The sequence below is a fragment of the Manis javanica genome, chromosome X (assembly GCF_040802235.1).
Source record: "Manis javanica isolate MJ-LG chromosome X, MJ_LKY, whole genome shotgun sequence".
Taxonomy (NCBI): Eukaryota; Metazoa; Chordata; class Mammalia; order Pholidota; family Manidae; genus Manis; species Manis javanica.
The window spans coordinates 9,170,433-9,458,790 of record NC_133174.1 but is presented as its reverse complement, the minus strand read 5'-3'; the positions used below and the strand labels follow the sequence as shown (position 1 = coordinate 9,458,790).

Genomic DNA, 288,358 nt, shown 5'->3' with positions numbered 1-288,358 from the left:
TCGATAGGTTGTTAAAAGTTCTGTGTGAATTTGAGAAGCCAATGATCAAAGTACATCTACCTGTTTCTCTGACATGCCTGAAGGTTATCATCATGCAGTTAGTGGTTTCTAAGAATCTGCACCGTCCCAATCCCATTATGCTTATAAGTTCCCTGTCTTTTGATGTTCAGTAATCAAGAGAATTAGGGGAGAATGACTTTCCTGGTATTAGACACTTCACTTGGAAGCACATGACACACAACTTATTTACCTGTTTTGCTATGCTTCTTTATCAGATCTTTTTTGCAAAGAGTGTGAAACACCAAAAAGTATTATATGTCAACTATACATCAATTAAAAATTTTAAACAACTAAAAGGAATGAAAGAGCAGAAGTAAGATAGGAAGGAAATGTATTCTCTACAGAGAAGAGCAATAAAAAGGACTTGGAGATAAAAAAAATCATACAAGAAAGGCTGTAATCTGGGCCTCACAGTTTCAGAATGCTAATTCTACTCAAAGCTGCCAGATAACTAACCATATGTAAGAATGGTTAGGTTGTGTAAATACAACAAACACAGCGGGGAGATCCTGTTCGTTTCATCCCATAGGACTTCAGCCACCTTGCCAGTCCTATTTACTTTAATTCAATGTAATCTCGGAAACTGGCAGAAATTTAGGCTAGAAATGTGAGCTCAGTGAAGTCTGGGTGTGGCTTGCTGCCCAACAGCAATATGCTTAAAATGTTTAAAATAAGAAAGCTAGATGATTCCCAAGATCCTTTGGCTCCCAGCTCTCCAGGGTATGGCTAAGACCATCAACTCATCTACCGCACAGAAGGACCAATGGCCACAAATGTGGCCTCTGAGGTGCCCACACTAGGAATATCACTAAGCCTGGCTGGCGACTGCTTTAATGCTAAAAAAAATAATGGTTACTTTATACTGAGCAATCTGTCATTTTTCTCATGTAAACCTCATTGATACCTCTGAAGCAAGACATTCTTATCCCTTCATGGTTAAGGCCACTGAGACGTAATTTCTACCCAGTCACTCAACCATTGTGTGGCAGAATTGGTATGCAGACCCACGTGTTCTTACTGCAAAGCCTATACATGGCATCTAAGACTTTCATAGCTGGAGAGGGAAAGTATTGCACTTGGCTGTATTGTGCATCACAGATACTATGTTTTTTTTTTTGTTTTTTTTTTACAAACTGAAGGCTTGTCTCAACCCTGCATCAAGCAAGGCTATTGGTACCATTTATCCAACAGCATTTGCTCACTTTGTGCCTCTGTGGCATATTTTGGTAATTTTCACAATATTTCAAAGGTTTTCATTATGATTATCTTTGTTATCATGATCTGTGATCAGTGATCTTTGATGTGACTCTGGTAATTGTCTTGGGGCACTATGAGCCATGCCCATGTAAAGATGGCGAACTTAATCAATAAATGTGTGTGTTCTAACTGCTCAACCAACAGGCTGTTCCCCATCTTGCTCCCTCTCCTGAGGGCCTCCTTATTCCCTGAGACACAACAGTATTGAATTTCGGCCACTTGATAACTCTGCACTGGCCTCTGTGAAAGGAAAAGTTACGTGCGTATCTTGTGCTTTAAGTCAAAAGCTAGAAATGACTAAGCTTTGTGAGGGAGGCACGTTGAAAGCCAAGGTAGGCTGACAGGCCTTTTGTGCCAGTTGGCCAAGTTATGAATGCAAAGAAAAGTTCTTGAAGGAAATGAAAAGTGCTGCTCCTAAACACCCGAATGGTAAGAAAGCATACTGCTGATATGGAGAAAGTTTGAGTGGTCTGAATAGAAGATCAAACCAGCCACAACATTCCCTTAAGCCAAAGCCCAATCCAGAGCAGCGCCCTAACTCTCTTCAATTCTGTGAAGGCTGAGAGGGGTGAGGAAGCTGCAGAAGGAAGTTGGAAGCTGGCAGAGGTTGGTTCCTGAGATTTAAGAAAAGAAGCCATCTCTGTAACATCAAAGTGCAGGCGAAGCAGCAAGTGCTGATGGAGAAGCTGCAGCAAGTTACGCAGAAGATCTAGCTGAGATCATTAATGAAGGTGGTCACACTAAACGACGGATTTCCAATGTAGATGAAACAGCCTTCCATTGGAAGATGGCATCTAAGATTTTCATAGCTAGAGAGGAAAAGTCAGTGCCTGACTTCAAAGCTTCAAAGGACAGGCTAACTCTCTTGTTAGGGGCAAATGCAGCTGGTGACTGTAAGTAGAAGCCAGTGCTCACTGACCATTCTGAAAACCCTACGGCCCTTAAGAATGATGCTAAATCTACTCTGCCTGTGCTCTAGAAATGGAATAGCAGAGCCTGGATGACAGCACATCTGTTTATAATATGGTTTACTGACGATTTTAAGCCCACTGTTGAGACCTACTGTTCAGTAAAAAAGATTCCTTTCAAAATATGACTGTTCATTGACAATTTACCTTGTCCCCCAAGAGCTGTAATGGGGATGGACAAGGAGATTAATGTTGTTTCCATGCTTGCTACCACGACATCTATTCTGTAGCCCATGGGTCAAGGTGTCATTTCAGCTTTCAAGTCTTAATATTTAAGAAATACTTTTCATAAGGCTATAGCTGCCATAGATAGTGAGCCTTCTGATGTATCTGGAAAAGTCAAGTGAAAACCTTTTGGAAAAGATTCACCATTCTAGATGGCATTAAGAACATATATGATTCATGGGAAGAGGTCAAAATATTGACATTCACAGGCATTTGGAAGAAGTTGATTTCAACCCTCATGGATGATTTTGCGGGGCTCAAGTCTTCAGTGGAGGAGGGAGCTGCAGATGTGGTGGAAATAGCAGAGAGCTAGAATTAGAAGTGGAGCCTAAAGATGTGCCTGAACTGCTGAAGCGCATGATCACATTTAAATGAATGAGGAGTTGCTTCTCATGGATGAGCAAAGAAAGTGGTTTCTTGGGATGGAAACTACTCCTGGTGAAGATGCTTCAAAGATTGTTGAAATGGCTGCAAAGGATTTAGAATATTACACAAACAATTGATAGAGCAGTGACAGGGTTTGAGAGGATGGGCTCCAATTTTGGAAGACCTTCTACTGTGGGTGAAATGCTACCTAACAGCATCACTCCTTTGTGAAAGGAAGAGTCAGTCTAGGCGGCAAACTTCATTACTGTCTTATTTTAAGAAATCGCCACAGCCACCACAGCCAGCCCCAGCCTGATCAGTCAGCAGTCACCAACATCGAGGCAAGACCTTCCACCAGAGGAAAGGTTGAAACTCACCAAAAGCTCAGATGATGGTTAGCACTTTTTTACAATAAAGTATTTTTTAATGAAGCTATGTACATTGCTTTTAAGGCATAATGCTCTTTCATACTTCACAGACTCCAGTATGATGTAAATATACCTTTTGCATGTACTGGGAAACCAAGAAATGCATTTGACTTGCTTTAGTGCAATATTCGCCGTATTGCAGTGGCCTGGAAGCAAACCCACAGCATCCCCAAGGTGAGCCCCTCTTCTTTTCACTTCAAAAGCTCCCTCCCCACATAGTGCTCTGGTAGCAGTAATAGTATCATCATCACAAACAACAACAGCTATATTGACTGAGGGTTACAAGGTACCTGGCACTGTTCCAAGTTCTTTGTAGGTGTGAATTCGTTTATCCCTCCTGGCAGGCCTATGTTATCTTGCCATCCCCATGTTCTAGATTAGGAAACTGAGGTACAAATAATGACCCACATAACCACTATCAAGGCAATTCTTAGACTCAGAAAGCATCACACTCCAAGTGGAAAGAGCCTGGGCAGGACACACGTCCTTCATTTTCCAGTGTCAGAAGAGGAAGAAAAACCCCTGAGGTCTGGAGAAGCAAGTTAAGTCCCAGCCTGGCTTTATATTCCAACTGCATCCCTTCTCGTTCTACCCACCCTTTCGTGTCAGTTCATTTTGTGCTGATAAATTCCAGTCTCCCTGGAGTCTTTACTAAGCTGCCAGATGAATCCGGCATCAAAGCCACGTATTTTGGAGAAGCCTCCGCAGACAACAGCAGAGAAGAGAAAGAATCTGTCTCTGTCAAAACGTGAGATAAACCAATCACTGCCCTGTGTCTCTCGCTTCCCATCGCCCTGCTGAAAGCTGTGTGATGCTGACCCCAGAGAAGCTCACGCAGCACTCCTGAGCCCAGGTGTTTGGGCCATGCAAGCAGACAACACAAACAGAACTGTACAAACCACCAGCCGGGTCAAATAGCTTCAACTATGAGCATGAAGGTGTCTGTTAAAACTGTCTCCATGGCAGATAAAGGATTCTTCTTGGTTTTGCTGTTGTTTATGATAACGATGACAACATCAGATTCACATCTAATTCTTGCTCTGAAAGAAACTAGATTGCCTCATATCCTCTTTCAGTTGGGGGATTGTGAGGGGGCAGGAGTTACCTGGCATTTTTGTTTTCATCAGTTTTGTGCTGTCCGCCATATGCCTTCATGTACTCTGAAGATCTTGTCATGCCTAAGGACAGGAGTGGCAAAGTTTGGAAATACCAGATTAACTGAGGCCACTTGTGAACTAACCACTATATAGGTTAGGTAGCATTCCTACAACATCGCTATCAGAATGCAATGTCAGTGTCAGATAAAATGCCATTACACACAAAATAAGTATTTTAAATGTTTGTTTTTTAAACTTTTTACTTCTAAATAATTTTAGACATAGAGAAGAGTTCCTAACATTGCCAGTTCCTGGATAAGGCCTTTAACCAGCTTTCCCTAAATATTCCATTTTGCATAGCTACAGTACAGTGATGTGAACCAGAAAATTAACATCGACACAGCACTATTAACTAACAACTCTTTTGTGATTTTCTCCAGTTTCCCCACTACTGTTCTTTTCTTGGCCCTCGATCCCACATCACATTTAGTTGTGTCTCTTAGTCTCTGCCAGCCTGTGACACAGAATGGTTGAGTAAGTGCCAAAGGTTACAGTTTTAGGTGGTAGAGTTGAGGTTTCAAACCCAGTTGTCTCCCTATAAAAACCATTCTCAATCCTTATACATTGTCTTAGGCTTCCTTTTGGCATTGACTGGACATTACATGACTTAAAAATAAATGTCTAAAAAGATTATTCATCATAATCAAGTGGGATTCATCCCAGGGATGCAAGGATGGTACAACATTCGAAAATCCATCAACATCATCCACCACATCAACAAAAAGAAGGACAAAAACCACATGATCATCTTCATAGATGCTGAAAAAGCATTTGACAAAATTCAACATCCATTCATGATAAAAACTCTCAGCAAAATGGGTATAGAGGGCAAGTACCTCAACATAAGGCCATATATGACAAACCCACAGCCAACATCATACTTAACAGTGAGAAGCTGAAAGCTTTTCCTCTGAGATCGGGAACAAGACAGGGATTCCTACTCTCCCCACTGTTATTCAACATTGTTCTGGAGGTCCTAGCCATGGCAGTCAGACAAAACAAAGAAATACAAGGAATCCAGATTGGTAAAGAAGAAGTCAAACTGTCACTATTTGCAGATGACATGATATCATACATAAAGAAAACCCTAAAGACTCCACTCTAAAACTACTAGAACTAATATCAGAATTCAGCAAAGTTGCAGGATACAAAATTAATACACAGAAATCTGTGGCTTTCCTATACACTAACAATGAACTAAAAGAAAGAGAAATCAGGAAAAGAATTCCATTCACAATTGCATCAAAAAGAATAAAATACCTAGGAATAAACCTAACCAAGGAAGTGAAAGACCTATACTCTGAAAACTACAAGACACTCTTAAGAGAAATTAAGGAGGACCCTAATAAACGTAAATTCATCCCATATTCTTGGGTAGGAAGAATTAATATTGTCAAAATGGCCATCCTGCCTAAAGCAATCTACAGATTCAATGCAATCCCTGTCAAAATACCAACAGTATTCTTCAATGAACTATAGCAAATAGTTCTAAAATTAATATGGACCACAAAAGACCCCAAATAGCCAAAGCAATCCTGAGAAGGAAGAATAAAGCTGGGGGATCATGCTCCGTGACTTCAAGCTCTACTACAAAGCCACAGTAATCAAGATAATTTGGTGCTGGCACAAAAACAGACCCATAGACCAGTGGAACAGGATAGAGAGTCCAGATATTAACCCAAGCATGTATGGTCAATTAATACATGATAAAGGAGCCATGGGCATACAGTGGGGAAATGACAGCCTCTTTAACAGATGGTACTGGCAAAACTGGACAGCTACATGTGAGAGAATGAAACTGGATCATTGTCTAATCCCATACACAAAGGTAAACTCAAAATGGATCAAAGACCTGAATGTAAGTCATGAAACCATGAAACTCTTAGAAAAAAACCTAGGCAAAAATCTCTTGGACATAAACATGAGTGACTTCTTCATGAACATATCTCCCCGGGCAAGGGAAACAAAAGCAAAAATGAACAAGTGGGACTATATCAAACTAAAAAGCTTCTGTACAGCAAAGGACACCATCAGTAGAACAAAAAGACATCCTATGGTATGGGAGAATATATTCATAAATGACATATCTGATAAGGGGTTGACATCCAACATGTATAAGGAGCTCATGCACCTCAACAAACAAAAAGCAAATAATCCAATTAAAAAATGGGCAGAGGAGCTGAACAGACACTTATCCAAAGAAATTCAGATGGCCAATAGACACATGAAAAGATGCTCCACATTGCTAGTCATCAGAGAAATGCAAATTAAAACCACAGTGAGATATCACCTCACACCAGTTAGGATGGCCACCATCCAAAAGACAAACAACAACTGTTGGCAAGGTTGTGGAGAAAGGGGAACCCTCCTACACTGCTGGTGGGAATGTAAATTAGTTCAACCATTGTGGAAAGCAGTATGGAGGTTCCTCAAAATGCTCAAAATAGACATACCATTTTACCCAGTAATTCTACTCATAGGAATTTACCCTAAGAATGCAGGAGCCCAGTTTGAAAAAGACATATGCACCCCTATGTTTATCACAGCACAATTTACAATAGCCAAGAAATGGAAGCAACCTAAGTGTCCATCAGTAGATGAATGGATAAAGAAGATGTGGTACATATACACAATGGAATATTATTCAGCCATAAGAAGAAAACAAATCCTACCATTTGCAACCACATGGATGGAGCTAGAGGGTATTATGCTCAGTGAAATAAGCCAGGTGGAAAAAGACAAGTATCAAATGACTTCACTCATCTGTGGAGTATAAAAACAAAGAAAAACCTGAAGGAACAAAACAGCAGCAAAATCACAGAACCCAAGAATGGACTAACAGTTACCAAAGGGAAAGGGAATGGGGAGGATGGGTGGGAAGGGAGGGACAATGGGGAATAAGGGCCATTAGGATTAGCACACATAATGGTAAGGGGGGGCACAGGGAAGGCAGTATAACACAGAGAAGACAAGTAATGATTCTATAGCATCTTACTATGCTGATGGACAGTGACTGTAAAGCGGTATGTGGTGGGGACTTGATAATGGGGGGAATCTAGTAACCATAATGTTGTTCATGTAATTGTATATTAATTATACCAAAATAAAAAAATGATAAATGTCTAATTTCTGTGCCTTTGACAGCTTAAATGCTTATTTGTTTCCATTGCTGGCATTTTATTAACTAATATATGGACCCTCTATGGTCCATGTAGTACAGTATAGTAGTATAAAGTAGGTTAATAATATAGTATAGTACAAGGTTAGCCCTGTACTATGCTATAGTTGACAAAAGAAAGCAACGCAAGTGTGTCTGTCTTTTAATTTTGGCCTTTATTTTATATATACCTTCATTTACCCTTGATTATTTTATGGATTAATCAAAAGTTGTAACTAAAATAAATTTGTTTTCCAAAGACAGTACAGCATGGAGAAGATAAGTAGTGACTCTATAGCATCTTACCATGCTAATGGACAGTGACTGTAAAGGTGTGGGGGGACTTGATAATATGGGAGGATGTTGTAACCACAATGTTGCTCATGTGAAACCTTCATAAGACTGTATATCAGTGATGCCTTAATTAAGAAAAACTTACTTTCCAAAATAAATAAATGTCACAAAATACTTTTTAAAAATGGTAGACAGGGTGGAGTAGAGGTTGTACATAAGGAAATCCAATATACTATGTTAGAAACTATCTTATCATGTCGTAAAGGTTGAGAATCTCTGCTGTAGCATATGGTTGATGCCATGGATTTTTAGACTTGCTACTGTATGTGTTTTTTAAGTCTCATCTGAACAGATTTGATAATTAAATTGAAAGTTGGAATCATCAATCAACAAAATGAAGTTAGAGCTAGGAAATTTGTGTGGGAGCCAATTAGAGCATAGCCTATGGGATAAAATGTAATAAAAATTCAACTATGGGATGCAGCACCAGACAGAACATTTTCCCAGCGGAAACAGCTCATCAAGGTAACTTTAACTTTATCATTTCTAGCATAGTGTTTGGTCAAGGATTTGGAAAACAGACCAATATGCTATAAAGAGCATTTATTTAAAAAAAAAACTTTACCTGTACAAACATATGGGCCTTTCATTTCCAAATAATATTTGGTCATAGATCAAGTATATTGGATGAAATACAAGGAAGGGAAAAGCATTTAAAAAATCTCTCTGAGAGAAGTGTCAGTGAAATCGGATGTTCTTCTGTTTGGCCTCCCATCTCCCCACACTGGGCTAATGGCCTATGCCCTTGGGCTTCACTGCTGCTAGGCTGTGCCGAGTGCAGCTATCTTGCCATGCGCCGCTGACAGGTAGTTGGGCTCGTGTGTAGGAGTTGAAGCTGCTGATGTGGGCCGGTGCCAGCAAACCTCTTTACAACTGGATGAAAGGCAGGAATGGCCGCCCTTGTCCTGGGGGCCCCGAGCCTAACACGGAACCTGGCAGCTTTATCTGTTGTACCACCATAGCAACCATGAACTTACACCTCTTAGATCTCCAACTGCAGAGAGTGCTGGCCACAGCTTCTGCTCTCTGAAATCCATCCCTGCTTCATTGGCTACTGCTTCTGGTTCATGACCCTTTGAAAAATTCCATTCACCATTTATGCCAAAGTTTCTGTTGAAATGTGGTTAATATATTAATGGAAATTAATACACGATACAAATGTCATGATACAAATCGGTTGTTCTTGCCAATTAATGAAACTTCCACATTCAAATATATTTTAATGGGTTATAAAAACGAGTAGGCCTTTGCATTTTAAAGATATTTTTCTTTTTAGAACATTCAGTTTCAAGCCTTTACTGTATATATTAATGACAATTTCATAAGTGGTATGTAATTTTGGATAACAAAATCAGGTAATGCTGGAAAGATTTCTAAACATATTTTTTTGAGAGGGCATCTCACATATTTATTGATCAAATGGTTGTTAACAACAATAAAATTCAGTATAGGGGGGTCAATGCTCAATGTACAATCATTAATCCATCTCAAGCCTAATTCTCGTCAGTCTCCAATCTTCTGAAGCATAACGAACAAGTTCTTACATGGTGAACGAATTCTTACATAGTGAATAAATTCTTACATGGTGAACAGTACAAGGGCAGTCATCACAGAAACTTTCGGTTTTGATCACGCATTATGAACTATAAACAATCAGGTCAAATATGAATATTCGTTTGCTTTTTATACTTGATTTATATGTTGATCCCACATTTCTCCCTTTATTATTATTATTATTTTTATTTTTAATAAAATGCTGAAGTGGTAGGTAGATGCAAGATAAAGGTAGAAAACGTAGTTTAGTGTTGTAAGAGAGCAAATGTAGATGATCAGGTGTGTGCCTGTAGATTATGTGTTAATCCAAGCTAGACAAGGGCAACAAAACATCCACGGATGCAGCAGATTTCTCTCAGAATGGGTGGGGGTTGAGGTTCTAAGCCTTACCTATTTTGATCCCCAATTTCTCACCTGATGGCCCCCCTGAGACTGTGCCTGTCTTAGGTTGTTCCTCCCTTGAGGAATCTTACCCGTCTCTGGCTCACTAGTCATTGTCCGGGTACATACAGGGAAATGTAAAGTTGGTAAGTGAGAGAGAAGCCATATTGTTTGAAAAGGTTAGCTTTTTACCTCTTTGCAGATTTATGCCCTGTGGCTTCTATGCCCAGCACTTGTCTCGAGGTATCTTTACCACTTGGAGGAATTATGATACTCGGTAAATTCGATATGAGGCATGAATTCTATTTAAGGGTTGTAATTAGGAAGGAAGAAGAAAAGCTATAGAAGTAGCATATGAAGGAAACATGGGAGGATTGATTATTTCTTTGACATATCTTCTTGTAGAGTACCTTAAGCATGTATAGGTTTTAAACTACTAACTAATTTGCACGCACATATTAACATAATAGGAATACGGTGACATAAACAAAGCAAATCTATAATTACCAGCCATCTCCAGTGAAGCCAAGAAAACCATTTAGGCACCCTAGGCATTTGTGAGAATTTGTCTATGATATGATGGATATTGTCCTACTGTACTTGAACAGACTGAGAAAAATCAGACAAATTAAAGCAGCCCATTTCTGGGATCTGTTCACATCCCATATGTTCTTTTAACCGTAGATAGTCTACAGTTATGAGATTTTGGAGTGCTACAACTTGCACCCCTCCCAACTCCTGGTTGAGTTCCAACAGTACAGATCCGGTCAAATTCGTTGTCTCACTGTATGCACATGCCAGCCTAGACATCTCCCTCCTCATTCCTATGGCAAGTCCAGGAGACGGTGGGCTGGATGCAGCCACAACCGCAGCATCGTCCGGATCCTTGTGGAGGCTTTTTGATGATCATCCCCTGGCACGAGTCCTCCAGAGAGTGCTGATGCCGGAAGCTCCTCCTCATATCGTATCTTAGTTCATTTTCTGGGTATCCAAGCTAGGCCTTGATCTTCTGCATAGAAACAAACAGACCCTTTGCCCACACTTTGACATGCCCTCTATACCACTGTGCAGAACTCATTGGAGGTCAGCACACAGGGACTGCCTTTTTTTTTTTTTTATTAAGAGAAAGGAATATTATCAGAAAAGAGTACCTCCATAGCTGATCATCTGACACCCTTTAAGTGATCAACATTAAGGATATTTAAAGCATGCGTTGATCTTTAATTTACCAATAGTTTTTTCCTATCAAGGAGTAATCCCCCTTTTCTTTCTTTCTTTTTTTTTTTTTAATCTTTAATCTACACTTACATGAAGAGTACTATGTTTACTATGCTCTCCCCTATATCAGGTCCCCCCTAACAACCACATTATGGTTACTGTCCATCAGCTTAGCAAAATGTAGAATCCCTACTTGTCCTCTCTGTGTTGTGCAGCCCACCCTCCCCTTTCTCCCTCCCCCCATGCATGCTAATCTTAATACCCCCCTTCTTCTTCCCCCCCCCCTTATCCCTCCCTGCCCACCCATCCTCCCCAGTTCCTTTCCCTTTGGTACCTGTTAGTCCATTTTTGGGTTCTGTAATTCCGCTGCTGTTTTGTTCCTTCAGTTTTTCCTTTGTTCTTATACTCCTCAGATGAGTGAAATCATTTGGTATTTCTCTTTCTCTGCTTGGCTTATTTCACTGAGCATAATACTCTCCAGCTCCTTCCATGTTGCTGCAAATGGTTGGATTTTTCCACTTCTTATGGCTGAGTAGTATTCCATTGTGTATATGTACCACATCTTCTTTATCCATTCATCTACCGATGGACATTTAGGTTGCTTCCAATTCTTGGCTATTGTAAATAGTGCTGCGATAAACATAGGAGTGCATCTGTCTTTCTCAAACTTGATTGCTGCGTTCTTAGGGTAAATTCCTAGGAGTGGAATTCCTGGGTCAAATGGTAGGTCTGTTTTGAGCATTTTGATGCACCTCCATACTGCTTTCCACAATGGTTGAACTAGTTTACATTCCCACCAGCAGTGTAGGAGGGTTCCCCTTTCTCCACAGCCTCGCCAACATTTGTTGTTGTTTGTCTTTTGGATGGCAGCTATCCTTACTGGTGTGAGGTGATACCTCATTGTAGTTTTAATTTGCATTTCTCTGATAATTAGCGATGTGGAGCATCTTTTCATGTGTCTCTTGGCCATCTGTATTTCTTTTTTGGAGAACTGTCTGTTCAGTTCCTCTGCCCATTTTTTAATTGGGTTATTTGTTTTTTGTTTGTTGAGGCATGTGAGCTCTTTATATATTCTGGACGTCAAGCCTTTATCGGATGTGTCATTTTCAAATATAATCTCCCATACTGTAGGGTTCCTTTTTCTTCTATTGATGGTGTCTTTCGCTGTGCAGAAGCTTTTCAGCTTAATGTAGTCCCACTTGCTCATTTTTGCTGTTGTTTTCCTTGCCCGGGGAGATATGTTCAAGAAGAGGTCACTCATGTTTATGTCTAAGAGGTTTTTGCCTATGTTTTTTTCCAAGAGTTTAATGGTTTCATGACTTACATTCAGGTCTTTGATCCATTTTGAGTTTACTTTTGCTTATGGGGTTAGACAATGGTCCAGTTTCCTTCTCCTACATGTAGCTGTCCAGTTTTGCCAACACCATCTGTTGAAGAGACTGTCATTTCCCCATTGTATGTCCATGGCTCCTTTATCAAATATTAATTGACCATATTTGTTCGGGTTAATTTCTGGAGTTTCTAATCTGTTCCACTGGTCTGTGGCTCTGTTCTTGTGCCAGTACCAAATTGTCTTGATTACTATGACTTTGTAGTAGAGCTTGAAGTTGGGGAGTGAAATCCCCCCTACTTTATTCTTCTTTCTCAGGATTGCTTTGGCTATTCGGGGTCTTTGGTGTTTCCATATGAATTTTTGAATTATTTGTTCCAATTCATTGAAGAATGTTGCTGGTAATTTGAGAGGGATTGCATCAAATCTGTATATTGCTTTGGGCAGGATGGCCATTTTGACGATATTAATTCTTCCTAGCCATGAGCATGGGATGAATTTCCATTTATTAGTGTCCCCTTTAATTTCTCTTAAGAGTGACTTGTAGTTTTCAGAGTATAAGTCTTTCACTTCTTTGGTTAGGTTTATTCCTAGGTATTTTATTCTTTTTGATGCAATGGTGAATGGAATTGTTTTCCTGATTTCTCTTTCTATTGATTCGTTGTTAGTGTATAGGAAAGCTACATATTTCTGTGTGTTAATTTTGTATCCTGCAACTTTGCTGTATTCCGATATCAGTTCTAGTAGTTTTGGAGTGGAGTCTTTAGGGTTTTTTATGTACAATATCATATCATCTGCAAATAGTGACAGTTTAACTTCTTCTTTATCAATCTGGATTCCTTGTATTTCTTTGTTTTGTCTGATTGCCATGGCTAGGACCTCCAGTACTATGTTAAATAACAGTGGGGAGAGTGGGCATCCCTGTCTTGTTCCCGATCTCAGAGGAAATGCTTTGAGCTTCTCGCTGTTCAGTATAATGCTGGCTGTGGGTTTATCATATATGGCCTTTATTATGTTGAGGTACTTGCCCTCTATTCCCATTTTGCTGAGAGTTTTTATCATGAATGGATGTTGAATTTTGTCAAATGCTTTTTCAGCATCTATGGAGATGATCATGTGGTTTTAGTCTTTCTTTTTGTTGATGTGGTGGATGATGTTGATGGATTCTCGAATGTTGTACCATCCTTGCATCCCTGGGATGAACCCCACTTGGTCATGGTGTATGATCCTTTTGATATACTGTTGAATTCTGTTTGCTAATATTTTATTGAGTATTTTTGCATCTACATTCATCAGGGATATTGGCCTGTAATTTTCTTTTTTGGTGGGGTCTTTGCCTGGTTTTGGTATTAGGGTGATGTTGGCTTCATAGAATGAGTTTGGCAGTATTCCCTCTTCTATTTTTTGGAACACTTTAAGGAGAATGGGTATTATGTCTTCTCTGTGTGTCTGATAAAATTCCGAGGTAAATCCATCCGGCCCCGGGGTTTTGTTCTTGGGTAGTTTTTTGATTACCGTTTCAATTTCTTTGCTCGTAATTGGTTTGTTTAACTTTTGTGTTTCTTCCTTGGTCAGTCTTGGGAGGTTGTATTTTTCTAGGAAGTTGTCCATTTCTTCTAGGTTTTCCAGCTTGTTGGCATATAGGTTTTCATAGTAGTCTTTAATAATTCTTTGTATTTCTGTGGTGTCTGTTGTGATTTTTCCATTCTCATTTCTGATTAAGTTGATTTGTGTTGATTCTCTTTTTCTCTTAATAAGTTTGGCTAGAGGCTTATCTATTTTGTTTATTTTCTCAAAGAACCAGCTCTTGGTTTCATTGATTTTTGCTATTGTTTTATTCTTCTCAATTTTGTTTATTTCTTCTCTGATCTTTATTATGTCCCTCCTTCTGCTGACTTTAGGCCTCATTTGTTCTTCTTTTTCCAGTTTCGATAATTGTGATGTTAGACTATTCATTTGCGATTGTTCTTCCTTCTTCAAGTGTGCCTGGATTGCTATATACTTTCCTCTTAAGACTGCTTTCGCTGAGTCCCACATAAGTTGGGGCTTAGTGTTGTTGTCATTTGTTTCTATATATTCCTTGATCTCTATTTTGATTTGTTCATTGATCCATTGATTATTTAGGTGCATGTTGTTAAGCCTCCATGTGTTTGTGAGCCTTTTTGTTTTCTTTGTACAATTTATTTCTACTTTTATACCTTTGTGGTCTGAAAAATTGGTTGGTAGAATTTCAATATTTTGGAGTTTACTGAGGCTTTTTTTGTGAGCTAGTATGTGGTCTATTCTGGAGAATGTTCCATGTGCACTTGAGAAGAATGTATATCCTGTTGCTTTTGGATGTAGAGTTCTATAGATGTCTATTAGGTCCATCTGTTCTAGTGTGTTGTTCAGTGCCTGTGTGTCCTTACTTATTTTCTGCCTGGTGGATCTATCCTTTGGGGTGAGTGGTGTGTTGAAGTCTCCTACAATGAATGCATTGCAGTCTATTTCCCTCTTTATTTCTGTTAGTATTTGCTTCACATATGCTGGTGCTCCTGTATTGGGTGCATATATATTTAGAGTGGTTATATCCTCTTGTTGGACTGAGCCCTTTGTCATTATGTAGTATCCTTCTTTATCTCTTGTTACTTTCTTTGTTTCGAAGTCTATTTTGTCTGATATTAGTGCTGCAACCCCTGCTTTCTTCTTGCTGTTGTTTGCCTGAAATATGTTTTTCCATCCTTTGACTTTTAGTCTGTGCATGTCTTTGGGTTTGAGGTGAGTTTCTTGTAAGCAGCATATAGATGGGTCTTGCTTTTTTATCCATTCTATTACTCTGTGTCTTTTGATTGGTGCATTAAGTCCATTTACATTTAGGATGACTATTGAGAGATATGTACTTATTGCCATTGCAGGCTTTAGATTCATGGTTACCAAAGTTTCAAGGTTAGCTTCTTTAGTATCTTACTGCCTAACTTAGCTCACTTATTGAGCTGTTATATACACTGTCTGGAGATTCTTTTCTTCTCTCCCTTCTTATTCCTCCTCCTCCATTCTTCATATGTTGTGTGTTTTGTTCTGTGCTCTTTTTAGGAGTGCTCCCTTCTAGAGCAGTCCCTATAGGATGCCCTGTAGAGGTGGTTTGTGGTTAGGTCTGTCTCCTTCTCAGGTGTTGTCTCTGTGATCTTTGTCTGCCTGTAGTTTTGCCTTTTCATGGTGATAGAGATAGTTTGCAGAGCTGGTACAAGTGACCGCTGGAAGAGCTTCCCTTCTTGTTGGTTTGTGGCCTTCCTCTCCTGGGAGAATAGCAACCTCTAGTGGCTTATGCTTGTCAGCTGTACACAGACAGGGCTTCTGCTACCCGCCCATTTGCTATGGAGTTTATCTCTGCTGTTGCTGTGGGTGTGGCCTGGCTGGGGCTGCTCCTCCAAAGTGGTGGATCCCCGTTGGAGGGGGAGCAGCCGGGAGGCTATTTATCTCCATAAGGGGCCTCTGTGCTCCCTGTTGCCCAGGGGGTTAGAGTGCCCAGAGATCCCCAGATTCCCTGCCTCTGGTCTAAGTGTCCTGTCCTGTCCCTTTAAGACTTCCAAAAAGCACTCTCCAAACCAAAACAACAACAGCAACAATGAGAGAGGGAACAGAAAAAAAAAAAAGGAAAAAACACGCATTTTTTTTTTTTTCCTCAGGCGCCGGTCCCAGGCACCCGCTCACTGGTCCTGCTGCCCTGCCTCCCTAGCACTGGGATCCCTGTCCCTTCAAGGCTTCCAAAAAGCACCCGCCCACCGGTCCTGCAGGGAAAAATGCGCGATATTCTTTGTCTTCAGGTGCCGGTCCCAGGCTCACCGGTCACCGGTCCCGCTCACCGGTCCTGCTGCTCTGCCTCCCTAGCACCAGGGTCCCTGTCCGTTTAAGGCTTCCAAAAAGCACTCACCAACAAGAGAAAAAAAAAGCGGAAAAACGCGCGATTTCCTCCGTCCTCAGGCGCTAGTCTCAGGCACCCGCCCACAGGTCCCGCAGTGAAAAACTCGCGATATTCTTTGTCCTCAGGCACTGGTCCCAGGCACCTGCTCACCAGTCCCGCCGCCCTGCCTCCCTAGCACCGGGGTCCCTGTCCCTTTAAGGCTTCCAAAAAGCACTCGCCAAAAAGAGAAAGAAAAAAAAAAGGGGGAGGGGGGAAACACGTGATTTCCTCCATCCTCAGGCGCCGGTCCCAGGCACCCGGTCACTGGTCCTGCTGCTCTGCCTCCCTAGCACTGGGGTCCCTGTTCCTTTAAGGCTTCCAAAAAGCACTCGCCAAAAAGAGAAAAAAAAAAGGGGGGGAAACGCGCGATTTCCTCCATCCTCAGGCGCTGGCCTCAGGCACCCGCCCACAGGTCCCATAGTGAAAAACGCGTGATAATCTTTGTCCTCAGGCGCCGGTCCCAGACACCCGCTCACTGGTCCCGCCGCCCTGCCTCCCTAGCAATGGGGTCCCTGTCTCTTTAAGGCTTCCAAACAGCACTCGCCAAAAAAAAAAAACCGCTCCGGTTTCTTTCCACCTGCCGGGAGCTGGGGGGAGGGGTACTCGGGTCCCACTGGGCTGGGGCTTGTATCTTACCCCTTTCGCAAGGCGCTGGGTTCTTGCAGGTGTGGATGTGGTCTGGATGTTGTCCTGTGTCCTCTGGTGTCTATTTTAGGAAGAGTTTTCTTTGTTATATTTTCATAGCTCTATGTGTTTTGGGGAGGAGATTTCCACTGCTCTACTCACACCGCCATCCTGGCTCCGCCCCCCAGATTTCTAAACATTTTGAAAATGCTCTCTCTCCATAAAATATCTCTCTGAAGAATCAGCTATTTTTTTTGCACATTCTGCCAAAATGTTAATATATTACCTTGAAGAGACCTGTTAGTGCATTAATTTTAAGTCTGCTAAGTAGCCAACTACTGACAGCCACTCGTCATCATGCCAAACTTCTGTTCCTTGCCAAATAACCAGGACACTAGCCTCCTTATAAAAGAAAAATAAATAACTCATCATTAAGTTGATAACTATTTTAAGTATTTTGTCACAGGGTAACCAGAAAATTCTGTAGCAAACACAATAGAATGTTACAGCATCTTGTTATAAAGCCTTATAAAGATTCTACTTCTTTAAAGTCTTGATTTTATAAAAGAAACTTTGATGACATCTTGTCGTACATAAACTGAAATATCACCAAGTGCCAATACTGGATAAAAGAGTATTAATCCCTTGACATTTTGATATCCGCTTGTTCTTTCAGGACATCTTTGGACTGACTGTGACCATCTGACATATAATTGAATGAGCATGTCAGTGTCAATATTTACATAAAATGTTAGTGATGCTTAATTTCTTCTATAGATGACAATAGCATAAATTGTTCTCATATTTTCCCCTATTTTTATGATGAAATTATAGCCAGAGTAGTAAGCATCTGACTGGCTTGTGGGTAAGGAGGTTTTCAGTCTTGGTAAACCAGTGGTTTGGGATTTACCACCCATGCAGGGACTGGAGACAAGGTGTTCAATTTATGAAAGACAGATAGTAGGAACTAAGATCCCTCTGAAAAGCCAAGATTTTTAAAGGGTGGCAAAAACAGGGAAAAAATTGGAAACTTCCATACATTAGCATAGTAAGGCAGCAAAGAAAATTCTGCTCATGATTGAACTTTGGGTAGAAATAAAAATTATCTCCCTTTAGATTGTAAAAATTATGGGTCTGTGTCTCACATGAATTAGAGCTAGAATTTAAACAAATCTTCTGGATCACAAATTTAGTGGCACATTGGAGATAATCTAACTCTATCTCCTAATAGGATAATGGATAATTATAGCATTCAGAAAATGTATATCATAGTGAAGATGGATGGACTAGGTCTGCATATATTAGCATGGATAAAGATGGATATTGGTATGAACTGAAAATTAACACAGAACTTGAGTCTAGGCCAGTGATAACCTTAAGGTATACACAGGAAGCAAATATAAAGCTTCTGTAGATGGGTATGCCCTCCCCTCACACAACAGAACTTTCCAAAAAAAAATAATGGCTATTGAAATAAAAAAGTGATCGGACAAATTAAATGGTGAATTATATATAGCCAAAGAGAGTTTCAGTGGCCAAGAAGGTCAATCTGAGTATATTGAGCACAGTAAGGCATAAAAAGATAAAAGGATGGAAAGCATGAAAGAGGGGTTAAGAGACTGGCAGAGGCAATATTTACAGGATAATAACTGAGAACTTTTCAAAATGGATTAAAGACATGATTCCTAAAATTTTAAAAATACAACATGTCCTGAGTAGGACAAGCAAAAATATGCCAACATCTAGACATATGCAATGAGACTGCAGGCAAAGAAATAAAACATTCAAAATGAACCAAAAAGAAAAGCCAGATTATCCACAATACTATGGTAAGACAGACGGTGGGCTTTGCAACAACAATAATGTAGACCAATTGGAATGACATCTTCAAAATAATGAGAGATCTTAACTGTCATCTATAATTTTACACCCAACTGGAAGAGCATTCAAAATTAAGAGAAAAATGAAGACTTATAAAAAAATGATTCATTTCTTACTAAAACATTTAGGTTATAAAATTGACTTAAAAATAGAAAGCATAACCACTAAAGAAACAGAATCAATAATCTAAAAATCTATTTATAAAGTGAGCACTAGGCCCAGATGGTTTCACAGGCAAGTTTTACTAAAAAGGAAACAACCCAAAAGAGACATGGGCAACAGATAAACAGATAATTCAGAGAATAGAAATTCTCAATGGCTAATAAGCCATATGGAAAGTTCCTCAGACTCATAATCAGGGGAGTACAAATTCAAATAATAGTGAAATCTCATTCTACCACTCTCCGATTGGCAAATATTATTCAAGTCTGAAAACACCAAATGCTGGCATGCATTGAATGTAGAGAAACAGGAACTCAACAGCCTTGGTGGTAGACTATAAATTGGTTTACTTACTTTGGGAATTATTTTTGCAATATTTAATAAAGATGCAGATAAATGTATACTTCAACTGGGTAGTTCCATTTCTAGAAAATTTTACACTTGTGCACAAAAAGACAAGTATAAGATAATTTAGTGGAACATTGAAGATACTCTATCCTTCATACAGAAAGGATAACTAGTATTCAGAAAATGTGTATCATACAGTAGTGAAGATGCATGAACTAGGCCTGCATATAGTAGCATGGGTAAATCTGAAGAACAAAACGTTGAATGAAAGGAGAAAGGCACACTATGTGTATAACTATATCATTTATATAAAAATTAAAAACAAAACAATGTAATTTGCTTATGGGTATATACTTATATTGTTAAGTTAAAAACACGGGAGACTACGCATCAACTTCAGGCAGAGGAAGAAGGGATGAAGTGGCTATAGCTGTCTCTGTAACCTTTCATAAAGAAGGAGATGGAAAAAATGTAAAACATTTCTATTTAACCTTGGTGTAGAGACAAAGGTATATTAGATGATTTGCTGTACTTCAACCAGCTGTTTGAAAATGTTTTCTACTTCTAAACGAAATAAGACTAGTATTTATTGGAAACTACCAAAAAATTTTTCCTGGGGATTCCATTCTCATTTTTTTCTTTACACCTGTAGCAAAAGCATAGAAGGATAGCCAAATCTATTTCCGAACAGTTTTACTGTACATAAAATTTATATTGTATAGATTAGTATTCAGAGCTGTTTTAAACCTGCTTCCTGCCTACTGGGATATAAGTAGCAATGGAAATGGTTATCCTTGAACTTGAGGATGAGCATCTGACAATAAATGTTTCCTGTGAGACTGTGCCCCCTGCTTGCTGTATAGCCTGTTAACAAGCTTAAAGGAGGCCACGAATTATCACGTATCCACTTTCCCTCCTGAGACACTCCTTGCTGTTACTTATTCTGTCTGCTGGGTTTCCAGCCCTGTCCTCTCCTGTTATAAACTGGCAGATGATGCTAATTTGAGAGGTGAAATGTGGAAGGAAATCCACGTGCAACCAAAGGAAATATATGAGTTATTATGAATTTCCTTTGTGTACATAAAAGTTAGAAATGTTGTTTGAACTCAGGCCACTGAATTTCTATTTCAAACTTTTTCTACACTAAAGAGCTTGTTTTGCGCATACGCTGGCAGTTTCAAACTGCCTTGAAGACTTTGCTGTATCCCAGAAGGGAAAGTTGGCAGTTATTTCTGGGAACCTGTTGAAATTCAAAAATGAGTGTGGATAAAGACTTGGACTACTGGGTGAGAAAAAGCCTTGAACAGTATATTTCATTGTACAATGTAAGATCTTTGCTTTAGGGAAATGAAAGTATTCGTCTCTGGGTCTGATTGAAAAAAAGTTTACAACCACATTTTTTAAATGACAAATTGCAACCCAAAGATTTGCCTGGTTTCTAGAAAGCTGCTGTACAAGCACTGGCAAGAAATAGGGAAGAAAAATGTTGAATAAAGCAGTGACTAGATATGGGTTGTGCCATGAAGCAATTTCAAATCTACCTGGGGGAAGAAGACACAGGTATGTAAAACAAAAGTCAGGCAGAAAACTGATGACACTCTCACGTTTGCCTGTCTTAATCTCCAGCTTGCCAGTGAACTTGCTCAGAACAGCAAACATTTATTGTGCACCCATTATATGCCAGGTGTTGAGAGAAGCACAAGATAAATAAAATCAAGTCAGACAAAACTTTTGCCTTGGTCTGTAGGTGGAGACAACACTTAAATGGATTATTCCAATATAATGTGCAATGTGCTATAAGAGAAAGCTCTTGGGACACAGAAGAGGGACCCAGGATGGATGGGATCTTGAGACGTAAGTAATTATCAGCCAGGCAAAGAAGAGTGTTCTAAACACAAAAGCATGAGCTAAAGAATGTGAGGAGGGGACCTGCATGGAGTTTGAAAGAGAATCAAGTCCTTTATTTTTCCACCTGCGTTTTAAACAGTGGCTCTTAAATTGGGGACGAGAATCCTCTGAAACACTTTTTGCAAATTATTTGTGTTTCTCTACAGAGTTTACCCTACTTACCATCCCTGGCACCACAAGCAAAGTATAAGAAAGGGGACGAGAGGATAAAGGCAGACATTTTTTTTTTTTTGGCTCTTCAGTGCCTGACTCATTGGTATGGATGATGGGTGGGTGGATGGATGGATGGATGGATGGACAGAAAAACATACAAGACACAAGCTTTGTACAACCACACGTCTGTATCTATTTATCCAGAGGTTTGTTGAATTGAACTGAACCAAGAAAAAACTAAATTGTTATTCACTCTAGTGCATGGAGGTAGGATGGAAATTGCTCAACTTTCTAGGTCCTTCCATTGAAGTTAGATGCTTTCTGACATTAAGAATTACACAGTGGGTCTACAGGCTCAGATGAGATATCAGTGTACAGGGGAAGAGTACTTGCCCTCCCTCATCAGCTTACATGTGTGCTGGGTCTCCCTGCAGGAACCTAAACTTGTAAGTTTGACTGCGCTCAATGGCAAGTACTTCTGTTAAGTTTATTGCTTTCAAGCTTCATCCTGTGTCTTGGTGTCTGAGGCGAGTTGGGAACACCCACCAAGGTGCTGATGTTTTGCCCTCATTCAACTTAATTGAGCTGTTTTTCAGTGACTTCTCCATATTCCTGACCCCATGAGAGCTAACTAATTTCCTTTTCACAAAAAGGTGATTTTGCTGATCTATTAATTATAGACATGTTGACAATGATGTATATAACTATAAGATCTTTGACTTCCACAAGGTAAAAAAATTCTCTCACTTTCCACATTTTGCCTTCTTCGTCACTAATATAATGTGTTCTGTCCCGGATCCTCATTTTTCTTCCTCCTCAAATGACATTCTCTGCTGGGCAAAACTTAATTACTTTGGTGAAAGCAGTCTCTGAGTTTTCATACTCTGAAAACTTTGATATTTATTTGCTCTCAATCTGGTTATGCTTTCCATTTGCTGCTAAAAGGGACATATCATAAAATATCATTTGAGTTTCAGATCTCTAGAGGGCAGAAAAGTCTTTAAGGTAATGGGAAGAACTTGGTATAAGTGAAACTAATTAAAAAATAAGGATGTTTATCATAATCATGAGTAACTTGTGATCCTTAGCTAGAACCTTCTACTCTCAAAACATGAGAGGGCCTCAAAGGCTCCTCGAAGGAGGGCCAATGTCAGGAAAAGCATACTGGTATGACAGCTAACATGAAGCCACACAACCAGTAAGGAAATCTTTTTTCTTTGGGTAAGCATCAGTCAGGACCTGGCTAGCAGACAGAAACCACCTTAGGAATTTTATAGAGAAGTTACTATAAGGAATTGTTAATTAGGTAACTGTAAAAGGTATTGTAGAGATAACAACTGCAGGAAGTAGGTACTACCCTTTGGGGAATAAAGGGAAGAGGTTGGGATTGTAAAATTTTAGAAGCTTGGAGAAGGAGGGGACCATGGAGTTAAGACTCCCAGCCCTGAGAAAGGCCCGCTGTGGCAGGTGCTGGGGTCTCAGGGTGGTGGTGGGACGCAGTGGGGCTGGCTCTGCATGTGTTGAAGAAAAGTGAAACTTGAATTCAGCTGCTGCTACAGGAAGGACATTCCACTGCCAGGGTAAAGAAGTGAGACTGGGGTGATGATGGTAGAAATAAGAATTCAACAGGAAGCCCATAGGAAGCCCAGGAAAAATCAAGTGCCTCTCCCTTTTGGGACCTTACAGTCTATAACTGGCGCCCCCCTAGTGAGAGCCTAACAGAGCTTGGCTGGCAATGTAAAATGGGGTTTGCAGAGTCCCAGCTCCAGCATCGCAGAGCTGAGTACAGGACAGGTCTGGAGCTGGGTGACAGTGGCTTAATAACTGACATTAAGCTTGCAGAGGTAACCCCATCTACAGTATGAGTTGGTTGTGAAATTGAGGTACTGCCTGCACACCACTCTGATGCCCACGCTGACTCCACATCTTCCAGTGGTCCCTGATGATTTGAGCCTTTCAAAACCCATACCCCTTGTTAGTGATTGCTATAGAAATGAGTTTCTCATATTTTATGTGTAATCTAAGAGTTTTATATGCCCTTCAGCAAATTAATTAAATTGATCCAGTGCCAGTACTTTTAATAAACCACAGCCATTGTCATTAGGGCTTAGATCCAGAGAACTGACATGTAACAAATTTGGACCCAGGTTGTCTGCTTTTTATCAAAGACTCAGAAGACTTTTTGAAGACTACTAAAGTCACCTACAATGAAAAACAACAACAAAAAACTAAACAAAATGCTGAAGAAAGAGAGAGGTAAGTTTCACTTCCACTTGCTCAATCAACATTATTCTGGGGTTCCTAGCCAGTGCATTTAGCAAGAAAAATAAGTAAGATATATGAATATTAGAAATTGTCAGCATTGGGAGTTTTTATCATTATCCACCCAGAAAAGCCTATTCAATTAACTCAAACCCTAAGAAAATATGAGAGTTCAGTCAGTAAGCCAAATGTAAGACCAACATATACAAATCAGTAGCTTTCCTTGAAACCAGCTATAACCAATTAGATAATATAATAATAAAGGAAGAATTTAAAGAGTTTATTCACTGTACTATTAGAAACTGAAATACTGTTTAGGATGAAGTAAGCAGAATGAATTAAATTCTTTACGAGAGATGTATTCTCTGGGGTCCCTAAGAATCTTTGAATTTTGTATTTTAAATTCTGTGATCATCTGTAAAAATAATGTAAGTGCATTCTGGATCATCTCTATCAGGGATTGGAAATCTACAGGCCATATGCCAAATCCAGGATGTTGTTGGTTTTGTAAATAAAGTTTTATTAGAACACAGATACACATTTATTCATACATATATTACATATGGCTATTTCTATACTAGAATAATAGAGTTTGCTAGCTGCAACAGAGACTCTATGGCCCACAGAAGGGAAAACATTTATTATCTGGCCCTTTACAGAAAATATTTGCTGACCTCTGATCTGTAAGATCACATCATAAATGAGCCTAGTCTATATTTGCATTTTTGTTTCTAATCACAAATGCAAAAAACTGGTGTTTGAAGTGACTGTATTCAACTTTTAATTAATATGCTGGCTGACAAGCCGATCTGACTACCTCCAGCTGCAGTATTCTTAAGTCAAAATGGAAACAGCCATCTTCTGACCACCACTGTGGTCTTGTTTAATTCTTTTAATGGTGACAAGGACAAAACTTACCTGTTGCAGCTTTATTTTACATTTATAACACTTTCATGGAATAAGATTTGTTTTATAAGTTATTAAGTAAATTGAAAATGGTTTGGTATCAAATCAACATAGCAGAGATGAGTACTCTACTACTTTAATTGCCATAGGATAAAGAGAAATACCCAGAAGAGGACTTAAGGCCAAAATGCTGTTTTTGTCCAATAATGTCACAGTGTGTCTATGCACATGTCTTGCAGTAGGGCTGTCAAAGAATACTCAGGAGAGACTCAGTCATTTCATGGGTCTGCACAGGAAGAACAAACTCAAAAAATCATATCCTAAAATTAAATGAATGATAATATATATGGGTGACCGAAGTGTAGAAAATCCGATACTCTCATACCCTGTTGGGGGAGTATAGCTCTGCATCACTTGTACAGCTGAAACAAGCAAAGAGGAATAAAGAGAAGAGAGTAATAATGGCAACACCTTATATTTTATTATTTTTTTCTGATTATCACTTTGCCTTTGCTTACAAAAGTAAGAAATGCTTGGGGCGTAGGTTGCCAGATTTAGCAAATAAAAATACATAATGCCTACCTAGTAGAATTGAATTTCAGATAAATAAGTAACTATTTAGTGTAAGTATACCCATAAAATATTTGAGACCTACTTATAATGAAAATTTATTCATGGTTTACCCAGAATTCAATTTAACTGGGTGTCCTGTATTTATCTGACACCCTGGCTCAGGGAAAATACTCAATTACAGAGACGTCATAAAGGGAAGCAAAGGTACATGTGTGTCATTGACTAAAACCTGGCACTGTCACCTGTTTGCATGCCTGCCTTTTGAACATGGAGCACACGCTCTGTGCCAGGCAACACTCGAAAGAAGCTAACCATTCAGTGAGCAAAAATGTGAGGAACCAGGAGAACCCCTTCAAAGGATGGTGGCCGAATTGAGTTGACTTTGACTGAGGTTCCATACCCAGGAATGGATGAGTTAATGTCCAAATTTTCTGGTGGGACTTCACTGTTAAGGTCCATGAGTTCCAGGAAAGGGGTTTCAGACAAGGAGTCAGTAAACCATGACCCAAGTGCCCAATCTGGCCCACCATCTGTTTGTGTAAATAAAGTGTTGTTGGAACACGGTCACATCCATTTGTGTACATATTTGCATACATGGCTGTTTCAGCTCTGCAGTGCAGAGTTGAGTAGCTGCAACAGAGACCGTGTAGCCCGAAAAGTCTAAAAGATTTATTATCTGGCCTGTGGTGGGTTGAGTGGTGTCACCGCAAAGATATGTTCACATCCTAATGTCCAGAACCTATTAATGTGAACTTATTTGGAAGTAGTCTTTGCAGATGTAAATAAGTTAAGGATCTTGAGATGAGATCATCCTGGATTATCTGGATGGGTCCTAAATCCAATGACACTTTATAAGACACAGAAGAAAGGACAGACACAGAGAAGGCTCTGTAAAGACTGGGGACAAAGATTTGGGTGATGTGGCCATAAGCCAAAGAACTCCGGGAGCCTCAGGGAGCTGGAAGGAAAGATTCTCTCCTAGAGCCCTGGGAGGGAATGCAGCCCTGCCGACACCTTGATTTTGGACTTTCGGTTTGCAGAACCATGAGAGAATACATTTCTGTTGTTTTAAGCCACCAAGTTTAGGGTAATTTGTTAACATCAGCCCTAGGAAACAAACACATGGCCCTTTACAGAAAATGTTTGATGGCCCCTGGCTTAGAAATTTTTTGGTAGACCAGAGCTTCTAGAAAATGAATCCCAATTTGCCAATTGATCTTAAAGTCTTTTGTGGTTGACGTTTTTCATCTTCCCTCCACTCTCACCAACACACAAGCGTGCACAACACTGTGTACACACAGTTACACACACCACCTCCACGGTGTTCTGCGTGGGGAGGGAAGAACAGCCAGTAGCCTCCATTCATCCCTCCCCCTTGCTCCAGCTGAAATAGCTCACGTTACCAAGTTTGAACCCCACACTCATCCCAACACCCACCCTAGAGGATTTGAGGGGAAAACCAGCAGCTAGCTAGCCCCCCAGACCTCCAGAAGTATTTTTTGAAAATAGAGTCCAAAATACAGTACAAATATCACAATATCAGGTGATTTTTGTATGGTGTATAATCTAGGAAAAGTCTGCTTTGCAAAAAAAGAGAAAAGTAAGGTCCATTAAAACCAATCACCCACCAACAGCTAAAGCAATGGCTCTAAAATCTCTGAAAACCGACTGGGTTATTTTGCCCCTGTGATTTTTTTTTTTAAATGAATACTTAGCAGGTAAAGGAAGAACGGAGACACTGGTATTTCTAGAAAAATGTCTTAAGGGTTCCCTTAATAGCTGATTATTACACATAAAGCTGTAGGCAGCTTTAGCCAATACGAAATTATAATGTTAGTAGATAAAAATAGTCACCATAGTTACCTTTCTTCCAGTGCAAAAAATTCAACCGCCTACAGCTCTTCCTTGTAGGGGTTTTATAACAAAGCTCGTAGGCAGGGTTTTATCTGATAACTTCAGAATGCTGTGGCATCAGTAGAAATTAGTTTGGAGTTGTTCAAACACACTGTCAGTGATGTTACTACAGCAGTATGGCTATCCCCATTATGCTCTTAAAAGAACAAAAGTATCTCTCTAAGGTGGGTGAGTGTTCAGTAATGAATGGAAGGAACTGACAATACAGAATTCTAGCTCCTGATGCCAGGGAACCTTGTATTTTATGAAACTTGAGAGTAGGGAAATTTCTTTTTGGTTTAATTGACAACTTCTTTGAGGTAAAAGTAATAAAAGGAAAGACATGCTGGTTTAAAACTGAGTTGTGATCATTTCTCCATCAAAAAGTTCAGTAAGTCATGCCAACTGGAGGCTCGTGGACATCTTTCAAATAAGTGAATTCAGCGCAAGTTTCCTGTAACAAAGAATTACTGACACCAGGCTGTGTATGAATTATTGTCCCAAACTGGTGAAGGTGTTGTATTGCGAGGTCACTCCGGGTTTAGCCACTTGTTTCACAGTGGTGTGATGTGCCCATTTGGTATTTGGCTGATGGATTTACATCTTTCCACAAATGATGATACAATTTTGTCTTTGTCTAATAAACTTGTTTGCATTTTCATATTTCTAGAAACCTACAGACTTTATTTAACAGACACAAAGCCTATAGACTTTATTTTTAAAATTTTTCTGATGACATGAGTTATGTTCATTGTTGAAAATACGTGAAACATTCAAAAAAGCCTAAAGATGAAAATAAACTGTTACCCATAATACAACCCCTGCATTTAACATGTGGGTGAATCTACTCCCAGTGTTTTATATACAATATCAACATATATTTATAATATGTGTATGTGTACAATGTATGTATATGTACAAATTTTATAAATACAAATAGATTCATATTTTACATGCTGCTTTGTAACCTACCACTTTTCACTTAACACACACATTTTTCATGACACTGAATATTCTCTACAACCTCATTGTTTATTTCTACCTAGTACTTCATATGACTGTACCATAATTTCTTTCTTTCAATCATAATTTCTTTAATCAAGTCCCTCTTGTGGAAAATTCAGGTTGTTCCCAATTTTTTCCATTTATAAACAAGGCTTAGCAAGTATGTTGATGTTAAATCTTTGTACACGTTCATGGTTACTTCTGTAGGGGAAATTTCAAGAAATGGAACTGCTAGGTGAATGGATGTATATATTTGGAGCTTAACAGAACCCAAATACCCTTTAAATATTTCTTCTCTTTGGAGTATTTTTTTTAAAAAGATTTCTTTACCCTGAGGTCTCCAGATCAAGATGTAGAATGTTCCCAGTCCCTCAGAAGGCTCTTTTTGCCGCCTACCAGTGTGTACCCAGCCCCTATATGCCCCAGAGGTAACCATGATTCTGTTGGCACAGATCAGTTTGCCTGTTCTTAAACTTCATATAAACAAACTCATACAGTACCATGTGCATGGCTAGTTGTGCTCACCATTATGGCTGTGCAATTCATCCATGTTGTGTACAGCAGTACTTTATTCTTTGTAACTGCTGCATGGTACTCCCTCATATGACTTTTTATACCATCCAATAGCCGCTCTCCTGTTGGTGAACATTGGGTTGTTACCAGTTTGGGGCCATCGTGAACAAAGTTGCTGTGAACATTCTGATACATATCATTTCCTGGACATATACACTGATTTCTCTTGGAATTGCTGGATCACAGAGCAGGTTTATGTTTAGAAATATGTCCTCTTAAATGGGGGCAGAACATCATGTGAGGCAAGAGAACAATTGGTTAGGCCCCTGAGTATAGGAATGGATGCTGACAGATGCCAACAGAGAGGCAGAGCCGGCCCCGATCGCCTCTTGTTCCGGGCACTGAGGCAGCCAGGAAGCCGGGTCATAGGGACAGAGTATTCACAAGGTCCCAAAGAGCTTGGCCCATAACACCATTCCAGAAATTGTCCAAGCCCATTTTAAGACTGCCAATCACTCTAAAATGTCTGTTTCTTTGGGAGGCAGGAAGAAGAATTTTCAAAATGACCAGGAGGTTGAGAAATTTTGAAGCAGACTCCTTAAAGTAGTAGCTGGAGCCTCTGAGTTACTGCTGTCTTCAGACAAACTAAGTCCACTTTCATGGTCCTCCCCGACAGGCGCGGAAGGAAAAAGGCTCTACAGTCATCTAAGATACTGGCTTTCTAGGGGCCAATGTAGTTTCAGCGCAGTGCTGCACAAAGTGCCGATTCATGACAAGATAAGAAGCTTGCACCAGAATGCAAATCAATGCACTACTTACCTTATTGAGAAAGTTTTGATCCCCCCAAAATTAAATAAATGAAATACTGTCCTTACTGACATAGTTGATTTGTGTTGTTCTGGTATAAGCTCCTTACCTCATCATAGATCAGTCTCAGTTGCTAACAGGCAGTCAATTTGCAGACCACACAGACTTTGGAGGAACATGATCTGGGTTCAGATGTTCACTCTGCCACTTACTATGTGACCTTGCATATATTTTGAAACCACCTTAGACCTCAGTTTCCTCATCAGTGAAATAGGCATGAGAACAGAACCTACCATATGGGTGCCTGGGAGGACTTCTTTGAATACATACATGCAAAGTGCCTGCTATTGACACAACATATGTGCTTCTGTTTGTGCATGCAGTCCAGAGCCTATGAAATGTGATGGGCTCCCGACTGTACGGTAGCCGCTCAATACTTGCTTTTCACCATGCAGCACAGGCACCCCAAGCAATGGGTGAGAAAGCCATTTCTAAAATTGCTAAACATTCATATTACCTTCCTGCAGAATAAATTCCATATTCTATATAGGGCGTTATATTGCTTTGCTATCCCATTTGAGAAAATAAGCTTTCAAATTAGTATATGCCTTCTCTTTATCTCTATGTATTAAAACTATTTATTTACATGTCTTTCTCCCCTCATTGGATTATGAGTTCCTCAAGGTCAAAGGCTTGGATTAATTTTCTTAGTATTTCTTGCATGCGTGGCACATGGTAGACATTCAACAAATTTGTGTTGAATGCGTGGAATGGCAGTTTCCTGACATTAACTAGGAACACGGGACAGTTCAAGCCTTTGTCTACTATAATTGGGCTGACCTTTCCAAATGAATGAGTAATTTTGCTGCATTGTTTGACCTTCCATGAATTACCATTGTTTGTATTTGACAATTAATTAGGATATGCTAATGTTAAAATCTAAGTACCATTAGATGTGAGTCAAAGAAAAAAATAGATGGACAGGAGTGGTACATAATGTATCCAGTTTTCACAGGCTTGCTCGGGATGTGGAATCTCTGATTGCTGCTTTTTGTCTGTCTGAGCAGAATCTTGATAATCTATTTGGCAGTCTTTGAAGATAGCATGAGGTTTGGTAAAGAGTTATGATGCTAGATTTCAGGCATTTCTCAGTGAAAGTGGATGGCTCTGACGCATTTTATGCACCTTCCACATCCTCTTGACCCCTGCGCCTTGCGGTCCTGGGCTGCTTCCGGGACAGGCCCACTGCCATCCTAGTGGCCTCATCTCCCAACACCAGCTCAGTGCCACTCTGGGGAGGTCAGGGTACAGGGAGGCTCACCTTCCAAGGGTAGGTGGGATGGGGAAGCCAGTGTATTTTAGCTCTTTTGGTTCACAGTTCCTCATTGTCAGCTAGGATTTAACAACACAAAATAATTGTGTTGTTTGCCCTTTGACCCACAGGGGTGTTTCTCCATTCCTTTGGGTCACATTTTCCAACTTGAAGTATTCGGCAGTGAGAAGGGGAGTTAGGGTCTGTCATCTCGATGTAATGCAGAGGCAGTGATCACAGGCCACTCATTTTAGCTCCAGTTCTCCAGAGAACGGAGTCCATGAGCCCCTATGCCTTAGACCCTATACAGCCTGTACGGGGTACAATTCCAGAGAAGCGGAAGTGAAGGGGAAAAGTAAGTGGGAAATGAGAAAAGGCAAACAGAGTGTGTGTTCCCAGGGGGTGTGGCAGTTGGTGCGAGAGCCAGTTGTGCGCGTCTCTTTCCAACTCCACAATCCAGGTCCACGGCCCTGCCCAGGCCCAGGGCCTTATCCCCATGCACCCATCCATGGCAGCAGCTTGCTGCCTGGTCCTCGCTCCGGCCCAGCCCTCACACCATTGCCAAAGCAATCCTCCTGTAGCTGCATTCTGATCACACCCTCTGCACGCTCAGCAGCCCTCAGGAGCTCCCCGCTGCCCGCAAATGAACAACCAGCCTCCCTTCTCACTGGGAAGACCATCCACCAGCTGGGCCCAGTCCTTCTATGCCTCAGCTACCAGTTCCATCGCGCTAGTCAGTCTCAGGGCACCTCCCTGAGGTCTCATGTGGGGAACTTTAATGCCCACAAGCTGTTGCTTCCCCTGCTCAGTCTAAGTGGGGAGTCTTCCTGGCCTTTCCTCCCCACCTTTTATGACCACTGAAGTCCACTTCCCTTTAGAAAGAGCCCTGGGGCTACCCGGCCATATCCACGCAGTTCTGCATTTGTCTCTGCCTTATGGTATTTTATCCATTGGTTTCTGTGTTTGTGTAGCATTTTGTTTGTATACTGTGGCCTGTTGGGGTTTCTAATTTAATGAAGTGTGTTTTCAGGGATGTGTAAACATATGCTTCTCTCATGCAATCTGTAAATTCCTTGAAAGCACAGATGCGTTTCAGGGATCCATGTGTCACCTCAGCCTGGCACAGTCCCTGACACGGGCTAAGCAACTAAATTCAACTCTAAAAAATACCTTTGAAATGGCCTAACTTGATATAGATGTTTCCTGTGATATGTATTAAGAACCAAAATGATAACAAAAACCACCTCGTTGAAAGCGTCCCAATATTTGAGTTCCTGAGCCCTGGGGTAAGAGCAAAGCAAATTTTAATTCCTTTTAAATACAGTTTAAGTACAAAATGGAAGATATCCAACTGTCCATGATCGATTTCTTTTAATGAAAGAGGATACTTTCTATTTCAATAAAAGAGAACAAACTTTATAATGTTAAGTAAACCTTGCACTTATCTAGAATCCTCCAGTACCCAGAACAGTGTACTGTCTGTAGTCAGTTGTATTTTTTTTTTTGAGCCCTATTCAGTAGTTTTTGTAGCCGTGAGGGAGAAAAATGCTATGATTTTAAGCTATCACGTCAAAATCCATTAGCATTAAACTGTAAAAAATCCTTATTGAAGTCAGTCTCAGGGCACTGCCCATTTTCAGTTTGGAGTTTAGATTGTCTTTTAGAAAAGGAAGCCAGAGGTTGCATTGACATAAAGGAAATGTCATTTGCGAAATCCCTGCCATTAGCAGAGCTCTTCTGGGAAGTGACTTATGCTTCGATTTCATAAGTAAGTGTCTATCTCTGCAGGGAAATGCACAGTTCTGTCATGTCCTAAAGTCCCTTAACAGTAACTGACTGAGTACGCCTTCAAGTGATATTTTTTAAAGAATCTCAGCAGGAGGACACAGTCCACATAATAATGTCGTAGGGTCTGATGATGAAGACAAAGCTGGCACACGAAGCCAGCCTCATGTACTACACATTAAGAACCAGCTGATCGGGTTTACTCTGATATACTGACCAAGTTGTGTGCTTGAGATTTCTTACTCTGGGCAAAATAAAGTGCCATATTTTCCCACTGTGATATTCTAGTATTGAATACAAAGCAATTTTGGTGGGATGTTCTCACTGATTTTAAAAAGAATCCTTGTGGAAATTTTTGGGAAGTCATGAACAGCACAAATAGAAAATGACTTGTACTCCCATCTCTCAAAAAGAATTCGATTAACACTTAGGAGCATATCATTTGTCTTCTTTTCACTATGCCAATATATACTTTTGAAAAAAAAGCAATAATATTGGGCTCACCAGTTTGTTACCTGTGTTTTGTCTGTTTTTTTTTCCCACTTAAAAAGCATCGGGGGCGGGAGCCAAGATGGCGGCGTGAGTAGAGCAGTGGAAATCTCCTCCCAAAAACACATAGAGCTATGAAAATATAACAAAGAAAAATCTTCCTAAAATAGAGACCACAGGACACAGGACAACATCCAGACCACATCCACACCTGCAAGAACCCAGCGCCTTGTGAAGGGGGTAAGATACAAGCCCCAGCCCGGCGGGACCCGAGCGCCCCTCCCCCCGGCTCCCGGCAGGTGGAGAGAAACCGGAGCAGTTTTTTTTTTTTGGCGAGCGCTTTTTGGAAGCCTTAGAGGGACGGGCCCCCGTTGCTGGGGAGGCAGGGTGGCGGGACCGGTGAGGAGGTGCCTGGGAACAGCGCCGGAGGACAAAGAATATCCCGCGTTTCTCCCTGCGAGACCTGGGGGCGGGTGCCTGAGACCGGTGCCTGAGGACGGAGGAAATCGCGCGTTTTTCCCCTTTTTTTTTTCTCTTTTCTGCGAGTGCTTTTTGGAAGCCTAAAAGGGACAGGGACCCCGGTGCTAGGGAGGCAGGGCGGCGGGACTGGTGAGCGGGTGCCTGGGACCGGCACCTGAGGACAAAGAATATCCCGCATTTTTCCCTGTGGGACCGGTGGGTGGGTGCCTGAGACCAGCACCTGAGGACGGAAGAAATCGCGCGTTTTTCCCCTTTTTTTTCTCTCTTTTTGCCAAGTGCTTTTTGGAAGCCTTGAAGGGACAGGGACCCCGGTGCTAGGGAGGCAGGGCGGCAGGACTGGTGAGCGGGTGCGTGGGACCAGTGCCTGAGGACAAAGAATATTGAGCGTTCCTTCCCTGCGGGACCGGTGGGTGGGTGCTTTTTGGAAGCCTTGAAAGGACAGGGACCCTGGTGCTAGGGAGACAGGGCAGCAGGACCAGTGCGCGGGTGCCTGGGACCGGCACCTGAGGAAAAAAAAAAAAAAAAAATCGCGTGTTTTTTCTTTTTTTTTTCCTTTCTGTTCCCTCTCTCATTGTTGCTGTTGTTGTTTTGGTTTGGAGAGTGCTTTTTGGAAATCTTAAAGGGGCAGGACAGGTCACTTAGACCAGAAGCAGGGAATCTGGGGATCTCTGGGCACTCTAACCCCCTGGGCAGCAGGGAGCACAGAGGCCCCTTACGGAGATAAATAGTCTCCTGGCAGCTCCCCCTCTAACGGGGCTCCACCATTTTGGAGGAACAGCCCCAGCCAGGCCAAGCCCACAGCAACAGTGGAGATAAACCCCAAAGCAACTGGGCAGGAAGCAGAAGCCCTGTCTGCGCACAGCTGCCCAGCACAAGCCACTAGAGGTCGCTATTCTCCCAGGAAAAGGCTACAAACCAACAAGAAGGGAAGCTCTTCCAGCGGTCACTTGTACCAGCTCTGCAGACTATCTCTATCACCATGAAAAGGCAAAACTACAGGCAGACAAAGATCACAGAGACAACACCTGAGAAGGAGACAGACCTAACTAGTCCTCCTGAAAAAGAATTCAAAATAAAAATCATGAACATGCTGACAGAGATGCAGAAAAAAATGCAAGAGCAATGGGATGAGATGCAGAGAAAAATGCAAGAGCAGTGGGATGAGATGCAGAGAAAAATGCAAGAGCAGTGGGATGAAGTCCGGAAGGAGATCACAGATGTCAGGAAAGAGATCACAGAAGTGAAACAATCCCTGGAAGGATTTATAAGCAGAATGGATAAGATGCAAGAGGCCATTGAAGGAATAGAAGCCAGAGAACAGGAACGTATAGAAGCTGACATAGAGAGAGATAAAAGGATATCCAGGAATGAAACAACACTAAGAGAAATATGTGACCAATACAAAAGGAAAAACATTCGTATTATAGGGATACCAGAAGAGGAAGAAAGAGGAAAAGGGATAGAAAGGGTCTTTGAAGAAATAATTGCTGAAAACTTCCCCAAACTGGGGGAGGAAATAATCGAACAGACCATGGAATTATACAGAACCCCCAACAGAAAGGATCCAAGGAGGACAACACCAAGACACATAATAATTAAAATGGCAAGGATCAAGGACAAGGAAAGAGTTTTAAAGGCAGCTAGAGAGAAAAAGGTCACCTATAAAGGAAAACCAATCAGGCTAACATCAGACTTCTCAACAGAAACCCTACAGGCCAGAAGAGAATGGCATGATATACTTAATGCAATGAAACAGAAGGGCCTTGAACCAAGGATACTGTATCCAGCACGACTATCATTTAAATATGATGGTGGGATCAAACAATTCCCAGACAAGCAAAAGCTGAGGGAATTTGCTTCCCACAAACCACCTCTACAGGGCATCCTACAGGGACTGCTCTAGATGGGAGCACCCCTAAAAAGAGCACAGAACAAAACACACAACATATGAAGAAGGGAGGAGGAGGAATAAGAAGGGAGAGAAGAAAAGACTCTCCAGACAGTGTATATAACAGCTCAATAAGCGAGCTAAGTTAGGCAGTAAGATACTAAAGAAGCTAACCTTGAACCTTTGGTAACCACGAATCTAAAGCCTGCAATGGCAATAAGTACATATCTTTCAATAGTCACCCTAAATGTAAATGGACTTAATGCACCAATCAAAAGACATAGAGTAATAGAATGGATAAAAAAGCAAGACCCATCTATATGCTGCTTACAAGAAACTCACCTTAAACCCAAAGATAAGCATAGACTAAAAGTCAAGGGATGGAAAAACATATTTCAGGCAAACAACAGTGAGAAGAAAGCAGGGGTTGCAGTACTAATATCAGACAAAATAGACTTCAAAACAAAGAAAGTAACAAGAGATAAAGAAGGCCACTACATAATGATAAAGGGCTTAGTCCAACAAGAGGATATAACCATTCTAAATATATATGCACCCAATACAGGAGCACCAGCATATGTGAAGCAAATACTAACAGAACTAAAGAGGGAAATAGACTGCAATGCATTCATTGTAGGAGACTTCAACACACCACTCACCCCAAAGGATAGATCCACCGGGCAGAAAATAAGTAAAGACACACAGGCACTGAACAACACACTAGAACAGATGGACCTAATAGACATCTATAGAACTTTACATCCAAAAGCAACAGGATATACATTCTTCTCAAGTGCACATGGAACATTCTCCAGAATAGACCACATACTAGCTCACAAAAAGAGCCTCAGTAAATTCCACAATATTGAAATTCTACCAACCAATTTTTCAGACCACAAAGGTATGAAAGTAGAAATAAATTCTACAAAGAAAACAAAAAGGCTCACAAACACATGGAGGCTTAACAACATGCTACTAAATAATCAATGGATCAATGAACAAATCAAAATAGAGATCAAGGAATATATAGAAACAAATGACAACAACAACACTAAGCCCCAACTTCTGTGGGATGCAGCGAAAGCAGTCTTAAGAGGAAAGTATATAGCAATCCAGGCACACTTGAAGAAGGAAGAACAATCCCAAATGAATAGTCTAACATCACAATTATTAAAACTGGAAAAAGAAGAACAAATGAGGCCTAAAGTCAGCAGAAGGAGGGACATAATAAAGATCAGAGAAGAAATAAACAAAATTGAGAAGAATAAAACAATAGCAAAAATCAACGAAACCAAGAGCTGGTTCTTTGAGAAAATAAACAAAATAGATAAGCCTCTAGCCCAACTTATTAAGAGAAAAAGAGAGTCAACACAAATCAACATAATCAGAAATGAGAATGGAAAAATCACGACAGACTCCACAGAAATACAAAGAATTATTAAAGACTACTATGAAAACCTATATGCCAACAAGCTGGAAAACCTAGAAGAAATGGACAACTTCCTAGAAAAATACAACCTCCCAAGACTGACCAAGGAAGAAACACAAAAGTTAAACAAACCAATTACAAGCAAAGAAATTGAAACAGTAATCAAAAAACTACCCAAGAACAAAACCCCGGGGCCGGACGGATTTACCTCGGAATTTTATCAGACACACAGAGAAGACATAATACCCATTCTCCTTAAAGTGTTCCACAAAATAGAAGAAGAGGGAATACTCCCAAACTCATTCTATGAAGCCAACATCACCCTAATACCAAAACCAGGCAAAGACCCCACCAAAAAAGAAAATTACAGACCAATATCCCTGATGAACGTAGATGCAAAAATACTCAATAAAATATTAGCAAACAGAATTCAACAGTATATCAAAAGGATCATACACCATGACCAAGTGGGGTTCATCCCAGGGATGCAAGGATGGTACAACATTCGAAAATCCATCAACATCATCCACCACATCAACAAAAAGAAAGACAAAAACCACATGATCATCTCCATAGATGCTGAAAAAGCATTTGACAAAATTCAACATCCATTCATGATAAAAACTCTCAGCAAAATGGGAATAGAGGGCAAGTACCTCAACATAATAAAGGCCATATATGATAAACCCACAGCCAGCATTATACTGAACAGTGAGAAGCTGAAAGCATTTCCACTGAGATCGGGAACCAGACAGGGATGCCCACTCTCCCCACTGTTATTTAACATAGTACTGGAGGTCCTAGCCACGGCAATCAGACAAAACAAAGAAATACAAGGAATCCAGATTGGTAAAGAAGTTAAACTGTCACTATTTGCAGATGATATGATACTGTACATAAAAAACCCTAAAGACTCCACTCCAAAACTACTAGAACTGATATCGGAATACAGCAAAGTTGCAGGATACAAAATCAACACACAGAAATCTGTAGCTTTCCTATACACTAACAACGAATCAATAGAAAGAGAAATCAGGAAAACAATTCCATTCACCATTGCATCAAAAAGAATAAAATACCTAGGAATAAACCTAACCAAGGAAGTGAAAGACTTATACTCTGAAAACTACAAGTCACTCTTAAGAGAAATTAAAGGGGACACTAATAAATGGAAACTCATCCCATGCTCATGGCTAGGAAGAATTAATATCGTCAAAATGGCCATCCTGCCAAAAGCAATATACAAATTTGATGCAATCCCTCTCAAATTACCAGCAACATTCTTCAATGAATTGGAACAAATAATTCAAAAATTCATATGGAAACACCAAAGACCCCGAATAGCCAAAGCAATCCTGAAAAAGAAGAATAAAGTAGGGGGGATCTCACTCCCCAACTTCAAGCTCTACTACAAAGCCATAGTAATCAAGACAATTTGGTACTGGCACAAGAACAGAGCCACAGACCAGTGGAACAGATTAGAGACCCCAGAAATTAACCCAAACATATATGGTCAATTAATATTTGATAAAGGAGCCATGGACATACAATGGCAAAATGACAGTCTCTTCAACAGATGGTGCTGGCAAAACTGGACAGCTACATGTAGGAGAATGAAACTGGACCATTGTCTAACCCCATATACAAAGGTAAACTCAAAATGGATCAAAGACCTGAATGTAAGTCACGAAACCATTAAACTCTTGGAAAAAAACATAGGCAAAAACCTCTTAGACATAAACATGAGTGATCTCTTCTTGAACATATCTCCCCGGGCAAGGAAAACAACAGCAAAAATGAGCAAGTGGGACTACATTAAGCTGAAAAGCTTCTGTACAGCGAAAGACACCACCAATAGAACAAAAAGGAACCCTACAGTATGGGAGAATATATTTGAAAATGACAGATCTGATAAAGGCTTGACGTCCAGAATATATAAAGAGCTCACACGCCTCAACAAACAAAAAACAAATAACCCAATTAAAAAATGGGCAGAGGAACTGAACAGACAGTTCTCCAAAAAAGAAATACAGATGGCCAAGAGACACATGAAAAGATGCTCCACATCGCTAATTATCAGAGAAATGCAAATTAAAACTACAATGAGGTATCACCTCACACCAGTAAGGATAGCTGCCATCCAAAAGACAAACAACAACAAATGTTGGCGAGGCTGTGGAGAAAGGAGAACCCTCCTACACTGCTGGTGGGAATGTAAATTAGTTCAACCATTGTGGAAAGCAGTATGGAGGTGCATCAAAATGCTCAAAACAGACCTACCATTTGACCCAGGAATTCCACTCCTAGGAATTTACCCTAAGAACGCAGCAATCAAGTTTGAGAAAGACAGATGCACTCCTATGTTTATCGCAGCACTATTTACAATAGCCAAGAATTGGAAGCAACCTAAATGTCCATCTGTAGATGAATGGATAAAGAAGATGTGGTACATATACACAATGGAATACTACTCAGCCATAAGAAGTGGAAAAATCCAACCATTTGCAGCAACATGGATGGAGCTGGAGAGTATTATGCTCAGTGAAATAAGCCAAGCGGAGAAAGAGAAATACCAAATGATTTCACTCATCTGAGGAGTATAGGAACAAAGGAAAAACTGAAGGAACAAAACAGCAGCAGAATTACAGAACCCAAAAATGGACTAACAGGTACCAAAGGGAAAGGAACTGGGGAGGATGGGTGGGCAGGGAGGGATAAGGGGGGGGAAGAAGAAGGGGGGTATTAAGATTAGCATGCATGGGGGGGAGGGAGAAAGGGGAGGGTGGGCTGCACAACACAGAGAGGACAAGTAGTGACTCTACAACATTTTGCTAAGCTGATGGACAGTAACCGTAATGTGGTTGTTAGGGGGGACCTGATATAGGGGAGAGCATAGTAAACATAGTATTCTTCAGGTAAGTGTAGATTAAAAATTTAAAAAAAAAAAAAAAGAAAGAAAGAAAGAAAAGGGGGATTACTCCTTAACAGGATAAAACTATTGGTAAATCAAAGATCAACGCATGCTTTAAATATCCTTAATGTTGATCACTTAAAGGGTGTCAGATGATCAGCTATGGAGGTACTCTTTTCTGATAATATTCCTTTCTCTTAATTAAAAAAAAAAAAAAAAAAAGCAGTTACTGTGTGCTGACCTCCAATGAGTTCTGCACAGTGGTATAGAGGGCATGTCAAAGTGTGGGCAAAGGGTCTGTTTGTTTCTACGCAGAAGATCAAGGCCTAGCTTGGATACCCAGAAAATGAACTAAGATACGATATGAGGAGGAGCTTCCGGCATCAGCACTCTCTGGAGGACTCGTGCCGGGGGATGATCATCAAAAAGCCTCCACAGGGATCCGGACGATGCTGCGGTTGTGGCTGCATCCAGCCCACCATCTCCTGGACTTGCCATAAGAAGGAGGAGGGAGATGTCTAGGCTGGCATGTGCATACAGTGAGACAACGAATTTGACTGGATCTGTACTGTTGGAACTCAACCAGGAGTTGGGAGGGGTGCAAGTTGTAGCACCCCAAAATCTCATGACTATAGACTATCTATGGTTAAAAGAACATATGGGATGTGAACAGATCCCAGAAATGGGCTGCTTTAATTTGTCTGATGGTTCAAGTACAGTTGGAAAATATCCATCATATCATAGATAAATTTTCACAAATGCCTAGGGTGCCTAAATGGTTTTCTTGGCTTCACTGGAGATGGCTGGTAATTATAGATTTGCTTTGTTTATGTCACCGTATTCCTATTATGTCAATATGTGTGTGCAAATTAGTTAGTAGTTTAAAACCTATACATACTTAAGGTACTCTACAAGAAGATATGTCAAAGAAATAATCAATCCTCCCAAGTTTCCTTCATATGCTACATCTATAGCTTTTCTTCTTCCTTCCTAATTACAAACTTTAAATAGAATTCGTGCCTCATATCGAATTTACCGAGTATCATAATTCCTCCAGGTGGTAAAGATACCTCGAGACAAGTGCTGGGCATAGAAGCCACAGGGCATAAATCTGCAAAGAAGTAAAAAGCTAACCTTTGCAAACAATATGGCTTCTCTCTCACTTACCAACTTTACATTTCCCTGTATGGCCCCGGAAGATGACTGGTTAGCCAGAGACGGGTAAGATTCCTCAAGGGAGGAACAACCTAAGACAGGCACAGTCGCAGGGGGGCCATCAGGTGAGAATTTGGGGCTCAACAGAGGTGAGGCTCAGAACCTCACCCCCCCTGCTTTGAGAGAAATCTTCTGCATCCGTGGATGTCTTGCTGCCCTTGTCTAGCCTGGATTAATACTTAGTCCATAGGCACACACCTGATCATCTGATCATCTACATTTGCCTTCTTACAGTACTAAACTATGTTTTCTACCTTTATCTTGCATCTACCTACCACTTCAGCATTTTATTAAAAATAAAAATAATAATAATAATAGGAGAAATGTGGGATCAACATATAAATCAAGTACAAAAATCAAATGAATATTCATATTTGACCTGATGGTTTATAGGTCATATTGCATGATCAAAACCGAAAGTTTCTGTGATGACTGCCCTTGTACTGTTCACCATGTAAGAATTTATTCACTCTGTAAGAATTCGTTCACCATGTAAGAACTTGTTCGTTATGCTTCAGAAGATTGGAGACTGACGAGAATTAGGCTTGAGATGGATTAATGATTGTACATTGAGCATTGACCCCCCTATACTGAATTTTATTGTTGTTAACAACCATTTGATCAATAAATATGAGAGATGCCCTCTCAAAAAAAAAAAAAAAAAAAAAAAAAAAAGCATCGGTTGTCAGCCCTGCCTGTACCAGAGACCCCCGGGGGAGCTCTACAAACAGGGAGGGTAGGGTGGGGCTGATGCATCGCGAGGAGTCCTGGTATGGACCAACCTTTCTCAGTACACCAAAGTTGGGTGTATGGTGGAATCCCCTGGAAAAGTGTTACAAATGCCCATGCCCAGGCCACATCCAGGCCAGCTGTATCAGAAGCTCAGGAGTTGGCACCCCAGTATTTTTAAAGTTCCGAGGCAAATCCAGTGGGGGACCAAAGGTTAAGAACTTTGACTCTGGTTATGGCTGCCCATGAGGCTTTCTTAAAGTCTCCCAGGTAAGGCAGAGATGGAGTTGGGCTCAGACCCAGCTGTACCTCGGACGGGGTCAGCTGCTGTTACTGGCAGCCTCAGGCCCTTGGGCTCCCATTGCCAGGCAAAAGCGTGCTCTGCATTCTTTTGGGAACATGCCTGCCAAAGTCTGTGCACATTCCGAGAGAATGCTCACTGCCGGGTGGTGGTGTTAGGAGCCCAGCGTACATCCTGCTTCCCCACTGCAGTACGTGGAAAAAGCACATAGAAATGGTTGAGCAGCGCTATTTGGGGACAATGATTCCCCTGGTTAAAGGAGTCTTGGGAACGTGCTATTACATTTCTAGTTATACCTTTGCATTCAACTTGTGTAATTATAGCATTTTTCTTTTTATGTTTACCTGTCAGCACTACATGCATGGCATGGCATTTTGGTGAAGAACAGTATTTCTTAGATGTCTGGTGCAGAGACCAGTTCCGCAAACCAGCTGAACCTGAGAGGAGTGGGTGGGAGATTAAGAAAAACAAAAGATAGATACAAGAAAGGCACAGAAACCAAAGCTGAGAACAGGACGTTCACTGACCACTGTTGGCGGACCAGTGACGCAGTTTTATTTTTGAGCACAGCTTATATACAGGCTCACAATGATATCATTTCTGGGCTGATCTCATATCCGGTGATCTCAGTTCCGGTGATATCTCTTCTGGGGTGATATCACTTCCTGGATGATCTCACTTCTGGCCCTCTGCAGTCTGGGGTTCTAATGTTGGCCTCTCACAGGAGTTAAGTTCTTGATAATAACTTATTAAACCTTGGCCTTAGTTTTGGTGAAGATCTTAAAATTGATTCAGGCACAATATGGGCTACCAGGATGATCACCTCTAAGAAGTGTTCCATTTAGAGTTATCATTTTATTTTGTCAGGTGTCGAAATCCAGTGAGGCAAGTTTATTGTTCTCCCCATTTTGACCATGAGGTTTGCAGTGAGAGGTGAACTAACCTGCTTTGAGAGAGTGAAAGGAGGATGCACCATTGGCAACCTCATCTCAACAACGTTTTAGTGCCCACTTCAATTGTCCCAGACTAATGAGCCAAAACAAAAACTGAGTGTAAATCAATGATTCTTGGATAGAAGCTGATTACGCCCAGCGTGCAGTGCTGTACAGTGGAAATTTTAATGAATCCTAAGAGAAAAAGTTTATTTCCCAATTGAGAATTAAGCAAACTGAGTGCTCAATGTCATTGATTGCTGGAGATCTGCTTGGAGCTGCTTGGCAGAAAAGCAGGGCCTTTGTCTGCACTGGGTGACGTTTGCTTGGTACTGTTTGGTGCCATTGTACTAATTGCCTCTGTCAGGGGATACAACCTTGTTCCTTGGTACATCTAAGGGATAGCCACGGAGAGCTGGCTCATTGTTCATGTCTCATACACATTACCTCTTACTTCTGACTAATTGTACATGTCTAGCAATTATGGGAAGATGGCTCTGAAGACCTATGTCTCGGATATTAACCCATGCCTCTTGGTAAGGAAATGGCCAATTTTGGGCTATGAGAAGATGAGCACCCCTTAAAAGAAACTAGTCATAACTTAGCAACCGAGGTGTATGTGCAATTAGTCCCTCATTTAGACCATATGTCTATGTCCCCACCCCATTCCATTTTTTTCCTCAAACTGGCATTCTCCATCTGTCAGCTCCCTCACTAATGAGTAATAAGCTTTGACATCACAGATTAATTTAAAGAATTTTGCTTCAGCAGTCTTCAGAAATCACATGGAAGGAGAGGAGGGCCCATCTCCAAATAACTGGCACCCTGGGATTTCACTCCTCATTCATGTTTTGAATGGCTATTTTATTTTGGCAAAAAGGAAAAAAAATCCCATATATCTATTAAATTTTATTTTCATATATTTTATTTATATTTTTGTGTATATAAATTTGTCTTGGTTCTGTCATGCATTGATTGATTCATTAATTTAACAACCAGTTCTAGAAAGCCTACGTTGTGCCAGGCACTGTATGAAGAATTCAGAAAACATCAATGAACAAACTAGCCACAGTTTCTGTCCTCACGGAACTTACATTTTAGAGTGGGGAAACCAAGCAATAAATCAGAGCATGTCAGAGAAAGAAATGGGCTGGGTAGAAGAATGAAGCAGAGGCTGATTGGGAGATGGGCTCTGTTTCAGATCGGGTGGTGAGGAAGGCCTCTTGGGAGAGATGGCATTTGAGCGAACACTTGAATAAAGCGAAGCAGAGAGCCAAGAAAAGACATGGGACAGAATCATTTCAGATAGAGAAACAAGAGGAGGGGGAAATGGGTGTTTCACTGGAAAATTATACATCATTTAGAGCAGTGATTCTCAGCTGGAGGTGATTTGCACACCGACCCCCTCAACACCTGCCCCCTTGACATCTGGTAATAGCTGGAGACGTTTCTGGCTGTCACAACTTCAGGGGAGAGGTGCTATAAGCATCTGTGGGTAGAGGCCAGGGATGCTGTTAACATCCCACAGCGTGGAGAACAGCCCCTCCCACACACACCCAACTCCAACCAAGAATTACCTTGCCCATAATATCAATAGTGCTGAGGTTGAGAGATCCTGGTTGAAAGCACAGTCTTCTCCATTATTTAATTATGATGTTATGGGGGCTCTGTGCCTTTCATTACCTCGGAATTATTGCACAACCCAGTAAATTGCAGGTAACTGATAGGAATGCAAAATAGTACTTGGTCTGTAATAAATTCTTTCCCTTGGAGTTTCAAGTGACTGCCCTCTGCCTCTAGGGGAGAGGCTGACTTTGCCTCCATTTGCCCATTCATTTCAATATCCCTGATCTGTACATGTGCCTGTCCTTTGGATTCTCATTTGAATTGGCTGCATCTTACTGCTTCCTTCATCCATAATGAGTTACATAAAACCTTTAACACATGTTCATTTTATATCCATATGAGAGTCATGATTTTACCATTTTATGACAGTTGTTCTTTAACATAAGCAAGTATAAAAACCCGGAAGTGTAACCTTGGCTTTTTTGAGAAACAGGAGGGAGAGTGTGGAGCAGAGCAAATGAAAGAGAGGCTGGCAGGAAATTAAGTCAGAGAGGTGGTCAGGGGCCAGGCGATGAGGGCCTTGGACTCCAGGGTGGGGATGTCATGTTTTATGCTCCAGGTGATGAGTCTCAGCCACAGGCTGGTTGAAAAGCAAGAGAAATTCTTGAAATAATTTCCCCTTTTCTAGAGATCCTTCTGGATCTTAAGGCTTAGAACTTAGTGAGGTAAGATTAGAGTATATTGAGCTAAGAGCTCAATCAGAGAGAGCGTCTACGAGGCTTTCAAAGTGATCCAGGAAGAGAGAGTGACGGTCTGGACCCAGGAATTGTTGACTGGGGGTGGTGAGCTGTTCAGATTCAGGGTGATGAGCTTGATGTCCGTACCACAAAGACTTGCTAAAGCCATGCTTGCCAATTTTGTGGCCCCTGGTGACATATGGGTATCAAGCACTTGAAATGTGGCTAATTCGAAATGAGACGTGCCAGGAATGTAAACTGCACGCCGGGTTTCAAAGGCGGAAGAAAATGTAAAACATCTCCCTGATAATTGTTCAAATGTATGACATGTTGAAATGACAGTATTTTGGCCATTGTCATTAAAATTAATTTTACCCATTTCTTTTTACTCCTTTTTCACATGGCTACTAGAGAATTGTAAATTATGTATGTGCTCACATATTTCTGTTAGACAATGCTGTGCTGAGGAGTGCAAGTAGGATGTTAGATTCAAAAGGGTAAAAAGGGTATCCACAAGGCTTTTTAAACTGAAAACATTAAAGATAAGCAGTTGATCCTAGTTTTGATTTATGTATTATAAATCATAAACACATAACTCTATAAATATATCAACGTCTAATAAAACTAGGGCATCCTTCAGTAATTTTAAGGGAGGAAAAAGGAGGTTCATACTTTCTTTGTGTTTGAGAAGGAAAATATAATCAGCCTAGTAGTTAGGAGTTCTGCTCCCTCGTAACTATAATGCCCTGGTAAACGGTATGACCGTGGCAAAGTCGCCACCCTTTCTGAGTCAGTTCATGGTCTCTCTCCTACCTACCCCACCGTGTCACTGGAAGTCCTCAAGTGCAGGCATTGTGTCTTATTCAGCTTTGTATCTTCCATGGCAATGACTTGCATAATTAAAAAGATACATGGTGGTCCTTGAATTGAGGAAGGCTCATATGGTAGCCCTGTTCTGAGCAAGTAAATGAATCTCCCTAAGTCTCAGTTTCATCATCTTTAAAATAGGGATGATAACTGTAGGTGACTTACAGGGTGGTTGGAAGCCTTAAATAACTTGTGTTCTGAGCTGTATCAGCTTCCTAGAACTACTGTAACAAAGTACCACAAATCGGGTGGCTTTTAACAACAGAAATTGGTTCTTTCATAGCTCTGGAGGCTAGAAGTCTGAAGTGAAGGTATTGGCAGGACTGTGCTCCCTAGGGAAGGATCTTTCCTCACCTCTTCTAGTTTCTGGTTACCCAACCATTCCTTGGTTTGTGACAACAAAACTCCAATCTCTGCCTCGGTCTTTGCATGGCTGTTTTACAGCTGTCTCTGTTTGTGTCCAGATTTTCCTCTTCTTATAAGGAAACCTGATTCTCAACCTGATTACATCCACAAGATCCTATTTCTCATTAAGGTCGTATTGCACAGGTACTAGGACTATAAATTCAACATATATTTTAGGGGAGACGCAACTCAACCCATAGCAGGCATTTTGCAGAGAACCAGTCACACTATTACTACTAATTATTGTTGTAATTAATAGTCTAGAACATGGTTCAACAAACTATGGAGTGTGGGCAAATCAGGCTGCCACCCATTTGTTTACATATTTTCTGTGGCTGCAAAGCCTGAAGTATATACTGTCTGGTCCTTCACAGAATAAGCTTGCTGACCCTTGGTCTAGAACCTTGCTGCTTAAAGTGTGATCCATGGATCAGAGGCATCAGTGTCCCACGAAAGCTTTTTAGAAATGTAACATCTCAGGTCCCATCGCAGACCTACTGAATCAGAACCCGCGTGTTAGCAAGATTCCCAGGTAATTTATATGAGCATTTATATTTGAAAAGCAATAATCTAGAAATGATTTTTAAATGACTTGTAATTGGCACTTGTCAGTCTTTAGTTTAAAAAGGTTCATCTTATCTTTTTTAGTTTGCAGAATCAGTAATACTTGTATGTAGTAAAAATTTCAAATAGAACAAAAGAAAATGCAGCAAAAATACAATAGATCTCTTTTTTTATTCCTCATTTTTAACCAAAAGGGACTGTACTGTACACATTGTTGTGTACCTAGCTTTTACATGTAACAATATACTTTAGAGATGGCCTCATCAGTACACAAATCCATCCCCATGTTTTGCATGGCTGCATGGTATTCAGTTTTGCATCTATGCCATACTTGACTTAACCAGTCTCCTTTTATAAAGCATTTTCAGTGTTTTTATGACCACTGTTTCTCTTTGGACAGCTTCAAGTTCCTCATTGCTTTCTAGGGCATGGCTAGTTTAAAACATGATCCTTGAAGGCCCCCAAATTGGAAGTTTCAATGAACTCATCAGAAATCTTACTACAGAATCAAATATTGTAGAGCTTAAAATTCTTTGAGTTGTTGAGAGAGTCTGAATCAGCACAGCTTTGCCAGGATCCTTGGGCTGGAATCTTCCCACTGCCTCTCCAGATCCACTTTCCACCTTTCTCCACTCTGCTTTCTGCCATATTTCTTCCAATTTAGCCAAGGAGGAGTCCTGTCAAGAGGCTGGAGAAGAGAGGAAAGTGAACTCAAACTTTTTTTCTCTGGCTCCCTGCTAGACCTCCACCAAAAGTCAATGTTCTTTCATCAGTGGCTTGTTCTCTCTGCCTCTCAGCTTTCTGTATTCGTAACCTCACCTTATTCCTGTGGCCTCGGGGCAGCGGCTGCCCTCCCTACCTCCAGGCCTGCGCTCTGCTTATTCCTTGTGTTCCTGTGACTCCCTTTTCTCCGCCTCATAAATCATCTCTTGATAAACAGAGTTTCTCTAATTATCCTACCTTGGGAGCTGGAACTTCCCATTGGGTCTCTGATAGTCACCTTCTGTCCTGCACTCCCAAGCCACGGGAAGTGGGTGAGTGGACCAGGCTTTACATGCAGGCAGTCACCGTGGTGATGCAGTTTGAGGGATACTGGGAAATATTTTGCTGTGTGGCCCCAAAAACATTTCATCTTTGACCCTTGAATCAGTTAGGATCTTCTGATTGCAAGTGATAGAAAACCCAGTGCAGGCTGATGTAGAGAAGAACAGGGAGTAAAGTGACTTGTGCAAATGCCAAGTGCAAAGGTCAGTTTGGCTTCAGAGTCAGCTAACTGGTAAACTCAAGAACTGCAGCCCTGTCACCAGGAGTTGTTCTTTGGTACCTCTTTGATCTGTTCTTTTCTGTACTGTCTCATGCTCAGTTCTCATGGGGACCAACATGTAGGCTTCAGACTTACATCCTCCCGATTTAAGATTAGCAAGAGTCTTCTCCAAAAGCCTTAAAGGACGTCTTAGCCCTCATTCTCACTGGCTCCATTTGGTCATGGTCTCATCCTTGAAGCAAACACTGGGGAAAGGTTCATGGAGGAATAATGAAAATTCATATTAATGAGTACTCAGTGTGTGTTGGTCATGGGATAGGCATTATTGTTTTGTCTATTTTACCGAGGAAGAAAATGAGACATAGAAACAACACATCCCAGAGCTAATTGGTGGTAGAAAGGGAACTCACACCTGGTAGTGTTGCTCCAGCCCCAGATATAACCACTGTTTTTTGCTCTCTATCTGACCTAGACCTGCATCCCATGTCCATCTCTAGACTGGGATGGGGTCACCTTCACCTAATCGGTGGACTCGGAGTGGTGGAAGGGTACTCAGCACAGAAAATGTCAGAATTGTTTCCAAAAAGAATTGAAAATGGACGCCTGCCAGCTGTAATCAGTAAATATCCACTTTAGTAAGTCGTGATAGTCTGTTAAAGTACCAGTTCTCATTTCTTTCTAATCAGCACACCATAAAGCTACTGTATGTTACCATCAGTGAGAATGGCACTTACCTTTAGGAGTACTCCCCAAAAATGTACTCTGTGTTAAAGGACAATTTTCAGAAAAGATAAAATCATGACTCTCATGTAGACATAAAAATGAGCCTGTGCTAAAGATTTTATTTAACTCATAAGGAAACTGCAGATATTAAAACCAGTTCAAAGTAAAAGTTGGAAAAGCACTTACATGCAACAAAGGAACATTTAATTGAATGTGCAAAAAGACCCAAACCGGTTCTTCCACAGGGGATGAAGTAGTCAGACCTCTATCAGAGAGGACAGAATTGGTACATCTATAGAAATTATTTTATATTGGTATCACTTAGCTACATTTTATGGAATTGTGAACTAGCTCAGACAATAAAGGGCTAGAATCTGATAAGTGGGAAGGCTGAGCTCTAGACAATGTATAGCTGCTCATTAAACTACAATATTGTTCTATGGTTTTTTAAAATCGTATTTGATTATGGTAAGAACACTTAACATGAGATCTACCCTCTTAACATATTTGTAAGAGTACAATATAGTAGTGTTAACTGTAGGCACCATGTTGTATAGCAGATCTCTAGAGCTTATTCATCTTGCATAAAACCTAAACTTTGTGCCCATTGACTAGCAACTCTTCATTTCCCCTTAGCCCCTGGCAACCCACCATTCCATTCTCTGACTCTGTGAGTTTGATTATTTTATATACATCAGAAAAGTAGAACCAGGGAGTATTTGCCCTTCTGTGACTGGCTTACTTCACTCAGCATAATGTCCTGCAGGCTCATCCATGTTGTCACGTACTGCAGAATTTCCTTTTTTTTAAGGTTGAATAATATTCCATTGCATGTATATACCACATTTTTAAATGGATTCATCTATCAGTGAACATTTAAGTTATTTCTGCCTCTTGGCTATTGCGAATAGTGCTGCAATGAACACAAGAGTGTTAGTATATCCTTGAGATCCTGATTTCAATTCTTTCGTATAAATACCCAGAAGCAGGATTGCTGGATCATATGGTAAATTCTATTTACTTTTAATTTTTTGAGGTGCCTCCATACTGCTTTTCATAATGTTTACACCATTTTGCATTCCCACTGACAGTGTGCAAGCGTTGCAATTTCTCCACTTCCTTGCCAGCACTTGCTGTCTTTTGTTTTTTGACAATAGCCAGCCTAACAGGTGTGAGGTGATATTTCATTGTGGTTTTGACTTACATAGGGCAGAGAGCAGGAAAAGGACCAGATGTGGAGCTCCTGTCGTCCTCTCCCCATGGAGTCATGGACAGTGCTCCTTTCCCGGCATTACGGTGACAGTGTATGTGCAGTACTACCAACCAGGGAAGCTCACCCAAGCTTTGGTGCCCTGAGTTTTTATTGGGACTTGATCATATATGGCCCATGTGGCTGACATAATTTTTGAGCCCCTCCAGGGGCAGAACTGATACCTCATGGTCCAAGGCTCCCATCATAAATTATATTATTAGACTATCTGGTGGCCAAGGTTCCTGGGCAAACAAAGATGTTCCAGTCAGACCTGGAGATTGCATGGGACTGGAGATCACTACTTGGGAGCAAAGGGCAAAGGACAGGTCTCTTTTGGGTAAGGTTAATTCTTCACTACACAGGTGGGCATAACCAAATTCTTTAAACTATTTCATCTCTCAAGTCTGCAAATTACGAATATGAATAACAATATGAAGTGTTCTCACATATTGAATGATTACCAAGTCGATGCCTAGAGTTACAGCTTTCACGTAGATTCTATTACTCAGTCCTGGGTTTTATCATTCAGTCCTGTGAGGCCGGCTCTGTTAGCCCTGATGCATGTACGAGGCCATGACCCGCAGAGGGTTTGCATAATTTGGCAGGGTCTCATAGGCTTCAACAGAGTCAAATTCCAGCCTTTGCTGCACGGACTCCAAGCCCTTTGTTTTAACCACAAGGCTTCATGCCTTCCAGTTAGTGTGTTTTGAATGAAATAATTCAGGCCAAAATGTTGTCATAAAAATAGATGTAAAAAAAGACTAAAATTCACTAGTACAATGGATTCTTATATCCTGTCAACATTTAGATGGAAAGAAAATGGATGATCACCAACTACTTTTCTTGGGACAACACAAAAAGCTATTAGGCATTGAAACACCAGCTTTGTGAGGATAGGTGAGGAAAACATGAAGGTGAGGGAATTAATTTTTTTCTCTTAAGCTTTTGGCAGAGTCTCAATCATTACAAAGAAGTTGAAATCTAATCTGTCTTGTGTGGTAGACATAATGGGCGTTTGTCTGTCTCCATTTTGGAAATTTCAATATTGTAATTTTTAACTGCCATACTTCTACAGGGAGACTACAAAAATTAACAATGTGATTTGAAAGGGCTTATAGCTACTGCTCACAAAGGTGAGGAATAAGAACAAAGTGTTCTCAGAGAAGCTAGTAAATATGCATGTTGCTCAAAGGTGAATTTGCTGCACTAATTCATGGGCTGGTAGGATTATTTTGCTGTAGTGTCCCTTTGAATGTCATCTGAATAATACATGAATCTGGTACTTTTGTTGCCTGCACAGTTGTTGTGTGTCTGCGAGTTTTAAAGGAATGAGATGTTCTCCATCTCTAGAAAAGAAATAGTGTGAAGAGGCAGGCTAATGAGTTGTGCATCCACAAAAATAGATCAGAAATGAAGAAAGCTCATACTTAACGGAGATGATAGAAATGCTGTTAGAACCTAAGATCAATTCTTAGGGTACTCTTGCTTTTCCAGAAGGAACAAGTCAAACTAAACCCCCAATGACCTTGGAATATTTAAGACCCGTAGCCTAAGTGATAGGCCATTCTTGGAAATGACCAGCGCTGTCACTAATGAACATGACCATGTTTTAATACAGAACAATGTAAGCCAGGTTTAGCTGTGAATTGAAACTGATATTCAAATGCTGTCTATTCCGATACTGATTATTTGTCCATAAACAGCCTCCTTTAGTAAGAACTCAAAAGGGAATTCAGTCTGTATGTAAAAAATAAACAAAGTAGCCTTGATAAGAGTATTAATTTTATGTTGTTTGAGTAGACCTGTTTTCCTCAGTGACCCCACTTCTGAGAAGCTATCTCATCTATATGCTAGTGAAAATATAGAAAGGCTTGTGTACAAGACTATTCATTGCAGCTCTGTTTATAACAGCAAAAGACTAGAGACATCCAAATGCCTATCATGGGGAGATTGGGTGAATACATCAGGGTGCATCCACACCACAGAGAATGGTGTAGCTGCAAAAAGGATATATCTCTATGTGGAATATGTCTAAATATTACTTTGGATATTTAGGATATATTATCAAGTGAAAAAAAGCAAGGTGTAAAACATCTACTATTCTAGCTAAGCAACTACAGGATGAGAAAAATATCTATACTTATTTGTTTATAATAAGAAAAACGTTAAACAAAAACTTTTTAGAAAGGAGGTTACCCATAGGAAGAGAGAGGAAAGTGACAAAAGGGGCAGAAAGATCAGCTAGACTATAGGTGTGCCTTGCTTTGTAGATTGGGCAAAAATTGAATTTAAAATAATGAGGATGAGGTTTCTTTCGGGGGCGATGAAAATGTTCTTAAATAGGCTAGTGCCGGAATCAGCTCCGCGGGCCTGAAACCGATGCCAGCAGGGTGGAGATGCGTCTGGGAGCTCGAGGGGAAGATCTCTTTTCTTGCTTTTCCGGCTTCTAGAGCCATGTTCCGTAGCTCGTGGCCCCTTTCTCCATCTTCAAAGCCAGCCATATAGCATCATCTGAGCTCTCTCTGCTTCCATTGTCACACAGCCTCCTGCCTTCTGTGTCCAATCTCCTTCGCCTCTCTCTTATAAGGACACCTGTGATTGCATTTAGGGCCCGTCTGGATAACCCAGGATAAGCTCTCCCTCTCAAAATTCTTAATTTAATCACATCTGCAAAGACCTCTTTTTCCAAATAAGATAACATATACAAATTGTAGGGATGAGGACCTAATCTCTTTGGGGCCATTATTCAGCCTACTATGATGAAAGAAGAAATAACAGGATGATGACAATTTTTGAAGCTGAGTGAGGGGCACGGGGGCTTTTTTCCCCCTACTTTTGCATATGTTTGAGATTTTCCAATAAAAAGTATCCAAGTAAGTAAATAAGTAAGTAAATAAGTAAGTAAATAAACAAGCCTGGTTTCCAGTGGTGTGTGGGTTGTGGTTAGCTGTTCTGAGGTTGGCGATGCCTATACTCCGCCTGGCGAGTCCCGGTGCCCTGGCTGCCCTGAGGGCGGGGCCGAGCGCGGTGAGGAGAGTGCTGGACGCTGCGGGGATCCTGGCTCAGATCACCGAGGCCAGGGTGGCTTTTCCCTGCTGCGCGGACTGTGACTTGGGCCGAGTTAATTAGCATCTGTACGATTTGGTTCTCTCACCTGAAGAGGCGGGGAGAATATGAGCTACTCCATGGGGTTGTGTGGGAGAAATGAGGGGATCCCTGAAAGGCGCTTGGCATTTTGGTGGCACCAGGCCTCACCAACAGATCCTGGCAGCTGAGAAGCTTCCAGAACATCCTGCTCCTGGGCTTCCTCCTGACTGCCTGGCTGCTCCATTTCCTTTGCTGACCCTCCTTTGGGTGTTTGTGTTTGTCTTAACTGTGTTCCTCTCAAAATAGAGCTTGAAACAGGAACTTGAGAAAGAGATGGTTTATTTGGGAAGCATTGCCAGGTTAGGGTGGCCAGATTTAGCAAGTAAAAATACAGAATTCCCTGTTAAATCTGCATTCAGATAAACAATGAAAACTTTTTTGGTATTCTTAGGAAAACCATTTAATTGCATGTCCTGTATGTTATCTGGCAACCCTCTCCTGGAGGCATCGTGGAGGAAATAAGCAGTGAGACACAGGGAAGAAAATCTGCTAAAAGGGCATGCTAATGAATCATTCAAGACCACTGTTAAGCCCCTGAGACTCAGCCCACCACGGGCCCTCTGAGGGACCAGTCGGAATACGGCTCAGAATTGCCTTTTCTGTGGAATGAGGCTGGCACTTTCCTTCAGAAGGTTTCCCCCAGGGGCTGGAACTCTCCAGCACTCGCCTATTTGGGCTGGGCAACCTCTCTCAGCTCCAGAAAAGGCCCTGTTCTAGATTCCATGTAAGCCTGCATTTCTCCTTCGTAGCCCTGTGCACCGCTGCCGTCAATGATTTTTGTGATTATTTTTGAATGTCCTTGTTTCCCTTCATTAAACTAAGGTCTCGGAGAACAGAATCTCATCTTTTCACTGGTGTAGCCCCACAACTCAGCCAACAAGTGTTGACAGGAGGAATGCGTGTTAGCTGCCATTGCTGTGTAGTGGACGTTGTTGACATAAGAAGGAGTTTACTCCTGGGCCCTGGATGGTGAGCCCAGTGGGGAGTAGGGTGGGCAGACTCCCAAGTGCTCCACTGGGTGCAAGGAGGAACTCCTACTAAGCAGCTGGATGCATCTATTCTCTCCGTTTATCTGTCCCTCAATCTTAATGCCTGTAGTCCCAACTGGTGGACTGAAACAGACAAGAAACCTGCGGAATCCCACTCAGAGTGAAATCTGCCACTGAGAATGCCTTTTGAGCACCTACTGTGCATCAGGCACAGACCACAGTAGGTGTCATGGGGAGATGCATACGTGGTTTAAACAGCACGTTCCTCCTTCCCTCCATGAACTAATCATTGCAGATGAGACATTGGAGACACGCTGTAACATGGGATAGAATGAAGTGTGTTGGTGACCTACGTCTATCTTTCCCCACCCCTGGAAGATTCAGGCACTGGTCTGTGGACTAATCACCTCTGTCCCACCTGCCAGAGCAGTGCAGGCTTAGACAAGAAGTACAGAGGCACCTAATTCATGAGGCTGATCTGGAGCGTGGTCCCTGCACGTCCCACCATTGTCCTGCTGTTACGGGATGGGTGCAGGCCACAGGCCTCCCTTGTTCTCTGTGGCAAGTCACGCCTCCTCACCAGTGATGTCTGATCGCTGGCACCTGGGTGCTTCCATCTCCCCAGCCTCTGTGTTCCCCAGGCCACATGGAAGTCCTGTCCTTCTGCTTGGCTCTCCGTTTATACATTCCTCTTCCAGTAGATTGTCAGGTTCTCAGCTCTTCTTAAAACACCAGGGCCTGATTTTGTCCTCTCCTAACAATACCCACCAAACCAAGCATCCTGATGTTGGATAAGGTACGATTGCCTATGGACAGATGCTCAGGCACTTGCCCATGGGGTCTCCAAGGACACAGAGCCAGGGTCCCCCATGAAGGGCTCCATCCTCCAGGGAGAGCACAGATTATTGTAAATGTTCCCTGGGTGTGAGTGTTTGCTGGAATTGAGGTAGAGGTCATCCTGCCCTTGAATGCCACCTGTGCCTAGGGCCAGACATCTTCTGATAGCCCCGTTGACCGCTCCTATACCAGGTCAGGTCGAGTGCCAGGCCCCACCTTCTACCTACACCACAAATGTGCGTGGGGTTTTCTGTATAAAATCACAGACCTCATTAAGTCATCTTGAAAGCTGGCACCCTGGGGGTTGTGGGCAAAGAAAACAGTGCCTCTGAATATCATGGCCTGCGTTCACTGGGGAAAGGCCACATGGGTGGGTACTCAAGGGAGCAGGACTTCCGAAGTCCTACGGAATCACCAGTATTGGGTGCATTCTTTCTGCAGCTCTCGCCATCTATTAAAAATATCAGTCATCGCTTCTTTCTCTGTCTGCTCTCTACTCCCCAGTACCCCTGTTGAAAATATTTAGATGCTTCCAGAAGCCTTTTATGGTGAAGCCCTCAGAATTCCAGAAGGCCCCAGCAGTTTTGACATCACTTGGAAAAGAATTACTCTCTGTTCTGACTTAAAAATGTCATTCCATGATAATGTTTTCCATTACTCTGAATGTTTTTGGACATGGAAAACTGTGTGGCATTTCTTTTGCAAGCTAACTCTTTGGGATTTTACATTTATGTGCACATATTCAACTTTGGGATCTATCTTCAACTTCTCAATTAGATTTTTGTGCAGAGCCAGATGAGCTGATGAGCTGTGCAGACACACAGTATACTTGTAATTTGTGCTCATCTTAATTATGGTTTCAGTCAGCTCCCAACAAGAGTATTTGTTTTCCTACCTACAGATAGTTTGCAAAACAGGGAAAAACATTAGTTTTAACTTTGTCGATTGTATTTATATCTTTCCAGGAAAAATCATAGTAGTAGTATCTCATTTCATTTATATTGAATGTTTTCTTCTGATAATTTTATATAGGAAGATTTATACACCATGCTGTTTTAATGAAAATTTTCAGAAATATCCCCTCCAAATGATCCCATCTCCCTTCCAGAGGTAATAACTTAATTTAAAGGAATCAAATACAGATTTACTATTTTCCATCAAGGTTTTTCTTATTAGCTGAGCACATACAATGCTTAATTGAAAGGAGAGAAATATATTTGCTCTTAGCATTGCTACATCAATCTACTCTTTAAAGAGTGCCGCTTCCAAGTGCATTTTTGAGATTTAAATTTCTTGTATCCTTGTATGAATACTTATAGTTCTCTCTGACCTATACATTATATCCATTCAATATTTTACATTTCTTACCCAATCTGAAATGGTAAGGTAGGAAAATAGGCAAATTCAGGCTCTTATGGAATCTACGCTAACATCCATGGACTGACGATTTGGGATTAAAAACTAAAACAGAAAGAAGCACTATTTTGATTTCTTTGAAATGAAAACTACTATTGAAATTTATCCCTACTGGTATATTATGTCTGTGCCCAAAATTACTCTATAATATCCAGGAAAAATGACCTGGATTTTGATGGAAGATACCTGTACACTTGTACCATCTTGAGACTGGGGTATAATGACACAACCTCGTTGGGATCCTCCCAGCAGGACGGAGGAGTTCTGAGTTCATCCGGCAGCTTCTCTTGGACCCAGGAAATTCAGAGTCAGCCAGCCTGCCTCCCTCTTTCCTGATCCCCAACATACACGTCTGTAGATAGAACTCGGAAAGGAAAGGAAGGAAAAGGACACGGTTGCCTTCTGGGTTCCTGTCCTCCCTCCCCCACAACCAGCCCCTACTATACAGTTGGCTTACTTAGTCCAGAGAATAAACCAACACAACAGGAACCACAGAGCAGGCCGAGTTGGGACTTAGAATTCCCTCTCCTTTCCTGCGACATCTCCCATAGTGAGTCACAGCCCCATCCTCGGCACGCAGTGCTCGCCTGAGATCGTGGTATTCAGAGAAGAAGGAAGGTTTCATGAAGTGGGCCCCAGTGTGATGTTCAGACCGGGGGAGGGAATGCACACTGGGGAACATGCATTTCATTCCCAAATGCATCAATCAAAGCGAGTCTCGCTGTCTGAAGACTCCTTATATTTAGTAAAAATCAATAGCCTAATGTGTCCACACCACATTTCCTCCTGAACAAGCTTTCAGGTTGCCTGTGGGCCTTTCCCCAGGCCCTGCCAGAACTTGCATCTTTCTTCTGAATGCACCGTGTCCCTGGAAGCTCAGTCATGCAGGAGAGCGTCGCATGGCTCAGTCAGCCTCTGTACCATAGGCGGGGGCTTTTCCTCTGACTCTGCAATGGGCACCTCCTCTGCCCTTTCTGCTTAATCCCTCTCCTCTTCAAGGCTTAAGTAAAAGTGCTACTCTGGATTTTTTTTCTTTTCAGTGACAAAGAAATGATGTCAAGCTATTTTGTGGGAGGTGTGTAAAGATGGCATGGAGGTATCAAAGAATGATAGTAGAGAATGTACAGGAATCTGTAGATCTTTGCCTAGGATTTTCCAAAAGCAGAGCCGGAGAAAAAGGCTTGTGTGCAGAGAGGTTATTTGAGACCTGATCCGAGGATGTAGGAGAGAAAGACAGAGGGCGGCAGGGGGTGTTGGTAAATTAGGGAAGAAGGAAGAGCCAGAGGAAAGATGTGTTACTGAGTGGCTCCTGCTGTGGGCTGCTTGCACTCCGTCACCCGGGACCCTCCCGAGGGACGTATGAGATGCATCTCAGTACCGTGTGCCCAGGGCACAAAGGAGGGGGGAGCCTTTACCCTTCAGTTGCCAACACCACTGGCCAAGGGTGGATCTACACGGGTTCATTCCCACACACACTTCCTGGCTGCATTGGCATGAGGGCCAGGTGGGTACTTCTGAGTGGCTCATGCTGGGGTATTGCAGAAACCTTAGGGCTGGAAGCAAGAACCATGATGTGTGGGAAGGCACTGGCCACCGTGGCACGTACCACGTGACCAAAACACCGTGCTTCCTTGGGGTGCTTCATTTGTTATGAAAAGCAAGCTGTTTCCTAACCTAGATCTGTCCCCACTTTGCAAAACTATTTTTTGTAACTCATAAGGACTCCATTAGAAATTTACCTTTGCAGATTTCCAAAGTTATCAAAGAATCACCTAAAATACATATCTAATTTGTTCCTGTGCCAAACAATGTTCTACATAATCTCTGCAAAGCAGCATCTCATTATGCTGTTGAGGAACTCCCTATTACACTGTACTAGTTGGGGTCTTTCCGAGAGAAACATGATTCAAATGAGTGCAGGCAAAGAAAATAAAAGGAGCTTTCAGTGTCTGCGTCATAGTTGAGAAGCCTCTGGGTGCGATTAATTGCAGGCTCAGCTGTGTCCAGGGTCTCAGATGATGCTGCTGCGTCCCACTCCTCCTTGCCCCCGCCTCTTTCCCTCTTTCTTTCCATGTATTGACTGTCTTTCTGTGCTACTCCTTGCATGCTGACTCCATTCTCTGTTGCTATAAAGGAATGAGAGAAGTGGCCAAAGCAGCCCAGAACGTTCAGCCTCATAGTTTGTGATTCCAAGTCTCAGGCGACTACTTGGCCTAGAGCCCAGTGACTGTGGGGAGGAATATTGGCTACCATGATACGCAAGGCTTGGGGCACAAGCCCACTCATGATATTCTGGGCCTGTCTGTTCTAGGGTGTCCGTCCATTCAGAATCATGTGGGCTGGGAGGGTGGCAGGTCCCAACCGAAAGAGACATACCAGACATCTGAAAACAATGATATCCAATGCTTGCCCATGAGTAAAGCCTCCAGTGAAGCCTTCCCCTTCAAGCAATGAAACCTTCTGTGTTTTTTCTTTTTATCAAATTTTTTACATAAATACATACAAGCGTTTACCAGTCTCTTATTTTTGTGCTGTTTTGCTCCTCTTACTCCTTCCTGTCTCCTCTCAATCTTTCTAGTCATTTTACATGCTTGTAAAAAGAAAGCTTGTAACAGAAAACTCATGTCAACCACCTCAGATATGCTCCTTCTATGTTTTTTTATGCCCATGTCATCATAGCCAATATGCACACGCATATTTATACATACCCAGATATGTGATCTTAAATGAGGATGAACTGTGCACCCTACCCCTCCTGGGGACATTTGACAATGTCTGGAGACACACTGAAGTGTTACTGGCACGTTGTGGGTTGAGGTCAGGGATGCTGTTAAATACCCATGGGCACAGGACAGTCTCCACAACAAAGAATGGCCTGGCCCAAAGTGTCAGGAGTGCCGAGGTGAAGAAACCCTGAGACACACACACACACACACACATACATACACACACACACACACACACACGTTTTCATCTTTGTTTTTAAAATTGAGATCAGATTAAACGCGCTTTTCTACATCTTGTTTCTCTCATTAAATAATACCTTATTAAAATAACTCAAAGTCAACTGATATAGCATGACTTAGCTCTTTATGATGATTGCTTAATATTTCATTACGTGGATGTAATCTAATCCATTTAACCATTTACCCACTAACAGATGCTCACTTTGTTTTCTGGTTTGGGTTTTGGGTTTTTTGTTTTTTTTTTGCCACTACATCCTTGTCTTACTTTGAGAATCTCTAAAGCAACCCCCCCAGAGGAGAGTTTAAGTGTGACAGTTTATTTTGAAAGTGGAAGGAACACCAGTAGAGGAGCGGAAATGTGAGACAGGGGAGGGAAGGCAGCCGGTGGTGAAGGCTACGTTATCCAGAGGACTGTCCCTGAGGCCACCTGGTGCTTAATCCTGTGGGGGAGCTCTCAGGGCCAGTGAAGAAAACATGCCTCAGGGTTTTTCTCCTCAAGTGTGCGGGTCTGGGGTATTTATGCCAGTTCACAGCAGTGATTGCTTGGGGGTCCTCTGAAGGAGTGTGGCCTCCCCAGGACTTTTGTAACTGTGGTCAAGCAGGCTCCGGCTATACTTTCAGGCAAAGAAACATGCATGCTGTCTGCTGGAAGTCAGACTGGTGGCCAGTGAGGCCATGGCATGAGCACATGAGGGCTGGAGACAGCTGGCAATCTGCCATCATCCTTGACATTCATATTTACTTGCAATACTCTTATTTCTGTGGGGTAGTCTTTTAATAAAGGGATTATTGGGTTAAAGTATATATTTACATGAATTTCAGTAGATGCCACCTGATTGCTTTCTGAAATAAATGTCGTAATTCATATTTCCTCCAGCAAATTTTGAAAGTACCCTTTCTCCACATCCCTGCCAGGAAGAAATGTTATGACCCTTAAAAATTTTTGCCTGTCTGATAAGTATAGCATGATGTCTTGTTACTTTAAAAGGTATTATCCAGACTAGTATTTTTATTCATGGGCCAAATGGATTTTCCTTCCTGTAAAACCTTTCTTCAGATTCTTCATCCACATTTTTGTAGGTTGTTTTCCATTTTTGACAATTTTTAAGAATGCTCTGTGCATTGTTTATACTAATGCTCTGTTCATTCTCTGTGTTAGAAATATCTTTTCCAAGTCTATTGTTGTCTACCAAAACTTTGTTAAGATATTTTTGTAATATAGAGGTTTTTTATGGAACATTTTCTGGATGTACCATATTTTGATGAGTGAAAGATGTCAAGACTCACCATAATGTACCACTAAGAATGAAAAACACTCTGACAATTAAATTGCTGCAATGCTTCCTCACGAATTGAAGTTTGTACTTGTAGAAGAGGTCATGACCTTTAGTATTGATAGTATAGTTATGTCACACATTGAGGATCACTGGGTTTTGTTAGCACTGCCTACGTGACTCATTCTCTTATTTTCCACAGTTAAACTATATATAGCTGGAAGTTGAGCACTAGCTTCTGCTCAGTCAGCAGGAAGTTTCTGACATGTTGCTGTTCAGCTCTTTAACAATAGTGCTGCATGAATTGGTCACCGTGGCCTCTCATTCCTTTGAAACCTTTTCATCTTTTCTAAGAAATTTGGCAATTTCTGCAGTCTCTGCTGTAGGACTTTGTTGGTGTTGACAGGCAATACTTTTTCACATATCTCAACTGCAAGTGTGACGTGGTTTCGCCTGCCTGGACGTGTCTTCCTTTTTGGTCCTATGCAGCACGTGGTTGTCACTCTGCATGACGTGTGGGATTGGTGGCTGTCCCTCAGTGGCAATGAGCATTTGCTTCTATAATAAACTCATGTCCCTGTCCTGTTTGATGCCTCTCTACATACCCAGTATCTTTTCCTTTCAATCCCAAATCACAGTGTGAACTTCCAAAGTCACTTTGAAAGTGGCAACTAAACTCAACAAGTAAGTCACCAACGGTGCATGAGCACATGACTCTGTGGCAGTGGTAACAGTGCTGACAGTCAGGAGCAATCTGAGCATGCTCAGACATATGAAACCCTGCCCCAGATTGGCAGCTACATCTAGGTGCAGAGATGTGAAGTGGGGGGAAATACATGCATCTTGGAATCAATCAGATAAGATATATATTTTCTTATCTTATATGGACTGTAACAAGCATAGTTTAAGCTTCCATTAAGGACCAGGTTCAGTGTGAACATCTTTGTTCTGTGTAATAAGACAGGTAACTTCTGTGAGCATTGAGATGGATGATGGTGGCCCCAGGTCGTGCCACCTGGAATGCTTTGCCCCTTCATTTTCTACCTTCTTGCTCAGTAGCAGGCAATGAATCAACACTGCACGGGCTATGTATGTGGTCTTGGTTTTTACGTTCAGTCTACTGTGGGTTAAAAAACCCAAATATGGGAAAAGCTGCTTTTCCAGGCCAGCAACCTGAGGAAGGACAATCACAGAATGTGGGCAATATAATAAAATTACAAAAGCAGAGGTCTGGGGCTGAGCCTTGCCTTATTATAGCATCTCCCCCTCCTGGGTTTATCCACTAGCACCTCTCACACCTCTAGCTTTCTTTATCAGGGAGATGTTGCCCGTCAATCACTGCGTCGGGTTTGTGTCCATCCCTGAAGATGTGGCTTTCCCATTTTAGAGCTTATTTTAGCCCTTGAGCCGAGGCTGTTGCTCCTCTGCACACTGCAGAAATCTGGGGACTACAGATAGGACCACCAAAAGACAGGCTTGGGCTGCTGTCCTGGAATGGACAGGGCAGATTATTTCCAGGGCCCTACATTGAGGTCATCTCTCCTCCTGGTCTTGGGTACCCAGGAAGCTCACGGCACCCGAACCCAGGACAGAGGCAGTGGACTGAGTCCTCCCACCACATACAAGCCATAACTTAGCCCCCCAGTTCCCTCAGCCACCCTTCCCCAGTGCCTCCTGCCCATCCTTCTGGGTTCTGCCTTTTGTTACCCCAAAACTGTTAAAACTCTTTTTTTGTGAACTGTAACACACATACAGGAAAGTAGGCTAAAATATAAATATAGATGTTTTTAAAAAGTATTATGCAGTGAACAACCATATAATCAACACTTGTTTGGATCACTGTACAGCTGTTGAAAGAAAATAGGTTACAGTTACACATAAAGGTGTGGATGAACCTCAAAACAGGACAGTAAGTGAAAATGTTTGCTAAATGACTTAAAAGAAAGAATGATCTCTGTGCCTTATTTCACATGTTTAAGTTTCTCTCCCTGTAGACACTTTTGAAGTGATTAGTCTAGATTTCACCTCTTCTTCCCTTCCCCAAGACTAAAAAAATATATAACAGCTTTCTTGAAATATAATTCATATACCTCACAAAGCATACAATTCTATAGTTTTAGTTTTCTCAGAGTTGAGCAAACGTCACAGTCAACTCAAGAAGATAAGCCTTCAAAGATACCCCTGTACCCGTTGTTTCTATGTGTAATCACCCCCAGTTTCTCCTGCCCCCAGCCCTGGACAACAACTCATTTACACTCTCTCTCTATTTGCCTGTTCTGAACATTTCATAGAAATGGAATCCTACAATATGTGCCTTTTTGTTTCTGGTCTTCTTTCTCTTAACATAATGTTCTTAATGTCCATCCATGTTGTAGCATTTATCAGTATTTCATTCCTTTTTGTTGCCAAATAATATTCCATCCAATGAAGAAACCACATGTTATTCACCCTTTCATCAGTTAATAGCCATTGGGTGGTTGCCACTTTTTGGCTATTACGAGTAATGCTGCTGTGATCATGCCCGTACAAGTCTTTGTGTAGACATCTGTTTTCATTTATCTTGGATATATAGGTAGGAGTGGAATTGCTTGGGCCCTGTGGTAATTCTGTACTTCACTTTTAGAGGAACTCCACCCCACCAGGCATTTAAGGTAATACCTTTAGGGAAGGCGGCAGAAAGAAACAGGGCAAAAGGACAAAGTGAAGGTGATGAGGGTGATTGGGGTCAATGTGAAACAGACACCTGATGAGTTCGTCATTCCTTGGATAGTAATGGAGTGCCTGCCGCGTGCCAGGTGCTGATCTAGGTGCCAGCGCTGCTGCAAGAGAAGACAGACAACAAATAAATTAGGATGAAAATAAACGATGATTTCAACTAGTAAAAACTGCCAAGAAGAAAATAAAACAGGATGGTGTGATGGGGTGGGTGGTGCCCAAAGGAGGGTAAGATTGGACAGGCTGGTCAGGGAAGGTTGTTCTAAGGAGATGTCTTTTGAGGCTGAGACCAGAAAGGTAGGTGGTGCCCTCATTGCACCTTTGTAAGGCAACTGCATTAAATCATTGAATATCTTATCTTCATGTGAGAACTTAGGAAAGAATATTTAAGAATAAAAGACAAACAATAGTATATCATTGTCTGCTGCAATCTGAGTGGAAAATGTGATATCTTTTAAAACTTTCTGGGAAGTGGAACAAATTGTCTTTTATATGCAGTTTTTCTCTCCTCTTTATTTTCTAGAAACTGTAGTAACTACATTTGGTGAGTGTGAGCTGTCATGTTTCTTCCTTTATTGTAAAGTGGATTCCACGATCGAGGAATCCTCTCTGTTCTCCTTACTGTTTGTGTAGCCATGATCTGCGGCTGACATTCTTTGGTTTGTTATTTGTGAAGATTCCCAGTAAAAGAGACAAATAGATTTTCTACAGTAGTAGCAAATACTGGAAATGAAAATACGATGTATTATCAGCATCCATAATTGTCCAGAGATATGCACCAAGAGATCAAAGTACTCTGAGTGTTTGCTAGCAAAGAAAACATAAGCTTTGTCCTATGTAGCTGTTTTAAAAAAAGTAGCCAGGTCTCTACCAGATCACCTTGTACAGAGCTGATAGTGAAATCTCATGAAATGCCCAGGATGGTTGGTTAAAGCTGCAGCCTCCCTGAAGATGTAACCCTCTGCTTAAATGTGGAATTGTCTGAAAGTGAAAAGCAACTGTGATTGTATCTCGGTCTGTCTCACACCCTGCGTATTTCCATTCTGCCCTTCCTGCCACCACCCTTCTCTTTTTGGAATTTATCCCTACAAAGATCATTTTGGGAAGATTTTGGGAAGCTTTTGTGACAACACAGTTCATTCATTCATTCGTTCATTCATTCATTTATCATTCAGCAAATGTTTATTGAGCATCCTTAGACACACCATCTTCTCACATAGATCTTATATTGCTACAATGCTGAAGGAAAATAAACAAATGAACAAGTAATATAGTTTTTCAAAGATAGAAGAACTATAAAGGAAAACAAAAAAAGAGCAGGATAGTGAGGAAGAAATTGAGGAGTTAGAATAAATTGAGGTTGGTCATGGAAAGTGCATGTAGCAGTCTTAATTGCCCACCCAAGAGCCATACCACCCCTTCTTTCCAGAAAGAATTCTGGTTTTCCTCCAAATCAAATGGCCATGTGCTTTAGTGAAAGCCAGGCCCATCTTTATTCTAGGAGGCAAATCTTGATTAGTTTGAGCCAATTGTGGTGGTTCTATCCATCTTGCCAGTGAGTGGTTTAGGAGTGGGATAGTGAGGCACTCCTGGCCAATGAGATTTGAGGGGAAATTGGCTGGAGACTACTGGAGCCACTTTCCCCCATTTTACACAAGGCCGTAGGGAAAGAGCTTCTCTGCTTTAGATGTTGCTTCAGGAGTGATGCTTAGAGCTGCTGGAGGCTTCCTGCAACCAAGAGGGGGAAGCTTGAGGATAGCACAGCCAAACAATGGTAAGAACCTGGGTCCCAGAAGAAGTTGTATGGCCATTGAATCGGCCTACTCTAGAGCCATACCACCTCCACACTTATTATGTGAGATCATACATCCCCTTATTATTTAAGCCATTTGAGTTAGTCTGTTGCTTGTAGTCTAAGGCATCTCAGTAGAAAACCTCCCTGAGAAGTTGACATGGTAGAGATGTGAATGACAGGGGAACAATCCATTGCAAGCAGTGTGGCCTTGTTCTCCCAGTTCATCACCATGTCACCTTCTAGGAGAGTCCCATGACCAAAATAGAGGCAGAGTTTCTCCTGTAGGGTAGGTACTAGGCATCAAGGCAAGGGGATGCTTACATTTTTTGCAGAGAAGAATCCAAAGACCTGGAAGGCTTAGGAGCTGGAATGTTGAACACACTTTTGAGCCTAAGGTTCCGTGCCCTGGTGGTTAACCTCTCAGTGCTATTGGATTTCCAGCTGTGTGCAGGCTAACTAGAAGGATCCTGTGTCTGGTTCTGATCAAGCTCCATGAGTCCCCATAAAATCATGAGGGACTCTGAGAAATCAGTCATCCATTAGCTGTGGCATATGCTCTTCGCTGTTGCTGCTTCTGTCATTTGGACCATCGATGATGCCTTTTACTGGCAAATGACTTGAAACCCCATTACCCAGCTATCACTGATTTTTCACTGAAGTTAACGATTTTCTCAACTTTCGTTTGTCCCAACAAATATCTCCTTCAAACTCTGTGTCAGAGCAATTGGTGGCTGCCCAGGTTGCAAGTCACTACTTTGAATAAACTTGATCCTGGCACCTATCCTGCTCTGAGGGACAGGGGTTGACTGGTGCTCAGGAAGGTCTGAGAACTGAAACAAGAAAATCTGTATTATCATCTGTACTGAAATGAGGTTGGGGTGCATCAGACTGAGTACAAAGATGTTATAAAGACTGATGTGGTAATCAAAACAAGTATTGACCAAATTCGTAACCATGAAAATTGGAAGAGAGAAAATAATGGAAAAATATAAAACTTTTTGAAAGTACTTGACCCTACAACTAATAAAAGAAGCACCGCCACATCTCTTTTTGTACATGTTTTCATAACTCATGTCAAATTCAAAAGCTCAATGGCTTAGGTGACATATTTGCATCATTTTGAGGTCACAGCCACTCCAATGAGAATCTAACACTAGTCAGAAATTAGGGTCACCCTCTTAGGGCCAAAGAACCTAGCAAGTAATTTTTTATATTAGTTTTATCCTAATCATGTGTAATAAAAAATGTTTAAGAAGTTCTGGGTTAATAATAGTCTGGGGGTAAGAGGCCAAGAAGGAACGTCCTTTTGGAGTGAAAGCTCAGGACAGTTTAGATTCTATACTTGTATGTGTAAGAATACATTTGTTATTAAAATTTCTCTAATAGGTACAGCTTTGTCATTTCAAGTCTTAGGCCAATGGCAGTCAGTGTCCAGGTATCCATGCCTTGAATAAGAATAAAAGTAATACTGATGGCACAGAATATATGGGAAATACTGGATCCTGGGGGATAATCAGTTTGTTATCAATTGTAATCTACTCAAAGGAGTGCCATTTATTTATTTATTCATTTATTTAATTTTAAACCCAACTCTCAAGGTTTTAAAAACTTACTTAAAATTCATTCTTTATCTTTATTTTTTGCATAATACATGAATTCATCATATGTGAGCAAAATAAAACAATACTGTGAAAAGTAAAAGACCTTATTAATTCTCATACTACTTGTAGCTTTAGGCATAATAATAACAGGATGAACTGAGAACTTCATATGTGCCAGAGATTAAGCTAAGTGCTTTTGTATTATCATATTTAATTTTTACACTCATCCTGTGTGGTCAGTACTGCTATTATTCTTGTTTTTTTCAGATAAAGAAACTGAGTTCCAGAGAAGTTAAGACATTTTCCCAAGGTCATAGAACTCATCAGTGGTAGGGAAGGGATCAAAATCTGGGCGGTCTGTTGGCAGGGCGCGCGCTACTAAACTCAGCGCTCTTCTCCATTAATACGAGTCCTCCCCATTCTTATTACAAACATGGGCCACCTTGCATTAAATATATGTAGATGTTTGTACTTACTATTTTTTGACATGTTAGGAGTTGGCAAATAAAAAATGGCAAAAAATACAAGGCACAAAATGGAGCTCCGAGATGGTTGAGAAAAGATGAGAAAGAGGCAAGGATGAGCAAAGGGAGAAATGGCAGAGGACAATCTGAAATGAAGAAGGATGATTAGAGAATTAAATGTATCAGCACCGTGAGAATCATGGCAACAAGAGAGGATACAATGAGGTGGTAACTCCACCTGGTTTCTCAAAGAGTCGGAGACTGCAGAGGAAAGGGGATTTTGAGTCCTCACGTGAGATATCTTTCACTGCCTACCCAACACCATTCTCCCTTATTCATAGAGATCAAAACCCTAATTTTACTTGGGCAAAACTGGGTCCAGTGCTAGAGGATGAGCCATGCTGGATCTAAACCACAATGGCAATCCTCTTCTCCTTGGGTCAGTGATTTTTTGAGGGGTGAGTGTATGACTCAGTTCTGGCAGGGGGGAAGGAATGGGAAGGAGGTCTGTAGGGAGCGTCTGGGGAAGGAAAATTTAGAATCCACACCAACAGAGAGCCCTTTTGCCTCCCCTTCCACTTCCTGCTTTGGACACTGTTTTGGGAGGATGTTAGTTAGTGCTGAACCAATAAGAACAAGGAAGTTAAGAGGCATGGTCCTTGATGACATCATTGTACTACTGAGTTAATCCTGAACCACCTACCAACAGACTTCATATAATAAGCAGTAAATGTATTTATGTTGGTTTTTCTGTGACTTGCATCACATAAAACAGATATACCAAATGAGGTGAATGAATGAATGTTGACTTACTTTCACACCTGAATCATTTATTCTATTTTTGTTATTTGTTACTATATCCAAAGCACACATATTGATCAGCACTCAATAAATGCCTATTAATATTATTGAATAAATGATGAATGAGGTTATAAATACAAAAATCAAAATCAAAGATAAACCTTAGTGGACACACTTTGATGATTGTTCCATTAAACTATGCATCTTAATGATTTAAGATCTGGAAGTACGCAGACATGTTGCAAATTGCCAAATACAGATGTTTTGGTTTGATATATGCTAAATTTAAGAAATGGAATGCAAATAAGCAGAGACTAAAAACTGTTGCTGGCTCTGACAAAAGGTACTTTGGCAGGGGAAAAACTCAATAGTGGAACTAGGATAAAGAATTCAGTAAAAATTGAAAAGACTGATCTAAAAATTCAGCTTACATCCTCGTTTAATATGTCTCAATCACCCAGAAAAATACATGTAGCATTGTGAGGGATATATGTTGATCTATTACCCCCATTTGAAAATGAAATTCTCCTGCATCAATGCCACTTAAATACTCCCTAGAGCAGCCCAGCGTGCTTCCTTCTTTAGTCCTTCCCAGAGAGCTACTCAGCAGATTGCCTTACATCACAAATGGTACAGGAAGGCATTTAATGAATGTAATGGTTTTTATCTTGTTAATGGAAATTTCTGCCAGTGAGTACATATAGCTAGTAATCATGTTTGCAGATGATGTGGGAATGAAGAAAATATGGAGTACAGAAGTTGACATATCTATCAATAGTGGTCCGAAAGATAATGGTTAACTTGTCTGATTATCTTAAAAAGTTATGCTTGCCCTGTCCCTCGCATTCATTTCCTTCCCATGGACTTTTAAATCTCTCTTTAAAACAACAAAACAACCTCTTAACCTTATATCTCACTCTAGCCGAAATTCCCAATCTCCCTCTTATTCCTCATCTCCAGGGTTCTGTGCCCCACTTGACTCCCCTTGGCACTCAGCTTCCAGCACAGGCCAGTGGCATCCTAGTTTAAGCACCTGGCCACCCCACCTGGGGACTTCTGTGCAGTGTAGGGCAGGGAATGACAGAAGTATTGGGGAATTCGTGCCCTTGGGAACATCCATCAGCCAATGGCAGATGGGAATTGGAGAATAAATATGAACTTACTAGACCCTGGGCAAGATGAGCATAACTGTGAGGTAGCTTCCACACTGTCTCCCAGAGATGCCCACGAGGGCTGAACACAGCTGCACACAGCAATAATATGCTCAGTACCTCACCCTTTACTGGTTTCCTTCCCTTCCCTTCTCATTTCCCCTCTCCCTCACTGTTGCTTCCTGGGATTGTCTGCCACATAAACCACTTAAAGTCAAACCAGCTGAGGATCCGCTTCGGGGAGCCCGACCTAAGACATGCCCACTTCTGTCTCAACACTCTCCAACCGCGTGCCTGTGGGTTCTGCCTCATCTGTCATGTCACTGAAGACCTCCATGTCAGCGCACACAAAGGGCATTTTCAATCCTCACCTAGCCTCTCAGCGACATCACACAAATTGACTGCACACACCTCTTGAAAACACTCTCCTGACACCCTAACACTATGCTCTTCTTTTACTTTTCTGCTTATTCTGCCTGGTCTCCCTCACAAGCTCATCTGTCCCTCACTGACCTCAAGGCTCGATTCTGCTCCTCCTCTTCTTCTCGCTCTATACTCTCTGTCTCTTTCTCTCTCTGGATGATTTCATCCACATCTTCATCTTCAGTTACCATCCATAAGCAAATAGCTCACACATTTTTATCTTCAACCCAAACCTTTAGTCTGCACTCCAGGCCTACATATCTAATGATGTACTTTATAACTCTTTAATATCTTGAAGGCATCTCAAATTCATCAGGATCCAAAGGAAAGTATGACTCTTCCTCCAACCCCCTGTACTATCCTACTGATTTCTATCTCAGGGAATCTTGACATTCTTCATTCTTCATCCAGGTTTGAAAGGCCAGAACCTAGTAATCATTTTCAGTTCACCTCTCTTCTTCATCACCATTCCCCAGTATAAATATTTAATCCTTCAATGAAATCCTTTTGATTTTAACTCTTAAATATTTTGAACCTGTCAGCTTTCATCTGTCCAGCGTCTCCTGAACCTCTGCAAACAACCTCCCAACTTGTTGGCCCACTTCCTGTCTACCACCATCCATGAGTCATTCTCAACACCACAGTCAAGGTGATAGGATTGTTTCCATCCTCATTCCCCTCTCCAGATTTAAAACACTTTCATTTTAAGCCCTTCAAAATGATTATGGATGAAGGAGGCACAAGATCCTGCCCATATAGCCCCTCTCTGTTCTGCAGCTCATCTGCTCCCAGATTCCCCTCCATCTTCCTGACCTGGCTGTAGTGACCTTCGTGTGCCCTTTCACACAAGCTCCTTGACATGGGAGTCTTTCTGCACAGTTTTCTCTCTAAAATTATTCCTTCTCCCCTTCATTTGTTCCTTATCTACTGATTTTTCAGGTCTTGGTTGAACTGTTACTTCCTTAGGGATGTTTTCATTCACCACTCTGACCAGGCCAAATCCCCTAATATAAGCTTTCTTGCCCTACCTATTTCTTGAATTACAATGATTAGAGTTGAAATTCGGTCATTTTATTCATTAAATGAATAACTGCATTGAATGAGTGAATGAAGAGAAGCCCACACTCCCAAAGCTAGAAGAATTTCATCATCTCCTGTTATGGGCTGAATTATGCCTCCTCAAAATTCATATATTGAAGCCCTTAGCCCTAGAATTTCATAATGTGACTGTATTTGGAAATAAGGCCTTAATAAAGAGGTAATTAAGTTAAAATTGGGTCATTAGGGTGGCCCTAATCCAATGTGACTGATGTCTTTAGAAGAAGAGACAGACATAGACTAGAACACAGATTAGAACACAGACAACACAGACAGAAAGATGATCATGTGAGGACACAGCAAGGAGAGAGGACTTAGGAAAAAAACGAACCTGCTGACATCTTGGTCTTGGACCTCTGGCCTCCAGAACTGTGAGAGAATAACTTTGTTGTTTAAGTCCCCCCATCTATGGTATTCTGTTATGGCAGCCCTAGCAGACTAATACATCTTGGTTATCTCAATGGGTTGGCATCACTATCTTGGAATGCATCCAATACCGTCTCATTCCTCACGAGCTGTTCTCATATACTTTGCCACTTTGCCAAATACAGTTTTTGATTCTGCCAGGATATTCCCATCTGCTCTAAATGAAGTGGCATTCATCATTGCCCTGTGTGTTCAGCCTGAGAGCCAATCCTTGTAAATCTGGGGATGAAATGACCTTGGTGTTATATGTAGTACCCTCGCTACCTAGGTAGAAATCAATAGTAATATGAAAGACAAAGTCTTTTTGGAAGCAAAAGGCAGTACTTTTTAAGGAAGCTGCTTTTGCACTATCCATGACACCTTTGTTGTTGGGGAATTTGCAGTTTTCCTCTCTTTTTAAAGAACAAATAGCAGTATTTCCTACAAATCTTGTGATCAAGAATTCTAATATTTCTACTCTTTCTATTTGTTTTTCTTAGAGCAGGTGAGGCAACTGGTAAAGTCTCATGTTTGAAATGATAAGACACCTTAAGTGGGAAGATGGCATCATTCAGTAGAGAGAATACTGCATCTTGCTTTAGTAATTTTTATAAGATATTATTTTTACTAAGGCAATCATTCTCTTTAAATATGTTGTATCAATTCTATAAGTGGTGCAGTAAGTGGTTAACAGCCTAAACCCAAAGCTAGCCATGTTTTCAAATATGATTAAGATTTCTCTGCTTTTTTTCTTAATGCTTCAGTTAGTAGTGCAAAGTAAGTGGTTCTAGTGCCAAAAGCCTTTTCCATTAAATGGAAAATACATTTACTCACTTTGTGAATTAATTAAAGCCATATGGAATTTAGAGGAGAAGATTCTAACTTACACATTTTGTTTTAGAGAGTTAGAAAATAGAGCCATTTGTGCCCACCAGGATTCCCATATGCTTTCATACCTTAAAACAAAAATACAGAAACAAGTGTTTCAACTTTTTCCGACAATCACAATTTTCATGTGTCTGATGATTACAGCAAGATTCTAAGGCATAAGTGATTAATAGCAATGAGCTACACTGAACATCAAAACCTTTGGATGGAGGGAGCTTTTTCAGTGGCTTTTCTCCTGAATCTATAAATCTCTAATATTTTAGAAATTGGAGTATGGGGATGGGGACTGGCTACCTGGGTAGTTTGCTGATAGGTGGCTACATTCCTAGCCTGAGAGAAATCATGTGCCTCTTCAGTTCAATAGCTATGCCAAGCCAGGCTCACAGGTGTGCAGCAGGGAGGCCCACATGAGTGGTTACTTGTCCAGGATTTGTGGGAAGAGACTGTGGTGGGTTAAGTGATGGAACACACGGAGGGTGTTTGTCCTCTGCATGTCCTTCCTTGCTCCTTAGCTCTGTAACTGTTTATTGAACCCTGACTATGGGCCAAGCATGCCCCGAGTAGCTGAGCTGCATCTGTACTGACATGGCATGCAGAGAGGTGGCACTGGTCCTCTCTCACTGCTTCCCCCAGGGAAAGCCAAGTCCAAGGGTTGGTGTTCATTTATGGACATCCTTGAAGGCATTTGCTGGCAGTGACTTGTCTCCAGAGGCACTGCTCCCCATCTAATAAGAAAAGCTTAAGATCACTTTCATCTCTTTTCCAAAGCTTAGGATATCAGTTTTGAAACTTGAGCAGTATCAGCCCTGGGGGCTTTGGCTTCCATAGGTCTGGGGTGTGACCCAAGAGTCTGCATTTCTGACAAGTTACCAGTCGATGGTAGCATTGGTCTCAGACCCACACGTTTAGAACCACTGTGCCAGGATAGGCAGCCCCAGGCGGCCAGAGCCCCATTGCTACCCCCCCACCAGACTCTACCCCAGGCCTGTCAGCTCTTGGTCCCAAAGGCGCCTCCCAAGAAGAACATGCACCTCCTAGTTACCCCACCCAAAGTGCCCCGTTCAGAAAGGAAGAGAGAAGCATCACCTAGAGGAGGAGGCCTTCTCTCATTGTTTGGTTACTAATTGCAGGAATCATATCTCCATCTGTATCTAATGACAGACGCTTCGTTGGACACTTACTATATGCCAAATGGGGCATCTGTGCGGGGGACTCAGAATAACAGTGAGTTAACATGCACTGAGTGCTTAGCTGTGTGCTAAGCTCCAGTCTCAGGCATTTAAACAGATTGTTTCATTTGCTCCTCACTGCAGCTCATTTTACAGATGAGGAAACTGAGGCATACAAAAGCAAATAACTTGCCCACAGACATTTGACATGTAGCTAGTGAATAGTGGAGGCAAAAATATGAAGCCAAGAAAATATGAGTTCTTAGTCCCTAAGTATATAGTACTTTTCAACATATGTCTATATCCCTGCCTGCCTGCCTGCCTATCTATCTAAATTCCATTTAATTGTAGCAAAAGCCATAAAAAGTAAGCATTGTTAGCCACATCTACAGATGATGCAACTAACATTTAGAGATGTGAACAGCTTGTGCACACAGTCGGGGATGGATGGGAATGCAGGCTGCCTCACTCCTGAGCACATGCGCCCAGCGTGTGGAGGACTGTGCGTGCCTCAGCAGAGAGACAGCCATGGTCCTCCCAGTGCTCACTGTGACTGTTGACCTGGCCAGAGCTCCTTTCCAAAGTGGCTGAAATAAAAGGGGAAGACGGGTTGGGGCTGTCGGGATTCATACCGCCTGAATGATGATGTGCCCCCGTCGAAGGGCTGGAAATAGGCAAATCATTTGCCAGAATTTCCCCAAGTGCCAAGAATTTACCGTAGCATCTGGGGGGAGCCATTTAATTGGGTCTTTGGTTCTCCAGATTAAAATGACTGCTCTGGGAGGGACTAACTGGACCTCCTTTTGGATCTAGCAATATTCAGGGGCTTTCTGAGGGTCCAGAGTATAATTTTATTGTAAAATCAGGCACTTCCCAACACTTGCCCCTTTAGGACTAAAGCACTCATTCCTCCAGCTGCTGACAAAGTTGGTGACTGTGTCCCTTTCCAGCTGAGTCCCTCCCCAGAAATTGCCCTCAGCTGCAGAGAGCCATCTCCTCTAAGGCCTTCTTCCTTGGGGTTAGGCGCACATCCCTATCCAGTGAATGGTTCGTGCGGTGGTATAAAGGCCCAGTCCCCTGGCTGCGGTTCAGGATATCTTTGCAAGTCCTTCCCAGCTCCGGAGGTCCTACAGTGACCAGCCACTGCTAACCTGGGACTGAGGGGTTTCCCAGGCCTCGAAAACTTAAGTGCTCAAACTGGGACAGTCTAAGGCAAACGGGGACAAGTTGATCACCCTAAGGATCCCCCAGTGATCGTCTGAGGCCCATCATCTCCTTTTGCCCAGGCCTGCTCCCTCCCTTCCTTCACAGGTATTGATTCCAAGGCCGTTTCCCAGCAAATTTCCTGCATGTTTATCTTCGTCTCAGAGTCTGCTTTTCAGACCTTCCCTGAAACCAGACAGATTTCCCTGAGCACCCGGGACACAGCAGACTTGACAGGAAATGCAGGAGGACACTGTCATCTCCCCAAATTGCTCCTCTCCTTCCCTTCCCTCCGAAGGACTCATAGGAAAGGCCTGAAGAGATGGTGCCAAACACGATGGACAAAAATGAAGTTAACTGGGATCGTAGCCGGGATCACAGCCAGCTATTGAATTCACTACTGCAATCTCCAGTAGTTTCAATCTGTTTGTCAGAGGTGAAGCCTGGACGCTGAAACAGAGGGGCATGGAGCTGACTTGGGCTATGATGAAGGCTTCTTATTTTAATCTGCGGGAAAAATCAGTTCATATTGCAAGAAATCCTTAAAGACCCTCTCCCCAAAGTCTAGTCTGTTTGTCTCATCCTCCTACTCCCTTTTGCTTTTGTCAGAGCTTCTGCCTTGGCCAGAATTTTCAGCTAATAAGAATGTGTTTGCTGAGCCTGGCTCCCTAAAGCTGGATGCAACATTATCAAATTCTGAATTTTGTATAACATGGGCTGTAATCAAAGTGGAGAACCTCACTGAAAAATAATTAGCTTTGGGGATAGAAAGTTCAACAGAAGCATGATAATTAAATTGGCTCCTTATTTTTATTTTCTGGACAACACTAAGCTGTATTGATCTTCTTTCAAACCAGATGCTGATTCATGCAGCCCCTTGCAGATCTTTACCAAAGTGCTGTTAGAAAAAGGAATAAATTTGAGAACTCCACCCTAGTACTGCTAACAGATTTTGAAAATCCCAACAGAGCTTCAGAGTGCCAGGCTTGGGGGTCCAAACTCCTCCAAGTGCAAGGACTCAAGCAGATGCCGATTCCTTAAGTATCTGGTAGGTCTCCAGCATGGAGAGACAATCTGAGAAGAGAGTAAGATAAGTGTGAAGTTTTCATTTTGCAGGATGGAGAAGTTCTAGAGATCTGATACACAACAATGTGAATATGATTAATACTACTGAACTGTACATTGACAGTAGGCTTAAAAGGCTAACTTTTATGTGTTTTTTTACCACAACTTAAAAAAAAAGATGGTGGGGAGCTCTAGGCTAAGCATGACATAGCGTGTGACCTACTTACTGGTTCCACTTGCAGCTCAGCCCTGACCCCAGCCAGAGGCCTCTAGAGAAACCTCAGAGTCCAGAATGGCTCCCACCCTTTCTAGATGTTTCTCCCAGACCCACTCTTCTTCTTCATCTTCTGACCTTCTCACTTTGATTCCCAAGCCCGTACCTCAACGGTTCTCATTCAGTTTTCATCTCTCAGGACCACGCTGCTCCTCTGCACTTCATGGAATATGCCCCTCCCCATCGAATGGCCTCCTCCTGGTCTGGCATTTGCTCTGTGTTTGATGCCCTGATACAGGTGTCCATCTGTACGCCGAGCCAGAGGCCGCCAGCACCTCGTGCTTTGATGCTTCCTGCGTCCTGGCCTTTCAGAAGGGGTGGGACGGAGAGGTATCTGCTTGAAATGTTCCCTCCTCATCTCAGGAAATGAGATACACCCTCTATTTTGTTCCCACAGCCCCATTTGGACCCTAGTCATGTTGTCTTAAATGTTCTGTTCACATTTTATCTGCTCACATTTCTGTCCCCCTAGCCAACACCACACTGAGCAATTTGCGGGCTGCAACTGGTATATGGCTGACTAGAAAGGTATTTTGTTGTATTTCTATGGTAGCATAAATAGTTTATTTTTTAGTTCACAGCTTTTGATAATCCTGATAAAAGTGACTTGGTTCTGAGAAGGAATTTGGTTTGAGAGAGAGAGATTTTATTAATTAAAGTCATATCAATTTTAGAAGGCATTGTTCTGATTTTATATATCATAAAAGTATAGGAGTTACCAAATAATTGCTATAACATAATTTTATTGGTTGCCCTCAAGGGAAAAGTATAAGAGTCTTGAAGTATTTATCTAACTATGGAAAATAGCTCTTTTAGAAAATGAAAAGCTTGCTGTTAGTGTAAATAAGTGGGCTGTGGCATAAAATGATTTCTTTTACAGTGAACACATTTTATTCAGTATCCTTTTTATTTATGTCACTCTTACTAACTTTACATCTCAAAAGGAAAAAAAACCCCAAATCTATTTGCTGTCACCTTCTTTTAGCTAATTGTTGACACGAAAGCTGTCAATTCCAAGAAGATTTAGAGCTCAGGGTTCCTAAGAATAGGGTGAGCTAGGTGGAGCACAAGATTTGTTTTTAAGTTACACATTTATCAAAGCTATATTGCTCTGTGTAAAGTTATAATGTGCACAAAATGCACGTATAATCTATTTACAGACATGTAAAAACCAAATGTCTGCCCTGCCATTTGCCCCCTTCCAGAGAATATCACTTTCTCTTCTTCTGTTTATTTTTATTTGACTATTCCAGTTCTGTAAATAACACATTTCTCTTAGTAATTGCTCCTTCTTGATTTTTGAGCTCAGGCATAATTAACTGGCTTCCCACTGTGGAAAATGAGCATTTAACATCCTCCCCTTTTCTCAATGTTCTTATATCTTAAATTCCAGTTAGACCAACATTGTTGTTTACCTTATTATGGCTCTATGCATACTATACATGGGTGAGTTTTATATTAAAATATAATTACTCTTTCTTTCATACACTTTTGAATCTCCTGTGGTTGATAACTGCCTCATTTTTGCATAGGAATGCTAAGTTTTCTCTCTACTTAGCATTGTATGTTTAGTATTAAACATTAATTAAATTTCATACTTTCTGGCAACTGTCTGAATCTCCTTTCAAGAGGTCCAGTCACATCAACTGTTCTGCAAGGTTCATTGTGCTTTTAGAAATCTCCCCCAGTGTTTTCGTATCTGTGCCACGCTGGGTGTGTTACCTTCTGTGCTTTCTGCACTGCCACCATGCTGGACAATGTCTTTCCCTCTCTCCTGTGTTGGATCTCCTCAGTCCTGTATTCACAGATGCCTTCATTGGCCAAGCACACCTTGTATGTAGAGGCTTCCTAATAAAGTGTATAAAATAGTTAAGTAAGTTTTTGAGACCTTATATGTCTTCCCAATTGACTGACAATTTGGTTGAGTATAGCATTCTAGGTTGGAAATCATTTTTGAAGCATTGTTCCATTGTCTTCTACCTTCCACTGATGCTGCTGTTAAGTCTGAAATTATCCCAACTTCCAATGATAGTTATGTGACCTGCTTATTCTCTCTCTCTTTTTAGCTCCTAGCTCTAGCTCCATCTATCTCTTTATCTTTTTCAGCTTGTATATAGGATCCTGAATTTCTTGACGATGGGTTCCTAGTGTGTGTTTATTTTTATCTATTGCCCTATTTGCTTTGTGGCATTTTTCTATTTGGATTTTGGACATACTGGACTGGTCCTTTAATTTTTTTTCTGTTTTTTTAAAGTTACTTTCTGGGACAGTTCTACAAATATATCTCCTAACCCAATGATTGAGATTTTTCATCTGTGCTATCATTTCTTAAAAAAAAACCTTTAAGAGGCATAGTTCTCTTCTGAATATTCTTTTTGCAAATAATATCCTATTCTTGATTCATTCTTGCAATATCTTCTTGGTGATATTGATAACTGACTTTTAAGGTTTTTGTTTTTTTTTAACTGTCCTCTCCCTATATAGCCACTGTAACCTCTAACTTGATTTCTCTTTGGTAGGTTATTTTTGGTCTCACTATTGTATATTAGAGGCTTTCCTAAGATACTTGGTAATTCTCGGTTTCTGCTCATATTTTAGAGTAGGGCATTAAATATCCATTGGAAACTCTAGCCAATCAGAGTTTCTTATCTCTATGGCTGAGAGAATAATTGAGGGATGAGCATATTGTCCACGACGAGGTTAATAAGTGTCCTCCTTGGATGACTGGGAGGAACTACATCCCATTGCTGCTATTACTAAGCTAGCAGCATATGAATCTTGACTTACTGAGCCATCTTGACCTACACATGGGATGAGCTTTCAAGAGATGGAGAGACAGACAGAATGTCATCACATCACTTGAAGCCCTGGATCTCATCAATTACATCCCTTAACTCCACTCTAACTTCAGCTACTGTATCTCTCTGTTTGGTTGATTTCTTCTGCCTAAATTATTTTGAGTCGGGTGGGGGGGGTGGGGTCTGTGACTTTCAACTAGAAGTTTTTGACAGATACAGTGTCTTTCATGATGGTTCTCTGTCTGCCTGAAAATAATGTAATTGATGCCACCTACAAATGCAAAGGGTCATCAGCTATTCATCATTTCGCTTCAGCTTTCTCATATACTCTGTGAGTACCAGTGTGTCACCAACTCTGATATAGCAGCAGTGACAATGGCAGATATGGGAACAGACACAAAAATGTCATTGGCAAGTAACACTGATGATAAATTCCCATTCTCTCTGAGGGCCATCTCCTCTCCCTCGAAGATCTCATTCAGTTCCAGCCTGCTCAGATAGGGAGAAATTGTGCCAAACATTGTTCTGTAATTTCCTATTTTATACTCTTACCGAGTTCCTCTTGGTGTTATATGTATTAATGCCTCTTTCTTAGAGTTTTTCTGCACATTGTTTGTGGCAGCATTGTGAACATCCCTTATTCATAATGTCCCCATTCCCCAAATGCAACTATTCTTGATCTCAGACATTTTTGCATAACTACTTTAAAAGTCACATTTCTTATACAATCTCCAGTTACTTTTTTTTAGCAGATGGGAAATAATTTCTCAATTTGAGAGGTATGTCTATTATTTAACAAATTCTGGTTTAGATTCCTCTAAGATAAATGAGAATTTAGAATAGCATAATGATACTTTTTTTCCTCAAGCCATGTCTGAATGTAAAATACCCCTTAGCTTTTCAGTGCCTCTAAAGATAGCTCTCATAAACTTCACATTTCTGCAAAATCAGGTTGTTTTGGGAAATAGTTGAGAGTCTGCCTCACACTGCTGTTTCCACAGGGCCTGATGCATTTTCTGTTAAAAAAAAAAAAAAAAAAGAGGCCACAGAAAAATGTCTGACTTCACTTGGAAAGAGTTTTGCCTGTCAGAAATACTTTTAGGGATTTGTGTAATCAATGTGCCTGACTTTGAAAACCCTGGAAAATGGTTTATTGTATTTATTAGTCAGTTCCATTACACATGAGCCTCTGGGCAAGTTTACAAGGTCCTAGGGCTGAAGGAAAAAGAGACAATCATTCACGGAGGTTCATGCTCTACAGTGCCATAAAATCAAGAAATATGCTCTTAGCTCAGAGCCAGCAGTTGCTTATAGGGCCAGAATTTTCAAATAAGGAGCTGGACATCACCAAAAATAGGCAATGCATTTAAAGGCCCTGGAGAGAAGGACTAGGCATCCTTCAAACATCACCACCTGATGGTTAAGGTCCCAAGAGGACCCTTCAATCCCTGCCTGTCTCCCCTACAATTTCCCTTTTTTTTGAAAATGAGATCTATGACTTTATCCCATTTCTTTCCTTTTATCTTTTACCAACTTTTCCATTTTGAATATTTCTACTCACTCTGTCTCTTAAAATATAGCTCTACAGCTAAACACAGTCTGATTATTTTTTCTTTGAGCCTTGTCTGATTTTACAATACTTACTAGCTTTTCAGTCATTTGATCTGGAGGCAAGCATAGTGTTTATACTGAATTAAGGGCAACTTGCTAATGTCCTTACTGTGAGACAAACACTGATACATAAGTATATACACAGATTTAATAACTGAAGCAGAACCCAGTGTAAAAGTGTCCATGACCTTTTCTCAAGGATTCTGGAGAGTACCTCCCTCCACCCAGAAAAAAACCCAGAAGGTGGAACAATGAGACATTGCTTTAAAATCCCTACCTTCTTCTTCCTCCATGTGATGGAAGGATTGTTGTAGAGTGTGATCTAAAAGGCAGTGTGAAATTTCTCATCTTTAGAAAATGAAACGTCCATGGAATGTGGCTGTGCGAAAGAAGAAGATTCGTCTACCCCAGTGCTATTGTCCATGCGGTTCCTAGCGGCCCCAAGGCAGAGGGTTTCCGGTTACGTGACCGTGAGGCTACAGCTCTAAGAATATGTTCTCCCTGAAGTGACTGTGTGGTGGTTAATAGAAGTGATAGCTTCGGCATCAAGAAACTGTGCTTTAGATTTATAGAATTTAGATTAGGTCATTCAAAGGTCTTTTCCCGCTGTAACGTTTTATGTGTCTATCAAATATAGCTGTACCCTCTTAGAAAAATTTTCTCCACGCTCTTTTCATTTTTGAAGGAAAAAGCCCTGTTTTGTGAAAAGACCTTTGTGAAAACCCCACTTTATAGAGTATGATAAGTCCCTCCCCTTCAATCCCTCCATTATACCTCTCTCCTTCCAGGGATAATGGGAAAGCTAACTCAACCAAACCCTATAATTCTAAGCTTCCTTGGCTTAATATTCTTATATGGGGTTAAGAACTCTGAATAGCTATACATGCTCTGATCTTGTTTTTCCAAGAGGATTTTATTCTTGACCTTCAGGAGTTGAAATAACTCAACAATGAAATGTTGAGGGTTTTGTAGTAACTATTTCTCTATACCACAAATGGTTTTCCTCAGCACAGAAGTCTCATCAGAAGAACTTCCAATGTAACAGTGAACATCCTCACAGACAAACATTTTGACATTCACTCAGATGGTGCATGGGGAGACACCAATTAGATTTATGCTTCAAGACTATTAGATATTTTCTGCCAGACGTATTTTTTTCTTGGGGTAAAAACCATTGTAACACAGGCATTTAAGCTTTATGAATCTCTGAAATCATTCTTATAGCCAGTTTATCGAGAAGAGGGTATAAACATGACTAGATTTGCTTTTCCTCAAATCACTACTTTCAACCATGCATTGTGGTATCTCCCTTTCCTGGAAAATAGTGAATCACGTAATGGCATATGTTGGAAGATTCCATTATCTTCTGGTGGGTTTCAGTTACTTTAAAACCAGAGCAGGTTAAAACTTCAATCTCAGACTTGATCTATAGCTCATCTCCTCCATTGCCCCAATATACACTTAAGCTGAGGCGATGGTTACAACTAGTGGGGAGGAGCTTGATCAATTCTGAGGCATGGAGTTCCCACCCCACTTCCAGAGCTAACTATAAAGCGTGGCAGGGAAGAGAGGCAAGGAAAGAGACAAACACCTTTTGACTTAAAGTGGCTGTTGTCATCCTCTTTGGATATCATAGTGTCACTGGCTAACACTGATCATTGATACCCAGGTGGCAGATATCCAAAGAAGCCAAATACTGGCTCCCTGGTGGAGTGGGGGTTTGAGGGTAAGAGCTCTTAGAGATGTAGGACTTCAAGGGGTCTGTCTGCTGCCCAAGACCCTGAAGAGGCTGAGATGTTCAGCTTTGGTCCCTTCCACTTCCTTCCTTCAGGCTCCATTGTTCCTGAGGTTATCGCACTGAGTGGGCAGCCATCTTGGATGGTATATCAACAGGATGGATCAAATCTACTTGCTATCTTTGTATGGGTCCCCAGATGCATACTCTTAGATAAGAAATGCAAAAGAGAAGTAGGGAAGTGAGACAGAGAAGGGGAGACAGCCAGTAAAGAGTGTATTAGAAAGCAAGTTACCCCTTAGGGAAGCTGGAGCTCAGTTCCCTGGGATGCTCCAGGAGCCAGGATAGAATGTGGGTCTTCAAGTTATCCTGCCCAAGTGGGAAAGAAGATGAGGGTCAGACAGCAATCCCTGCTAGTTGTTGGTTGAGGGTTACTCTCAGGGATGTAAACTTCGCAGCTGTCTGGCCTGTGTGAGCATGGTCAGGGTGGACTCCAGCAGTCAGAAAAAGCTCTTGGGCGAAGAGACACAGAGGGTGGAAGTTGGCAGTCATGTTCATGGAGCCATCGCCCGTCTGACAGCCACAGGTCTGCAACTGGCCAGGGCCATACTGCTTTAGGCTGCAGATCTGTGGGGTGCCTGGGGCAGCCCTGTAACACGTGCCTCACTCCCTGACTCAGGAGAGAGGGGCCCGGCTGGGTGGGCACTTTCTCTGTATGGTGGAGTTGGAAACTCAGAGGGGTGGGAGAAGGCAGTCCAGGCCTCTTACGGCCTAGCCTTCGAACTTACTCCCTGCGACTTGTGCCCTACTCTCAAGTGGTCAAATCTGACATCCATAGGGGGAGGGGGAGAATACTCTTTTCCCCATGGGAATAAAGTGGGGGACAGGGGAGACGAATATTCAGTAAACAATAATGTCATCTGCTACACGTGGTGTCCAAGCATGGAAAAAATATGAGTCCCAAAATGGATAGTAACAAATGTCAGAGGAGAACAAAGAAATGACTATTGCATTTGGTGGTTAAAGATGCCATCGAACAGAGGAGACCAAAATAAGATTTTAGGTGGTTATCCAAAAAATTTTAATAATATTCATTTATTAATAACAATAAGCACATGATATTACACATATTATAATACTTAATTTATTAGCTGTAGTAAGATATTAAAAAGTACTAACAGTGACAGCTGGTGTATGCAACTCTTTCTAAGAGCTTGGCAGTGGAAATATGATAAGGCTGGACAAGAGCCAGAGGAGAGAGTCAGAGAATATCGCAGAAGACACGTGACTCTTTGATGGAGCAGAAGAAAAACCATTATAGAAACAAAAAGTGAGGGGTTAACTACAAAAGAAAATTTCCTTAGGAGGTCAGAGCTCATTCTGGCAAAGAAACCTCTAAGGCCAAAAAGACGAGAATGCCGGATGGGATGGGCCACCCCGCAAAAATATATCACCAAGACCTGTTTGGAAAGATTCCAAACTAATTAGGAGTTAACCTAACAATGATTAACTGTTGTTAATTTTGTCACGAAATGAATATCTGGCGTTTTCACTTCTTTTGTTTTCAGTGTTCTCCTCTCCTAGGTTCTGAATTTGGCAGAGAAGCCCTGCAGTAAGAATAAAGATAATGAGTGGGGTATGCGGAGTAATGGCCCCAAGCTGTCTACCTCCTGACCCCTGGAAGCTGTGAATGTAAAAAGGGAGTGTGCAGGTGTGATGAGGTTAAGGCTCAGGAGTGGGGAGGTTATGCTGGATTAGATAGGCAGACTGCAAGTAACCACAGGGTCCTTATCAGAGGGAGGCACAAGGGTCAGAGGGGGGGGTAGGAGGAAAGGCTACATGAGGGAGGGAGCGGACATGGCAGCGACGCGCATAGCACCCAGCGAGTGGGCAGCCTCCAGAAGCTGTAAGAGGCAAGGGACAGATTTTGCCCTGGAGCCTTCAGAAGGGTCTAGCCCCGCCATGCCTTAATTTTAGCCCCTTAGGGTCCATTTCAGACTTTTGACCTCTAACTACAAGATGATAGTGTTATTTTAAGCCACTGAGTTTATGGTAATTTGTTAAAGCAGCCATAGGAAACCAACACAATAAGTGACATTTATCAGGTGCTCCCTGTGTGCCAGGCACAGTGCTGACGTCTCGAGGTGCCCTGTCTCCTTATCCCATGTCACAGTGAGGGAACTTGCCTTCAGGCATGCAGCTGCTATGTGCCAGGTGAGTCAGGACTCAAATCCAGACCTCACACGCACCTTGTCCGTCTCATTGTAAGAGGCAAGGATCTCCCATTCTCCACTAAAAGGCACCAGAGCTTCTTAGAGAAATTGCTGATTCTAGAACTAGAGCGAGGACGACAAGATAGGACAAGATGAGCTGACAGCATCTTGTATTGCCAGAAAGCAGGGAAGCACGCAAAAAAACAAAAGGACAGGGGCATGTCAAAGCGACACAGAAGCCAACCTGAACACATGCCCAGTGGTCAAAGGTGGAACAATTTGAGTAAAATAATAAAGAAAATAGTATTGGATTATAACCCCAAATATAAAATAAATAGCCATGCATCCATACTGACATAAATACAAGAGTGAATAAATAAGTAAATGGGGCTGGAAGGACATACATTCCTCACAGAAGGGTTCCAAATAATACATTTAGATACCCACTCCTTCCAGGAGAGAGAATGAAATCCCCACCCCACCCCCTCTCCAGTGTGGGTTTGTTTGAGTGACCCATTCTAATAAATAGAGAATAGAAAGGGGAAACTAGTGACTTTATTTGTGGTGGAGAAACCTGGCACACAGCACCTTCTCCAAATGGTCAAGGTTAATGTCACCAGTGATGAGTCGTGCAAATCATGTCTCTGCTTACGTGATACGATAAGATGGGCGCTTCACCTCTGTGGCTCTTTCCTCCAAAGTCTGTATCTCCAGTCCAAATCTTGAGAAAACATCAGGCAATTCCAAACTGAGGAACATGCTACATAATATCTTAGTCTTCCAAACCATGAAGGTCAAGGGACATCTGAGAAACTGTCAGAGACCAGAGAGCCTAGGCAGATATGACAACTAAATGCAGTATGATGTCCTGAATGGGCTCCTGGAGCACTCAAGGGACATCAGTGCAAAAACAGATGAAATCCAAATAAAGTAAAAAAAAATAGTAAAATGGAGAGAAAGGTGATCTGGAGAAAGATGAACTGCGGATATAGAACCCTATTATTGTTTGTTATTCTTCATTACAACAGCAACGACAGTTTGAGGGAGCATGTTACCCTTTCCCATATGTCACAGCACCAAGAAGTAAGGCAGAGTTTATTGTCCTCATTTTACCCTGTCATTCAGTGTGCACCATTTATTGTGCACAGTCCTAACCAGATTATACAGGATAATATCACGTAACTCATTTAATCCTTACAACAACCCTATAGGGTAGTTTCTGTTTTCAACCCCATTTTCCTGAGGAGGATACTGAGGCACAGAGAGATTAACTGACGTGCTCAGTTTAACACAACTAATAAGTGGTACAGCCTGACTCTGAGCAGAGGTGGTCAGTTCCATGTCCTGTCCATCACCACTTGGCTTCAGTGTCTGAGGTCCTTGGGCTCTGAACAGTGAAGTGATTGACTCAAAGACGCAGAACTAATTGGTTCAGAACTGAGATGAGAATGGATGTCTCCTCATTCCCAGTCCAGTGCTTTGTCCCTATTTCCAGGCACCACCATGCAAGCATGCACACTTGTTTTTCCTTTTCCAAAGTGCAGTGAAACTCTGGGATTTCAGGAGTCTATCTGGACATGTCTCAGTGGTCAAGTCAGGAACAATTTGAGCAACAAAATTAAGTAGTATTGGGTAACTCCAAGTCCAAGGTGAGTAGGCATTCATCCACACCGATACAAGTAAGTGACTGAATGAATAAATAAGTGGGGGAGAAAAGGATTCTTTGAGTTTTATTCTATCTGAACAACTCAGAAATAGCTAAGAAATCTCAGGTCCATGTACCTGTGGTCCCAGGATAGAAGCTGGATAGAGACAAGAACTTTGTCACTGGTTCAATTTCCCGACAGGATTCTGATGATTGCCTAGAGCTGATGATACTTCAGAATTTCTTAGGCTTTGTGGACATTGTCTTGACGGTTCTTGACCTTTTTTAATCCTTGAGGTTTAACTTTGTTTATACCAACCTTATACTTAGATCTTCTGGCACCCTTTGGCATTTTACTTTAGTGTATGTTCTCTGTAATTGGACAATAGTGTTGATTGTCACCAGATGTCCTCTTCAAAATGCTTCATTTTAAAAGAGAAGAATGGCTTTCAAGATTTATAGGCTTTGGGGTGCTTTTATGGTTTTTTTTCAAATCTTGAAACTCTCTTTCCTGGTTGTAGTGCTCAGACGGAATCTGAAGGAGAATGGAGAGTGTGGTGATCATATTTTCTTTAAAAACATGGCAATATCTCAGGGTTTCTTGGGTTTTCATTGAAAATGGTGGAAAACTTTTCAACTGAAAGAATCACCAGTTGGGTTCATGTTTCAATTGTACTGTGGTTTGAAAGTAATAAAACCAAGGAAAAGGTTTTCAGATTTAGCAGCAATTATAGTAACACATAATGTTCATAAAGGGCATTTCCATTTCCAAAGTGCTCTGACTCATGTTTTCTCTCTAGAGTTTCACAAAACCTAGCAAGGTTGTATTATTATCTTTTATAAGTGAAGAAATTGAGGTTAGACCCAAGTTCACATGGCTAGTTGTGGGCTAAGCTGAAATATCATTTTATGGGACCTTGTGTCCTTAAAGAAATAATTGTAGTAGGACAAAATCTTGCCAATGTCAGTAATCATTGCTTTGATAAGTACCATATATTAATTGTTTCTTCTTAGATATGCCACTTCCATCAAAATGATAAGAAAACACATTCCATAGTTTATTGTGACAATGGAAGATGAAATAAGATCAAGACCAAGAGTGGCCGTTTATTCTCATTTTACCCACATTTCAGAAGCAGGAATTAAAAATATCTTTGTGAGGAAAAAGTCTACCATAACAGTGAGATGGATCAAATCTCTCAAGGATACATTTTTTTTTTTAAAGAAAAAATCACAGTGCCTTCAAAGTACCTAGTATAAAAGCTGGTATTCAGTGATTCTTTTTAAAGAGCAGGTCAGTTAAGCAATGCATGGGAGTGGTGACGGAGGGGGACTGGGAGTAGGGGTGGGGTTTGGACTCCAGCCTGTGGGACTTATTAATTGGGATATTTAATGGGAATGATTGAATCTTCTGCACATGTTTGTTGTCAGTAGTAGAAATGAGAAAATTTATGTCCCTTGCATAATATACTGTCACTCAGTAATCATTATTTTTTTGCTTGTAAGTTTTTGCCTTCATTTGTTTATTTTTCCCTAACTTGCAAATGAGTTGTATAGGTGTTTCCCCTGCAGTCCACTCACAGTTCATGACACCCATTTGGGACAGTACAGTGTGTGGGCTTAAAGTCAGAGGGCTGATGCAATTTTCATCAGGCTTTTGGCCAGGAAAATTAATAAGGCTGAAAAGTATAAGGTAGCTATTCTGCACCTTGCCATGGAAAACGTGTACAGTGTAGGAACCTGTGAGCCAGGATATCCAGCAACTACCCCCACAATGCTTCAGGAGTGGAAGAAACTGGGGCCAAGTTGTACAGTTACTGCACGGGGTCTGCCTATGTGCACGAGGATCGGCACTGATACCACGTGAGTGATATGGGTATAGTAATGGGCATCCAGAAAGGCAAGGGGGCATGGTTGGTAAATGCTCACATAACTTTTATTTTCACACATTTACTCAACAAATATTCATTGAGTGCCCAACTGGAGACAAAGCAAGATGCTAGGTCCCACGGAAGTTATAAAGTGGAATGAGATTAGGGTCCTACCTTTAAAGAATTTACAATTTTTAACACAGATAAGTAGCATTTCTTGAGCTCTTTCCTTGCACCAGGCACTGTTCTAAGCACTTTGCATGTATTACTCTTTTGATCTTCACAACAAAGGTATAGGTCACATGCTGTTACTATAATCCTCATTACACAAACGGGAAAGCTGAAGCAAGGAGGGATTAAGGCATTTACCTAAATCCCTGGAATGTGTGCTGCAGCTGGGGAGATGAGGAGAAGTCTCAGGTGTTCAAGCCCTGTGGCATCTTCCACCACAAATTCAGTGGCTCATGGCCCCTGGGCTCATGGCCCAGGCAGTTCTACCAACCAGCTGGGGTGGCCTTCGAAGCCTCCTGCAGGATCCTAGTGGCTAACAAGGACAGTAATCGAATCCAGATCTTCACCTTCGAGGGCCAGTTCCTCCTCAAGTTTGTTCCTCTTGTTATTGAATTAATGTCCAGCTGCCTGCTTTTAGAGAACCTATGGATAAAAGCCTTCTTTTCCCTGGAGTAGAAAATATCAACCTTGAGATTTGTTCTTTCTCCATACTTGCTATCATCCAACACTTTTAAAATTAGTGTATCGAAGAATTACTTGTTTAATGCTCATAAAACCACTTCTTAGGCTATTTACTGGAAATGAATTCCATAAAGGGGAAAACACCAGACAATAGGAGGAAGGAGAATTTCCTCTAAATATGATATCAAGGAAGTGTTACAAGTATGGAAGCAGCAGGTACCTCCGATAAAGAAGTGCGTGCCGTTCAAATAGTGACATAAACCATTTGAAGCAGAACAGTGGGGACAAGTCCAATATGTTAAGTAATTTTAAGATGTAGAAGTATGAGCAACACTTCAAACATACTCACCCTCTGCCTTCAGACATAGAAGGAGTTTTATTTCAGTAACCGTGGTTACCTTGTGTACTAATCAGGTGCTCATAAAGTGAAAGAGATGTGTGAAGAGTAAAGTTAAACCCTACTGAGATCTACACAAAGTAGAACATGGCAATGTAATGGAATTTCCTTTTGCTTTGAAGATTTAGATTTGCATGGACACTGATCTAGTTATTTCTATATGTGTATTTTACATGTGTCAGGACTATACCTTGACCAGGTAGATAATAATGTCTTATAATCCAAAATAGCAGAACGTCTCATAGAAAATAGTATATTAACTATGGTGGGATAATGGGAATAATTTGGGGGAGTAAGGCTGTGAAAGTAAGGGGGGAAACTCAGTTAAACATAGCATGTAAGTCTTCAGAAGCAATATAAAGCACAGCATTATGAGTAGGACACACAATTACAGTTAAGGATAAAAAAACAAATATAGGAATTCTTTTTTTTTGTAGTCACCCCTGTTACCACACCAAGCTATTACAATATTATTGGTTATGTTCTTTATGTTGTACTTCCATTCCTATGACTTATTTTATCATTTGAAGTTTATACATCTTCCCCAGCATAAAGTAATAAGTGAGTCCAAAGAGCTCACTTGTATTACAGCATGGGTAATGAATCACTTGGTGCAAGCCTGTGCAGCTAGCTGACTAGGGGTTCCATGAGGCTCACTAGAGGAAATGGGCCTCTTCTTGTCCTTTCTATGGTTTAACATCAGCTGGTGGCAGTTGTCTGCTCTGGCTTAAATATTGATGGGGATGATTCTGGGTTCCATAGACGATTCTGAGGATCTTTCTGGTAGATGGTACCTCTTTTGTCAAATCCAATGTAGGAAAGTTGGTTCAAGAGAACACAAGCCACAAAGGCATGCCTTCTATCTCTGCTTCCCAAAGTGAGGTTCCCTCCCATTTTTGTCTAGAAGATAAGAATTTCAGAAAGGCCCTTATTATTAGCTGGAGTTCTCACTAATATTTCTTAGCGGACTCTCCTATTCTCTATAAGGGCTAGTTTTCATGAAAAAAAATTATTGCACTAAAGCATCTGCATAGTGAAAACGCAGAGTACAGGAGAGCCTCTGAAAGTGAAAGAATGACCTCTTCTCTCCACAGTCCATCCAGGGATGCTTCCTGCCGGAACTCTCCCATTGCTCCCATGTTTAGCTCTTCTAGAGATAATCTCTATGATTCTAAATAATGTTCTTGACTTATCAAATAAAGACAATTTTTACTGATACCTTCTGTGAAATATGAGAGTTAGCTCATTATATACTATCCTCCCTCTGTTTCCCAAATCCTATATCCAATGTGATCGTTACCTTATTATTCTAAGTTTTTCTCGTGGGTACTCTTATAACTTCAAATAATGTATTTATATCTGTATTGTTGTCCCATCAAGAATAAGAGACTCTTTAGTTATGATCTCAAACTTATTATATAATACTAATATGCTCCTGCAAATGGGGAACATAGCAATAGGAAACAAATGAAACAAATACAAAAAAAATTGAAAGATGATAGATTTAACCCCAAGTATAAAAGTGATTACATTAAATGTAAATAGTCTAAATGTGCCAATTAAAAGACAGCAATCACCAGATTAAATAAACAATCAAGACCTAACTATATACTGCCTACAAGAAACTCACTTTATAAGAATGCAAATAGATTAAAAGTAGAAGGATAGAAAAAGATGCATCATGATAACACTAAACAAAAGAAATCTGGAGTGGCTATATTAATACCAAACAAAGCAGATTTCAGAACAAAGCATATTACCAGCGATAAAAAGGCCAGTTGCATAAAGATGAAGGGCTAAACTAATCAAGAGGGCATCCCGGTTCTCAATGACCTTAGACCTAAACCAGAGCTTTAAAATACACGAAGCAAAAATTGATAGAACTTCACAGAGAAATAATATCCACAATTTTAATCAGAGATTTCAACATAGCTCTCTCAATAATCAATAGAGCAAGAAGACAGGAAATCCACAAGAATACAGAAGGCATAGACGACACGCTCAACCAACCTGGCCTAAGTGACAGAGAACAGACTGCTGAACAACAAATGTGCATGAAACATTTACCAAGATAGGTCATATGTTGGGCCATATAACAGTGTCAGTCAGTGTAAAAGGTCTTAAATTGTACAAAGTGTATCATCTGGCCACAGTGGGGTTAAATGAGAAATAAATAAAAATATCTGGAAAAATCCCAGAAATATTCAGAAACTAAAAATGTGTTAGTTTGCTAGGGCTACTATAAAAAAAACACAGACTGGGTGGCTTAACCAAAAGAAATTTATTGTCTCACAGTTCTGGAGTCTAGGAGTCCAAAGTCAATCTGTAGCAGCGTTGTTTCCTTCTGAGGACTGCGAGAGTCTGTTCTATGCCTCTCTCCTAGCCTCTGGTGGTTTACCAGCAGTCTTTGGTGTAACTCTGATCTTTACGTTGCTTTCCCTGTATGTGTGTCTCTGTGTCCAAGTTTTTCATTTTATAAGAACACCAGTCATACTGAATTAGTTACCACCCTAATGACCTTATCTTAATTTAATTATCTGCAAAGACCCCATTCCCAAATAAGATCACGTTCACAGACACTGGGGGTAAGGACTTCCACATCTTTGGTTGGGGGGATACAGTTCAACCTGTAACACTAATTGACACACTTCTAAGCAACCCATAGGCCAAAGAAGAAGTCATGAAGAAAGTATTTGGAACTGAATTAAAGTGAAAACACAAAGTACCCAAATGTGTGGGATGCTGCTAAAGCAGTACTTCAGGGAAGTTTTTTGCACTAAACACGTATGTTAGAAAAGAACAAAGGCCTCAACATCCACATTAATAAACTAAAAAAAGAAGAGCAAATAAAATCCAAAGTAAATAGAAGAAAGGATATGATAAATAAGAGCAAATATCAATAAAATAGAAAACAGAAAAACCAAAAGCTGGTTCCTTGAGATCACTAAAATGGATAAACTTCTAGCCAAACTAATCAGGAAAAAAAGAGAAAAGACATAAATTACCAACATCAGGAATGAAAGAGGTGATGTCACTGCAGAGTCTACAGAGATTAAAAGGATAATAAGAGAATATTATGAATAACTTTATGGCAATAAATTCTATAACTTAAATGACATGGATAAATCACTTAAAAAATACAAACTTACAAAGCCCACTCAAGAAGAAATATGCAACCATAATGGCCATATGTCTATTATAGAAATAATAATCTATGCCAGCCTTATTTGTATTGCTTTGTAGTTTTCCCATTCTGCCCCACCCCGCACTCTAGAGATAGAGGCTTCAGCATTGTTTCTTTATTCTCTTGTAGTACACACACTTTTTCCCCTTCTTACCATCTATTTCTTATGCTCCATCTTTCAAACAACTCTCTATTTCTACTGGAGACCTGTGGGTTTGGAGTACACTTACTTTTCTCCCAGCCCATTAAGTCAAGCATGTCAATTAGGACAAGCCATTCAGAACATTCCATCTTTCTGGTCATCTGCTCCTGGATGGGTGCATCACCTATGCCTGTCCAGTGTGAGTGAATCTCTGGACCGTGTTTGGAAAGTCTGAAACACAAACCCTCTCTCCTTATGGACTCTGTGGTGTACACATGCTGACCCCTGAAGAAGGGAAGGGCTGAGGGAATGACACAGAAGTGGCACTAGAGTCCTGCTCAAATCATACCTCAAAGCATGACAATTAGTCAGGAGAGCTCTCTATCTCACCACAAACTCAGCAGATATTTTTTCCTTTTATTTCAAAGAGGAAATAGAAATTATGAGACAGCCCATCACCAAATTTGCAAACCAAATTGGCAAAATATCTTTTCCTCTTTAAGCCTCAAGTGTCCACCATGCTCCGGCTCCTAGGTCTCTCTCTCTCTCTAGGAGTGTTCAAACTCACGTAAGCCTCTTCCAACCAAAAATCCCTCGCTCTATCAGATTTTGCAGCAAACTGTTGACCCATTTTTCTTGTCCCCCTTCTCACCCAAAGTTCTCAAAAGAATGCTCAACACCTACCATTTCCGTCTCTTCACTTTCTTCTCACACTTGACATTCTCATTCCACAACTTCCGCATGATCAAAACTGCTTTTACCACTGGTGACCTCCATGTTGCTAAATCCAATGGACAGTATTCAGACTTCCGATGTAACATCTCACCACCTCCCTCTGCCACTATTGTCCTCTCTCTCTCTTGAAACACTCTTCTTCTTCCAGCCACTCTAAGCCCCTATCGTTTTGATCAACCCTTGAATGTTAGAGCTCTTGAGCGACAGACCCTGAGCCCTCTTCTCTTCTTAATCCCTACTCTCTTCCTAGATGATCTCGCCAATCACCGTGGCCTCATTACCATCTGTGTGTCAATGGCTTCAAACTGGTCCTTTCTCCTGAACTCTCGATATATTTATGGTCTCTGAGGCATAGTAAGCTAATCACATCTAAATTTGAACTCATCATTTTCTCTACCAAAATCTGCTTCCTCTTCAGTGTTTCCTACCTTCCTAGACGGCCTCCAAAATCTTCCCAAATGCTAAAAGCAGAAACCTGAGTCAAAATTAGATGATCATCTCACTCTCCATCAAGTCCTGTCATAGGAGTAAGAGATAACTATAAGAAGTTGTGAACTGAGAATGGTACCTCGGAGTCCAAGATTTTAGAGGTGGAAAAGTTTCAGGCAGTGTCATATTTTATTTTTTTATTAACGTATCATTGATATACAATCTTATGAAGGTTTCACATGAGCAACATTGTGGTTCTTACATTCACCCATATTGTCAAGTCCCCTCCCACACCCCATTGCAGTCACTGTCCATCAGCGTAGTAAGATGCTATAGAGTCACTACTTCTCTTCTCTGTGCTGTACAGGCAGTACTACATTTCAAAAGGTGACTAGGAATGTGAAAGTCTTCAGTGGATGAAACAGTAAAGATCTCTAGATTGAGAAGGTTAAGGCAGCTATGAGATTAACATGTTGGAAGTTTCTACATCTTGCTAGAAAAATAAAAGTTTATCTGCATATATCTAATCAAAGAACAGGCATTCGGTGTTTTTTTTTTTTTTGTCTTTTGATTAACATTCCCTTGGTACAAAATATTTTGCCAGGAGTTAGTGGACATATGGTTCTAAATGATTTCCAGAAACACACAAACAAATCCTGAGAAACAAATAGTAACATTCTTTACTTTCAGACATTAAACTGCATACCTCTTTTTCCCAATTAGAAAAATAAATGAGTTTTTTCTCCTAACCTTGCCCTTTGAAGGTAGAACTCATTTAAAAGTTCTGATCTCTTGGCATCTGTAGCTGATTCATACTGAGTGTGGATAATACATATGCTTTTCTGAAAAGACTTGAAGTTTCTTTCTAAGCTTCCCAGAGAATGTTTTAAAAATGTATTTAAACAGCATATAGCAAGGTATTTTAATGGAGATAAGAGTACTTTCACCTCCGTGGTCATACCCTGTTTATAATCTTCGTGACAATCTATTCCAAGTTTCTGGACTGCCCACTCTTGCATCACTACGGTGGTAGAACGAATTTGCTTGCTTTAATTCAGGGATTTGCACTCAAATTTGGCCGTCTATGCCACTCACAATGAAATTTCAGTAAATTTGACTCATTACAATACTGTGTTCTTGTAGCCACTACCCTGGTTAACGCACAAGTACATTCTGACTAAAGACCTACTCCCTTGCTCAGGATTCAGCTTCTAAACTTCGTAAGAGTCACAATGTTTGTTGAAAAATCTCTTGTCACACTCAAGGTTATAAATTTCAGTAGTAGAGGAAGTTGTCAAAAATGGCACCATAAGCTATTTGTAGGAAATTTAGTTGTGGCCAAGTGGCTTATTTTTTACCCTTTTCCAGGCCAGAAATATGAATTCATGTAATTGCTTGGAACATACATCAGTGAGAGAAAGGTCAAAAGTTCTCAAGTTTGATTTTTGTGTCCACCCCATAGGCTCTAACACTTAGAGGCTTTCAAAGGGACTGACTTTGATTTTCTTAATTTTCCTTCGAATAATGATTGTTTTAAGTGTTTGGTCAGTGTTTAAGGAAATTAATGAAAATAGTCTTACAGGTGATGTGCAAAGAGCACAAGGAACTAGAGAGAGAAATCAAGTGACTTTCAAACAAGCTTGCAGATAGAACTCAAAACCTGAGAAGGAAATTCACTAGCAAATAACATTCCTCCCAGATACAAGAGCTTTCTGGGACTATTTACAGTCTTTTGGCTTTATGCAGTCACCTACTTGTCTGTTCCTTTCATCTTTAACTGAAGCATTTTGCAACCATATTCCTGTTGATAACTAATAAAAAAGTGAAACTCCTTTAGTCTTTGTTGTCTTCTGACTCACCTGGTTTCAGTTATGAGCTATCTCCAGCACGGGCCCAGGTACATTATAGGCACCCATTAAGTATATACTGTGTAGCTAAACTCATCTTTCTGTAATACCAGTGAAATAATTTTCTTTAATATTCTATCTTGTGATACAATATACAAAATGTACATAACACAAAAATATTTAATCAAAAAATTACAGATCTTTCTCAACTTACAACTGGGTATGTACCAATAAACCCATACAAACTGAAAATATCCAAAGTAGAAAATGCATTTAATACATCTAACCACTGAACATCACAGTTTAGCCTAGCCCACCGTAAACATGCTCAGAACACTTATGTTAGCCTACGGTTGGACAAAACCATCTAACACAAAGCCTATTTTATAACAAAATGTCGAGTAGCTCATGTAATGTACTGAATACTGTACTGAAAGTGGGAGACAGAATGGTTGGGGACAGAAAGGTTGTCAGTGTATTGGTTGCTGACCCTCGTGATCACGTGGCCGACTGGGGGCTGCAGCTCACTGCCCTGCCCAGCATCGGGAGAGGATCGGACTGCACAGCAGTAGCCTGGGGAAGGAGTCACATTCAAAATTTAAGTATGGTTTCTACTGACTGCATATTGCTTTCATGCCACTGTAACGTCGCAAAATTGTTAAGTTGAAACTGCAAGTCAGGGACCATCCGTACTGAAAAACAGTGTGTCTTCCCTGCAGGTCAAGACGTAGAATGACATCTGCACCTTAGAAGGCCTCTGTCTGTCTCTTCCTAATCAGAGTCCCAGTGTACCCACTATGGGAGACCGCTATCCTGACTTTCACTGTATTGATGGTTTACCTCTTTGGGAGTTGTACTGCATAATTATTATATATGTCATTATATTATTTTCATCATACCGCTTAATAATGGCTTAATGTGACTTGTTTTTGAACATGTATCAATGGGACACGCAGAGTGCAGTCTGGTTTCTCTAGCTCGGTCTTCTGTACTTAAGGTTTATCCATGCTGTTGTTTGGATGGGTAGTTTATCCATTTTCTTGCTCGATAGTATGGTATGGATCTACATCGATTTACAACTTCTACTATTGAGTTGCTCTTGTTTGGAGTTTCTACTAACCAGGCTGTTGGGAACATTCTAGAGCCTGTTTCCTGGTGCATGTAAGCATGCATCACATGCACAGGGATGTGCCTGTCACATATAGGCAACCCCAAATAGAAATTTTAGGTCATAACCTATGCATATTTTCAACTTTACTGTCAGACATTATTCAAAAGTGATTTTGCAATGTATACCCCATCAACAGTGCATGAGAGTTGTCATTGCTCCATATCCTTGTTAATATCAGGCAAGGCTATATATTTTTGAAAATTTTGCCCTTTTGATATGTGTGTATTGTCAAATAATTTATTTTTGCCACTTTGATGGCCATGTAGCAGCATCTCATGATGGTTTCAACTTACATTTACCGAATAGCCACAGGGGTTGAGTTCCTTTCCATATGATATTGACTGTTTGAATTTCTTCTATTGGGATGTGCCTGTTCAGGTGGTTTTCCTGTTTTTCTCTTGCATTGTCTGCCTTTTTCTTATTCATTTGAAGAAGTCTTTATATATCAATACGAAGGTTGATCTTAATCACCTAGTTCACACTCACCATCTGCTAGAGGCACCAATGTGCATATTTTATCTGTATGCACTTTATGGCATAAATTTCCTTGGTGGTTCACAGTGGCCTTCCTGTGAAGCTGAAAAAGATGATGATAATTAAGCTAAAATCTATTTAATTTTAACATATCTTCTCTTTTAACTTTTTGCAGTTCTATTGTCAATATTTCCCTTCTCTTTTTCATTATTTAATTTAATAATTTTACTCAACAACCATTTTATCACTTGGAAATCTCTATCAATCAGTCCATCTTATCTTTCGCAAGTGCAAGGACAAATTAAAGTATATCTTTCAGTGGAAACATGTTTAACAATATGTGCAATATTAAATTAAAAGAGTATTCCTAAGTGATGAGCACATAGCAAGAATCTAATAACTATTCTAGTTATTAGACTCTAAGAATGGTGTTAATATTATGTTCTTGGATCCTGCTTTCTTAAAAGTGAATACCAGTATCTTGTTAAAGTTCTAAAAACCAGTATTTGATTAACCAGAATACTTTTTCATTGTATACCTGTGCTCTCATTCAAAATCTAGAAGAGAAAAATCCTTAAGTAGTCTTTTATATCTGACTTATAAAATTCCATTTTAATACACCTTCAACTGTCCTTTATATTTGCAAATGTTCTTTCTATTTTTCCTCCTTCTGAGCTATATCAAAAGAGGAAGCATTTATTTGAGAACAGTATCAGCCTTCTAGAGGGCTCAGTTTAACATGGAACCCCACCTCTTATGGTTACATAACAAACTACAAAAGTTTAATAAAACTATAAAGGGTCCATATCTTTCAAAAAGGGGGAAAAACTTTCCATGAGACACAGGTATAGAAGTTAAGAGCACAGGGTCCAATTGAATTACTTGGTTCAAATCTCAGTTTCTCTATCTGATAGGATAGGTCCTCATGCAAATTATTGCCCTCTGTGTTTTATTTCAAAAATAATTTTGGGCGCCTGAGGACAAAGAATATCCCAAGTTTTTCCCTGCGGGACCGGTGGGCGGGTGCCTGAGACCGGCACTTGAGGACAGAGGAAATCGCGCATTTTCCCCCCTTTTTTTTTTCTCTTTTCTGCGAGTGCTTTTTGGAAGCCTAAAAGGGACAGGGACCCCGGTGCTAGGGAGGCAGGGCGGCGGGACTGGTGAGCGGGTGCCTGGGACCAGTGCCTGAGGACAAAGAATATCGAGCGTTCCTTCCCTGAGGGACCGGTGGGTGGGTGCTTTTTGGAAGCCTTGAAAGGACAGGGACCCTGGTGCTAGGGAGACAGGGCAGCAGGACCAGTGAGCGGGTGCCTGGGACCAGCACCTGAGGACAAAAAAAAGAAAAAAAAATCGCTTCTTTTTCCCTTTTTTTTTTTTTTTCTTTTTCTTTCTTTCTGTTCCCTCTCTCATTGTTGCTGTTGTTGTTTTGGTTTGGAGAGTGCTTTTTGGAAGTCTTAAAGGGGCAGGACAGGTCACTTAGACCAGAGGCAGGGAATCTGGGGATCTCTGGGCACTCTAACCCCCTGGGCAGCAGGGAGCACAGAGACCCCTTACGGAGATAAATAGCCTCCTGGCCGCTCCCCCTCCAACGGGGCTCCACCATTTTGGAGGAACAGCCCCAGCCAGGCTAAGCCCACAGCAACAGCGGAGATAAACCCCAAAGCAACTGGGCAGGAAGCAGAAGCCCTGTCTGCGCACAGCTGCCCAGCACAAGCAACTAGAGGTCGCTGTTCTCCCAGGAGAAGAAGGCCACAAACCAACAAGAAGGGAAGTTCTTCCAGCCGTCACTAGTCCCAGCTCTGCAAACTATTCCTATCACTATGAAAAGACAAAATTACAGGCAAACCAAGATCACAGAGACACCAGAGAATGAGACAGACCTAACCAGTCTTCCTGACAAAGAATTCAAAATAAAAATCATAAACATGCTGACAGAGATGCAGAGAAAAATGCAAGAGCAATGGGATGAGATGCAGAGAAAAATGCAAGAGCAGTGGGATGAGATGCAGAGAAAAATGCAAGAGCAGTGGGATGAAGTCCGGAAGGAGATCACAGATGTCAGGAAAGAGATCACAGAAGTGAAACAATCCCTGGAAGGATTTATAAGCAGAATGGATAAGACGCAAGAGGCCATTGAAGGAATAGAAGCCAGAGAACAGGAACGTATAGAAGCTGACATAGAGAGAGATAAAAGGATATCCAGGAATGAAACAACACTAAGAGAAATATGTGACCAATACAAAAGGAATAACATTCGTATTATAGGGATACCAGAAGAGGAAGAAAGAGGAAAAGGGATAGAAAGTGTCTTTGAAGAAATAATTGCTGAAAACTTCCCCAAATTGGGGGAGGAAATAATCGAACAGACCATGGAATTACACAGAACCCCCATCAGAAAGGATCCAAGGAGGACAACACCAAGACACATAGTAATTAAAATGGCAAGGATCAAGGACAAGGAAAGAGTTTTAAAGGCAGCTAGAGAGAAAAAGGTCACCTATAAAGGAAAACCAATCAGGCTAACATCAGACTTCTCAACAGAAACCCTACAGGCCAGAAGAGAATGGCATGATATACTTAATGCAATGAAACAGAAGGGCCTTGAACCAAGGATACTGTATCCAGCACGACTATCATTTAAATATGATGGTGGGATTAAACAATTCCCAGACAAGCAAAAGCTGAGGGAATTTGCTTCCCACAAACCACCTCTACAGGGCATCCTACAGGGACTGCTCTAGATGGGAGCACCCCTAAAAAGAGCACAGAACAAAACACACAACATATGAAGAATGGAGGAGGAGGAATAAGAAGGGAGAGAAGAAAAGAATCTCCAGACAGTGTATATAACAGCTCAATAAGCGAGCTAAGTTAGGCAGTAAGATACTAAAGAAGCTAACCTTGAACCTTTGGTAACCACGAATCTAAAGCCTGCAATGGCAATAAGTACATATCTCTCAATAGTCACCCTAAATGTAAATGGACTTAATGCACCAATCAAAAGACATAGAGTAATAGAATGGATAAAAAAGCAAGACCCATCTATATGCTGCTTACAAGAAACTCACCTTAAACCCAAAGATAAGCACAGACTAAAAGTCAAGGGATGGAAAAACATATTTCAGGCAAACAAAAGTGAGAAGAAAGCAGGGGTTGCAGTACTAATATCAGACAAAATAGACTTCAAAACAAAGAAAGTAACAAGAGATAAAGAAGGCCACTACATAATGATAAAGGGCTCAGTCCAACAAGAGGATATAACCATTCTAAATATATATGCACCCAATACAGGAGCACCAACATATGTGAAGCAAATACTAACAGAACTAAAGAGGGAAATAGACTGCAATGCATTCATTGTAGGAGACTTCAACACACCACTCACCCCAAAGGATAGATCCACCGGGCAGAAAATAAGTAAAGACACACAGGCACTGAACAACACACTAGAAAGATGGACCTAATAGACATCTATAGAACTCTACATCCAAAAGCAACAGGATATACATTCTTCTCAAGTGCACATGGAACATTCTCCAGAATAGACCACATACTAGCTCACAAAAAGAGCCTCAGTAAATTCCAAAATATTGAAATTCTACCAACCAATTTTTCAGAACACAAAGGTATGAAAGTAGAAATAAGTTCTACAAAGAAAACAAAAAGGCTCACAAACACATGGAGGCTTAACAACATGCTACTAAATAATCAATGGATCAATGAACAAATCAAAATAGAGATCAAGGAATATATAGAAACAAATGACAACAACAACACTAAGCCCCAACTTCTGTGGGATGCAGCGAAAGCAGTCTTAAGAGGAAAGTATATAGCAATCCAGGCACACTTGAAGAAGGAAGAACAATCCCAAATGAATAGTCTAACATCACAATTATTAAAACTGGAAAAAGAAGAACAAAGGAGGCCTAAAGTCAGCAGAAGGAGGGATATAATAAAGATCAGAGAAGAAATAAACAAAATTGAGAAGAATAAAACAATAGCAAAAATCAACGAAACCAAGAGCTGGTTCTTTGAGAAAATAAACAAAATAGATAAGCCTCTAGCCCAACTTATTAAGAGAAAAAGAGAGTCAACACAAATCAACATAATCAGAAATGAGAATGGAAAAATCACGACAGACTCCACAGAAATACAAAGAATTATTAAAGACTACTATGAAAACCTATATGCCAACAAGCTGGAAAACCTAGAAGAAATGGACAACTTCCTAGAAAAATACAACCTCCCAAGACTGACCAAGGAAGAAACACAAAAGTTAAACAAACCAATTACAAGCAAAGAAATTGAAACAGTAATCAAAAAACTACCCAAGAACAAAACCCCGGGGCCGGACGGATTTACCTCGGAATTTTATCAGACACACAGAGAAGACATAATACCCATTCTCCTTAAAGTGTTCCACAAAATAGAAGAAGAGGGAATACTCCCAAACTCATTCTATGAGGCCAACATCACCCTAATACCAAAACCAGGCAAAGACCCCACCAAAAAAGAAAATTACAGACCAATATCCCTGATGAATGTAGATGCAAAAATACTCAATAAATATTAGCAAACAGAATTCAACAGTATATCAAAAGGATCATACACCATGACCAAGTGTGGTTCATCCCAGGGATGCAAGGATGGTACAACATTCGAAAATCCATCAACATCATCCACCACATCAACAAAAAGAAAGACAAAAACCACATGATCATCTCCATAGATGCTGAAAAAGCATTTGACAAAATTCAACATCCATTCATGATAAAAACTCTCAGCAAAATGGGAATAGAGGGCAAGTACCTCAACATAATAAAGGCCATATATGATAAACCCACAGCCAGCATTATACTGAACAGCGAGAAGCTGAAAGCATTTCCACTGAGATCGGGAACCAGACAGGGATGCCCACTCTCCCCACTGTTATTTAACATAGTACTGGAGGTCCTAGCCATGGCAATCAGACAAAACAAAGAAATACAAGGAATCCAGATTGGTAAAGAAGAAGTTAAACTGTCACTATTTGCAGATGATATGATACTGTACATAAAAAACCCTAAAGACTCCACTCCAAAACTACTAGAACCGATATCGGAATACAGCAAAGTTGCAGGATACAAAATTAACACACAGAAATCTGTAGCTTTCCTATACACTAACAACGAATCAATAGAAAGAGAAATCAGGAAAACAATTCCATTCACCATTGCATCAAAAAAAATAAAATACCTAGGAATAAACCTAACCAAAGAAGTGAAAGACTTATACTCTGAAAACTACAAGTCACTCTTAAGAGAAATTAAAGGGGACACTAACAAATGGAAACTCATCCCCTGCTCATGGCTAGGAAGAATTAATATCGTCAAAATGGCCATCCTGCCCAAAGCAATATACAGATTTGATGCAATCCCTCTCAAATTACCAGCAACATTCTTCAATGAATTGGAACAAATAATTCAAAAATTCATATGGAAACACCAAAGACCCCGAATAGCCAAAGCAATCCTGAAAAAGAAGAATAAAGTAGGGGGGATCTCACTCCCCAACTTCAAGCTCTACTACAAAGCCATAGTAATCAAGACAATTTGGTACTGGCACAAGAACAGAGCCACAGACCAGTGGAACAGATTAGAGACCCCAGAAATTAACCCAAACATATATGGTCAATTAATATTTGATAAAGGAGCCATGGACATACAATGGCAAAATGACAGTCTCTTCAACAGATGGTGCTGGCAAAACTGGACAGCTACATGTAGGAGAATGAAACTGGACCATTGTCTAACCCCATATACAAAGGTAAACTCAAAATGGATCAAAGACCTGAATGTAAGTCATGAAACCATTAAACTCTTGGAAAAAAACATAGGCAAAAACCTCTTAGACATAAACATGAGTGATCTCTTCTTGAACATATCTCCCCGGGCAAGGAAAACAACAGCAAAAATGAGCAAGTGGGACTACATTAAGCTGAAAAGCTTCTGTACAGCGAAAGACACCATCAATAGAACAAAAAGGAACCCTACAGTATGGGAGAATATATTTGAAAATGACAGATCCGATAAAGGCTTGACGTCCAGAATATATAAAGAGCTCACACGCCTCAACAAACAAAAAACAAATAACCCAATTAAAAAATGGGCAGAGGAACTGAACAGACAGTTCTCCAAAAAAGAAATACAGATGGCCAAGAGACACATGAAAAGATGCTCCACATCGCTAATTATCAGAGAAATGCAAATTAAAACTACAATGAGGTATCACCTCACACCAGTAAGGATAGCTGCCATCCAAAAGACAAACAACAACAAATGTTGGCGAGGCTGTGGAGAAAGGGGAACCCTCCTACACTGCTGGTGGGAATGTAAATTAGTTCAACCATTGTGGAAAGCAGTATGGAGGTGCATCAAAATGCTCAAAACAGACCTACCATTTGACCCAGGAATTCCACTCCTAGGAATTTACCCTAAGAACGCAGCAATCAAGTTTGAGAAAGACAGATGCACTCCTATGTTTATCGCAGCACTATTTACAATAGCCAAGAATTGGAAGCAACCTAAATGTCCATTGGTAGATGAATGGATAAAGAAGATGTGGTACATATACACAATGGAATACTACTCAGCCATAAGAAGTGGAAAAATCCAACCATTTGCAGCAACATGGATGGAGCTGGAGAGTATTATGCTCAGTGAAATAAGCCAAGCGGAGAAAGAGAAATACCAAATGATTTCACTCATCTGAGGAGTATAGGAACAAAGGAAAAACTGAAGGAACAAAACAGCAGCAGAATTACAGAACCCAAAAATGGACTAACAGGTACCAAAGGGAAAGGAACTGGGGAGGATGGGTGGGCAGGGAGGGATAAGAGGGGGGAAGAAGAAGGGGGGTATTAAGATTAGCATGCATGGGGGGAGGGAGAAAGGAGAGGGTGGGCTGCACAACACAGAGAGGACAAGTAGTGACTCTGCAACATTTTGCTAAGCTGATGGACAGTAACCGTAATGTGGTTGTTAGGGGGGACCTGATATAGGGGAGAGCATAGTAAACATAGTATTCTTCATGTAAGTGTAGATTAAAAATTTAAAAAAAAAAAAAAAAAGAAAGAAAGAAAGAAAAGGGGGATTACTCCTTAACAGGATAAAACTATTGGTAAATCAAAGATCAACGCATGCTTTAAATATCCTTAATGTTGATCACTTAAAGGGTGTCAGATGATCAGCTATGAAGGTACTCTTTTCTTATAATATTCCTTTCTCTTAATTTAAAAAAAAAAAAAAAAAGCAATTACTGTGTGCTGACCTCCAATGAGTTCTGCACAGTGGTATAGAGGGCATGTCAAAGTGTGGGCAAAGGGTCTGTTTGTTTCTATGCAGAAGATCAAGGCCTAGCTTGGATACCCAGAAAATGAACTAAGATACGATATGAGGAGGAGCTTCCGGCATCAGCACTCTCTGGAGGACTTGTGCAGGGGGATGATCATCAAAAAGCCTCCACAGGGATCCGGACGATGCTGCGGTTGTGGCTGCATCCAGCCCACCGTCTCCTGGACTTGCCATAGGAATGAGGAGGGAGATGTCTAGGCTGGCATGTGCATACAGTGAGACAACGAATTTGACCGGATCTGTACTGTTGGAACTCAACCAGGAGTTGGGAGGGGTGCAAGTTGTAGCACCCCAAAATCTCATGACTATAGACTATCTATGGTTAAAAGAACATATGGGATGTGAACAGATCCCAGAAATGGGCTGCTTTAATTTGTCTGATGGTTCAAGTACAGTTGGACAATATCCATCATATCATAGATAAATTTTCACAAATGCCTAGGGTGCCTAAATGGTTTTCTTGGCTTCACTGGAGATGGATGGTAATTATAGATTTGCTTTGTTTATGTCACCGTATTCCTATTATGTTAATATGTGTGTGCAAATTAGTAGTTCAAAACCTATACATACTTAAGGTACTCTACAAGAAGATATGTCAAAGAAATAATCAATCCTCCCACGTTTCCTTCATATGCTACATCTATAGCTTTTCTTCTTCCTTCCTAATTACAACCCTTAAATAGAATTCGTGCCTCATATCGAATTTACCGAGTATCATAATTCCTCCAGGTGGTAAAGATACCTCGAGACAAGTGCTGGGCATAGAAGCCACAAGGCATAAATCTGCAAAGAAGTAAAAAGCTAACCTTTGCAAACAATATGGCTTCTCTCTCACTTACCAACTTTACATTTCCCTGTATGGCCCCGGAAGATGACTGGTTAGCCAGAGACGGGTAAGATTCCTCAAGGGAGGAACAACCTAAGACAGGCACAGTCGCAGGGGGGCCATCAGGTGAGAATTTGGGGATCAGCAGAGGTGAGGCTCAGAACCTCACCCCCCCTGCTTTGAGAGAAATCTTCTGCATCCGTGGATGTCTTGCTGCCCTTGTCTAGCCTGGATTAATACTTAGTCCATAGGCACACACCTGATCATCTGATCATCTACATTTGCCTTCTTACAGCACTAAACTATGTTTTCTACCTTTATCTTGCATCTACCTACCACTTCAGCATTTTATTAAAAATAAAAATAATAATAATAATAGGAGAAATGTGGGATCAACATATAAATCAAGTACAAAAATCAAACGAATATTCATATTTGACCTGATTGTTTATAGGTCATATTGCATGATCAAAACCGAAAGTTTCTGTGATGAAAGCCCTTGTACTGTTCACCTTGTAAGAATTTATTCACTATGTAAGAATTCGTTCACCATGTAAGAACTTATTCGTTATGCTTCAGAAGATTGGAGACTGACGAGAATTAGGCTTGAGATGGATTAATGATTGTACATTGAGCGTTGACCCCCCTATACTGAATTTTATTGTTGTTAACAACCATTTGATCAATAAATATGAGAGATGCCCTCTCAAAAAAAAAAATAATAATAATAATTTTGAAATACGGTAGAGATATGTAAAATAATGTTAGAACACATATACTTATTTCTCAAAATAAACACTTGTTAAAATTTTTGCATTTTTAAAAAATATAAACAAAATAGGGGACATAAAAGTTGAAATCTCCTCTATTCCCATCCTAGGCCCGCCCTCTCCAGATGTAACCACTTAAATGGTTTGGATATATATTCTGTTGAAGAGTTTCTACTCCATAAAAATATGCTTTTTTTTGGAGGGGAGCTGTATTTAAAGCAATTGGATGAGGAAGAATTTGAGTTTGGCACTGGCAAGCTTTTGAACTTATGGATTCCACCACGTCACAAAGAAGTAAACAGCACAGCGACCACGTTTGGCTCGTTTATATAACACGGGAGTCAAAATGAAACCATGTCCTTTTCCTTCTTTGTTCACAGCTCCAAACACTTCCTAAGTGCTTATTTCCCACAGGGAACCCTTTGATGGCCTAAGTCTAGTTCTGGTATTTCTATTCCAGCATTTTCTAGCCATGAGAACTTGGGCAAGGAATGCTAATAATAATAGCAGTGACCTTACAGGTCTGATGTGGGAAGTAAAGGAATGCATGTCCAGTATTGGCCCAATACACACTCAGTAAAACCTAACCATTATTATTCTTATTTTTGCATATATATAAGTTCATGATATGAAGCTGCCTTTTTCTGTTTGTCAGTAATGGTCAGATAGCAGCATTTTCGTACAATGCAACCTAACCCACACCATGAAAACTCCTCTGATTTTGGGACCTGACAATTTACCCTCCAAGGCTTTCACTCAGTGAGCTGAAAGCAGGCACCTGCCTTCCTAATCCTCAGCTATGTTTAGAATTCTTTAAGCCTAAGAGCTTTGACCACCTTGGACTGTTTCTTCTGTGATTGTGAACAAGGCTCTTTATGTCAAGTTCCCTCTATGAGAAATGGGGCATTTGTGGCCCTCATCCAGGGGTGGACAAAGTATAGCCATGGGCCACATTGGCTGCCACCTGTTTCTGCAAATAAAGCTTTATTGGAACATAGCTATACTAATTTATTAATGCATTGTCTGTGGCTGCTTCTGCACTGTAGTAGCAGACCTGAAGAATTGCAGCAGACACCATTTGGTTCACAAAGCAGAAAATATTTACTCTCTGGCCTCTTACAGACAAAATTTGCTGATGCCTGGTCTAGATGAGAGATCTGCAAAATAGATCACATACTTCTCAGAGATGGACAGGATGTTCTATTGTAGTGCCGCGGAAAGAATAAAAATTTTTATTTGTGGTTATTTTTCTTTTGAAAAAAAAAAAGGAAATAAGATCTTCTAGTATGTCACATAAGGGCTCACGCTGGCACTCTCACTCCTTCTGTCCTGTCCCTGAGACATCTGGAGAAAGTATTGGCATCCCACAATGGGAGGAGTGGACAGTGGCGCCTCTACCTTCATTGTCTTGCAGTCAGTGTACGTGAAGTAACAGACTTTACAAATGCTCATGTGCTGTGTCTACAGGTTGTTTTGTCTAATGGCAACTAACTTAAACCCCCCAAATGGATAAGTGACTCTAAAAGACACTAGTAAACAATAATATTCAGATAATACGAAGAATGCAAACACCAGGGGGAGATGGGATCTTATCAGTCATGCTAGGAAAAGAAAACCAGTCAAATCTAATAAAAAAAAATCAACTAAGACAAATTCAAAATTATCATGATTACCCGAAATAAAGGTTCTCATGCAGTGCGATGAGGAATAAAACTCATTTTAAGTATCTGTTGTGTTTAAGATATATTGGTAAATGCAAATCTGAAGCATCCTGATTAGCAAACCTTTTATGATCTAATTTATTTCATCTGTATCATATTAGTTTGCAAGTTTGCTCTCTTTTATAATGTATGTACTGTATCAGAACTATAAGATACACATATAATTACAAAATAAATAATCAAGCATATAATAGTAGAACGGCACTCAAGTTTCCCTTCATTTCCCTGTCGAAGCAGTGTACAGTAAATCACACTGGGCACCATTAGTCCAGGCCTCTCTATGCTGGAGCTGCTTTTGTACTGCCTGCATGCTCCAGGGTTTCTGCGGGTGCCCCTCGAGACCTTTTCTTCTCATACCTTGGCTTGTGCCTACAATCTCCCTGTTCATCTCCTCACCCGGGGAAGTTTCCAGGCCCTGCTGGATGATTATTGGGTAACTTTTTTACTTTGCATGAATTTCCTCCAGGCTCTATCTTAAATAACTCCAGACTGAAAAAAAAAAAAAAAAGCTATAGCTGTTTGGGAAGCAGTGTGTTAGAGTGGGAAAATCATGCAAGTCCTAATATAGTGTTAACGTAAAACAGTTTCCCAAATAGCCCAGTACCCAGATGTGCCAACACATTTATGCTCCCAGCCTCTGGGGTGGAGGGCAGAGTGAGTCTAGGACAGCCAGAGACCACAGGCCTGTGGCCCCTGGCTGGACATAGCCTCTTCTATAAGCTTATCCTCATTTCCCTTATAAATATTATTTTTCTCCTTGTGTCGTGATAAAGAAAATTTGGGGGAAGCAATTAAAAACCATAGGTGAACTCCTGACTGCATAGAGTTTGCACCCTCATCATACCATATATAAAACAGTAGTTGAATAGTTATTATTTATAATTACATCATTCCCTTTGTGATAAGTGCTGAGAAGTCCTAAATGCTAAGAACACACACAACAGAGATCTAACCCATTCAGGAATCAGGCAAGGGAATTTTGTGGAAAATATGCTTGAACTGAGAGCCACATAGCAAAAAGTTCTCTATGTTGGGGTTGTGGGGTTGGGGAAGGAGCGAGAGCATTAAATACTCTGGTAAGTATTTTGATTTTTATCCTAAGAGCATTTAGAAGCCATTAAAATCTTTGAACATGACCAGATTTGGGTTTTAAAAGAATATCTTTAGTGAATTGATTGAAGGGGACAAATTATTTTTAAGGCAGACTGGACTGTTGTAGACACCCAGGACTAGGGTGGGGCAGTAGGGATGGAGCAAAGTACAAAATGTCACATGCATTCCCTGTCTGGACTTGGTAATGTACATGAAGAAGGACATACGGAGAGATCCCTGGGTCTCTGTCTGACTCTTCCAACCTGGGTGGGTGGGTGGGTGATGGTGCCATTCCCAGGAAGGGGAGTCCCTCAGGTGGGAGGAAGAACACGTCCAGTTTTCAACATGTTAGGTTTGAGATGCTTCTGCGACAACGAGATGAAGATGTGGAGTTGAGAATTAGGCCTTCAGGTCTTTAACCCATGGCCGGGCATGTACAATGGGTAAATCAGGGAATGAATGACACCAATAGGAAATAGGAAGAAAGGGGAGAAACAAAAGGGAGGGATTAGGCTTCAAGGTTGGGTAGAAGAGACAGGGGATTGGGAAGGAGCATCAGAGTCTAAGGAAGACAACCTGAAAAAGTGGTGTCACACCGGCAACATGAAGAGGACGCTTTTGGAAGGCAGTGGTCACCATGTTTATTGAGGCCAAGAGCTCAAGAAGGATGGGAGCAGAAACGTTTCCATGGGATTTAGTGGCATGGAAATCCTGATGACATAAGCAAGCATTGTTTGGTGAAGGCCATGCCAGGAAGTGAATAAATGCTGAAAGAAAATTCAGATACAAAGTTTAAAGGGGGCAGTCTCTGGGGGTGGAAGGTGGTGTAGAAATGGATTCAAAGGAGGTTTCCTTTCTGTTTTTCCAGATGAGAGAGACTTGATCATGATTAAAAGCTCGTAGAAAAGTCCTTGGCTCAAAACTCAGCTGTGTTCTAATGCTGACACCATCTTACTCACCTGGAGAACACTGAGCCCCCTGAATGGCTAGATTAACATCACCTCGTTCCTCTGTATGAAGGCAGGAAATGGGTTGAAATAGTTAAACAATAGCATATGCTTTCTAGCACAAATATTTTTTCTGTTTGTTTCGAATTCCAATTCTCCATTCATATATTACATGTGTGCCCTGTTCAGCAAGTACTGAGCACATACTATGTGCCAGACTCTGAGAGAAGCTGGGGATATACAAGTGACCAAGATCAACAAGCCCTGGCATAGATTCTCGTGGACAAGACAGACTGTAATTAGGTTAAAACAAATTATATATAAATATTAAAGAATATAAATAATATAAGAATATCATAGTATTATAAAAATAAGTAAATAATGTAACTTCAGGTAGGGTTAAGTGCTCTGAGGACAATAAAGTTGGGTAAAAGTATAGAGAGAGAAACGGAGATGACAGGGGTGGTCTAGGAAGGCCTTTCTGTGAATCAGTGTTGGTCAGAGACCTGAATCATAAGAAGGAAGGAGGCAACCATGGAAAGACCTGGGAGGACAACATTCCAGGGAGAAGGACCATAAAACCTAAGTATGAGGAAAGTGAGAGGAGGTAAGGATAAGACCTGGGTGGCGCCCCAACCCGTTGTGCCATGTAATGCGTGATAAGGGCTTTATTGTCCACATGACTGGAAGTTGCTGGAGGATTGTCAGCAGGAAAATGACATGATTTTACCCTCAGTTCGCCGTGAACCTTGCTCAGCTTTTCCCAGTAACATCTTTCCCACTCCAACTTTAATAAAAGATCAGCTTTGTTCCAAGGGTCCGCAAGTGTGTCGTAACAGATTCTCCATGGGAGTAGAAACCTTGCTTTGGCTATTCCGGTCTGCAAAGCAAGGTTATTCTTGGCGCAGCCTTGGAGAGACAAATTATGGGGTGAGATTGTTTCCTGATTTCTGCCTATTCCTAACACCCACTGAAGTAGCCAGTTAAAGGGTGACATGAGCTACAGGGACCACCCTAGTGGCGCTTTTCATCTGATTAAGCAGCAGAAGCACACCTGGCAGTGTCACCATGTCTGTCACCTTGGATGTGTGAACTAACTAGATGGGGGGACTCCTTTTACAATGTATACATGTGTCTTGCCAATGGGTTTCAGCCCCAGGCAAGTTCACTATGGATTCAGTGTGACCAAAGAAATGACAGTAGAATGTTCTTGGGGTGAAAGGGTTATACCCGACTTTATCCCCACGGTGGCAAGTCTATCACTAAAATCAATCACTAAAATCACGTTCACTCAGAGCGAGTCTGTATGCAGAAAGCCGGTCTCTGCCTCTGGGACTCTGGGCCTGCACAGCCATCCTCTGGGCCTCTGTCCTTGGTGCTGCCACCACTCCAGTCTCTGCTCTCCTGCAGCCTTGCAACCAAGCCACCGTGTCACCCAGAGCACTGGGTAGAGCTCTTTATATAGAGTCAATAGCAACGTATTGCCCACATGTGTGTAGTGAGCCAGCCAACCAGGGCCAGGTGAGAATCCTGGCCACAGGAACTTTCATTTTATCCACAACATGCATCAAGTAAGTTATCACGATGTACACTTTAAATATCTTACCATTTTCTTTGTCAATTATGCCTCAGCAAAGCTGGGAGATTAAAGAGATACCCATCACCTGTACACTCACTGACATATGAGGGACAGAGGGGGACCTCCAGGAAACGAGTTAAACGTGACATTGAATTGAACTTGAGAGAGAGAGAGAGAGAGAGAGAGAGAGAGAGAGAGAGAGAGAGAGAGAGAGTGTGTGTGTGTGTGTGTGTGTGTGTGTGTGTGTGTGTGTGTGTGTGTGTGTGTGTGTGTGTGTGTGTGTGTGTGTGTCTTAATTCCCATGAGGTCTAATCAACTCCACAAGAGATCCCTGAGAAGCCTAGGCCAGGTAGCAGGTGTTCCTTAAGCAGCTGGCCTCTCACAGGAAGACACATAAATCAGTGGAGTAGAAATTAGAATTGTGGGCTGCTGGCATTTGGAATATGTCAGAACATTTGCAACCATTCCCCCTTCCCAACCTGGTTTTGTTTTATTCATTTTGCATAGAAGTCTGCCTCTCACTTTGGATTCAAATCTATTGATGGGAAAGGATGCCTGAGAGCTGGCTTCTGGCATAATTGTGCAGCTTTTACAAGACAAACCTCACAGTCATTGTAGTAGAATTTCTACAAGAAAATTACTGGGCCCAGAAATTACGGAATCTCAACAGAAGGCAGAGGGCGCACGTGACCTCTATAAATTCAGCCTGAGAATGCAGATGGTATTTCTAAGCTCACTGTTTCAGATTCTCTACACAAAGCAAAAGGGGTTTCTTCCAGAGCCAGACTCTGGAATGGATGTGTGCTTAACGATGAAACTATTCAGTTAAGTGATGAACAGTGAATGCAGTGGGTGAGGGAAATGCTGGAGGGGCAAGGCGACCTTCTATAGACTCTGCAGGACCTCTTTGTGCATCCTGAAAGATGATGGCTGGCTGTTAACACATTGTTTCTTGAGATATTTCAGTGTTCAACTCTGAGACTTCTTCAGGATTACCAGCCTGATCAGTTCATTTCCAAGAATTGCTTCTCTCCTTTCCTGGATGAGAAAAAGCACACTTCCTCAGTTCTAATAGTCCTGGAAAAATGAGCTTTTAAAATGCATTGCCGGGCTGGCAAGGAAGAAAGAAATCTGCAAAGGCCAAGGGGAAGGGAGAGTGGGAATTCCAAGAACTGAGGAGGGCCTAACCTGGCTTTCATCCTGAGCATGTCTGATGACCCTCAAGTTCTGTTCTAGAGGCTGCATGCGGCCCAGGGAGCAAAAAATAAAGCCTAGGGAATGCAAAGGTGGAGACCTAAATAGAAGAAAGCTCCGTAAAGCTAGGGCCCTGAAGACCTTTACCCTTAGGCTTAGGGTGAACAAGAAATCAGTCCATAATGCAGAGAAGACAGCTGAAAAACTTCCCGGCCTCCACCTTTTCCTTGGATGGAAGGAGCCTGGGAACTAGGCAGGCTGATACTGTGGAATACTATACCGCAGAGAAAGTGAATACACTATAGCTACATGCACCAACTGGGTAAATCTCAAACACATAGCACCAGTCAAAAAGCAGCAAGTCACAGAAGAACACATGTATGATTCCATTCATGTAGAGTTCTGTGGCACCAGTCATATTGGATTCAAGACCCACTGTACTCCAGTATGGCCTCATCTGAGCTGATTACATCTGCAACAACCCTATTTCCAAATGAGGTCACATTTGAGGTACTGGGAGTTAGGCCTTCAATATATCTTTGGGGGCTATTATGCAACTCATATTATCATAGGACGGTCCCCCACCACAAAAAATGATCTCATACAAACTGACAATAATGCTCCTGTTGAGAAATCCTGGGGTAAGGCAATAAAGCAAGCAAGAGACTTACATCTAACTTATAAATTACATACACCTTTTTCCCGTATAATTAAATTTTTTCAAGATAATAAATGTAATAAATTATGTGGATACAAATAAGTTATAAGTGTAAGGAATTAAGCACAGAAGAAATTGAGCCTGTTCTAATGTATGCATTCATTCATTCAAGGTTCACAGGAGGTTATGTTTGAATGTGTTCCTTTGGGTCTCAACCAGGAGCAGTGGTTAAAAAATAGACCACGTAGAGTGCTGGGTGTGAGCATTCTGAAAGCTCCTTCTTAAACCATCCACATGAGTTGAGGGTTTCCCAGTGGTTGGGGTTCCCAGATTCTGCTTCAGCTGCATTGCATTCCTGGGAGAGAGGAGAAACTATAGACACGTCATACCTTTCACTGGTGGTTGGCTCTCCCCTCCCAGACCCTGAAACTGCACAGTACAGTGCATAAGAGTGGGAGATCTGGAGGTGGACTGCCTGGGTTTGCTTCCTGACTCTGCCGCTTGCAGAGTGGCCAGGTTAATCTCTCTGGGCCTCTATTTTTGCCATTGCAAAATGAGAGTCTGCAGGGAAGCCCCCCTCCCCCACTTTCCCTACTGTTCTATAAGGACAGCTGTCCACTGCTTCACCCCAGATGTGTCTGGCCTTGTTCATAACCTTGAAAAGACAGCGTGTTGTACCCATGAGTAAGGAGCTAGATAAGGCCCTTCCAAAGGGTGGACACTGGGCTGTGAAGGCCACATGCGTATGTGTGTTTAATACTTATGTAACCATGAGTCAGCACTATAGCAGTATAAAAAGAACAGCTTTATGCAGCATAAAGTGGCTTTTATTGAGCACCCTCCATGACGACTTCCACCTCCTTCTTTGCTCTTTGCGTTGCCCCAAGACCTCAGCGGCAACCCCTGGACCCTGACAGAGTCTTAATGGTACTTAACAGCAGAGTCATTCTGAAGAATAAATGAGGTAATGTGCATGCAGTGTTGTAACAGTGGTGGCATGTGGTAAACACTCAGGGGTGTTAGTTACCAGCACCACCATCATCATCATCACTGTTATTATCCCCCCCTTGCCTCCTTCTTTGGTGAGGTTACTTGGACAGTGTGTGTGGCTGTTTTTTTATGGTTCTTACTCTTAAAACCAAGACAGGAAGTAGACCCAGGCAACATGCTTCTCTTTGCTCCTTCCTTGGCTCCCCGTATCTCTTCTCTTAGTAGTGGGACTCTCCCAAGGCCTACTGCAACAGTCTAGCAGGAGACAGGCGTAGAGAGAGGTATCCAGGGAGAGGAAGAGAATCTCTTCAGCTCCTCCACCAAATACGTTGCTCTCCAGGATGGGATGGAGGCCACACTGTGTCCCCAGTGACTCATGGCTCTCTCTACAACCTCCCAAGTTCTGCTTCTCCGTGGAGGATGGAGTTGTGATGGTTACAAAGTATATTACTTAAACTATGGTTAGCTGCTGTAACAGATCACACAAGGCCAAATGGCTCAAACATAAAAGGAGTATATTTTTCCATATAGTCAGGTCCAAGAGAGGTGTTCCTAATTGGAAGGAAGCCCCCCTTCCATCTTGTGACTCTGCCATCTGGAACATATGGTGTCCAAGTTCCTGAGCTCATTGCGACAGGTTGGCAGAAAGGAAAGCATTCGGTCAACCACACAGAGAGATATTTTTGTGTGCTCGACCTGCATATGACAAACATCATCGCTTACATTCTGTTGGCTGAACTCCAGTCACATGGGCACACCTAATGCCAAAACAGTCTGAGAAAGGGACACTGGTTAGGAAGAAGATGATGGATTTGGTGAACACTAGCTTGGGAAGGAAGAGAAAGGATGTCATTGAATAACAGTCCCAATGCAAATCACACATTGCACAGAATTTTGGTCATGGAGGGAGAGGGGAATGCCTGGTTACTTGAAAAAATTATTTGTAAGGCCCAGCCTGATGCACATTATATAGAAGAGTATCCTGTCCTCTGAAAAGTGTCCTTTCACTGAGGAATGCTAAACATAGGATTGCTGATGGTTCATCTACTCCAGCAGTCTACCCGGGAGGGCACAGTTTACTATTGTGGGAAATCCCGGAGCATTTCATTAGGGCTTGAGCTGTTTCAGCTGCCTCCTCACCAGAGACAAGGTATTACCACTCTCAACTGGCGAAGCAGCATTCTCCTGACGTCACCTGATGCTTGCTAGGGCTCCAGCTTAGCAGGAGGGGCTCAGCAGCAGGAGGTCTTTGCATTCAATGCAGCACAACTTTGCCAGTAGGTTTGCTGCTTTTCTTAAACTTGCAGCATCAGCACCATCCGGAAGCTTGTTAGAAATGCAGAATCTCAGGCCCTACCCCGACCTACTGAGCCAGAATCTGCATTTTTGGCATGATCTCCAGGAAATTCCTACACAATTTAAAATTTCAGAAGTGCTGTTATAGAACACCGACTCAAACTTGGACGCACATTGATTATCACCTGGGAAGCTTCAACCATCCTAATGCTTGGGTCCCCCTGCAGAGATTCCGTTGTCATTGGTCTGGGCTGTGGCCTGGGCCCTGGGATTTAGAAAAGCTCCCCAGGTGATGCCATTTTGCAGTTATGATCTAGAACCATCACTTTCAAATGGCCCACTCTTTCTCACCAGGGTCCTCCTGGGTCAGTGTAAGCACAGGTTGAAAAGATGGTCCCAGCAGTGTTTGATATCTAATCCCACAGCTCAGATCCATTCACCTTAAACTGGGAAAGGCTGGGGGTCTTGTGTGGGCCGTGGACAGCAAAGCAGCAGCTGACCACGATGTCACAGCTGGGTGCTATGTCCTGGCAAAAAGCTTCCCTGGTAAACAAGGCCTGTATTTTTTCCCCTAAAGGCCACTACAGGTTGCCCACCCAACCCCACCTCCTTCTCCCTGGTTGGCACGGGCTTGAATAGAGAAAAGGAGATCCAAGCGAATTTTTTCTGTTCCCCTGTGTCATTTTCTCAGAACATGTAATTGACATAATGCTCCGATTTGGAGATGCCCCTTAATTCAGTTTTGAAACCTATACAGAAATAGATTACTTGCATTTTTTCCCTTCTCATAAAAGATCCTAATGATGCTGGAAGACATCCCTTCGTTCAATTTCAAGCTCCCCCCCAGTCCCATTATATGCCAATAACCAATGAAAGAGTAAACCTGGGTTGTTCATGTCTGCTTGGTAAATATGAAAAAAGTACATGAAGGTTGCCCTCAATGCTTAACACTCAGTTAGCATTTGTTTCTAGGTTGTCTTGCCCCATGTTCATTTTATTTACTGTAAGCCAGCAATACCTAAAGCAGTGGTTCACCTGTGGACTCTGAGCTGGCGTCATTATCCCCTGAGAACTTGCTAGAAATGTAAATTCTGCCTCCCAGCCTAGGAGTTTTAGTAAGCACTCCAGGTAATTCTAATGAACACTAACATTTGAGATATGCTAGCCTAGAGGTTAAGAGCTTAACTCTGGAAGCAAACAAACCAGGTTCTGCTGCCTTCTGTCTGGGAGACTTTGGGTAAGTTTTTTAACCTTTGTGAGTCTGTTTCTTCATCTGTAAAGTAGTAGTAACAATAACTGTATCTAGTCTGTAGACTTGCTGTGAGTTTTACATGTGATAAATCAAGGAAAATAATTTGCAGACATAAAGCCAATGTCCTATGAAGCCAAATCATCATCACTTGCTATTTCTCATGTATGTACTTAGGTATTATGAATCACTAGTTTTCCATGGAGCACGTTCCACATGCTAGTGGGATTGTCTTAAGTAATGCATGTGCAAAGTCGGACAGAGCCCCACACTCACCCCCAAGGGGTCATGATCCAAAGAAAGAGTCCAGCAGGGAGAGCAGAGCTCCTACTAGGAGTAAATAAGAGCATGGATGGCTCTCTCTTCAGGGAGGGGAATCAAGGGTCTGGCTATGTGGTATACATGGTGGTGGAGAACATGAAGGGGAGCAGAATATGCCACCCAAAAATATGACTCCTGGGTATAGGATTATTTAGGGCTAATTTTTAGGAAACAGAGGAGAAGCTCTGAATGCAGAATAGAAGTCCCCCTTTCATAGGAGACATTTACATTAAAAGGGAAATCTCCACTTGTAAGGGTGTCTCTACTGGGAAGAGAAGGTTGACTAACTCTAGAAACTCTTATCTTGGGGGAAGCTGCATTACAGTCATACCTTGGGTCCTGTGCTTTGCCTGGTGACCTCCCATAACTGGCTCCTCTGTCCCCCCAAATCTTTTCTTTAGCTGGTGAGGGTGTTTAAGGTGGTAGCTTGCACCATTTCAGGGAGCTTCTGAGTTTTTCTGGGTTTCTCCCACATTTCCAGGAGGTATACATATTATTAAATTTTGTTTTTCTCCTGTTAATCTGCCTTTTGCTACAGGGGAGTCTCAGTCAGGAACCGAGGAGGGTAGAGGGAAAATTATTTTTTCTCCCCACCAAACACAACTCTTAAGTCTGGAAGCAGCAAATTCAATCCCAGGTCAATCTCACCGGAATGTGAGGCCCAAGGGCACTTATCTCTAGGCATCAAGTCTCCAAAATGAGGGGGTAGTCCAAGATCATTTATGACAGTCCTGCTACAGAGACCTAAGTTCTAACACTCACAACAAAGGGAACCAGCAGATGTTGTAACTGTTATGGGTTGAATTTGTTCTCTCGGTCCTTGTCTCCGCCGCAACCAAGAATTGGAAGGCAGAGACATGATAGATAGCAAAGCAGAGGGCAAGTTTTATTTGAATCTACTCCAAGGGAGGAGCCGGCCAGAGTCAAGGTAGATGAAGGCCTAGCTCTGTTGGGTGGAAGGCTTATACATTGCATTCTGGCTAGGAGGCACCTCTTTGACAAGGTGGGGTTATTTGATTTCCAGGTCTTTCTATGTAGCTGTCCCTCTCAGCGAGCCTGTCCTTTCCCCAGAGGTGGGATCTGGGCAGTTCGTAGTTCCGTTCCACTGGGTCTGGCTGGGGAGGAAGTTACCTCCCTGCAAAGCCTTTGTTGTCTCCACAGGCGCCCCTACCTGGGCAGGGTTTGGACAGCAATGTCTTCGAAACCTTATCTGGATGGCTTCTTTGAGTCTTATCTTCCCCTTTCCCAGCTGCTCATGTCTATCTGTCACTCCAGGGTGGAAAATCCCAGGGCAAAATACCTTTGAAACCAAAATCAGTCAAAGGGAGAAATAAAGTGGGAGAAACCCATTTATTTCTTACAAGCAGTCCCCTTCTGCTCTCCCGCGTGTCTCGCCACCAGGCTGCAGAAAAAGAGGCCCCACCCAGCCTCTCTTGGTCCAAATAAGCCCTCACTGGTACTTGTAAAAATTACTTATTGATATAGAGATGGGTTACTTCTCCCCACCCCTTGGAAATACTAACTGATATGCAGATGCACTAAGGCCAGGCGAGAGATTCTGGAAATACTGCAATTTTACCCACACTATCTTTCTACCGAACATTCCTAACATAACCAGTTAAAAGACCAAAGAACAGACCCATTTACATATGAAGAATAGTAAGATGAACATTCGAATGGGGACTATTGTATGATAAAGAATTTAGCTAGTCTTTGTCCCTGTAGTTCCTGGGAGGGAGCTTTAAAACCCTTGGAATTTCCTGATCGAAGTATCTTTGTTACTCGAGGTGGGTCCTTGGACTATGCCTGGGTCTGTGCTAAAGAGATGACTCAGGACAGGGGCCAATAGTGATTAGTGGGTTGGGACTTGGAACCAGGTGAAATGGGTCTGACCTCCAGGGAGGACAGGGTTTGGATACTGAGTTCATTCCTGTAACCAGTAATCGAACCAGCCAAGCCTATGAAATAAGGCCCCAGTAAAAACTCTGAACACCAAGCTTGATGGTGTAGGGGCAGAAGTTTCCCTTCTTCCTTTCTAGATTGTTTTTGGACTGATCTCATAATCAACTTGACATAAGATTAACATGATAAAAACAGATTTTGTATGTATGATTCAAAGGGCAACCAGGTAATTGAGGCTCACGTGATGTCCTGAGCTAAGTAGGGGTCTGGGGCTACAGAGGAAAGGAAGGTCCTTCACAGGAAGGAGAGGAGATGTTTGGAAAACAAATGCTGTCCTGTTATGCAGATATGTTTCTTAGGTAAAAAGGGGTGTCTGGTGATAGCTCTCTTCCTGGTATAAGCCACTTTTCCAAAATAAATTTAGGCAGTTAAAGGGAAGAAAAGGAGCTTCTCCTGAATCTACTGGGCTTTGATTGCTTTTAGTGCAAAGTAATGCTCGTACCAAAGTGACATATTTTGGGGTGGCAAAATCTCACCTTTGGTGAAGACATGTGCTGAGAGGATGACATGCCCTGGTTCCGTGGGGGAGAGGACACAGTAGCTCTGTGTTTGAGAACCTCCTAGATTTCCCCCTATGTGTCTCTTCATTCAACTGGGTCTCATTTGTATTGTTGGAGGGGAAGAAATTTCTCTCCCCGTCCTGGTTCTCCCAGTTGTTCTAAGAATCAAATGGACAAGAGTCAGCTTAACAGGAAAAAAAAAAAAGTTTAATGATGTGCATATGGAGAAGCCATAAACATGAGTTCCAAAGACAGGGAGAAGGAGGTCTATGTGTCATCCTGAGCCAAGGAGAAGGGTGTAGGGGCCTGAGACTTGAAAAGGTACACAATTCACAGGAATATGAAAGAGTAAATGTTCAGTACACAAATGTTTGCTCAGCCACAGAAGCAATGAGGCAAAGACAGAAATCGTAACAAGTAGGCTTTGTTGCATCCCTCCTGTCTACTGGCCCTAGCTCATATCAAAATAAATATAGCTCTCGGTGGTGATGGCGCTCCTCCTGGGGCAGGTCCTCCAGCTGAGTCCTTCCATGCAGTTGGGGGAGGAGGGGAGGTCAACTATCTTCCTGAGTCTTTTGGGCCTTGATGGTTTTCAGCTCAAAATGATCTGCATGTCACAGTGGCACATCCTGGGGTGGCCTGCCCTGGGCCCATATGGTATCCTTGGTAATAAAACTATAATCATAAATTGTGGATAAAATTGTAATATTTCCAGAATACCTCACCTGGCTTTAATCCTCAGGGGTGGAGAGAAGTATGGCTTTAGTACATTTGCATATCAATAGGCACTCCTCAGGCGTGGAGAGCAGTTCATCTCCATATCAATGGATAAATTACCTGGGCAACCAAGGGCTTATCTGAACCTGAGAGGTGGGGAGGAGGGCCAGTTTTGCTTCTGCCAGGGCAGGAAAGAAACATGGCCCAGACTACAGTTTGTAAGCAATAAACAGGTTTTAAACTATTTCTCCCTTTGACTGATTTCGGTTTTAGAGATATTTTGCCCTGGGATTTCCTCTCCCTGGGCTTACATAAGTATAGAGGCTTCCTGAGCTCTGTGAGTCACCCCAGTGAATTCTGAAACCTGAGTGAGTGGGAGGAATCCTTGAATTTGTCACCAGTTGGTCAGAAGTGCAGGTGGCCAGGGGCCCACCCAACTTGTGGCTGGCCCCCAAAGTGAAGGCCGTCTTGTTGGGGACTGTGCCCTTGGTCTGCTAACTCCAGGTGGGTAGCATCAGAATGGTACTGCACAAGGTCCAGACGAAACCACCTTCTTCCTCAGTGGTGGAGGGAAGTGGATGGAGCCTCCACGGGACAGAGTTCACCTGTCTGTAGGTGAGGGAGGGCAGGGACATGGAACAAGCATCATGGTTAACTTTTCCTGCCTTTGATGAAAAATGCTGAGATATAAACAGTATAGTAAGAACAGGAGGGCCCCCATCTGAAGGCTAAGATTCCATTTTAAAAAGCAGAGAGTTGAGAAGTAAGATTCCTAACATGTTCTCTGGCAATCAGACAACAGCCTCCCTTAAGGCAGGGCGGGCAGTCTTAACTGATAAGTCCCCACTGCTTGAGGGTAGCCACTATATTGGAGAAGAACAGGATAAATAAATCCCTTATATTGGGTTTATTTAGCAGAATTAGATGGAAGACTAATAATACAGGAAAAGAGACATGGTGTCTCTCGCCAGAGATAAGCACCTTGAGACCACAAGTCAAGGCTTCACCCAACAACTCCATTTCTGCCCTTTTTCCCATTCATGAAAGCCGTAAAAGACAGAATCCCCAAACTCTCCGTGTGCCTCCTTTCTGAAGATATCCGCACTTTCCTTTCTTTAAGTGTGTACTTTCAAATAAAGCTTTCTCACTGCTCCAATTATTGTAGTTTGTCCCTTTGCTATTTCATTTTATTTCCAAGTCTTCACTCTGTCTCCACTTTTCTCCTAATAAGTAGGAAGGAGCTGCTAAGAGCTCAGATTTGGGCCTGCGTGTTTCCATCGTCTGGGTGACCTGGACGGAACTGCCTCTGTGCCAGCTGCTCTTAGTGGCCTGCCTGAAAATCTGTTTTCTTTGGGAAGTTCTCAGGACATGATCTCACCCCATCCTGCACTCCATGGATCCCCCAAATCCTGCAGTAGTAGGGGCTAGTCCCCATGCTGTGCAGATCCAAGTGGACACAGGATGCCAGGGGACCCTGGCTTCAGGACTTGGCAAGGGAATCTGCCCTAGGCCGAGAACTTTCCCTCTTTCCCTCTGCCCTTATCTGTTCTCTGCTGCCTGCAAGGCAGCTGCCATTCCCTGCGGCTTTTGCTTTAATGAATTCCTTCCTTCCGTACACTCTTCTGACCTGCTCTAGAAGTCTTTCTCATTCAGAGTCAAGAACCCTCCCCTGTTCAGGATGAGGTTTCTCCTCGAGCTTCACCTAGTGAGCAGGCAGAGACCTGCCCAGACGCAGCTGCCCGGCAACATAGGCGGGAGTTGTTTTGCTGTCGGTTGTTTATGCATACAGGTTGGAAAATAGCCTTCACAGACTTAGAAGGAGAGAATGTGGAAGGGTGAGTTCTAGACAGTGGTCGTTTCCCATTGAAGCACTGATTTTTGTCGTGATGTCCTGAATCCATTCTCCCGCGTCTGGGAGAACCTACCTAAAACCAGCGCAGGCTGACCCACGAACAGCACTCAAGTCCCAAATTTAAATCTGCAGGGAAGACCACCTCCCTGGCAGCACTCCCAACACCGCAAACCTCCTGGTGAGGAAATTCTATCAGATGCGTGACTCAGCCCGACGCCACGTATTCTGTAGGCATTAATAATCACGAGATGAGTCAACAGCCCCAACCCTCCTGCTCAGCCCCTCAAGGGGGGGTCTGTCCTCTGTATAAAAGACGAGCATCTCATCCACAGAATAACATGCCCTCATCTTCCTGGCCCCCCACCTCTGCTTCCTGCAGTTGGGGTCTGGTGTTTCCCCTTTTGCTCCCAACAGTTTTTCTACATGATTTTTCCTGTTTTGCAGTCAGCTGCTGTTTTGTATGTGAAACCAGAAGTTCCCGTCACACAGGTCACATTATGGGCATCCAGAGTCAGCACGTGACTCCAAATCTTGTGCTAACTTGAACTACTGGAGATCCAAGTATCTACAAAGAAAGCGGTCTGTGGCCTTGCATCCTCAGAGTTGTGTGTGTCACCCTGTAAGGTTAAGAAGTGCCCAGAGCTGTCCTCAGAGCCGTGGCTCTCCGAGCATGGTCCCTGGCCCATCAGCCACTTTGGGAGCTTGGTAGCCAGGCAGATTCTCAGGCTTCCCCAGACCTACAACACCAGAGACACTGGGTGGGGGAGGGGTTTAACAGACCCTTCTGGGGAGTCTCATGCACACGGGAGAGTGAGAACCACTTGCATAGATTTTTAATTTACTGGAATTTGAGACACAGTCTGGAAAAGCGTGCATGATGAAATGCAATTGCTTCTGTCTCTCCGTTTCGGGCCGTGACCTGAATGCACAGCTTTGAAGGCAGAACCTCCTGCGCTTTAAGGTGGAATGGGATGCCTTGGTTGAGTAAGCTCGTTCCCCCAGGTCAGACTGCCCCTTGTGTAGGAAAAGAGCCATAGAGAACCAATGGGAAGTTTGGAAATGGAGACTTAATTTCCCCACGTTTGCATTTACTCGCATCTCCCTCTGTGTGTGGCAAGAGCTTCCAGTGGGCTCAGCTGGGCACAACCACCACAGTGTCTCCCAGATGTTTTAAGTGTTTCCTTCCAGGTCTCTCAGCCCAAGAAAATCCGGGGCAACAAGCTTTCATCCCGCAAGTCTGCCTGCCTTTAGCCATGGCTCTGAGGGCCTGGTACCCACAGTCCCTCCTCGCTGCTAACCACCCCACAGCCGTGGTCTGTGTGACTCATCCTCCAGCCCTCATCCCTTTAAGCAAGAGGGTGCACTCTCGGGCAGAGTACAAAGCATGTGATTCTCGCTTATGACATTTATTTAAACTTCTTTTCCAAACTCACTACAGATTGCCGCCAGGGGGTGGTGACTCCTCTTGCAACTCAAAGTGCCCTCTGAAAGGGGACAGAGAAGACATTTTGGGAAAATGTCTTCCACTATTGTGGGATCTGGAAATGGTTGCAGGCGAATGTCTTCAAAATGTGGCTGGGTAATTATGCACATCTGATGAAAATGACAGTCCCCAGGTGGCACACTGCTTTGGAGGTGTGTTCACAAGCACCAGCCCCCCTCAGGAGGTAAGGGAGAGGCAGTTAGTACTTCAATTAGTTTATCTGTAATTTGCATCTGATGTTGGTGTAACGTTTGCCCACCAGGAGGCAGAGAGTTGATGAGTTGGAAGTCACCGTTTTGCCTAAGAGCTCCTTTCCCTTCAGCTCCTCTCCTCTGCAGGACAGCATGACCGGGAACCCTGCAGAGTTCCCTCATGAGACTCTGGTATTGTAGGGGTCGTAGCTGTGGGAGGGGGCGATTTGGATTTGGAATACAATGTTCCCAGTAATGATTCATCTACAAGCATTCTCTGTTGTACTTGCAAACACTCCACCAAGTTGTATGAGTCCTTAGCTTCAACCTAAGACACATTTTGCCCACCTGCTCACCTTGTGTACTGTTTTTTGTTAGGATCTCTTGCCCCAAAAGTCAGTTTCCCATCACTAAATAAAATGTCACTTGGGTTAGTGGTTCTCAACGTCAGTTGAACAGTGGAAACTCTTAAAAATCCTAATGCCCAGGTTGCAAGTCTTACCAGTGACATCAGACTGTCTGGGGGTGGGGTCCAGGCATTAGGATTTTTAAAGAGTCTCCAGAATATTCTAATGTGCAGTGAACTTTGAGAACCACTGACATAGGGAATTTATAGGGCAACTGGATGTGTGGTTGGGAGGGATCTTGTGGGCTCAGGGTAGATGAATCCGTTTGTAGGGGAAAAGGGATATTGTGCATTCACTGATAATGAGACTAAGTGGAAACAGTTTTCCAGTCTTAAAAACAGATGAAGTGAGCAGCAATTTTAGAGAAACCAGATGAGAATATCCCCACTCCCCAGCCTGTAAAGTTTTCGCCTACCTATCACAGCATTCAATCTTGAATCCTGCTCAATACCTGTGTGCCAAAACACGACTGATAGCTCTGTTGAAGATAAGAGATGATGAATGCCTGAACTAGTGGTTTTCGATCTTGACTACACTTTAGAAGCACTTGGGGAGCTTTAAAAATCCCAAAGGGCTGGCCACACCCCAGAATAATTAAATCAGGATCTTTGGATATCAGACCTCAGGATATTTAAAAGCTCCTCCAGACAATTCCAACTTGCAGGCAAGGTTGAGAGCCAGTGGCCTAAAACAGTGGTCCTCAAATTTTGTTGCTGTAGGGGAGGAAAAGTAACTCCCTTTTTGAGTTCTTAGCAGAGACCCCTGTAATAAAAGACAGAATAACAAGGGAAACACAGAAGGTCATTAACATGTATACCTCATGTGGACATGGGAGAGACGCACGGAAAACGAGTAGCTCCCTGAGACGGCCACCAGACGGCCCAGGCCACCACCACCAGGCCATCTCCAGCTAAAGACCAAAGGAGAAAAGGTGGGGGGAGGCCAGTTAGGGGAGGTTCTCAGGAAACCCAAGGCAAACAGGCTCAGGTTTGTCATGTGGATTTGAGTTGGTGCCTTCTCCATTCATAAGAGTTTGGGGTGATGTGAAGGCGTCCTCCTCTTCCTGGTACAGAGAGGGAGACACGGAGATTTTCTTAAATGTAAATGCCTCTTACAAAAATGTCCCTTACTTTGCTTTTAGAGCTGCTCCTGTGTCTGCTTTTCTCAAAATAATCAGCTCAAAATAATCTTTATGCCAAAGAGGCACATTCTGGGGCCTCATGGTCTGCTTCCATTCACTGCGTATTAGAATCCCCTGGGGAGATTAAAAAATGCCAGTTAGCCAGGCCACACTCCACACCAGGGAAATGAGAAACTCCAGGAGCAGGACCCGAGTATCAACATTTCATAAGCTCCCCAAGTGAGTCCAGTGTGCAGCCAAATTTGAAAACACTGAGAGGGAAGTTAGTGGGGAGGGGAGGGAGCCACCACCATTTCATCCCCCCATCAGTTTACCCAAATCCCATTCTTTGCAGCAACTAGAAGTAGGTGAATCTCTGGCCAGACATGATGTTGGAACACAAAACAATCTGAGAACAAGCTGCATCCTCTTTTTTGGGGATTAAATGTGAAGGTAATCCTCAATCAGCCCAAAGTCAGAACCTTCTCTCACCTGCCTTCCGGCTCTGTTTTATAAATTCCTGTTAAGCTCTTCTCTTCATCCCTGAAGAATTGTTCTTAACCTTGGCTGCGCATTAAAACCACGAGGGGCGATTTTAAACTCTCAATGTGCAGGCCACACTTCACACGGTTTAACTCAGAGTCTTCAGGAGTGGGGGATGGGAGGGGGGTGGTGTGAATACTTTGTTGAAATTTGTATTGAGATGATTGTAGGGTCACATGCAGTGGTTTTAATTTGCATTTCCCTAATGGCTGATGATGTCGAACATCTTTTATGTGCTTATTTGCCATCTGTATGTCCTCCTTGATAAAATATTTGTTTATGTCTTTTGCCCATATTCTAATTAGATTGTATTTTTTACTGTTGAGCTTGTGCATTCTCTAGACAGGCTAGACCTCTGTCAGATATGGAGTTTGCCAGTATTTTCTCCTGCTCTGTAGCTTAGCTTGTCTTGTACTCTTCACACGGGCTTTCGTGGAGCAAAAGCTTTTAATTTTGATTAAGTCGCATTGCTCAAGTTTTCCTTATAAGGATTGTGCTTTTGTTATGAAGTCTAAGCACCTGCTGCCTAGCCCTAGGTCCTGAGGCTCTTCCCGTTTTCTTCTAAAAGTTTTACAGTTGTACATGTAAATCTGTTTAAAAATGGTTATCGAAAACAATTTAGGTGACGACAAACTTTAACACTTCATGGAGCAGAGCAGACAGTCTCCTTATGCTGGAACACAGTTTCAGGGAACTGCCAAATGGGGCAGAAGGCAGGAAGCTTTTATAGGATAAAGAATAAAGAACAAGGAGAAGACAATAGAAAATCTCTGATTGGCTGAGATCACATAGTCAACCGTGTTTGAGTGAGAAGGCCCAGAACTGGCATCCGGTGAGTGGACTGCCTTCTGGTCAAGCGGAGCATTTATAGGGACATGAAAGTTACCTAAGTTTCAGTTTGCTGACCGGGTGGCGCAGCAGGAGTGGCTCCATCTAGGCCTAGAAATGTGTTACAACAAAGTGATGATCCATTTTGAGTGAATTTTTTGTGTAAGCTGTGGGATTTAGGGCTAGGGTTTGTTTTTGTTTTTGCCTATTGATGTCCAAGCATTGGTACTTTTTCATAGCTCTCCAAGCCCATCTCAATGTGCCGCCAAGACTGAGACCCAGTGGCCTGGTGATTGAAGGACACATCTTAGAAATCTGAACTGTAAGGTCTTTTCATGAGCATCACAGTCAGATTCAAATGACCAAAGCGTGTGCTTTTGGAACAGTGCTGTCCAACAGAAGTGCATCATACGTATTAGAATATGTTCTAAATACATAATTTTAAAGTTTCTGGTAGCCACATTAAAATAGGCGAAAATAATTTTAATACTATATCTTACTTAGTTCAATACATCCAAAAAGCTTTATCATTTCAACTTGTCATCGAAGTAAAAATTGAGACATTTTCCTTTTTCTGGACTAAGTCTTGAAGTTCCGTGTGTATTTTACATTTATAGCACATCTGAACTGGACTCACTACATTTCAAGTACTCAGTGCATGTGTGGTTAGTGGCGACCAAACTGGGAAATAGTTTTAGACAAAGATGGTCTTGTTCCCTGCTCCCCTTCTTTCCATGTTTGCTGACAGAATATTCAATTCCTGCACGCTCTCTACCTGGCACAAATGTAGGACTAGTCATTTCAAATAATATAGGCTATATTTAGAAAACCTTGCTTCCACTTACAGTGGGATAAAACAAGTCTCCTCTAGACAAATGCACTCATGGTGGAATGTGCTGTCATAAATATTTATGGTGGACTGACAGTGATGGGCCCACAGCATTGGAGCCACAATGTCCTCCCCGTACACTTTGATTCTTATCATATTTTCCCTCAACGAAAGTTATTAAATTCACATGAGTTTGCAAGGTGCTCTGAATTCATGAGTGCCTTGTTTGTAGATAGAACTGCACAGCAGTGACGGGGGTGGATGAGGGAAATCTCCCATGTCGTCCTTTAAACTGCCTAAAGAACAAAGAGCAAAGGGGGACTGATGGCCATTCCACAAACAAAGGTATTCCAGTTTAAATCAATGTACCCTCAGCTATACAGCATGGACTAGAGCAGAGTTGCTCATCCTCTCTGCACTGTTGACATTTTCGGTTGGACTGTCTTTGTGGGGGGGCTGTCCTGCATACTTCAGGATGTTTAGAATCACCTCTGGCCTCCAGTAGCCACACATTCCACAGGTGTGATCACTCAAAGTGTCTCCAGACATTACCAAATATCCCCTGGTGGAGGAGGCGGGGGATGGTGGGGGGAGAACAACATGCCCCATTGAGAATCACTGGGCTAGAATGAAATGAATTTCTGATTCATATATGGATTTTTTGGGTTTGGGCCCAATTTGAAATTGTACATGACCAACTCAAAAGATAAACTGAGGCATATTAAAAATTTTAAGTATTTGAGCAAAAATTGATTTGAATCTGACAGTATGCAATACTGCAGATAGAAAAGAGCTCCAGATGCCATACAAAATGAAAGACAGGCAGAAGAGAGCAGGAACAAGGAAACTATACCAGCAAAAAAAAAAAAAAAATCAGGTTGGTTACTACAAGGTCAAGGTCATTCTCCTTTTGGGGATGGCAGGGGCCTGACAGGCAGATTACCTGACTGGTGCTGATTAGGCAATTCCTGATTGACTGGTTTATGATTCTGTTTCTGGGACTGCTGACATGGTAAGTTAAGTCTCAGTTTGGTGACATGGGACTCGGCATAAGTGACTCCATTTGGGGCCTGTTGTCTTGTTTTTTAACACTTCAATATCATGAAATATTTCACTCTCCAACTTCTTTTTCTCTTTGGGGAGAAATTATGTTTCTAAAAGTGCCTGTGACAGTCTTTAATCATTGAGAAAATGGTACTTTTAAGAAATAAGACAGTCTCATCTAATCTTGGGTATAAGATTAATCTTCAGAATAGACTTATTCTCTTTGATGAACTCCTGCTCATCTGGTAAGACGAGCTCAAACGCCTCCTCATTTGTGAAGTCTTTGCTAATGAAGGGGCAGAAAATTTCTCCTTTTTCCCTTCTAGTTTCTTTTGGCGGGTCTTACAATCAAATTGACATGAGACAGATTTAACAGGAGAAAACAAACAAATTTTTTATGTATGGCAGCCCTATAAAAATGAAACCCAAATGCAGTCGGGTAATTGAGGCTTATATAACATCCTGCACTAAGAAAAGGGGTAGGGGTCTGGCATACAAAGGGAAGGAAGAGCATTCCCAGGAAGGAGAGAGGAGATGTTTGGAAAACAAAGGTTGCCCTGTTATGCATATAAGATTCTTATAGGTAAAAAGGTATGTCTGGTAATAGCTCTCTGCCTGGTACAGGCCCCCTTTGCAATAGAAATTTAGGCAGTGGAGGGGGAGGTAAAAGTTTTCCTGAATCTGCTGGGTTCTGATTGCCTTTAACTCAAATAGTCCTTAGTCCAAAGTGCCATTTGTTGGTGGCAAAATCTTCCCTTTACTAACATCCCAAGACAGAAAAATGACACCTTTGTCAGACGTCTCCTTGCTTTTTGCCAAAGCTCCCCTAAAAAGCATCTCTTCATTATTATAGTCATTCCTGCATAGTGTGTGAGTGAATGAATGATTACAAGTGACACTGCAGGTAGAAGCTGTAGGTTGAGACACAGGCAACACTGATTAAACCAAGAAGCAGGTTTTGTGTACACACAGACACTAGACAAACCAGAAGTAACTAGTAAGGGGATGCATGCTTGGAATATGGCCAAGAAGCTCTCTAAACAAATTTAAAAACTATGAGGATTGGCAGGAGTTCATAGAGAACACCAAAGACTAAAGTAGTTATACGAAATAGTCACTGGTTCTGCTCATACACTTAAGTAAACTGGAATCAGTGTTGCAATCTCATGTGATCATGACTTCAGTATGTACGAGTCAACATTCACAGTGAATGTTCTTTACAGTCAAGAATCTAAATAAAAAGTCGTTGTATTGATGCTAAAATACTCACTTACACAAAACATGACATTACTGTCTCTGGGTTGAAGTCTTAGTTTTACTTTATCTCACTGCCCAACAGGGAGATGTCTAAATTCTCCGAGTGGGTCTGTCTGACTAAACTAGCATCTTTGTGACACAGGCAGTGCAGTTCAGGAGAAGAGCGAGGCCCTGGGCCAGTCAAGAAAAGCTCGAGGCCAGTTCCTGTGGCCAGCTGGCAGAACAGGTTAAGTGAAAACAAACCAGCTCAATTTTAAGAAAATAACTGAAGGCAAAACAATGCAGTTTCTAACCATGTCACACCAACTAGATTTGGGATGGGAAACAAAATAACCTGCAGTTACCCCAAAGCTCACTATATGTTCATTAGCCTACTGAAAACCACACCCTTTGGCACCATGACAGTTACAAGGCAGACCATCTAAGGACAAAGGAAGGGTGTCACCTTATGTCCTGCAAATCCGCCCCTCCTTCTGAGAAAACCTCACCTATCCTGATACATATTCCACCCCCTGTTTAAACTCCAGCTATAAGACCACCCAACCTGAACCCCACTGTGCTGCTTGCCTTTGGAGCACATCCGCACTCCTTCCTTCAGTGTGTACATTTGTGTTATTAAACTACTCTTTGCTTGCACTTGTTCAACTCACTCGTGAATTCTTGACATCTGAGTGAAGAACCCCCTCCCGAGTTGAGATCTCACCTAGCACACAGGGAGAACTCCCCAGGTTGCTTGCCTGACAACATTTGAAAAAAACATAAATCAATTTGCTTCCACCTATGATAAGGAACAGGAACCCCAGCAAGCTGAATTTTGCATTCCTAAGCATAGAAGTCAAATTCAATCTCCTTCTAAGAGGAAATACTCAGTTCAGTGGTTCTCTAGCTTTAAGGTACTTAAGGATTTCAGTTGCTAACAAGCTTTTGGATTTCCTGAAAGATTCCAAATCAGAAGGCCTGAATGGGGCTTAATAATCCTTTAATAAGCCTTGCAGATGATTCTGACGTGGGTTAGCCTATAATCGTTCTTGGAGAGGTGATGATAAACTCTAACCCAGTGGTTCTCAACCAGGATGGTTTTGCCTGAAGTGTCAGGAGGAGCCCAGTCACTGAAGCAGGCTGTTGGGGTATGAGGCACCTGCCAGATTCCGTGCCCAACAGACACAAATGCAAAAATTCCCTCTAAGATAGAGCTGAGGAAAATTGCTCTGCCTTGCTAGGGTGGGGCTGGACCCAGTGGCCAAGTTATGCTCCAGTAAGAGCCACCTGGGAGCCTTGATTGCTGGAGCAGCAATGACTGGAGACAGAGTTGTGACAGCCACGGGAGGGGGTGCAATTGGCTTGTAGGAACAGAGGCCATGGATGTTGCTGAACAACCTACAGTGCGCAGAATAGTCCCTATGACCAAGAATGATCCAGCCCCAGATGTCAGTGCTGCTGCGGCTGAGGAACACTGCCCTGTCCCACCAGTTCTGAACCTTGGCTACATACTGGAATTACCTGGGGAGCTTTAAAAAATTCTTATGCCTATACCTCCCCCACCCAAAAGTCTAATTATTCTGGCACACAGCCTGGACTTTCAGACTTTCAAAACTCCCAAGGTGATTTTTAATATGCAATCAGCATTGAGAATCATGAATATAAGCCAGTGATTTTCAAACTTGACTATGCACCAGAATCGCTGGGAGGAATTTTAAGAATACAGATTGCAGTGCCCCCCCCCCCACCCCACCGTTTAGATTGTCTGATTCAGTAAGCAGGTCTGGAGTGGGGTCTGAGAATCTGCATTTCTCCAAGTTTCCAGGTGGTGCTGATGCTGCTGGTTTAGCAAGCACACTTTGAAGCGAGGCTGTCTTGTGACACATTGGTAGGTAACACTCACACTCCAGTCTCATCCTGACCGGCCATTGCAATTTAGGGGCTGCTGAGCTACAAAGAGCACTGATGACAAGAAGAAGAAAGGAAGATACTTTAGATACCTTTACTTAAAGGCATGATCTGCTCATGGGCAGGGTTCTTCAGCTGCAGCAGCACTGACATCTGGGGCTGGATCATTCTTGGTCATGGGGGCTGTTGTGTGCACTGTAGGCTGTTCAGCAACACCCATGGCCTCTGTTCCTACAAGCCGATTGCACCCCCTCCCATGGCTGTCACAACCCTGTCTCCAGGGGAGGCAATCCTAACCATTGTTAAGCATTGTCCCCTCTTCTTCCAAAAGGGAAGCCTAGGACTTCTCATCCCAAGGCTGAACAACAATGCTACTCCAAATTTTGTCATTTAATCTACCTTGAACTTCATCTCCCACCATGCCTGCCAGGGATGACCGGGAAGCTTGAGATAGACTGGTTCATGGGATGTCATCAGGTGCTGCTCAAGGAGAGAGCTCATGGCTTTGCAGCTACTGGTTCCAGACCAGATTTACACATCGCAGAGGGTTTGCTGTGGGGTAAGCAGAAAAGAACAATATGTGGGAAACCAGCTTTTAGTGTGGGACAGGTCTACAAATCCCCACCGAGCCCTCATTTAGAGAGAGGCACTGTGATACCCCAACAGCCTGTGGGAGAAACAAGGGCGGGTAAGGCACAGATTCTGAAGATATGGGACTTACTGCATCCATTTCCACATGGCACTTCTCATGACCAGCTAAAGAGCACACAAGCCCTACCTAGCTTTTCATTTTCTACTCTGCTTGAATTTCTTATTTACGCATCTTTCAACTTACAGGAGAGGGAAAATGGTAGGATCACAGCTTCCGGATACAGTGTGCTTGGGTTTAAATCTTAGCCCTGCTGCTAACCACTTTTATGACCTTGGCCAAGTCATGTTACCTCTCTGTGCCTCAGTTTCTTCATCTGTGAAGAGGAAGCAATGATAGTACCTATTGTGTAGGTTTGTCACAATGATTAAATGAGATAATACAAAAGGGCTTAGAATAGTAGCTGGCACATAGCACTCAAAAAGCATTAGCTCTTATTATATCATACCAATCAGAACGTTTATTGTGGAATAGAAGCTTTAGAACCAGCATTTTAGTGAATCCAAAGTAAAAACAATCATCTTTATAGAAAATAATACCATGCAACAGCACGAGAAGGAAGATTATTTTTAAGAATGGCTTCAATAAAGATTGCAAAGACCTCATGTACCATAAGTTCCGGAAATATGTTGGGTTCAAGTTAATGCTTCACATGCAGATACGAGGCCAGCTGCCAATAAACATATTTACCTACAAATAGCCCCCTGACTCTGCCAAGATGAACAGAAAGGATCAGACCATTGAAAAGGAACTGAAATGAGATGACTTTTAAGAGCAATGCAAATGTGAAGAAGCATAAACAGTTAAAAGATACATTGCTTCACACAGTTTTCTTCAGCAAAACTTGTGAGAGCCTTTTGGCGTGTGTTCAAAAAGTTGTTTTCCAAGAAGCTTGTTGGACAGCAACTTCAAGTCCAACAAGAAAAGAGGTTTAACTTAGTCCTGTTAGAGGTGGTTGCCAGAAGGGTCAGCAGAGGATGTTCTGTAATGTGAACATCTCAGCTTTGCTTTCAAATTAGTGCTAACGCACATTCCAAGTGCAAGACTGGGAAGCCAAAAACTGATGGGGGAAAGAGGCATGAGACCCTCTTGCAGCAAAATAGTCATACTGTGCTTCTCTTTTTGCTCTGCCATAAAGGAATTGGGGGTGTCGGGAGGAAAAGGGAATAGTCTTTGACCTGAAGAAGAACAGAAGGTTCTCATCAAATCGAACTCTGTAAGCATGGGACTTCCCTTTTGTGGTGGTGATGGAGAGAAGCAACTTGTCAGCTGAGAAGACACATCAGTCTTTGGCCCTAAATTGCCTTCAGAGCCTGAGTTTAGATCTTTAGATAAGGGCTTCTCAGCCTCAGCACTATTGACATGTGGGGCCGGATCAGTTTTCATGTGAGGCTGCCTTGGGCATTGTGCGGCATTGAGCAGCAGCCCTGGGCTCCACCCACTAGACACCAGGAGCACCTGCCCCCATCAGCAGTTGGTTTCCAGACATTGACAGAGGCCCCCAGGAGGGCGAAGCTTCCCGACTGAGAACTGCTGCCTTAGATGGTCTGACCCAGATGAGAAGACTTAGAGTTCTTCCCACATTATCTAGAGGGAAAACAGCTTTGAAAATCTTCCCAATCTACTGTGAACCCATGCATTTTGAAACAATAAAAACACTTTAAAAAGTGAAGTAACTAACAGACATAAAATACAAACCAAGGTTTTTTTTTTTAGTGGTTAGATTCAAATGAAATAAAATTACTCTGTAAAGTTGCCTAAGAGGTTTCTAAACGCTTACTCTCATTTCTGTACTTATATGTACCAGTAATGAACAGCCCAGCCCAGTCCTCATAACACTAATTTAGAGGAAATTAGACTTAGAAAAGAATGAATGAAGTCACGCAATACTTGGAGCATAGCAAGAAATTGTTAAGCCTTTATATTTCTTACATCATGTTCAACTTTTTGTAGCCTTTGAATTCTGTGATTTAGGTCAGTTTTAGTGGCTTTGTTGGCAACTTCTATTTAATTTTAAAAAGGAGTAAATGCCTTTGGGAAAGCAGGGTAACTTTTTCCCCAGGAAAGCTGGCTGTGAAAAGTCTAGTCAAGATAGAGCATTTGGCTTGTAAGATCGTGCCTTGTTCTTTGAATCATTCATTGACTCATTAATTCAACTTGTTTCTTTCAACTACCAGGCATTGGGTTGGGCCCTGGGGCCACAAAGATGAGCAAGGGCAGTGGCATCCAGAAAACCTTCCTGGAGGAAGTGATAACCTAAAGGGGCCCAAGGCATGACTAACAATCCACAGGGTAAAGCAGAGGGGGCTGAGTCTGCGTCCCAGGCAGAGGGGACTGTGTGGGAGACAGTCAGCAGATGGCATGACTTTTCCAGGCAACTGGCAGTAGTAAAGCGTGGCTGGAGCTGGGAGTGGAAGGGAAAGAGGCAAAAAGATGAGGCTGTAGGAATGATGCAAGGGTCAAATCAAGAGCCCCTTGGCAGCCCTTGTGAACAGCCAGGTATGGTGCCAAGGACCAGGAGCACCGGCATCACCTGGGAGCTTTTTGGACATGCTGACTCTCAGGCCTTTCCCTGTATCAGCTGAATCAGAATCTTCATTTTAACAACACTCCTAGGGGATCCACACGCTAAAGTGAGACTGAGAAGCACTGCTCTGAGGTGTAAGAAAGCTGGAGTTTTGACTGGAGCCTTTATCCTGAGGGATACGAGTAACTCTCATGAGGATATTAGGCACTGAAGGTTGACTAAACCAACATCCCCAGGCACTCTTGCCTGCCTTTGCTATAGGAACCAGGTAGATGAGCATGTAGCTCAATCCTGACTTTGCCAGACTCCCTTGCAGCTGGAGAAAGGGTGGGGCTCCTCAGTGGAAATCTACTGGGGGTGGCTTTTGAGAAAGCTACTGCTTTCCTGAATAAAAATAACAGGGGTGGCTGGCAGATCGCTTTGCCTTTTCTTTCTACCTTTCCTGAGGATGTGATTCCTGGAGCTGTGGCAGCCATCTTGATTACAGGAGAAAGGCCAGTGCTAGCCTTGACTTGCTGGACCAAGCCAGGAGACAGTTCCTTCAGACACTCCTTGCTGGTTTTTTTATTACCTGCAACTGAAAGAGCCCCTGTAATGAGCCCAGAATGACAAATCATTCATCTGTCATTTAGTGCTATGTTTGTACCTACACAAAATCCAAAATAATATTTGCTTAAACAAGCTATATATTTACTGCCCTCATGCAGAAATATTCAGCAAAATGCAGTCTAGGCTAGAATTGCAGTCTCCACAGAACATCAGGAACTTGGTTTGCTGGCTCTGCTGTTCTCACTGTGTGGCTTCTATCCTCATGATAGTTGCTGAAATTCTACCCATCCCATCTGCACAGCAGGTCAATAGGCAACTTCCTAATTTTTAAGGAAAAACACTCTTGAAATCCCACACCAGGGTTTTTACATACAGCTCATTGCCTGGGACTTGTTACACACATATACTTTGCTGCAAAGGAGGCTCAGTAATGTACTGTTTTTCAGGGTTGCCATGCACTAAATTAAAAACCAGAACTCTTCTTTGACAAAGTGAGAGAGAATAGATATCTGATAACTGTATCTCCCTGAAAGATTCCATCACAGTGAGATGTGCATTTTAGGAAGATCTTTCTGACAGTAGTGTAGAGAACAAGTTGTAGGGGGAGAGGGCTAAGAGGAGAAAAACAAACAAAAGTTTAATGACCTGTAGACAAGGGAGAGACCCAGGAAAACTGAGTAACTCCCTAAAACAGCCCAGGACACCACTTCAAATACCATCTTCAGCTAAAGATAAAAGATGTTGGGGTAGGGGGGCGGGGGAGCCTGTTTTGAAGGTTACCAGGTAAAGCAGCATGGTAAACCATTGTCAGGTTTGGTCTGCAGATTTAAGTCAGTACCTTCTCTGTAGATTGGAGTTTCTGGTTTAGGGTTATCCTTCTTTTCCTGGTATGGAGAGGGAGACACAAATGGGGATTTCTTTTCTAAATGTGAATGGTCTTTACAAAAGGGTAACTTCTACTCTGTTTCCACAGATTCTCCTGTGTCTGCTGTTTCTCAAAGACAATTAGCTCAACATAATCCTGATACCCAACAGGCACACTTTGGGGCTGCCTATTCTCCTCCCCTTCAGCTGCTTTCTGTCTATGACAGCAGAGTTGAGTAGTCTCAACAAAGACCAACTGCATTTACAAACCCTAAAATATTTAGTCTGTGGTCCTTGGCAGGAAAACTTGGCTGACTCCTGCTCCAGAAGACCAGCAAGCAGGCTCTTTCTGAAGACCTCAGAGAATTAGAAAGGGTGGGTGACTGGTGGATGGGGGGATTCGAGGCAGAGTGGAGCTCTGGCTCGAGGGGGCAGGATACTCCTGGAGTCCTAAGCAGTGCCCAGGCCTCCGCCTGGCAAATGCAAGTTTATGTGGGAGGGTTCTCGAGAGACTTCAGGTTTATTATTATCTACAGTCCAGTAATTAAAGAACCAGAAAAAATAATTGAGGTTTTCAGATCTTGGCTTTGATGAATAAAAATCAAAGGGGACTAGTGTCCATTTGAAAGTCTTCATTTAAGAGAATGAACTTGGAAACCCGGATTGTCTACAACGTGTCAGACACTGAGCTAGAAGTGTCTGCTACTTGTTAGTACCCAGTGTCAGTTCTTGTTGTTTTCTTGATGTTTGATGGTTAAAAACAGTTTTAAAGTCTCAAAAAATTGTAACTAACATAAATCACAGTTTGTTTTTGTTTTGTATCTTTATTAAAATTTTTAATAATAAAAAGTTTAGGGTATCATAAGCTCATTTTAAAAAATGGGAAAGGAGAAAAAAATGGAAAGAATCCATACTCTACCATTAGTGCAATTGGTGTTAATTCAATGTATTTTCTTTTCATTCCCCCTGCCCTGAAAGATTAACATTCTTTTTGAAATATGTATTATCATATATACTACTCTTTTCACTTAACTATACCACAAGTTTTTTGTCCTCATATGATCTTTGTATCATTTGAGGTTCTGTTAAGCAAAATTCAACTGAGTAAATTTTAGAGATCTTTTTGGCTTTATTCAATGATTCATGAAGGGCAGTATCCAATCTAGCAGACAGAAAGGAGGTCTGAGGAGCTATATAAAACAAGACTTTTGTAGGTTGAAGGAGATAGGAACAAAGACATTAAACTAGGCAAAAAAGTGAGTTGCTTATTATAAGGTGACTTCCGCTTAGGGAAAGGCAGGAGTCTATTAGGCAGATTACCTAAGTCGTGCTGATGAGGCAGTTTCTGATTAATTGGTTTAAGATTCCATTTCTGGGAGAGTGGAAACTGTAAGTCTCAATTTGGTGACATGGGGTTTAGCATTAGTAACTCCATTTGGGGCCTGCTTTGTTTTTGACAGGTCCATTCTGAGGATTTATGGGAGGGGCCTGGATTTGCAGAGATGTGTGTGAATTTCTAAGGTCCTATATTTCTGAACGTGGAGAGAGAAATCCCTGCTATATCCTAAACATCCCCCCAACTACTCAAAGGGTTTTTGAGCCAAGAGCCTTTTCCAGTACAACACAGCACTTTCCTTATTCGGGAAGAGAGGATCTGTGTTGGCAGCGAAGCCTGCGAGTTGCTGCTTCTGTTCAGGGGCTATTTGTGGATGCAAACTTGCCCTTTACTCTCATCTGAGGATTGGTAGGCAGGGTTGCTATACTACACAAACAACTCTTCTTTCCCCATCTGCCTTGCAGTGACATTTCTTTGGGCTTGATCATAATCTAGAAACCCTACCCTTCTCTCCCAACTGGGGAGTACTTGCTAGCTATCCCTAGTTTCAGGAATCCTTTTTTTAACAGAAAGTAAAAAAGGAAACAAGTTGGTAGAGCTATGGTTTATCCTACCAGAGTGATTTCACAGGTCCAGCAAAGCAAACTCCATTTAATTAGCACCCAAATGAAACACATTCAATAGGAGTGATTACCAGGAGGGAGTTTGGGTCATATTTTCTGTTTCCAAGGACCATCCTATGTGGTAGAAAGTTGAAAATGGCTCCTGTTGAGGTGTGTCCTTTGTTGTGCTCTGGAGAGCCTCAGAATGTTGACTAATTGGTCCCCAGAATAAGTTCTTTTTTGCTAATGGGTTTTGAGCGTTAAACAAATCCATTAATTCTCAGTGGAGCATTAAGCATCTGAATTCATTTTGCAAAGCTGAATATCAAAGTGATTTTTGAAATGAGAGTAAGCACAGGGCCATTTATTACTAGTGACCACCCCTGCAGTTCCCAACCGGGCCCTGCTAAGCAGAGGTCAGGGCGCCCCCTGTACGTCCTGCAGAGACTGACCCCTCACAGGGATACACTCCCGCCAGTGAGGCAGCGGGTTAATCATTAACGTCCTTGAGACCCAGAGCATTAAGGTTAGCGTTCTAAACTGTTTGAGGCAGATTTGGATTTTCATTCATCCAACAAATATTTATTGTTTCTCTTGATTGAGAAGTTACATTTCCTGGATAAGTTTTGTTAGACTAGGCTCAGCTACTTTCCACATAAGCCTCGTAGAAATTTGTCTCTCCTGTTCCTCTGCCTCTGAAAACTCACGCTCTAAATAATGTATTTCATCAGCTAGCTCCAGCACGACACATCTATGCAAGTGGGAAGAAAGGGTTAACAAGTGATCTGTAATCCAGCTTTTCCCATGCTGGGGACATACCAGAGAGAAATAACCTGAGCAAATATTGTAGGTGTGCTAGTTGGACTTCCTGACAGTATTTGTTAATGGGAGTCCTTATCTATGGAATGTTTTTATCAGGATATACCAGGTTTGTATAGGTTTGCTTATGGTAAATGCACCTGGAATCTATGGATTTCTGGAGAATGGCCACGTGGAAAATGTTAGTGTTATCCTTTTAATTATCAGATTATAAAATGAAGGTGTGTCATGACAAAAGTACCTCCTTTTGTGTGATGTCCTGTATGTTAAATCTGGGCCAGGGCCTCTTCACCCCAAGGCTGTGACTCCCTGAGCATAGAGACCACATCTGATCCATCTTTATAACACTGTGCTTAGCACAGTACACAGCATCTAGAAAACACTCAATAAATGTGTAATTCATTTCAAAGAATATACATGCATAAATAACCCAATTGTAAATGGCCACAAACTATTTAGCTAGCAAAATCTACAAAACTTCCTAAGAGCTGCTAACCACAACTGCTATAGCCAAGGGGATGATGAACAGTCACATCTAATGGGAAGGCCCTTAGGAAAAAGGACTTGGGAATGACAAAGGTAGGAGTCCTGGAGATCAGTGTTTCTCAAACTTTAATGTGCACATCAACCACGCAGGGACCTGGGATCGTGTCTACATGCAGCTTCCGAGGCTGCAGATCTGGGGTGGGCCCTGAGATGGGCTCTTCTAACATTGCTAAAGCCTTATTAGTCGAAGTGTGGTGCAGACACTGCGCAACAGCATGGCCTAGATGTGTGTGGGAAACGCAGACCCTCTGCTCCCGCCCCAGCCTCTCTCGGTCTGTTCAGGCCCCTTTGTCATTGATTTCTGATTCCTTTGAACACACACTTCTTGAAAAGGTCCAGGCCTCCTTATTGATCTTTCTCTAAGGTTACCAGGCACAGTAACCTTAGAAGTGGTGTTTTCTTTGGTGTCTCTATAGCTCCCTCATAATTGATTGGCTTTTCCACGCTTATTGCTAAGAGTCAGCAATGCAGATTTCAGTCCCTCATACTTTTCTGAAACCACAAAAATGAACTTTCAGTCCATTTGATTCAAATCATGTTTGTTTAGGGACTGCCTAGTAAACAGCCTAATATTATTATGCATGCTGTTTACCGGAGGGCAAGAAAATACAAATTTAATAACAAGTTCTGTGGGCAAGAAAAAGAATGTGGAAATTCACCCATAATTGAGTCAAAGAACAGTAGATTCAATAAGGTATGGAAAGATGTGCCTGGGGCAAGTAGAATACACTTACATGTAGGTACCTTACAGGGTCACCTTTTTTCCCCTTCCCCTGAACCGTTAACAGAATTGTATATTGATTTTGTGCCCTGAAATGGAAGGGTTAATAGGTACAAGCAGCCAAAGATCAGTGGCAGAACCAATGAACTTCAAAGATGTAAGTGAAGAAGAAAATGCCACCAGCCTGAAGTAAAGTATTCAGCAGAATTTCTGTCTTCAGAGAAACATCAAGATGGAAAAGAAGACTCGGAAAGGAAGTGCCATTAGCATGCAGAGGCAGGCGGAGATGAAAGGACTATATGCGCTGACAGCCACCTCGGCCAATACTTAGCAAATGCCATTAACTTTAAACATACATTCGGTCTCTATCATTATAAGGCCCCTAAATTAGGATGCTCATAACGCCCTCCAGGTCTACTTGGATTTGCGCTTGGTGGAGAAAGGCCAACCAAGGCGAGTGTGCTGCCCAGGGGAATAACTGCCCAAGGGCGTGCGGGTTGGCTGAAATCCTGCTGAGCAGAGAGCAGTAATGGCTGGCTCCCATGATGAGCTTCCATCTCAGCTGCAAACACACGTCATATATTTAACTGATCCACAGAAAGATGGCAGACAAATACTGGTCCAGATAGGGATAAGAAGGAAGGGAGAGTCAGACATAGGCAGTCTGGCCGTGACTGAAATATAAACTAGCTGTAGTGGGTAAAATAGGATGTGGAAATGCAAATTCACAGAGAGGTCTTTGAGATTGCAGGCAGCTTTTCATTAAAATACACATTATGCCATATTCAATTAATTTTACGAATGGAATTTAGAAAATGAGAATATAAAGATCTACACAGGCTCTTTCAGTCAATCTCTGCTCCCTTATTTACAAGCGTAATGGCATTTAACTTCGAAGCATCACCTTCAGCCCTGACTTAAATTTATGTGTTGCAGGCTGGGCTTTATACACATACAGGAGCCCTTCAGTCGGTCCGAAAACTCCCAACACAATGTTTTCCAAAGTGTGTTCCGGGATACTTAGTCCCAAAATACGTTGCTGGAAAAAAGAGGAATCCTTGGCTTTATCACTTTGGGAAATACATAATATTCTCAGAGCTGTGTCATGCACATTAGTACCCTAAAGAATCTGAGAAATGCTATAGGGGAAAACTAGTTTTGTTTAACATGGTGTTTCTCAAAGTTCTGGGACGCCGGAAACCCTTTGGCCTGCAGTGTACTGTGGAGTTAGTAATCTCAGGGATCTCTGGGGGGGGGGGGGAAACGCAGGCCTATAGAGGTACAAAACAGCACTTGAGAAAGTGAGCTGGTGTGCTGTTAATGGTGCCACAGTCCCCTCTGCTCCAACGTGGGGAGAGTACATAAAGCCGGGGTAGCTGCCTGCTCCTTCCTGTGGCTGAGCCGGAGCACTGCCCTGCTCCGGCCAGTGCTTGATAATGACAGAAGGGGTGTCTTTGCAAGGCTTGGAGAGACAGTGGCCCGGCTGACCTATAAATCTCATCAAGGCTGCAAACTAGCTATTCTGGGTTCTTTGAGAACAGCCACTGTCTTGTTTACTTGCTGTTTGTCCTGTAGCACCATGTTCCATACTTTGCCTAAATCTGTGCTTGGTAAATGTTAATTGATTGATATACACGGGGTGGGGGAAAAATCTTTGAAATGAGGAAGGGGAAGACTAGCTTAGACCATCAGAAGAGTCTATTTTTTTAAATCCCAGGAATTAATTCCTTCATCAGGTAGGCTTCACCCATGTGGCAGGGATGTGCTAGGTACTGGGGACTCAGTGGTGAACACCATCCCTTCCCTTGTGGAGTTTAGAGTCTCATGGGAGAAAGGCCTTAATAAAAATTGCACAAATACCTAAATATAAGCTGTAATGAGTGCTGTGAAGAAAACCTGGTGGTGTCATGGGAACACCTAATAGTGGGACCTGATCACATCCTTGGAATGATACCTTTTTTCTTTTTTAACTGAGGTATAATCGACATATAACATATCAGTTTCAGGTGTATAATGCAATGATTTGAAACGATCACCATAGAAAGTCTAGTTGACATCCATTACCATCCATAGTTACAAAATTTTCTGACGGTGAGAACTTGTAAGATTTACTCTCTTCGCAACTTTCAAATATGCGCTGTAGTATTAACTGTAGTCCATATGCTTTATACCACATCCCCATGGCTTACTTATTTAATAACTGGAAGTTTGTACCTTTTAACCCCTTTCATCCATTTCACCTGGCTCTCCCCCCCAAACCTCGGCCTCTGCCACCCACCAATCTGTGCTTGTATATATGAGCTCCACATATATGTGAGATCACATGGTATTTCACTTTCTCTGATTTATTTCCCTTACCATAAGGCCCTCAGGGTCCATGCATGTTGGTGCAAATGGCAGGATTTCCCTTTTTTTTTTTTTTTCATAAATGATGTGTTCTTTAGTTACTCATCCATCAGCGGACACTTAGGTTTTCACATCTTGGTTATTGTAAATACCGCTGCAGTGAACATGGGCGTGCATATGTATCTTTTCAAATTAGTGTTTTCATTTTCTTTGGATAAATACCCAGAAATGGAATTGCTGGATTTTACGATAGCTCTCTTTTTAGTTTTTTCAGGAACCTCCATACTGCTTTCCACAGTGGCTGTACTGATTCACATTCTGTCAGCAGTGACAAGGGTTCCCTTTCTTCACAGAGAATCATTGCCGTATTTGCCATGATACTGTTATTGCCCTAATAATAACCACCTCCCTCTCCACCCCCCCAAAAGGAAGTAGCTAGAGTCACAGAGTTATAAAACTGGAAAAGTACACAAAACACATTTTTGACATTTAGTTTACAACTAAGAACAGTGATTTGGTATTCGACTCAAGTCGCTCAAGCACATTTGCCTGTTAGTGGGTGAAAACAGTTCAGGGCAAATTTAACTGTAAATATTAAATCCTACCAAATGATCTGTATGATAGTATTAGAGTGAGGGCTTGGTACAGAAAAGATAAAGGAGTATTAGAGTAGGACAGACAAATGAGTCATTTCTTAGTTATAGTCCCACATCCAGCAAGAGGTGACAGGCACATTAGGAGTTTTGAAGTTTCTGGGAGTTAGAAACAAGAATATGTACAAACGTGGAGAGAAGGTGAAATCAAGTCTGACTTTGTGGGGCAATAGCATGTCCATGCAGGACAGCTTTGGATGATATCCAAAAACCGATGAGACTTTTTGACATGCATACATACATGCAGAGCTCTAGAATGAACTGAAAATTTGCTGGCTGGGGACTTTCTGGAATAAGAGAAATCAATGCACTAGACTTTGATCCAAAGTAAATTGGACAGTATAAATGCTGGGAATTGTGATGCAAGTCTCTGTAAGAAGACTCTCTTACAGTTTTAGCTACCTTCACAGAGCATATTTATGTCTATGAAAACTAATTTGAATAAACTAACTGAAATGGATTATTCTGAAGGAAAAGGTAAAGTTAAACTAATTGTTTTTCACTAGGGCTTTGTTTATAAAAGCACACAATACTGGAAGGCCCCTTTGCCTTGGCGCATTAACTTGTCATGAGAATGTTTCATGTTTTTTTGATTGAATAAATGTTTAAAATACTGGTAACATACTTTTCCTTAACAGTTTATAAAAGTTTGAATACTTGTGTACACTGAAGCTCTGAGAGTGGAAAAAACCAACTGGGATAAAGACCTGTCCCCCATGTCTGTTATTAGTGCCAAACCCAGAAGTTCTAGTCTATTTGTTTTCATGTGCAGGCCCTCTGTGGATTCAAAGCAATCATTTAGACTGGGTAAGGTTGGATTCACCTTTTTGACCCTTTGTTTCCTGGTCTGTAAAATGGGACCAGATTGGATGAGCTTGAAGGTCTCACCCAACACATATTGTATATAACATGCTCCCCTTAAGTGAGGGCTGGGGTTAGTGAATGTGATGGGATAGCACTCCCACGATTGAGGTGAGCTTACATAGCAGAAGGGATTTTGCAGATGTAATGAAGGTTCCTAATTAGGTACCTTCAAGTTTATTAGAAAGGACATTGTGCTGGGTGAGCATGACCCAATTGGGTGAGTCCTTAAATGGAATTGGGTCCTTCCTGAAAGAAGAAATTTGAAGTGAGAACAGCCCTGCTGTGAACTGCCTATGAGGAATCCACACAGCAAAGACCTGGGAGTGGCCTTTAGGAGCTGAGAATAGGCTCTGGCTAATAGCCAGTACAAAATCGAGGACCTCAGTCCCACAGACACAAGGAAGGAATTGTGCCAATAATTTGAATGCACTTGGAAGTGGATCTTTATCCAGTTGAGCCTCCAGGGAGGATACAGTTGGCTGATGGCTTGATTTTAGTCTTGTGAGACCCCAAGTAGAGAAGCCAGCCATGCTGTGCCGGCATGCAAACCATGAGATAATTTGTATTGTTTTGAGACACTAAATGTGTGGTAATTTGATACATGGCAATAGAAAATTTACATGCTCTGTTTTTATTAAACACATGACTCCCTGAGGTCACTAGACTATGGCTGAGACAGTAGCAACACACCATACTACAGTGTGATGGATAATTTCTCAGAAGGTTGATGCTGCGCACCAAAATCTTCTGTCAAAGTAAGCAGTACATCAACCCATACATTTCAAACTGCTTTCAAAGTAAGGTCTGTCTGTAGCTTATGATACCAAGAAACTTAACTTTTCCAGCCAAGGATCTTGAGTGGCTGTTGTGTTTTGTCACCTCTGCTTCTCCTTATCTCTTCCTGATTCCTCTCCTGCTGCTGAAGTGAAGGTAAAGCGTTGAGACCTGCCCTTTCAACATTTTAACCCATTACTCACACATGGCCATTCTGGGTGGTTGTAACAGGCATGTACTAGATTTGGGAGACTCTCGGCTGTGAAACCAACTAGCCACATGATCTTGGAAAAGAGAATTTACTTCTTGGGGTTTTGGTTTCCTTATTTGTAAAACATAAGACCTTTTGCCTTATTCCAACTGTTCTGGGTCAAAGGTGCATAGACAAACCTGTAGTTCAAGGACCAAATTCTCCCTTTTAGACTTGAAAATGTGCACCTATCTTGCCTCTATTGGTCAGAGAGATGTTCCTCTATACTCTTTCCAGTTGAACCGATTGTCTCAAAAATGCTTTACCATGTGTAAGAGATTAGTCTTACTTGGTATGCAAGGAACATGAGTGAGGTGGGGAAGGGAGGGGTATCTTTGGACATTACGGGGAGGCAATTTTATTTCATATTTCAATATAAGGACAAACTTATGAAGATGTGAAAGATCCTATGTGACGTTTGTATTGAACTGTTAGTTTTAAGGGGAAACTGTTAGGGGTAGAATATTGCAAGATCGATTCTGTGGGTGGGTGGGTGCATTTGAAGGGGTGCGGGTAGAAGGAAACACTTAAGTCTTCCTCAGACTAGAAGGGACGCTCTATGGGATTCAAGACAGCCAGACACCACTGGCCTCCGAGGTGCTTCTCTGGACCTGGGCACCAGAAAGGGGAGTGGGGGGCCGAGAAGGCAAGGGGAGAGTACAAAGCAGGGAAAAGTCGGTGACTGGCTTTGAGTGAGATGGGATGGTCAGCAAGAGCACTCCCAGTGTGAGAGGTTCTAGGAAGTGGGGATGGAAGGCCAGCCTCTCCGGGGCTGCTTTACAGGCATCATTTCTTCTCTCTTGCTCATCTGTGAAACAGTACTATGATCGCCAGACTCGGGGACGGGGACACAGGCTGAAAGAGGTCAGTTAACATTCCCAAGTAGCAGGTGGCAAGGAGGGGACTTGAATCAAAGCAGTCTTACTTTAAAGCCCTTACTTCTAACCACCATTGCCCTAGGAACAAATGGGAGGATTTCCATTCTGGCGCCTTAGGCCAGGGAGAGAAGGGGAGCCGTATGCTTCATCTTGTTCTGACATTAGGAAACCTCAAGTTGCAGGTGAAAATTCAGGGGAAATAAAGCTGAATATTGCTATAAAATAACCTATTCTTTCCTAGCTGGAGCTTACCCCACAGGAGCTCTTCTATTTCTTAGCAAACTGTATCTTTTAGGCAAGCAAGGACACATGCCCTTAGAGTCCTGGGTTGGTGTGGTCCTTCTTGGTAGGTTACTATTCTTTATAGCTCTATTTTAAGTTTCTGGGATATTTTGTATTTCCACCTCTTATTCAGTTTTGAAGATGGACCTGTCCTACTCATTCCATTTTTATGGAGCAGTAGCTGCCGTTTGGGAGTTGTGTCTTCTGGTGGTGAAGAGACCCCACTAACAATGCCCAGCGCCTCTTCTGTCACCATCTTGGGCTGCCCTGCCACCTCTCCTCAACTACCCCCACACCCACAGGTGCCTCTGTGCAGGGACTGCCTTCCATGCACCTGGCAGCCAGGTAGGACTTCTTGTCAGCCTGTTTCCTGCCGGTTGTCAGGCAGGAAGGTGTGTGGGTACTAGGACTGAGGGGATGTGGGGCAATTCTGACTCACAGAGGGCAGCTTTAGTGAGAGGTTCCACAATGGAGCCTCCAGTTCATGACAGTGAGTCCAGTGCTAACTGGGGAAAACAGTCAGCTTCACTGACCCTGGCTTTGACCCAGGGGCAAGGAGGAATGGGACACACTAAGGACAGGTGTACCTCACAGCAACTGCACCTTTGGAAGCTTGTAGCACTGTTTTTTATAAAAATGCATAACAGGTCAAAAACAAATTAACATGATCTTTAGAACACTGGAGTGAGCCTGAACATTGATTTTAAAATGCTTTATCAATTAGACACCAGAGATTTTTCCTGATATTTATTTCATAAATGTAATTATTTTTCTAAAACATATTAAAATAGAAAACATGTTCTTTCGATCAGTTATACAAAGAAAATACCAATATAGTAATAAAAATACTGAAAATATATGAAAAGCACCAGAACATTAGAGAAATCACACTGGCAACAATTCTAGGAATATATTCTTTTGCAATTGTACAATAAAGTGCTATTAAATCCAGTCAAAATTAGTGGCAAGATATAAAAAGTTTGGTATTATGAAATTTGAGGCTAGGTTTACCAGCAATTGCAATTTTAGGCAACTTGTAGATCATGCTAATGATATTTTGTTATGTATTCATGAAATAGTAGTTTCCATTCTTAAGTGAAAACAATCTAAATGTTGGTCCTTGGTAATTTGGTCATAAACAGGTAATGACCTGATTAAAAGTAAAATTAGTTACAGACTGCCAAAAATAATCATACAAGTAATTAAATAAAATGAAGACAGAATAAAATCAAATGTAAACAGATGATTCATCAAGATAAAATTTTAGATACCTTTGATTTCATAGTTAAATTTCAGTAGTTTTGCTTAGACACAATTAGTAGATACACACACATTAACAAGATATGTTACTAAATTCAACTGTACATCAGGGAAGAACATTTTAGGGAGTCAATGTAATTTTCATATGAAACATTAAAGGGACACTGTTAGGACAACGCTTTTCCCATTTTGACTGATTACTTATGTATTTGCTAAGGAACAAAAAACATACAAAAATACTTTAGGATTAGAGGACATTAAAGCCAGGAATGTAACATATTAGGGGCACACTGCTGTGTACACACACAGGAAGATAGTAGGGATAGTACTTAGGGTGGACTGAAGTCACTTGCACGTCTGGAGTTGGCAAACTGAAACAGAAAAACCCAAATTAAGACAAGAGTGTCAGGTCAGTGTCCTTTTAAGGTTTTATTTCCTAGGCCAATTGTTTCATAACTCAATTTTAGAATCATCAATTTCTCAAGATGAAAGCCACCACCACTATACCTCAGAATAAAAAGTTCTTAAAGAATAGCTCAATCAAAACTCAAAATTTGTTTTACAGACTATTTTTAGGCAGACTATTTTTTATTTCATTATCATAAAGTAGATTTACACGTGAACCAACATGGACTGAAACTGATCATATTAATGAGAGAACAAACTAATTTCATTAGCCTCTGTTCCAGCAAAGTACGTCACTTTAGGAATCTCAGGACCGTCCTTGGTTTTACTGCGACAAAGGCGGAGTGTCAAGCAAGTCAATCAGCCCTGGTCTGCGCGCTTTAGAGGCAATCACGTGTTACCTTTTTCACTCTTACATGGAGAACTGACACTTGAATTTTGATTTTTCTTTTTTTTCCCACCTTATAGATAACCCAGTCTTTTGCCACATTTCCTTCTCATGGCTTATTTTAACAAGGAACTGAAATGTAAATGAATTGTACCAAAAACTAACTTTTCAAAAAATCTCAACTACTTTTACACAGAAAAGAGGGTGAAGGAACGGAGGATCACGGCTTTCTAAGGAATGAAGCAAAAGCGTCAGTGGTCAGCCACAGTGAACACCATGAAACTGCATAAAGACAACTGGAAAGTGACTGAAGAGATTTTCCTTCTGGACATTACTAACAGCATCCAAAGAAAACCCAACCAAAGTTCATTTTCCAAATTCTACTTAAATGAGAGTGTTCATAAAAAAGTTTGAGATTAATAAATGGCAGGCTGTTAAGGAAGACTGATAAGAAACAAAGGCTAAAGGTGGTTTGGCATTAAATAGTTTTACATTCCAAAAGAATTTTGACTACCATCCGGAAGAAATTCTCAAAATTACAAAGTCATGATTACAGAAGTTACTCTGTAATGTTCTTTTCAATATACATGGTCTTCTATATACATGGTATAGAAAAGCTAATAACTTGGCTCAGCTATAGTAACGCTGTCATTTAAAAAAGCAGATTACATTTCTTGGCTGCAACAAAGCAAGTTACTTATTCTTTTCAGTTCAGCTACTATATATACATTGATAAAACTTAAGCTTTGAAAGTATTTAAATCAAAAGGAAAAAATAAATTATATCTAAGCCATTAATTTACATAACAGATAGGCCTTCACTCACTTTACTAACTAGCAATAGTCTCATATTTCTTCAGTGTTTGCTTTTTCTAACCGTTCATTTTCAAGACTTGTATCTGTTCTCTAAGTGTTGCACATTTCCTTTGAGGAAGCACAGATGTGTGACACTTAGTAGCATGGTAAAGAAGTTCTGGGTCTTACTTATTCCAACTAATGAGTGAAAGAGCCACATTTCCTATGGAGTACCACTTGTTTAACTGTACAACAAATAGAAGAAAGAGATGATAAAAGCAAGCGAGAGCATTGTTAAGGAAAGCAGCAGCTGCTGGAACCAGATACAGTGCTGAACTTGGTCTTCGAGCTTCCTATTGCTTTCTAGTAAACGATTGAGCTAAAGAGGGAAAAAAGGATGAAAGATTTGTGTCAATAAAATAGTACATGAATCATGTGAATGACAAACAGGAATATTAAGAATCCCACAAACAGGAATATTAGAAATCCCAGCATTTACGAAAGGGGGTCCAGCTACTCTGAAAGGCTGGGAGCTGGAAATGCAGTGAGGAATTGGATTTGTTTGATACACAAATATGCATCTGCTTACTCTCATTTTGGAAAGGTCTGCTTTTCTAGTTGAGAAAGGAGCAAAGCAATCACTTCCCAGAGGTACTGAAACCAGCTACTCAGAAGACAGCCCCTTGTCTTTTTCCACTTTAAATGTACTACATGGTACCTTTCCCACAAGATCAAATTCTTGGACACTTCCCAAACACCATGTGCTTTACCATATGGTCCCTAGTCCAAATTGATATGCCCGGAGCTTGAAAAAAGTGAGCAGAGCTACAAAAGTAACTCACAACTTACCACCACCTCTGATCTGGCTTCCCTCCACAAAGAGAGCATTGTCTATGCCAAAGGTCTCCCTTATGTCAGTGGGGAAAAACTGGATTTCTAATGTTGATTAGCATCAGTGACTTTGTTTTAGTCTGGAAGAAAGAACACTTACTTGTAGATATATGTCTTCACTGGTTTTTTCAGAAATGTTGAAAGCACTGTCTTTTAATGTAAGTGTGGTTGGTTTACTGCTCTCAACAATATGGCACCTTAACCTATGAAAACCCAAAGGAAACAAAGCTTCTTTAAGTTAATGAATTATTTTAATAAAAGTAAAATATAAAATGAAAAAGTTAAGCAGAGACTGTAACAGGTGAAAGCACTCATCCCTCCTTGCGCACTGCACCCACCTGCCTGCTGCCTTTATCTCTGGAGGGAAGAAGGGTGTGCTACCCCAAACTAGGCCTCTTTAGTGTAAACATGATTTTGAGCTGGATTTTTTTTTTTTTTAAGAAATAGCAGACACAGGAGAAGCTCTGAAAACGAGTAGAAGTTACTGTTTTGTAAGAGACTTTTACATGTATGAGGGCAATCTCCATGTGTAACAGCATCTCCCTCTCTGTACCAGACAGAGGAAGATGACTCGGAATCTCTAGAAACTCAGTAACAATGGAGAAGGTACTGACTCAAATCTGCTTAACAACCTGCCCCTTGTTTACTGCACTTTGCCTGATGGTCTCCTGTAACAGGCTCTCTCACCCCCCAACATCTTTGATCTTTAGCTGGAGATGGTATTTAAGGTGGTATCTTGGGCCCTTTTGGGGAGTTACTCAGTGTTCTTGGGTCTCTCCATGTATACAGCAGGTATACATGTTATTAAACCTCCATTTTTCTCCTGTTGATCTGTCTTTGATTTACAGGGTTGGCAGTGGGTGCTGCCTCAGCCAAGAACCTAGAAGGGTAAAGGGAACATTATTTTTCCTGTCCCACAGTTTGGCGACTTACTATGAGACTTGCTGAGGCACTAGACTTGCTTGGGAGCCTGCAGATGGGATCCTGGAAAACCGGCAGAAGCTGGCAAAGGTAAGGATTCTTGCCAACGTCAGCTCTCCTGGATCTCACTCTAGTGCTCAGTCAAGAGAGGGGTAAAAATTCCACCTTGTCTCTTCCTTTCCAAATTTAGAAAATATTTGTGTGAACTAGTTCTTTGGGTATAGTGACTTCAGTAGAGATTTTTGTGATGAGTACTCTTGTTTTCTATTGATCCTTTTCCCTCCCAGAGATGGTCAATTTTTTGTGTCTGTCTTCTGTGATGTTTGCCATGAGGAGAACCACAGGCCACATAAGTCTTCCTTTTGTCTTGAGAGCTTGGTTTTGTGACCAGTGAAATATCCTCCCTGGTCTCTTCAGTGGGAGGACGCGTCTGTCTGCATCAGCTGGAGGCCAGGTGAATAGGCTGGAGCTTAGACACCAGGTGATAAGCAGCATTCTCTTTGTCTCACTGGGCCAGCTTTCATGGGAGTTTGTCATAAGGGGTCCCAGTCCATAGGGGGCTTTTGTGCCTCATTAGTGCTGATAAAGCCCCATTCCCGCAGTGCCTGCCCAGTGTCACAGATTAATGGTCCTGTGCCTGAAGGCATCCCACATTCTTGCGGAGGGGCAGGGAGACACCCTTTTCACTACACCATTCTTACTGCCTGTGACAACGAAGGCCTTTGCTTCTTTAGGCTAACTCTGGGAACGAACTCTCTGGATCTTGTAGAGGGCTGCATTTTTTGCACCCTCTCTGATGCACCTCTTGCAGCCATGGTTAAGCCGTAAAAAGGGTTTATTGGTTTGAGTCACTTGAGATTATTGTAAGATCCTACTTGTTAATGGTGAGATGATGGATCTTTTGAATTGGAAAATCCTGTTTGAAAATTTTTTAGACAGTGCTCATACTAAACAATTGTTTTATTTGTATCTATGGAAAGACCACACTGAAAGGAGGCCATGAAAGAATATGGTGGCTAGCCTCAGGGACTTCTTTAGTCAAAGGTGAAATTACAAAGCTCTTTTTTACCTCCACTTTCAGAAAATATCTTCCAAATTTAGAGAGGAGTTAAAAGGATCAGTGGTCATTCAGTCCCTACTCACCACGATCTTGACTGGCTAGTAATAAGGGTGTTCTTTCCACCTATGATTATACTGTGGTTATCAGATAAGTCAGACAACCTCCCTGGGGTAAACCCCCCCCCTTCACAAAGGAAACATGACCAAAATTTCTCCCAGGCCCTTCTGCAATTCAGGAAATGGATCAGCTGAATGCTGATTTCAGGAACTGATAGAAACAATAATATAGACTTTTCCCTCCAAGGTGAATTGGTCAAAGGTTGAATTGTGCACTCAGAAAAATGAGAGCGTTTGAAAGCCTTTGCCAAATGCTTTACACAGACATTTTAAAGGCACACTGATCAAACCCTGGAGCTCCAGAACATAGAGATCATTTGACTTTTGCCTTACTTGGACATGTCCCTGATATAAAGCAAATTGAAGAAGCAGTTGGGTGGATGGGTCAGTTCCTTCATTGCATTCAGGCTGTAATCCAAGTCTTTGAGGAATTAAAAGCAACTGACTTTGTCTTGGAAATCTCTACAAAACCAGAAATGCAACTCTAGAAGCCATGTAAAGCCCACCTAGCCTTACCAGGACAGAAGCCTCCCCTATTTAATAGTTGTAGGTATTATAAAGATCAGGACATTGGAAACAGAACTGCCTTGCACTTAAGAAGGAAAAATTTAAATAGTAATTACTGCAGACCTCTGATGATAGGCAAATATACCCCAAAACTTGCAGAAAGAAACTTGGATACTTTCTCTGTGCCTTTGAGATGTAAATGTTCTACCCCATCTTCTGTAGGACCTGATAGCCAGTTCTTTGAAATATAAACTTTAAGGAAATAATTCTCATCAGAAGGGAAAAAGGAGCTATTTGGAAACTGGGCAAATGAAAAAAAAAATACAAATACAGTTGATTCTTTAAACAAGGGTTTGAACTGCACAGGTCCAGTTATATGCAGACTTTTTCCCCATAAATACAGTACTGTAAATGTATTTTCTTTGATGATTTTCTTAACATTTTCTTTTCCCTAGCTTACTTTATTATAAAAATACAGTATATAACACAAACAATATGTATTAGTTGACTCTAAATATTTTTTTGGGGGGATCAAAGTTTTATGTAGATTTTCTACTATGTGGTGCAAGGTCAGTGCCCCTAACCCCCATGCTGTTCAAGGGTCAGCTAAAAAAGCTTTAGCCATTTGAGCAGGTAAACTTGCCAACTGCCAGAAACACAACTTAGATCCAATGGTTTTTATATAAACTAGTGAGTTTTCTGTTATCATATCTGATTCATGGCTGAAATTTTAGAACTATAGCCAAAAGGTCTTTGCATCTGTCTGTGTGTTTATATGTATGTTACAAATATGTGGTATGTTTTTGACCTCTGGATGTAATTACCAAAATGAATTTATAAAAGCTCTTTAATTGGCTTAAAGAAAAATTAGTGCCTATCAAATTAAGTATTCCTAAAACTCTCAGGAATACAGAACATAACTCAAATGTTTTTCAAGTTCACGTGATCTTGGATAATCTTTGATAAATAAAGCTGGGTTAAGTTTGTTGGTTTAATTAAAATAGGCATGTCTTCAGTTATCAACATGAGATATAATGTAGCTCTACATACAACTTCTGTTTTACCTGGGCTACTACTCAAATAAGTTCATGTTGCCTCTGTTGCAAAATTTGTCAACCAGAAAAATAGCTTGGGATGATGGCTGACTCTGTGTAATGTCTCATTAAGTTTTCAAGAGTTATCTAAACTTAATTGTTGGGACCAAGTGATTTAGATCGATGTAAGTAGGATAAGAACTTCTAGGTGACCTCTTTATCAATGATTATGTTTTATGGTATGTCTAATTAAAGATTGTTTTCTTCTGAAGCTTTAGAGTTTTGCTAAGATAAATTAAATGTGCAATTCACTGAATCTCTAGATTGTTTACAAAATTACTGAACATAGGTTTATCTACTTTTGGTTTTTTATTATAGAGGAACTAAAGATATTTGTGTCTGTTAGTAAACATATCATGTGGCACACTGAAAAACTGCAATATGAAGAAGCATATGCTTCAGGAAACTATGAAATGTTTTCAAAAACTTGCCAATCTAAAGAATGCTGGTGTGACAGACCACAATTGCTTACTTCCTAGTTTTCACTAGAAATTAAGGTTTCTAAGGGTTAAGAATTCTAAGTATATGGAATCAAAACTACCAGAAACAGTAAGGGAAGGAAAGTAGGACATATTTTTGTCCAAAAAAAGGTTTAAGGAGTAGAGATACATTTTTGTTAAAGGAAATGAAAATAATTTTGTCATAAAGTAAAGCTTGTTATTTCAAAATAGGAAAGAGGAGAGAGACTAAAGGACAAACTAAGTGGATGTAGAAAATTGGGAAGAAAGAAAGTTTTACCTTGTAAAGTCAAGCTGGCTGAAATCAAATTTGTTACAAGGGTTTTAAAAATAAGCTTTTAATACCAATAAGCTTTTTAATACCAATAGAACTTATATAAAACTAAAGTTAAATTTTATTTCATCTGCTAAAAGGACAATTTCCTTGGACTACTGGTCTGCTACTGGTAAGAGACTGGGAAAGGTCTTTCTTTACTTTTTTAAGTAATCTGCCTGGAATGCAAAGATTTTACACTTTACCAAAACAATTTCCTGTGCTTCATGTTCTCTTTATCATCAGGTCTTGATTATTTAAGAAAAATGAGTCTTCTAAACATTGAAAGAGCTAAGTTTTGCTCATAACTATGTAGCCTTCTGTATCTTTTGAAAATTTTTAAATTGTCACTTTAGTTAAATCGATGATTAGGTATTGTTTCATAATGAGTTATCCTATCTAGTCAAGTGTCCAAAATCAAATTCTAAATGAAGTCTTCTCGACCTTGAACTAAATTTGGAATTTTCCAGAGGGTGCCAGGAACATCTCAAAAGATTTGTTCACTCTCTTTATAAAAAGAGGGACATTAAACTAATTAGGCTTATTTGGTATGCTAAATTACATGGGAAGCATTGTCAAATAAGAAGTAATACTAAATGCTCTTTAACAGCTACTGTCCTTATTCTTCTTTTCTTTTTATCTTTTCAAGACCTGACATACAGACACACACACGCATGCATATGCCTATAGTCACAGGTTTTCCCCTTTTTAGATAGGATAATGTCTCACATATTTTTCTGTGAGCAGGTTTTTTTTCTCCTAATGATATAGCATAGGTGTCTTTCCATTATCCTAACAAACAGACTCACCATACTTTTCTGAAAGGCTGCAGAGTATGCCTTCGTGTTGATGTACTCAAACGCATTTCACTACTGCTTTACTGGTGATCATTCAGGTTCTTTTTTTCCCATTTTTCACTAGTAAAAACAATGCTGCAACAAACATATTCTAGTACACAAAGTGAGCATTCCTACAAAGGGAACTGCTGGGTCAAAAAGATCTGTGTTGGTAATTTTGACACATTGAGATTCTTGCCCTGCAAGCAAGCCTCTGCTATTAGTAACTTCCTTCAGAAGCTCCAGGTCTCATTCAATAGGGCATCCCAGAGCCTTGCAGAGCTTGGGGCCCACACTAGAAGCCTAAATATCTGCCAGTAGAAGGGATGCCTGCCTAGTCCATGTAGGCCCATTTCTCTTTCTGACTTTTCCCATCACATTGAAGAGCCTAGGAGTAAAAAGCATACCTATGCTCCATCACTTTGTTTCTGGGAACTTCTTTCCAGAACTGAGTCAATTCTGCTGGGCCTGTGCCAGATGACTGTTCCATTTCTGCAGCCATTATCAGAAAACGATCTTGGGCAGAGACTGTTAAACCTGTATTCCAAAAGGATAGCTTATTATATAAACAGGAACCTTTACAAAGGGTTGGATATGTGGTTTAAGTCATTATTCTAGAAAACAACATTAAGGAAAAAGAATAATATGCAACTATATTAAAAAAGGAAAACATTATAAAAATGAGAACTTTCTTGGAAATTCAATTTCAACTAGCATCAGTTTAAACAATTCTACTTCTTAAAAAACAATTTTAATGAGACCCATTTGCCCACCTTATTTTACATGTAAGTAAACAAATGCCTAGAGTGTGGTGAGGTGACTTTCTGACACTCTATAATCTCTAGATTCTAGTCCAACTCTGCTGACTCATCACCCAGCCTCAGCAACCCCCCAACACCAATCAACACCCTGCTCTGGCCATCAGGTGACAACTTACCCCCATGGGGAGACACAACTATGTCAACTGATGCACCAGGGTCACAACTACTGTTGCTTGGCTTGACTCTGTATTTTTCTGGAGCAGTTGTTCTCACCTGTTTATGAACACAGTAGTCACACAATAAACCTTTATGGCTTTTCTGTGTTGGGGGGTGAATGGCTTAAAAATGACTTAAAAATCGGCAGTTAATCAATAAAAGTGTACAAAACAATCTTGGTCGTTATGCATAGAATAGGCCTTTCCCCATCAATAAGAAAAAAAAGCATCTCAAAGCATCTCAATCTGTTTTTAAAAATATTAACTCATCTTGTAATTGTCACTTAGCCTTCCTCTTAAGTATTTATCCTGTCTGATAATTGCCTGAATTTAATAATAAAAATTCAAGAAATGGAATGCACATTAGAACACATTGCAATAGCACTCAAAAACTAAAAAACAGTAGATAATCAAAGGACATACAGAATACCTTAATGGTTACATCTAAATTAAATAGATGATGTAATACCAACAGTATGGGGGCAGTGGAGGATTCAGGCTTGTTATACTTAATGCTCAGTAGCAGGTTAGTATCCAGTACCAATTGTACTCCAGAATATACCACACCCAGGGGAAAATGGACTTTTCCATTTTATAGTTTTACTTTTCAATGTTATGAATTGAATTATTTATATGAAGAGTGATTTTCCTTGGGTTTTTATTTACAACAACTATTAAACCTGGGACTAATTTGTTCATTAGCCTATTACTGCACATTAAAGACTGAGCAGATCCCAGGGAAAATTTTAGATAAGTTACAAACACATGGATAGAACTAGAAGGCAGTACTTAATATGCCTAAAAATATCATAAAACAACACTGTGCAAGTTCATTCAATATTATCAACTTTTCAATTAAAATATGTCAAAATCACTTCTCATGTCAAATTTTCCCACATAATTATGTCTTTCAGATATTTACCTTAAATGCAACTATGTTTTTAGTTACATTTGTCAGCACTATTAAAGTCTTCTTCTCTCCAGATTCTGTACTTCCAAAATACAGTTCTTCTGCTGGGCTAGATGATTACAAAAGCATAAGGTATGTGTATTAGCCAGAATAAATGACGATCTAATCATCAGCTTAAAGAAAAATATTTGGTCAATATTTTATGCTGATTTGTATAAAAAGATTTCATCAAAAGAAAAAAAGATCACAAAACAATTACCTACTACATTTTGTATTTTAAGTACTGATTCAATGCATGCTATTTAAAAAGTCCTACGGTTTCCCCCAAGATTAAAAGCAAAACAGGAAGGGACAGAAGAATTAGGAAGATTCTCAAATAGTCCTATAAACAGCACAATCTTAAGGTACACTTATTTAAACTCTTTGGGAGGTTACAGGTGATTAATTAAAACAAAGAAGGAATTGCTGCTTTTACTTTACCTAATTACAAGTAGATCAGAGTGGGGCATATTGTTATACACCAACAGAGAAGAGCATAACTTAAGAAGAAATATCATTAGGGATGTATTTAAGTAACAGAGTAATTCCTTATTATAATAAGGGCTTTTCCTAAGTAATACGGAAGAAGAAAAATAAACACAGAAATAAGATTTGGGGTGGGAACTGCAGGAAGAATTTGTTAAACCGTAAAATAAGCAAGCCTCAAAATGCATATTTTCCTATTATTGGCCACTGTAATGCCTATGACCTAAAATGAAAACTGAAAGACTCAAGCAAAGTTTGCATAGTTTAATTAGCCAAATTTTATCAGGTGCCTCCAAACAATGGGAAAGACAGTATTTTTATTTTCAATAAAAAGGTCAATTCTTCAGATAGCGCTTGACTTTGAGCTACATCTGTACATAGATTCATTTTATCTCAGGAATGTCCGCCTATCTGAGATACTCACCAAAAGAACACACATTTTTAAGGAAGTGCTCTCCCAAGGAGGCTTTGTCCATCTTTGGACAAGCCATAAGTTAGCGTGGTTGCTGAATCCAATCTGAACTATACCACAGACAAGACAGGAAGGTTATGGATCTCAGAACTGCTCTCAGTAACCAGCACAGAAACTGTGAGCAACTCTGGGAGGAGAGATGTTCGCTGGGTCCCTGTGTGCACGCAGGAGTAGCGCTGTGTCCTTCCCAGGGGCAGGAGCAGGGAGTGGCAGGGCCTGAAGCATAGTCCCAGAAGGTGCCCTGCTCTGCTCGAGCTTCCTCCCTAGCCGGCTCTTCTAGCCATACCTTGACAGTTTTAAGGCAGGACCTACGGTTTTGACAGGCCTCCAGGGAGAAACTGCGTGTAACTTCTAAACTAATAGAGGAAAAAATGGGAAATCAAAAAACTCCAAAGGGGGAAAACGGCAAAGAAAAACCACGGAAAACATAACATGCATGTGTGTTTCCCTCTCCCCTGCCCTAACACACACACACACACACACACAGTGGAGATAAATCCAAATATAACAATAATCAAAACATATGTAAACAAACCAATCTTGTCAGAGAATCTCAGATTTTTAAGAAGTCTGTATTGTTCATAACAGTCATACCTAAAACAGTTATACAGAAAGGTTTCACTAAAGGGATAGAAAATGATTCGTTAGATCATTGCTAAATAAAGATGGTACAGCAATATTAACATAAGGCTATTATGTAGATTTACCAACCAAAAGCATCATTAAGGAGAAAGAGGTCGTTACATAATGATAAACAATCCTGAATCTTTTGGACTGAATAACCTAGAAACAAAAGGAGAGGTGTTGAAATTCGGCTTTGGTAAAAAACCTGTTTTTTTGGTTCACCTTTAGCTTTTAGAAGGCCAAACTGATAAATGCCGACCTACTTCAGTGTTGTTTCTGGTACCCTTGAACTTATGCAAGTCAAATAAAATCAGGAAAATGAGAAAAATACACATCATCCAGATTTTTTAATAAACACAGCTTAACAGAATAAATAACAAAAAGGTAGCTAAAAATATCCATTATGTGTAGAAACCAAGGAGAGTCTTTGGAAAGCCCTGAATTTTGTATTTCCAGTTTCAAAAACAGCAGTTTTCCTAATTTTGCAGTTCTCTCAAGATGATCAAGATATATTATTAAAAGTGGAGCTAATAAAATCCTCCACCATTACCTGATGTGTAGTAAGGGACCTTTAAACACACTCAATGGTTTCTTGAAAGTTTTCATTTTGGAATCAACTTTTTCATTTTCTTCTGCTTTAGAAGTAGGTTCAGTTAGGGTAATCTAAAGACAAAAAAATATATGGAAAGAAAAGATAAATTTAGTTTCACACTGATGGTGGGCAGTTCATTAGGTCAAAAAGTGAACATTGTAGTAATTCAATCCAAATTATAGTCTTTAACACAGGTTTATTGTATCTAAATTATATATTTAACATACATTAAAATGACCTTTAACATATATTTGAGTGCCTACTATAAACAGGTCACTATAGAGAATATAGCGTGGTCCTTCTCCTAAATGTCTTTAAATTTGTTCTAAATTTTAATGTATTTATCCCTCTATCAAGCCCCTGATGACATAAAAAGATAACAGCTAAGTGCTCTTTAAAAACTGAAATAGAAGAAGTAGATCCAGGTAAAGTTTTGAATTAATTTTATTTTAGATAAATAAGAACTATTTTTGGATAGAACAATTCTTTCCAGGTGCCTTTTGTCAATTTTTATACGAAAGCATGGGATCAGCCTTTTATACACCATAGTGGCACTACTGGTCAGCTAGTGCCATCCTTCTTTCTTTTTTGCATACGAAGATGTGGAAGGACAGCAGGTTAAGTGAATTACCCCAAATCACAGAGCCAGCTAGTGGCAGAACTGGGACTAGGCCATAGCTTTGGACTCAACTTCATTTTGTTGTCAAGATTACCTTTTTCAGAGCTGTCTGTTCTTCATTAGGAATTGTCTCCAAGGTTTCTTTGCCATCACTTTCTATATCTTCTTTACTTGAAGCTTCATCTTCGCTAGCAATAGGCCCATTTTCACACAATGGTGTCTGGAAGTCATCATCTACTAGTGGTGGATAGCTGTATCTAAACGGATCCTAAGGGAAAAGAATTTTGTATTAGCCTGCTAAGAGGTGGGTAGAGAAATAATTCTCTTAGTAGAGTTAAAATCCTTTCCTCTGGCCAGGGAAACAGACTGAATTAGATAGTGAAATTTAAAACAAAGGAAACATTTCAGAACAGAAAGGAAAAGAGCAATTAAGTGGTGTGGCACAATCGCCAGCCACCTGTAAATGAACTAGCTTGGATATTTAGCTCACTCTTTATACCGAAAATAAGTCCAGATGGATAAAAACTTTAAATGTGTGTGTATACACGGATTTTTTAAAAACCACATAAGCTCCAGAACAGGAGAATTAAATAAACAAAAATGACAAAACCTAAGTAGGGAAGGCCTTTCTCAGCATAGCACAAAACCTAGAAGGCATGAAAATACTGGTAAAATTGAGCGCACTAAGATGAAACATTGCTGAATGGCAAAACACAAAACCCAACCAATCAACCACCAACCAATGAAAAGAAACCTTATAATAGTATTATATTTAAAGGTCACAACAGGGAAAATATGCCACACACACATCAGAAACAGAAGACAGCTTTTGTTAACTTGTACAAATCAGTAACAAAAAGAACCCAACGGAACAAGGAATAAAGGAATGATAGAGTTCATAGAAAAAGAATAGACTACCCTTTAAATCATGAAAAATGCCCAATATCACTCACAATAAAAGAAATACAAATTAAAACCATGATAAAATAGTTTTCACCTAACGCTGGCAAAAATTACAAAAATGGGAGTATGTGGTGTTGGCAAGGATGTGGTTCAAGCATTCCCACACACTCTTGAGAAATTAACAAGAGCTATAAAAATTTAAATATACTCATTGACCTAATTTTAATTCTGTGAGTTTATATTCTACATATACTGCTGCATCCATGTTCCAAGAGTTATTTACAAGGATATTCACTGCAGCACTATTAGTAATGGCAAAAGACTGGAAAATAGCTAATGTTTTTTCAAAAGGTAACTGATTAAATACATTGTTATATTCACACAATGGAATGTTCTGCAATGGTTTAAAAAATCAGTTAGACTTCTATGAATCAATATGGTAAACCTAAAATAAATGATGTGGAAGAAAACCACAACAGAACAATGTATTTTGTGTAATTTGTGACCTTTATGCAAAAAAATATAATGGATAGAGTATCTCCAGAAGGAAAGCAACCCTGGGAACAGTGACTGTCTGTAGAGAGTGGCAGTGGCCAGTGACCTGAGGAGAGACACCTACTTTTCCCTCTACTCTTGTATTTTTCAGTCTTTGGTGGTGTTTGCTTTTAAAAAAAAATAATGTGTATTACTTTTGGGAAAAAAATTTATGTTAATGAACAGTAGTCCTACTACAATTCTGACGACCACCCTGAAGATATATACCATTAGCAACAGAGAAAGGAAATAGAATAACCTTTTCTACCCCTAGAAATAAAAATATTTTTTAACTAAATGTTATTCATTTTAAGATATAATTCCATTGAACAAATTATTAAAAATGACAAGTCAAATAGCTATTTTAACTAAAGGTAGTACCTGAAATGAACTATAGTCTGTTTTTCTAGGTTAAAATGTGAAAATAAAAACCCTCAGAATAGGAAAGCAGAAAACTTCAAATTAAAAATACTGGTTCAAGTTTTTTCTAATCAAAGGAAACAAAAGAACATACCAACATTTTTCATCTTGCTAGTCCCTTGGTTCTAGTTGAATACAATTTTGCCATGTAGACAGTAGCAAAGTATACTGTATAAATCAAGTGACTAAAATATTATCAATCAAGTTAACTCAAAGCATACCAAATCCATAGGTTTCACAGTTTATTAAAAAGGTCATTATCATTATTATGTTTCATTGTTAGGCAGTATTAAAAATTTAATATGTATCTATTTCTGATCTCATAAGTAGCACAATCATCTAAAAAATCCAGATAGTATACATTTTCTTTCAAAATGTTCAAAGTAAACAATTGGAAGTAAACTAAAGACACATCAAAAGGAAATTAAATAATTTATGGTTACTAATTTACGGTTCATTGCTAGACACTAGAACACTATGCAGCCATAAACAAGAGTAAGACAACAAACACACTTGGAATGTGTTTGGAATGATCTCTAAGACATGTTGTAAAGAAAAAAAGGATATGCAATAGTGTATAAATATACTAATTTAAAAGAGAGGAGGAAGAACTACAAATATATTGTATTTGCTTATATATATTGCATATATATATATTATAGTTGCTTATATAGGCAATACAAATCCCTGGAAATAAATAGAAGAAATGGAACTGGGGAGGGGAACAGGGTAGTTTGGATAGCAGTAGAAAGACTTTTTGCTAAGTACTTGTTTCTGAATGCTCTTCCTGAATACTTTTCACTTAGAACCATGTAAATATACAACCTATTCAAAAATAAAAATTTAACAACTTGAAAACTTACATATAAATTGCCTGTGAACACTGCTTGCTATTTTGGACTATCTGTGATCTTTTTTTGGATATTAAGATACTGCATTTCCTTTTTCCTTGAGGAAAGGCTACAGCCTAATGTGCCGTGATGTAGTCTTATTTTAGAAACAAGTTTCAAGCACTATACTTACAGTTCCACCCATGTGGGGAGGCAGATATTCTACACTGACATGGTCCTGGACTTCATTTTTACTTGCAAACTTCAGCAAACTCATTGCTTCTGCACCAAGCCAGGATTTCACAATTTTGAAAGCAGCTGAAGGAAAAGCAAGTCACTTCATTAAATTGTTTTCATTCTTTTTCAATTAATTCACTGTATGTGCTAATAATCCAGGTCTTCTGAAATGAGTATGGGCTAAAATCTGTTAATATGTATCTTTCTATGGCATGATACTTAATTAACATTCTCTAACTCCTGTAGGCATTTACATTGTGACTGTCCCTATGGGCTTCAAATGTTCCATGAAGATTCAGGAATATTAAGTTACCCTGATATTCATTAATAAACTTATCAGGGTTTTGGCCTCTGCACAAATCTATGAATGATCCCAGCTACTAAGGTGTCCAGACACTGAGTCAAAATGCATTGTGATTCTGGGAATAACTGTACAATAGTATGGAAAGAGTATGGAAAGACTTATGCTTTTGATAAACCCCCAATCTAAAAAACATTCTCAAATGGGAAGTCAAGAAGAGAAGGAAGTAGCCCTTCTTATTATGGGTGTGAGTCGGATCCTAAACTCTGCCTTTTTCCCAAGCCCTGCAGTTTATATAAGTGTGAGGAACTTACAGAATCTGTAAGAATAAACTGCTGTCAAACACAGGTGTTTAGTAATAAAGTCTTGTTCTGTCATGCCATTCTGGTTTATACTTAATTTTTTAATCCTTGTTTTCATCATGATATTCTAAGCACATGTTAAAGAAATTAAAAGAGGACACCCAAAATAAATTTGCAAAAGTGTCAAAAAAAATCAGGAAATAACAGAGCCTGATTTGGTAGTTCGGAAAATTGCATTTTTGACTATAATTGCTACATAACATTTACGTTTTCATTCATTTCAACTTAAAAAGTCTGTGAGTTGAAATACTGAAGCTATGCTACTTGAATTAACCCAAGTATTAAATCTGATTTTTTGAATAATGGCTTTATTGATATAATTTACATACGATAAAACCCTCACCCATTAGCAATCTCTCCTTAGCATCCCTTCTTCCATTCCTGGCAAGAACTGATCTACTTTTGTCTTTGTGGATTTGCCCATTTTAGACATTTCATATAAATGGTATCATACAATATGTGGGGGTTTTTCTACTGGTTTTGTTTACTAAGCAGGTTTTCAAGATTTCTGCTATGATGTAGCATGTATCAGTGTTTAATTCTTTTTTATGACTGAAAAATCTCCCATTTTATGGATATGCATTTGTTTATCCATTTATCAACTGATGAACATTTGGGTTGTTTCCTCTTTTCACTATTATAAATAATGCTATGAGCATCTGTGTACAAGTTTTTGTGTAGACCTATACTTTCAGTTCTCTCAGGTACATACCTAGGAGTGGATTTGCTGGGTCATATAGTAACTGCATGTTTAACTTTTTGAGGAATTGCCGAACTGTTCTGCACAGTGTCCACACCATTTTACATTCTCACCAGCAATGCATGAGGGTTCCAATTTTCCCACATCCTCAGCAACACTTGTTACTGTCTGTCTTTTTGATTATAGCCATCCTAGGGGGTGGGAAGCAGTATCTCATTTGGTTTTTGATTTGCAATTCTCTAATTATTAATGATGTTGAGCATCCTTTTCTTTATGTGTTTATTGCCCATGTGCATATCTTCTTTGGAAAAAGGTCTATGCAAATCTTTTGCCCTTTTCTAATTGGGCCAATGGTCTCATTGCTGTACTGTTAAAGTTATTTATCTATCATAGATATTAAGTCCCTTATCAGATATATGATTTGTAAATATTTTCTTCTGAGAGCTGTCTTCACCTTCCTGATGATGTCCTTTGAAGTACAAAAGTTTTACATTTTAAGGAAATCCAGTGTATCTATTGTTTTCTTCTGTTGCTTGTGATTTTTTGGTGTCGTATCTAAGAAACCACTGCCTCATCCAAGGCCACAAAGCTTTACACCTATGGTTTCTTCTAAGAGTTTTCTAGTTCTAACTCTCACATTTAGGTCTCTGATCCATTTTGGGTTAATTCTTGTATGATGGGAGGTAGAAATCAAAGTCCATTCTTTTGAACATGTATATTCAGTCGTCCCAGCACCATTTATTAAAAAGACTTCTTTCTCCACTGAATTGTCCTGGCACTGTTGTCAAAAAAATCAATTAGTCATAAATATCAGGGTTTATTTCTGGACTCTTTATTTTACTGATCTACACATCTATCCTTATGTCCATACTGTAAGATCTTAATAACTACAGCTTTATAGTGAGTTTTGAAACCAAGAAGTGTGAGTCATCCAGTTCCACTGTTGGTCTTCAAGATTATTTTTCCTTCTCTGGGTCTCACATTTCCATATGAATTTAAGCTTATCAATTTAAAAGGTGGCTGGAATTTTTGACAGGGACTGCATTGAATCTGTGAATCAATTCGGGAAGTACTGCCACCCTAATAATATTAGGTCTTCCAATCCATGAACAAGAGATGTCTATTTACCTAGGTCTTTAATTTTCTTCAATGGTGTTTTGTATAGTTTTCAGTGTACAAGTATTGAACTTCTTTTATTAACTTTATTTCTAAGTATTTTATTCTCTGTAATGCTATTATAAATGCAATTCTTTTAATTTCATTTTTTGATCATTCACTGCTAGTGTACAGAAATATAATTGATTTTGTGTATTGACTTTGTATCCTGCCACCTTATGGAAATTGTTTATTCTAATAGGGTGTTTTGTATGTGCTTGTGTTCCTTAAAATTATCCATATGGAAAATTATGTTATCTGCAAATATAAATAGTATTACTTCTTTTCCAATCCTGTTGCCTTTTCTTTCTTTTTCTTGCCTAAGTGCCCTGGCAATATAAGTGGTGAGAGTAGCAACATTATCTTGTTCCTGATCTTAGGGGGAAAGCATTTCTTCCTTCACTGCTAAGTATGATGTTGGCGGTGGGTTTTCATAGAAGCAGGTTTTACGTAATACCTTATCAGGCTGCGCAAGTTCTCTTCTGTGTAATAAAGAATTTACCCAAAGGAAAGTCTGGCCTTTGCCTCAACTTCTGGGAGGTAATTGTTATACCTAATAGGAATGTCTTTGTTTGCCTGAGGGCCTTGGGTCACACTGGAACAATACAATTTAGGGTGGGGGCTTTGGGTCACACACTATCAGTAGACTTCTGGAGGGACTAGAGACTGAATTTAACCATGTGATAAATCAGTTAGGCCTATGTAATGGGCACCAATAAAAACTGAACACCAAGGTTTAGGTGAGCTTCCCTGGTTGGCAAAACTCCATAGGTATTGCCACATATCAATGCTGGGAAAGTAAGGTGCTTCACATCTGGTACTTCCCTGGGCTGATTTTAATTTGATTAAAATTAATCAAATTTTAAAATTGATTTCTACCCTGTTTTTCTTTCCTGAGCTGACTTTAATTTGAATTCTTTCCCTGTAATAAACTGTAAATGTGAGTATAATAGCTTTCAGTGAGTTCTGTTGAGTTACTCCAGTGAACCCGAGGGTGGTTTTAGAAAATGCATGAGTTTACAGTTGGTGTCAGAAGTGGGGGTACTTCTGTGTGGACTTCTGTGGTCCCCCTAACTTTGCAATTATTCCAACTCTTTGTTCCTTCTATTCTTAATTTTCTGAGTGCTTTTATCATAAGAGTGTATTGGATTTTGTCAAATACTTTTTCTGGTTCTATTGAGATGATCATGTGTTTTTTTCCCTTATAGTCTACTAATATTGTTGGATAACATTGATTTTCATGTTGAACCAACTTTGCATTCCTGAGATAAACCCCACTTGGTCATGGTGTATAATACTTTTTATGTGCTGCTAGATTTGGTTTGTTAGTAATTTACTGAGGGTTGGTCCTTCTATATTCATAAGGGATACTAGTCTAGTTTTCTTTTCCTGTGATATTTGTTATTAGGCTTGTATTTGCCTAATAAAATAAGTTTGGAAGTGTTGCCATTTCTATTTTGAGAAGAATTTATAAAAACTGGTGGTGATTCTTTATGTTTGGTAGAATTTACCAGTGAAGCCATTTGGGTCTGGGGTTTTCTTTGTGAGACGTTTTCTGATTAATAATTCAATTTCTTTTAATACTGCTATTCAGATTCTTGAGTCCATTTTGGTAGTTTGTCTTTCTAAGAGTTTGTCCATTTCATCTAGGTAATCCAATTTCTTGGCATGTAACTGTTTACAGTATTTCCTTATAATCTTATTTCTCTAAGGACAATAGTGATGCCTCTTCTTTCATTCCTGATTTTAGTAATTTCTTTTTCTCTTCATCAGTTTAGCTGAAGCTTTGTCAATTAAAACTTTTTTTTTGAGATGTATTGGAATGCTTCATAAATTTGTGTATCATCCTTGTGCAGGGGCTGTGCTAATCTTTTCTGTGTTGTTCCAATTCTCATATATGGGCTGCCAAAGCAAGCACTACTGAACTTTTCGAAGAACCAAGTTTTGGTTTCACTGGTTTTCTCTATTACTTGCTCTGTTTAACAACTGACTTTGGCAAACACAAATGAAAATGCACATTCTGAAAATAACATTAAGTTGACAACCACATTAAAGCTGGTAAAAAGCATTTTTCAGTGGTTTAAAAACTTTTCTTTTTAACCAAAAAATGTATCATGACTCTTGCAAAGGGTTATGTGACTACAGAGATTTGGAGTAAATTTTAGATTCATTCCACCTTCTTCTTCAACACCTGAAGCCCATGAAAAAACCTACCCAAGGCCTGTGTTCTGTGACATACCCCATCTGTGGGTGGTAAACCTTGGCTTCTGGCTGTAGTTTACCATCATGAGGCTGTTTTTAGAGAAGACTAATGGATGTCTCCAGAGCAAGGGGGAAGAATGTTAGCCCAGTCTGCTTAGAAACAGCCTTTGAGTGTTCTAGCTCCAGCCTCTTCAGAGTTTACACCAAGTAGAACATAAACTTTTTTTTAAAACAATCATAGAAATATGGCTAAATTGAAACAGAAGAAAGGAAATCAGACATTCTGTTCCAGGAAAGTGTAAGTAATAGACTCACCATTCATGATCCAAGGCATATCAAAGATCACCATTTTTGCTGAAAGATGAAAAAAAAATTCACTGAATGTGACTTAGTTCTGCTATAGTAATATCACTTAAACCTGGCCTAGCAAAAGCTAGTGTGACTAAAAACTGAGCTGCTTGACTCAATTCTAATTTACTAAAGTGTGAGTGGTGCTAGAACTAAACTAAACTCCTCACAATGGCAAGGGGCCTACCCAGGAGGACCACTTGTGGGAAATGAATAATGCACTACTATTGTCCTTTGGCAAACTGCCTGTTCTTTTGTTCCTTTAATGCTTTTGCTGTTTGCTGAAAGGTACAAAAGAAAATAGTTAAGTGGATAAGTAGAGTTTTTGGATGTGGCATGTCATATTAGTGCTGAAGTCTGCTCAATTTTAAAATTATTTCAATGTCTTATTTATGGTTTCAATGATGATTTTCTAGAGATAATACTCTTACCCTACTCTCACAGTCGCAACCCCATTTTTCATAAATCATTGTTTCAAGAAACAAATTATTCCTAATTTTCTTAATATATGAGTCCCAGGAAGCCAACAATTCCAAAGTATACAGAAGTATTATTTGCATACTTAGATGAAGATATTAAACAGTGCTATTAACAACTGTGAGGAAGAACCAGAAACCACAAAGGGGATTTTTGATATCCAATTCATTCTTCTATTCCATATTAGTCAAAGTAATTTCCTTTTTTTTCTGAGCAGACAACCTCCTAGAATGATTATATTAATGCAGGACAAGTAAAGGTCATGTAAGGAACACAGAATCAGCAAAGAAGTACCCTGGTGCTTAATACCTCAGTCTTTCATCTGGGATATGCCTAAAAAGATTTAGACTCAAGATTTTAAGAATAACATTTATATTTCATGATATGAGAAATTCTGAAGCATAGTGATTTAAGATTCTATAAAATTCAATGTGTGAAACTATATTACATAGCTAGAATACATACAGTATCTCATTAATTGGAATGAATAGTGTTTCAACTGACCATTATACAGACCCATGAATTGTTTTCTCAAAAGAATCCTGGATGTGTTTATAAAGTAATAATGATATGTATACTATTTATAAACGGCTCTTCACAAATTCTTTTAGATATTTCAATGAACAACTGGGTATTTTATTTTCATTTTGTACATAAAAGAAGCTAACAATGTGGCGTAGTGATTCTCTGTTGATCACTGACTGGCACTGCTCAGCAAGCCTTAAGGAATCAGGGTATATGCCAGATCCAGGAAGCAATCAGAAAGAGCTAGAGATCCTACAGGTTCCCCAAACCAGACATACTCTTCATTTGCAAATACTCAGCAATACTCGAGTTTTCTCCAAATATGAGAGCACAGGGCTGGGGGGGCACTGATCCTTGATATCCATTGTGCTTCTTGTCTGTTCCTCACTTCACATTAATTATAATATGAAAGCATGCCAAAGGGAAATGATTTGGGGATTCTGTGCTTTAGTGTCACATGTCCCAAAAGACCCTCACTGTGGTATTTGCCAGAAGTGTGCCCAGGCAGACCTGTGAGCTTCCACTTTTGGATATCCCTGTTGCCTCTCTTGTGTCTTCTCACTTTCAATCCACTGGAGTTAAAAATATTTGACTGTTTATGTGGGATGATATCTTGATTTCTCCAGGGGGGAACCATCATATAAATCCAAGAAATAAAAAATGAATTTATAAAATTCAGGAGTTCTTCGTTAAGGTAATTAATGAAGAATCACAATTAAAAACAAACAAACTCCAAATTCCAGAATCGAATATAGTGCATTCTAGTCAAGTGTTTTCTTAGGGACAATTTTTAAACAGCAATTAGTAACATAGTGTACATTTTAAGTATTGCTTAACACGCAGTATACCTTATGTATCAGTATTGCTTATCTGTTTCTTGCAATTAGTAACATGGTGTACATTGTAAGTATTGCTTAACACACAGCATACCTTATATATCAATGTTGCTTATCTGTTTCTTGCATGTAAGAAGTTTCATACAGTATTATCTTAAATGAATTTCTCAATGTAAAGATTAGTAAAAATGGGATAATCTTGGAAATAAATGCACATTTTTATGTCCCTATATGTATATGTGCGTTATAGGATGCCATATATACAGCTTGGAACTTGAGCTCTTAAAATAACTGACAAGGACAGTGATTATTCATGAAAAATTTCACCTGTACCTACTAGGATATGCACTTAAACTTCTATGAACACAATTAGGTTCTTCATCAGAAAACAATGCTTCAGACATTAAAGTCTATACTGATTATAAAGCTCCACAATTCTCAGATTGTCTATAGTTTCTATGTTATATTTTTATAAAGGAGTAAGTTACTTACAGAGGTATTTAGGGTAATAAACCTTAAAGCAGTTGATGATAAAGCGTACAAAGTCCATGTCCTAAAATAAAGATTATACATTTAAATTTTTAGGATTGTCTGTATTATAATTTTAAATGGCACATTTCTAAAGATGATAGATTATTAAATACAAATGAGACAATTATTAAATTCTTAAAAAAACCTCATATATATCTATATTCCCAGTGATTAAGGTTTTAAGTCATTAAGCTACTTATAATAATCCTAAATTTGAGTTAAATCAGATGCTTAAACATCATGTTACCTCAAACTAGTTAGATACTTCAGGCTGCTAAGGTAATGTGACATTATAAAATGGATCTGAAAGCAATCCCTATAGAGAAATTCTAAAAATCTTTCCAACAATTAAAGAATTACTGAAAATAGTATACAGTTTATAACCTGACTACTTGGAATGATACTAGGTATGTACGTAAATTCCGGTATATTGCTTTTTAAATCTCATTTTTATACCTTATAATAGCGTCAATAAAATATATTTAATCAATTTTTTATACAATGGTTAACCTGATCATACTGGCCTACTGTATCAGCTTCACTTCGAGCTTCTTTCCTCTTATTTAGGTATGAATAATTAGGGACCAAATAGTTAGGGACCTATTAGTTTATATTCAGATGTTGTTCATTGACTCAAATTTCTGGGAGACTTTATAAACAGAGATGTCTGTTCTACTGCATTGAACACAGCAACATGAAATTAGGTTATTGGGGTTACTGTTCACATGGATCATTTCATTCCATGTTTTTCCATGGCCACAGGTTGACTTACTAATCCTGATCAGTCATCTTATAAGGACTGTAGACTGAAAGACATAATCAGGCAAACTTAAAACTATCAGTTACTGAAAAGTGGGTTGTCCTAGAGATGAGAGTCTATAAGGTCATTCCTAGCATGTGAGTTGCAGCATCTTTAACTCCAGTAAACTGAAAGTAAACATCCTTAAGTATCTATTATGGGATAAATCTCAGTATATAATACCTTCATAACTAATTATATCCACTGTGCACATAGTTTAATAATTTGTAGGTGAGTGAGAGTCAAATGTCTAAAAATAATTACATAAAAACCTGCTTACCTAGTATCTAATCTGTGGCTCCTGGAGACTTTGCCTAAAAAGTCTTTGTTTAATATTCTTGTTTTCATCTTAATAGAATAGCCTTTCTTATAAAATGCCAAGTTACCGGTAATTCAAGTGGATCTGATAGGATGCCACTGGTGTAAATATATTAGTGGGCACTACATAGAAAAGCTCTATGAAACCCATGGCTCTGCATTCTGTGAGGATGTTGACTTTCAAGGACACTATTTGTTATCTTGTATAATGTCTTCCCTTTGGGGACCCATGAAAGACGTTTCTCTCTGGTTCAAGTATCAGGAAAGGTGACATTTCTAAGCCACTGATTTTAAAGTATGGCCACTGAATAATTTTAAATGATTCCATTTCTTTCAGGTAGGCGACTGAAAGCTTAGAGCCAAGCTAGTGATATGGCTCTAATAAATACTTAAAAAAATTTTTTGCCTTGTAATTCTGTATACATCTTTATAAACCAACTTAAATCTTTTGTGAATTGTGAGAGGGTCATACATAAAAATAATTCAGTAAGATTTGGGTGTTTTAAAACATTTAATGATTCCAATAGTAATGGAAATAACTTTGTTTATAAATTAAAGATAATGAAATAGCATATAAGTAGCTCAAAAAAAGGAGCAGCTCAAGTCAATTCTTTGCCCCTATATTTGGCAGTAAAAGAAACATTAATTTTTCTTGATTCTGGGTTAATAATTAGAAAGCTATCACACACAAAGGATAACAGTCATGATTTATTTTTATGGAATATTTATCTAGGTGTTTTGATTTAGATTTTGGGTATTAAACAGTTTAATCTAAAACTCACTGACTTGGAAAGTAGACTGAAAAAATCCAAGGCAGTGGACCCTTAAAATATAAATAAAAATATAGAAAGATGAAAAAAAGAAATATGTGGTCCCCCCAAAATTCTTATTCTCTCTAGCTTGCTTTTTGTTTGGTTTTCTAATGTCTAAGGTTTCCCTTTTTGGGGCTAGATATCATTATGAAATAATCCTGTCACCTTTTTTCATTATTCATTGAAGTATTTTCCAGTATTTCTACAAATTCTTTATAAATACCATTTTATACAGCTACACATACTCCATCAACTAGATACACCAGAATTTCCCATTTCACTGTGTTGGCATTTACATTTTTTTCTAATTTTTCACTATTTTAAATGACACCCTGAAAAAACATTTTGATGCACAATGCTTGTTCTGTATTCAGGATTATTTCCTTAGAATAGATTTCCAGAAGTTAGTTACCAGGCAAAGAGGATGACTATAAACCCTTTCAGGTTCTTATCTACTTTTCCAAATGGATTTTCAAAAAGGTTTCAATACTGTCCCAGGTTAGGTGTGTGAATGCCACTTCACTGCCACCAGAATCAGCCAAGGTGTGAATATAAGAGAGAACAGCTCTAATACATGTGCCAAGGGATCTCCACTGCTGCTGAAGGGTTTGTAGTTGCCACTAAGGTCACAAGGGCTCAAATTAAGACTGGTAGGCTTTACTTATTTAAGCTTGGCAAAAATCACCTGAAGAAAACTGGTTTCCAAAGCTAACCAAACAAACAAATCCCAACAAGTAAACAAAAAACTTCAACAAATCACAAGGTGCTTGTATACGCAAAACTCAGGTGAACATCTTGTAACTGCAAAACGTGATATGAACTTAAGGGTGAGAGAGAGAGAGCGTGCATTACTTTATGCAGTATTCACTGAATGTACTGCTCTGTGCCAGGCACAGGGTTAGGTGGGGTAGGGTATTAGTTTTGATAGAAAGGTTCACTGTTATGACATCTATTCACTACCCTGCCGGCCCTGACATCCTACCCTCTATATCCTGTGTATCAGACAAGGGACATTTCTAAGAAATCTACCGTTTCAATACCAAATATGGAAGCAAATTTATTTCTTTACAAATTCTATTCCATGTTTGACTTCACCCACAATGCAAGGGGAAAAAGAATTCTAAACATAACCTGGTTAGCTCAATTTTACTGCAATATTTGGTTGGGGGGAGGGGTGGAAGGACACCATGATAAACAATGATTTAGAATTAAAGAAAAATGCTTACAATGCTGTTTATTCCAGTTTCTGACAGGTCAAACATCACTGTTACAGGTTTCCCATTTTCTCTTTTAGCATAACGTTCCAACCAGAATGCGATAAGCTTCTTTTTGTCCAATATGGTTTTAGGGTCTTTTACATGGTACTTCACCCTGATCCAGACTTTTGCCAGAATATAAGTTGAAAAAAGGAAAAATATTTATGGCATTATAATATTATTTTATACATATATCATTTCTTTCTCTTGGTATTTTTCTTTATTTATAATTCATTTTGTTCCTCAGGTATAAAAAAAAATCTTTTTTCCTTTTAAATTAGAATTAGTGTGCACTTGGGAACCTTAATAAAGAGTAGCAGATAAAGGTAAACTTTTTCCCCTTAAGAAATAAACAAAACTTCACTAGAAAGCAAGGGGAAAAGAAAATAGAGGCGAACAAACAATAACTGTTCATAACCTAAAAAGTACTCTTCACTGTGCTTAACAGAAAAGAAAGCCATTGGTTCTGTCAAGCACTAGAAAGAATGTTCCACCCAGAGGAAAAGCCCAGACAGAGGCATGAGGGAGGTGTGAGCCCATGCTGGGCATGTGGGTGGAGCATGGCAAACTGTTCAGATTGGTGGCAGCTAAGACCAAATGTGACAAGTGGTGACAGGAGATGCTAAAGAGAGCGACAAGGCCTGGGCTTGAAGGACTCCGAGTGAAATGCTAAGGCATTTTGATTTTCCTATTTAAAACGTCTTGGCAGAGGCATAGAGGGCAGCCTGGAAGAGGCAGGGAAGGAAAGCCAACAGGCTGCCCCTGGGAAGGCACTGGGGTGGGGATGCTTATGGCCTGACCAGAGGGAATGCCAGTGCACACGGATAAGTAAATGGGGAGCCATGTCCAGGGAAGAGCCCATGGCTGTGGCCCTGAGCTGGGCAGCACAGAGGACAGGTGGTGGGGTGCTGTTCAACTGTATGTTGTGTTGAAGATGGTTGACAATCTGGTGGCATCCATCAGTGGGTAGGTGGGTATGTGTGTGCACATGGCCTGGGGACAGTGTGGGGTCACTGCTGTTTGGGGGTAGGCAGCTGAAGATGCCAAGTCACTTGAGATCACCCAAGGAGTCTGTATCAGCTGGAAAGTAAAAGAGGCCAAGAAAGGAATAGCCTGGGAAGCACATATAAGGGGCAGGGGGAGTAAGAGAGAGAAATGAGGGAAGCAGATGGAGGAGGAGCTGGCAACAGGAGCAAAATGCTCAGAGAGTACTGTTTACACCGGCACAGACCACAGGCCACCCGGAGGGCAAGCCAGGTGTGCGCTGACACTGCAGGAAGATGCTCTGCAGGGATGTCTGCTCAGGATGGGCTGCGGGCACTCCTGCCAAGTCCCCACCTTAGCAAAACCCAGCTGGATTTTGGACAAAGGGGAGAGAAGAGTAACAAGGGAGTCATGGGACCACAGGGATGATGGTTCCTCTTCCTCTCGAGGTCACACAGACTTAGGAAAACGCTAATGGGAGAAAACTGGGAAGTTTGAAAAGAAAAAGTCCATTTAGCAACCCTTAGTGACTGTCCCATAAAGACTTTCCATAAGAATAGTAGGTTGAATTTTAATATCAGAAAATCAGAGGATAACGACTCTGCATTACATTATTTTGGCTATGACAGGATGTGGCATTTGTCTTCCCCCTTTGTTATAATGCAAACAGTACGTACTACTAAGTATTTGAAGCTTTGTGAAAGTGGCCCTAACAATCCTCAATTGGAGGAAACTTGACGTGTGGTACATATGGAGAAAGTTCTGCCTATTACTAATGGAGATAGATAACTACATTGCAAAATCTTGAAAAGCCAGTACATAAATATACTCACATAGCTTGTTGCCTTCTTTGTCATAACCATGGAGATAAATACCACCAAGTTCCAATAACCATCTGGGAATGGAGGATTCAGTCAGGTCTAAAAAGTGATAAACTCTGGTGAGTAATTGTAACTTAGGGGCCTTTAAAAAGAAAACTTACAATGTAAAGGTTAATGTTAAATAGTAGTCCTGATATAAAGTAAGAATGAACCTTCCTCAAACATCTGGAAAGAACCTCTGGCAATGAAAAATGGCATTTCTTACTAAATAAACAAACTACATAAAGACATAGATCAGTGAAATGGAAAAATTCATTTCCCTTTACACGCCAGCCATCATTATGTGAACACATTTCCATGCTCTGGTTGTGTTCCACATGATGATTGGCAACAGATGTCATCACTATTGGACAATTCCAAGAGAACAATGCCAGTGAATATCCATGTCACAGCCTCAGAATTGACGAAAAAAATCACTGTGCTTTCTCTAGTATTTTTCTACAGTCTTTGATATCCAGTAGAGTCTAACACATTTTATGGTCTTAGGACAAGTAGAAAATAGTTTAAAAAAAAAAAAAGGCTGGATCCTTTAGCAGGAAGAACAAAAAAGGGCCTGTTCATTCTCTACTGAGGCCAGAACCAACACAGCAAGGCAGTAAATGCCAAGGCTTTTGTTTCATTCACCTGAGAACTTTCAAAGCTTTCTTTATCTTTCCTCACCACCCCCACCTTTTTTTTAATCATAGCTCTGCTGTCCACTACTAGAAATTAGCAACCTATGTAAGAAAACAACTGTTGAGTTTAAAAGTTTGTAGTTAAATGATTTAGAAATATCATACATATATTTCTTTCCTTAATAAATGCTTCACTGTCAGAAGTACCTACAGTTTTTACACTTTCTATCAGTTTCTTTCTTAAATACTCCCCTTCTCATGGATTCCTTCTACAAGTATGCAGACTGGAGAGGGTATATGCTCTGGATTTATTTGTTGACTATTTTGTATTAAATCTCCAGACTCAAGTCACTCCAGTTTATAATCCTCAAGGTCAGGAGACCCTCTATAACCAACTGAAAGCAGTAGTTAAGCCAGTTTCTTCCTGTTAAGTTTTTAGGAGGAGAGTTATTATGGGGGGGGGGGTTACCTTTCCTGTGAAGAGTTCTTCATATACTTGGAAACTATTATAAAACCTGTCATAAAAGCTATTATAAACCTCTAGGATTTAAAACTGCCATTTGTGGGGAAAATGCCAACCTAGAATTGGGACTTGAATTCAAGAATTTAAGAGAAGGCTGCCATAGGCATCCTTGGGAATATGCCTGCTTTTTGGAGGACCCCCATTCATTTAGTAATTATGCATGGAGCACTGATTAGCACAGGAACTCTGGAGATAAAGACATAAGGGAGCAACTGGAGAAAACAGGCAAATAGTATCTCCTTACCTCTTGGCCTAGTAGTGAAAATGCTGTCTTGCTATTGTTTAATGATATTAAACTAAGCAGAGATTAGGTGACTCTGCTCTGAGTGAAGAATACCAGTATGACTCTGCTTCCCTGGTGATCTGATTTCCTTATGAATGATTGATTCTACTTTTAAGACTTATTCATAAGATGCTCCTTTCAAAGTGTTACTGGGTCTTTATAAAACATTATATCTTGGTGTTTATGATGATTATCAAAAACATCTGCAAATAAACGATTAGATAAACAGAAAACTAACATTTACACAGAGCTTAGTATACTGTCCATGTTAAATTGAACAGCTTACCATTGACGGACATTTCTTTCCTCCACTGAAAACTCTCATCAAGCATTTTCAGAGTTTCATCTACAATATTATGTCTCCAAAATAAGTAATTTTCAACCCAGTTATCATCTTGCTGTAGCCTTTCAATATCACGTGGATCATATTTATCTGGCTTATCTGGGTGGGGGAGAATAGTAAATATCCAAGTCAGGTAAATTTTGCAGTGAATAATAACAAACACTAATGCCAAAGGAAAAGAAAGACCCAGAAGACAAAGCTAAGCTATTTGAAGGTCAAGACAGGAATGCAGTTCAGATGAAAATGCAATTTAAAGAACTGGTGAAATTTCTAAATGTAAGAAGAATAAAGTTATCTAAATATTGAGGATTTACTTTAAACAAGCCACTATAGATAAAAAAAAAAAAAATAAGACCATAGTAAAATATTTTGCATGACCCTCTCTAAAACTATGAACCCACATCTGGGAAGATCACTTACGTTATCTAAATTTGAAATCCTTACCCTAGTCAATGAAAAATGAAATTTTTTATGTAAAGAAAGAACTAAGTTGTACTTAAAAAGATATTTGTTTGGCAAGTGCCATTTAAAAAAATGAACTAAATACAAAATGGAAAACTATGTATGCAGTAATCATTTCTGTAATTCTTTATTGAAATAATTGTTTCCAGTAATAATTGCTCATTATCTGCCTACACACATACGCTATGTTCTTAAGAACCTCTACCCTGATATTCCTCCTTCCATGCCCTGTTCTCAGTTTTTCTGTAACGGAACTTTCCTTGTCTCCTCACAACCACCTCTGCACATCCAAATTCTACCATTCTCCAGGACTCCTCTTCAAATGTTTCTTCTTCCATAACATTTGCCCTGAGCCCAGAGGTAACTCCTTGCCTCCTGTGAACAGCTACAGGACTCAACCTCAGCCTTTTTGTAGGCACATAGCCCACGGCCCCTTGAATCAGTTATTGGCACGTGTGACTGACCTTCCCATAGAGAGACTGTAACAACACAGTCTATACATTCCAAGAATCCTTCAAAGCAGATTATAGTAGTGCCAACTGAAAAGGCCTTCAGGAAACATCTGTTGACTGAATCTATTCCTTCTCTATTTTTATTTTCTTGGTTAATGGTACCCTCCCTGGTGCCCAAGTAAGAACTTCAGAAAATTCCTGGTTCTTTTACCTCCATTTTTTATTTTTTTTGCATCTAGTTGGTTGTCAAGTTTTATAGATTCTTTCTCCTATTTCCTCCACCTTATTTCAAACCATCAGCGATAACAGATGTAAGGGCAGGAAAGTATGAAGTACATCCAGAGACTCTTCTTGAGTCTCAATTTCCTTGTCTGTAAGCTGCTTTAGATACTCACAGGGTTGTATAAAATCAGATGAAAGTGTACATATGAAAGTACTTGCAAGTTTAAAGCACCATAAAACATTAAGGTTAGGCCATAAATCATGCATTTATACAGTGTTACCTTGGATATAGTTTTCAATATCTGGGCTCTATTTTTCTAATTTATACAATGAATGGTTCTGGAGTAGTACTGGAAACCTTTGAAAATGTTTTTTAGCTTTGCTATTTGCAAATTCATCAGTACTTAAAGCACAGCTTTTCTTTACTATTTATAAACACAAGTTGTACATGAAAGAGTTTACACTGTTTCCAGCATAAGAGGCCCCCCTGAAAGTGCCTGTCCCCTGAACAAACATCCAGTTTGGCCACTGGCCAGCCCTCTCCACTGGACCAATACCATGTTTTTCTTGAAATTACAGGCTGGCTTCATTTTCAAGGAAAATTTCTGCCAAACACTCAAGTCTTAATAAGCATAGTTTACTTGCCAGTTGTTCTTTCAAATAAAAATGGTGGTCTGTGAAAAAATTAATTCAGCTGACAACTCAAACATGCAGAAGTGTTTAATGTATACTTTGCAATTTTAGCATCACACAGAATGCTAAAAGGATGTGTTCTCAACGGTCAAAATTTAATAAAATTTACTGTTTCATAAGGGACTTTATAATTGTTCTTTAAACTGAGAGTGGCAGCGACAAAGACTACAATGGCCATTAGCCTTGATCTGGGCTGAGGAGCCAGCAGTTCTGCCCACTATTGCTTCTGTGTAACCAGCGCAAATGTCAACACAGTGAAAAAAGGCAAATGACTTCTTGGTATTATTATGAAAATAGTTTTGACCTTTCATGCTCCTGAAAAGAGTCCTGGGCATCCCTGAGGGTCCACGGACTAAACTCTGAGAACCACTGACCTAGAACAATATGTGGCAAATGGTAAAAACAGTATTAGCTGTAATTTGAACAAACCGTTACTGTTGTTCTTGTCATTATTACTACCACTGCTGGTATTCCCTCTATGGGGTCGCCATATACAAGACTGTGCCCATTACTAAGAAATTGAAAGCTGACTGCTCTTGGATAGCTTTTAGGGATACAGATCTTGAAATCAGACATTTCCATTGGTATTAAAATGATTCATTACTGTTATTAATAGAACATGTACTTACATATGAAATGCCTGTTGTTAAGCATTTATCCCTAGACAGAAATGCAAACAGAAAGTGGAAAAGACAGAAGGAGGGGATTGGAGAGTGGGTCATGTAGGGGTGTAGGGAGAGAGGAAGGAGAAAAGTGAGGACAGACGAGGACAGAGAAGAGGGCTGAGGGGAGGGGAGAGAGAATGAGACAGAGAAAAAAAACAGTAAACTGAGCATTCAAGGTAAGGAAAACTTGGCTTGGGACTACAAGGCTACGTGTAATAATAACTGTGCTTATAACAGCACAATTTGCAGCTTTCAAAACAGCCCCCAAACAACTGAACCCTCAAGTGTTAGGGTTTCAGAAAATCAGTCCTTTAATAAGTCCAGATGTTACACGAAGAAGCTAAAGATGGACACTTGGCAAGTATCTGAATATATCAAAACATGTGTGTATGCAACACGCTCCCCCCACTGCACCCAAAACCTACCTGGACATCATTTTGAAAGACTACCTCTCAGTGATTAAAGCAGAGGCCTGAGGAAGTCAGTTTTCGTCACGGAAATGCAGGTATATGTATATACTCTCACAATACCTTGTCCTTCTTACTTTCGTCTTGCTGTGAGCCAGTGAAAACCTCATCAGAAAGCAACACTAATCTCAAGTGGTGGATTTTTAAAGCCTCACCCTTGCAGTTCTTCAAAAGAGCTCAAAGCCTATTTTGGCCACTCCTTCGTTAAGACACCTTAATGACCTATCACATATCTATGGTTCATTGTGTCTATTTCTTATATAAATTTTGCCCTGTAAGTTGGTCTTTTATTTATACAGTATATTGCCACCAAACAAATTGTAAGGTTCATAATTTGGCAAAGAAAAAATAAAGACAAATGGCAATGGTGATTCACCTCAGAACATACAATACTAAATGTTCCAGGGTAAAGATGACTTCTCAGATATTTATCCCTTTTCTGCATGTGCACGTGCAAGCACACACACACACACACAACCCTTCCCATTGTCTCTCGCATATACACTTGAAAAAATTTTTAAGCATTGCAAGATACAGAGAATACAGTTCTTACTGGTAAAACAGCTAATTCCAGCATTAACTTTTCTTTTGTTCTCTTGTTACTTGTTGGCTGGTAAATTAGCCATGGTCAGAAACTGTGTTTTAAGGTTAATGAGTATGAAAAACTTCCTAGCCAGATTCAGGACACAGGGCAGAGTGATGGAATCAGAAGACCCATGCTCCTAACTATGTATAGGGAGACTGAGCAAGTCACTCTGGGCCTGATTTTCTTTGTAAAATGGAGGAAAGGTCTGTCTACTCCTAGTCTGATGAAGATCAAGTACACCTTGAAAATTTTAAACACTATACAAATGAATTTTTATTAACATAAGATAGAATGCTACTTATGAATATAAGACTAAATACTAATTGACCTCTATTAATCAGTTGAGAAAATCTTGGAAGTATGCTGTAGTTATAAATGTGCCTAGAATTCAGATAAAGGTTAAAAATACAAAAGTATTCCGATAATAAAACTAGAGAAATGGGGTGTCATGATGTATACAGAAGCAGCAAATAGACAATTACCAAAATTATAGTAGTTTAAAACCTCTTAGGATTTCTTATTTCTCCAGGACTCTGAGCACTGATCGACTAAAAGTCCTGGGGGGCTCTGGAAGGGCATTTATTTGCCTTTGTGTTGGATGGACCACTTCTATTGGGTGGTCTGTGTAAGTGTCCACAATGGGCGTGATGGGGCTGCAACACCAAACACTCCTTTAGGGGTATCCCTCTGCTAGCTGGTCACAGCCTACACTGAATACTCACTTTCTTGTGAAGCTCTCCAGTGAGAGACTGAGAGGCTGGTGATCTTTTATGATGGGATTAAGTCACTGGCCTATACAAGTGATTTGCAAACTGTAGCGCCTATCAGAATCATCAGGGCGACTTGTTAAAACAGGGATTACTGGGCCCTATCCCTAGAGCATCTAATTCATGGGTAGGAACCTAGAATTTGCCTTTGTAACAAATTTCTACAGGGTATTGATGCTGCTGCTCCAGGGACCACACTTTGAGAACCACTAGTCTATTATAGGGGTTGGCAAACACCAGATGGTAAATATCTAACTATTTTAGACTTTAAAGGCCACATACGGCTTCTGTTGCTGATTCATCTTTGTTTTTGTTTTTTTAGCAACCCTTTAAAAATACAAAAACCATTCTTTGCTCAAGGGCCGTACAAAAATAGGACTTGGCTGACCTCTGGTCTGTTAGAGAGGGGAGGTGCTTTCTGCTTCCGCTCCTGTCCTTCAAGAGATAGAGTCATATGCTGGATATGTCAGAAGTACCTACATACATACATGAGACATAATACATGAGATGATAAATCTCTTCATTTATCTATTCAGGTCTTCTTTCAATATTCTTCAATAACATTTGATAATTTTCTTCATTAAAGAAGAAAAAACTTGGACATTTTTTCTGTTAGCTCATTAGGCAGCTTAAGAGATTTTTACGTTTCTGTCATGGGCTAATGACAAGATTGGCAAACCTTAGACCTCTTATTTTCCTTGCCATATTGATAACTGGGTTACATACTGTAGAATTACAGAAATACTAGTGGAGACTATTGTCTTTTTCCTGACTTTAGGGGAGTTACTCTGAAGTTTCACAATTAAACATGATATTTGCTGTAGGTGTTTAGAAGATACATTTAAAGTTTTCCTTGTTTCCTTTTTATAAGGTGGAATTATAGTTGGTGTGTTTTCTGTCTTTATTGAAATAAACATTTTCCCCTCATTTAATTTTGTTCCTACATATATGTCTGCATTTGCTTAAACAAATATAGAAAAAAGAAACAGAAAACAAATATGGCTACGTAAAGAGGGAGGAGAGGGAGTCAGGAGGCACAAGGGAGCAAAGCTACTTCTCAATGCTTACCTTTTAATGTAGTTTTGATTGTTGAGCTGGACCTACGCAAAAATTTTATTGAGAAGCATTTTGTTAATGTAAATTCCTCTGCTGTGTTCCCTGATTATGACCATCTTTGTATTTCTGGGACTAACAAAAGTGTGTAGGCTTTATTTCTACATGTGCATCGGCAAGGGCAGGGCAGGGAAGTAGCAGAGATCTGTGACTACTAATTGAGTTCCTTTCTTAGTCATTGATCTAGTTATTTTTTTACTACTCATTGAGACAATTTCAGATGATTTTTCTTTTCTCCAAAAAGTTTTCCACTTAATCTGAGCTTCCTAACCTCCTGTGATAAAGCTGGTCACTGTACTCTTTTAATGATTTTTAAAATCTCTACCACATGTATAATCTTTTCTGCTTTTTATTCCTAGTATATATCTTTGCCTTCTCCCTTTCTTAATCAGTCATCCTAGATTTGTCTTTTTACTAGTTCTTTCAAAAAACCTGCTTATATTTATTGTATCTACTATCTTTTTTCCCTATGCCATGAACATCTGCTCTTATCTCCTTCCTTCCTCTTTTCTCTGTTTTTACTCATGTTCATTTTGTAGCTCCTTGAATCTTGAGCTGATTTTTTGGGGGGCCTTGTTTTCTAATGAATGAATGTAAGACCATAGATATTTTGTTGTTCAGCTTTAACTATTTTATAATTTCCATTGTGATATCCTCTATAACCTGAAGCTATTTAGCAGAAGTAATGACACACATTGCCAGGAAGTTGTGAACCCACGGGTTATTTAGAGGTGCGTTATTTTAGTTTCTTAACATTTGATTTAAGTACCTCTTTATTGTGCCTTCTAATATAGTTGCTTAATGGTGTAAGAACATGGTCTGTATGATCTAGTTGCTTTGGAATTTCTGAGGCTTCCTTTATGACTTAATACGTGCTGAATATTTGTGAAAGCTCTGAGAGCACAAATAGATATTCTGAAGTATATATTCTCTATTTGTTGGACAGGAACATTTATATTCATACATGTGTACCTACAATAAATTTTGTTCATTGTGTTAAAATCTACAATCTAAGGACAGAACAAGGCCTACTTGTTCTATTTCTGAAAGAGGTTTGTTAAAATCATTCAACAAACAAAGTGGATTTCTTGAGTTTCTTTTATAATTCTGGGAGCTTTTGTTCTTTGTATTTCTGGCTATACCGTTAGAATTTTTTTATGTTGTTAGTTCCTAGTTTGTTATACATTTGTAGGTTCCTTTTATCAATGGCAAAATTCCTTTGTAAATGTATTAACGTTTTTCACCCTAAATAATACTTTGTCTAACTAAAGTGCTGCCAATACAGAGTTATTTTTGGTTAGTATTTGTTTTGTAAACCTTCATCTCTTTGATTTTTCAACCTTCCTGAATTTATTTTAGGTTAGTCTCTTGTAGACAGCATGCAATTAAGATTTTAAAAATCTATTCTGATAATAACTATAAACCTGCTCATATATATAGTAATTTTGATCAAGTTGGGATTATTTCTGCTGTCTTCTCTGTTTTCTAGTTACCATGCTGCTTTTTTTTTTCCCTTCCTGCTTCAGAAATGATGTATTCTTCATTCCCCTTTTCATTCCTCCACTAGTGTGGATATTAAATATTTTATTTCTGTCTCTCGGTGGTTGCCTTTACTTCAAATATTCACACTTAATGGATAAATCTACAGTTAATATTTCCATCCCTCTTCTGAACAACACAAGTCTCGGTAATGTTTTACCTCTAATCTCCCCTACTCGTATTATTATTGTGGGTGATTTTTTTTACTATCAACATTTAGATGTTTTCTTTACTAATTTGCCTACTGATTTCTTTGCTTTTCATTGTTGCTTGATCCCTCTGCTTCCTTCTGAGTTCTGTTTCCTTATTGATGAAGTCATTTAGTGTTTTTTTTTTTTTAGGAATGGACTGTCAATCTCTGCATGCCCGAAAAAATTTTACCTTCATTTTCGATTAAATATTCTAAATGGGCAGTTACTTCCTTTGCCATTTTCAGAAAATTATTACACTGTTTCCTGGCACTAACTGTTGCTGATGAGACATCAATTATCAGTCTAACTTCTGTTCCTTTGTAGATAATCTGTCATTTCTCGCTGGTTGTTGGATTTTTTTTTCTTTGTCCTTGGTGTTTTTAGTTTCACTATGATATGCCTAGGGATTAATTTCTCTTTCCTTATGATGTTCAGATCTTATTATGTTTCTTTAATCTGAGGATTTGATTTTTTTTAATAAACTCTGGAAAATTGTCAACTGTTGTATCTTCAAATAGTGTTGTCTTTATTTTTTCCTTCTGGAAGTCCTTGTACATGTATATGGGGTTTCTTGTGTCCTATTTTCTCTTATGTACTTTTATCTGTTTTTTTTCCCTCCAATGATCTGGGTGCCTGTATAAAAACTTAATAATTGTCTATGAATGTCTATGTTAGTTGTGAGTATATAGCTGTATCATGGGAAAAGAAAAGTTTCTGCAAATCATGGCCCAAGTAGTAAATATAAAGTAACTACCAACAAAAAATTTCTCTCTACATAGTCAATACAAATTTAGTTTGTACAAAAAATAGTTTGGATTGAAATTAGCAATTTTTTTGAACACTTACTCCATGCAAAATGGCTGCAGGGGAAAAAATTAGTAATTTCTGTGAACTCTACTCCATCTCCTAGAGATCTAATCAAACCAAAATTCTTATTAGAGATTTGATTTCCAGGAATGAAAAATCATTCATGTACTCTACTAACAAGATGACAAAGATTTGGTAAATAGACCACTCTTTTCATGCAAGGTTTTCAAATGACAATTGACTAAAAACAAATTGATATCCTAGAAGTGATAGTATTATAATAACAGACTCTTTAAAGTTGCATATGTCACTAAACATTCAGGATGAGCGTATATATGAAGACTAGGTCTCAACAGCTTAAACTGATGAGTCAAAACAAAAGACTTGCAGGCACTGATAAGTCATTACCAAGAATAAAGATTCAAAAATAAGCAGGTCTACTGATTCTCTATCTTATTACAAATTTACCACTGAAGTCTCTATGTAAAGGTATGATCATCTATTCTCTACAGCAGAGGCTTGATATCTTTAGATATGTAATAAGGACAAAACTGATGAACTCTTAAGATCTTTTTGTCTTATTCTGATCATGACAACTTTAAAAGGTTGACCTTGAGAATGTTAAAAATGGAGAATTAAAAAAAATACAAGTGTCTACCTACCTACCTATCTCTCTTAAAGACTTTTACTCTTGGGGATAATACGTAACTCTTTAGTAATGAAGATGAATTTATGGTCACCCACCATATGCTAGTTCAAGAGAACTAAGTATTGCAGATGCAAAGATGAATAAAAGCCTGAGCTGATCCCTTGGGTGGTTCATAATCTAGAGAGCTTATGTGAAATATCCAATAGTGTAGTTACACTTTAAATGTCATTTTCCTTGCACTCTTCCTTTTCAATGAAGATAACTGATAAGGACAGTCCCTGTTTTATGTACCCTTTACCTACAGAGGTTCTTTCCATTCACTGATCTTCCTGTCCTTAAAATTCTCTTGTGATCACCTGCAATACTAAAGTTTCCTGGTTTTCCTCTCCCTCTAATCACTTTGTATCCTTCAGCCCAATAAAATGAAGGCATTCCTCAAAGTTAATGGCTTAATTTAAAAAAAAAGAACACAAAATAAAGAAATTTTCAAAGCTAAGAGTTTGCCACCAAGACTCCACCTGATGGGAAAATCTAAGTTGTACTTAAGAAGAAATGATAATGGCCCCAGATGTAAGATCTGAAACTCAAGAAGGAATGGCAAATGAAGATCTTAGCAAACACAGAGTAAGTAAACAAACACTAACATGTAAAATAACAATAATACATTGGGAGAGGAGTGAATATGGAGAACCAGGTTAGAACTACACAATGACCGTATCTTTCAGGGAGTAGAAAAAAGGAAACACCCTAACTGATTTTATGGACTGCATAATCTTGATGTCAAAATCACACAAGAAAAGAATAAGACAGGAAAATTACAGGCCAATTTGTGGAAACAGATGCAAAACTCCTAAACAAAATATAAGCTAAGCAAATACAGCAATATATTTTAAAAATTCGATTAATATAGTCTACTATATTAATAAATTAAAAGAGAAAAACCAAGTGAACATCTCATATCAGATACAATAAATGTATTCAAATGATGAAGAAAATGCATTTAGTAAAATTCAACCATCAACTGTGATGGGAACAGAACAACAAGCAAAAAACTAGCAAACTAGGAACAGAAGGAAACTATTTCATTTTGATAAAGTGTATCTACAGAAATCATACTTAATGGTGATATATTTGGGCTACCTTTCTAAGATTGGGAATAAGACAAATAAGCTTTTATCACTGCTTCGATCCAACAGTGTTCTAAACGTTCCAGTCAGGGTAAAGCAAAAGCATTTACAGTTATTAAGAACTGGATGTTAGATAGGAAACCGTCATTATTTCAAAGTGATGTTACTGTCGACATAGAAATCCCAAACGAATCTAGAGATACATTATTGAAATTAATAAGAGGTCTCAGAGTTCAGTTTAGAAAATAAATTCTTAAGAGATACCATTTAAACAATCACAAAAATAAAACATGTAACATATCTGGGAATAAATTTAACAAAAGTAGGTTAACCTTTATGGGCAAAAGTATAAATCTTTCAATAAGGACCAGTTTAGCAGATAGATAGATATGCCAGCTAGGAAGATTCAACCATGATAATGTCAAGTCTTCCTAAACTGATCTTTTAACACAATTCCACTCAAAATCCCAACAAAGGTTGTTTTCACAGAAACATTAGCTGATTCTATAATATATATGGAGGAACGAAGGGCCAAGAAGAGCTAGAAGAAGTTATCACAGAAGCAGAAACCAAGTGGCCCATAAAGATATGAAGAAATGCTCAATCTCACTGGTACTCAAAGAAATGCAATTAAAACCACAAGGAGATATCTGAACACCCTCATCAGATGGGCAAACATTTTTCAAACGAGTAACCATGCCAAATTTTAGGGTGTGGAAAAAAACAAGGACACTCAAAAGCTGCTGGTTAAAATGTAAACGGGTACAATCACTTTGGGAAAATAGCTCAGCATTACCTAGTAAAGTCAAACGTGTCTGTTATATAACTCACGTATTTCACTGCTGGGTATAAGCCCTAGCTAGAGCAGCAGTTCTCAAACTTCTTGGTCTCAGGACTTCTTTTACACTCTTAAAAATAACTGCAGACTCTAAAGAGCTCTTTTAAAAATATAGGTTATATTTATTGGTAGTTACTGCATTAGATTACTAAGACAGAAACATTTTAAAAGTAAGAGCACACAAGCACACATTTTGTCAACCGTCAGAGCAATGCACCATCACATGGCATTTAAACTCTGGAAAATGCTGTGTATGCTTGTGAGAATGACAGTAAAAATGGCAAATGATGTTTTCATGTTCCTGGACCAACTTTGAGAACTGCTGCTCTAGAGAAAGTCTAGGCACCAGGTGGGTGTAAGACTGTTCATAGCAGCACTGTACAAAATATCAAAACCTAAAATCCACCCCCAATTCATCAGTTGATATTTTCATTCCATTAACCCCTATGCAGCTCTAAAAAGGAATCAATTATAGTTACATTTGACAATATGAATGACTGTTGAGCAACAGAAGCAAATCATGGGTATCTCTGGGTAGGGGACTCTTTGGACTTTTTTGGTATCATCTAAATTCACTTAAATGAATTCCTATACTTGTCAGGAAACAAACCTAAAATGACAAACCCACAAACCTCTCAACTGCTCTCCAAATTCACTGAAGTACAAATGCATTGCTTTGGAGTCCAAGGCTCTATGCCCCGTGCCCAGCTTTCAGCCAGGCGTGTTTAACCTTCTCAAGGCTTATCAACGTGGACTTCCTATGGCTTTCCCAACATGCCCCATAACTTCTCACTTCAGTGCCTTAGCTCAGGCTCTCTGATCTGCCTGGATCACATTCTCTATCTGGCAGAGTTCTACCATCTTCTGAAGCTCATGGGAAACACCACCTTTCCTACGAAGTTTATTCTAACTTTGTGCTAACTCAGGCATCCCAACCAGATGTGATTTTCCTTGTCTTTGACTCCTACAGAAATGATATTCCTCTTAATACAATTTGCCTCAACAGTTGTAATGCCTCTACCAGATGTAGTAATTCAGGAAAGGGCTCTATTCTCTCTCTCGAATATTGACACACTGCTTCCCAGAATTAAGCACATAATGAGTATCTGAGGAACCAAATAAATTATTGTCACAAGGGAGAAGTCTCTTGTCTTGGCCACAAGAAGGAGGAAGAGAAAACAGGAAATGTTTCTCATTTGAGACTGAGTATGGAATTTCTCACAGAACAATGAGGGGAAAAAAAGGACCATTTGTATTGCATAAAACAATTATGGACTTACAGTTTACTCTTTTTGCCAGCTGCAAATCTATCCATAATTGGTAACTTAATTTCTATGGAAACAAAAATGTGCTTGGAATTCCCAAGAACCTACCTCCAGGAGAGTCTTTGCCAGTGCTTAAAGTCATATATTTGCAGATAATAAATATTTTCCTTTAGGAAAAACATCTCATTTGCTTAAGTCTGCCTTAAGCCTCTTGTGAAACAAAATATTGCTAATGACAATAGAAAGGGTGAAATGAAAGAGGAAGAAGGAATGTGTATGTTCTAAACGCCTGAGTTAATTTTAGAAAGTAAACTTGAAAGGGGGGACACAGGCAAATCTGAAAACCCTTTTCGCCATTTTCCATTCTACCTTTACCGCATGCTATTTCAAGAAACAGCTCAAATTTTGAGAGAAACTCTGTAAAGGTTTTTATTTTCCTTTCCCATGCAAGTCTTACATTAGTATTTACAACAGCTGTGCAGATACCCACCCATGTGTTCATACATACCCAAGTGTGTATATTTAAAGACAATCTCTCCCTATACTTAATGCTATGCAGTGCTTTACTTTGAAATAAAACTGCTCTTTGCCAGATTCTGGAGGTGTATTTCTTTGGGCAAGGGGAGCCGGTTAGGACTGCTCTTAATGCAGACTTGGACTAATCTCTCTATGCATATATTTAAGTGTTGCTATATTTCTTCAGTATGTACTGAGAACTGGGCTAGGTATACAAAGGTGAGTCAGACCCTGCCCTCATTGTCCACAGGTTGCCCCTGATCTGTACATGTTCTACTCGAGAACATGAACAACAGGCATGTAAGCAAATGAATGAGATAATTACAGGGTATGGTAAGATCTCTAAAGGAGACAGACAAGACAGGGAGGTTATTTAATAATCAGCAAGACCTCTCAGATACATTTAAACCAAGATGGAAAAGAAGAGAAGGACCTAGCCATGCATGCTACCTGTGCAAGAGCCTTCCAGACAGAAGTGGAGAGATCCGAAGAGGGAAACAGACTCGGTCTGTTGGAAGAACACTAAAGAGTCAGTGTGGCTGGTCATGGTTTTTCTAACTGGATTACATTTATAGGTTGTGTTGTCAATTTTGTGGGTTACTGCAACAGAAGTTGTTCACAGTAAGTATTTAATGAACTTTTGCTTCAGTTATGTGTGTGTGCACGTGTGCTAGATTGCAATGCATGATACATTTCTTACTGTGGGCAGTGGTGAAATCTGTACTAAGCAAGGAGATAATAACAGATTAAGATGGACAGGTGGGCAAGAGCTATAGCATGCATGGACTCGCATTTTAGGCCACTATAAAGAATTGGGATTTTTATTCTAAACACAGGGGGAAGGAACTGAAGGGTTTTAAGCTGGGGAGTGACATGATCTAATTCAATATGATGGTATTGCCAGGATCACTATAGTGAAATTCAGAAGATGTGAATGCTAGCCCTCTCCTAGCCACCAACATCAGGGATTTTTTTTTTGAAGCCCCTAAAATAGTGCTTGGTAAATAGAAAGCATTTGAATGTTTATAATTATTATTATCATTATATCATCGTCATCATCCATACTTGGGGTTATAGACCTGCAAATCCATTTTAATGGGTGGTAGTTGGTTTTTTAAGTTATACAAGGGATTTTCTTTATAGAAAATTTGGCAAAAATATAAAATGTGGAAAAATATAAAGTGAGAAATTAAAGAAACTAATACTTTGTCACTTTTACATTTCACAAAATTTGCTTCAAGAATTTTTTTACACATGCATAGATATTTTAGACATTATCAGATCAGTGTGTATACAATTCAGGTTCTTTTTCGCCTAGGATTATAACATGGGCAGATCCCCAGGTTGTTAAAAATGTGTTGTAAGCATCCTTTTAATTCTTCAGTGTCTGACCTGAAATTTCTTTCAAACACAGTTACTGTATTAAAAGTATTACTAAGGTATATTGTATTAATAGCTTAATCTTGTTAATTGAAATGCATGACTACAAATCATGAACTAGAGTTTTACTAAAGAAGACTTGGACAACTAATGGAATTTTAAAAGTGAGTGACTCCCTAGTACATCAACTTTTAAAAGATTAATAATATGCAGACTAGAATAAAAGCTAGATAGAAGAACCGAGGCTTTCTTTGCTTAAAATCTAAGGGATATTCTATCATACCTAATTTGGAAAGAATGTATGCTTGTGGGGATGTTATTTTATTTTATTTTTTTTGATAATTATTTTTTATTGAAGGGTAGTTGACACACAGCATTACATTAGTTTCAGGTGTACAACACAGTGATTCAACATTTATATACATGATAATTCTAGGTACCAGCTATCACCATACCAAGTTGTTACAATATTTTGACTATATTCCTTATGCTATACATTACATCCCGGTTACTTATTCATTTTACAATTGGAAGTGTGTATTTTTTTTTTTTGTGAGGGCATCTCTCCTATTTATTGATCAAATGGTTGTTAACAACAATAAAATTCTGTATAGGGGACTCAATGCTCAATGTATAATTAATCCACCCCAGGCCTAATTTTCATCAGTCTCCAATCTTCTGAAGCATAATGAACAAGTTCTTACATGGAGAACAAATTCTTACATAGTGAATAACTTACATGGTGAATAGTACAAGGGCAGTCATCACAGAAACTTTCGGTTTTGATCATGCATTATGAACTATAAACAGTCAGTTCAAATATGAATATTCGTTTGATTTTTATACTTGATTTATATGTGGGTACCACATTTCTCTCTTTATTATTATTATTTTTAATAAAATGCTGAAGTTGTAGGTAGATGCAAGATAAAGGTAGAAAACATAGTTTAGTGTTGTGAGAGAGCAAATGTAGATGATCAGGTGTGTGCCTGTAGACATGTGTTAATCCAAGCTAGACAAGGGCAATAAGACATCCACGGATGCAGCAGATTTCTCTCAGAACAGGGGAGGCGGGAGGTTCTAAGCCTCACCTCTGATCCCCAATTTCTCATCTGATGGCCCCCTGCAACTGTGCCTGTCTTAGGTTGTTCCTCCCTTGAGGAATCTTACCCGTCTCTGGTTAACCAGTCATCTTCCGGGGCCATACAGGGAAATGTAAAGTTGGTAAGTGAGAGAGAAGCTTTATTGTTTGAAAGGGTTAGTTTTTTACTTCTTTGTAGATTTATGCCCTGTGGGTTCTATGCCCAGCATTTGTCTTGAGGTATCTTTACCACTTGGAAGAATTGTGATACACGGTAAATTCGATAAGAGGCACGAATTCTATTTAGGGGTTGTAATTAGGAAGGAAGAAGAAAAGCTATAGAAGTAGCAGGCGGAAGAAAACATGGGAAGATTGATTATTTCTTTGACATATCTTCTTGTAGAGTAACTTCAGCATGTATAGGTTTTAAACTACTAACTAATTGCGCACACACATTAACATAATAGAAATACAGTTACATAGCCAAAGCAGACCTATAATTACCAGCCATCTCCAGTGAAACCAAGAAAACCAGTTAGGCACCTTAGGCATTTATGAAAACTTATCTATGATATGATGGATATTGTCCAACTGAACTTGAACAGTCTGAGAGAAATCAGACAATTTAAAACAACCCATTCCTGGGGACTGTTCACATCCCATATGTTCTTTTAATAGTAAATAGTCTGTAGTTATAGATTATGGAGCGCTGCAACTTGCACTTCTCCTAATTCTTGGTTGAGTTCCAACAGTGTAGATCCAGTCAAATTTGTTGTTTTACTGTATGCACAGGCCAGCTTAGATATCTCCTTCTTCATTCCCATGGCAAGTCCAGGAACCGGCAACACCAGGGATTTTTGAGCAAATCACTTAATCTCTCTAGACCTTACTTTCTTCATTTTAAAAATGAGAAGGTTGGACCAAAATGACCTTTAGGATATTGTCTATTGCTAAATTTCTATGACTACGTCTACGTCTATTCTGCTTCTTTCCTTGGGCATAAGCAAATAATTACTCAGGAGATACTAGCTCATTAGGTCAAGGTCTGGGTTACTTCCTAAAATATTATAAACCATGTAGCTATGAGAGTTCCATTACTATACCAAGCCATTTGAGAATTCTCTCTTTACTGGAACCAACTATTTCATTACAAATGAGATCTCTGGGCAAAAAGTGAACCAAGTGCTTCCGCAACTCTCTGGTGCCAAATTTGGGATACGAAAAAAATTGATGGGGAGGAATAAAAAGACTTACTGATCAGATTATTTTGAATAGATTTTCTTATTCTTGGTCATCAACTGACATCTAATCTAGGCCACAGAACCTCTGCTTAGCACTAAAGTCAAGATACTAAAGCTTAACTCCTTTCACAGTAACCAAAATGATTACTGAGGCCAAATATTCATTGAGGGCCTACTATTTTAACCCCATGCTAGACAGTTTGATATATGCTTTTTCATTCAATCCTCCTAATTATTTGCATTTCACACATGTGGAAAAGGGCTCAGAAAAGATAATCAATTGAGAGAATCAAGATTCAAAGATTTAATATTTATAATCATCCTGCATGCTTTCAAAAATTGTACAAGGATTAAATAATCAGTTTCAAGTAACTGTGACATCTGTACACAATGTTTATTCAGTCAATAAATCAATTCTGGACTTTTAATTCACAGGTATTTTGCTAGATATAGTGTGGGATGAAAAGATAACTTGTTCCAGCATTGGAGGGCCTACTCGACGGGTAGCATGCTGGGTTGTATGAAGTGGAAGTAGGCAAAATATCCAAGGAATTTGGCTCCCCAACTAAGTACACATGAACCGTATTATGGCAATTCCAGGTTCATTTTCTCGATTGTTGCTGGTTAAAGGTTAGCAGAGGAACTATGGATTGGACAGAGTTACTTGTGCCATGGACCCTGTAAGTTCCATAAACTCGAGATGCTCGAAACTCACCAATTTCCAACTTATATTAACCCTTTAGGGAACCAAAGGATGCATCATCTGCCCAACTGGAGCAGTGTGCACAGCATGTTATGGACAAGAAAACCTTGGAAACGTGCAGGGCGCTGTCCCTGTTAGGGTCGAAATGGTCCCTAACACTTTCTACAGACACACCTACATACAACCAGCAAAGTTGGGGATGCTCGTTGCACGCCTGCCTCAACACCAAAAACACGGTACCCACCTGTCACATACTCAGCTTCGAACCTCCGTCGGGTTTCAGAGATGAGTTTGGCTTTATTCTGGGCGTGACACTGAAAGGGAGACACGAAGGAACGCTCAGACACCAGGCACAGCATCCCACTTCCCCACAGCGCAGCCCACCTGCACCTGGGCACCCAGCCCCCGGGCCTCAGAGGCGCCTTCTGGGTCTGGGGGGCAGAGCCGGCAGCGGTACGGTCGGCTTCTCACCTCTGCCATGCTCGCGGTAATGGACGTGACTGCAGTCGCTGTCGCTACTTGCACAGACACCGTCCGAATATATTACCTCCCACCCGCCAGGCCGGCTGGGAGGTAGACAGCAAGGGGGGGAGGTGGAGGCCGTCGCGTGACACCGGAAGGCGGGAGGAAGCGCAGCCCCGCAGTCCAATCCAATGCGGCCGTCTGGGCCTGTAGGCGGGACCAGGCCCACAGCCTGGCTTCCCATTTGCTTCTAGTTCGGACCCCGTCCTCCGACAGCCCCCGCTCTGCGGACCCGCCCCCGCCAGCAGCCGGTCGCCGGGGCTCCCCGTACCCTGTAGGTCCCCGGCACCGCCCGAGCGAGCTCTGTGGGCCTTTCGTTTTCACAACATTCTCCAGAGGCCCCGCCTCCTCAGTCTCCCTTGGCAACTGTCTCCTGGCAGGTTCCGCCTCCAAGCTTGACGTAGCCTCCTTTCTCGGGACTCCCAGGATGCAGCGCGCGGGCGGGAGTTTTGGATCCGCGAGACGCTGCTCCTGCGCGGACACTCGGGAACTTGGTGGTTGCCGGACGCAGGGCTACGGCCGTGGAGGTAGGGCCGCTCTGTTTCCCATCCTCGGCCTTCGCGGAGGGGCCGCCGGGGCAGTGTTTGCTTTCCTTCACCCCTCGCTGCGGGAGAGCTGGAAGAAGTGGGCGTCCAGGGCCCTGTATTCATCATTTTATTGAATGGTAACTGGGTTTTAAGTGCTTGCTATATTAGATTTTTTCGTTTGAAACTTTCCTCATCCCTGCGTGCACCCTTCCCCTTGGAGTGTGCGATATTTAACAAGGAATATATTTTTGAACTCTTTAAACTAAAGCAATTATATAAAGTTAAAAGATGTAAAATATCTTAGAGTTTATGTATTAAGGTAGCTGTTCCTAACCGGGCCGGTTTTGCCTCCCAGGGGGCATTTGGCAATGTCTGGGGACGTTTTCGGTCGTCACAACTAGGACGGGGCCTGGGCCTGGCATCTAGTGGGTTAGAAGCCACGGATGCTGCTGAGCATCCTGCATTACCCAGGATGGCCCCTGAGCAGCTAATCCATTGCAAAATGTCAGTAAGTGCTAACCTTGAGAAACATTTACAAGGTACTGGAACAAGTTTTTTGACTGTCAGCTAAAAAATTAAAAGGAAAGCGTTTTGCATTCAATAATATTTTTCCTTAAAAATTAAACATGCCGAAAAGTACAAAGAAATTGTAAGGCTAGTCCCAGTATTTCCATCATTCAGGATCAACCATGATCGACACTTAAGCATCTTTTGCCTCAGACCTTTTTTTTTTTTGATACGTGTACATTTTTTAAAAATTTTGGTATCATTCATCTACAATTACATGAGGAACATTGTTTACTAGACTACCCCCTTCACGAATCCCCTGGACAAACCTCATTACAGTCACTGTTCATCACGGTAGTAAGATGCTGTAGAATCACTAGTTGGCTTCTCTGTGTGTACAGCCCTCCCTGCCCCCCCGTCCCCCCCCCGCACTTTACATGCTAATTGTAAGGCCCCCTTTCTTTTCCCCACCCTTATCCCTCCCTTCCCACCCATCCTCCCCAGTCTCTTTCCCTTTGGTAACTGTTGGTCCATTCTTGGGTTCTGTGGGTCTGCTGCTGTTTTGTCCCTTCAGTTTTTTCTTTGTTTTTATACTCCACATATGAGTGAAATCATTGTCTTTCTCTGCCTGGCTTATTTCATTGAGCATAATACCCTCTAGCTCCATCCATGTTGTTGAAAATGGTAGGATTTATTTTCTTCTTATGGCAGAAAAATATTCCACTGTGCCTTTGTACCACATCTTCTTTATCCATTCATCTACTGATAGACACTTAGGTTGATTCGATTTCTTGACTATTGTAAATAGTGCTGTGATAAACATACTGGTTCATCTGACTTTTTCAAACTGGGCTGTTGCATTCTTAAGGTAAATTCCTAGAAGTGGGATTCCTGGGTCAAATGGTATTTCTATTTTGAGCTTTTTTAGGAACCTCCATACTGCTTTCCACAATGGTTGAACTAATTTACATTCCCACCAGCAGTGTAGGAGGGTTCCCCTTTCTCCACAACCTCGCCAACATTTGTTGTTGTTTGTCTTTTGGATGGTGGTGATCCTTACTGGTGTGAGGTGATATCTCATTGTGGTTTTAATTTGCATTTCTCTGATGACTAGTGATATGGAGCATGTTTTCATGTGTCTGTTGGCCATCTGAATTTCTTCTTTGGAGAACTGTCCAGCTCCTCTGCCCATTTTTTAATTGGATTATTTGCTTTTTGTTTGTTGAGGTGCGTGAGCTCTATATATTTTGGATGTCAACCCTTTATCGGATCTGTCATTTATGAATATATTCTCCCATACTGTAGGGTTCCTTTTTGTTCTATTGATGGTGTTCTTTGCTGTACAGAAGCTTTTCAGCTTCATATAGTCCCACTTGTTCATTTTTGCTTTTGTTTCCCTTGCCCAGGGAGATATGTTCATGAAGAAGTTGCTCATGTTTATGTCCAAGAGATTTTTGCCTATGTTTTTTTCTAAGAGTTTTATGGTTTCATGGCTTACATTCAGGTCCTTGATCCATTTTGAATTTACTTTTGTGTATGGGGTTAAACAATAATCCATTTCATTCTCTTGCATGTAGCTGTCCAGTTTTGCCAACACCAGCTGTTGAATAGGCTGTCATTTCGCCATTGTATGTCCATGGCTCCTTTATCGTATATTAATTGACCATATATGTTTGGGTTAATGTCTGGAGTCTCTAATCTGTTCCACTGGTCTGTGGCTCTGTTCTTGTGCCAGTACCAAATTGTCTTGATTACTGTGACTTTGTAGTAGAGCTTGAAGTTGGGGAGCGATATCCCCCCACTTTATTCTTCCTTCTCAGGATTGCTTTGGCTATTTGAGGTCTTTAGTGGTTCTGTATGAATTTTTGAACTATTTGTTCCAGTTCGTTGAAGAATGCTGTTGGTAATTTGATAGGAATTGCATCAAATCTGTATATTGCTTTGGGCAGGATGGCCATTTTGACAATATTAATTCTTCCTAGCCAAGAGCATGGGTTGAGTTTCCATTTGTTCGTGTCCCCTTTAATTTCTCTTAAGAGTGTCCTGTAGTTTTCAGGGTATAGGTCTTTCACTTCCTTGGTTAGGTTTATTCCTAGGTATTTTATTCTTTTTGATGCAATGGTGAATGGAATTGTTTTCCTCATTTCTCTTTCTATTGGTTCGTTGTTAGTGTATAGGAAAGCCACAGATTTCTGTGTATTAATTCTGTATCGTGCAACTTTGCTGTATTCTGATATCAGTCCTAGTAGTTTTGGAGTGGAGTCTTTAGGGTTTTTTATGTACACTATCATGTCATCTGCAAATAGTGACAGTTTGACTTCTTCTTTACCAATCTGGGTTCCTTGTATTTCTTTGTTTTGTCTAATTGCTGCGGCTAGGACCTCCAGTACTATGTTGAATAACAGTGGGTAAAGTGGACATCCCTGTCTTGTTCCCGATCTGAGAGGAAAAGCTTTCAGCTTCTTGCTGTTCAGTATGATGTTGGCTGGGGGTTTATCATATATGGCCTTTATTACCCATTTTGTTGAGAGTTGCCCTCTATACCCATTTTGTTGAGAGTTTTTATCATGAATGGGTGTTGAATTTTGTCAAATGCTTTTTCAGCGTCTATGGAGATGATCATGTGAATTTTGTCCTTTTTGTTTATGTGGTGAATGATGTTTATGGATGTTTGCATGTTGTATCATCCTTGCATCCCTGAGATGCATCCCCCTTGGTCATGGTGTATGATCCTCTTGATGTGTTTTTGAATTCGGTTTGCTAATATTTTGTTGAGTATTTTTACATCTATGTTCATCAGGGATACTGGTCTGTAATTTTCTTTTTTGGTGGGGTCGTTGAGTGGTTTTGGTATTAGGGTGATGCTGGCGTCATAGAATGAGTTTGGGAGTATTCCCTCCTCTTCTATTTTTTGGAAAACGTTAAGGAGAATGGATATTACATCTTCTCTGTACGTCTGATAAAATTCCACAGTAAATCCTTCTGGTCCGGGGATTTTACTCTTGGGTAGTTTTTTGAATACCGCTTCCATTTCATTGCTGGTAATTGGTCTGTTTAGATTTTCTGTTTTTTCTTGGTCAGTCTTGGAAGGTTGTATTTTTCTAGGAAGTTGTCCATTTCTTCTAGGCTTTCCAGCTTGTCAGCATATAGGGTTTTTTTTTTAGAGGGCATTTCTCATATTTATTGATCAAATGGTTTTTAACAATAAAATTCCATATAGGGGACTCAATGCACAATCATTAATCAACCCCAAGCCTAATTCTCAACAGTCTCCAATCTTCTGAAGCATAATGAACAAGTTCTTACATGGTGAACAAGTTCTTACATAGTGAATAAGTTCTTACATGGTGAACAGTGCAAGGGCAGTCATATCACAGAAACTGTCGGTTTAGATCACGCATCATGAAGTATAATCAAGTCAGATATGATTATTCGTTTGATTTTTATACTTGATTTATATGTGAATCCCACATTTCTCCCTTATTATTATTAATACTATTTTAAATAAAATGCTGAAGTGGTAGGTAAATGCAAGATAAAGGTAGAAAACATAATTCAGTGCTACAAGAGGGCAAATGTAGATGATCAGGTCTGTGCCTATAGACTAAGTATGAATCCAAGCTAGACAAGGGCAACAAAACATCCACGGATGCAGAAGATTTCTCTCAAAACAGGGGGGGGGGTGAGGTTCTAAGCCTCACCTCTGTTGATCCCCAATTTCTCACCTGATGGCCCCCCTGCGACTGTGCCTGTCTTAGGTTGTTCCTCCCTTGAGGAATCTTACCCGTCTCTGGCTAACCAGTCATCTTCCGGGGCCATACAGGGAAATGTAAAGTTGGTAAGTGAGAAAGAAGCAGTATTCTTTGAAAAGGTTAGCTTTTTACTTCTTTGCAGATTTATGCCCTGTGGCTTCTATGCCCAGCATTTGTCTTGAGGTATCTTTACCACTTGGAAGAATTATGGTACTCAGTAATTTCGATATGAGGCACGAATTCTACTTAACAGTTGTAATTAGGAAGGAAGAAGAAAAGCTATAGAAGTAGCAGACGGAAGAAAACATGGGAAGATTGATTATTTCTTTGACATATCTTCTTGTAGAGTAACATAACCATGTATAGGTTTTAAACTACTAAATAAATTGCATACACACATTAACATAATAGGAATACAGCTACATCACCAAAGCAGACCTACAATTACCAGCCATCTCCAGTGAAACCAAGAAAACCAGTTAGGTGCCCTAGGTATTTGTGAAAACTTATCAATGATATGATGGATATTGTGTAACTGAATTTGAATAGTTTGAGAAAAATCAGACAAATTAAAACAACACATTCCTGGGAACTGTTCACATCCCATATGTTCTTTTAACAGTAGATAGTCTATAGTTGCACGATTTTGGAGCACCGCAACTTGCACTTCTCCTAATTCTTGGTTGAGTTCCGACAGTATAGATCCAGTCAAATTTGTTGTTTTACTGTATGCACAGGCTGGCTTAGATATCTCCTTCTTCATTCCAATGGCAAGTCCAGGAACCAGTGGGAAGAATGCAGCTACAACTGCAACAGCACCAGGATCTTTGTTGAAGTTTTTTGATGATCATCTTCTGGAATGACTCTTCCAGAGGATGTTGATGTTGGAAGTTCCTCTTCATATTGTATCTTAATTCGTTTTCTGCGTAGCCAAATTAGGCTTTGATCCTCTGTATAAACACAAACAAACCCTTTGCCCACACTTTGATATGACCTTTATACCATTGTGAAGAACCTATTGGAGATCACCACACAGGTACTGCTTTTTTCTTTTTTAAGAGAAAGGAATATTATCAGAAAAATGAACTTCCATAGCTGATCATCTGACACCCTTTAAAAGATAAAAATTAAGGATATGTAAAGCATGCATTAATCGTTGATTTGCAGTTAGTTTTATCCTATCAGGGGGTAATCCCACTTTACTTTCTCTTTTTTTTTTGTCACCTTTAATCTACAATTACATGAAGAATATTATGTTTACTAGGCTCTCCCCTATATCAGGTCCCCTCCACCAACCCCATTACAGTCACTGTCCATCAGCATAGCAAAATGTTGTAGAATCACTACTTGTCTTCTCTGTGTTGTACAGCCCTCCCCTTTCTCCCAACCCCCACATTATGCATGCTAATCATAATACCTCCTTTCTTTTTTCCCCCCTTATCACTACCTACCCACCCATCCTCCCCAATCCCTTTCCCTTTGGTACCTGTTAGTCCATTCTTGGGTTCTGTGATTATGCTGCTGTTTTGTTCCTTCAGTTTTTCCTTTGTTCTTATACTCCACAGATGAGTGAAATCATTTCGTATTTGTCTTTCTCCGCTTGGCTTATTTCACTGACCATAATACCCTCTAGCTCCATCCATGTTGTTGAAAATGGTACTATTTATTTTCTTCTTATGGCAGAAAAATATTCCACTGTGCCTTTGTACCACATCTTCTTTATCCATTCATCTACTGATGGACACTTAGGTTGCTTCCAATTCTTGGCTATTGTAAATAGTGCTGCAATAAACATAGGGGTGCATCTGTCTTTTTCACACTGGAGTGCTGCATTCTTAGGGTAAATTCCTAGGAGTGGAATTCCTGGGTCAAATGGTATTTCTATTTTGAGCTTTTTTAGGAACCTCCATACTGCTTTCCACAATGGTTGAACTAATTTACATTCCCACCAGTAGTGTAGGAGGGTTCCCCTTTGTCCACAACCTCGTCAACATTTGTTGTTGTTTGTCTTTTGGATGGTAGCCACCCCTACTGGTGTGAGGTGATATCTCATTGTGGTTTTAATTTGCATTTCTCTGATAATTAGTGATGTGGAGCATCTTTTCATGTGTCTGAATTTCTTTTTTGGAGAACTTTCTGTTCAGTTCCTCTGCCCATTTTTTAATTGGATTATTTGTTTTTTGTTTGTTGAGGTGGGTGAGCTCTTTATATATTTTGGATGTCAACCCTTTATCGGATCTGTCATTTACAAATATATTCTCCCATACTGTAGGGTTCCTTTTGTTCTATTGATGATGTCTTTTGCTGTACAGAAGCTTTTCAGCTTAATATAGTCCCACTTGTTCATTTTTGCTTTTGTTTTCCTCGTCCAGGGAGATATGTTCAAGAAGAGTTCATTCATGTTTATGTCTAAGAGATTTTTGCCTATGTTTTTTTCTAAGAGTTTTATGGTTTCATGACTTACATTCAGGTCTTTGATCCATTTTGAATTTACTTTTGTGTATGGGGTTAGACAATGTCCAGTTTCATTCTCTTACATGTAGCTGTCCAGTTTTGCCAGCACCATCTGTTGAAGAGACTGTCATTTCGCCATTGTATGTCCATGGCTCCTTTATCATATATTAATTGACCATATATTTTTGGGTTAATGTCTGGAGTCTCTAATCTGTTCCACTGGTCTGTGGCTCTGTTCTTGTGCCAGTACCAAATTGTCTTGATTACTATGGCTTTGTAGTAGAGCTTGAAGTTGGGGAGCGATATCCCCCCACTTTATTCTTCCTTCTCAGGATTGCTTTGGCTATTTGAGGTCTTTAGTGGTTCTGTATGAATTTTTGAACTATTTGTTCCAGTTCGTTGAAGAATGCTGTTGGTAATTTGATAGGGATTGCATCAAATCTGTATATTGCTTTGGGCAGGATGGCCATTTTGACAATATTAATTCTTCCTAGCCAAGAGCATGGGATGAGTTTCCATTTGTTCGTGTCCCCTTTAATTTCTCTTAAGAGTGTCCTGTAGTTTTCAGGGTATAGGTCTTTCACTTCCTTGGTTAGGTTTATTCCTAGGTATTTTATTCTTTTTGATGCAATGGTGAATGGAATTGTTTTCCTCATTTCTCTTTCTATTGGTTCATTGTTAGTGTATAGGAAAGCCACAGATTTCTGTGTATTAATTCTGTATCGTGCAACTTTGCTGTATTCTGATATCAGTCCTAGTAGTTTTGGAGTGGAGTCTTTAGGGTTTTTTATGTACACTATCATGTCATCTGCAAATAGTGACAGTTTGACTTCTTCTTTACCAATCTGGGTTCCTTGTATTTCTTTGTTTTGTCTAATTGCCGCGGCTAGGACCTCCAGTACTATGTTGAATAACAGTGGGTAAAGTGGACATCCCTGTCTTGTTCCCGATCTGAGAGGAAAAGCTTTCAGCTTCTTGCTGTTCAGTATGATGTTGGTGTGGGTTTATCATATATGGCCTTTATTATGTTGAGGTACTTGCCCTCTATACCCATTTGTTGAGAGTTTTTATCATGAATAGATGTTGAATTTCGTCAAATGCTTTTTCAGCGTCTATGGAGATGATCATGTGATTTTTGTTCTTTTTTTAATGCATGCTTTGCATATCCTTAAGTTTTATCTTTTAAAGGGTGTCAGATGATCAGCTATGGAAGTTCATTTTTCTGATAATATTCCTTCTCTTAAAAAAGAAAAAAGCAGTTCCTGTGTGGTGATCTCCAATAGGTTCTTCACAATGGTATAAAGGTCATATCAAAGTGTGAGCAAAGGGTTTGTTTGTGTTTATACGGAGGATCAAAGCCTAATTTGGCTACCCAGAAAACGAATTAAGATACAATATGAACAAGAACTTCCAACATCAACATCCTCTGGAAGAGTCATTCCAGAAGATGATCATCAAAAAGTTCAACAAAGATCCTGGCGCTGTTGCAGTTGTAGCTGCATTCTTCCCACTGGTTCCTGGACTTGCCATTGGAATGAAGAAGGAGATATCTAAGCTGGCCTGTGCATACAGTAAAGCAACAAATTTGACTGGATCTATACTGTCGGAACTCAACCAAGAATTAGGAGAAGTGCAAGTTGCGGTGCTCCAAAATCGTGCAACTATAGACTATCTACTGTTAAAAGAACATATGGGATGTGAACAGTTCGCAGGAATGTGTTGTTTTAATTTGTCTGATTTTTCTCAAACTATTCAAATTCAGTTAGATAATATCCATCATATCATTGATAAGTTTTCACAAATGCCTATGGTACCTAACTGGTTTTCTTGATTTCACTGGAGATGGCTGGTAATTGTAGGTCTGCTTTTGTTATGTAGCTGTATTCCTATTATGTTAATGTGTGTATGCAATTTATTTAGTAGTTTAAAACCTATACATGGTTATGTTACTCTACAAGAAGATATGTCAAAGAAATAATCAATCTTCCCATGTTTTCTTCCGTCTGCTACTTCTATAGCTTTTCTTCTTCCTTCCTAATTACAACCGTTAAGTAGAATTTGTGCCTCATATCGAAATTACTGAGTACCATAATTCTTCCAAGTGGTAAAGATACCTCAAGACAAATGCTGGGCATAGAAGCCACAGGGCATAAATCTGCAAAGAAGTAAAAACTAACCTTTTCAAAGAATATTGCTTCTTTCTCACTTACCAACTTTACATTTCCCTGTATGGCACCGGAAGATGACTGGTTAGCCAGAGACGGGTAAGATTCCTCAAGGGAGGAACAACCTAAGACAGGCACAGTTGCAGGGGGGCCATCAGGTGAGAAATTGGGGATCAACAGAGGTGAGGCTTAGAACCTCACCCCCCCTGTTTTGAGAGAAATCTTCTCTATCCGTGGATGTTTTGTTGCCCTTGTCTAGCTTGGATTCATACTTAGTCTATAGGCACACACCTGATCATCTACATTTGCCCTCTTGTAGCACTGAATTATGTTTTCTACCTTTTTCTTGCATCTACCTACCACTTCAGTATTTTATTTAAAATAGTATTAATAATAATAAGGGAGAAATGTGGGATTCACATATAAATCAAGTATAAAAATCAAACGAATAATCATATCTGACTTGATTGTTTATACTTCATGATGCGTCATCTAAACCGAAAGTTTCTTTGATATGACACACCATGTAAGAACTTATTCACTATGTAAGAACTTGTTCACCATGTAAGAACTTGTTTGTTATGCTTCAGAAGATTGGAGACTGTTGAGAATTAGGCTTGGGGTTGATTAATGATTGTGCATTGTGTCCCCTATATAGAATTTTATTGTTGTTAACAACCATTTGATCAATAAATATGAGAGATGCCCTCTCAAAAAAAAAAAAGAGCTAATGCCCACAGGGAGGTTTGAGGCAACATGTTGGAAAGTTGCGAAACCGGATTAGGTTGGTAGCTTTGAAGGAGAGACAGAAGTGGAACCCTTATGAAATTCTTTAAGCCAGGATGACTGTCTGCAGTTACATTTAATAGAGCACTTACAGCTTTCAGTACATTGCTGTTAACACATTCAGGTATTTTTTGTGATGTGGTTGTTTGCATTCTTTGTAAACTGTGTTAAAAGGGCTGTACAGAAATGATATTTGTGGTAGGTTTTTTGTTAAGTGTAACATTGTGAAGATGGCATAAAAAACCTTAAAAATGTTAACTTAGTACAATTTATAGTTACCTATGTGACAGTTACCTAAGAGAAACATGTGTTTTCAACTCTGACTACTTAATGGCAGTTTTTGTCATTTCATTTTTAGGTTTAAAAGCTTCAGCTGAAATCAATTTGCAATTGAAAATTGGACCAGCAAAAGGTTTGATATTGTGGAATACCTAGCAAACAAGCAATGTCATCTTATGAAGAAGAAAAACTCTTGTGTTATAATGGAGAAGTCCTTGTTTTTCAATTGTCTGAAGGAAATTTTGCACATGAAAGGCCTGCAAAAATTCCCATATTACGTGTCAGAAGAATGGTATTTGACAAAGGAACAAGAGCATTTGTTCAGAAGTCCACTGGATTCTTCAGCATAAAGGAAGAAAACTCTGATTTAAAAATTATGTGTTGCAAATGTGTGTCAGATTTCAGAACTGACATTTGCCTCCCTTGTATTGTGATACAGTGCATTAAAAAGAATAACGTTTTCAAATATATTCTACTATTTCTCCACAATACCAATAAATTTGAAAAACGTTTGAGTTTTAGACTAGGCCATGAGTTGGAGGACACCATAAGGGTCCTTAATGGCCCTCTACTTTTATGGAGATATGCCAAAACATTCTTCTATATCTCTTCCCAGACTCGGAAAATTATTACTGTGTCTGTTAACTTTTCCTCTATTGAGTGGACCGGGGAGATTGAAAATATAGGTATGGTTTTATTAGGACCAAAGGAACATTTTTTTTCTGAAGAAGGATGTACCCAAAAGTCTTCAAAATCAGATTATGCAATTCAGAATACCAAATTTTGTGTATACTCCCTTGAAAGTGAAGAAGTAATAAGTGATAAATACATTATCCCTCTTGCTTATAGCAGCTTGGTAACTTGTGTGCATATCTGTGATGCTGAGATTGTCAACAACCAGTTAAAAATGTCTCTGATTGCCCTAACTCGAAAGAATCAGCTGATTTCCTTCCAAAATGGGATGCCTAACCGTGTCTGCCAGCTTCCATTTGGAGATCCTTGTGAAGTTCAACTTAGGGAATCAGGTGGAGGAGACCTTTTCATTGTATCCTTTAGGTCCAATGATGTTTGTGCTGTTTGGGAAAAGAACTTTCAGGTACAGTACTTATTCTCATAGTTATTTGGTTGGTGTAGTCTTAGATCTATTAAGCATTCCTATGCATCAGAGTTCATTTGGAGTATTACTATCCAAATAGTTTTTAGTGCTCCACTTAAAAGAAAATCATATATATATTTCATCATTCATTTTTCTCAAAAGTTATCTGAATACTGCCTAATAAGGTTTTGCCTTGCCATTCTGAGTCATAAAACCTTTGTTTAGAAATATCTAAATATGTAACTACAGTGATTATATATTGTTTTTTAATATAACTTTCTAATTTTTATTAATGTGATAATTAGATGTGTTTTTTTATTTAGAGTAAGATTATTAGTGATTTGATTTCATAAGCCTTCCTAGAAAACTCGAAGCATTTGTTCAGCTTTTTTAAAGCTGGTGATGATCTATTTAAATATAAAATGAAACCTAGAGAAATTCCTTGAAATATCTCATTGTCCCTTTGGAGATAAATAATGGTTCTCCAGAGACAAGTGATGTTTTTTTTTCCTTAAAACTTGCTTAGAGAATTTTATATTTTGAAACTCAGAGTTGTTCTTTGAGCAGGCATTCACATTTTATCTACATATAGTCATATCTTTTAATGTAGATTTGGAAATTGCTTTAAAATACTGGTATTGAGCATTCAGTAACAGATAAAAAGGTGCAGAAAATAAGTACGAAATTGAAGGTTTATAACTGGGTGTCTCCACCAGTATTTCTCTGACCCTCATTTTTTTTGGTAACATTGCATCCTCCTGGCTTAAGATACATATCAGTACATTCAGTTATGTGTTTTGAAGTGTTATAATCCAATATAAATAATCACTAGTAGTCAGAAATGTCTCTTCCAAAATTAGTTTTTTAGTACATTATACAACTCTCTAAGTTCTTGTGGTACTTTGGAAAAAAACAGATACTGCCTTAGTTTATGTGCTCTGACCATTAAATTTGAAGCTCACCTAAAGTTGTATCACTGTTATCACCTGGATAGGGAATATTGATAAATGTTTTAGAAAGTTTGAAAGGCATTTTAAAATCTGGACTGTTATGTACCTGTGTTTGTGTGTGTGGAAATGTCAGATTGAAATTGTGTTCTATCAGGCTTTACCTTGTAAATTACCTTTATGTTAATGGGGGTTATGTAACCATATTTAATGTCTGTAATACATAAAGGACTTAAATTCTTAAAAGGAAAATATTTTGAAAATTATCCTATTTTATTTTGAAAACAGTCTTTTAAAAGTACATTATACTTTTATTTGAAGGTTATTTGGATGGTAACATTTTCTGTCTTTTTCTACTCTCACTTCGTTTCAAGAAATGGTAGGGCGTAACATCGAGGACCACCTGTAAACCTTATTAGGGTCAGGATAATGGAAAGAACACACATAACGTGGCTTTGGATTCCAACTGAGCCACTTAACTAGTGTTACCTTAAAGGATGTATTTCATTTTTGTAGACTCATTTTCTGTCTTTATGAAATGGGCATCATCTTTCCTCTGAGAGGAGATAATTAAATAAAATGATACTGTAAATTGTCTTGCACAGTGTTTGGCTCATAGGAGAAGTTCAGGAAGTAGTAGCTTTAAAATGTTAAGACAAGAACTAGGGCTGTCATCACTGACTTGTACATACCCCGGGTTCCTCATTCACCTGGTTAAGGACAAACAGTTCCCTCGTGCTTCATTACTTCAGTGGAATATAGTCCTCACTCACTTGAAGTGGGTGTCCCTGCTTGGACACTAGAGCTCTGCCACTAACACAACACCCGTAGTAGGAGACTGTCATTCCCAGTAAGGGGGCCTGTAATTGTTGGCTTCCCTGCCTTGAATTGTGTTCTGGGTTTTTTTTTGTCTACAAGGGCCCACCATTCTTTCCACAAGTTACCTAAAAACTTACTGACATACCCCTTAAGCTCTGTCTTCAGGGAGTCTGTCCTTTTAAAGCTGTTCTCAAATGCCCTGTATTGAGAGCTCTGAAGTTACTCCCTGATCTGTAAGTTAAGTGCTGCTAAATTGCCCCAGTAACCTCGCCACTCTGGGAGTTTTGCTGCTCTTGCCTTTATCTTGGTGTTAAATTTGTACCCACCTACTTGAAAGTTGGATATAGTTTAGGGTAAAATATATTTAATTAAGGGAAAATATATTACTTTAAAAACAGGAGTAAAAGCTAAAAATCTACAATAAAGTGGAGGGGAGAGTGAATACCATGTCAGAACCTGGGTTAAGGGAAGTAATTGCATTTGAGTGTTTTATTTATACTTAGTTTAGCAGTTAAGACAAAGAAAGTAAATAGAGCAGGACTTAGAATTGAATGGAACACACTACCAAGAGAAAATTTTTTTCTAGCATTGAGTTCTGAGGGGAATTTACTATTTGTGGTATTATGTAAGAGGTTTTGAATAATAGAATGGATACATTATTGAGTAATAAAATGGTATCTTTGATAGCACTTTTGCCTCCAAATGGGAGAAAACAAAAGCAGTTTTCCTTTGGGTTGGCTGTGTATTCATCATCCATTCTTTCACTGTCTCATTCCATAAAGGAATTAAGGCAGCTTGCAAAGATAGGTAAAATAGAAAATGTATAAATTAGAATGAGTAATGAAGATTAAGTTAGTATGTTCTCAGATCAGCTCTTCATAAAAGCCCCAGGTATAATGTTTAATCTAGTCAAAGGGCTTGAAACAGAGAGCTGAGTCTAGAGAAAAACATGAGTAGCTTTTCTTAGCATTTCTTTCTTGTATACAAACTTTCTGCAAGCTTTGACAAGAATCAATGTAGCAAGCATTTCAAAATTGACATCATTGTCAAGTATACCTGAAACAGTTATTGGTGTGTTGTAGATTGCAGGAAGTTAATTTGGTCTAGAAGTGTGCTAATATGAAGCCACTAGCCACATGTGGTTATTCACCATTTGAAATGTGGCTAATCTGAATTAGAATGTACAATAAAATATAAATGTTTACTACACACCAGATCTCAAAGATTTAGTAAAAAAATGAATATAAAATATCTCAATTTTTTATTGATGATATTGAATTGAAATGATATTTGGGATATGTTGGATTAAATAAAATATAATTTCACCTTTCTCTTTTCACTGCTGCTAGAGAATTATATTTTATTGGCTACTGGAAAATTTTAAATTACGTATGTTCCTTGCATTTGTGGCTCATGGCCCACCTGTATTCCTTTTGGACAGCACTATTCTGGAGCTTTAGGTTGCAAATATGTGTGGTTGCATATGAGTGAGTGCACAGCTCTATGGTATTCACATCCCAAACACATTACTAATGTCTCTACCTTGTTCATTATACTCCAGGAGCCTCATGCGGGTTGAGAGAAAGGGAGGATTTGGGTTTACAAATAGCTTCTTCCTTGCATGAGTGAAAAATCACAGCTTTGGAAATTAGCCTCATAGAGGAAAAACTATTTGGTTATACAGATTAAAGAGTCTTACATTCTTGCTTTAATGCAAGCTACCCTCTATGATCTAAATGATGTGTCTGCACTTCTGAGTGGGAATTTGAGCTTTGTTGCCTGAGGGAGAAGGGGTATCTGATCTCCATGGTGTTAGTTTTCCAGGGTGCTCATCTGGAGTCTTTCAGCTTTATGGACCTTTAAGAAGTTATCTTCTATTTTCTATCTTCTGAACTTGAGAATCTCATGTTCTGGTATAAACTGATCAAATCATTCCATTAGGCTAGTAAGGTTCTAGGTGCCCCACAGTTAGGATCCCTCCCCTTCTGTGCCCATGATAATGGCTGCCCTGATAAACACCAGGATTTAGGGTGTTAAGTTCATCTTGACTCTTAAAGGTTATTCTGCTTTGAGAGCTCTTAAAGTACCTACCAGTTACCTAATTCAACTGAATTTCTTGTGTAAATTGGTCTAATCATAAGTTCATGCTCACTAAGGCTTATGGGAGTGAGGGTCATCCTTAAATTAACTGTGTTGGAGAGAGAACTTTCACTAGAGTTACTCATGAGAAATGTTAGAATTTCCAAAATATTCAACCATGGAAAGTGTTAGAACTTATAGATTATAATAAATTTTTGATAGAGAAATTAGGAATGTGACAGTGCCTAGACAAACTTTGATAGAATACTAAATTTAAGTACCTTGCTATTTATAAAGTTACTGTAACTCCTTATATTTTCTCATCCCCCTATGTCTTTTATTTTGGTTCTTAGTGTTTATACTACCATTTTCATTGCTTGTTTATAAGCTGAAGATTGCAAATTACAACAACATGCAACAAAAGGATTTAGTTTAGTTCACATCTGATTTTTTTCTCTTCTTTACCCTTCTCTTTCAGGTTGCTGCTAAGTGGGAAAAAGCTAGCTCAGTACTGATAGATGACTTTATTGGAACTGGAACTGAACAAGTACTGCTTCTTTTTAAGGATCCCTTGAATTCAGATTGCCTGAGTTCATTTAAAATAACAGATCTTGGCAATATAGACTATTCGGTAAGTTCTGTTTACTTTTAATGCATTACTTCAAGAATCATTTTAGAAAATTTGAACACTTTAAACCTTTTTGACCCACCATTTAAATAGTTGTGATTTCATGCTTAAACTATTTGAATTTTAAAGATAGATTGAATCTTTTAAATATATGCATTTAATCCCCTTTCAACAAATGTTAGATAAGTGAACTATGCTTTTGATAGTTTATCAAAATTGGAAGACAGTATATCTGATGTTCACTCAAGTGATAATACTGTAGATTAACCTTATTGTTGCTTCTGAAAATCACATACCGAGAAGCATGATAATATTTAATTAATTAACCATTAAATTGAAGTGAAACGGTGTTATTAAAAGAAGTGACAGTTCTTAATATCTTAAGATCTTGGGCATAATGGAGATAATACCCTCAAAGTTTCAGATATATATAAAAGATCTCTGAGCCTGTTTTTTTCCTTAGTAAGATGAGGATAATTCTTGTTTTCTCTAGTTACGTGATTTTATAAAACTCTAGTAAGATGGTACTTTTTGAAGCAGTATACAAATGTTAGGTGGGTAGTAATGGTGGTAATCATAGTAATTTTTTTTCTAGCCACAAGAAGATGATGGGAAAAATATATATATTTTTTTACATAATAATGTGTAACATTAAAAACTTCCCTGTGGACAAACTGTAATTGTATTATGTTAATCTTATGCATTTTCAATTTATTTCAAAACTTCAGTTGTGTATTTTTTTATTTATTAGAGTGAAACATTGGATTGCAGTGATGAAGACTTATTTGAAGGCAAAGAGAATTGTTATTTGATGGTTCCACCTCTGGAAAGAAGATTGAAAGTTAGTGTCTGTGTTTGCTTTTTGCTTTTGCTTTTTTGGATTAGTGGTGTTCTAAATGAAGGAAAGAACATGGAAAGAAAGTTTCTTAAAGTGTAAACAACTCAGGGATTGGGAAAAAATGGTATTTCAAAGGATCTTCACCTTTTCAGTATATCTCTGTAAAAACTATTATGACGTTACTTATAAATGTATCATCTAAAAATGATACCTTTTTGTAGTAAGATTGTATAAATTTAGTAAGCCTCATAAGAAAAAATAGAAGCTCACTTTAGAAAACACATTCTTTCTGGTCTTTAGGATCAGTACCACAGAATCTCTTTTAAAGGAGCAGCAAATATGATGACTATGTTCCAAACACGAATAGTTTACCCTCAAGTTTTTCATATAGAGCTCCCTAAAAAGAGTTTTGTTTTTTCCCCAAATGTCTGAAGGTTATACACATTCCTTGTAAAATACTCAGACTATGCAAAGATATATTAAGAAGAAACTAATGATGACCTGTGATTCTGCTCCTGAGATATAACCAGTTTGAACACTTTGGCATGTATATTCTTGTAGATTTTTTATTTCTGAGGATGCACTCATTGCCCGTCTGCCTACATATTCCTCTCTTCTACTCCCTACCTCTCCAGCAGCCTCACATTTGGCTATCCACCTCTGTTGGGTACATCTCCTGTCCCCTAAGTCATGAATTACTTAGTGAATGAGTGATGGAGTGTGAATGAAGTGGAGCCCACAAAACTAGGCCAACACAGGAAATGTTACAATATTAGCTAGACACTTGGCATACTTTGTGTGGTGAGGTAAGATACAATTCAGTCTTCACTCTCCAAATTGTATTCACTGATAAAGAGAAAAAGAATTTACCTACCTTAAAATGTAATTTAAAAGAGAAAGGAATTAAAAAACAGAATGCATTTTATTTTTTCAATCTAGAAAGACATATTAAAAGCTGGATTAATACTTAAACAGTCTCAGGTATCCATCTGAAGTGAAATAGCTTCCATCAGTTCGATGACGTGACTCTTTAAATTTTCAGTAGCAAAATATATTTCATGAATGTTTCACCCTTATTGATGAATCTATTAATCTGGTGTAATAAAAGGAACAGATAGCTCTTTGCCCAGTCCAAAGCCCAATTTTGCTTTTTTCAGTAGTTAAGAATTGACCCTAGCACTGAGTTTATTATTTAGCACAAAAATAAACTTGTGACAGTTTGGGGGCTGTTATGTGTTATCTTTAAAATTTTGCTATAAAGGTTATATGAACAGAGGATTTCAGACAATGTCAAATTAAAAATGACCATTTCTCTTCATAGTAATGTCTTTTTGAAGCAGAAATTATTTCAACAAGAAAAACTGTTTCTTGTGGGGGTAGGAGTGTTAGTAGGCCTTGATTTTTATTCATATTGATAGGACTTACTCATATTCATACTGATTGATTATGTGACTCAGTGATGGAACAGATGCTAATACATTGACATTCTCTCAATTTGATATATAAAATCCATTGCAGTTATTTGCCCTGTTATTTTCCTTTGTAACTAGAGACTTAAAATTTATGGTTTTGCTCTGAGAACTATTCTCTGCTTTTCTATAGAAAAATGAATTAATAAGTAAATTTGGAGAAAGTACTTCCTGAATTAATGGTATGTCAGGTTTCATTTGGAATTATATCTCTGGCAATGATTTTTCTTCCTGTTTTACAGGTTGGTTTGGTTTCTAGTCAGGAATTACAGCAGCATCTCTTGCTTAAGGAAAAAATTATTGCAAAATATTGCAAAACTTTAATAAACATGGTTCAAGGGAAGGATGATAGTACATCAAGTACAGAGGAGGTAAAGTTAATCATGTGACTATTTTATCATTTTATGATGTGAAAATCTACAGGCTGTTGAAGTAATAAATTGCAATAGTGGGATATAAGGAAATGCTGCCCAGTGGAACCAAGAAACAAGGTGGCAGAAATTATAATGGTGGGCTTTTATGACAGTGAGAACTATTTGATTAAGAAGCCTATATTTTACCAATTTGCAAATTATTCTTATTTTGTAGGACATTAAAATCTGTTACCAGGAACCTTGGGGAACAAGTCCTTCTGTTTAAAAAAGATTTAATTATTAAACTTTTTATTTGTATAGTTTGAATAGAATTATTGCTAAGTGAATTATATGTTTTCTGACTCCTTAAACAATATACTGAGCATTATTTAACCTTGTATCAGTGATGGCATAATTTCTTCATTGGTATAATAATTATCCTTTTAGTCTGTTGCCTGCTCATTTCTAAGGATATTTCTTCTTTTAGTTAATGTCCCTAACTTGCTGTGCTTTTTTAGTCCTTGTATCTGCTTTTTATGATTTTACTCTGGTTTTCCTTGTGGTTGACCATCATAAGAACTGCAAGGAACAGTACTTGGCAGTTACTTATTCCAGTATGATGATGGAGAAAGTTAGCAAAAACTGCATTGACTTCATAAAAATAATATTTATGCATATTAGTTCCATACATAGAAAGTATAGCACAAATAAATCAAGGAGAGCTGGACATAGAGAAGCTTGTTTTGCGTTGTATTCCCTCAAGTCACTTTAATGCCTAGCTCTGCTTCCTTCAAGACAATCATTCTTGTAATGGTCTGTGCTTTGTGTCTGTATTTCACTCTTAGCAATATGAGGATTTTGGTTCAAAGATGAGTCCATTACTGTAAGAATCATAACAAAAGCACACCATGCTGCATTTCTGTATTACTGTTCTAATATCCCAGAAACCTCACGAAAGTCATTGTTAAATCTCCCAGTTTCCCTTCCTCACCTCACCCCAATGATTTTGTCAGTATTAGAAAAGGGGAAGAAATGTTTAGAAGTTAATTCATTGAAGCCATTGTATGCAAGGCACCATTTATGGCCTTTCACGTGGCTATTTTGAAAGCAATTCTGGCAGGTAGTAAAAGTTTCTTCAGGTTTTGGATGAATAGCCAGCCTTAAGTCTTACAGCTACTGGCAGAAGCATCAGATTCCTAGGGACATGTTTAGTCCACTATAATGTGTTAAGTGCCCAAATCTTTTTTCAGTAATTACCACACAGTGGGGCTGTATAGAATAATGGGTAAGATGGAGCATGGGCTCTGGAACCAGTCTGCTTTGGTTCAAATCCCAGCTCTGCCACCTGCTAGCTGTGCGACCTTGGGCAAGGTACTTAACCTCCCTGTGCCTCATTTTCCTTTTCTGGAAAATGTAGATAATAATACTACTGACCTAGGGCATTAGGGTTGATGTGAAGGTTAAGTAAATTGCCACAAGAATGGCATTTAGAACAGGGCCTGACATATAGTAAGCATTCAGTTAAGTGTTGTCTATTATTATTATCATTACTCGTCCTCCTCTTCCTACTTCTATTGTTATTATTAATCTGTATGTATATGGAAATGAATGATACTGGCCTCCTTATAAGAATAAAATTATTGCAGTAACTGATCAGCAGTCCAGAGGTAGCTTAATCAGTTTTATTCATACAAAAGTGTACAGTTACAGGTTTAGTGCAAGCCACTGAAATAAAGATTGGATTGTTTTCAGTATGCCTGGGGCATATATTGTCAGATTATTTTTCAAAATAGACTCCAGATTTATATCCCTGTTGGCTCTGTGTTGGATACCCCATCTTGTTTCCAGTCAGGTCATGCTTTTTGATCTGAGTAGACAATTATGTATTTGTTTTATAATAAATTTTATTTTAGTGAATCATGTATGATCTATAACATAGATGATAATTGATTTTAAAATATGTAAACCATAAGGTCTGGCCAAAAAAGCTAATCTATGTTATTTTTTTAGTTTTACTATGTTTGGTAGTATTTTTGTAATCAGTTATTTAAACATGTTTTTCTATAAGGGATGTCTTGTTACTCTTTGTGGTAAAGAAGAAAATCCTGTCTATACCTTTGATGGAAAGTCATCAGACAATTTTCAGAATTCAGAAAAGCTAGTGGAGAAGCTGTGGTATCGTGTAATAGAGGATAGCTTGGTTGTTGGAGTGAAAAGCACATCTTCGTTGAAGCTGTAAGTAAATTCTAACATCATAACATTGTCTTGATACTCTAGAACAACACTGTCCAACAGAATATAATGCAAGCCACATGCATAATTTTAAATTTTCTAGTAGCCATATTAAACAATGTAAATAGAAACAGGTGAGATTAATTTTAACAATGTTATATCCAAAACATCATTGCTGAGGGCTAAACAATATTCTGTATTAAAAAGCACATTTTATTCAAGTCATTTAGGGAACTAAAAATGCAGTTTTTAGCAATGTTTGCATTCTGAATTAACGAAATAAACTTGTTAAAAGTTTTTTTCTTGCTTAAAAAGAAGGGGATAAAATAACGTACCTCAAAAATAAAATTAAGCATTATTTTACCATTCCTTTCTCTTAAAAAATTAATTTCCTAAAGTCCAACATATTTACAGTGTTTTTGCTTACCTATTTCAAGAGAAGTGTTAATATAGACTCTTTAAAAATGTTTTAGCTTTTATGCTTAATTTTCTGGTGTATTTTACATTTGAAATGATGTTTCCTAGGAAAAGAGAATTTGTTGTTTGTATGGCATTTAATCATCTGTTTGATTTTAAAGAATGAGCTTTCAGATGAAACTGAACTCTTGAGGTTTTTTTTGTAGGTCCCTGAATCATGTGACTTTATTGCTGTTAATGGATCGGCCCCATAACTCCAGCATTCCGCTTATTAAATGTCAAAATAGGGTGATTAAGTTGAGTAGGGATTCTTTTCCAGTACCACGCTCAGTGCCATACAAAATAAGATCAGAGGCAAAAAGAATCAAGTTGACTGTTGATGGTAAGAAAGAAGAGGATGAAGAAGAGGAAAGCACTGTTTGTGAACAACCACCTGAGAAAGAGTGTATTCAGATAATTACTGCTGTAACATCTCTTTCACCACTTTTAGCATTCAATAAGTTCTGCTGTGTTGTGCTGCTACAAATTAGGGAAAGAAAAAATGATAACTCTTCTGAAGATCATTATATTCAGTGTGGCAGGATCTTTTTAAATCTAGAAGATCTTTCAAGTGGGAAATACCTGCTGACATTTCCAAAGAACAGACCTATAGGTAATTCTTGTTCATATATTTTAATTATATACATAATTGAATCCAAAAATTTTAAGAATTCTCTTTATTTGATAACAGAGTTTAATGACAGAATTCGTGACATGTTTTTCTTGTAGAACACATGGAAGATCTCTTTGCACTTCTCGCAGCATTGCACAAAACTTGTTTTCAAATCACATCACCCAGCTGTTCTCTGACTCCAGTGAAGACATGGCTCTTAGAATGCATGAAATGTGAAGTAGTCAAAGATTTTCCAGAAATTTGCTTTTGCAAAAGGCCAGGAAGTTTCTATGGGACACTCTTCAACTGGAAACAAAAAACACCATTTGAAGGGATTTTAATAGTCTATTCCAGGTAATGACACCAAATTGGAATTGGTCCAGAGAAGTTAATGTGTGTGTGTGTGTGTGGTCAGACAGCAGTCCCCACAGTAGAATTCTGTGCCACTGTGAGACATGTCTGGGTCATTGTCTGGCTTGGCATGAATGGACAGGTGACCTCATTTAGAAACTGAAGCTGTTCTAATTTATGTTGGTTTTGGCTTTTGTTGTTGTTGATTAGAGCCAAATAATTATTTTAAGATTTCCCCTGAACTTCTTCCCCATGATGAAATTTAAGAAACATGGTGTTGATCTTAGTACTCAGAGAAAAAAATTCTAATAAGGAAGCAACCTAATTGATATTAACTGACTTGATATAGTATATTGGATTGGTAGAATCTGAATTGTATCAGTGATCATGAGCACACCTTATCGGTTCTATTCATTGCTTGAGGTTCTATAAATGACTATTAATTGACTACTACAACATGTTATATACAACTGCTTTGTGCTATGTGACAAGTTTTATAATACTGTATTTGTTTTTTTTATCCCAGGAATCAAACAGTTTTGTTCCAGTGCCTTCATAACCTCATCAAAGCTCTCCCTATAAAGTGTTTCTTCAAAAATCTGAAATTAGGAAATAAGGATTGCCTGATTGATTATTTGGCATTAAGTTTGGAGAAGGAATTGGTTACCCTTGGTTCTCTTTCTTCTGCCTCAGTTAAGGTTGAAAACAACCCAGTGCAGAGCTGTGAAGCAAGCAAAGAAAAAGGTAGTGGAGCTGTGGCAGCTTTATCAGACACAAAGGAAAGCACCCATCCATACAGAGAAGAACTTCAGAGAGAAAAGCAAATGTTGGGGATGAACCTAACAGTGAGTGGTACCCTTTACAGAGAAATGACTTTGAAATTAGCTGAAGTTCAGCTACAATCAGACCTTGCTGCAGAGAGAGTGACTGGTTTATAATTACAATCTCAATTTGATTACACTTCAAAATATGTTTTCCTTGCCAGAACGTTTTGGTTACACTTGTTTTCATTTTACATTATATGCCTCCTTCTTAAAAATGAAGATTGAGGCTTGCTGTAGAATCTTTGGTTTTGATAATGTGTAGAACAGCATGCCTTAGAATAGCAGTCTCAACTGGGGCCATTTTGCCTCCTACCCCCCACCTCTCAGGGGCATTTGGCTATGTCTCGAGACATCATCTGGTTGTCAGAAGAAGTGAGGAATGGAGGGGAGGCAGGGGTATCATTGGTGTCTAGTGGGTGGAGGCCAGGGATGCCGCTAAACATCCTCCTCTGCTGCCCCTGCCACAGAGAAGAATCCGGCCCAACATGTCAGTAATGCTGATGCTGAGAAACTGCCTTAGAGTTTCCATTTAAGGCAGAAATGATGTAACTATTTTGGTCTAAATCTTCAAAAAACTTATAACAGTCCTTTTATTGTATTCTGCTTAGTAAAACCTAGCATACAAAAATCAGCCTCAAACAGATCAATAAGGTTGTCAGGAGTCACAAGTTTCTGTAAACATTAAACTCCTAAGGAAATTTAAATGGCAGAATAACTAAGTGAGCCCATTAAGATGAAAATGTTTGAAATCCTTGTTAATTTGAACCTTAGTAGAAAGCTTCTCTAACGTTGTGTAAGTCTATAGGAATGTGCAAATTCTAGGGCATTTTTTTTGAAAAGTGTCTCTTTCAAAAGGGCTGGGCATACCTCACAGGCCACTATTTTTTAATAAAATTAAAAGTGCCTTTAAGCCATCTGAAATTCCAACTCTAGGCAAAACTAAAATATAAAATTCTAAATAAATATTATTGTGGTGGAGAAGGAGTGAGAAATTTAAAAATAAGTGAAAATACACTTCAGTAAAGAAGTGATTTTTAAGGGGTCCAATGAGACATTTCATAGAAAGTAAAAATTCAACCTATTCCTTTATTTTGGAAAAATACAAATTCTGGAGTAATAAGAGAATGTAAGGAGAGGGAAAGACGCCAAGTATATGGGCCAAAACAAATGTTTCTGATCCTTTTTGCTCTAAAATTCTTAGGTGAGATGGAAGTTTCAACCTCAGTTGACAGAAATAAAGATGATTATAGAAAGTGGCATTTCATTCTTGCAGCTATGAAGTGCTAATTATCCTCATGCCTTCGAAGTACTTGTACCTAGTGATCTGGTGATACAAATGGTTTTAGAGAATATAGGTTATTATTTTCTTATCTGGGTTTTTATATTATCCATGTAATACACTACCTTTCTTTTTAGTAACCCAGTGCAAATTGAGATAGCACCCTGTACTTTATTTCTATGAAATGCCAGTGGAAAATACTTCAGACTTCTGGGAAATGGAAATGGAATGATTTCAGGATTAACTGTGGAAATCTAGAAGCAGTGTATATCAGTAGATATATTGAAACTGCCCATGACATGTTCTCAAAGAACAACCAAGTATAGTATATAGGAACTAAATTGTAAAATGGAGGTTGTCAAAAAACAGAATTTAATCATGATAGTTTATCTATAGGAAAGGATAATAAAAAAAAGCATGCTGCTTGTTCATATTTATACAGGCAACCAAAAAAGTACATGTATATGTTTACTCTCTATATATATACCAAATAACCTCTTTACAAGTGAGTTTTGTACTCCAGCATAGTTTTTCTACTTACTGCAAGTTAGAAAATCCAGAGTTTGAGGAAATGATGCCCTAGCCGCTCTCATGATTGAGTCGTGTTTGCCTCTGTGAGCATATTCCTCTGACCACCACCCTCTTCATGAATCTGAGGCTCCCCTCAAAAAACATGATCCTTCCAAATCCACATCACTAAAGTGAAAATCAGTTTTGTTTTGGAACAGAGCATGCCATAGTTTTCAGACACAAAACTTTCTGTTGGTCTCCTGATCCCTTAACTAAAGAAGGGAGTGTAAGCCAGCTTAGGTATGACGTTACTCAGTTTGGTGTGCAAGCCAGCTTTGGTGTGGTGTTACACCGTTTGGTGAAAAGTTAAGTCAAATTAAAGGGTTGGACGCAAGCAACTTTATCCTGTACCCTTGTTACTAATCTCTTTCAAAATCAGCAGACTGTTTAAGAAGTCTAATAACAAGCAAGTGAATCTTTTATTGTCCTGATAATATCTCTTTATACCATATAGAATTGACTCCTCAATTTTTTCCCTATTCTCAGAAAGGGAAAGGTCTAATTCATTTACCTCTCTTCCTGCCCTTTCTAATAAAAACAAAAAATTTAATTGTCTAGGCTAAAAAACGATGTAAAGCGTTGTTTTTCTTTCTTTTTGCTCTTTCCTGTCTGCTTTCTTTCTCTTCTTTCCAGTCTGTCTGTTTTTCTCTGTCTGTCTTTTTTGTCTGCCTTTCCTGTGTTTCTTAAAACTTGGAGAATACCAGATATTGAAAGGTATCCTTTTTCTTTCTTGTACTGAAACTTGTGAAAACATTACTTTGCATTCTAAGAACTGGGGACTAAAAGCTTTTTCTTGGGTAACCCCATCTGGAGAACTTTAGGTTTTTGCTGCTAAAGACAGTGTGGTACAGTGGAAAAACTACTGATCATAACTGTAAATTGAATCCTTAAAAGGTTTGTTCTGTTTTCCCTCTTTGTGTTTCTTGAATCTGTTACTTGAATTTCTTACTGCCTCAACAGAACAGCCCTATTCTATAAAATATATACTACAGTGCTAAATATCGTCACAGTGCTAATGGTCTGCCTTCTTTTGAGGAACTTATTGCAATAATCCTTTATTGGCTATTTACTCAGTAGGGTAGCAGGCACTGTTCAGGTGGTGAATGTTCATAAGGGTAGAAAATCAGACACCTATCATGCCCTTGCCGTTGAGATTTTTCCTGTGCTATACTTGTGAGCAGCTACCTGGACCAAAGTACCCATGTGTGTAACTGTAGGTCAACATGATGGTCCTGAGTTCAGCCAGAAAAATTCTTTAGCATTTTAAGCTTCACTGTAATTATCCATTTCCCCACTGCAGCAGTCATAAGTAGTGTTATGGGCGAGTAAAGCATACCATTTGTAATTAGCCAAACTATTTAGCACTAGCCTCCATGTCAGTAAGGAGTGGGAGAAAAGTGTTATGCACTCTACTGATTGCCTGTCCCCCATTGATTTATTCCTTTTCTCATGCCAGAACTCTAGTTTTGTTCAAGAATTACTTTAAAAATTATTTTAAACATATAACTTTCTACAGTTCATGTGTTTAGGGAAGTGGATCCCATCTCCAGTTCCAGAGGTTAGTCCTGACAAGTCTACGCCAGTTAGTATAGGACATTTTCCTGGTTACTGGTCTGGGATGGGCACAAGACCTAAATTGGGCCTAACTGGACCAAGGGTATAAAAGGATTGATCCTTTGGTGAGGAAGAGGCTCTTTTCCTGTCCTGCTGGAAGCAGATGGCCCTTATTTTAAAAGTTTTGAGTTATCTTATAATCATAGGAAATTAGGCTTTAGAATGAATCTGATATTGTATACTGTGAAATTGTTTTATTATACTGCTGAATCAAACCTAAGTCTAAATCTTATCCTTGCCCAGGACAGCCTACAACTTCAGAAAAAAAATTCCTTGTAACGGAAATCAAGATTTCTATTACTTGCAGCTGAAATCATTTCTCACTGCTAGACATGGAAAAAAGAATCCCAGAGAACAAAGCTGTTGGCCATGAAGGGTCCCAGGACAGGCACAGTTGAACTACAGACACAGGATGCTTGTACCTGCTAAAAGAAGAGTCAGAATGAGCCACCCATCTCTTGCCCCCTTTCATTTCTGGGCAGTGGTTCTCTAAGCTTCTTTCCTGTTTTTTGCTTTGGGGGATTTTTTTGCTTACTACTCAGATTAGTTCATACCTCATAGTAGTTTATACCTGAGATAAACTTTAATTTTTAAAAAATTCTTTATCTTCTTTTTCTATGCCTTAACTTAGCTTCCCACTGGTGTTACACCAGGCCGCTTATTTAATTATGCTTCCTCATTGGGTTAGAGGTATGTGTCAGATTATTTAACCTGTTTCTCCATATTTTCTGTTTTAGAATATAAAAGTATAAATGTAAGGACCATATTTCTTAGATACCAGAAGAATTCAGACTTGTAAAGCTCTTCTGACAACTCTTCTCATATCCTTGGCTCTATCCCGTCCAGTAGGAAGAGAAAGAAATATTTATCAATTTGGATTGTTCTAGGAGTCTTTGTGCCAGGAAAACCAGGTTTGATATTATGGGGCTGTTTTAGAAATAGAGTAGTATTGCTATATCAGAAGAGATACACAGTGTTATTAATTTACATCTTGTAGCCTTTTCAAAGGTAACAAGTATGTGCTAGAAGATGAGCAGTTGCTTTTTAACATATATGAGGAAGCAAAAGATCTAAGTTCATTCCAACATCATTTAAAAAACAAAGTGATGTGAAGTTTTGGTGTAGTTTTTATAAGCCTGAAGGGATGTTTTAGCATTTAGAATGACTATGTTATTTGGCTATGTCAAGTGTGATAATAAAATCCTGCTTAAGTTATCTAAACAGAAAATGAATATGCTCTAACACTTGAAAGATTCTAGTAAAGGTAGTAAAAACACTGGGAGTTGAGGGGAGGTGGTAGCATTTGAAAGAAGCCAGGACCGAGTGTTCTTGGCAGTCTACAGAATTTCCCAGAGGAAGTGAATGTGCAGTACATGCATTAGGCTCGAGAAGGGGAGATGGAGATTGGTGTGCGGACTGGAGTGGTGTTTCCTGAAGCCAGTGCCACATGGAAGGGGAAAGAATTAGTCTGAAATTATAAATAATAGGAAAAACAATTACCCACAACATTTAGGGCAAGAGTTGAAGAAAACTGTGAGTCACACTTCGATACCAGTTTTCTATGATGTGGCGTGCTAGGATATAGCAATAGCTAATAACATTTATTGATTACTATGTACCAGACATTGATTTGAATGCTTAGCCCATATGATCCTTACAACCCTATAAAACTGTGCTTACCAGGACGGTGGCCAGTAGTCATTTGTGGCTATTTAAATTTACATTTAAATCAATTAAGATTACATAAAAAATGTAGTTTCTTAGTTGTACTAGTCGCATTTCAAATGCTCAATAGCCACATGTGGCTAGTGGCTACCATTTGGACAATACAGAATAGAACATTTCCTTAGTCACAGAAAATTCTATTATATAATGCTGTTATAACGTGTACTATTAACTCTCTTTTATTTATAGGTCAAGTAACTGAGACCCACATTAGTTAAATAACACACCCAAGGTTATACAGCTAATAAGGAACAGAGCCAAGATTCAAATCCAGTATAGCTTCAGAGCCTTCACTCTCTCACCCCTATGGTATTCTGCTTAAAAAGACAGTTTGCAATCAAACAGTGCCATGTCCTCTTGATAGTTTTATGTTAACAAAATGCACTTACTGAAAAAGGGAAAAAAGATTACAAGAAATATACAATTCAATAAAAGTGTAAGTTTGTTAAAATAATTGAAATACTGGGGAAAATGTGTGCTATGTTACCTTAAATTCTGTAATGGGCAAGTTCTTAGAGTTGATTGATGGCCTAAGCTGAGTTTTATCTCTTAACTACTGCCCTCCATCTATATCTAAATACCTGAATCTCTCTTCCTGTTTCATTTCACTTGTCTTTGTTAGAACCATTGCTCTCCAGAATTACTGTGTTTATCATTGCTCACTCATGTTTCAGGCTTTCTTAAATGAAAGTGTCAGATCTTTAAATAATCTTTAAATAACTTCTTTTTGAGACTACTCAAGGAGGTCTTGAGATTCTATAAAGTGTTTGTCATTGCTGGGAATTCTAAGAAAAGTTGTGAGCTGTCTAAGTCTAAAAAACTTAAATATTTATTCCATATGGGTACTACATCATTTGAGAAGAGGAGGAGTAGAATTCTGTCTTCTTTTTTAATCATTTGTATGTTCTAATTCTTCCAGTTGATGTGCCTATAGAAAACATTTCATCTCTTTCAAAATACCAATGGTGTATGAAGTGGGAGGGTATACAGAGAGATTTCAGTCAGTCATAAGTTTATTGATGTTTCATTGAAAACATTGTCATGCCCAGGCATATAAATAGGTGCTGGAGATAAAAAGATAAATAAGACTTTTCTTAGGTTTCAAAAAACTTGCAGTCCTAATGGGAGAGACAGTGGCAGAGTTGTATGCCATACTGAGGTAATTCATAAAAGTACTCCCGGGGTTCCATGGGAATATTCTGAGAGGGCGCTATACCCAGCAGGGGCTCCATTTGACAGCAGGTGTTTTTAATTTTGGGTAATAGGACTCTTTGGGAATCTAATAAAAGCTAAAGATACTCATGTTCAGGGTGGTTGTTGAGTAAAGTAGTTTAAAATATAATGGGATTGAGATTTAAGATGCTGGCATGAGAGGTGAGACAGAAGCTTCCTCCTAAAACTGCATATAATACAAAAATATAATTAATACAACTAATCCTGAGAGAGCAACAGGAAAGAGGCCTATGCCAGATTGCGTACACCTGGAGAAAGAGCAGACCTCATGGAACAGCGTAACTTATAAAAGCTGGGTCCCAGCAGGACCCAAGCCCTTTCCCCACCCCAGCTCACCGACGGGAGGAAGAGAAACTGAGCAGGGAGGGAGTGGAGGCCTGGAACTGCTGAATACCTAACTCTGGAGATCTGCTGTGGGAGCACAAACATACATTTCATGGTGCTTTCATGATACTTTCATGATTACGGGGTTGGAAAGCTAAGACAGACAGAATTCCTGGAGAGACTGAGATTCCAGCTGCTTGTGGAAAGCAAGGATCCATATCCAACTGCTCTGGGACAAAAGCTTATACCTGTGTGCTCGGCTCACTGGTTCAGGCAGTGGAGACAGGCATAGCAGCTGGGAAGCAGGAAACAGCTCTATCCTCCCCCCAGGCATCAATCCCACTCCCCTGTGACCCTTGACATTGCCTCAGGGGTCGAACAGCTCCAGAGAATAGAGCGTATGGACACTAGAGGGTGCCACACACAACTATGAAATGCCAAAGGAACCTGGTACAGAGTAAAATTAATATAACCCCTGAGAAAGATGACATGGAGCTCATGACTCTTCCTGAAAGGGAGTTCAAAATAAAAATCATTAACATGCTAATGGAGGTATGGAAAGATATTCAAGGACTCAGGAATGATTCTGGTCAGAGATCCAATCGTTAAAGAGCACAGCAGAGGGTATTAAAAGCAGATTAGATATGGTGGAGGAGACAATAAATGAAACAGAAACTAGAGAAGAGGAATACAAAGAAGCTGAGGTCCAGAGAGAAAAAAGGATCTCCAAGAATGAAAGAATATTGAGAACTTTGTGACCAATCCAAATGGAACAATATTTGCATTATAGGGGTACCAGAAGAAGAAGAAGAGAGAGAAAGGGATAGAAAGTGTCTTTGAGGAGGTAATTGCTGAAAACTTCCCCAATCTGGGGAAGGAGAAAGTCTCTCAGGCCATGGAGATCCACAGATCTCCCAACACAAAGGACCCAATAAAGACAACACAAAGACATACAGTAATTAAAATGGCAAAGATCAAGGATAAGGACAGATTGTTAAAAGCAGCGAGAGAGAGAAACAAGATCACATACAAAGGAAAGCCCATCAGGCTAACATCAGACTTCTCAGCAGAAACCTTACAGGCTAGAAGGGAGTGGCATGATGTATTTAATGCAATGAAGCAGAAGGGCCTGGAACCAAGATTACTTTATCCGGCAAGATTATCATTTAAATTTGAAGGAGGGATTAAACAATTTCCAGATAAGCAAAAGCTGAGAGAATTTACCTCCCACAAACCATCTCTACAGTCTATTTTGGAGGGACTGCTATAGATGGAAGTGTTCCTAAGGTTTAATAACTGTCACCAGAGGTAATAAAACCACAGTAAAGAAAGTAGAACAGCTAATTACTAAGCAAATGCAAAATTAAATTAACTATCCCCAAAGTCAATCAAGGGATAGACATAGAGTACAGAATATGACACCTAATATATAATGGAGGAGGAAAACAAAGGAGGAGAAAAAGAAAAGAACCCTTAGATTGTATTTGTAATAGCATATTAAGTGAGTTAAGTTAGAGTCTTAGATAGTAAGGAAGTTAACCTTGAACCTCGGTAACCATGAATTTAAAGCCTGCAATGGCAATAAGTACATACCTATCGATAATCACCCTAAATGTAAATGGACTGAATGCACCAATCAAAAGACATAGAGTCACTGAATGGATAAAAAAACAAGACCTATCTATATGCTGCCTATAAGAGACTCACGTTAAACTCAGAGACATACACAGACTAAAAGTGAAGGAATGGAAAAAAATATTTCATGCAACTAATAGGACAAAGCAGGTGTTGCAGTACTTGTATCAGACAAAATAGACTTCAAAACAAAGAAAGTCACAAGAGACAAAGAAGGACATTACATAATGATAAAGGGGTCAATCCAACAAGAAGATATAACCATTATAAATACCTATGCTCCCAACACAGGAGCACCTTACATATGTGAAACAAATACTAACAGAATTAAAAGGGGAGATAGAATGCAATGCATTCATTGTAGGAGACTTCAACACTCCACTCACTCTGAAGGACAGATCAACCAGACAGAAAATAAGTAAGGAGACAGAGGCACTGAGCAACACATTAGAACAGATGGACCTAACGGACATCTACAGAACTCTGCACCCAAAAGCAACAGAATACACATTCTTCTCAAGTGCACATGGAACATTTTCAAGAATAGATCATATAAGGCCACAAAAAGAGCCTCAGTAAATTAAAAAAGATTGAAATTGTACCATCCAGTTTTTCAGACCACAAAGGTATGAAACTAGAAATAAATTATGCAAAGAAAATGAAAAATCCCACAAACACATGGAAGCTTTGCAACATGCTCCTAAATAACAAATGGATCAATGACCAAATAAAAACAGATCAAACAATATATGGAGACAAATCACAATAATAATTCAACACTGCAAAATCTGTGAGACGTAGCCAAGGCCGTGCTAAGAGAAAAGTATATTGCAATACAGGCCTACCTCAGGAAAGAACAATCCCATATAAGCAGTCTAAACTCACAATTAATGAAACTAGAAAAAGAACAACAAATGAGGCCCAAAGTCAGTAGAAGGAGGGACATAATAAATACAAGAGCAGAAATAAATAAACTTCAGAAGAATAAAACAATAGAAAGAATTAATGACAGCAAGAGCTGGTTCTTTGATAAAATAAACAAAATAGATAAATCCCTAGCAAGACTTATCAAGAAAAAAAGCGAGTCTACACACATAAACAGAATCAGAAATGAGAAAGGAAAATGGACACCACAGAAATACAGAGAATTATTAGAGAATACTATGAAAAAGTATGTGCTAACAAATTGGATAACCTAGAAGAAATGGACAACTTTCTAGAAAAATAACCTTCCAAGGCTGACCAAGGAAGAAACAGAAAATCTGAATAGACCAATTACCAGCAACGAAATTGAACTGGTAAACAAAAAACTACCTAAGAACAAAACCCCTGTACCAGATGGCTTCACCACTGAATTTTATCAAACATTTAGTGAAGACCTAATACCCATCTTCCTTAAAGTTTTTCAAAGAGTAAAGAAGAGGAAATACTTCCAAACTCATTCTATGAGGCCAGCATCACTCTAATACCAAGAACCAAGCAAAGACACCACAAAAAAAGAAAATTACAGACCAATATCCCTGATGAACATAGATGCAAAATACTCAACAAAATATTAGTAAACTGAATTCAAAAATACATCAAAAAGATCATCCATGATGATCTCCAGGGATGCAAGGATGGTACAACATTCAAAAATCCATCCACACCATCCACCACATTAACAAAAAGAAGCACAAACACCACATGATCATCTCCATAGATGCTGAAAAAGCATTTGACAAAATTCAACATCCATTCATGATGAAAACTCAACAAAATGGGTATAGAGGGCAAATACCTCAACATCATAAAGGCCATATATGACAAACCCACACCCAACATCATACTTAATAGCAAGAAGCTGAAAGCTTTTCCTTTAAGATCGGGAACAAGACAAGGATGCCCACTTTCCCCACTTCTATTCAACATAGTACTGGAGTTCCTAGCCATGGCAATAAGACAACACAAAGAAATAAAAGGCATCCAGATTGGCAAGGAAGAAGTTAAACTGTCCCTGTTTGCAGATGACATGATATTGTACATAAAAAAACCTAAAGAATCCGCTCCAAAACTACTAGATCTAATATCTGAATTCAGCAAAGTTGCAGGATACAAAATTAATACACAGAAATCTATGGCATTCCTATACACTAACAATGAACTAGCAGAGAGAGAAATCAGGAAAACAATTCCATTCACAGTTGCATCAAAAAGAATAAAATACCTAGGAATAAACCTAACCACGGAAGTGAAAGACCTATACCCTGAAAACTACAAGACACTCAAGAGAAATTAAAGAAGATACCAATAAATGGAAACTCATCCCAGGCTCATAGATAGAAAGAATTAATATTGTCAAAATGGCCATCCTGCCTAAAGCAATCTACAGATTCAATGCAATTACCATCAAAATACCAATAGCATTCTTCAACGAACTATAGGAGAGCATTCAAAATTCATATGGATCCACGAAGACCTCGAATAGCCAAAGAAATTTTGAGAAGGAAGAATAAAGGTGGGAGCATTATGCTCCCCAACTTCAAGTTCTACTACAAAACTACAGTAATCAAGACAATTTGGTACTGGCACAAGAACAGACCCATAGACCCATGGAACAGACTAGAGAGCCCTGATATAAACCCAACATATATGGTCAATTAATATACAATAAAGGAGCCATGGATATACAGTGGGGAAATGACAGCCTCTTTAACAGCTGGTGTTAGCAAAACTGGACAGCTACATGCAAGAGAATGAAACTGGATTATTGTTTAATGCCATACACAAAAGTAAACTTGAAAGGGATTAAAGACTTGAATGTAAGTCATGAAACCATAAAACTCTTAGAAGACAACATAGACAAACATCTCCTGAATATAAGCATGAGCAACTTCTTGAACACATCTCCTTGAGCAAGGGAAACAAAAGCAAAAATGAACTCATGGGACTACATCAAACTAAAAAGTTTCTCTACGGCAAAGCACATCATCTATATAACAAAAAGGCATCCTGCAGTATGGGAGAATATATTTGTAAATGACATGTCTGACAATGGGTTAACATCCAAAATATATAAAGAACTTACACACCTCAACATCCAAAAAGCAAATAACCCATTTAACAAATGGGCAGAGGATATGAAGAGACAGTTCTCCAAAGAAGAAATTCAGATGGCCAACAGACACATGAAAAGATGCTCCACATCACTAATCATCAGGGAAATGCAAATTAAAACCACAATGAGGTATCACCTCTCACCAGTAAGGATGGCCAGCATCGAAAAGACTAAGAGCAACAAATGCTGGCGAGGATGCATATAAAGGGGAACCCTCTTACACTGCTGGTAGGAATGTAAGCTAGTTCAACCATTGTGGAAAGCAATGTGGACGTTCCTCAAAAAACTAGAAATTGAAATACCATTTGACCCGGGAATCCCACTCCTTGGAATTTACCCAAAGAATACAACTTCTCAGATTCCAAAAGAGAAATGTACCCCTATGTTTATCGCAGCACTTTTTACAATAGCCAAGATATGGAAGCAACCTAAGTGTCCATCAGTAGGTGAATGAATAAAGAAGAGGTGGTACATATACACAATGGAATACTATTCAGCCATAAGGAAGAAACAAATCCTACCATTTGCAACAACATGGATGGAGCTGGAGGACATTATGCTCAGTGAAATAAGCCAGGCAGTAAAAGACAAATGCCAAATAATTTCCCTCATTTGTGGAGTATAACAATAAAGCAAAACTAAAGGAACAAAATAGCAGCAGACTCAGAGACTCCAAGAATGAACTAGTGGTTACCAAAGGGGACGGGTGTGGGAGGGCGGGTGGGGAGGGAGGGAGAAGTGGATTGATAGATACTATGTTTAGTACACATGGTGTGGAGGATCATGGGGAGAACAGTGTAGCACAGAGAAGGCACCTAGTGGATCTGTAGCATCTTCCTATACTGATGGACAGTGACTGCATTGGGGTATGGGTGGAGACTTGATAATAAGGATAAATGTAGTAACCACATTGTTTTTTCATGTGAAACCTTCATAAGAGTGTATATCCATCATACCTTTATAAAAAAATAAATATAAAAAATAAAAATAAAATAAAAAACAGAGAAGTAGTCAAGGATAGGTTAAAAAAAATATATATATATATCTATATATATAATGGGATTTTGCCTGATGATTCAGGGATCACTGCCAGACCTGTTGCTGCCCCATGAAGAAAGGACCAGAAAGAAATGTATACACAAAGACAGAAGTTCAAACCAGAGCACTTGGGACAGTAAAAAGGGGTCCAAACTATTTAAATTAATGGATTTTGAAATATTTATTGATTGAACACTGGTTTTATTATATTGGTGAATTCCTAAATTGATTATATTCAGAACCCTTTTAGAAAGAAAGTTTATTCTAAAAATTAAAATGTCATCCATTGTATGTTAAAGCAAATAATTTAAATTATCTGAATTATTTTATGAATTTATTATATTAAACACATAACATTAAATTTGCCATCTTAATAAAGTGTACAGTTCAGTAGTGTTAAGTATACCATATTTTTGTGCATCAGATCTCTACAACTTTTTTATCTTGCAAGACTAAAACTGTACCCATTAAACATTAATTCTCCCCTCTCTCCCTAGCCCTTGCTCTACATTAATAATTCTCAGCCTTGGTTGTACATAAAAATCACTTGAGGACTTGTTAAAGATACTTGCTTATCCTAAGCCCCAACCCAAAGATTATGATCCAATTGCTCAAGGTTCTGACTTGGGACTTGGCATCAGTTTTAAAGCTCCCCAGGTGATTCTGAAGTTCAGCCAGGGTTGAGAGCCACTGCTTTACAACAGGCAGCAAATCAACTTGATCATTTCAGGGGACATGGCTTCACAGATTTCTTTTTGGCAGTAGCATCTTTCTACTGACAATGTACTATGCCATTGTTTTTCAAATTTTAATGTACGTACATATCACTTGGGGATCTTGTTCAGCTATAGGATCTAATTCAGCAGTCTAGGGTGGGGCCTAAGACTGCATGTGTAACAAGGGCACAGGTTATATTGATGCTGCTTGTTCATGGATCACACTCTGAGAGTCAAGGTGATAAGCAATCCTATGGTATTGTCAATGTCAAGGCTTTTGTGTTCAGAAAGACCAACAGGGAAAGTTTTAAAATACAGTCTTGTCATTCCATAAAGTCTCACAGTATGGTGTGTTTTCTGAATGGATAATACAAGATAATCCATCTCTGCTGGCATTTTGCTTTCACTGATACAAATTGTGCATGAAAGTATTGCCTGCATTATTTGTGTCCCAGTATCTTTGGTTGTGAAAGGAAAACCAAAGGACACATGAGCTTCATCTTACTTTCTTCTTCAATATTTTCCAGTTTAGGTTATCTTCCATGCCTTATGTCTGTAATCATCATGGAAGGCTATCTTTTCTTTTATTCTTAACAATGAAAAATTACTCTGAACACTGAAACAATGGAAAGATGATGATTGTACAATGCCTAATGACATCCTTTATCCATTAGGATTTATACTGAAAGAACACCCAATTCAAAACAAATTTCCAAGTGAGGGAGGTGCATATATAGTTACTATTACCAGTGGGAGGTGTACAAGCTTGAGTCATTTCATTAAGCAGCTCAGAAAGGTATCAAGGATGTTCTCAGTTTCATTCTAAAGTTGGCTTCTCGCATGCTACAGAAGGGCTGTGACACTTCTAGAGTACATGTCTGTACACCACTCCATCCGGAAGGAGAAAGCATACTGAAGAGTGAGGAACCTTTTCCAAAGGAAAATCTCCCTTCATATCCTACTGCTCACATTCAGACACACATTTGGTCCTAAAATGGCCTTTGACCATTTGAATGCCCTGTGTTAATTGATTTGCTCCTGGGTTATGAAAGGGAGACTTTTCACCATTACTGTTTACTAGTACTTAAATGTTTTTATGTAAGCATTTTGTTATGGGTTTATTTGTGTTCCCCCAAAAAGATATGTTGAGTTCCTAATCCCTCCTACCTCACAATGTGACTTTGGAAATAGTCATTATAGATGTGATCAGTTGAGATGAGGTCATAATGGAGTGGATGTTTACCAGCTGTTTTCCCATGATGTGCATAAGTGTGACTTCCTATTTTTTTTCCTACTTGGAATTTTATTAATTTATTGAATCTGGATTGATGTCTGTTTTGAACAAATTCTCAACTGCCTCTTCAAATATTGCTTTTGCCTCATTCTCTCCTTTTCCTTCAGTATTTCAATTACATGAATGTTAAACCATTTGAATGTTCCACATGTCTCTTATATGCTAATCTTTTTTCCACCTTTTCCCTCTGTGCTTGAGTTTGAATATTTTCTATTGACCCATATACCAGTCATACAGTTTTGCCCCTTAGCCTATCTAGAAATGATTTTCAATTAGAAAATCTTAGAAGTGGTTAGAGAAGATATCTTCAAAAGGGCAACAGTATTACTGACAGCCATTGAAACCAGAAAGGAAAGGAATTTCATCTTTAAATTGCTTATAAAAAATAACTGAGCCTAGAATTCTATGTGTAGCAAAAATATGCTTCAAAAATAAAAATAATGACATTGGGAATTCATTGCCAGTAGGCTTGCTCTAAAAGAAATATTAGAAGGGGTTTTTTAGACAAGAACAAAATGCTACTGTTTGGAAACATCAAAATGCAGGAAGAAGTGGAGAAATATGAAAAGATACATATTGAGTAAATATATATGAATAAATATTGTACAAAACAATAATTGTCATGTCTTGAGTGTAAATTGTAGGATTTAAATGTGTGACAACAGGTTAGTAACATCTCCAAGATAGTGGAGGAAGAGACCCAAGCCTCTGTTCCCTAACAACAGTTAGCTCTCTACAAACAAAAATAGTTCTGGGAGAGCTTAGGAATCCACTTAAAAATCTTCAGCAACACAGTGGCCCTGCAGCCATATGAGTGCATATCCTTAGCAAAGGCTTCCCACAGCTGCTTGTGCACCAGGAGCTAGTCCTGACCCATCAAAGGCTTGCATCACCACATGAGCTAGTGGCCTGCAGCTGCACACCTGTATGCTGCTGACCCCAACTCCCATCATTGATCCCCACTAATGGTGTGTATCTGGGGCTAGCTATAATAGCTGCATGAGTTCACATGAAAAGCCCAGGCCCCACAGTTGCTTGGGCACTTGAAACTGGGCATCTGACTCCTGTTCCAAGCCTATAACACCATATGTGCCCACAGCTAGCCCCTGCATATGTACACCTATATGCAATGGCCCCATTTCCTTTCACTGGATCCCACTGCTATTCATGTACCTTTGGCTAGCTCCAGCAGCCATACAAGGACACACTAAACAGCCGGGGGCCCTACAGAGACATATCTACAGTTCATCCTGGCCTCTGACATTGGCCTTGGCTCCCATCACTGCATGTATGCCTGCAGCTGGCTCCTGCCACCACAAGAACAACCAGTGCCCACATTTGAGTGTGTGAAAACCACCAGTTCTGGCCATAATTACCACCAGCCCTGATCCCTCACCTCTGGACCTGGAAGCCCCATTAAGAACCCCAAAATTCATTGCAGCCACCATGGACACCCTGTAGCTCTCACTGCAAAGGATCATGCAGTTGTCAATGTTGTGGAAAACCACTGCCTGAATAAGACACCTCAAGGAACTAGAAAAACAAGAACAATCTAAGTCCAAAGTTAAAAGAAGGAAGGAAATAACAAAGAGAAGCAAATAAAATAGAGACTAGAAAGACAATAGAAAAGAACAATGAAACTAAGGGTTGGGTTTTTGAGAAGATAAAATTGACAAACCTTTAGCTAGATTGAGGGGAAAAAAGCATACTCAAGTAAAATGATAAATGAAAAAGGAGACATTAAAGCTGATGCCACAGAAATAAAAAGGATCATAAGAGATGACTATAAACATTTATATGCCAACAAACTAGATAGCCTAGAAGAAATGGATAAGTTCTTAGAAATATACAACTTGCCAAGACCAAATCAGGAAGATAATAGAAAGCTGGAACAGACCTATAACTAGGATGAAGATTGAATCAGTAACCAAAAACCTCCCAATAAAGAAAAGTCCAGAACCAGACAGTTTCATGGGTGAATTCTACCAAACATTTAAAGGATTAACACCAATTTCCTCAATCTCTTCCAAAAAAAACCAGAGAAGGAAATACTTCCAAGCTTATTTTATGAGGCTAACATTTTCCCGACACCAAAGCCAGACAAAGATACCACAAGAAAACAAAACTAGACCAATGTACTTGATGAATGTAAGTTCAAAAATACTCAGGAAAATACTAGCAAACTGAAATTAACAGCACATTAAAGGATCAAACACCATGACCATGGGATTTATCCCTGGGATGCAAGGATAGTTCAACATATTAATTAATGTGATATGCCACATTAATAGGATGATAGATAAAAATCACATCATCATCTCAATGCATGCAGAAAAAAAATTTGACAAAATTCTACACCCTGTCATGATAAAAACTCAACAAAGTAGAATAGAAGTAAATTACTTCAACATAATAAAGACTATATGAAAGACCCACAGCTAATATACTCATCAATGAAATGTTGAAAACTTTCCCTCCAAGGTCAGAAAAAATACAAGAGTTCCTAGTTTCACCACTCCTATTCAACATAATATTTCAAGTCCTAGCCAGAGCAATTAAGTAAGAAAAGGAAACAGCACACAAATAGGAAAGGAAAAAGTCCAATTATTCCTGTTTGCAGTAATACGATCTTATATATAGAAAATACCAAAGACTACTAGAAGGAAAAAAACTGCTAAAACTAATAAATGAATTCAGAGAAGTTACAGGATACAAAATCAACATACAAAAATCAGTTGTTTTTCTATACCCTAGCAATTAACTATCAGAAAAAGACATTAAGAAAACAATTTATAATAGCAACAGAAAGAATAAAATACTTTGGAATAAATTTAACCAAGGAGGTGAAAAATCTGTACACTGAAAACTATAAAACATTTATGAAAGAAATCAAAGTCACAAATAAATGGAAACATACCAGTTTCATAAACTGGAAGAATTAGTATTGTTAAATGCCTGTTCTAACCAAAGCAATCTACAGATTCAGTGTAATCCCTATCAATATTCTAAGGGCTTTTTTCACAGAGATAGAAAAAACAATCCTAAAAGTTGTATGAAACCACAAAACACCCCAAATAGCCAAAGCGATTTTGAGAAAGAAGAACAAAGCAGAAGGCTGATCATACTTTTGACTTCAAACTATATTACAAAGCTATAGCAATCAAAACCATATGGTACTGGCATAAAAACAGACATTCTCAACAAAGATGCCAAGCACGTACAATGGGGAAAACATAAGTTTTCAATAAATGGTGCTGGGAAAACTGGATAACCACATGCAAAAGAATGAAATTGGTCACTTATTTTAAGCAGTATATAAAAACCAACTCAAAGACTCATATGTAAGATTTGAAACTGAATCTCCTAGAAGAAAACAGGGAAGAGTTTCTTGACATTGGTCTTAGCAATGATTCTTTTTGAAATTGACACCAAAAGCACAGGCAACAAGAGCAAAAATAAACAAGTGGGACTATATCAAACCAAAAAGCTGTACAGGAAAAGAAACCATCAACAAAATAAAACGGTAATCTACAGAATGGGAGAAAATGTTTGCAAACCATGTATCCGATAAGATGTTAATATCCAAAATTTTAAGAAACTCATACAACTCAACAGCAAAAAAATTATCCAATTAAAAATGAAGAAAGAATCTGAATAGATATTTTTCCAAAGAAGACATACAAAAGGCAGAATACATGAAAAGGTGTTCAACATCCCTCACCATCAGGGAAATGCTAATCAAAACCACAATGAGATATCACCTCACACCTTTTTTTTTTTGACAGGGCATCTCTCATATTTATTGATCAAATGGTTGTTAATAACAATAAAATTCTGTATAGGGGACTCAGTGCACAATCATTAATCAACCCCAAGCCTAATTCTCAGCAGTCTCCAGTCTTCTGAAGCATAATGAACAAGTTCTTAGATGGTGAACAAGTTCTTACATAGTGAATAAGTTCTTACATGGTGAACAGTGCAAGGGCAGTCATCACAGAAACTTTCGGTTTTGATTATGCATGAACTATAAACAATCAAGTCAGATATAATTATTCGTTTGATTTTTATACTTGATTTATATGTGAATCCCACATTTCTCCCTTATTATTATTATTATTTTAAATAAAATGCTGAAGTGGTAGGTAGATGCAAGATAAAGGTAGAAAACATAATTTAGTGCTATAAGAGGGCAAATGTAGATGATCAGGTGTGTGCCTATAGACTAAGTATTAATCCAAGCTAGACAAGGGCAACAAAACATCCATGGATGCAGAAGATTTCTCTCAAAACAGGGGGGATGAGGTTCTAAGCCTCACCTCTGTTGATCCCCAATTTCTCACCTGATGGCCCCCCGTGACTGTGCCTGTCTTAGGTTGTTCGTCCCTTGAGGAATCTTACCCATCTCTGGCTAACCAGTCATCTTCCGGGGCCATACAGGGAAATGTAAAGTTGGTGAGAGAGAAGCAATATTCTTTGAAAAGGTTAGCTTTTTACTTCTTTGCAGATTTATGCCCTGTGAGTTCTATGCTCAGCATTTGTCTTGAGGTATCTTTACCACTTGGAAGAATTATGATACTCGGTAATTTTCGATATGAGGCACGAATTCTACTAAAGGGTTGTAATTATGAAGGAAGAAGAAAAGCTATAGAAGTAGCAGACGGAAGAAAACATGGGAAGATTGATTGTTTCTTTGACATATCTTCTTGTAGAGTAACATAAGCATGTATAGGTTTTAAACTACTAATTAAATTGCATACACACATTAACATAATAGGAATACAGCTACATAACAAAAGCAGACCTACAATTACCAGCCATCTCCAGTGAAACCAAGAAAACCAGTTGGGTACCCTAGGCATTTGTGAAAACTATCAATGATATGATGGATATTGTGTAACTGAATTTGAATAGTTTGAGAAAAATCAGACAAATTAAAACAACACATTCCTGGGAACTGTTCACATCCCATATGTTCTTTTAACAGTAGATAGTCTATAGTCGCACGATTTTGGAGCGCTGCAACGTGCACTTCTCCTAATTCTTGGTTGAGTTCCGACAGTATAGATCCAGTCAAATTTGTTGCTTTACTGTATGCACAGGCCAGCTTAGATATCTCCTTCTTCATTCCAATGGCAATTCCAGGAACTGGTGGAATGACTGCAGCTACAACTGCAACAGCGCCAGGATCTTTGTTGAAGTTTTCACCTCACACCTTTTAAGATGGCTATTATTAGAAAGAAGAGATAAACTGTTGGTAAAGATGTGCAAATAGAACCTTGTTCACTGTTGTGGGAATGTAAATTGGTAGAGCCACTATGGAAGACAATATGGAGGTTCTGCAAAAAGTAAAAATAGAAATTAAATTAAAAAATTAAAAAATCATGATCCAGGTTCAAATCTGGGATCCACAGTTAGAAAAGTAGGCTAGTTACTTAACCCCCATTGGCCTCAGTTTCTGAACAGAGCTTAGCTGAACTGGAGAGAGCTGAGCTGCCAAGTGTCAGAGTAGCTGATTGAAACAAGCCAAAATAAAAGCATTCAAGCATATACTCACCTGTGATATATAAGCAAGATGGTGAACACAGGCTCCCACTCTTCCATTTGCCACTATGCAAGGGTGCATTGGTTGAGAATCAGGTGAATCAGCACAGATTTGGGGATCATCTCCCTCCTGAGGGAGTGCCAAACAAGAGACTCCTATAGTTTTATGGACCTGAGAGCCACGGGCAAGGAAAGGGGAAAGACTAGGAGTGGAAAAGGACTGAGTCATTTTGGAGAAAAGTGTCTTTAAGGCTGTCCACTTCTCCCCTCTTGGCTCCCCCAATAAAGAGGTTTCCACTGAGGCACCTGAGGAAGGCCCCAGATAAGGAGGCCTCTGAATGAAGGCGTCTGGGCTAGGAATGCAGCTCTGCATTGAGAGTACAGCTGAGCAGGGGGACCCTTCAGAGAGTTGCCTTGGCTTGCTTGTGCACTGTGTGGTGTGGGGGGGGCAGCTCTCCTTTCCCCCATGAGGCCACCAGGTAAAGCCTTTTTAATTGCCTCTGGGTGGGCCTGAAAAATCCCCCATAATATTTTGGCCAGATGTTGGACTCAGTTTCAGCTGTAAATGGGGATGATAAATGACACAATGTATATAAAATGTTTAGGAAAATACCTGGCACATAATAAACTACCAATAAGCATCTGCATTATTATTTTAATGTTATTACTGTTATTAATATTATCTCTGAGTTAAAACCACTTGTGATACATAATTAGAAATATATATATATATATTTGGTCTTTGTCCTCATGTTTGTCACAGAGCTCCTAAAACCCTTGGAATTTCCTGTGAAGAGAGTGGGAAACGGGTCTTTTGTTATGTTAATGAGGTGGCTTCTGGAAAGCGCCTGTGGAACTTTCAGTCCCACCCACTGACCTCAGGGGAGGGAAGAGGGGCTGGACATTGAGTTCATAGAGTACAATGATTTACTCAATCCCACCTATGTAACGAAGCCTCTATAAAAACCCAAAAGGACTGGGTTCGGAGAGCTCCTGGCTTGGTGGAGATGTGGAGATTTGGGGAGAGGCCCTGTCCTGGAGAGGGCATGGAAACTGTGCTCCTTTCCACATACCTTGCCCTTTGAATCTCCTCCCTCCGGCTGGCTGTTCCCGAGTTGTATCGTTTGATAGTAAGTAAGTAATCTAGAGAGGAAGCAGATTTCTTGAGTTCTGTGAGCTGCTTTAGCAAATTAATTGAACCCATGGAGTTGTTCAGGAGAGCTTCTTCTTTATACCCAGTTGGTCAGAAGCATAAGTAACAACCTGGGCTTGTGACTGGTGTCTGAAGTCAACAGTCTTGTTGGACGAGCCCTTGACCTGTTGGATCTGAGGCTATTACCACATAGATAGGAATCAGAATTGAGTTGTAGACACTCAGTGTGTGTCCAAAGAATTACTTGTTGGAGGTGTGGGGAAGCCCCACTCCCACATCTTCAAATTGGGTCCAGGAATGCAATAGACTTATAACTGCTTACTTGTAAACAATTCCTATAAATCATTGCAGGTAAGTCTCTGCTGTCTGACCCTTGTATGCTACTAGTGAAACTGGAACAGGTAAAACTTTTCTACAAAGCCATTTTACAGTATGTACAAGGACCTTAGATATTCAAACTCTTTCAGCATGCACACTGATAGAAATTTATTCTAAGGAAGCAGTCCACTATATGGAAAAAGATATATGCCCAGGGATGATCACTGTGCTATTTGTAACAATAAAAAATGAAATGTCTAATAGGAAAAATGGTTATAGAATTTGTTTCATTCATATAATGGAATATTCTGCAACTCTTAAAAATCATGTTTATAAATACACAAGCAATTCACTGAGATAACATTTTTCATTGATTGGATTGGCATAAATCCAAATGCTCTTTGATAATATCTTCTGCCATTAAGGACATGGAGAAACCAGTACTCCTACTTTATGGGTGGGAGTGCAAATGGATATATCCCCAAAGCAGGCAATTTGGCAATATCTACACAAAATTACACATATGCCTTTGACAAATCCTATTTCTAGGAATTTATCCTAAAGTATATTTACAAACATGTATGCATGCATATGTGTATATGTGTGCACGTAAAGTTGTTTACTTTGCCATTGTTTGTAGTGCCAAGAAAAAAAAAATGGAAAGGAGCTGGTTAAGTAAATTGCATATATTCATTTAGTGGTGTTCCGTGCACGTGCAAAAATGGAGGATGTGCTTTATGCAGTGATGTGGAAAGATCTCAACATATATTGTTCAATCAGTAAAGCAAGGTACAGAACAGCAAATGATAAATTATCCTTTGAGTCAGAAAGTGAAAAACTATGAGTATATTTTCATTTATTTGCTTATACCTGGAGAGATGCATAAGAAACTGGCTAAATATTGCCCCCTAAGGATATACCCACTTGATAATCTCTGGAATCTGGGTCTGTTACTTTTCTGGCAAAAGATGTGATTAAATTAAGGAGATTACTCTGGATTATGCAAATGGGTTGTAAATGCTTTCACAAGTATCCTTATAATAGAGAGGCAGAGTGTGATTGCACACACAGAAGAGGAGATAGCAATGTGACCGTGAAGGCAGAGAATGGAGCGATGCAGCCACAAGTCAGGGGATGTCAGCAGTCACCACAAGCAGGAGGAGGCAAGAAATAGAGTCTCTCCTAGAGCCTGTGCCATGAGTGTGGCCCTGCTGACACCTTGATGTCTTCTCAGTGACACTGAGTTTAGATTTCTGGCCTCTAGTAGGAGTTGGAGAGAATAAATTCCTGTTGTTTTAAGCTACCACACTTGTGGTAATTTGTTATAGTAGCCGTAATTCAGAAACCAATTAAAGTAATTACCTATTATGGAGAGTTAGGTGATGGAAACACAGAGGTGGGACTGAGATTTTTCACTGATGATCTTTTTATAGTGTTCAGTTTTTTGAGCAGGATGAATGTAGTTATGTCTTAAATGTTAACTTAAAAACTAATCTCTCATTCAATTCCAAACCCCCTCTTCTCAGTTCAGCCCTGGCCCACAGTTGTGCAGACCAGTAATGAGGGAAGGGGACTAGACTCTATTCTGGACCTTCACTTGCTCTGCTCTCCTGGTGAGTGGGGTGAAGGCAGGGAAGATGACGTATAAAGCTGGAGATGTAAGTAGGGGCCAGATCATGAAGGTCTTGCAAAATCAGATGAAGGGGTTCACCAAGAGGACAATGGGACAATGGGAAACATCTGACTTGTTTTATACATGGTGGTGACATGATGTGATTTGTGTTTGGGAAGAGTAGTCTGGCTATGTTTGGAGAGTGGATTGAGTTAGAGTGGATCGATACAAAGCAGGCAGCGTTGGGAAGATGCTACAATGATTAAGGTCAAAGACTGGCATGAGCAAGGTAGTGGCAAGGCAAACGAGTGGAACTGGAAATATTTTGGCACTCAAGTGGCAGGACTTCGGAACTGCTTGTGTAATGGACTGCCTGCTAAGGCAGATATTGAACAGAACACCCATGGCAGGTGTTGTCCTTGAAGCTGTCTTCATTGTTCTATAAAGTTACTACTCTCCTTTGGTTAAGTAAATATAAGAGGAGAAGGCACCCATTATTTAGAATGGGAAAAGATACTGGAACTCCATACCTGCTTCCCAAGATCAAAGTCAGGGAGACCTGCAAATATAGGCCAGAAAGACCCCTTCTGAAAGCTAGCAGTAGAGACAGGTAGTGAGATCCTGTAAATACAATGACTGAAGAAAGGGGCTGCTAAACATCCACTGAGACGAAGGTTTTGAAGTTTATGGCAAGGGCAGGTTTGGGCATGGTGTGTGGCTGATGCTGGAGGCTCCTCCAGATCTAGCTTCCTGGCTCTTACAGCATATAATGTGGCACTCCTCACAGCCTGGAATGGGTGTTGACCAAGCTTTCCAGTAGTAGTCAACTGTACAGGGCTTGTGTACAACAGCAAAATCGTGTGAGAACTTGGGTCAGCAGCTCTCAAGTTGATTCTCAATTTGGAGTTTTGTATGAAGAACCAAGACACCCTTCCCACCCTGATGTTACCACTTGGATTGGCTAACCCCTGGATGTCATGGTCAATTATGGGAGATGTGATATAGAGGGAGGAAGTGGACTTGCCATTACCAGGAAGGGTGGAGGCTTGAATGTGTAATTGTTCTTGTCTGTATTGCCCTCAGTGGTAATGAAATAGATGATACTGATGCCAATTGAGTATTAGGAGCAAAGGAGACTCTGACTGAGGAGTCAAGGATGTTTCATAACATTTTGTTTTGGTATCTGGGTCAACAATGATACCATTCCCAGATGTACAGAATTCATTTCCTGTCCCTATCCAACACTTGACTAGGATTTTATGTCTATCCAGACACCAGACAATAACTAACATTTCCATAGTACTTTACCATTTAGTGGTAAAGAACTTTCATACATATTATCATATGCAGTGCTTTCCAGTGCTATGAGAAATCTACTAGGCAGTACACCATTTCTCTTTTTTATAATAAGGAAATTGAAGCTCCGAGAGGTGGAATGAGTTGCTCAAGCTAATACAACTAATAAGAATTCCATCTCTGAATCCAGTTCTTATAATTCAGTCATTCACTTGTTCATTTACATATCTATTCCTAAATTTCTTACACAAATATTTATTGGGTGCTTCCTAGACCAGGTACTGGGCTAATCCCTGGAGATACAAAGATGTACATGCTGCAGTTACTTCCCTGAAGGGCTGACACCACAAGATGTGCTCATGTGTTGGAAAAACATAAGCAGATTTCTCTGAAGAGTAGAGGTGTTGTAAGGACACAGAGAAGTCCCCATGAGCCAACTCTGTTTTCCCAAAGGTGCTATTTCACCTGGCACATGAATGATGTGTAGGAGGTGTCAGGTGTAGGGGGAAGAAAGACACTTCAGGTAACTGCTTTTCCTTATTGCATGTTCCATGGTTTGCTGATTTCCAAACCTTGAATGTCATTGACAGAAATGTAAACTTAATGAGACTGAGTTCTACCTTTTATGAAAAAGTTGGGAAGGAAGAAATAAGGATTGAATTGAGGGAGAGCATTGTTTAATGCAAATGCTTGGGTTTAATGAATAAATTCTTCCTTGAAAGGTCTTTTTTTAAAAGTCAGCTATGCAATAAAAGGAATTATGTCTCTAAGATGGGTAATTTTCTCTATTGTGTTTCACAGTTTGAACCCAGAATACTAAACATTCCTTCAAATTATGAAGCAGGGGAAATAGAAGTTACCTAACTAACAAATGCAAAATTGCAATTGTTCACCTGGGTAGCATTAAAATCTGTTTTTAGAGCAGGTGAAAATATGGTAGTCCTTTTGCTCCTTAATGACAAATATTGTGACATTTCTATGGGAAGGGGAGTTACAAAGTTAGATCTTTCTATTTTAATTCAATTTGAGCACTATTCCTTTCAAAAGTTAAATGATGTAATGTGTCATCAGTTCATATTGAAGTGAATGTCCCGTGGATTTTCTTGCATTATAATTTGGTTTCTTTAGGCCTTCATACCCATCTCATTGCAGCAGCTAATAGATGGCAGACCAGACCAACACCTCTTCCTTCTCCAAAGCCCTGCACTGCCTCCAGCCCATTACTACTGTTAACAGGAAGATTTCTCCATCATCCCAACTCTACCCAGCCCCACATTTTATTTTCCCTTTCATAAGAATCTAATGACTTTGCTGTTGTTAGTAAAAGTAAGGTCTCCCCTTGAAGAACATTTTTAGAAATGGTGAATGAAATTTCAAAGGAACAAAATCCAATTGAGACTGATCTATCCAAAAGGCCAGAACCCTACCAGTGACAGTGTGCATGGCTCCTACTCTAAATTGTGGTGTGGGACAGAGACCCTGCTCCAGGTAGAGGCCATCTGGGGTTCAGTCCTGGCTGCAGCCCTTGCAGTACACTCTTCTAGGATGGTGCACATGGTTTATATCTAGAATGGAACACCCAGGCCTCTGTCTCGATGAATGTTGGTTGAGTGAATGAGGCTATGGAGAAAACACCTAACCTGTCTGGTTCAGTTCATTGCACACTGGAAACATTCCTTTGAAGGCTTCTCTGTCCCTAGAAATGTTTTGTCTCTGTGGTAGCCACTGTCTTCTACCTCTACATGCATCCCTGGGTGATCTCAGTCAAATGGTTTGGTCTGTCTATCTATAGCTTCCCCTCTCCTCCCCTCCCTTCCTCTCTCCTCCCTTCCTCTCCTCTCCTCTCCTTTTATTCTCCATAATAACACATTCTTTACCTTCCCAAGAGCTGTAGAGTTACCTCAGGCATCCAAGAACTCCTGAAAACCACTGTTGAATATAATTTTCCCTGTTAAGTGAATGTAGAAGAGAGAATAGAGAAAAAACAAACACAAAACAAAAACCCAAAGCATGAAACAAGCAAACAAAACCCAGTCTGAAGTCCGGGAGGTGCTTTTCTTCTGTGTCCCATCTATTCTTCAGTCATGTCACTCCTTCCATCTGGCAAACAGCCTCTCCTATCATCTATTTCACCTTGGTCCTCCTTCCCACTTCCAGTTCCAGTCCTCATTATTTCATGTCATTTATGACAGTAAACTGTCCTTTGGTCTGCTTGACTTTGTTTTCTGTATTCTGTTGAGGTTAGTCTCTCTAGAAATCTGTTTTTGTCTTCTGTCTTGGCGGCTAGTATAGATTAACTCCATTTTGTGTACTATCTCATATGTAGAGTCTCCTAGGCATTTTGAGTCTGCTATCCAAGGGCCTTATGTCACCTGGCAACCCTGCTTCCCACCCCTAAAACCTACCTTTAGACCTGTGCAGCCTGATATGTAGCCACTAGCTACATGTATAACTGAACCTTGAAATTTGTCCTGTAGGCCTGAGGAATTAAACTTTTAATTTATTTAGTTTTAATGGATCAGCATTTATATTAAAAAGCTGAAGCAGTTTTGTCACTATGGATGCAGATAGTAACAGAACATGATTTTTGGTATTTGATTCAGTGACTGGAAAACTTTTAAGTATGTCTAGAACAACTTGGGTATGGGAGTTCATCTTTTCAGTTGTAAATTTTACAATATCTAAATGCAGGTCAAATATTTCTGATGAATTTAGCATCAAAATTGAGATATGCTTCAAGTGTGAAATGCACATTAGATTTCAGAGATAGTGTAAGAATTTAAAATAACTGAAAAATAACTTGTATATTGAGTACCTATTGAAATAGTAATATTTTGGAAATACTGAGTGAGATGTATGTGTTCGAAATGAATTTAAGCTGTTGTTTGCTTTTTTAAATAGGGTTACTGGAGAATTTAAAATTATATGTGTGGCATGCATATTTCTATCAGACAGTGCTATTCTAGAACAATTGGACTATTTTCCTCATTCTCCCATCCCTTCAACTTAGGTATTCCAGGGCAGGCTAAATTTTTAATATTTTCTATAAACACCCTCCCATCTTCATAAATAATTCATATTTGTTTGATAACCTGTTCAAATGAATGCTTTAGAAAATATGATCCAGGTATCCACCTGCTTCTAGTGTTTTCTAATGATGTTCTCATCTAAAACATCCTTGTTTTCTTCTTTAAAGTCTTCATCCTGTGGTTCCAACTCAGGTGACCTATCCCAATCCAGTCCCTGTGCCTCCTTGACCACTTGTCATCCACTGATGTTCCCTCTCTCTCAATTCCTAGAACACACAGAGTCAGTGTCCATACACTCGGACTCATAGCCACACTCCATGCTAATTTGCATTGCATTGCATTACTCTGGCTTCTTACCTGTAAATCTTCCCTTCCCTTCTACAAAGTTCAGTCACTTGAATTAAGCATCATGCTTTCTTCCTCCTTTGACACACTTACCAGATTTAAACAATTTTTTTTTTGAGCAATGCAAAGGCTCAGTAAGGACCAACTGATTAATAACTCAGTGCAGGAAAGTTCCATATAATTGAAGCATACCCTTATTGAGCTGCCAAATTCAAATTTTGTAATTTTAATTAATTACAAAACTATATTTATATATTTGAAGTTGTGCTGTAGTCAAAAAGACCTTGCCATGGAGTCAGCAAACTGAAGCTTTAGTTTCAATTTTGCCTCTCTGGGCTCCTGACCTTGAGCAAGTGTACTTCACCTTCCTGGGGCTAAATTTTTTCATCTAGAAAACAGATTAAGTAATCTCTAAGGTATATTGCAAATCACATATTTTCTAAGGCTGTGATGGAAATCTTTCTCAAATGCCTTATACACTACTCTGAATTTTTAAAAATAGAACATGCTGAACAGAAATTAGCATTTTTTAAAATGTCAGAGTCATTATAGGGATGTCAATTATTATGTACTGACAGTGTAATGCAGCTTAGGGGTTATTGTGATGTGTATGGCTGCTTACTCTCCAGAGCATGTGGTTTTTGTTTTTTAATTAATGTCTGTCCTTTTAATTTCTCTTTTAATGTCAGACTGTCACCTGTCACTTATTGCTGATGCTGATCCTGCCTGTATTAATACCTTTTCTGTCCTCATCCCAACCTAATTTGGAATTTCTAACCTAAGGTGATGTGGGGAAACCCCAGTACTGATAAGCTTGTTTGACATATGTCTGAAATGGGCCACTTAGTCCCTCAGTAACCATATATTGGGTGTCTGTACCTGTGTGTGAGGCACAAGGTGGTGCAGGGGCTGAAGAAGAAATAATTTCCAAGCCATTTTAGTAACCTTGGAGGACTTCCTGGTGAGAAAAGTATCTGAACGTTCATGCAGGGCTTCTGCAGGCCCCCTTCTCTACCTCTCAGTTTCCAGCCCCTTTTCTGATGGCTGAGTTTCCCAGACAAGTTACCTGTAGATAACAGACAGCTTAAGAATAATAGTGGTTAATCAGCACAGGGAGGAACTCTCACAGGAATATGTAAAGAAACAAGGAGAACAGGACAGGAATTTCAGAAATACACTCCATGTATGGATAGGAACTGTGTGTATGCAGAGGTAGTTTCCCAAAATAGAGAGAAAAAGATGGGTTATTAAGTGTCTCATTTAATTCTTATAATAAGCTTGTAAGCCAGGTAACATTACTCTCCCTGTTTTACAGAGAAGGTAAAGAGAGGCTCAGAGACTTGCCTGAAGTCTCAGCGGTAGATCTTGGAGAAAGTGCATTATCTTTGGTCTATTTCTACCCATCCTCAGTACTGAGTCATTTCATGTTTTAGTTGATCTGAACCCTTCCTAGTGGTCAAAGGACACAAATCAAAAAGCATTTGTCAACCAGGAATAATTTGACCTGCCAGGGACAGTTAATAATGTCTGGGGATATTTTTGGTGGTCACAACTGGAGTGGGAGCGATGCTATTGGCATCCAGTAGGTACAGACCAGGGACACTGCTAAATATTCTGCAACATAGGACAATCCCAAAGAATGATTTGACCCAAAATATCAATAATGTCAAGGTTAAGAACCCTATAGTAGATAAAAGAAAGCTCTTAATCCTTCACTAGTAATGTGGATTGGATGAAAATAAATAATGTATTTGAAATCTATTTTTTGTTCCTTTTTTTTTCTTTGGTCACACCATACTGAAGCAAGGAACAAGTGGGAGGAAGGTGGGGAAAGTTTCTGATGCTTGAAAATACCTGAAAACATTTTATCTTTCCTATAGGAATGCAAGTAAAATCTAAAGATCTGTTACTTATCTGTAGTAGAAATTACTAATATTTGCCACCAAGGTTTCTAGTCCTTCTTTTTTAGTGGGGAGCACATGCCCTCTTGAATTTAGGTATAGTCATGTGACTGAAATGTGAATTATGGAGGAAGCCAACTCATGATTCTCCATGTTCTCTTCCTAGGCCACAGCAACTGTGAGAGCATACGTTGGTATGGAGAAACCATCAAATCTAAGCAGTACGGAAAATGGCTTCAGTACATGGAGAACAGCAATCCTGCCCAGTTTCCCAGATCTGCAAAAGACTTTGTATGAGTAAGAAATACCTTTTGTTGTGTTACCCCACTGAGAATTTTAGACGTACTACTCAAGCATATTCTAACTTATCCTAATGTATCCCACTTAATAGCAAGTACTCTGGAATTCTTGAACCCCAGAATGTTGGGGTTTCTGCCTAGGGGGTCAGGATGTATTAGTATTTTACATAAATATTCATTGACACTGCTTTTTCAAATTCTGATTAGCACTGAGGTCCTAGAGAGTTGTTAGTCTCTACGTAAAGTCTGGTGACTCTGCAGTAACTACCATATGTTCTCACATATAATTGTTGGGGCTGTGCATGAAGCCATATTGTTTTAGGCTTTGCAAATACACTTTATGTCTGAGATGATTTCTGTTGGCATTAAAATATGTCCTGAATTGTGACATCTCAAGCTTGATGATTTTTACCTGCTTTTTATTTTATTTACAATCTTTTTCTTTAATTTTGGTATTATTAATATACAGTCACATGAGCAACACTATGGTTACTAGATTCCCCCCATTATCAAGTCCCCACCACATACCCCGTAACAGTCACTGTCCATCAGCCTAGTAAGATGCAATACAGTCACTACTTGTCTTCTCTGTACTATACTGCCTTCCCTGTGCCCACCCCCCACCTTATGTGTGCTAATCATAATGCCCCTTATTCCCCCTCTCCTTCCCTTCCCACCCACCCTCCCCAGTCCCTTTCCCTTTGGTAACTGTTAGTCCATTCTTGGGTTCTGTGAGTCTGCTGCTATTTTGTTCCTTCAGTTTTTGCTTTGTTCTTATACTCCACAGATGAGTGAAATCATTTGGTAATTGTCTTTTCCCACCTGGCTTATTTCACTGAGCATAATACCCTCTAGCTCCATCCATGTTGTTGCAAATGGTAGGATTTGTTGTCTTCTTATGACTGAATAATATTCCATTGTGTATATATACCACATCTTCTTTATCCATTCATCTACTGATGGACACTTAGGTTGCTTCCATTTCTTGGCTATTGTAAATAGGACTGTGATAAATATAGGGGTGCATATGTCTTTTTGAAACTGGGATCCTGCATTCTTAAGGTAAATTCTTAGGAGTGGAATTACTGGGCCAAATGGTATTCCTATTTGTAGTTTTTTGAGAAACCTCCATTCCTTCTTTCCACAATGGTTGAACTAGTTCACATTCCCACTAGCAGTGTAGGAGGGTTCCTCTTTCTCTGCATCCTCGCCAGCATTTGTTGTTCCTAGTCTTTTCTATGTTGGCATCCTATCTGGTATGAGGTGATATCTCATTATGGTTTTACTTTGTATTTCCTGGATAATTAGCGATGTGGAGCATCTTTTCATGTGCCTGTTGGCCATATGAATTTCTTCTTTGGAGAAGTGTCTGTTCATATCCTCTACCCATTTTTTAATAGGTTTATTTGCTTTTTGGGTGTTGAGGTGTGTGAGTTCTTTACATATTTTGGATGTTAACCCCTTGTCGGATATGTCATTTACAAATATATTCTCCTATACTGTAGGATGCCTTTTTGTTCTGCTGATGGTGTCCTTTGCTGTACAGAAGCTTTTTAGCATGATGTAGTCCCATTTGTTCATTTTTGACTTTGTTTCCCTTGCCAGAGGTGATGCATCCAGGAAAAAGTTGCTCATGTTCACATTCAAGAGATTTTTGCCTATGTTTTCTTCTTAGAGTTTTATGGTTTCATGACTTACATTCAGGTCTTTGATCCATTTTGAGTTTACTTTTGTGTATGGGGTTAAACAATAATCCAGTTTCATTCTCTTGCATGTAGCTGTCCAGTTTTGCCAACACCACTTGTTGAAGAGGCTGTCATTTCCTTATTGTATATCCATGGCTCTGTTATTGTATATTAATTGACCATATATGTTGGATGTATACCTGAGCTCTGTAGTCTGTTCCATTGGTCTGTGGGTCTGTTCTTGTGCCAGTACCAAATTGTCTTGATTACTGTGGCTTTGTAGTAGAGCTTGAAGTCAGGGAGTGTAATCCCCCAGCTTTATTCTTCTTAGGATTGCTTTGGCTATTTGGGGTCTTTTGTGGTTCCAAATGTATGTTAGAACTATTTGCTCTAGTTCATTGAAGAATGTTATTGGTATTTTGATAGGGATTGCATTGAATCTGTAGATTGCTTTAGGCAGGTTTGCCACTTTGACAATATTAATTCTTCCTATCCATAAGCATGGGATGTGTTTCCATTTATTGGTCTCTTCTTTAATTTCTCTCATGAGTGTCTTGTAGTTTTCAGGGTATAGGTCTTTCACTTCCTTGGTTAGGTTTATTCCTAGGTATTTTATTCTTTTTGATGCAATTGTGAATGGCATGGTTTTCCTGAGTTCTCTTTCTGCTAGTTCATCATTAGTGTATAGGAAAGCAACAGATTTCTGTGTATTAATTTTTTATCCCACAACTTTGCTGAATTCAGATATTAGATCTAGTAGTTTTGGAGTGGATGTACAATATCATGTCATCTGCAAACAGGGACTGTTTAACTTTTTCCTTGCCAATCTGGATGCCTTTTATTTCTTTGTGTTGTCTGATTGCCATGGCAAGGACCTCCAGAACTATGTTTAATAAAAGTGAGGAGAGCGAACATCCTTGTCTTGTTCCAGATCTTAAAGGAAAAGCTTTCAGCTTCTCGCTGTTAATTTTAATGTTGGCTGTGGGTTTGTCATATATGGCCTTTATGATGTTGAGGTATTTGCCCTCTATACCCATTTTGTTGAGAGTTTTTATCATGAATGGATGTTGAATTTTGTTGAATGCTTTTTCAGCATCTATGGAGATGATCATGTGGTTTTTGTCCTTCTTTTTGTTGATGTGTTGGATGACGTTGATGGATTTTCGAATATTGTACCATCCTTACATCCCTGGAATAAATCCTATTTGATCATGATGGATGACGTTTTTGATGTATTTTTGAATTTGGTTTGTTAATATTTTGTTGAGTATTTTTGCATCTATGTTCATCAGGGAAATTGGTCTGTAATTTTCTTTTTTTGTGGTGTCTTTGCTTGGTTCTTGGTATTAGAGTGATGCTGGCCTCATAGAATGAGTTTGAGAGTATTCCCTCCTCTTCTATGTTTTGGAAAACTTTAAGGAGGATGGGTATTGGGTCTTCACTAAATGTTTGATAAAATTCAGCAGTTAAACCATCTGGTCCAGGAATTTTGTTCTTGGATAGTTTTTTGATTACCAATTCAATTTCATTGCTGGTAATTGGTCTATTCAGATTTTCTGTTTCTTCCTGGTTCAGCCTTGGAAGGTTGTATCTTTCTAGAAAGTTGTCCATTTCTTATAGGTTATCCAGTTTGTTAGCACATAATTTTTCATAGTATTCTCTAATAATTCTTTGTATTTCTGTGGTGTCCATAGTGATTTTTCCTTTCTCATTTCTGATTCTGTTTATGTGTGTAGACTCTCTTTTTTTCTTGATAAGTCTGGCTAGGGGTTTATCTATTTTGTTTACTTTCTCGAAGAACTAGCTCCTGCTTTAATTGATTCTTTCTATTGTTTTATTCTTCTCGATTTCATTTATTTCTGCTCTAATCTTTATTATATCCCTCCTTCTACTGACTTTGCCCTTCATTTGTTCTTCTTTTTCTAGTTTCATTAATTGTGAGTTTAGACTGTTCAGTTGGGATTGCTGAGTTAGGCCTGTATTGCAATATACTTCCCTCTTAGCATGGCCTTTGCTGCATCCCACAGATTTTGCAGTGTTGTAGTACTGTTGTCATTTGTCTCTATATATTGCTTGATCTCTGTTTTTATTTGGTCATTGATCCATTGGTTATTTAGGGCATCTTTTTAAGCCTTCATGTATTTGTGGGCTTTTTCTTTTTCTTTGTGTAATTTATTTCTAATTTCATACATTTGTGATCTGAGAAGCTGGTTGGTACAATTTCAATCTTTTTGAATTTACTGAGGCTCTTTTTGTGGCCTAGTATATGATCTAGGCTTGAAAGTGTTGCATGTGTACTTGAGAAGAATGTGTGTACTTTTGCTTTTGGATGGAGTGTTCTATAGATGTCCATTAGGTCCATCTGTTCTAATACATTGTTCAGTGCCTCTGTCTCCTTACTTATTTTCTGTCTGGTTGAGTGGTGTGTTTAAGTCTCCTAAAATGAGTGCATTGCATTCTATTTCCCCCTTTAATTCTATTAGTATTTGTTTCACATATATAGGTGGTCCTGTTTTGGGTGCATAGTTATTCATAATAGTTATATCCTCTTGTTGGACTGACCCCTTTATCATTATGTAATGTCCTTCTTTGTCTCTTGTTACTTTCCTTGTTTTGAAGTATATTTTGTCTGATACAAGTACTGCAACTCCTGCTTTTTTCTTCCTATTAGTTGCATGAAATATCTTTTTTCATCCCTTTACTTTTTGTCTGTGTATGTCTTTGAGTTTGAAGTGAGTCTCTTGTAGGCAGCATATAGATGGGTCTTGTTTTTTTATCCTTTCAGTGACTCTCTGTCTTTTGATTGGTGCCTTCAGACCATTTACATTTAGGGTGACTATCGATAGGTATGTACTTATTGCCATTGCAGGCTTTAGATGTGTAGTTACCAAAGGTTCAAGGGTAATTCCCTTACTAACTAACAGTCTAATTTAACTCACTTCTTATGCTATTACAAACACAACCTAAAGGTTCTTTTTTTTCTCCTCCTTTTTCTTCCTCCTCCGTTCTTTATATATTATGTATTATATTCTGTACTCTTTGTGTATCCCTTGATTGACTTTGGGGGTATTTGATTTGACTTTGCATCTGCTTGGTAATGAATTGTTCTACTTTCTTTGCAGTAGATTTATTTCCCCTCGAGACAGCTATTAAACCTTAGGAATACTTCCGTCTATAGCAGTTCCCCCAAAATGCACTGTAGAGGTGGTTTGTGGGAGGTAAAATCTCTCAGTTTTTGCTTGTCTGGGAATTCTTTAATCCTTCCTTCAAATTTAAATAATAATCTTGCCAGGTAATTCTTGGCTCAAGGCTCTTCTGTTTCGTTGCATTAAATGTATCATTCCACTCCCTTCTGGCCTGTAAGGTTTCCGTTGCAAAGTCTGATGTTAGCCTGATGGGTTTTCCTTTGTATGTGATCTTTTTTCTCTCTCTGGCTGCTTTTATAAGTCTGTCCTTGTCCTTGATCTTTGCCATTTTAATTATTATATGTCTTGGTGTTGTTTTCCTTGGGTCCCTTACGTTGGGAGGTCTGTGCACCTCCATGGCCTGAAAGACTATCTCCTTCCACAGACTGGGGAAGTTTTCAGCAATTACCTCCTCAAAGACACTTTCTATCCCTTTTCCTTTCTCTGCTTCTTCTGGTACCCCAATAATGCGAATATTGTTTCATTTGGATTGGTCACACATTTCTGTCAATATTCTTTCATTCTTAGAGATCCTTTTTACTCTCTGTGCCTCAGCTTCTTTGTATTCCTCTTCTATAATTTCTATTCCATTTACCATGTCTTCTGTTACATCTAATCTGCTTTTAAGTCCCTCCATTGTATGTTTCATTTCAGTTATGGAATTTCTTAATGATTGAATCTCTCACCTAAATTCATCCCTGAGTTCTTGAATATTTTTCAGTACCTCCATGAGCATGTTTATGATTTTTATTTTGAACTCTTTTTCAGGAAGATTGGCAAGTTCAGTTTCATTTGGGCCTTTTTCTGGGGTTTGCAAGATTTTCGTCTGAACCAGGTTCCTTTGATGTTCCATGTTTGTATGTGGTGCCCCCTAGTGTCCAGTAGCTCTAGTCTTCCGAGATGCTCAGCCCCTAGAGTGATGTCTAGGGTTGCAGAGGAGCAGTGCTGGGGCCTGGGGGGAGAAAAGAACTGTTTCCTGCTTCCCGGCTGCAGCGCCTGTCTCCACTGTTAGAATCAGTGGGCTGAGCACACAGGTGTAAGCCTTGTACTTTGCATCTGTAGTTGCCATTGGTGGGGCCTCCCTCTGGCTGGCCTGATGCTAGGGCAGGGACTGTGAGTTTATGAGCCTGTGCCAGCAGGCCAGGAGGAAGGTGCAGCAGGCTGCATATCATAGTAGGGGCCTCAGAGCTGAGTAGCCAGCCAGGGGGATGGAGCGCCTGAAGCTCCTGAAATTTCCTGACCTGCTGGGCAGAGTGCGCCCAGACACCCTTGTCCACCTATCCCTTCTCCCATGCGGCAAGCTCCATGCAAACCCCACCCCTTCAGCAGCCCTCTCACTGGTAGAAAGCCTCTCAGACTGCCTGCTTTTCCTTTACCCCAGAGCAGCCAGCTGTGGATCCCTGTCCCTCACAGATGGCTGGAATCTCAGTCTCTCCAAGTATTCCACCTGTCTTAGCTTTCCAACACCACTCATCTCCAGAGCACCATGCAATGTAGGTTTGTGCTCCGAAAGCAGATCCCCAGGGCTGGGCGTTCATCAGTCCTAGGCTTCCACCCACTCCCTGCTCTGTTTCTCTTCCTCCCGCCGGTGAGCTGGGGTGGAGTAAGGGCTTGGGTCCTGCCCGATCAAGGCTTTGGTATGTTACCCTGTTTTGTGAGGTCTGCTCTGTTCTCCAGGTATATGCCATCTGGCGCAGACTTCTTTCCTGTTCCTCTTTTAGTTGTATTAACTATATTTTCATATTATATGTAATTTTTGAAGGAATTGTCTCTCTCATCTCTCATGCCACCATCTTGAATCCTCTCTTACTTTTACCTGCTTTTTATATAAATTGTGTTATGTAAAATATAGTGTAAATTTTAGTTTCCTGAATTTCTAAATTAGAAATTGTGAAAGTTCAGGAGAGTGGGAATCCACCTCTCTCTTCTCTCTTCCATACACTTCACTCTTTCTTTCTCTACAATTTGAATCAAAACCATGTCATTGTTTCTCTGTTAAGGTTCCAGAGACTACAGACCAATCTTTTCTTTTTAAGTTGTCATCAGTACTTATGAAGTTACTTTTTATCTATAACCCAATGTGATTTTTACCAACCCCCTTCTATAAGGATATCCATTTGAACTTTTATCTCATATATTTATTATTGCATTTATTTAATTACTGCCAAGTATTTATTTATTTCATAGCAATCCTGTAACTTTATTTTATGAGCTATAACTATAACCTAAGGGTCGGCTGCCTGGAAATCACCAGTTCTTCCCACTGTATGGGAGTTTCATCTCCTTTTCCTCTGATGTCAAGTAAACTCCCTGAGACACAGTCCCTTAGGTGGTAGAAAAATCTAACAAACTGGCTAAGATATCTAGACAGTTTTGTGCATCTGCTGCTCTTGTGGTCAGTCCACACTGCGTTCTGTTTCCCTGTGGCCACCTGGACTCTGGTGGCTGCTGTCTTCTCCCCACACCAGCTGTGCTCTCTCCATGCCTGAATCACTTCTCGCATGGAGTACTGCTCCCCACTAGCACAGAGGGCTATATGATAGCAGATTTTTATGGAAGATTTAGGGCTAATAGAGGGGTATCACAACACAGAACAGGCAAGACAAGCCATATAAAATGGAATCACAGACACTCCAGTTCTCCAGTATTCCTTGGCCATCCTCATTACTAGGAATTGCTCAGTAGATGTCCTTGTTCTCAGGCCATACTGCATGTCAGCATGATACTAGGCTTTCTTTCATGTTCACACTCTCCAAATCCACTTATCCCATTCCCTCTGTGTTCAGGGCCCTCACTTTTCTATCAAACTCTCCTCACCCCACTCCTTTGAAACTTGTAACTCCCTTTTCATTTTATGAACTTCAGCCAGATATTCTACCAAACAAAGGCCATCTACTCTGGGTAGAAACTGTTTAGAAACACATGCTTTCAGATTAGTGTTTTCCTTAATCTATCACATTATTAGGAATGGGAGTTCCTAATTTCTAGAATGAAAAGGAATCAATATATATAAAGTATCAAGGCATTTGAGAAGTATAAGAAGGAGTAGACATCTTTGTGGCAGGAGTTGAGAGTACAGGAGAGTGACTGAGTTGTAGTTGATGGGATTTGAGTGGTTAGCATGGGCCACGTAATAGAGGCTCTTAGGAAGTATCATGTGGGCAGAAGGAAGCTATTATAAGATATAAAGGAGCAGAATGTCATGCTCAAAACTACATTCTAGAAAGATGGCTGTGTCAGTCTGTCACTCACTTCTGTCAGAGGGCCACAGTCAGGATGGAGTCAGGGAGAACAGTTGTGGGACTTGTACTCATAAAATGTGTGAGCTGAGGCAGGGCAGGGGTAATGGAATGAAGTGGATTTGAGAGCTATTAAGAAGGTGAAATTGAAGGGGCTTGGCAACTGGATGGGAAGATGAGTCAGTGAGAGGGTGAGCCTGGCTTGAGCAATTTAGGGGGTGATAGTGCACTCTCTGAGACAAGGTGACAAAGAAGCAGGAGCACTTTGGAGCAGGGGTGGAGGAAACCATGGATTCAGTTATGCCCATGGTTAGTTTGAGGTACCAGTGACATGCTCTTGAAGATGTCCAGTAGGCAGCTGTAGACCCACAGATGCTGGCACCATTTAGCACGCTTGGTTTTGAATGTTCCTGAAGGCAATGACATCACTAAAGCACAAATGTAAATCCAGTGGTGAAAAATTGCTGTTGAAGTGTCAGTCATGTAGCCTACAAGTGAGACTTACACAACTACGTTTTTGGGGATCAGGAGAATTCAGGAAGGGTGGACTCAGAGACCAGAGGGAGAAGTGGTGGGTAGTAGGGTGAGGAGGAGAACATGAATACAATTTAAGCACATAGAGCTTGAATGGAGTGACACACTAAATCCACTATAAAGTCAGGATTGGGACTTGGGTGGCACCAGGACCAGAGCTGAACTTTAGTGAAACATAATAGTCCATTTTGCCAAACTGCACCCTTTGACTTCTTAGCACTGTTAAATGGGGTAGAGTTGAGAAGCAGGTGCTAGCATTTTGAGTTTACTTTCTACAAGGCACCCAATCAAGATTGGGAGAGGCAGGTAGTTCTAATAATCTGCAAAGGGACTGAGATAAGAAAAAGAGGATGAAATCTAACCCACATCAGCAGAATTATGTCTTTGTTACCTATACATACATGGATGAAAAACAAGCATGGTATTTGGAGCCAGAAATGTGCTAAATTTTCACTTCTGATGCTTTAGTTTTTCTTATTTTAACTTCACTGATGTCTACACGATGCTCCTCCTCCCCACCAAAAAAAACTTGGCAGGAGTTTCTTCTCCCTGACACTCCTTTGCCCCACCTCCTGCTCTTACCTCATGTATATATATACCCAAAGAGTTATTACCAGGTAATTTAACTCAGAAAGACATTTCAAAATGTGATTTCTTCATTGACGAAGAAACGCATGGTGATCATTTAAGAATATTGAGTGATGAAAGAATTCCAGAGGTCTTTAAGGTACTAGATTAAACTGGAATCTTGTTGTGCAATAATGTTTGCTGGCACCAAGTTTATTGCTGAAAGCCAAGTAGCATCTCTGCTACACCTCAACACCATACATGCCTATGGCTAACCGATGGACAGGTCTCAGAATCTCTAGGTGATCTGCAATACTTTGTCCCTAGGAATAGAAGTTACTCCCTTTAGGAGAGAGCTCAAGGCTGAATTGTTCATAGCCAAGTTCTTTTGGTGTGTACAAAACAGTCAGTTTCTTAGAGTCAGAGACGAATACATGAGATCAGGCCCACAGCATGGCCTGACTGACACTTTCTTACCAATGTAATTGTCTTGGCTCTCAAGATGAAGCTTGGTTGTCATATACCAGAATGAAGAAAATTGATTCAAGTCTCAGCAATACCTAGATGTGAGGATACCAGCACCAGTACCCTAATTTTTCCAGAACTTCTTGTATTTGGTGCACACTGAATCTTTTCTCCTTTTGAAATACATTTCCAAGGACTATGGTAGAAACCATAGTGCCTGGTGACTTTACAGGAAAGGGTTAATTGACTGAAGGTCTGTCCATTTCTTGGATTGTTTGATTGCACTTCAGCTTAGAAAACAAAAGAAAGAGATACCAGATCCAATCATCTAACATTCAGATTCACCTGGATGTCCTACTGGCACATTAATTCAATTTGGTCCAAACCAAACTTACCTTCCCCATAGGGTTGCTTCTCCTCCCACATTCCTGTCCTGATGGAGAGCACCACCACCAACCAGACGCCCAGTCAAGAAGGAGGGGAGTTTCCAATCTGCTTTTTTACCAGTCTCCAGATTCTCTTGATTCTGTCTCTTCTATCTCTTATTTCCATTCTCTCCTCTGCTTTCCCATCTCTTTAATTAAGGTCCCCACCATGTCTGTCTGGTCTATGGTAAAAGTGTTCTACTGACCTTTCCTGCCTCTAAACAGCTTACTACCCCTGATCTCAGTAATTGGCCTTGTCCTCCTTACAAAATGACCCCTCTGTGTTGCAAGTATGATTTTTTATTACAACTTAAGACTCCTCAGTGATTTGCCATGACTACAGGGTGATGTCTGAACTTTCTCTCTCTCTATATATATAAACTTCCAAGGCTTTCCCGCTATTAACTGGTCTCTGCCTTCCTTCCTTACACCATGGTCTGCCAATTCTGCCATGTGACATCAACTTACCTTTCGTTTGATGTACCCTGCATATTTTATTCTCTGCCTGGAGTGTCCTTCCACCTCTTATCTGACTCAGATGTGCCTAGTTGTCTTTAAAGAACATCTTGTAGCAGCTACCTTGTTTTTCTTAACCCCACCCTCACCAAAGGTCTTACAACATTGCAATGATATTATCTTAATTGTCCATCTTTGCTATGAGTCTATGAGCACCTTAAGGAAAGCGATGACCTATTTATCTTTGACCCTAGCACATAAAAAGGCCACAATAGAGAGGATGATGAGTCATGTGGCCATAGTCCCAGGGTTTCAAAGAAAGCACAGGAAAGGAGGGTAAGCCGCAGAACTTTTCTAATTTTTCATTCGCCCTTTTGTCTGTGTTTCCTAGGTACTGGGCTCTTTGGGATTCTTTTTTTTTTTTTTTTTTTTTTTTGTCAGGTGCCAGTGCCATTGGCCTAGGGACATGGTGTTAATAAAAAGAAGTAGAAGAGAGATGGCTGTGTTAACTGTGCAGGGGGCTAATGGTCATTTTTGGAATGAAGGGAATTTGGAAATCATGATCATGCCCTAGAGCTATGTTTTTCAAACTTTTTGAAACATGACTCCCCAGAGGGATATGTGTTTTGTTATGATCCAATACATATAAAGACATATACAAATATATGTGAAATAGAAGGTTCACGAAATAGTTATCTTTACTACATGGCACACATTCTGGTGTTTTCTAGTCTATTCAGTTTAATCCTGTCCTATTTTGTTTTTTGTTTTTTTTGATAATTATTTTTTATTGAAGGGTAGTTGACACACAGTATTACATTAGTTTCAGGTGTACAACACAGTGATTCAACATTTATATACATGATAATTCTAGGTACCAGCTATCACCATACCAAGTTGTTACAATATTTTGACTATATTCCTTATGCTATACATTACATCCCGGTTACTTATTTATTTTACAATTGGAAGTCTGTACTTTTTTTTTTTTTTGAGAGGGCATCTCTCATATTTATTGATCAAATGGTTGTTAACAACAATAAAATTCTGTATAGGGGAGCCAATGCTCAATGCACAATCATTAATCCACCCCAAGCCTAATTTTCGTCAGTCTCCAATCTTCTGAAGCATAACAAACAAGTTCTTACATGGAGAACAAATTCTTACATAGTGAATAAGTTACATGGTGAACAGTACAAGGGCATTCATCACAGAAACTTTCGGTTTTGATCATGCATTATGAACTATAACCAATCAGTTCAAATATGAATATTCGTTTGATTTTTATACTTGATTTATATGTGGATACCACATTTCTCTCTTATTATTATTATTTTTAATAAAATGCTGAAGTGGTAGGTAGATGCAAGATAAAGGTAGAAAACATAGTTTAGTGCTGTAAGAGAGCAACTGTAGATGATCAGGTGTGTGCCTGTAGACTATGTGTTAATCCAAGCTAGACAAGGGCAATAAAACATCCACGGATGCAGAAGATTTCTCTCAGAACAGGGGGGGTGAGGTTCTAAGCCTCACCTCTGTTGGTCCCCAATTTCTCACCTGATGGCCCCCCTGCGACTGTGCCTGTCTTAGGTTGTTCCTCCCTTGAGGAATCTTACCCGTCTCTGGCTAACCAGTCATCTTCCGGGACCATACAGGGAAATGTAAAGTTGGTAAGTGAGAGAGAAGCCTTACTGTTTGAAAGGGTTAGCTTTTTACTTCTTTGCATATTTATGCCCTGTGGCTTCTATGCCCAGCATTTGTCTTGAGGTATCTTTACCACTTGGAAGAATTATGATACTCGGTAAATTCGATATGAGGCACGAATTCTATTTAAGGGTTGTAATTAGGAAGGAAGAAGAAAAGCTATAGAAGTAGCAGGCGGAAGAAAACATGGGAAGATTGATTATTTCTTTGACATATCTTCTTGTAGAGTAACTTCAGCATGTATAGGTTTTAAACTACTAATTAAATTGCGCACACTCATTAACATAATAGGAATACAGTTACATAACCAAAGCAGACCTACAATTACCAGCCATATCCAGTGAAACCAAGAAAACCAGTTAGGCACCATAGGCATTTATGAAAACTTATCTATGATATGGTGGATATTGTCCAACTGAACTTTAACAGTCTGAGAGAAATCAGACAAATTAAAACAACCCATTCCTGGGGACTGTTCACATCCCATATGTTCTTTTAACAGTAGATAGTCTGTAGTTGTAAGATTTTGGAGCACTACAACTTGCACTTCTCCTAATTCTTGGTTGAGTTCCAACAGTGTAGATCCAGTCAAACTTGTTGTTTTACTGTATGCACAGGCCAGCTTAGATATCTCCTTCTTCATTCCCATGGCAAGTCCAGGAACTGGTGGGATGAGTGCATCTACACCTATTTTTTTAAAAAAAAAATCTGGTTATGACCCTTCAGATGATTTCACAAATCACCAGCTAGATGCCCCATAGGCTGAGGAATCCTGTCGCCAAGCTGACTCCCTTTCACTTGAGTACATGCTTGTACATGGATGAAGATGGGCCAGTTCCCAGAGGCCCTGTGGGAGGGAGCCAAGCATGGTTGGTGGCATCAAGTGGATACTAAAATTCCTTGCATTTTACAGAACTAAAAGAAGTGTGCAATGCATCCCAATTCTGACTTTCCAAGACCTGCATCAAGTTGCCCAATTAACAGAGCACAAACTCAGACACCAGAAGAGTGATGACCAGTCAGTCCAAGTGACTCTGGTCCTAGGGTTTTAGAAGCCTGTGCTGTGACGCCAACATTTGAGAATGCTTCCAGTAGCCACATGGGTGGTGGGGTGAGGCTAGGGGTCCATCTAATCAATGTGTTCTTCTGCTTCAGTCGTTTCCACCACTGTGGTTGTTCACTGTGCATATCAAACTGACTGACAATTAGCAGCTGAGCATGTAAACAAAGCCCATGCAGAATTTAAGTCCCTTACTAATGAACAGAGATGTTTGTCCGAAGAACACTGTTGTTGATTCTGTTGGATTTCACATTGAAAACATTGTTTGGTATTTTCACAACCATCAGAGAAGGGGAGAGGGAATTAGAGATCAAGGCAGAGACACATAGGCCAAAATTACAAATAATATAATTTTCAAATAGGTCTTAAGCCAAGTTTTAAATGAGATTATTTAATTATTTAGTTAATTTAATCTAATTGTTTCTTAAAACATTTATCTGTTGTTCCCCTAAGCAGGTACAGAATATATATGTAGATTCAGTGCAAGAGATTTCAGTTAGTTTCAATTTCCATACTGCTTATATTTGTTTCCTAGAGCTGTTGTAACAAAGCACCACAAACTGGGTGGCTTAATACAATAAAAGTCTATTCTCTCACAGTTCTGGAGGTTAGAAGTCTGAAATCAAGGTATTGGAAGGCCATACTTTCTCTGAGGGCACTAGAGGAAGATATTTCCTTGCCTCTTCCTAACTTCTGGTGGTTTTCTGGCAATGCTTGGCTTTCCTTGGCTTGGAGAAGCATCACCCCAATGTCTGCCTTTGTGTTCACATGGCATTTTCTCTGTGTATCTCTGTCGTCACATGGTGCTCTTTTTTCTGTCCCTCTTAGTCTAAACTGATAGTGTTTTTGGTACTATATTCCCCAAAATTTGTCAGCCTTCTGGTGAAATTCATGGGAGTCCTTGCCATTACACATGAGGGTCCTCCACAAATCCTTGCTAGATAACCCCATCTCTATTCCTGATTTCTGACAAGATGGTTGATCCATAAATCGTATGTCCCATCAGTTTAACAAACTGTTGTCTTCAGAGCACTCTTTCTCATCATTTGCTGTATCTGAATAGCCTGAGAACTTTCCAGATAATCAAGGGCTGGTCCTTTTGTGCTTGAAATTCCTTCTCAATTTGTTCCTTTCCTTTAGCATTTTATTATAAGCAGAAAGGAGAAACCAGGCCACACCTTCCACATTTTGCTTAGCAATCTCCTCAGCCAAATATCCAAGTTCATCATTTACAAGTTCTCCCCATAAAACTCTAGGACACTTAAACCAAGTTCTTTCCTACTTTACAACAAAGATCTCCTTTCCTCCAACGTCCAATAACATTTTCCTTATTTCCATCTGAGATCTCACTAGAAGCACCTTTAACATTTGTATTTCAACCAGAATTCTGTTCATGACAATGTATTTGTTCTCTAAGATTATAGAAGCTTTCTCTACTTTGTTCCTCACTTCCATCTGAGCCTTCACCAGAATCAGGACACTGAAGCAGCCCTTTAATGTCCATAGTTCTACCAACCATCTCTTCAAGGCAATCTAGGCTTTTTCTGTCAAGCTCATCAAAATTCCCCAACACCAAACTCATTTCCACATTTTCAGGTATTTGTTACAGCAGCACCCCCCTTCCAAGCACCAAAATACGTATCAGTCAGGGATTTCCAGAGAAACAGTAGGATATATTCAGATATATTTATTTATATCATTATGCATTCATATATTAAGAGATTTATTTTGAGGAATGGGCTCACATGTTTATAGATGCTGGCAATTCCAAAATTCGTAGGGTAGTCTGGCAGGATGGAAACTGAGGCAGGAGTTGATGTTACAGTCTTGAGGCAGAATTTCTTTTTCAAGGAACCTCAGTTTTTGCTTTTTAGGCCTTCAATTGATTAGATGAGACCCAACCATGTCATCGAGGGTAATCTGCTCTTAAAGTCAACTGATTGTAAATGTTAATCACACCTACAAAATACCTTCACAGCAACATCTAAATTAGTGTTTGACTAAATAACTGGTTACTATAGCCTCGTCAAGTTAATAAATAAAACTAACCATAACACTGCCAAAGTTGGACTTGGTTACATTCTGTCATGAATTATCAGTAAGTATCTGATCCTGTATAAGCTCAAAGTACTGCTGATTTAATGCTTTTAGGGTTCATATTTAGCCAGAAGTCTCTTATAATTGTTTTATTTTATATCCTTGCTTTGTAATACATATGATTTTGAAAATGCTAGGTATTAAATGCTCTTCTCTTGAGTATTGTGCTTCTATGTAAAACTTATTGCTTATTTTATTGGCATTCAGAAAAGTATTTTGAAGTTAAAAAATTTCCTTAATGAAATTGAGTTCTTTATTAGAGGAAATACTCATATCCACTTAACATAATATGGTGTAACATTAGGACCTGCAAAATACCATCAGCATATACTTGCTCACTGAGGGCTTACAGTATTAAGAGACACAAGAGTGGATGCAGATAATAGAGGAACACTTGGCTACCCATAAAATCCCCTGGAGAGCTTTTAAAAATCCCAGACCAATGAAATCAGAAGGGCTAGGGGTGGTAGCCAAGTGTCAGTATTTTGTAAAGCTCCCCAATGTTATGGTTTAAATATATACCCACAAATTCTTTAATACTCCTTTCTTCAAGAGGTAAAACTTAATTCTTCCCTCCTTGAAAGTGGGCTGCACTTAGTGAGTTGTTTCTAACAAGAGCATATGGTGGCAGCAACTGTGTATGACTTCCAAAACTAGGTTATAACACTTAGAGGCTTCCTTCTGGCTTTCTCTCTTAAATTACATGCTTTGGGGGAAGCCACCTACCGTGGCCATGAGGACACTGAAGCAGCCCCAGAGAGAGTCCCATGTTGTAAGGAACTGAGGCCTCCTACCAACAGTCAGCAAGGGACTGAGCCTTTGTGATGTGGTTAATTTTATGTATCAATAACTTAACTGGGTTGCAGGGTGCCCAGACATTTGGACAAACATTGTTCTGGGTGTGTCTTTAAGGATTTTTCTGGGTGACACTAACCTTTGAATAGGTAGACTGAAGAAAGCATTGGCCTCCCTAATGTGGATGGGCCTCATCCAATTAATTGAAGACCTGAGTAGAACAAAAAGACTGAGTAAGAGGGAACTCCTCTTGCCTAAGTGCTTGAGCTGAAACTTCAGTCTTTTCCTGCCTTTGGACTTGAACTGTAACATCTCTCTTTGGTCTTAACCCTGCTGGTTTTTGGACCGGAACGGGCACCATCAGCCCTCCTAGTTTTCAGCTTTTGAGCTTGGACTGTAACTACAGCATTGGCTCCCCTGGGTCTCCAGCTTGCTGCTTACAGATTAGGGACTTCTCAGCCTCTATAATCTTGTAAACCAGCTCCTTATTTTATCTAAATTTATATCCTATTGTTTCCTTTCTGGAGAACCCAGAGAAATACAGCTTTCTTCCAGTAGCCATATGAGAGAGCCAGCTTGGAAGCTCCAGTCAAGCCTTCAGATGACTGCAGCCTGAGCCACAATAGCCGCCTGAGAAATGCTGAGCCGGAATCCCCAGCTAAGCTGCTTTCAAATTCCTCATCCACAGAAACTGTGTGGGATAATAAATGTGAGTTGTTTTAAGGAGTTAAGTTTTGTGGTGATTTGTTATATAGCAACAGATTACTACCACACTAGGTGATTCCAATATGCAGCCAAGCTTAAGGAGCACTGCTTTACTCCTCTGTTAGTAAAATTCATGAAATACTTGCCTTTTATGTACTCACAAGGATCTTGACCACTTGTTTGTATTGAAAGGAACCCGTCAAATGTCTAGCTGAAGCAACAGATCTGTAGTGCTAGCTCTTTTTCTCAGTATTTTCCAGTTTCATCCTTATGTCCAATCAAACCCTCTGTCAGTGAGCTTCATACGTGGACCATATTACACTGACCTGGCCCTGTCTTCTATACACTCAGAACTGACATCCCAGCTCCTATAATTCTGTTATCTCATGTTTTGGTGCAGACATCTTTGTGTTTGGGACAGGATAAAAGACCTATGAAAGACATTGTTCTAAATTTCTCTGCTTATTTGGACCTTTCCTCTTGATTTTCAGAAGAAAATTCCACAGGAAAAATAATAGAGGGCACTAGATGCAAATTCCCTCAATCTTCTTGTCTTCAAGCTGCTCTTGTATGCAGTCTTTCTCTCCTGTGGCTGTTATTCTTGAAGAGTTGATATCCTCTTTTCATGGGCTAATATTTCTACCTGTGCTTTGTATTTGTAACACTTTTTGTCCTCTTCTTAAGGTCTGGTCTGCATCATTACTGCCCCTTCTCTTCTGGCTTCTTCTCATTGAGACTACTCGTGATTTAAGATCCTTAAAGATTAGACTCTTTCCCCAGCTGAACCGTAGTCTCCTAGAAGGCAAGAGCATTTCATTGTGTTGTTAATGAAGGTTCATTGAATACGTGAATGAATGCACTGATTTTGAAAGTACTGGAATATTTAATGGAGAATAGAGTAACTCTTTTTCAGTGTCTACCCCAAAATTTTTATTTCATTTTGTTGAAAAGGAAAACTAAAATGAGAGATAGACCCTCTTCTCCAGAAGTGTAGTAAAAGAAGATACAAATGTATTAAACTTTATAAACTCATTACTACTAGACCTGCCTTATAGGAGATGCTGAAAGGAGTTCTTTAAGCTAAAATGTAAGGACGCTACTTAGTACCATGAAAACATGTGAAATATATAACACACTGGTAAAAGTAAGTACATAGTCAGATTCAAATAACTCTAACACTGTAATAAAAAGTATACAAAAGTGTAATGACAAAGTGTTAAAATAGCTAAAATAGTTAAAATAGAGATGTACCTGGGTGGTAGTCAACTACCAATTTGGTCACCTAATGACTATTTGACAGTATTTAAAGCATTATAGTGAAGCTGAGAAGCTGGAAATCCAAGACACCCTTTCTCTTATTGCTATTTAAGTGTTCTTGATTTCTCTTTATTTTGCAAAGTGAGAAAGGCGCATACATTCACTCAAAGAGCCTAATGAAATGTTCCCTAGGAAGCAGAGTAACAGCCATTATTAGGTGTGAGAACCCTTGTTGCAGGGTGGCTACAGTCCTTCTCAGTCACACCCTTGATTACCCTTCTTTTGGAATGTAAACTACAAGCCAACCACATTGGATTTTTTTCATCACACCCAATATCAGGCCTATTCTCTACTCATTCCACAGGCTTTTCTTGAAAGAGTCCAAAGGTCAACAAGACACAAAGGAAAGAACATGGGCTTTGTATTTAGTGAGAATTAGTTGAATCCAGCTTCTACTGCTTATTAGCTATGTGGCTTTTGGGAAGTTATTTGGTCTTCCAGAATCTCAGTATCCTTGTAAGTAAAAATAATGTACAGCTCAGAGTTGTCATGAGTATTAAATGAGATCATTTTGAAAACATTTATCATGGTCTCAATTTCATTGCATTCCATATTCACAGATGAATTCCAAATATTCATAGCTCCACTTTTCTCCTTAGATTCAAATCCACGATTCCAACCACATTTCTCAAAGGCATTTTATAAAGGTATCTTCATCACAGTAACTCAACTCATTATCTTTCCTTTCATCATTTCCTCTCTGGTGTTCTCTAGTTTAATTAATAGCAATATTACTCAGTCACCCAACCTAAAAACCTTTGTACAATCTTCCATCTTTTATGTTCCTCTCCCTCAGTTTTCATCCCCAGGATCTATCAGTTGACAAACTGTTGATTCTGCCTCTAAAATACTTTAAAAATATTACCTGTCCTCTTCCTCCCCACTTTCACTGCCTTGGTTCTAACTCTTGACCTTTCAACCTGGACCTTTGCCTGGCTCCATGTAAACAGAAGCAGTTCATGCTTCTGCTTACATACAAGACACATTTGTAACAGTGTCGTAGAGGATTCCAACAGCCACTGTAGCCTCTATAGAAACCTCATGGTGCTTGCCAAGGACCACATAGATGTCCATGCTGTGAACTCCAGTAGCCTGAGCCAGTGAGTCATTATAGCCCCCAGTCCCAGAGTTGCCACAACCCCCTGTACTTGCTACCTTGTGCCACTAGACCCAGGGTCACAGCATATTCCAGTGAACTCCCACCCACAGGTGAAGGTATTTTCTTACTCATTTAGCCCATAAAATCTGGAAGAGGTAGTTGCCTCTTCAGATATGCAGATACCTATGGAAGTCTACTGGGATCGCAAAGAATCAGGGGAACATGGCTCTGCCAAAGGAACACAGCAGACTTGCAGTTACTGACCTCAAAGAAGTGGAGATACAGGAATTGCTGGACAAAGAATCAAAATAATTGTTCTAAAGATGCTCAGAGAACTATAAGACAAAACAGCTAAACAATTTAATGAAATTAAGAAAACAATACAAGAACAAAATTAGAAGTTCAATAAAAAAGAAACAGAAATTTTGGAACTGAAAAAAAACAGCAATGAACTGAAATTCATTAGAGAGCTTCAGTAGCAGACAGGACCAAAAAGAAGACACAATCTCTCAGCTCAAAAATAGATCATTTGAAATTATCCCATCAGAGGAACAAAAAAAAAAAAAGTAAAGAAAATGAGGAAAGCCTATAGAGCTTTCACATACCATGAAGAGAAACAATCTGTGCATCACTGGAGTCCCAGAGGAAGAGAGGAAGAAAGGGATAGAAAGCTTATTTAAAGAAATAATGACTGAGAACTTCTCAAACTTGAAGAAAGATTTAGAAATCCAAGTTCATGAAGCTAATAGGTCGCTTTAAAAGTTTCAATCCAAAATGATCTTCTTGTAGACACATTATAATAAAACTGTCTAAAATTAAAAACAGAAAATATTTAAAGCAGCAAGAGGAAAAAAATTCTCTTATACAAGGGAATGCCCATAAGGCTGTAAGCATAGTTTTCATCAGAATCTTACAAGGCAGGAGAGAATGGGATGATGTATTCAAAGTGCTTACAGAAAAAAAAACTTCCACCCAAGAATACTTTATCTAGCCAAGTTGTCCTTCAGAAATGAAGGCAAGATTAAACAGTTCCCCTAACAAATAAAAGCTTACGGAGCTCATCAATACTATATCTGCCTTACAGGAGATGGTGAAAGGAGTTCTTTAGGCTGAAATATACTACTTCGTAGCATGAAAACATGTGAAATATATAACACACTGGTAAAAGTAAGTATATAGTCAGATTCAAATAACTCTAATACTGTAATAAAAAGTATACAAAAGTATAATGACAAAAGTGTTAAAATAGCTGTAGCTATAGTAATTTGGTAATGGATACACAACATAAAAAGATGTAAATTGTTCCATCAAAAACAAAATATGGGAGTAAGAGTAAAAGGATAGTTTTATATGCAGTCAAAGTTATTATCACTGTTAAATCTATAAAATGTTTCAAGTAAACCTCAGGGTAACCGCAAAGCAAAATCCTATAGTAGATACACACAAGATTATGAGAAGAGAATCAAAGAATATGTTACAGAAAAGTGTCAGCTCACAAAGGAAGACAATAAAAGAGGAAGAAAGGAACAAAGGAAATACAAAAGAGCCAGAAAACAATGAAGAAGATGGCAATGGCAGGTCCTTACCTATCAGTGATTACTTTGAATGTAAGTGGATTAAATTCTCCAAACAAAAGGTCTAGAATACCTGAACAGTTAAAAAAATAAGACCCAACTATATGCTGCCTGCAAGAGATTCACTTCAGTTCCAAGGACACAGGTAGGTTGAAAATGAGGGATGGAAAAAGATATTTCATGCAAATGGAAATATCAAGAGAGCAGGGGTAGCTATACTTATATTAGACAAAATAGATTGTAAGTCAAATATTGTAATAAGAGCAAAGAAGGTCATTATATAATGATAAAGGGATCAACTCATCAAGAGGACAAGCATACCTCATTTTATTGTACCTCACATGTTGCATTTTTTAAAATTGAAAGTTTGTGGTCACCCTGTTTGTGCAAGTCTGTCAGCACCACTTTGCAACAACATTTGCCTGCTTTGTGTCTCTGTGTCATATTCTGGTAATTCTTACAATATTTCACACTTTTTCTTTATTATTATATTTGTTATGTTTATCTGTGTTCACTATGACTCAGTGAAAGCTCAGATGATGATTAGCACTTTTAGCGATAAACTATTTTTAAATTAAGGTATGTACATTGTTTTTTTAGATATGATGCTATTGTATACTTAATAGACTATAGTACAGTGTAAACATAACTTTTATATGCACTGGAACCAAAAAGTTCATTTGATTAGCTTTATTGCAATACTCACTTTATTGTGGCAGTGGAACTGAACCCCCAATATTTACCAGGTATACCTGCATAAAAACTGTAAATATATATCTACCCAATATCAGAGCATCTAATTATATTAGGCAAATACTAACAGATCTGAAGGGAGTAAGAGACAACAATATAATAATAGTAGGGGACTTCAATACCTCACTTTCAAAACAACCTAAATATTCATCAGTGGAAGAATGGATAAAGAAAATATGGTGTGTGTATACACACACACACACACACACACACACACACACAGTGGAATATTATTCAACCACAAAAAGGAAGGAAATCCTGCCATTTGTGACAACATGAATGGTTCTTGACAGAATCATGCTAAGTGAAATGAGACAGAGCAAGCCAAATACTATATGATTTCACTTATATGTGGAAACAGTAGAATAGCAGTTGTCAGGAGCTGAGGGGTGGAGAAAATTGGTCAAAGACTACAAATTTTCATTTACACGATGAGTAAGTTCTGAGGATCTAATGTACCACATGGTGACTATAGTTCAGAATACTGTATTGTATACTGAAAGTTGATATGAGAATAGAACTTTAGTGTTCTCACCATAACAACAACAAAATGGTAGCTATGTGAAGTGATGGAGGTGTTAAGTAACCTTATTGTGGTAAACATTTTGCAATATATATGTGTATCACATCATTACATTGTATACCTTGAACTTATACAATATTGTATACAGTTATATCTCAATGAAGCTGAAAAGGAAGAATTCATGTCAGAAAAACTCTGCACTTTACATTCCTTATCCAATGACATAGAACTTAAGTGGCACATTTCTTTTTTTAATTTACAGTGTTATAAATGGAAATATTATTTATCATGAAATGTCTAGATTACTTTCAACTTACTTTTTGAGTTTTTAACTCTTGATAAATTACAACTCCTCTTACAGTGAGGCAGTATATTTAATTTTTTTAAGTGGTGAATACATATTGAAACCAAGGTGCTCATTTCAGTTGGCCATCACAGTTCAATGTATATATTCAACCCTTTAAATTGCTTCTATTCAGGGTGGGATAGGTAAGTGAGGTGGGGAGGGAGACTCAGGCTCTAACCAGAGTGGGGCGTGATAAAGTGACTGGCTTCCATGGAGGGCCTTGCTTTTTCTTCAGATCAAACATATTCATCACTAATTCATGCACATGTTTCTGCTGAGATTGCTGCTTTTGGAAGGAATGTACAAAATGACAGTATCTGACACAGTGCTTTTAGCAAGCTATTCCTGACACAGCTAAAGAATCTCAACCTTGAGGCAAAAATCCATGCTCCCAATTTCCTCAACAGTTCTATGAAACCTTTTTAGTGAATTCCTTAACATTTTTAAAACTTCTCCAATGTGAAATATTAGGAATATAAATGTAAGATTTTTAGGTGTAACACAGTTGTCCTCCAGTTTTGTTTTTGTCATTCTTACCCCACAAGGAATGGAGGCTGCTCCGGAAATCAGCCTGTTAAAATGTCCCTTTTTCAAATGTGTTAACAAATGTAATTTGTTCATATGAAAAAGGACATGGTATCCCAATAGCTGTCTTAGGAAGAAAAGGCATATTCACAATTGAGAGGATAATAGGAGTGTTTATTGTTGCTTCAAATATAATGAACATATAGAACACACTTTTTGACAGTCTAGGTTATAGTTCTAGCCATTGCAGGTTGTAGCATTCTCCCCCTGTATTTAGGAGGACCTGAGAAACAGCAGGACAGTCTCTCAGTCCCAGCATGTCCACCTTCCATGAGCTCTGTAGATGATGTCTTTAGTGCTCATGCCTCCCCCCTTGCCTGCTTCTGATTTCTCCCATAGCTGTGTTGCACAGTTCCTGCCATGCTCAGATTTGCCACAGCAGTGTCTGGAGTAGTTTGCTAAGGCTGAAGGAGCAAAGTACCATGAACCAAGTGACTTACACTACAGAAATTTATTGTCTCGCAGTTCTGGGGCCTTGAAATTCAAGATCAAGGTATTGGCAGGCCATGTTCCCTCCAAAGGCGCTAGGAAAAGATCTGTTCCAGGCCTCTCTCCTAGCTTCTGGCAGTTCCTGGCCTCGTGGCAGCATAACTGCAATGTTCACATGGAGTTCTCACGTGCTTGTATCTGAGTCCAACGTTTTCCCTGTTTTCTAAGGATACCAGTCATATTGGATTAGGGCCTACCCTAATGACCTCATTTTAAGTTGATGAACTCTGTAAAGACCCTCTCTTCAAATAAGGTCACATTCTGAGGTGCTAGGGGTTAGAGTTCCAACATATGAAGTTTGGGGGAGAGACAATACAACTCATCACTGTGTCACACCTTAAACTGACACCTTGCTTTCTCTCTTATGGCCTTCTCAAAGCTGAAGCTGTGGAAGTCTGCTGGACTCAGAAGATGAGGCTGTTGACACCCTTGGAGCAATCCTCAATCAAGGACAAATGTGGCCCAGTGAAAAAATCACCAGCCTCCTACCCTTTGGATGGATTATTCTAGTAGGTGTCCCATCCTTTCTCCAACTTCATCAATGTGCCCTGACATTGGCTTTCTCCCCCGTCTCATTGTCCATTTCTCGTACTATGACTTCTGGGATCCTCCCTCCCACAAATTACCAACATTCTGCTGATATTATCTCCTTGTCTCAGACTCGGCTTTTGAGACAATACAAACAGCTGCTTTTGTTATCTTCATTAGAAAAATAAGTAATGCCCTATAAAGTTGTATCTCAGTGTAAGTTGTACATGATAGCCTGTGGTTATGAGATTAATAACTACAAAAATGTTTATTTTTCTACTCTCCATAAATGTGGCCTGTCTGGCTGGTGTGACTATATTAGACATATAGAAAGCATAACTTTGTTGTTGAAAATACATTTAGAGATCCTACTCCTATTTTGGCAGGTGAGAAAATCGAAGCTCAGAGAGTATGATTGATAATACAAGAAGTTAAGAGCAGAAATAAGGCTAGAACTTAGATTCTCTGATATCTAAAACTACACATGTAATCCCTATTGCCAGGAATACTTCATATGTTAATAAATGTCATTCCTTTCTGAGGGTGTTTTACAAGCTCTATAGGTAATGGAATATAACTTCTTAAATACAGGGAAGACTCCCATTTATGACAAATGTGGTTAACATCGTTCAGAGAATGAGTGCTAAATAGATACAATGTTTGTTCCACAGTGGCATAGGTTTTTGTCTGGTGTGTTCACTGTTATATCCCAAGAGCCTAGAATGGTGTCTGGCACATAGTAGGCATTCAAGAAACATTTGTTGAGTGAAAAAAGATGTTTTTCTCTCTCTTTTGCCTCTTATTAGAGGGTTACCTAAAATCCATTAATAATAGTATAATTATGCATGTCAAAGAATGTTCTAGGTGGTTTACATATATCCATGATCTAATTTAATCCAATATACCTAGAAGGTAAGGAAGCTTAGGGTCTTAGAAGAATTTCATAACTATTCCAATATCACAGAGGTAATGATTAACCCAACCATGTCTTGACCGTGTTACCTTTGATAAGTATAACTTAGATAACTGCATTGTTAATGTTATAGAAAATGAGGGTGCAAGGTGCTCTAGTCTATACCCACAAATTAAAATCATCTTGCAAATGACATGAACTGAAAGGTCCAAAATCTAAACATTGAATCTGATGGGGTATGATGACTTATTATAAAGCTGGAAAGAAGCTTTATTTCCCCCTGTTGGGTTGTTGCAGGTCTGCTGGGATTGAAACTAAAATTACTTTCATTGTCATAATTCCTCATGTTTGTAAGTGCCATTATTAATTGTTGGCTTTGTCTAATTTATTCTTTCTGAGAAAATAATATTCTACTGAACAATGACAAGGAAATAAAATCTCCTTGGGAAATGTCAGCTTCCTTTGACAGCCTGAGACAATATATCCCAGAAGTTAAGTCAAGGGCTTTGCAGTGAACTGTGTGGCTTTGACAAGTTCCTTATGTGCTCTAAATTCCAGGTTCTTCATCAGTAAGATGAGATGAAAAGAGTACTTAGCTCATAGTATTGTGGTGTTAAATAAGACAGTGAAATCAAAATGCTTTGCACAGGACCTGATTTAAATGCAAATGCTCAATAAAATACTGCTGCTACCACCACCAGTACCAGCACCACCTCCACCACCATCATATTGAAGAAGAGTCCTTTTTTAGTGGCATAATGCTGTTATTTGAGGAAAGATAACCTTTGCTGGGGTTGGGATGGTTTCTCTGGGTCTGCAGACTAAACAGAGAAGGTCAAACTTGCCAGGATGCTTTGTGTTTCTTCTTATGTGAGTTAGGACCTCACCATCCCCGATAGCTGTGCTGTCCAACATGGTAGCCACTAGCCACATGTAGCTCTTTAGTGCCCAAAATGTAATTAGTGCACCTGAGGAACTGGATTTTTAATTTTACTGAATTTAATATGTTTAGATTGAAACTAAAATATCCACTTGTGGCTAGTGGCAACCAGATTGGACAGCACTGTACTTAGTTATGCTGAGGAGGGGCCTTTGCAAACCTTTGCCAGCTGATGCCCTATTAGACTCTGCCAGTAGGAGGTACTTTAGGGTGCCGTCAGTGCTGGGAGGAGAAGGCCTTTGTTCCTTCCTGTGTCCCTCTGTTCCTGTGATCATCACTGCAGCCACCGCTCATGACGCTGACAGTGGCAACTGCTTTCAGTACTTGCCACACTCCAGAGCTACTTCCATTGTACCCCTTGGAGCTACCGGGACCAGCTGGGCAGTGCCCCCCACCCCACCCCCATGCCCTCAGCTCTGGGTGCCAATGCCATGGGGCTCTTCCTGCAAACCTTTAAATTCCAATAACCTGAACCTCCTCCATAGAAGTTGATTGCTGCTTCCGTTTGGTTCTTTGTCTTTCCAGTTACCGGACAACAGCTCAATCATTTCTCCAGATTTAATCTTTTCTGTTAAAAAACCTGGCATGATACTTGTTTTCCTGCCGGCCCCCTGATACCAACTTCCTGGGATCTCAGTCCATGTGGAGATGTTCCCGCTGCTTCAGCCAAATGCAACTCCCTCCCTGCAACGTCACCTGGTCTTCACCTCTGATGCAATCTAGCCAGACTTTTCCTTTCTCTCTGCTAATTCTTAGGCTCACCTTTTAACCAAAATGTTTTCAGTTTTATTTTAACCATACTGCCCTCAACTTCGTGCCTATTGCTTTTCTCACCAGCTCTCAGCTTTTAATTCTTATATTAATTTTCCGTTTTTACTGAAATTTGTTTTTAATTATTATTATTTTTGTTTTGTCTTGTCTCTTTGGGTTTTCCCCTGTATTTTTCTTGGTTTTCTCATTGAAAGTCTCATATGTTTCACTTACTTGTCCTTTGTTATTTATACTGGATGGGGTTATGAAAAAATCTTTAAAATGAGCAGATTAACTTTCTTTTATTTTTAATTTATATATTTAAGTCTCCTTGGTTTCGTTTTTCTTTTTCCTTGTTGTCTGTTTCATATATGCTTTAAACGTTTTTTTAAATGTAGTAAAACACACTTAACATAAAATTTACCATCTCGACCATGTTTAAGAGCACAGTTCAAAACTATTAAATATATTCACATTCTTGAGCAACCATAACTACCATCCATCCTTGTGATTCTTTTCATCTTGTAATTCTGAAGCTTTATACCCATTAAACAATAACTCCCCATTTTTCCCTCTGGAAACCACTATTATAGTTTTTATCTTTATGATTTTGACTAATTACCTCATATATGTAGAATCAATCAGTATTTGTCTTTTTGTGACTGGCTTATTTCACTTAGCATAACGTCCTCAAGGTTCATCCATGTTGTAGCATATTGCAGAATTTCTAGATTATTGTTAAGGCTGAATAATACTCTGTTGCACGAATATACCATATTTTGCTTATCAGTTCATCCATCAATGGACATGTGGATTGAGTCCACATTTTAGCTATTGTGAGCAATGCTACTATGAACGTGGGTGTATGTCATACATGTTTTAAATGACTTTTCATAAGAACAACAAGAACTGAATGAGTTCCAAAGGGCACTAATGTGAGAATACTTTAAATACGAAGAGAACAGAGGTTTTCCTCCCTCTTACATCCTTGCATTCACTTCTTTAATTCCACCAAATGGATCCCCCAACCTAGGTGAGGCATGTTCCCTCAGGAAATGCACCATATCGTTAGTGCCCAAGGCCATATGAAAGTTACTTCTCTTCAGCATCATAATCTGCATTTTGCCTTTGATCCATTTTCTTCACTGGAACACTGTGACATGCTGACATTCCACATCTTTAACCCACTGGGCTCTAAATCCGTGATCTATGAAAGATACTGTCATTGAATTCTGGACAAATCCTTCAGGCATTAGGAACTTGGAGAGCTTGGTACTAGGGAGGTGGCAGCCAAGGCAAGGCTCACCCCATGGTGTTCGTGGCTGCTGATGAACTTCTCAGTGCCAGTGGAGGCCAGTAAGAGATTATGTTGCCAGTTCTTAGACAACTTTACAGCAGTCTGCTTCCTGCCCACTAAGTATAAGGCTCTTTCTCTTTACTTTCTTATCAGGGACATGGCAAGTCTCATTGAAGGTATGATTTTCCTCAGCCCTCTTCCCTTGCCACGAAGGCCAAAGAGAGACTGGGTAAATCAGGCATTGGCACAAATAGAAATTTAAAAATCATTTATTTCCTTTTGGGGAGGTTCTTTGTTTTGTCAGATTCCATTCTTGGCAACTGATGACAAAGAGGATCATACCCCACCACTTTCAGATGATAGGTCCAAAATGCCACAGCCCCCACTGGGGGTCAAGAAAAGTCCTCTCAGCATATCACAGCTGCTGCGGCAAGGCTTTGAAAACCTTTCTACCATCTTTTTACCAACTTTACCAACTTTTTGCCCTTGCAGTAGGTGCTACCACGTATCGCCCAGGTCTGTCTGCAGGACTAAAGTGATATCCTGCAGCAACAGGAGTGTGCTCCCTGACTGCCGGCTAACTGGTGGCTGAGCCACCTCCCAAATCCATCTGGAGTGAGCTTCCTCAGACCGCTCCTGGCACCAAGCCTCTCAGGTGTAGGAGTGCTCTTGAGAGGACCCGTGTGGTGACACTGCCCCGACCAGCTGGGTGCTGGAGGCTACCAACTCTCAGGAGTCCCTCCTTGAGAACTGCCCTTGACTGAAAGAGCCACCTTAGATGGGTCACACCCCTTTCCTAGGGACAGCCACAGCCATTGACTGGCTGATGCAGCAGTAGAAAGGCCCAGGACCCTGCCTCAAGACAGGACAATTTAAAGGTCCATCTCAGCTTCAGAGCCCTCCACACGGGCTCAGCTGAGGCCATTGCTGTGACTGCATTGCAGAGAACTTCTCTCTGTGCCCAAACCTGCTTTCCTCACACCCTTACAGGTGTTCCCAAGAGATTGGTGCCAAGAGCGGTCTGAGGAAGCTCACTCTAAAATGGGATTTGGGAGGTGCTCACCCACCAGTTAGCTGGCAATCAGGACCCCGTCACAGAGGGAGGTGAAGCATGGACAACCTCCGGCATACTGCAGCCCAGGGTTATTAAAACTTTCAAAGGTAGCAAACTGTGATGGAATGCTTTCATCTCCTGCAGCCAACTAAGAGATAAACTAAGGGCCTGTCACAACATAACCCTGCCAGTGGGGTTTCTTTCTAGGGAGAAAGGGTGGCTATATTCCAAAGCTGCTGCAGGATCTAGCCAACACATGCTGGTAGGATCCAGAAGAGGACTATGGTACTGGGTCTTGAGGGTGCTGGATCAAGGGACAGGAAGCAAAAGGTTGGATCCAAAAGAGTGTAGAGATTTGAGAGCTCATTCCAGTGATGCAGGATTTGACACCCTGGCGAGGATGCAAGGAGACTGTGCTGACACAAAATTATGATCGCTCTTGGAAGCTTGGTGAAAACAATGGCCTGGACCAAGTCAAGTAAAAATGGCAGAACTGCCATAGCAGATGGTGTAAGAAGGAGCCAAAGTCTCAGAAAAATAGGTGTTCTAGCCTGGATATACTGCGTAAGACTGGACAACCCAAAGTTGATTATACTCCTAATCCCCAGAACTTGTGGATATGTTACTTTACATGGCAAAGAACTCATGGATGTGTTACTTTACATGGTAAAAGAGACTTTGCAGATGTCTCTTTTGGATTAAGGATTTGAGATGGAGAGATTATTCTGGATTACCTGGATGAGCCCCATGTAATCACAAGGTCTTAATAAGGGAAAGAGGGAGGTGTAAAAATTGAAGACGTAATGGCAGAAGCAGAGGTTGGAGCAATATGATTACTGGCTTTGAAGATGGAGAAAGGGGTCATGAGGTGAGGAAGGTAGGCAACTTCTGGACGCTGGAGAAGGCAAGGGAATGAATTCTCCCCTAGAGCCTCCAGAAAGGAATGCAATCTTGCCAGCATCTCGATCTTGACCAAGGGGGACCAACTTCAGACTTCTTACCATGAAAATTGTGAGACAATATATCTGTGCTGCTCTAAAACGCCACTAAGTTTTTGGTAATTTGTTACGGCAACAATAAGAAACTAATAACACAGGCATGTATTGCTAACAGTATATCTGTACCCATCTATACTTGTAGCTGTTCCATTCATGGTAATAGGGGCACGGATCTAACCACTCTGAAGTAGCTTCCTCTATAGTTGTGCACCAGGATTTCCATACTGAAATATGTGTTCTTTTATTGTGAATTATATTCTTTTTATTCTTCCTTTATATATTCTTCCCTTTGGGTTCAAAATCCTCAAGATCTGTTCACACAAATATCTCCCTGATTTTTGCTCTTTTAACTTAACAAATTCCTAAAGGTCCTATATCATATAAGCCTTCTCTTACCTAGTTTGGGTCCACATTCATTCTCCCTCCCAGGGCATGCTGGAATCTGATTATGGCTACTGACTGAGTGGCAGTGGCTAGTGGAGAATGGAACATTAGCTTCGTTCTGCGAGGGCACACACTCAGGCCAGGGAGTAACAGTTCCTTTAAGCATCTACTCTGCAGATGCGGGAGGCCCAGTGGGAAGCACTCATAGTGGGTTGGGGATTTAGGGTACTCCTCAAAGTGTTCTAGGTATTTCCATTCAATTGCTAGAATTGCACTCTTTCCAGGTCACTGCCTTCACTCACATCCAACACGTGGCAGGGCTATGAATCCAAATGATACTGTAATTTAGCAAGTAAACTTGGATTTGATCAGATTCAAAGTCTGAGTTAGATTTTTTGGATGTTTTATTCCTACTGCTATAAAGGAGAAAATTTTTTTAAATCATGTTATTGAAAATCTTTGATTTTAATCTGTGCCTCAAGGTGAAAGCTTAGCATATGAGGTTTTTGTTCTCCACATTTTAAGTTCTGCACTGCCGTCAGGAGCGGCCATTCAACTTCAACTTAATCAGCTATTTCAGCCCTGCCTAGTTTGAACTACTGGGTTCCTATATCAGATTATGGACATAAGGTTCCATGCATTTTCTATCCTTGTTACTCAGAGTATGGGCTGCAAACCAGCAGCATGGACACACCCCAGGAGCTGGTTAGAAATTCAGTCTAACTAATATCTAAAACCTTCAGACTTATCTACACCCAGTAACTGCTCAAGAACATTCTATGTTAAATAGGTAAAGGAAATAAATAGGCACAAAATCTCAATCATAATATAAATTAGTCACGGAGTTGAAAGTACAGCATACAGAATGTAATCAATGGTTCTGTAACATCTTTCTATGTTGACAGTAACTGCACTAGTGGGGGAGAACATTTAGTAATGCATATAACTTCAAATCATTATGTTGTATACTTGAAACCAATATAATATTGTATATCAACTATACTTCAATAAAAAATTTTTTTAAATGTTCTACATTGATCAACTTAGACAAACAGATGGATTTTTTATTTCAGAGGTTTGCTTCCCAATTCATGACCAACATTCCTGTCCTGGTACGTAGCCAAGTGAAGAAGGTCGCCATGATGTCAACTTTCTTCTGGGTTTTTAACTTTGCAGCCTGACTGGCTTAGCTTTTAGAATATTGATCCCCTCATATTTTTGATTTTGGGCTCCTGGAAAAACAGAATCTCACAGAAATAAAGGTTAGTGCTCTCTTAGCAAGTGTGCCACATTCCCTCCACCTGACTGTGATGGTGTAGGCCACTGTGGTGGGAAGTTCCCAGGCTGGCTAGTAGCATCCCATTAGAGTGCTTGTGCCACTTCAGAGCTCTTGCCAAAGTGGGGGGAGTTTTATAGACCCACAGGTAGGGCAACTTGAGATGAAGAGACTGTAGTCAGTAGAGAATGACCCAAGACTCCCATCCTTCAGAGGGGCATTTCTGAGGCACATTCTACCAGTTTGTCAGAGAGTCCCCAGTGGGATGGAGCCCAGACGCCATCAGTAACCAACATAATGACACACCCTTTGTTGGCTTTTTCTCTTTTCAACTCTCTCTTTTTCTCTCCATGCTCCTTCACTCCTACTTCTTGGGGCTACCTTCCAAATAAACGACCTGCACCCCCAAGCCCTTACCTCAGCCCTGCTTTGGGGAAACCCTAAACTGGGACACCAGGTTCTTGGACCAAGTTTACCCCACTGCCTGTTTTTGTGTAGCCCACTTGTGAGCTAAGAATGATTTTCACATTTTTAAATGGTTGAAAGCAATCAAAAGAAGAATATTTTGTCACACATGAGAATTACATGAAAATCAAATTTCAGTGTCTGTGAAGTTTTATTGGAACACAGCTATGCCCATTAGTCTATGTATTATCTATGGCTGCTTTTGCACATCAGTGAGGAGTTGAGTCATTGTGACAGAAACCATCTGGCCTATAAAACCTGAAGGAATTACTCTCTGACTCTTTTACAGTAAAAGTTTGCTTACCAGTGATCTAGGCACATTACATTAAACTTAAATTGTACCATTATCAAGACTAGACTAAACTCTAATTTTCAATGTTACATCAAAATCATTTCTTTCAGAATATTTTAGATACTTAAAAAGCTTAGCAGCATTTCTACCTGATTATCATTAATAACTTACTTAGACCTCAGATTAAGATTTAATGTAGGAAACTCCCTTCTGTTTATATGTACAGAATGTAGAGTTTAAAGGCCCAGAAAGCTATTTCAATATTTAACTTTAATATTTACTTCTTAAATAATCTATTTTGTGTGTGGCACATAGTAGGCCAAGAGGGAATATTTAGTAATAAGCAAACAAAAAAATGATGATACTTCTGTGTGATACCAACTAGTTCTGTTTCATGTTAGAAAATAAGCTTGTTATAGAGACAAGTGTTTCATTTTATAAAATAAGTGGTCCAGGGCCACAGGGAAACAAGCCTCCTTTTTATGGTTGGCCATAAACAGAGTTCAAAGTCATCTGATCTATTTATGTATTTCTAGAGCATAAAACCCCTTTGTACACAGAAAGTAATCAACACCTAAGAATTTTTCATTTTCCTTTATTACATTTTGCTGTTCTTGCAAGTTCCCCATTACTTAGTAATGCATGTGGAAAATGTCCAATAAATTACTTTTAGTATGAGCTAAGGTTTATTAATGTAGTGATTCTATTTCACGTGGAATGCCCTCCTTACTGGAAAAAATTGTTAAAAGGTTTCCATTGCTCACAGACATCGAAATTCCTTAGTTAGAGTGGGCCTGGGTGCAGCCGCTCTCTCTGACCTTACCTCCCACTGCCATCCAGTGAAACAGCTTCTTACCCAGAGAAGCATCACCAACCTCCCTGGCCTTCCAGAGATCATTCTTATGCATTAGGCTCCCCAGAAGCAGACTGGGAGACAAGGATTTGTATGCAAGTGATTTTTTAAGGAAGCACCCTCAGGAGAAAATGGTGAGAGAGTGGAGGGAGCAGGACAGGGAAGAGTGTGACTGCAGGCAGAGTCCCATGAAGGGTACTTCAGTCTCATCCTGCAGTGTGACTTCTCAGTTACCACTTCTGGAGTGAAAGTTACTCCTCAGCCTCTGTCTTGCCTTGAGGAACAGGACCTGGACTTTCATGCTCTCACAGCCCTGAGTTATTGGCTAAAGGCTGCTCAGGGGAAAGTAGAATCCCCAGGCATTGTGGGCTTTCTGTGCATGCAGGCAAAGTGGCTCTAGGCACCTAAGGTATCTTCTAAACCAAGTCACAGGTACAAGCTGTTAGAAGCAGAAGTACACTGAAGCTGGGGAAGGGTGCACAGAAGTGACAAGTCGATTCTCAATTCTGATCACTTTATTTCCTGTAGCATATGCTTGCCGTGTGCCATGTATCACTTTCTACTGCCAAATACCAGTGGAAGGAGAGATCCCTGGGAGGGAATCTTGACTCCCTCCCTAACCAGAGGACCTTGATCATATGTCTGAACTTCTCTCAGTCTCTTAGATTGTGCTTCTTTAAGTGAGCATAGTTCTATGTACCTCAGAAGATTATTTTTCAGATTGGAGAAGCTCCCTGGGAAACTAGCACACGACACGTCTTCTACGCATGTCAAATCTGAAATTGCCCCACTTTGCCGGTCTCTGACAATACCTTGCTCTTCTAGCCATAATGTAGAATTGGTCTCTATTATCTGACACAAATGGAATGAATTATGAGCCTCTCTATTTAGTATAGTTAAGCATCGTTACAGATGATGCATCATACGCTGGTTAGGCTAAGCAGGACCCTTCAATCCCTACTGGCACTCTGGACTGGATAGTTCTTTGTAATGGGAGGCTGTCCTGTGTACTGTGACATGTTCAGCAGCATCCTTGACCTCTACCCTCTACATTTCCAGTAGCACCCTCCCCCAATTTTGTGACAACAGACATTGCCAAATGTCCCCTAGAGAACAAAATCACTCCTGGTTGAGAATCACTGGATTAAATTCCTAGGAGCTGTGCAGAGTTGATTTCTATCTTGGAAACCACATGGATTGCTTAACAGCAGCACCTTTTAATGCTGGCAGCATTTTCCTCCTTTCCCTCTTTGAGTAATAGAATTTTCCATGCATGGTGTTTTGTTTTGTTTTGGACACTGGGGAAGGTGAAAGGGAGGAACCTTACATATTCTGAAAGAAGAATTTGAGGAGTCATGCTTCAGGCAACATGTGGGTCTCAGAGACCCAGAGAACTCACATATGTCTTATCTCAAGTCTCTGAAGGAGCCAGGATTTGAATGCAGACCACCTTGATCCACAACCCAGTGTTTGGAAAGTAGCCATTGAAAGACTATGATGTTGGATAATGATTGATTGTTTCCTACATAACATTTTATTAGGGGTGGGAGGAATAGAATAAATTTTATTGGGTAAGACAGGATGTGCCAATCTTTAAAAGGAAAGATGTACAGCATTTTGTTACTGAATCTAATGAGGCGTATTTAGGTGTGAATATTTCCACACAAAATGCTGTCCAATAATCTTATCTTTATATGACCTCTGGGTTCCATTTTCAACTTGTTTCAGTCATCCTTGTCAAAGAGAAAAACAAAGTAAAATAATCAAATTATTATAATTGTGATGTTATACTAATCTAGTAATTATCCCCTGAATTCAGTTTTCAACACTGAATACTTATACCGCTATTAGAACGAAAAAACATGTTGAGTATTGCAAACTGTAACCTCAGGAATTTGAACTGATACAAAGACATTACTTTCCCATTCTAGAAAATAATTTGCCATTTTCAAGCTCTCCCGAAGTGATGATAGGTAACTGCTGAGAGACTGTTCTCAGCAGGTGCCCTAATAGGTAGATCCCTGGGAAAAATCAGCTAATTTACACTACCACAGACCTTCTTTTAAGAGAGGCTTTTGAGGAGCAGCCTGTCAGTGAACGTGTGGAGATTTGAGAAGAGCGGTGTGCTCACGGGGGATGTGGCAGCCCCGCGCGCCCTTTCTCCCACCCCGTGCCCTGTGCATCTCTTCCATCTGGCTCTTCCTGACTTATGTCATTTTATAATAAAATGGTATTTCTAGTTTGAAAAAAAGGAGGCTTTTGAATCTTCAGGATTTGGGTTTGTAAAGCTTTAAATATTTCAGCATTGCAATAATTGGTTTTATTTTTGTAAGCCTGCTTGTAGACCCAACGATGCCAGGCAAGACTTCTGAAACAATCCATTCTTACATGTGGTAAAGCAGAAATACCTGCAGAAATCAGCAGGCAGGGCCAGTCCAGTCCCACCATTCCCCTTTAGGCATCTTCCAGTTACTCTGAGCCCACCTTCATGGGTACCCAGTAGTCCGCCTACCCTGGTCCCTCTTTCTACTCCTTCTCCCAACGCATTCCCCCAGCTTCATCTCTCTGACTGCCCAAGAGCCCACCCAAATATGGCCCAGCAAATCTTTACCCCTTGGATTCTCAAGTTCAGTTTTGCCCAGAATCCTTATTCTGTTCAGAGTGGCACACCTACAAGATAAACGCCTCTCTCTGTTGCTGATATTGAACAGTCTCGCAGCTTTACTCTGATGTTTTCTTATGAATAAGCATTTCAGTTTGGTTAAGTGGTTGTCAAACTTTATTCTAGGAGCCAAGTTTTTCCCTCGAATAAAAACAACTAAGCACCCCCTGTATGTGAAACAAACACATGTGTCATTGCTCTTGTGGAAGTGGGGCTGGGGTTCACCGCTCCTTTCTCAGCTCAGGCACTCTGTAGACCAGAGCTTTCCATTCAATACTGTTTGAAAATCACTGGTTTTATGAACAAGGAACTTAGGTCCCAAGAGTTATAGGTAGAAATTCAATGTTTAATTGCTTGTTTCCAACAGAGCCAAGATTTGAACTGGTCCATTGCTCTTCCGCCCTTAGCCTCCCAACCATACTGGGCAGATGTCTAGCAGGTGTTTTTGACAACTTGAAGCAGGTAGGCATTTTCCCTTAGATCAATCTGAACTACTTGCTTTATCATTGTTGAGGAACCAAAAAGCACTCTGAAAAGATACAATATCCAAACTGATGCTGTGTAGCTTCTCACATCATGAGGAAACCTCTCTTTTCCTCATTTCCACCTCTCCTGCAATTGCAGGACCCTGAACACCACCCCTGACCCCAGTGGTTTTTAGGGCTCTCAGGGTATATAAAACATGCCCACAAACAAATCAGTTGTATTCCCGTTCTGTTGATTCCCAGCAGGCCTGCTGCTCTCAAGCTCTGCCTTTACCAGCTGAGTTCGTGGGCGTTGATGACCTGTCCACAGAGTACTACCGCTCTTGCTTGGAGATCTGATGTGAAGTGGATGGAGAACTGCTCTTTTCTCTGTCATCCTGTGTACAGTAGCACCTTGTGCCCTGGAACTTCACAGAGTTTTTAATGAATGTGACCAGGAACCCTTCATAAGGCACAGACATTTTGTCCAATAGTAGATGCTGCATAGAGATAACTCCACATAACTGATGCCATGTGGCACTCAAAATAGCCCTAACCATCTGATCACTATAACTGGGAACTAGATCAAGCTGATTGTGCAAGATTTTTTTGTTTTGTTATGTTTTAATAAGGTTTATACCAGGAGGTCCCTTCATTTGTTCCTCAAAAAAAAAAAAAGAGAGAGAAAGAGATTTCTGGCAGTCTCCACCTACTGGGACCACGCACATGCCCAGACAATCTCAGTTCCCCTTGGTGACCCAGAGGGAGCTCAAGCTGAGACTCCACTATGCTCTAAAAAGTAATTCCCACAGTTTAGGATTTGTCTGCAAGTTGGATTCTTTTCTAGCTCCCTGAACTGGTCTGGAATAGACATCTTCCTTTCCTTGCTGCCTCCTTTCAGTGCCAGGATTCCCAAGTGTCTTCCTAAAACGGTCTTCTGACTTAGCCTAGTTCTTCCAGGGTTCCCCTGTCCCACACTGACTGGCCAAGCACTGATCATACTGAAAGATAGAGTAAGGAAGGTGTGCGAAGGATTGGCAGTAGGAAAATCTCCAAGTATAGACAATAGAATTATATATTAATGAGTGTTACATCATAGTTTGCAATTTATAAAGGCTTTTATATGTACTTAATGCATTTAACAAAGCTGGGAGTTGGGCATTGTTATCCTTCTAAGGTTTCAATTTCTTTGAGAATACAGAGCCAGAAAAATGCTGTATGTTCTCAAAGGAACTGATATTCACTCTCCCTAATGAAAACCAAATAAATGAAACTTCATTTTCGTCTTCATGCCCTGGTTTCTAAGAACCTCAGATTCTAATGTGATGAATGTTTGTGGTTATTATATCAACCTTTATAGTTAGCCTGCTTTCTCCCTTTTCTTTGTTCTGATTCTTCCTAGCTCCCCTTCCTCTTTTTTTTTCATTCAGTCATTCCTTTATTTTCTCATATGTACCTGCTTTCAAAACATTTGAAGCAGATTATGAAAACTTATGCCAGATGGTATCAAAATAAAAAGACTGCATTAGAGGAATGGAAATAACAGAGTGGAAATATAAGAGGGCCCCAAAATGAAAGGTTCTAGCTTCCAAATACAGCGACATAGCCAGGGCTTTAGGAATCTTATCCTTAGCTACCTCTAAAAAGCTGGGAAAGATAATATGTGTTGTTGTATTTGTACTTTTCCTCTGAGTTATGTGCTTCCTATGAATTCTATGGAAGTTTTCCCTACTCCCAAGTCATACAGCAATTTACCCATTTTTTTCCTCCAGTACTTTTAATATCTCAAAATTTTACCTTTAAATCATTGATGCATTTTGAGTTGATTTTGATGCACAATGTGAACTGTAGAGCCAAATTCATTTGCACAGGGCTACCTGATTGTTCCGACACCATTTATTAAAAAGTCCAACTTTACCCATGCCTCTTCTATCATATGCTAAGTTCTATGTGTGTTTCTATCCTATATTTCTAGGCTATTCAGTTATATTGTTATTGCTAGTTGTGCACTAGTTGTGCCATTATAAATATGTTTTACTACCTAGTAGTACTTGTCATTCTTCATTGCTTTAATTACTTTTCAGGTGTTTGTCCAGCTATTCCCATCTATTTCACACTTAACTTTACAAGTAGCTTGCCTAGTTCTAGACAAAAACTATTGATATTTATTGGGATCTCATTACATTTATAAAACATAATATAAATTTTTCAATGGCTGCTTAGTATTCTTTCATACTGATATACCCTAATTTATCTAACCATTATGTGATCTTTGGATGTTTAGGTTGTAGGCATTGATTCTTTTATCAGGTTTTCATTTTTCCTCCTTCTTTTGGGTAATTGCTCCTTTCCCAGTCTATTCCTGTGATTCGCTTGAGGGCCGTTAAACAAAGAACCTCATCCTGTCCTGGGAGCTGGTTCAACAGGTATATCTGTGACTCAAGTCAGGCCAATCAGACTCTTCCCCTGGAATGTCTTCGAACTGGGAATCGTTTGGGTGTAGAAATGTGAAGTTGTGGGCCTAGAGTTGAAAACAAGGATGGCTTCACTTCATGGAGAACTCAGCAAGAGAGAACAAAGCTGACGCATGTAGAATATCCCGGCAACATGGACCTCCTGCTCCTTTTGTTGTCTGTCTGTAATCACATTCCTACTGGTTGTGAGAGCCAAGAAATCCCATTTTGCTAAAGATGGTTTCCCCACCCTGCCAAGATGTATTGAGGTATAACTGACAAATGAAAATGTATATATTTAGGATGTACAGTGTAATGATTTAATATATGTATACATGGTGGTATTATTACCACAGTCAAGTTAATTAGCACATGCATAACCTCACATAGTTACCATCATTTTGCGTGTGTGGTGGGAATACTTACCATCTACCATCTTAGCAAATTTCAAGTATACAATACAGCATTATTAACTATAGTCACCATGCTGTGTATTTTGTCCCCAGAAATTATTTATCTTATAACTGAAAGTTTGTACGCTTTGACCAATATCTCTCTCTTTCCCCCAGCTTTTTTTTTTTAGTAGTCCACATGGAAGTGAAACTATACAGTATTTCTCTTTCTATGTCTGGCTTATTTCACTGAGCATAATGTCCTCCAGTTTCATCCATGTTGTCGCAAATGGCAGGATTTCCTTCTTTTTATGGCTGAGTGATATTCCATTTTATATTGATGCCACATTTTTTAATCAATTTTTTGTGATACATTTTCTCATGCATCAGTGGACACTTACATTGTGTCCCTATCTTGGCTGTTATGAATAATGTTCAGCAAACACAGTTATCTCTTTGAGATCCTGATTTCATTTCCTTTGGATATATACCCAGAAGTGAGGTTGCTGGATCATATGGTGTTTCTAGTTTTAATTTTTTGAGGAACCTCTGTACTGTTTTCCAGGGTGGCTACACCAGTTTACATTCCCACCAACAGTGCACAAGGGTTCCCTTTTCTTTACAGCCTTGCCAGAACTTGTTATATCATCTTTTTGGTAATAACCATTCTAGCAGGTGTGAAGTGATATAAAGATAGTTTTAATTGAAATAGTATTGAACAATATATAAGGTATTTTCCGTCCTTCTCTCCCTCCCTCCGAGCGTTTGTTTGCATGTGAGGATCTTCTTGAGCACTGAGTATCCTCTAACTTGCGGTCATGGCCTTTCTACTGGTATCTCTTTCTTCTGTTCTTCCCTGCGTCCTGCATGTCAGCCAGACTGCTTTATGACTATACCGTTGTCTTTCTTGCCCATAAGACCTTTCCCAAGACTCCCAGATCATCCCATTTTCTGATTTGAATAGCACAATTATGCTAGTTCACTGTTCATAAGAAGTTCGTTCAGAGTCCTCACTGACCCTCTTCTCTGTGAACTTGAAATGTCTGTTCAGGTTTTCTTCTGAGGTGAAGTTTTATTTGAGGAATGTATGTACCCTACAGCTAGCTCTCCAATCATCACTTAAGTTTTAGATTTCACTTGATTGCTATTTTTTACAAACACCTTTTTTAAACCTCTTCATAAATCACTATATGCTGTATAAAGGTAAAAAAAAAATGAAGGTGAATCAATGAAAGCACATGACCACCTAGTTCCACACATTAGCCCAATGATGAATCCTTCACCTAGCCTCTGGACTTGTGACAACTGCTCTTTAAATTCTTGCCTGAAGAAAATTACCCATTATTAGAATTATACAAGGTTTTGTTGTTAAGTTATCAGGGTTTTGCTTCATTTTCTCT

General features: G+C 39.8%; 2 protein-coding genes and 1 non-coding gene across 10 annotated transcripts; 1 reads left to right on the top strand and 2 right to left on the bottom strand.

Moving 5' to 3' along the window:
- Positions 1 to 146,951: 146,951 nt before the first annotated feature.
- Positions 146,952 to 194,545, bottom strand: MOSPD2 (motile sperm domain containing 2). 4 transcript variants are annotated; one of them, XM_017644794.3, is made up of 16 exons: positions 194,390 to 194,455; positions 194,163 to 194,232; positions 182,537 to 182,568; positions 177,098 to 177,253; positions 175,344 to 175,430; positions 173,497 to 173,651; positions 170,303 to 170,363; positions 167,940 to 167,978; positions 162,861 to 162,985; positions 160,075 to 160,248; positions 159,320 to 159,432; positions 157,161 to 157,257; positions 156,200 to 156,296; positions 155,670 to 155,799; positions 150,058 to 150,160; positions 146,952 to 149,445 (listed from the first exon to the last, which is right to left on the bottom strand). In XM_017644794.3, exons 4-16 carry the CDS (start codon positions 177,141 to 177,143, stop codon positions 149,308 to 149,310), a joined length of 1,365 nt encoding a protein of 454 aa, XP_017500283.1. In that variant the 5' UTR covers positions 177,144 to 177,253; positions 182,537 to 182,568; positions 194,163 to 194,232; positions 194,390 to 194,455; the 3' UTR covers positions 146,952 to 149,307. The 4 variants fall into 4 exon arrangements, with proteins under 4 accessions (XP_017500283.1, XP_017500281.1, XP_017500282.1 ...); XM_017644792.3 differs by lacking the exon at positions 182,537 to 182,568 and having other exon boundaries at positions 194,390 to 194,545; XM_017644793.3 differs by lacking the exon at positions 182,537 to 182,568 and having other exon boundaries at positions 146,952 to 147,850; positions 194,390 to 194,545.
- On the bottom strand, positions 167,234 to 167,340 carry LOC118972797 (U6 spliceosomal RNA). Its single transcript, XR_005061884.1, has one exon. It is a non-coding gene; the product is annotated as a U6 spliceosomal RNA (small nuclear RNA).
- Positions 182,584 to 286,241, top strand: FANCB (FA complementation group B). 5 transcript variants are annotated; one of them, XR_012127501.1, is made up of 14 exons: positions 182,584 to 190,134; positions 204,990 to 206,006; positions 210,330 to 210,482; positions 211,231 to 211,320; positions 213,029 to 213,157; positions 215,208 to 215,374; positions 215,995 to 216,440; positions 216,557 to 216,794; positions 217,318 to 217,636; positions 247,502 to 247,632; positions 264,374 to 264,555; positions 271,617 to 271,746; positions 284,017 to 284,111; positions 284,381 to 286,241. XR_012127501.1 is itself a non-coding variant. In XM_073227912.1 (10 exons), the coding sequence occupies exons 2-10, from the start codon at positions 205,077 to 205,079 to the stop codon at positions 246,756 to 246,758; spliced, it is 2,481 nt and encodes an 826-aa protein (XP_073084013.1). In that variant the 5' UTR covers positions 182,584 to 190,134; positions 204,990 to 205,076; the 3' UTR covers positions 246,759 to 247,374. The 5 variants fall into 5 exon arrangements, 3 of the variants coding, with proteins under 3 accessions (XP_073084013.1, XP_036876382.1, XP_036876383.1); XR_005061853.2 differs by having other exon boundaries at positions 284,378 to 286,241; XM_073227912.1 differs by lacking the exons at positions 247,502 to 247,632; positions 264,374 to 264,555; positions 271,617 to 271,746; positions 284,017 to 284,111; positions 284,381 to 286,241 and adding an exon at positions 246,750 to 247,374.
- The last annotated feature ends 2,117 nt before the right edge of the window (positions 286,242 to 288,358 follow it).

What these genes read in the sequence shown, in the direction of transcription:
- MOSPD2 (XM_017644792.3), bottom strand. An exon ending in CGAAGCTGAGTATGTGACAG is followed by an intron (nt 177,254 to 194,162) that starts GTGGGTACCGTG and finishes TCCCCCACCCAG; the next exon opens with ATAAGCCAGATAAATATGAT. An exon ending in GGTCCCTTACTACACATCAG is followed by an intron (nt 157,258 to 159,319) that starts GTAATGGTGGAG and finishes GTAATCATCTAG; the next exon opens with CCCAGCAGAAGAACTGTATT.
- FANCB (XM_037020487.2), top strand. Translation starts at nt 205,077, where the DNA reads ATGTCATCTTATGAAGAAGAAAAACTCTTGTGTTATAATGGAGAAGTC. An exon ending in TCCAAAGAACAGACCTATAG is followed by an intron (nt 216,441 to 216,556) that starts GTAATTCTTGTT and finishes TTTTTCTTGTAG; the next exon opens with AACACATGGAAGATCTCTTT. An exon ending in ATTTTAATAGTCTATTCCAG is followed by an intron (nt 216,795 to 217,317) that starts GTAATGACACCA and finishes TTTTTATCCCAG; the next exon opens with GAATCAAACAGTTTTGTTCC.